Genomic DNA, 253909 nt, shown 5'->3' with positions numbered 1-253909 from the left:
TTTACAAAAAATAGGCAGCTGGCCATGGGCATTGGTTTGCCAATTTCCTGTTTTAACTCATGAAAAAAGACAGATTTTTCTCTCCATTAAAATAAACTCCTTTACCTCCAAAAATGATAACTACTGGTGGTAATTAAGTATAGAAAGTATTAATTTATAGTTTCTTCCCACAAAATGGATACTTGAAACTTATACCATGTCCTGGAATTTCTTTTTAGGTGAAGATTTACTGTTTTCCTCCAGCAGAGGTTTTAGAAATGAGGTAATGGTTGTTTCTAAGGAATTCTTGGCTTTCTAAGCCGCATCTGTATTCTCAGGCAAGGGGGAAAGGGCCTCACCCAAACTTCTGTCAGCGTTTGTTTCAGAGCAGAGTGCCCGTCAGCCCTACCTGTGTGTGACCTCAACTTCAGTACACGTTTGTGTCTCCAGAGGAGAGGACAAGTGGTACCATCCGGAGGGGAGGGTGTTATCTAGAACTCCTTCTTCCTGTAGAAGGTCGCTGTTTACAGTTCTCTGTAAGCAGGAATGGTGTGACTCCAGGGACATTATTCTGTGTGGAAGGAGCAGTATGTCCACAGGCTTATGCCACTTTTGTTAAAAGCCTTCAGATCCAAGAATCAGGCAGTGAGTTTTAATATAATAAAACTTACTGTGCAATAATAAATCGATCTCTTCATATGTTGAACTGCTGAGTGTTCCCTAGAATAACCTGGTCTGGAACAATGCTGTAACAGAAGGGAGAAAGGAAACTTGCTGAATGCATGCTCTGTGCCTAGTAAAGTATTTTATATCTTGTTTTGACCTCCCAAAACCGCAATTACTATCTTCATTTAATGAAGAACAGGCTTGGAGAGGAGGGGTTGCCCAGTCTCACATTATCTGGTAAGTGTTTGAGCTTTTAATCCTGAAGTGATTGAAAACAGTAATGGCATTCAACCATAATTTTTCCTTTCTTATTTGGGGACCAGGAGGGGGCTTCTTTTCCTTAACAGAGACAAAAACCACAATAGCGGGCATGCAAAAACTCCTCCTGGTGGTGCAAAATACAATGATAAAAGGATATCCCTGCTTTATTCTGATATCTTGGTATAACTTACATAAATTATCTTTTGGGGGTGAAAAAGTTGACTAATTCTGTATATTCTCAGGAGAAAGAAGCATCATCAGATGTCAGTTGGCCAAGAAATCCCTGGCCTGCTGAAGCAAGATTGCCTTGTGGCCTCTGATGCATTACGTTACTCAGTTCTTCCCCTCGTTTGCAAACAGATGGGTACAATACTTTTTTAAAGTATGACAAACCCTTGAATTTGGCCACCACCTGAAGGAAAGTGAGAGGGGCTGGTGTGTGGTTCGGTGGCAATATAGGACCAATGAGTGATGATGACATCCAGCCTGATGATGACAGGAGTCCATGACTGCCATGCATGGCTGGCTACTCTTGCCCCAGGAACATGGAAAGCACTAGTCACAAGTCTATGTGAGGTATTTATGAAGTTTAATTCCAACTCAATGGCCTCTCCATCTTAAATGGAGATATTTATATTGTCAGATAACATTGTTCCATTTCACTTTCATCCAGATCAAAATGACTGACAGCCTGAGGTAATTTCCAATTCATTGCAGCCCAGTGGGTCCCAGAATGATAGCCCTGACTCTTGTAAGTTCTGCATGAATGTCGTATGTTCTTTAACATGTCGTATGTTCTTTAGCACCAAGTAAGGAAGTGATATTAAGGTTTGTCACCTTGCAGGCTACTTACTCTTCAAAGAGGCATGGATGGTAAAGTTAGATTGATATCCACACTTCCTCAGCCCAATATTAGAATTATGTAGGCAATTACTCCTGATAGAGCAGTGGTATAAGTGTGATTCCCACTAGCATCATTATATACTGGTGTGCAATTTACTTTTTGCACTTACATTGTAGAGAACTTTCAGAATCACACATCATTCTCTGTAATCATTTTTGGCTTCATTGTATAATTTCTCCCATTAATGGACATTTGGGTTCTTCTCATGTTTTTCATTATTACAAACAGTATTGTAACGTATATTTTTGTACATATCTTTATATTTGATTTCTATAGGAGGAATTAATAGAAGTAAGTTTGCTCAAAGACTATGCCTTGAAAATGTAAAAGATAAAGCCAAATTTTCTAAGATTCATGTTAAGTTCCACTTCAAATTAACGTGAATGCTGGTTTCCCCACACCTTAGCTAATACCGTAGAGGGTGTCATCAATCCTGGTCTTTGCCAAGGTAATAGTGAGGAGAATGGTCAAATTATTTTAATTATCGAAGGGTTGATTATCATTTACTATCTTTACTGGTAATTTGTATTTTTTTTCTGTGAGTTACCTGATCATGTTCTTTATTCATTTTTCTAATTTAGGGTGTTGATCTTTTTATGTATTGATTCACCAGGACTTTCCATATATTGTGGATATTAATCTTGATGCAATTGTTTTTCTCAGTCTTTGGAGTTGGTATATATGGTAAGTATTTTTTTTCCTTTTTTCCTTTTTTTTTTCTTAACAATTCAGAAAAGTGTAAGGTGCAGTAGTGCTTAAGCATGGAATCTGTGGAGACCTTAATTATCATACTAAAGAGATCAGCATGGTATTCAGGTTTGGGGATATATATATATATATATATTTCATAAAAATTTGGGGAGGTATGATTAAATATAACAAATATAAAAATCATGAAAAATATGTATAATTATATGTGTATATAAAGGTTTCATGTAATTTTTATGATTAAAATGCAAATGGAAAATCTCATAAACCAAGGTATAGGCTAGTGGATTATTTGAAGGCGAACATGCTTGCAGCCATCACCCAGGCCAGGAGATAGAACCTTGCCAGCTGTCCAGAGCTGTTCAAGGCTTCCTCCCAATTACAACCTCCCTTACAACCTCCCTAAGTCTCTATCCCAACCCAGTATTCATCTTTAATAATTTTGTTCTGTTTCATTTTTCGTTTTATATGTCTTTTTTAGTTTATCTCAATCTATAAGTTCTTTCCCTCATCTCTCTTATTTTTTTCCTTGTGGAATATTTGTTGATGAAATTGGATCCCTTTTCCTGTTGTTTGGATTTTGCTGATTGTATCCACATAGTGTAGTTTAATGTGTTTTATTGACCTCTACTTCCTGAGAATTGGGCGTTAGATCTGAGGCTCCGTCAGATTCGGGTTGGTTTGTGTAGGCACCTGTTGCATCGGTGGTGGTGTGTTCTTTCATCAGGAAGCACATGGTGTCTCTCTTTTTGTGATGGTTTGTGATAGCAGCCTTGCTGTTCAGTTCTTAGATCCTGTGATTTATTGAGGTTGCATGTGGTGATATTTTAACTGTTATCATTTCTTCTTTGTTTATTAGCTAAAATATTTCTATAAAGAGAAACTTCACCTTACCTGTAATACCTTTTAGTACAGTTCATAGAGGAAAGGTAGGAGAATTTCTACATTTTATTTACCAATTTTCAAAATAGACTTGGTTCCAAAGCATTCTCCAAAGGTGGCTGATTAATTTTCTTTAAGTATCCTGAACTTGTGGAAATTAACATTCTTTTATCATCATCATTTTCCTTGATGAGAAGTAGGATTCTTGATGTGGAAAAGTAGAGCTATAGCTTTAAGACAGAAGATAGAAAACCCTTGTAGTTCTAAATTCGAATCAGAAGTATTGGTGTAAACTTACAGGGTACTTTATTTCTTCCTTTTTTATTGTGGTAAAATATACGTTAACATAAAATTTACCATTTCAACCATACTTAAGTGTACAGTTCAGTGCGTCTGCTTTTTGTAGTTGCGCTGCATCTGCTTTGTAAGGACATCATCATTATGTACTATAATCTCTCCCTTTTAACTCTTGCTTTAGTCTTAACTCTTCAAGTAAATACATGCTTAATGCTCACCACCAGTCCTTATGTCATCTATCCAGTCATTCTGCTTGTCTTGCTCATTTGTTAGTAGATTCTTCTGGAAGGGCTTGTGAGACTAGTATACCCTGAGTTTTCGTATGCTGATGACAGTTTATGTGCAGCCTTTTGTTTGAAAGTGTGTTTGGATAAAATGGTTGGGTCACATTTTTTTTTTTTTTTAGTATCTTAAGTATGTTCTTTTTGGCTTAAAACGTCACTGTCAATGTCTGATGATAACATGATTTTCCTTCCCTCATGAATGCCTTATTCTTTTTTGCCTGGAGCCCACGGGATTTTTTTCCCCCGATTTTTTGCCAGTGATGTTACTGCAGTATGTTTTGGTGTTGGTTGTTCTGGATCAGTATTCCCAAGTACCTGGTGTGTTCTTTCAATATGTAGCATCAAATCTTTTTTTATTCTCAATTTCAGGAAAATTAAAGTTTTAGTAATTGTTCTGTTCCCTTGTTTAGGCTTTCTTCTTTGGGCATTGCTATTATGTATGTTGTTTTGGGTCACTTTTGCTTGGCTTCTTTTCTTTATTATTGATCTTTAAATGTTTTACCCTTTTTATCTTCTCTTCCTCTTAAGACATCCTGTTTATTTACTATGAATGATCTTTCTGGTTTAGTCTTTTCTGAAATTAATTTTTTCCTGAGTTTTAATAACCAATTTCTGAATTTTTCTAATGTCTATTGATATCATTCATGTTTTGTGTCATTTTCCTGATGTATTTTAACTCATTTTGAGGTATTACATTTTCCATTGGTTCCCTAGGTATGTCTTTCTGGTGTGCTTTTGTTGTCTCTAGGGATATTTTCTCCTCATGCTCTTTTTTTCTTATGATAACTTTGTATGGGATTTGACCTAGATTGTCTTTTGTTGCCCATGTTTACATGAAATTACTTTTCCTGTTTTAGAAGGGAGATGCAGGTCAGGGTAGCTTTTCTAACTGTGTTTATTCTTTAGACCCCCTTCTTCTGTTTTTGAGTGTGAAGAAATATGGCAGCTTGCTTTCTGAGATCTGGTTCTGCCACTCTCAGCCACCTTTATCTGGACCTTCTTTTTTTTTTTATCTCTGTTGTTCTTATCTTGCTCAATTTCGATTCTGTTCCCAGTAGTTTCTCCTCAGTGTGGGGCATTGGCTGATCATTTCTGAAAGTGAGAAAACGATTCAGGTTTCAGGGGCCGTTATCCAGTCGGTCCTCTGAGCTTCCCTGTTGATTATGAGGCCGAGGGTGAGGGTGTCGGGGTGGGTGTGTGTCTTAGGGGTATCAGATGCCCTGTTGCTTCCCTCTACCCTCCTTGCACAGATTCCGATACCAAACTGGTCTTGTTGCTGTTAGTAGTTTACTCCTGCTCATTTGTACCTTCTGGGGTTTGTGAGGGTACTTTCACACCTAGTTTTGTTGTAGATGTTTACCATGGATTTTCGATACTAGTTGGTCTGGGTTGTATGTGTGTGGTGTTAGTGGTGGGGAAGGGGAAATGGGTGCTATATGAGGAAATTAAAAAACTATGTTGGGGAGTTCCCTGGTGGCCTCGTGGTTAGGATTCTGTGCTTTCACTGCTGTGATTCCGGGTTCAGTCCCTGGTCTGGGAACTGAGATTCCTGCAAGCTGTGCGGCGCGGCCAAAAAAACAAACAAACTGTGTCACTGTTGTGTTATCTTGCCTGAATCTGCTGGGAGAGCCCCCAGTGGTTTTTAGTTTGTATGTAGTCTCATTAAATTATGAGTCTTTTGCTTTATAGCTTCTGCATTTAGCCTCATATTCACTTTATGATTAAAACAGTATATTTAGCTCTTTTGATGGGTTTTTATTTTCCTTTCTTGCTTTTAAATTTATGTATGGTGACTCTGGAATTTTATTTTGTTGTGAAGGATTTTGTTGCAAGGAATCCAGCTTTTTTTTACCCCCCCTAAAATATTTAGCCAGTTTTTCCAAAATCAGCTATTGTATAATCTATGTTTTCTGTAACTGACTTAGAATGCCCCTTTGAATTTTCTTTGAATTCAGAATCTATCTGTCATCTTTATTCCAGTGGTTTGGCTGTCCATGGAAGAGGAGACACTTTTAATTATAGTAGTTTTTTTGATGATGTTGTAATAGGGCTAGTGCCCCACTTACTATGGTTTTTCAAAATCTGGTTATTTTTACGTGTTTATCCTACCAAATGGACTTTAGAATAATTTTTTTCAGGTTAAAAAATTATTTTGAGATCATTGTTGAAATTATATTACATTTATAAACTAGTTTGAGGAGAGTTGAGATTTTTAGTGTTGTCATCCTATCCCAGAATAAGCTAAACCTCCCCATTTGTTCGAGTTATTGGTTTTATGTCCCTTAATAGAATTTTGTAATTCATTTAGGTCTTTTTGAAAATAATTAATTAATTAATTAATTTTTTGGCTGTGTTGGGCTTTCTCTGGTTGCGGCGAGCGGGAGCTACTCTTCGTTTCGGTGCACGGGCTTCTCATTGCGGTGGCTTCTCGTTGCAGAGCATGGGCTCTAGGCACGCGGGCTTCAGTAGTTGTGGCTCGTGGGCTCTAGGCGTGCGGGCTCAGTAGTTGTGGCACACGGGCTTAGTTGCTCCGCGGCATGTGGGATCTTCCCGGACCAGGGCTCGAACCCATGTCCCCTGCATTGGCAGGCGGATTCTTAACCACTGTGCCACCAGGGAAGCCTTCTTTTAGGTCTTAACCGTCCTTGCCAAAGTTAAATGTATTTTTAGTTACTATTGTGAGTGTTTCCTCTTATAATATGTTCTAAGTGGTTATTATTTATAAATAAGAAAGCTCTTGTTTTGGTGGATGATTTCTGATAGCCAACTTTACTGAATTCTAATATTTTAAAAGTTTTTAAATTGATGTGTTTGTGCTTACAAGTACCCAAATATATCTGTGCACACTATGGTACATTTGTTTCTTCTATTTATAACTCTTTTAAAAATTTTTTGTCTAATTGTATTGGCTTGTACCTCTAGAATATTGTTATCCAACAATAACAGCAGTGAACATCCTTTTTGTGTGTATTCCTGAATCTAATGGGAATGATTCTGGAGTTTTTCCATTAAGAGTTTGAAGCAGGCTTTTAAAAAAGTATGTCTTTCACAGGATTTTTGTGTGTGTGTGTGTGTGTGTCCTACTGATACAATGAACTACATTCTACATTTACATTTATAGATTTCTTAATTCCAAATCATTCATGCATTCCTGGAGTTAACATCACTTAGACTTGGTATCTTCTTTATTGTACTACTGGATTCATTGGCTAACATTTAATTAGGATTTTATTTATAAATTTGTTTTGTCCATTTTCATTGTATTCTAAGCATTTTTCAAGTTCATCAAGTTTATCTTCAATGGCACTGACTTGTATTCTGCAATCTGATTTGACTTGATACTTATATGGCTTTGGTTTGGTAAGGTGGTCTCCTCAGTTTCTGTTTAGTTCTACCAGATCCACATTAATCTCATTTGATTTTCTTATCTCTTCTTTGATCTTGTGCTTCTTAGAAGCCACATTCTCTTTGAGTGCATTGAGAATATGAAGCAGTTTGTGTTTATAATTTTCTTTTGATTCCTAAGGTAGTCGTCCAAATTATTTTTTTTATCTGCCTTTTGCATACTATGTTTCAGCACCCTCCCCCCACCTTTCCCGGCTTGGTATCACGAGAAGGGCCCTTGCTGAGCCTGTGTAATGGGGGAGGTGGGGTTCTACTGAAGCCTGCCATTTGGTCAGTAATGGATACTTCAGAGCTCTGTGTTTAAGCATCATTCAGTTCCTCCCTCAGGATGAGAGAGGAAAGTTGGATACCAGATGATTTTAACCTTTATTCAGATCTACTCAGCTGCTTTGGGGGGATCGAGAAGAAGGCTGTGATCGGTGTTTGGTGTGGCTTTTACGGGGTTGGGTGAGCAGAGGCTGTGATCTCTGAATGGATCAGTTGAGCCCTTTCGTTGCAGGAACGTACGCGGTCGGGGCTCCCCTCAGATCAGACCATTCCTTCCCTGTTACTCCTCTGACCTGCTGAGGCTGACCAGGTGCCTGGGAAAATCAGAATGAGCCTCCCCTTTAACTTCACCTTCCCTACCATTCTGAGGAGTGGGAATGGCTCTAATTCTGGGGGCTTCCTGCTTTTTCTGGGGCTCACCTTCTATAATTCCCTTTCTTCAAGTTAAGGGTTTTGGTGACATTCTGATATTCTTCAGAACTCTCATTTCATACCATCTTTGCTTTCTCACATTCAGAGAGAATTGTATCCCATTTCATTGTTCTCCTTCAGTTTGGTTTCAGGTTTTATTTATTGTACATGGTATGTAGCCTTCAACATTCATAGAATGGGTTTGTGGCTATTTTTTTTTTTAAATTTTATTTATTTATTTAATTTATTTATTTTTGGCTGTGTTGGGTCTTCGTTGCTGCGCGCGGGCTTTCTCTAGTTGCGGCAAGCGGGGGCTACTCTTCGTTGTGGTGCGCGGGCTTCTCATTGCGGTGGCTTCTCTTGTTGCGGAGCACGGGCTCTAGGCGCGTGGGCTTCCATAGTTGCGGCACGTGGGCTCAGTAGTTGTGGCTCACGGGCTCTAGAGCGCAGGCTCAGTAGTTGTGGCGCACGGATTTAGTTGCTCCGCGGCATGTGAGATCTTCCCGGACCAGGGCTCGAACCCGTGTCCCCTGCATTGGCAGGCAGATTCTCAACCACTGCGCCACCAGGGAAGTCCCTGTGGCTATTTCTATAGTGTATTAAAACTCTCCCCCAGGAAAAAGTTCTACCCAAGTGTAGCAGTGGACTGAGCCAATCAGAATCTTAACTTTTGGAGGATATATGGAAAATCAGGCAGGCAGCAGCCTGTATGTCCAGAGAAATTCTGTGATATAGAGTGGGGCTAAAATTATAACAAAATAGCATTCATTGGTTTCTAAGTAAAGAAAAGGTGTGAGGAATTGGGGATAAGGCTGCCAGCTAGTGGAGGGAGGAGAAGCGGGTCTGCAGAAACAGACCCACAAACAGCAGTGGAGCCCTGCCAGTGGGGGGCACTGAGTGACAACCCATGAGCCCCCGAGTTCCTCCCGTCGAGGCCTGGTCATATGCTGAGTTCTGTTCTGGGATTTTTGTGAGATGCCGTCTTGCTTTCTTCCCTTGGGCTACTCTAGTTTGGTGTCTGCATCTGAAAACCAAAACAGCCTAAAATAAAGTAGATGCTTTTTTTTCACTCTGTGAAATAAGATCCCAGATCATCCAGGTATTTGGGGGGAGGGAGTGGTGAATGGGTAGGGATTTTAGGAAAAATGAAGAATGTATTCACTGTGAAGAATGAGAGAAAAAAACTGACAAGGAAACAATTGCCAAGTAGCATCCAGAGTCCAGTTGAGGTCGGAAGCTGTGAATTTATAGCAAATCACTATGTGTAGTTGTGAGATTTTTCTTTAGGAATAGGCATGTAGGCACCAAGAGCCTGGCTGGTTGGAAGGATCCTGGATTAGACGGGGCGAGGGAGCTGTGCGCCTATGGGCTGGAGGGCGATTGTTGTCCTCTACTGTGGGGTCTAATCTAAATAGACAGAGAAGGGAAGGAAACACGGGTGGGGATTCTGAAGCGGAGAAAATTGCCAGTTGCCTAGGGATTGGAGGGCCTGTTGAAATTGAAGAAGCAGAACCAGGAGGAAGGGGAGGAAGCTCTAGAAGGTCAGGAGGTTGTAAAGAAGGCATGAGATGTTTTATTTTAAGATCTCAGAGGTGGAATGGGTTTGGATTGTGTCAGATCCTGGGTGTGGCCATGGAAGAAGAGTGGTTGACTTGACTTCTTTTGCCTTTGTCCCTCTCACCCATTCAGGTAATCACCATTTCTTAGCTTGATGGTTTAAAAGGTTATTCTATAGATGCAGAACTAAGCAAACAAAAAACCAAGTAGTAAACAGTGTTTATTTTTTTAAAATTACTTAAAAAAGGTTGTTTATAGAGACGTGGATTTACATAACTTGGCGACAACATTTTAAGAATGTACAGGCTATTTCATATTATTGCACTTACTCTTTAATAATATATAAGGCATTTTATTTTACATAAATAAAGGATAATGTATAATATCATACAACAGGTGTGGTGCCAACTAAAAGTCAACCCTAAAATTAAATGAGCTGTGTATGGGACGATAGAAATGAAACCCAGCCTACTTCAACCTTCACGGTATATCCTTGCAACTACGATTTACATGTTATAACACAGTTACCATCATAGCTTATTGTGGATGACGGACCAGTTAAAAAACCAAAACAATGGAAGTTTTAGTAGGACAATACCATTAGTGTTCATGTCAGGAAGTTTGGGAATTTATTAGAGTAATTAGAAATACTAGTCATGCCTTGAACACTGACGACAAATAAATAGCTTTCTATCTTAGGGTCAAAGTTTAGCTTTTGCTTCCTCCCTTAAATTCCAATTGTCGAATTCCAAGGGAACCCTTCTGGCAGGGTCCACTGGAAATGGCTGATGACTTGAATATAGTTCAGTGACCAGAGGGCTACCCTTGCACTCTTCAGATAAGAGGATTAGGAACTCTTAGAAGGAGACCATTCCGCTGCTTCAGAAACTCCTGTCACACAGGACTGTGCATTTCTATGTAGGCACAGCTGGAAGAGTGGAGGCAAAAAATCGTTTTCAGTGTTGACTTCAAAGAGTCTCTCATCATTTAGGCAAGAAAGCAGAAGCCACAAAGCTGACCCCAGAGACTTAAAAACAATCTAGCATGCACCTTGCACTGACTTCCTATAGTATCCTACTTGGAACTGTAGTAGTGAAAAGTAGAAGCTAAATTAATCAGGTCTTTCTAGCTAACTCCTGAACTACATTCTCTTTTGTATAACCTGTTTAAAAATGAGAAATCTGGGCTCACACCAGCCAGATATTTCACTCCCATCTGAGAACCTCTCTGGGCCAACTCCACAGAGGTTTACTGGGATTAGTCACTCAGAAATAGGTTAATTAAAGAAATCGCCGACATAAAACCTTAGCGTCACCATGCACGCAGGCATGCAACCTCACCCGTATTCCCAGGACTCAGCTGGCCTGCACCACCGAGGATGTGGCTTGTAACTACGCAGTTCTGCTCGTTTACCTTGAAAGACTGACTCACCCTCGTTTTCCACCTTCTTATTATGTTTTGGTAAATGAAGCTGATGAGGATTTGAGTTTTAAGAAAAGAAGGTACAGTACGAGGGAGAAGAGCCAGCTTTGTGACGAGGAACAGCACACGGAATGGGAACAGTTACTGCGAAGAAGCTTGTGCTTCGGAAGGAGGGCAGCTGGGACGAGTGTCACAAGCAAGCGTGAGTCACAACAGTGTTCTGCTGGGAAACATTTTTGGCAAAAGGAAGAATTTGCAAAACAGGAAAACAAAAAGAGCAAAACTTCAGTCACTGCAGAGCTATGCCATTACACCCAGGTCAGGAAAATAGATCCAGTGCTTAGAAATGTTACATTTCTTAAGCTTGTTGAGAAGAGAAAGGGGGAAAAAAATCAGCCAAACAAAAGAAAGTCCCCTAAAAGGATTATTTTAAGTTCCTCTATTTGGATTATAAATCCAAGGACACTAAAAAGATAATTGATTTCTAAAACTTTAGTTTAAATTAGTGGTTGGATCTATAAAACATAGAAATGGAAACTCAGTGACAATGATATTTTTGCCTGCTCTTTTGTTGACCAGTCTTGAATTCAAATATTTATTCAAAACAAGTTCCAAACTAGATGCAAGGTGCTTTCAGAGCTGGAACTTTCTGCTCATTCTAAGCAGCAAAGTTCACAGCTATTTAGTACAGTTTATCAGAACTGCATTCCCGTAAAATTGCCTTATGACGTACACTTTTAGATCATGATCAACACTTCACGGTGATCAATAACCACCGAGTCAGTTAAACTATGCAGCCATACGTTGCACATTACACTCACTAAAAATACCACTTTCTGTATTTTGCTTTTTCATTTTTGGATAATTCCTGAGCTCAGCCTAACCATTAGGTCATAATTGATTTTCTTTTTTCAAGTCTCATTTTCTTTTCAGGATAACATACAGACCCTACAGCTCCTTCCACTGAATGTGCCTAAAAGCATTCTGTCATTTACTTAGTTACTTACAAAATTATATAAAACTATAGTCCTTTTTAGTTGTGACACTTGTGTTGCCCCTCAGACTTTGTTAGCTCCCCAGTTGCCAGGATTGAGTGTGTTGGGAGAGGTGGCTAGAAGGATGCGGAGGTGTCACTAAATGTTTCAAGTGAAGAAGGGCATGCCGCATCTTGTGTCCCCATCAGGAAACACAGAAGGTGTCGGGACAGGCACTGGAACAGAATGAACCCTCCTGGCCTGGGTGTTCCGGGCAGAAGGTTTCTGAGTTCAGCTCCATTGCTGCTGCTTCATGTGTAAGTAAAAAACTGGAGAGTTGTTTGTTTTATCGTCCTTGCCACACCAGTGCTTCTGCGTTGTTTCAGGAACCCATTGTTTAAAGAAGTCATTCTGATTTGCTAAAGAAAGAAGGGAACTGAGAAAAGGAGATTCTGATTAATAAAAAATGTAACAAGCGCAATTAGTGTCACTACCAGTGCTTGTTGCATGAAGAATTCCTGTGCTTTCTAATTACTAACTGCACAGGTCCCTCTGGGACAGACTTCATAATATTCCAGGCATCGAAGTGCATGAGCCCAACCAGGGATTTCCCATTAATGGCAAGAACTTCATCTCCAGCTTCTATTGTTCCAGCTTGCTCAGCTGCACCACCTGAGAGAATAAATACAGAATAATAGTTTGGTACTTTCATAATATCCAGAATAAATTCCAGGTAAATGAAAAACTTAAGTGAGAAATATCTCTAAACCATGTGCCTGTATTCTTCGGAGAGGGAAATTTTTCTTAAGACACACAAAGCAAATACCCATAAAAAGAAATCTGACTACATAAAAAATTCAAATCTGTAACCCCTCTTTCTCCAAAACATAAGCAACTGACTACGGGAAGATATTTCGATTGTATTATTTAGTCAACAAATAAAATGAAACATTAGGGTTAATATCTAGCCAAGCTAAAGAACTCCAAATCAATAAAGAACACACCAAAAAAATCCAAATGACCAATAAAACAAGTTCAACTTCTACTCGTTAACAAATATAGTCTGATATACCCACATGCTGAGAATGTGATTACCGGCTCAGCAATGACTGTGGAGATTACTTAAATTATTACTTACACAAAATGTAACAGATTTCTACACTACAGTTCTGGGTATGTTAGAGCAAGTTTATGAGCTTTTCTATTTACTTTCTTGCACATCTAAAACATGCACATCTAAAACAATCGTATTGAAGAAATGCACACTGGCTGTGCAGGTATCTTTTCATCTTACAGAAGAAAGGACATTAAAAGAGAAAAATTCCCAAGTTTGAAAGTAATTTCCTCAGAAATATTTAATTAGATCTCAGAACACTGAGCAGATAAATCTACTTCGTTCTAAATTCCTGAAAATCACTGTTAACTATTATTTGATATCAATACACATGTAATTATAGTTGATTATGAAGATTGACAAAAAAATATAGCTGGAAGAAAGTGAGTTCAAATGCAACCCACTCAAGGACAAAAACATTTTATGTTGTTAATGACAGAGGCAGATGCTGTCATCGGAAAAGAGGTGAGCCTTCACCGTTACCGGTCCTACAGTGGGAGCAGAGAGACTGATTTAGCCCCCGTCATTGCTTTCTCAAGATACACATTTTTGGAAGTACCAAAGCACTGTTGTCTGACATGCCCAATTATACTGCGTTAGCATATTTCCCGTTCTAGGAATATTACCTAAAGGCCTCAAGCAGGTTATGTGAAACGAAAGAATTTTCTGAGTGTTCATGTGGGTCTGAGGACGTGGGCTTCCAACCAACCCAAACAGGAGGCTCTGAGTGAGGGGAAAGCACGTTGAATACCTGCAGGCAGTCAGACTGGCTTGGGTTCAAGTCTGCGACTTCAAGCAAGTTACAGGTTTCCCGAAACCTCAGTTTTCTCATCTGCAAAATGGTGTTAGCCTGTCTCGTTCCCTCACTAGGTTATTACCGGGATCTAATGAGATGAAGCAGATGAAAGTCCTTGATGAACCACTCAGTACTGTTCAGACCAAAGGTAGTGCCAACTTTTGGACTTTTTATACACGAGAGAGAAATAAACTTTTCTTTAAACCATTGTTATTTTGGGTTTTCTATTACATGGGGCCAAAGAGAATCCTAACTAATTTGATCAGGCTATGTCTCTCTCCATTTATTGAGGTTTTAAGAAAAATTTAGAACACTTTTATCTTTTTTCCAAAAAGGTCTTGCATAGTTTTCCTGTGACACACTCTTAGGTTCCTTACGGTCGTTACTGTGAATTGGTACCATACAGTACTGAATCTGCGATTAGCCTTTTTTCCCCCGTTCAGCCCTGTTTTTGAGCTGGTCCCGGTTAATGGATATAGCTCTAACTTGCTTCTTGAATTGCTATATAGTTTTCCTTTCTATGGATGTAATATATTTTACTCATCATTTTGCTACAGATAGAAATTTAAACTGTTTTATAGTTTCCATTTTAGCAAGCACTGCCAAATTTTTCCCCCGAGAGAGGAACCATTGTTTATACTTCTGCCAGAAAGTATGAGTGTTCTCCTTTCCCTACATCTTGCCAACACATCATATTATGAGATTTCTTATTTATGGCCAACCTGATTTTAAAAAGATGATTCCTAATAGTTATAATTTTTACCCAATAACTAATATAAGTTTGAGTGACCTTTCCTATATTTCTTGACCATTTAGGTTTTAACTTTTTCTATTTTCTATTCATTTCCTTTACCCAGATTTTCTCTTTATTTAGTATTTTTCTTTTTTTCTCAGCCACGCTGTGTGGCTTGTGGGATCTTAGTTCACTGACCAGGGATCGAACCCGTGCCCCCTGCGGTGGAAGCGTGGAGTCCTAACCACTGGACCGCCAGGGAAGTCCCATGTATTTTTCTTATTGAATTATAGTTCTTTATATATTTTGGAATTAGCCTTTTGTTGATTAAATACATTGTAAATATCTTCTAGTCAGTCATTTAGATTTTGTTTATGATATAATTTTTTGCCATATAGAAGTTAAACATTTTACATATGTATTCTTTCACGATGTGTTTTTGTGAAATTTTTTGCCATATAGAAGTTAAACAGTTTACATATGTATTCTTTCACGATGTGTTTTTGTGAAATTTTTTGCCATATAGAAGTTAAACATTTTACATATATATATATATATATATATTCTTTCATGATGTGTATTGTGTTATAAAACCCTCCCTATAGGGTTTTAAAATAATGGTTATTGCTGATATATAGGAGATTCTATTGATTTTTTTTTTTTTTTTAATGTTGATTGTGAATTCAGCGATCTTGGTGAGCTATTTATATTGGCTTGACATTTGATTCTCTTAGATTTTTTCAGTCAGGAAGAACATACAATTTGCCAATAGTGACGAATTGTATTCCTATATTTCCAATCTTTATACCTCTTATCTTTTTCTTATCTTATTGTATTAACTGATATTCTTGGTAAAATGATAAATACAGAAACATCTTTAAAAGCAGCCCAAACATAGTAAAAACAAAAAAATTTTTAAAGTGTTAAAAATTTTTTTAAAAAGCAGCCCAGATATTAGTAGTGACAGTGTTCTACCTGGATCGCTGCCGCTTCACACAAGAGGTTACAAGTAACTGTTTACTCCATTTTTTTCATCAGTAAAATCCCTGACCTTCCAGAGAGCTTTAGGGAAATATGATATTTAACTCATTTATTACTCAAAGAATTTTTTTGTATTAGATTGATGCAAGAAATTGAAGATTGCTATATTGCTTTTGGTGTTTGAGCTAAAAGGCACAGGAAACCAAGATAAACAGAAAACCTGTACCTGTACTTAAATTTGTAAGTATGAAATAAAGGTAAGATGATGAAATCTTTGGGCAGAGCTCTAAGCCTCTACAAAGAAACTAGATTTACCAGTCTCCAAAAAGAGTGAAGGGGAGGGATCTGTATAATATTCAGAAATCCTTGAATGCCTTTTCCCAAGAGTAAATCTGCAGGCCTGCACACAGGGGCACTGGAAATGCTCGTCTGTGGAACAGGTGCTTCTTTGTATCAATTCTTCCTCTCTATCCATTTACATAGTTTCATGGATTTCTAGCCAGATGCTAGGGACAAAGGCCAGGAAGTCACCCAGGACATTGTCCTTGCTCTGCTGGAAGGAGATCTGGGGGGATGCTCATCTCCCCTGGGGCTGCTTCTCCACTTCAGTGCTGCAGATTCCATGGGATTCCTGGGCCTGGCCTCCCAGTCTCCACCTGGGCTGCTGCTTTAGCCACCTTCAGCTTCTGGTTGTTTGGCTCACAGGCCAGAAAATCCTTTCTAAGCTGTGAGCTTCTTGGCCTGCGGAGGCTGCGTGCCCTGTGGCTGATCACAGTCGCGGTGACTCTGGCACCCTTCACTGTGTGTCCTAAACACCTCCATCTTGCTGTTTTAGGCTCAGTCCTCTGAAGGTTAGTCTGTTTTCTGGCATTCATGCTGCCAGTCTGACTGTACTGCCTTTGTGAGCAAGCTGCAAATTTTCTGTGTGCTTTTTAATAAGTTCTTTATATTTTGAAACTTTATTGTGATACATCAAGGTTTGGGTTTCTATAAAATTCATCCTGTTTCGCCCTTGATGAGAATTTTCAGCCTGAATGCTCCTGTTGTTTTTCAATAGTCATGACTTCTCCAAATATTTCCTTTCTCACGTTTTTTTTTCTTCTTTCTTTCTTTTTCTGGCACTCCTCTGTATTTCCTCCTCATCGCTCATCACCCTTTTGTAATTTTTATCTCTTTTTTCCCTTGTGCTGCAGTTTTTATGGTTTCTTCTTTCTTGATTTTTATAAATTCTCTCTTTGTAAGGATTTAGTATACTTTTTAATTCTATTAATTAATTTAAAAATATATTTGACTGCCTTTTTGCTAATGGGCTTCCCTGTGTGTGTGTGTTTTAACATATCTATCTGCCTGTTTCTTTTGAATACCCTCTTGCCTTGTTTCATGGCTAATATTCCTGCCTTAATTTTTCAATGGACTTTCTTGTTTATTGTGTCTGTTGGCGATTTCCTCATGTACTTTGTACACTTTGTTTTAGAGCTCTTGCTTAAGAGGAGTGCTCTTATAGTCAAACAGTTTCACACTTGCCTTAACTTGGCTTTCTGTGTTCTACTGCTGTCCAGTTAACATGTATAGGATTTTCCCTTTACCCTGGTACCGTGAGTCTAGATGTCACACACAGCAGAGGCCTGGCTCCTGATTTATGCCTGTCCTCTGCTTGCCCCAGGGACCGTGAGCAAACAGCCTGTTTCTGGCTGCCACCCATTTACAGTTTGAGTGTGTGCTAGACTGGAAGAAAGTAGACGGGAGCCGTAGATATCACTGGACTAGTTGGCAGATACGAAATCTCTTTATACACTTGAATAATTCATTTTATGATATTGGACAGGTCCCAAAAATCTCTTCAGCTGAATTATATTAACAATATCAGTATATATGTATATGTTTTAATACTAACAATATCAGTATAAATACATATTGAATATATGAAACAGTATTATAGTATAATAAAATATTACATATAATAGGATATATAATCAGCATATATGTATATATATAAATATATCATTAGTATAATTATATTGTTAATATAATTCCTCAGCTCAGGGACCTGAAGAGATAATTTTGAGAACTGTCCAAGATCATAAAATACATTATTTAAGTTCATGAAGAGACCTCATATCTACCAATGATTTCAATGATATCTACTGCTCCCATATTACTTTCTTGGAATCCAGTATTTGCAATTTTAAGTGAATATGACCTTGACCAATGTTAAGTACCCCTGACTGGCAATTCTGATGGCATTACTTAGCTTGCTGTGTTCACATCCATAACAGCTAATCGTAAGTAAGAACACGAAGACAGGAGCATGGAGTTAGGGGATACAGTATTGAGGTTGGGGGCACAGACTCTGGAGCCTGGGTTCAAGCCTGATTCTGCCACTTAATCTCTGTGACCTTAGGTGCCTGCGTAACTCCCCTGTGGCTCAGTTTCTTCTTTTGTAAGACAGGGATGATAATAATAGTACCCATTCCTATAGAACTGTCATGTGGATGACATGAGTTAAAACGTGTAAAATGCTCACAACAGGGCAGACACACAGTAAACCCTGTATGTCACACAGCATTAAACACATTGCAGATTTTTTAAAACAAATTTGATTTCCAAATGGAAGGCACTGACATACACAGAAAACTGGTACTAGGCAGCAGACTGGGGTTTCTAGAACATTACCTTTGTACACTCTTTTAATGAACAGGGGCCCATCTCCAGACATAGATGATTTCCCTCCATCCAGGCTCAGTCCCAGCCCAGCCGAGGTCTTCAGCACTTCAACACACAGAGCCTCGTGTGCACCTGTGCTTCTCCCTGCAGCGACAGTGTTCGTAAAGATGATGATGACTGACAGGGAACCGCAGCCCCTCCTGCCCGGTGCCCCCAAGTGTGTTCCCCGGGCACCCTCGAGTCCCGTCTACCTTGAAGTGCTGATTGATAACGACATTTGAGACCAACTTTAGGGTTGCTCTCCCAAATCTAGAGCTGTGTTCCTGCTGTCCCTTGCCCCCCTAAGCACTTTCTGCAAGCACGGAGAAGGCATTTATGCCCAAGCAGAAATCCCCAGAAGCCAAACTGCTCTTGTCAACCCCAGATAGTCGGTGCACATCTCAGTGAAGACTGAAGTCACGCTTGGGGAATCAGATTTGATTTCCTGCCAACCTTGGCAGCCGACGGCAGCAGAGCATCACAGCCTGGTACTGACAACTTGCAACACCCAAATGCCAGGCCTCACATGAGACATGGAGCTTCCTTCCTTCCCCTTCTGTTCCTGTGAGGGGTACCCCTGCCTCTGGTTGTCTGTCTGCATCACACACTGGCTGCCTTCATTGCCATCTCCTGGCTCCACTGTGGGGAGAGCGTTTCCTTGGTGATGCCTGCTTCATAGCAACGAGCCTGTGCCTGCTTTGTGTGCTAGTGTGGAGAGGCTGGGCTGGGGTCTATCTTGGGGGTCTGAGTAGGGATTGTAAACTTGCCTTTTGTTTCCCTTACTTGCTCGCTGTATCAGTGAAGGATGTCTGAGTCGAGTGGAAAGGGCACTTAATTGCTTGGGAGGCAGGGGAAGGACCACAAACAGATTAAACTGTCCACTTGGGGTTGAGGCCAAGCCAGAATCACTGCCTTTGAATGTAACGGCCAGTCCATTCTTGTGGTTTAGAGAAGGCCACTCCACATGGTCTGAAAGAAACTTACTAGCAGTGGAAGCAGCACCGTTTTTCAGTAGGTCATCTTACTTGCAGTTAAACAGGAAAACGGGCCCATACTGGAATCACCTGGGGAACCTTACGAAGACATGGATGCTGGTCCCCCATCCCACCACCCACACCCCTCAGAGTCTGACTTAATTGAGCTGGGGGATTTCCTGGGGATCAGGATTTTTAAAAGCTTCCCAGGTGCCTCTAACATCAAGCCTACTGCATCAAGCCCCAAGTGGGCTGCTCAGTGCATGTTAAGGCATAATTGCATAGGATCTGGTAGAGCCCCGGGCAGGGGGATCTTAAGGAATAGGAATACGAAGAAATAAGTTTAAGCCCTGAATGTGCTTGCAATTTGATAACTTTGTAGAGGTTGGTTCAAGGCCAGATGCCCTGAAGGTGCCACAGGAACACTTAATGATTATAAATTTCGGGATAGTCTTCCATATCTGAGTTCCTGAGTGAGTCTTAAAAACTCTGAAAGCTGTTAGGACTAAGTGCCCAGTGGTTTCCTTTGACAGGTTATGTTTCCAGGATCCCATTGAAAATACACCAAACAGGGAATTCCCTGGCAGTCCTGTGGTTAAGACTCAGCGCTTTCACTGCCAGGGCCTGGGTTCAATCCCTGGTCGGGGAACTAAGATCCCACAAGCTGCGTGGCCAAAAAAAAAAAAAAAAGAAAAGAGAAGAAAAAAAAAAAACACCAAACAGTTGAGACAGTGCAAGGGCAAAGGTGAGCATGACAAGGTCTGATAAATAAGGTATTTCCCTGTACTGGGAAGGGCTTTAGCTTTCTAGAAGAATGAGAGCAAGACAACGGAGCAGAGGGAAGACTAAGAACAGCCCCAACACTGTGGAGGCATCTGGACAAGAAGAGTTTCTCATTTGTTCAGTGGAATCAGTGCCTTTCTCAGCAAAGTCATTACAGATAGCTCAGGCCCCTGCTGGTTGTTGAACTGGTACCTTACCTGTTCCAGGCTCCAGGGGGCTGGTCTTTCTGGACAGCAAGCCCTTCCCATTGGCCATGGGAGGCTCCTGCCTGAGGGAGGGCCTGGGCCGATCACTCCCTTTCTTGATGACCACGAGGACATCTTTGTGCAGCTGTGCCTGGTGCAGAACCTTCAGGACCTCCCCGTGGGCTAAGCCAGCCAATGAGGCGCCGTTGATGGACAGAAGAAAATCCCCTCGGCTCACGGTCCCTTCCTGAGAAGCTGCCCCCTGAGAAAACACCCTGTGGATCTGGGACAGGAGAGGACAAAAGCCAAGTTCATTTATGACCCAGTAAAAGCAAAAGGGCAAATTTGTAGTAAAGGAACTATCTAATGGCAAGTTTTCCAAATCATACAAACACTTGGTTTATCAAAAACATTCCGTGTGAGGAATGGGATTAAAAATGTCAGTACCAGCACCTCAACACATTTTTACCCTATTCTTGCTAGCATCTCAAATGTGTCTGGCACTCCACGGGGCCATAAGAGTAGAAACATGAACAGGACCTGGCTTCGTCCAAGGAAGGTGGCCTCCCTAGAGATTTCAAAGGCCTTTGAATGATATAAAATTTTAAGTTTTTGATCTTGAGAAAGAAGTGATTTATAAGCAAATGCAAGTTTTGGTCCGTTAGTTCTAATGTCCTTCCAATGCTTAAACCAATAAAATGTTTAGGTGAATATGAGGATATAGACAACTGTGTTTATATGTATCATCATCTTAAAGGTCACTTGCTATGTGTTAAAAGTGCGTCTCCCAATGCAAATCAAAACTACAATGAGGTATCACCTCACACCAGTCAGAATGGCCATCACCAAAAAACCTACAAACAATAAATGCTGGAGAGGGTGTGGAGAAAAGGGAACCCTCTTGCACTGTTGGTGGGAATGTAAATTGATACAGCCACTATGGAGAACAGTATGGAGGTTCCTTAAAAAACTAAAAATAGAATTACCACACGACTCAGCAATCCCACTACTGGGCATATACCCTGAGAAAACCATAATTCACAGAGAGTCATGTACCACAATGTTCACTGCAGCTCTGTTTACAATAGCCAGGACATGGAACCAACCTAAATGTCCATCAGCAGATGAATGGATAAAGAAGATGTGGCACATATATACAATGGAATATTACCCAGCCATAAAAAGAAACGAAATTGAGTTATTTGTAGTGAGGTGGATGGACCTAGAGTGTGTCATACAATGTGAATTAAGTCAGAAAGAGAAAAACAAATACCGTATGCTAACACATATATATATGGAATCTAAAAAAAAAAGGTTCTGAAGAACCTATGGGCAGGACAGGAATAAAGATGGAGACATAGAAAATGCGCTTGAGGACACAGGGAGGGGGAAGAGTAAGCTGGGACGAAGTGAGATAGTGACATGGACATATACACATACTACCAAATGTAAAATAGATAGCTAGGGGGAAGCAGCTGCATAGCACAGGGAGGTCAGCTCGGTGCTTTGTGACCACCTAAGAGGGGTGGGATAGGGAGGGTGGGAGGGAGATGCAAGAGGGAGGAGATATGGGAACATATGTATATGTATAACTGATTCACTTTGTTATAAAGCAGAAACTAACACCATTGTAAAGCAATTATACTCCAATAAAGATGTTAAAAAAAAAAACAACACTGTGTCTCTGTCAATGATAACGTTATGTACTACTTTCCCCACTTTTCTGTTTGTTTTGGTGGCAGGGAACAGACACCAGCATTCTTTGAACCCACTGACATGAATTCTGTCCTGATCAAATTCTGAGGCTGCTTCAGGAGTGACTCTTCCGACAGCATCTCGACATTGTCACTTACCACAATTGATTTTGGCTCCACATCTGTCCCTCCTGCCACACTGAATCCCAGACCTGAGCCTTCTTTTTTATTCAAGACTATGAAGTAAATATCTTCTTTATTCTAGTGAAAAGAAACAGAAACAAGTATATTCCTTGTGCCAGAGTAAGGAAGTTCTGATGTCAGTCCTCCCTCAGTATTGCAGAGCTTGTCACCACTAACCCCAGTGGTTCTTTAGGCACTTCCACACAATACTGGAAGCGGAGGGGCCATCTTGAATATCCTGCATTCCTCCTGGGTGGTGCTTATGTGGAGTTTTGAGGGTCCATCCTGTAGCTATAGAACCACCAAGAAGGTCATATGAACCAGGATAGTGGCAGGGACACGGGACACTTTAGAAGTCATTCTCGGCACCAGACTGTGTGTTCCCAAATCTGATCATAGCACATAATTCAATCATGAAGGGACTTCTTTACAATTTTCTAAGTCTGCAATTGAGCAAAGCCCATGTTGTCAGCAGGAGAGAGAAGTATAGGTGCCAAGAGACAGGACAAGAGCACATTGAGGCCGTTAAGTTTTACGTCCCACCTTCCACCATGTTCAGCTTATTGGATTTTCGGTGCAATTAATGAACTGGTAGTCATGAAACACAAAGTATGCTGAAAAACAGTACATTAAAACAACTTGTCAACTCATATTGAGACTAGAACATTCTTAGTAGGGTCCTAGGGTTAAGTAACAAAAGACTGTCCTGTGTTCCAAGCATCAATCAAAAGATTGATGCTTGGAATAAAAGCATTTAACTAAATGCTTAAAAAGATTTTAAAATTAAAAAAAATTAGCTGGGCTAATTATCCTGAATTTGGACTTCCTTCACACACACGCTAGATAAGATTCAGCATCATTTTAAAGACCTGCATTGCTAGGTTTCCCATGAAGTGATTTATAATCCATCAATTCAAGGTGTTCTCAAACATGGTGATTGATTGATAGAAAAAGAATCTAATAATAACCCTCCAGGATTGCTTTGACAGAGAGAGAAAGTGAAAATGTTGGAAGAGAAAACCACCTCTGTATTGTGCTGGGGAAATAAACCAATATTTAAAATAAACAGTGTTTAGTCCTATTAGTTAAGTCCTAAAGAGTAATCCCAAGCATTTTACACCTCTCTAAAGAAGTTCATTCAAACCAAAGCTCCATGTGCTAACACTAGAATATCGTGCAGAACTTTGGGGGGCTGGGATTTTGACTTCATGGGCAAGTCCAAGTACATATATGCTCAGACACTGTTCACTGGAGAGAAGAATGATGACTACGCTTTCTCACAAAAACAGGAACATGTGGTCTGGGAAATGGTCTGATATTTAAATGCCTTATTGGAGCAAAGACAGTATTTGAAAATGAGAATCTCCTGCATTCTAGGACATATCACCAAAATTCTAATTTATTCAAATTCTTTTTCCAGTTGTGTTTGAGGATACAAGTCGTCTAGAGGCTGATTGCCAGGCCAAGTGTTGCCTCTTTGAGAAACTTAATTAGCACAGCATCAGGGAAGCTAGAAGCACCTCAAGAGCTCTCCCAGGTTTGGGCGTGTTGAAGTCACAAGACCAGGGCTGTTTCCTGACTCTCTCTAATCTCTCACAGCACCTCCAGAGGTCACAGGAAGTCATTGTGTGCAGGGCCATTTTCAACACCTACAGACCATACTCTTTGGAAAAAAGCAAGGCAGGAAACTTCTGAAGATGGCAGAGAGAGGAGATCTCTACTCACAGCTCCTCTCTGAAATTAACTGAAGACAATAAGAAAAAGAGATAAAAGCAAGCTGCATTTTGATCAAAGGAGGAATAATCTTCAACACCTGCTGGTGGTCAATATGGAACCAGGCTGAGGGGGTGAGGGAGGCCCATAAGATGACCCCAGGGTGGCGCTCAGCGCCCTGTTCACACAAAAAGTCTCCGCTTTGTCTGTGGTCCCTGACAGTGTGCCTCTCACTTGTGAGGCTGATTGAGACTTTTTGGTTTTCACCTCATGTCTAACACTGTAAAATGTCTGGAGCAAAGAGCCTGGCAAAGTGTGAACCCACTGAGCCACCTTGACTCAAAATCCCAGAGTAAGGTTTTCATGCTTTGTAACAGAAGGAGGAAGGGAGAGGATGAAATAGTCCCTCGTCCTGAAAATAAAAAACGCAGTATGTCTCAAGGTGTTTCCTAACTTCACAGACCCAAACCAGGGGCCGAGAATCCAAAGGCAGTGGAAGCTGAAAAGAACTGGTCTCTATTCCATCCCATCTCCTCTCCATTCTGGCTCATTCCTTATTAGATGCCAATGTCACAGCCCTGCTGGGTAATATTAGAATTTCTGCAGCAGTGTTCTCGGGTGACATCCGTGACCCAGGTACATTACCACTCAAGAAAAACTGTTCATGTTTGCTTTTCTTCTCTGGACAGAAAATATTCATATATTAGGGTTCAAATCCCAGTGAACAGTTCTGAGAAATTAATGTGCTTCAGGGTTAGATATGGACCATTTCTTTTGTTATTGTTTATTGTCACATCCAATTTACTGAAAAACTTTACTTGTAATGACTAATCAGCTTCTTCGAAGCTCTTACACTTAGGGCTGGGGTAGGGCTACACAGCCGTTAAGTCTCATTTCCCCAGCAGGTGGCTCCCTTGACAGGTAGTTTATGTCCAGTTAGCTGGACAAAGGTACTTGTGCCCATTCCCCGACAGTTCCAGGATGCCTCGTCCTATTCGGAGGACTCACTGCAGACAAACGAGGTGCGGGGGGGTGGGTAGGGAAGATGGTAACTCGTCGCTGCTGGGGAATTAAAACACCAATCTGGCACCTAAAAATTCAAGACAAGCAAGCTACAAGCAAGTGAGACAGAAGTCAGGCTGAGCTGTAGGACTCGCTACACAGCCCTCGGAGAAGGGCCCTCCCAGGCCCTCTGAGCCCGTGGCACACGCCTCAGCACTGAGGTGGCAGCGGTCCCATCTTCCTGTGTTTTCCGTATTTCACTCACCTCTGATTGTGCTTTCGCTTCCTGAATGAGAGCTAGGACAGTAGATTTTGACTCCGCTGATGACAAAACAGACTGCAGTCTTTGCTGATCCCCCGCTGAGACCAGGAGTTGATGCAAACTAAATAATATAAATATATTTGAAGAACATTAAAGAAAAAAGCAATTTCTCCATTTTGCTAGGATGCATTTAGAATGATCTCCTTTCTACCATATTGCAGGTATTTTCTGATTTTCACGCTCTCTTTTGGTCATAACTCCCACTCCAAACTGCTTGAAGAATTCTGAATGTTGAACAGGAATTTCATTCACTGCTGATAGCAGTGGGAATTCCTATGGATTTTGGGATCCCTCCAAGATGTTAGGAGACCAATGCCAGAGTTTAACAGAAAATTTCAGACATATTAAATATTCTATAGGCTCCAGTGAAATATTTTAAAACATACTAGAAATTTCCCGTTTGACTCCAAGGCCCCGATTCTCCCCTGAGCGTCAGCTTTCCCTGTCCAACCATCTCTCTCTCTCTCTCTCTCTCTCTCTCTCTCTCTCTCTCTCTCCCTCCCTCCCTCCCTCCCTCTCCCTCCCTCCCTCCCTCCCTCCCTCCCCCTCCCTCCCTCCCTCCCTCCCTCCCTCCCTCCCTCCCTCCCTCCCTCCCCCTCCCTCCCTCCCTCCCTCCCTCCCTCCCTCCCTCCCTCCCTCCCTCCCTCCCTCCCTCTCTCTCTCTCTCTCTCTCTCTCTCTCTCTCTCTCTCCCTCTCTCTCGGCACTTTGGTATACGTGCCCTAGCCTATAGAAGCCTCTCTTTAGAGCAATATTTTGGCAAACACTTTTCCCTGCAGGCACTTTATTTTCCCAGTAATGATATTAAAACCAAAATTGGAGGCTGGAATAGAAAAAGGACGTTAGTGGAATTTATTCAGTGAAATCTGAATAAAGTCTGTTGTTTAGCTAATAGTGTTGTTCCAATGTTAACTTCTTACTTTTGACAAATGGACCGTGGTTACGTAAGATGTTAACATCAGAAGCAGCTGGGTAACGGGTACAGGGGAAGTCTGCACTATCTTTGCAACTTTTCTATAAATCTAAAACCAGTCCATCAAAAAAAAAGTTTAATTACATAAAAGGGCAGGGGTGGATACTTACTTAACTGACCAACTTTTTCCGGAAGGCAGATCCTGGGTGGTCTCACCCACATTGTGGGCTGAACTGGGTACCCCAGGCTCAGTGGCTTTAGGGCTGCTTCTCCCTGGACAGACCCTGTCCACCCCCTTCACGGGCCATGAAAGGGCAGTGGACCCGTTGAGGCCTCCAGCAGGGGAGCCAAGTGACCTCCGGGGGACGATTTCCAGCTCGGTTTTGAAGAGCACGGCAGTCGGCTCAGCCGAGAAGTCCTCGCTGCAGAGCTTGTCGAGGTCAGGCATGCTCAGGGCTCTCAGCTCCTGGAGCTTCGAGCGGGACAAAGGTGAAGCCTGGGTGTGACGCACCGAGGACTTGTTTCTCTTGGCGGGAGAGGCTGGGGTCACCGTGGGGGTAGGGATTCCCGAAGGACCAAGTGATCGCTTCGGGTCTGAGTCAGCGCCCTTGTTACCAGCCTCCACCGGGCTTTGCCGGGAGGCTGTCAGAGTCATGCTGGACGGGCACTTGGTCATCGGGGGAATGAGGGTGCTGGCTTCACCTTGGCTTTCACTGCAGGAACTCAGGCTGCGTCTCAGCGACCTCGCTGCTGGGTCACTGGAGTGGCCGAGGTTCCCGGACGCCACGCTGCCTGAAGACCGCCTTGCAATGGGAGGCTTGGAGCTTACCGACAGAAAGGGGGAGGCCCCGGACTTGGCCATGGGCCGGTCAGAATTGGCCAGGTTCTCAAAAGACTTGATCCTCTGCTTCACAGAGAAAAATGAGGTAGATTCATGGGGCCAGTTCTGCTCAGAGTAGTAGTATCTCCTGGTGACTTTGATTTTGTCTGTGAGTAGGCAGCTTGTTTCCTGCACTGATAGGACATCCCCTTCGTCTGTTGTTGGAAGGTTCCTCGAAGTCTCCAGCAGGGGCTTTACGCTATACACGCCCTGTCCATTAACCAGGCTGAGAACACTGCCCCTGGACGCCTTGGCCTCGAGGAGGCCCCCACTGGTGGCAGGGATCTGGCTGTCCCGAGGGGCGCGCCCTGGGCTGTGTAGGGCATGACCCTCCCGGCCGAAATGGCTGGAGAACTGGGCCGGCATGGAGTAGGTCCTGGTTGCTGGCCTTGGCGTGAAGTAGGGATGGTCACCCAGCGCCGGGCCCACTGTCGTGCCGTTCCTGGGCATCCCCAAGGAGTCTGCCCTCTGGTCTGACTTTCCCTGCCAGGGATCTGCCTTTTTAGCCAGCAGCTGCGGGGAGGAGGAGGAGGAGGAAGTCTGTTTCGCCCTGCTGACAGATCGCTGCGCTTCCTGCTCCACCTGGGAGGCCCGAGACGTGAGTGAGGATGGATGATTTGGGGATGATTCCACTGACTGGTGACAGAGCCTGAATTCACTCTTCTCCTGACAGTTGCTCTGGGCCAGGAACCCTCCCTGTCTGTCACTTTCAGCTGGCTTGTCACCATACGCATTCTTCGGCGTCCTTTCAGAAGAGATCTCAATGATTTTCAGCTGGTTGGTCCTTTCGAGGGGCTCACCAGCGATTATTTTGCTTCTTTTGTCGCCAGTCCCTCCGGCCTGGAAGGCTTCTGCTGCTGAGTCCATTTGGCTGGACGGGGGCTGCTCGCCCTGCCCGGTAGGGGGGACCTCCCACTTGCTGGCCGCTGTGGACACGCCGCTCCTTGGTGCCATGGGACTCACCAGCCCAGGGGACGCAGGGGGAGCCTTGCTCTCTGGACCACACTTTGGAGATCTGGGGGCAGCCGGGCAGCCTTGGTCCGGTTCTGAGTGCACAGCCGGGTGGGGCCTACTGCACGCACCTTGCTCAGGAAGGGTCTTGGGGGAGGTCAAGGGCGAAATGAACATCCTGATGCTGGTTTCGGATGCCGAGGGCTTCAGGGAGCCTGGGGTGCCCTGGGGCAGCTTGCCCTCCACACACTGGGGGGTCTGGGGGGAGGCTGCGGCACTTCTGTCCGGTTCCTCCTGGTCACCTGTGTGGAACCGGCGTGATGCCACCTTAGAAAGCATTTTGTGGGAGGCCTGGGGTGAAACAAGGGCTTTCCTGTGCTCTGTCCCCCCGGCCTTCCCCGGGTGAGCGGCTGGGGCCTCGGAGCTGACTTTGCTTTTGCTTTTGATGCTCAGTCTCTTCAGCTTAGGGCCGGCTTTGGGTTTCTGACACGTACTCAGAAGGGTTTCCATGGAGCTTTTTTTAGGCAGGTCTTTATTCTCAAGACTCAGCCGGGGAGGGGGGCCATCCGGTACAGCCACCCCCTTCTTGTGGCTGGTGCTCAGCGCCTGATCCTTGGGGTCGGGCCTTCTGGCCGGCATCGTGGGTTGTTCCGTTTCACTTTTGCTCTGCGGATGCGTCCCTTGGTTGCTTTTATTTATCTCTTTAAACCAGGCCATGATGGGCCGCCTGGAGATGGGCTTCGGCTTCAACAGCAAGTCGTCCGGGTCTTGAACTTCGGAGATGTGCAGGTTTGCCAGAGCCAGGTCTCTGTTCTCGGGGACGCACGCCCTGAAGGCGCCCCGGTTTCCAGTGGCGTGAACATTTGTTTCCTGTTCTTCAGGCGGGGTCTTGTCATCCAGCCAGTCATGCTCCAAACCATTCACCATGTTAGGAGAACTGAGGGTGCCCGGGGGGCCGGGGACAGGCCTGGGGACGGGCGGAGGCTGGGCGGCTTCCCCGGGGTCCTCGGCAGCCCGTGCATCCTCGGGCGTCTCCGGCTCCTGAGAGCTCGCGTCCGAGAGAAGAGGCAGCCGTGCACGGCCCGGGGCTGCTGGGCCCAAGGCTCCCGGCGCGGAGGAGGCGGCGTCCCCGGCGGCGTCTCCCCTCGCCCGGCTTAGGGCTCCGCGCTTCGGTGGCAGGGCTCTGGCGAAGGCAGGGCAGGCGGCGCCCTGGGCAGGAGCGAGAGCGGCGGCCGCGGGGGGATCGGGGGCGCCCTTCGCGGAACAGATTTCAACCTGCTCCTCCTCAGACTCCGTCGTGTCTCCCTTGTGAGAAGCCCCACGAGGACGAGGACAAAGACAAGGACGGGACCAGCTGTCCCTGGCGGGAGCTCGTGGGGCTTCAGTGAGCGACTCGGGGTCCGAAGATGAGTCCTCAGCATCTCCGTACATGGACGAGAGGGACGGCTCCGTGCTGTCGCCCAGGCCCGACAGCGATGTACTGTCTTCGTGTTGGCTGCTGAGGTTTCTAGAGTAGCTGCTCAGAAGGCTTTTGTTCACAGTAAAATGTCTGTCGGGGTTGATGGAATCCAAAACCGAAGGCTGGTGGGCCCACTGCGGGGAAGCGGCTGGACCGGCAGCCGCGGGCCTCCTCGGGCCGGGGGCCTGGCTCCCCGAGTCCGGCTCCGGCTCGGCCCGCTGTGGCCCCGGGGCAGCGCGCTCCCGGCTCAGCCCGCCCCCTTTCCCGGGAGGCGGAAGCCTTGCTCCGGAAGCATCCAGCTCCTCCAGGAGCCTGTCGATGTCAGTCACGGGGCTGCTCCCGCTCTCCCCGGGGCAGCCGGGCCCCGAGGCACCGCCACACCCCTCGGGGGCCTTGTCACTCGGTGACGGCAGGCAGGGGCTGGCCCGCGGCGCCCTTGCAGACCCAGAGTCTGTTCCTGGGGGCAGAGCCGACCCCCGGCAGTTTCCAGGGACGAGGGTTCCCGTGGTTTGCAGAGCCTCGCTGTGGTGACCCGGAACCCCCCGTCTCTTCTCCAGGGTCGTGAGGTCTCGTGACAGCATGGCAGTGGCCGGAGATGCCCCCTCGGCCGCGGGTCCTGCTCCGCTGTGGGCAGCGGCCTCCCTGGTGGCGCGGGGCGAGCTGGCTTCTGGGGCTGCTCCGGTCTCGCTGAGGTCAGGATAAGCTGTCGCCATCGTCCCCGGGGATGCACTGTCCTCAGACTCAGGCGCCCTGGGTGACTCTGTCTCTCCGGGGTCCTCGGGTCGCCTCACTGGCCCTGCGTGCGCTGAGGTCTCGCTGGGGTCAGGGTGCACCGCCCCCTTCTGCCCTGGGGAAGGGAGGGGGCCTGGGGAGCCGTGGGATCCTGTGTGGAGAATGTAAACAGAAGGTGGGTGGCGGGGGACATACGGGGCAGGGGAGGGGGAAGGTGAGAAAATAGAAAACCTCTCAATTAAAAAAGTGGAAAACTGTAAACAGCCTCAATTTTTTGGTCTTTTTTAGAAAGACATCCCACAGCCTAAATGTAGGCTTGTTTTTGTCTCTAAAATTACAGAGTGCTCACATCTAACAAATACCACCAAGCTTTAGAGGCTCTAAAATAACTCAGACTGGATGGCAGAAGGAACCTCTGCTTCTGCCCTTTTTGGTTGTTTATGAAGATGGGGGACACCAGAAATCCTTCCCTTGGGTTTCTGTGCACCATCTGCCCTCTGATGGCAAACCCCACAGGAGTCAGGCCGTTGTTCTATTTGATTCTGCAAACCTCTCAGTCCCTGGCTGATCACGTCGGAGTTTAGCCCCATGCCGTGGGTTGTGAGCCACAGAGTAAAGTAAAACAGTCCAAGCAGGGTACTTGAGGGCCTTACTGCTTCGTGCAGGAGAGGAGGCTAATTGGGGAAAACACATGGAATGCTCCAGACAGATGGAAGCCTGTCCTGAGCTCCAGTGTGTCCTGACCAGGTTCGGGTGTGTGGGTGACCTAGGAGGTAAGATTATCCCGGGAAGCTGTGACAGGAGGGTGCGGACCTGAATGGGGTTCTGGAGGCATAGTTTGATCAGAGACCGATGAGAAGGAAGGTGAGGAAGGAAAGGGAGTCAAAGCAGAGAAGCAAGAAAAAGCATGGAATCTCCAAGGCGCAGGGAAAGATGACACCTGCCTAGAGACAGTGGGAAGTAAAGTCATTCCGTGAGGTGGGTTCTGGACAGCCACTCTGTCCTGGAGGCTCCTCCTCAAAAGGCCTGCATTATGCGTGACCTAAGCTGTCCGCCTCTGGCACTTGGCGTCTTACAATAGATGGGGAAACTGGCATGATAAAGAACATTAGATTTGCATTTTCTTACGAACTCTGGGTCTGAGCTTGGAGTGAAAACCTCAGTCACAATGAAAGCCCTTGCTTGGAGAAGTGTTATCTCCCCCAAATGTTATATTCACTCCACATCTCCCATGCAAATCATCTGAACTGCATATGCCTACCCCCTCTGAAGGGGGCGGTCAATAATTAAGAACGAATTATTAGGACTTAGCGCTGTGCTAAGAGTTTTTCATGCACGTAATTTTCCTCCCAGCGCTGCGACCATCTGCACTGGAATGGTGGGGAACTGAGGCACAGAGTTGTTAAGCAATGTGTCTGGGGTCACAGAGTTCATGGCCAGGGGTCAGCCCAGGAGGCTGGCTCCGTAGCCCACACAGTTACCTAAACCCTGACCTCTGCGGAGAGCACCTGGCAGCAACAAGGCTGGCTCATCAGGACACCCACGGAGACCAGACACCACTTCCCCAGGTCCCCGAGGATGGCCGGGGGCACCACAAGATTCACATCCACGGCCTCCTGTCCTTCTCTGCTCAACCTTTTTGAACTCCCTTCAGCATGACTTTCCTGCTTCTGCTGGTGCCAACCTCGGGGAAAAGTAGCAATGAGACAAAAGGAGGGGATGTAAGGCTGTTTTTCAGGTGATTCACTCGCTGAACAAACCCTAAAATGTTGTTAGCAATTTGGCTTTTGTGCAAAGTGTGTAACCTAAGAGGGTTTTATTGAAGGAGATTAAATTACATGGTGGCAGTCCATGACATCACCTTTCAAAATACTCCTTCACTTGGAAACCACCCAGATACTCAATAATGGGAAGCACATTGGCTCAGTTATGGCACATCATGGGGTAGAAGGCCCAGCCACCTTTATAACTGATGTCGTCGGTGTAGAAGGACAGGGAGGGCTTTGGTGCAGCTTCCTAACTAGGGCAGGTTACAGGTGTGCTGATAACCTGAGTCACTGGTGCCGAGGACAGCCTGCCAGGGCCAGCGCCAGTCACGCGGGCCTGGGAGCATTTTGCTGACCTCGGAGGGCTCCTCAGCTATTATTTTCTGTGGCTACATGAGGTAAAAAAATATTAATTTTTTACTTGTCCTCTCTGGAGGTTTCTCCTGCCATTTTTCAGTACAATTGATTTCACGTAAGCAGAGTGTTGAGTTTCTGAAGGGCAGGATGTGCTTCTGTTTCATCTCGTGCCTCACTCACTAAGGTACATGTCAGAAAATGGGTAAAGGCTGCGGACTGGCTGAAGACAGACACACTCGACATGGAATTAAAACTATGAATTCAGGCACAATGATCTAGTAAAGTTGTTAAATGCAGGCAGCTTTGACTATCATTAACCTGCGTAAGATTTCTCTGCCCCTCAAAATTCTCCGCATATATCGATAACACTTTTATTAAGGTAACTTCTGCCCTCCCATCCTGAAGCTTAACAAGTGATAAAATAATCTTACCTGTCGCGGGTTCTTTCCCCTGCTCGGGTGCAGCTTCAGGCGGCTTCTCTGTGGGGTGGCCAGCATCTGGGTGGGGCAGGGTACCAGCTGGCCCCCAGTCGGTGGGGACTCGTCCATCCCCAATGGTCAGCTTGCCCAGAGAGTCCTGGCACAAGGACAACTACAAGTCACTGTCAGTGGCTTTCAGAGTTTCTGTGTCCTAAGACATCATACACAGAGAACTGGTTCGGGAAAATTCAAAGGGCCCTGGACTAGGGGCCACAAGATCCAGATTCTGGGTTTAAGGTCCAATAGAAATGTTATGGTCTTGTCGCTCTTCCTAAACCTCAGTGTTTTCAACTTTAAGATGTGGGTGATTAGGAAAATGCAAATCAAAACCACAATGAGATACTACCTCACACCCATTAGGATGGCTACAATCAAGAATACAGAAATAACAAGTGTTGGGTGAGAATGTGAAGAAATTAGAACCTCGTGCACTGTTGGTAGGAATGTAAAATGGTGTAGCCATTTCCATACTATGGAAAACAGTATGGAGATTCCTCAAAAAAATAAAAACAGAACTACCACATGATCCAGTAATCCCACTCCTGGGTGTATACCCAAAAGAATTGAAAGCAGGGTCTCAAAGAGATAGGTGTACACCCGTGTTCATAGCAGTGTTATTCACAATAGCTAAAGTGTGGAAGCAACCCAAGTGTCCGTCGATAGATGAATGGATATGCAAGATGTGTTATATACATACAATGGAATATTATTCAGCCTTATAAAGGAAGGAAATTCTGACACATACTATAACGTGGATAAGCTTTGAGGACATTATGCTAAGCGACATAAACCAGTCATTAAAAAAACACAAATGTATGATTTCACTTATATGAGGTACACAGGGTAGTCAAAATCATAGAGACAGAAAATAGAATGGTGATTTCCAGGGGCTGGTGGGGGGGGGAAACGGGGAGTTGTCGTTTAATGGGTACAGAGTCTCCATTTTGCAAGATAAAAAGAGTTCTGGAGATGGATGGTGGTGATGGTTACACAACCTTATAAATATACTAATATCACGGAACTGTACAGTTTAATGGTTAAGATGGTAAAATTTTATACTATGTGTATTTTACCACAATAAAAAAAATTAGAAAAAAGATGGGGATGATAAGACTTTCTTAAATAAAGGATAATAAGTTTTAAATAAAGAATAATTAAATGAGATAACAGCTACAACATGCAGCATACAAAAGGCTATACAGACCCACAGACATGGAAAACAAACTATGGTTACCAAAGGGGAAAGTGGGGAGGGGAGGGATAAATTAGGAGTTTGGGATTAACATATACACACTACTATATATAAAATAGATAACCAACAAGGACCTACTGTATAGCACAGGGAGCTATACTCAATATTTTGTAATAACCTATAAGGGAAAAGAATCTGAAAAAAAAAAAAAAGGTATATATGGATGTATAACTGAATCACTTTACTGTACACCTGAAACTAACACAACGTTGTAAATCAACTATACTTCAATAAAAATAAATTAATTTAAAAAATAAGAAAATGAAGAAAAAAACCCACAAAAGGCTATATGGAGGTAAGGCATTATTGTTATAATGTTGCATCAAGATATCCAAGACCAAGGACTTCCCTGGTGGTCCAGTGGTAAACAATCCACCTTCCAATGCAGGGGATGCGGGTTCAATCCCTAGTCGGGAAACTAAGATCCCACATGCCCTGGGGCAGCTAAGCCTGTGTGCCACTACTACTGAGCCCACGCGCGCCTCAACTAGAGAGCCTGCCTGCCGCAAACTATAGAGCCCACGTGCTCTGGAGCCCACGTGCCACAACTTGAGAGAAGCCCACATGCCACAACAAAAGATCCTGTGTGTCTCAACTAAGACCCGACACAGCCAAAAAAAAAAAAAAACCACACAGGATGCCCAGTTAAATTTGAATAATAATAATAAAAAAAAGATATCCAAGACCAAAATCAGCTCCTCATTTTGGGAGTTAGGGAGAGGACTAAGCTGAATAAATAAAATTAACATTTCAAAATTGCACTTTAGCCAAGTGTCAATTACTTCATCTTCCTTTCTTCTATCTAATACCTACTGTAAAAAAAAAAGTTTTTAAATAGACTTGCTAAAAAGTTAAATCAGATTTATTTGAAATTTACCCTCTGAGAGAAGGAGTCATAAAGTGGCCCAAAGGTGGCAGCAGAGGAAAGAGGTGAAACAGATGGAGTATCTTTTAGCTACTTTTGCAAAAAAAAAAAAAATCATTTAGTAAAATATCAATTATCTGCTGAGGGAAATCTACACAGTGTTTAACTCAGTGAATTTTCTGTTTACTAATAAGGCATAAATGTAATATAAAACCAGTAGAAGAGCCTGGAACTCGATAGAGGTAGTGACTGTACAGCACTGAATGCAGCAGGTGCCACTGAACTGGACATTTTATTTTTTTACTTTTTAATAAATTTATTTATTTATTTATTATTTTTGGCTGTGTTGGGTCTTCGTTGCTGCGCGCAGGCTTTCTCTAGTTGCGGCGAGCGGGGGCTACTCTTCGTTACGGTGCGCGGGCTTCTCCTGTTGCCAAGCACAGGCTCTAGAGCACACGGGCTTCAGTAGATGTGGCGCGTGGGCTCAGTAGTTGTGGCTCGTGGGCTCTAGAGCGCAGGCTCAGTAGTTGTGGTGCACGGGCTTAGTTGCTCCGCGGCATGTGGGATCTTCCCGAAGCAGGGATTGAACCCGTGTCCCCTGCATCGGCAGGCGGATTCTTAACCACTGCGCCACCAGGGAAGCCCTGAACTGGACACTTTACAATGTTAAATTTTATGTTATGTTGATTTCATCTCAATTTTAAAAAGTATTCAATAAAAACCGTGGAAGACAATCCATTTGCCAAAAGAGAAAGTTTTGTTTTTTTTAAGCTTCTAATATTTGAGGGTAAATACCTTATGGCAATGTAGTCTATTTTCTTTTGCGTATATAAATAAAATAAAATTTGGGAACTAAAAATGTTGTGAGAAAAATTGAACTTCTTTTGTACAAAAGTTTTAAATGCTGCTCAAAGTTCTTACTGGGGATACTAATTCACAAGTACAAGAGCTCTTATTTTAATAGAAATAAATTATTATGAATAAAACCCCTGATTTGGCTTCATACAGTTATTCAAACCTTGTGATACTTTTAAAAAGAAGGGGTTTATCCATTAGCTGAACATTACATTTTAAACACATGTGCTGGGACTTCCCTGGTGGCGCAGTGGTTAAGACTCCATGCTCCCAGTGCAGGGGGACCGGGTTCGATCCCTGGGGTCAGGGAGCTAGATCCCATAATGCATGCCACAACTAAGAGTTCAAAAGCCACAACTAAAGAGCCTGATTGCCACAACTAAGGAGCCTGCCTGCCGCAACTAAGACCCGGCACAACCAAATGAATGAATGAATAAATAAATAAATAAATAAATATTTTTAAAAATGACTGAACCTATGACCAAAAAGCTTTGTTAAAAAAATAATAATAATAATAAAAAAATAAAACGTGCTAGTTAGAGGTAATAGTTTTTTAGGAGGAGGAAAAGATGTGAGTTTCTACTTTTTCTACAAGGTAAAAAAAACCAACAAAAACCCTTCTGCCTAGACTAGCTTTTATGACTTTATATTTTCTGGCTCTCTTGTATGTTTATACAAACCACTTGAACACACATCTTTATAAATATAGGAATAAAAACTGCACTTCAGAGATACTGTGTTTCTTACAAATTAAAGTTTTGTGACAACCCTGCATCGAGCAAGTCTGTTGGTACCATTTTTCCAACAGCATTTGCTCATTTCTGTCATATCTGTCTCTGTCACATTTTGGTAATTCTTACAATATTTCAAATTTTTTCATTATTATTATATTTGTTATGGTGATCTGTGATCAGTGATCTTTGATGAAACTATTGCAAAAAGATTATGACTCACCGAAGGCTCAGATGGTTAGCATTTTTTAGCAATAAAGTATTTTAAAGTTATTACATGTACATTATTTTTAAAGACATAATGCTATTGCACAATTAACAGACTACAGTATACTGTAAACATAACTTTCATATGCACTGAGAAGCCAAAAAATTCATGTGACTTACTTTATTGCCATATTCACTTTATTGCAGTGGTCTGGAACTGAACCTGCATTATCTCCGAGGCATACCTGTATAGCCTTGTAAGTCATCTCAGATTCTTTGCTCAGAATGAAATTATTTATGTTGAGGAGACTGTAAACAATGTTTGTTTCTCTTACTCTCTCCTTGCTAAAGTGGAGGTATGTTAAAATTTTTTTAAAAAGGTACAATTTAATAATTCTGGGCCATTCTAACATACTGGTAACCAAGTAGAAACATAAATAATATTAACGTGCATTTAATGTGGTACATTATATGTTTCTAAGTGAACGCATGCCCCTTATTTCATGTGATACTCACAACAAGGGTATGAGTAGCTATAACTATACATCATCACTGTAGAAAGTCTGAAAAAATAGGGATCAATCAGAACATTGACAGCCAGACGTAATCACCATTAACCTATATTTGATGGTCACCCCGACTCTGTGAGATGATCAGGGCAGACAGCACCATCCCTATTTTACAGTCCAGACAACTGTGGTTCAGGAAGATTCAATAACTTGCCCAAGTGACCACCAATTAGTCAGTGGAGAAGCCGGTACCAGACCCAGGGGTTTCCTTCACTGGCCTAGCACTGCCCTTCCATCATCAGCCACAGGCCCTGTGTACAGGTAAGAGAGCGATGATGTCTTTTGGCCGAATGATCTCACGACTCAGTACCTAGGCACCTCCCCCCACCAACCTGGTGATGTAGTATTACCAGGCTCCCAAGCAGTTTGTGTATTGAAATGAATGGCTCTATTGAAAGATAATTCTCCAATCATTATCCTTTCTTTCAGACAGATTAACATATGCTTTACAGCATGCTCCATACTCATTCATATAATACTCACTAGATCCCAAGTAACTAAGAGAAATCAGTTACCTTCTCCACAGTTCCTCCTGGCTGATAACCAGTCACAGCCACTTTGACGGAAGTGGCCTGGACTTCCAAGTCCGGACCACATGGGTCACTGGCTCCATCGGTCAGGTTTGCTGTTTCTGAGCTCCTGGGCCTGGCCTCAGCCTCGGGCCTCTTGTGGTGTGGGGTGACCCTGGCCACTGGTTTGTGCCTGGACCCCAGGTTGTCATTCTTCTGCTGGAGGGAACTGGGGCTGTCCGTGTTCGCCAGACTCTGGGTGCCTGATCCGGCTTTGCACTCCAACTTGGGTGAACTCCTCGATCCTGACGGTTCCTTCCTCCCCAGGCAGCCAGGGCTACCCTCGGGGGCCTCTGAAGGGACCAGCAGGTTGGCTGCACGTAAAAGGGTGCCCCCCACGCCTCCTGGGACACTCTCCTGTAAGTCCAGCGAGCTGCCAAGGAGAGGCACCGAGGAGGCCTTGCTGACCAGGGTTTTCTGGGGATGTTCCTCTTGGTTGATACCCGTGACCTTGGAAGAGGCCGCTGAGACGCATGTAGAGTCGTCCTCTGTCAGAGGCCTGCTGGGACCTGAGAGGGTCCCTGGGAGGGAAATGCAGTCCCCTTCGCCATCAAACTCTTCCTCATCGCTGGCGTCGTCATCGTAGCAGCCCACCCTCCTCTGGCGGAGGAGAGGGTTTCGGAGGACCTGTGGGCTCCCGGGAAGACTGGCTTGCCTGGCAATTGTCACCTGCTTGTGGAAGAGCCCAGAGGCCCGCTGACTTCCTAGAGACACAAGGCTGTTGGCCCTGGCTTTTCCTGGTTCCTTGTGAGCTGGCGGGGTTGGGGAAAGAAAAGTTGAATGAAACATCTTCCCATCTGGCGTGGTCTTTTAATCTAACCCCCTCATTACACACATGAGCATTTCCATGTTCACAAATGCCAGATACACACCTTCTGGCTACTGGACACCAGGCTGAAATGATACGGTTTCTGGGGATCTGCACAGAGCAGAGAGCTGGCTTCCCTCTCTCCTTTTCCTACTGGTCTCCCTTTTTGTTTTTTTACTTTTTAAAAATATCTTAACCTCTGGATTGTTTAACTTAAACATGTGTGCTGCCTAGAGACAGAAATGTATTAACTTGTCAACATCCGTGATGTCTAACACATTACTGGGTTCGACCTAAAAGCTGCTGCCAAATATTCCTCTGTGGGAGGATGCCCGGGGACCAACAGGTCCTGCACACCTGGGCCTTCTTATCACCTGAGGTTCTTCCTTCATCTGCAAAAGTTGGGGGTGGGGCTTGATTAACGGGCACAGTGAAGCCTGAGATTACACATGATTTATAAACTCCAACCTGGGAAGGGAAGGAAAGCGTGGGCTGCTCTGCAAACTCTTCGCTTCTCGTTAAATGTAGTGAAAAATTACACGTGCTTCCGCCTTGAAACTTTCCTATCAGAGACCAGAGGAAGCACATCAACTGCTCCAAATGAGCTAGACGGGTTCTCATCTGCCTCGCCCGAGACCAGGGATTTTCTTATGCAAACATTAGAAATGAGCAAAAGGAAACCACACCAGCAGAAATGAGAAGTCAGTATGGTTCACATCAGATCATTATTTCCGATTATACTGAGAAAATAATCAATGAGGTTTTTTTCTAAAAATCCCTATTTGATAATGTCTAAGTTCTGAATCTTTCACTCACTGCCCTCTTCAAAAGAATTAAGGTAGGGCCTAGTGAGGGAAGGAGTTTGGCTAGGATTGCCCTAAAACATAAGGCCATCAGGTTGCCAGCCACGATTCGATGCCATAAATTCCAAGACTACACTGTGTAAATACCATCCAAAGGGGGGCGGTTCAGCATCCTTCAACACTCCGGGTACAGAACGTCAGCCCAGCCCATTTACCACAGAAGTGGGGGGCCAGTCACTGAGAGTGGGCTGCATTTTCCGAGAGCAAACTCTGAATTTAGCCAGGGTAGAAAGGTGGCTTCTACTCAACCAGAGGTGTGATTTCCAGTTCTCTTTTTGTATCCCAGCACCGTGACATATAAACCAACACATCGTGGAATCGGAAAAGTCATGGCTTACGGGAGGCGCCAGGCAGCTCCGCGGAGCTGCTGCAGCCACTTCCAGGGGGATCCTCATCCTCGGAGCCGGCCACCACGAAGTCAGACAGCGGGCCTGGGACATCATGAGCAAAGTACTGGGAGAGTTCAGATTCAGAGATCAGGGAGTCCTGTTGAAGAAGGCAGTGCGGGATGAGGAATTTGCACCAGAAGCAGATTATTTTAAACAGCAGTTGCATCCTATCTTCCCGAAAACACTTTGTTCTAATCCGCGGTCACTCAAAACAGCTCTGATGGTAAACACCTACTTCCATTTACTTTAGGACGGCTAAATTAAACAATGCATTAAAAGGCAATGGCTGCCAGACAATGTTTTTAAGAAATATTTTTTTGGCTGTGATCAGAAAAGCCACAGCAGCAAAACATCAACCATCCCAGGAAAAACACTGGAGGAAGAGGTAGGAAGTAGAATGGAATTCCAAGCCACTGGTTCAGCCTATTGATGAAACAACAAACTAGGAGAGTTTGACTCCTGTTCTCTGATCCACTGGGATTTGGGAACGGCCACCTGAGAAAGATTCCACACTCTCCTTAAAGTTGCAGGTACCCTCCCGCAAACTGACCAGGTCCCCCCTTTATTATGAAGCAGCTATTTTTCAAAATGTAGCTTAGTTCTTTTATTTTGTCGTTCTGTTCTTTTCCTGGATGAATATTTAATAAAAGAAACACACATTTGTATACTTGTTCTCAAATGAACATTGCTGCCATTTCCTGTGTAAAGTGGCCAAAATGTCTCATGGACAGAAATATGGGCTGGGGTCTGTAGTTTGACTTATGGGCTTCAGGAATTGGTTCGTGGGCCAGCTGAGCGAGGCAGCAGTGTGTCTTGACTCACCTTTTTTGCAAGAGAAGGACTCTTCAAGGGGGTACCTGTAGGGGGAGAAATTCACCATATTGTCACTGAAGCTCAAATCCTTACAAACAGGCTCACTTCCGTAACCGGAAAAGAAGGAGCCAAGCATATTAAACAAAACCTCCTTCGCTTGACTGGCACAGAGGGGCCATGTGCATGGGTATGGACGTGCATGCAGTCTACCTAGGTACCCGATCCCCATCCTGTCCCACCTCCCAAGATTCTGCTCATGCTTCAAGCCCTCAGCTGCTGCTAACTCCATGATGATCCCAGTTGGAAGAAACTTCTTCTGAATTTCAAAAATGTTTTATACTACCCATATGCCAATTTCCATATGCACAATACAAGCTAATTACAAGTGGATGCATCTCATCTCCTTCCTCGACTATTTACCTATCAGTGATCTGGCCCTGCAGGGCTTAGCACTAGGATCTAGGAAGTGTTCAGTGATATTTGATAAATGGATTGAAGGATGAATGAACAAAGGAACACCACCCAAAAAACTCATGGAAGAATGAGGGAGAGGGCTGAATATCTATTTTAGTTTTTAGTTGAAGGACAAAAAGACTCAGCATTGAGACTTTAAATTATATTCCATGAGCAAAAAGATCTTGGGTTTGAGGATCATGGCTTAATAAAATCTTTTATAACTGACTGACTGGATATGTTGGGATTATGAGAGGACAGCCTTCAGGAAGGTCAGGAGAATGAGTTAGCTGAATAAAGAGCCCATTATGGCTATGCCTACTTTCAATATATTAATTATGGATGTAAATAATTAGGGTATTTCATGGTTGCCAAAAAACTGTATGCCTTCCTTTTCCTCTGACAACCAGTAACTCATGCCTCAGTTTCCTCCTGACATCAATCTTAGTATCAGTAATATCTTGAGTTCAGACATGTCTGCAGAGCCCCTTTAGGTTTCCACTCTACAGGAAACATTACTTTTCAAACTTGATGCAAAGTTTCATATTTTAAATTCATATAAAATTCTTACTACCTCAATCCTTCTCTGGTTGAACTTTCCACCTAAGAAGGGGGAAATCATGATTTTTTGCAGCCTCTGTTACCCTTGAGTTGAAACTTTTAATTCATGTAAAGAAATCCCAGGTTTTTGGATGGATTGTACCCTGCGTCTACCAAAACAGCTGGTATTTTGGTAGCACTTCATTTCCACCTAGAACACTTCAAATGAATTGTACATAAACACCTGAAATGCTGCTAACTCATTTTTGCAAATTATCTTAAAGCAGTGTAAGAGGCACGCATCGGTGGGACTTTAATACAGCGTATTAAATAACTGCAGAAATCAGAAGCAGCAGCAGCAGCAAAGAGAAAGCATGGAATCTCTCTGACAGCTACTCCTGCCAAATGTGATAATTACCAAGACTCCAATAATACTGGGCAGGGGAGTGCCCCTGGGGGGAACTCAATGAGAAACTCTGCTGAATGTTGAATGAAGATGTGCAATTACAGTACCTAAGCCAGGAGAGGAATTGGCCTCTTTGCTCTCCTGATAAGTGCTGCGTGCTATCACTTCATCCATTTCCTGCTCGGAAACCTGATTGTCAGCAGAAAGCACAAATTAGACGATTTTATTTATTTATTTTTCCCCAATAAAAGTAGCTAGGACCAGAGTCAGAGGCCGAAGTGCAGATAAAGAGGAAAACTGCAGGGCCAAAGACTATGACCACCCCCTGAAGCAATAAATCAGGGCATGTAAGGTAGTATGGCTGGGTTAACGATTGCTCCAAACAATGTATTCAAAACAAGAACTTCAAAGGGTTCCCAAGTTCACGAAGCAAAGCATTCAGCTCTAGTTACCAACAACATGGCTGATATGTGCCTCTCTCTAGAACACTCACTTCTAATTCTTTTTTCCTAAACTTTATTTAAGCAATTTCAAACTTAGGTGAAACTTTCAAGAGTAGCACAAGAATAGTATACTCTTCACCTAGACTCGCTATTTTTTAACATTCTGCCACATTTATACTCATGCTGCATCGTTACACACACACACACACACACACACACACACACAGCTATAACTTTTTACTAAACCATTTGGGAGTTAGTTACGGACATCGTGACCCTTCACCTGTAAATAATTTAGCAAGTATCTCCTAAACACAAGGACCTTCTCTTAAATAACCCTGGTACTATTATCATGTTCAGGAAATTTAACGTTGATACAAACAACCGTCTAATATACCTTTCACATTCCTAATACTATCCTTCAGAAATGCTCAGAGACACTCAGAGTGTGTCCTTAGGCTGGAAATAATTCACCGAAAGTTTGACGCCAGGTTGGGACGAGATAAGGATTTTCCTCGAGAATGCAAATCCGCGCTCCGCTTCTTTGATCAATGTCTTGCGAGGGGAAAAATGTCAACTGAGTTAAACAGTGTGCACAGTGATGTGACCGATTTACATTCTGGTGCAAGCTCCTTATCTGTGGTGGACCTTTAGTGGCCTGTCACCCATCAACTTCCTTGCCTAGCAATGCTTTAGAGAAAAAAATGTTTTTGGTGGTGGTGGGAGGGTGCAGTGGGGCTAGGGCGGGGGTCAGGCAACCCAGGGTCCTGGTCTCACGTCTATTTAGCAACCTTTAACCCCAAACAGTTCTGAGCCTTTGTCTTTCCTGGTGTTGACAATGTGAAAGAAACCAGGCCAATCCAAACCCTCAGTTAGCAGTTGTCTGATAGTTTCTTCCTGCTTAGATTTACATTATGCATTTGGGGGCAGAAAAAGTACCAAACTACAAAAACTTTTCCCTTCTCGGTGCATCACAGAGGCACTCAGGGTCAGTGGGCTTCATGACTGGGGATAACTTTGACCCCTTGTTTAAGGTGAGTTCACCAGATCTCTCCACAGGATTTGTTGCTGTTGTCGTCGTCATTAATGAGTAATCTGGCAGGAGACAATTTGAAACTCTGTCTGTATCCTGCTTCCCAATATATTTCCACTCAATGCTTTTAGCATCATTGATTATTCTTGCTGAATCAATAATTGCGATGAAGTTTTCAAAACGGTGATTTGATAACTATCTTTTCCTTCTATATTTATTGGTATCATGGTAAACTCATGGATTTCCCCACCCCTCATCAGTTGTTATCCGTAACTGTAATGATCCGTAGGAAGATTTTTAAAAAGCCTGATATATGCTGAACTATGAGATATTTTAAAAGACAACTATGCAACTTGTACAGTTTCTTTTTTAAAGAATATTTTAAATGTAGAATGGCCATTTTGTGTACTAAAGTAACATCTAGCATAAATAATATTTGGATAAGCTTGCAATCTGCCTTAAGAAGTAAATAAATATTTCTGTACAGGATTCAGCATGACACTTTAACCTAACAGATAAATCATTATCACATCATAGCTTTTGTGTAACACTCTCCAGTAGTCGTCACAGGAAATAAAATATGTACACACACATGCACACAGGCACATCTCCCCACCGCCGACATACCTTCATAAAGCAAAGAGTAATTTTGTATAATTGAGCCATTAAACAGTGGTTGCAAATTTTTCTTGATATTAGACTTTCAATATTCGCAATTATTTTTCTGAGTGGGAAAAAAAAGGCTGGGGTTTGAAACAAGTGAAAGATTTCCTGGATAACTCTAATCATGCTGAAAGCCGCAAGACCAATTAATAATGAGCCTCTGTTACTTTCTTCTACTTCACGTAAGCTAGAAGCTGCCACCCGGGCAGGTCTAGATCTTAGCTTGTCTAGACCTGGAGGGTTTGAATATCCCAATCGGGCAGCCACTGCTCCAGTCATTATGAGAAACAGAAGAAAAGAAAATCCTTGTGGTATTTCTCTTGGAACAACATGAAAACTGAGGAAGCACATACATTTAGTATCAAAATGTACTACTGGCATAAAATGTTGGGATAAGTGGTACAAAAATACATTCAACGTAAAATGGAATCTTGACCAAAAGGAAAATATAGTATGATGTTACAACTAAGAACACCATGTTTACCTAGGAGGAAACATGAAATCCAGTCAAACAAATACTGAAATTTGGTTTCACTGGACACATCTCCAGCACCATCCTGACGACCATATTACTGCGGCTAGAAACATGAGTCAACCCACGTGTCCACGGGATCACAGACCACCAGTTCACCAGGATTGTTATGCTTTGCACTGGAATGCCATTTTGATGTTTGATTGTACTGGCGAATTACGCAGATGCTTTGGGCTGACATTAGGCAGACCTCCGAACAAATCATGACCTGTGTTAGGCTGGAATGGATTTTGAAGTCGGGCATGCCTGGACGCCAACGACTGCAGACCACGGAGAACTTAATTTTCTATGTCGCTGAGGGATGTGCTGGGTCAGCCACAGCTTGTTGGGCTGCTTCCTAAGGTGAGAGGAGTGGCCACGTGGGTAGTGGAATCCAAGGGGGGACCCCGGAGGGAGGAGCTGAGACTATGAGGCAAAGTGGTGTTAAAAGTGACCCAGAGAGCGCCATGGGGACAGCAGGGGGACAAAGTAGAACAGATTCTAAGGGAAAGTCAGGACTACAGAACAGAAAGGAGAAAAATGGGGAGTGCCAAGTAGAAAAAATGGAAAAAGGTGGAGGAAGCAGGACTTGATTTTCTATTAATGATATTTATTCAAGCAGTTTTTAATGTAAGACATTTTAAAGAATGCTCGTAGACGAGAGAAAACGATCTGGGGGAAAGAAAGTAGTGGGGTTGAGTTTGAATCAGTCTGACGGCAATCGTTTTTCAAGCACTGTGGTTGACATCACCTTCCCAAATCAAGGCCTGGAGTCATAGCTGGATAGCGCTTATTTGTACAGGGGAAACTGGACAACAAATGAACACCACTGAGACAGTGAAAATGACCCCATAAAGTTAATGCACTAAAGAAATCTCAGATGTGGCCCATGGGAGGACCTACCAGGTCTCCTGGCACAGAAGTCTTACTCTTAAAATGGCACAAGAGTCCATCCAGTACAGCAGCCTGGGACCATTTAGGATGTAATCAAATAATACTACAAATAATACAAAGGGGGTGGCCACATGACGGGCATGGGAAGAGCTAATGTTCTTAATAAGCATTTTGGGTTGTTGAAAGGTCAAATTTTGTAAAGTACAACCTGATTACCATGTTAGAGACAGGCTAATTTTAAAAGATTTTTACCTGGAGTGCTCAAAAACAACAAAAATTAGCGCTCGAAGTGGGTTGAGTTGAACTTGCTAAAGTGTCCTGTGGTTAGCTTAAAAAATTAAAAGCAATCGCATAAGTAGAAGAGATACAACCAAGTAAATAGCAGAGGCCAACAACACGGGGGCTATGATTATCTGCAAGTTAGTATGGGCCAACTATGTGATATTGATGCTGAAAGAAAATTAGTGGGCTCTAAAGCCTTAATTACACGAGTATTTTGCTCAGGTCAAGGATGCCCTGGACAGATCACCTAGTTTACTGCTCTCAGATTTTCTGGATGCAGAAACCCAAAGAGGTTAAGTATCTCACCAGAAATTGAACAATCAGCTGGGGGTTACTCAGAACCCAGCACTCCTACCTTCCACAAATTTTAAATTCACCAATCATATTGTCAACATTTTCTAATAAAATTTTCTGAGTGTGGAGACGAAGAAGTCCAGATCAATGATTCATTTCCCATGTGTATCACTTACCTTGGTCACTGTGTGGCCACAGGCTGATTCCCATCCCCAGTTGGGTGAACTGTCTCATCAAAGAGTAGGCATAGGAACATGTGTGTCATTGCTACTGGACAAATAGCTGTCTTCCCATACTCAGGAGAGTATGAAATACTTCACCTTTGGATTAGGGTGCCGGCCGATGACCAGGCGAACGGGTCCTGGCGGGCATTTGCTCAAGATGGCGTGGACTTTGCTCAAAGCAGCATGGCGGACGTTGACTGAGTTCACTTCCAGGATTTGATCTCCGCGGCTAGGGAGGCAACATGATCAACTCTCTGCCGTAACAGTTAGCTTTTTACAAGATTTCCTTCTGGGAGAGGTTTATAATATGAAATCTTTTCTGAATACTTTAACAAAGCAAATGACATCCTTTCATCTTTGCATATGTATAAAAAAGCAACACAGTCATAAACACGTTAGGTTTTAAACTGACAAAGACCATTACGCATATCTATCTGCATTTTCAGAAGTAGTAAAGTTAAATAAAATTGATAATATGGACAACAATGAAGGCTACCATTTCTTGAACACATAGTATATGCCAGGCACTATACAGAGAGATTTACATAACAATGCTTAGAATAGGTATTATTATTCCCATTATGTAGATAAAGCCACAGGCTCAGAGAGGTCACCCAGATGTCACACACTGCTGATCTCAGGTCTGTCTACCTTTTGATCATCAAGTGACAGTCCCTCGACCACCATCAGTTTCTTTTTCCCTACCATCTTGAAATGATTATTGTAATATAATTTAAGAAGGAAATATCTGAAGCTCAAAGGTTACCCAAGAATTTGTAAAAATGTTTCAAATTTGAACAAATGAGAAATTGGGGACAAGATGCCCATTTTGACTTGAAATTATAGGGAGAGAACTCAGTACGAGAGAACAAAGACTCTTTATGTGGGGTTTGAAGAATGTTCATTTGGCAGGCTTCAGACATATGGAACCATTCAAGAAAGAAACATCATCTTGGGATGTCATTAGAGGATTTTTTTTCCTTGGGTTCTAAAAGTATATTTTCTTTAATGTACTTTGGATGATTTGCTAAATTTTTTTTGGTATGGAAATTCACTCTGATGATTAACTAAAAACATAATATAATCTATTAACAGCGCCCCAAAATGGCAACCTCAAGGAATGTCATTTTGACAATTCCTCAACTGCTCAAGGACTTAGAAACTTCGAGGGGAGAAAGATGATACTGCCTGCACAGAGTGCTTCGTGCAATACGTGTACATTCTTGTGAAGTTTAGGTGGGCACAGACCCATTGCAATTACTATATAATAGAATACCTAAACCTCTCTTGTATAAACAGAATACCCAATCTACAACTCAACTAGCCGAACTGAGAAATCAGACATGTGGTGATTTCAGACAGTAAGCATCTAGACATCACCTCTTAAAATGGAACAAAACAACAGGAAAGGTTCAGGAGATTGTACTTAATAATAAAGGCCTCCTGTTCAAGGGCATGATTTCAGGACTCTCTTGTATCCAGTGATTCTGAACCGTTTTGAGAAGTTCCCAGTATCTCATATGAATTTTACATAAATGAATATAAAAGTGAAAGAAAATATTTGGATAATCATAGATATCTATATAGAGTTGTATTGTGTCAGATTTCTGAGACTGAACTTCTGAGTCCAAATAGAACAAAATTGGTAGGGAAAGCCAAGATCCGGAGTTCTTGAATTCAACCAAATTTCATTTATATTATCTTTTCATCTTTGGAGATGTTTTTGATTGTTATCCTGGCTATATGACTGAATATAATACAAACATTTGGAATCCCACAGGGGAATGTAATAGGGCAGGTATCTTACATATGTATGTATTCGCATATTCACAAACACACCAGAACTCTAAACTTTCAGGTTTACAACCAACCTCAGATTGCTCTCCATCTTGGCCACTGATCCTGGGGCAAGGCTGTGAATGTAGATGCCCGGAGGGCTGTTTTCTAGGGCCAGGCAGCAGGCACCAATGCCTAATCCAACTCTGGGCTCTGTGGGAGGCATCATTGAAAGAAAACAAAATTAAAAACAACAACAACAAAAACTGAAAAGCAGTATTAAGTGATTTGAAACGGCATTAATGTATATGTTGACCAATAACCATTTATTTTTGGACCAGACTCAGGATACAAATTTTGCTTTTCTTTGTCAATAGGGCCATATTCTGTTAATGAGTCCATGGCAGAACCAGGGGCTAACTACGGACTGTGAATTACTCAACGGTCCATCCTCTTCTTAGTCTAAAGAGCCTCCTCGAAGCTGTTTTTGGAAATAGGCAGAGTCCAAGTAATATTTTTTATTCTGGATACACAACTTTAGGTTTTCTTTCGCCTCTCTTTTTAGCAACTAATCTCTTGGTTATTTAATTGCTCACCATATTTCTATAGCTGGTGGGGAGGAAAAGGAGACAAAGATTAAAAGTGATAACATTTGGTGTCACCCAGGACTTTCAGTTACTGGTGTTAACTGTATTCTTGACTATATTCTTCATTCTTTAAAATGTTTTATTAGCCCTAGAATTAAGCTAGTCAGTGATGTTTTTCACATGAGTCTCTGACACACCATGATTCATCTGGAGAGAGCTTAAAAAATTGTGCTACTGGTAACTTCCCTTCACTTTAGTAAAATGACTAAAATCTCTACTTTTGATCCCATTGTCCATTTAGAGAATAACATATGTTGTTGGTAGCAGAGGGTTCCAAAGGAGCAATTCATAGAAAAAAATATAAAAAATTAACCTAAGAACAGATTACAAATTATTATTTGAGAGAATGTAACAAAAGTGAGGAAGAGCTGGTATCACCTTTGTTGAGGGTCACTTCCATGACAATTCTGTCCTTTGGCCCGGGGGCCTTTCGTCCCAGGGACGAAGAACTGCCTTCATCGGCGCCCACCGCTGAGGTTCCCCCACTGGCGTTGAAGTTTGGGGAGCTGGATCTGCTCATGTGCGTGGGTGTGGAGCAGGGTGTGAGGCTTGGGCTCAGTAACTTGGTGCGTACCGTTAAGACAAATAATCCACTCCGGATTTGCTGAAAAAACAAGAAGAAAGAAGGGCTAAAACATTCAGGCTGTCCTTTTATCAAAGGGTGAAAAAAAAAATCACCAAACCCAAACCAGAAGGAAATAAAGAAAAACAAAGAAGATAAAGGAGATCAATAAGAATGTCGTTACCTTAAAGGTATGAATGGCTTCTTGAAATGTCAAGCCCTTGATTGGTATTCCATTTACATCTAGGATTTCATCCCCTAGTGACCAAATTTGAGAATTACATTAACATCAAGTTTTTGTTTACTGGAATCTGCTTGGTCAGTACTAGAATAAGATACCATATGGTCCCTGATTTACAACTCTATAAGATGAATTTTATTGTTCCAATCTATTTTCATTAGCTTAGCTCCAAGGAATGTCACAAAATGGGACAATAAATGACAATGCATATTCTTTTGCAGTAATTCTATATTTCCATCTTTAACTAAAACAACTGTGGGAAGCATCAAGATCTTATTCTCTAGCCACTGCCAAGTCTGATAATAGATGTTCTACATTTAGAGATCAAACTACAAAAACTGAATTCCTAGTGTTTTCTTATAGTCTTTGTTTTACAACTTAAACCCACTGGCAGTGAAGCACAAACACACGTAACATGTGACAAGCCTTGCCTATATTTGCAGAAAGACATGGCGTGTGAAAAATGGTTTAAATGATAGAGACAAAAAAACTCGTGAGACATTATTTAGGAGTGGCAGCCCCACGTCTACATCCAGCCCCATAGTCTAGATGCCTGGTCTTACTGATGGTGTCCAAGGTTCTCAGTCATTAAGCTGGCTAGTTATTATACACTTCTATCTAAGAGATTACTGTAGACTAATATCAAATTGCTTTCTCTCTCTCTCGCTCGCTCTCTTTCTCTCTTCTCTCTCAAACTATCCTGGACTCATCTTCAACTCCAAGAAGGCATAGGTCATTTTTCAAGTTGTTGATAGTGTCTGCTGGGAACATAAAAGAACCTGGACATCCTGTTGACTTAACAGAGCTAGTTTCCGGTTTTGTACTCTTGTGACATGGTCTGTTTTGGGGAATAGCAGTTCATCAAAAACACTACAAAGATGTGCAAGAGAGAAGAATAGATGAACCTTGCACAGCAGTATGGTACAGAAGAGGAACTCCCTTTACTTACAACAAAGTACAAAGCAGCCTAAGAACACACATTTTCTCCTCTCATGCACAGCCAATCCCAGGAGCACGTGGGGTATTCCATTAAAGGAACCCTGTATGTGAGTTTAAAAAGGTAGCCGTACCCCACCCATCTGTTATGTGCCTTCTCTTTAATGCAATTACAGAAGTTGTAAAATAAGTGAAATAATCTGTTTAAAAATCACCTGGTATAACCAACTACTCAACTAGGCGAGGTTTTTGGTTTGTTTCCACCTGGGAAAAGGGTAGAAACATTAACATAATGGCTCATGCTCTTAAAAATCTTTGCAAGATTACTTAAAAGACAGATCATCCAACAGGTTGAAAATCCATTCTGATGACTTCTATTTATTGTAAGTGAATACATATGAAAATACAGTATTTAGGAGAAGCAAGTGCTGTTAACCTCTCCTATCGATTTTTTTTTCCCCTCCACTTTGTTCCATTCTACTGGCATTGCAGGATGAATTTCAATCAAGTGAACACATGGCACATCCATTATAAAAATGCTTGGCTAAAATTTTACATTGTTGTGAAACTAGACACAAACACCACCTGGGAGTTAACCCTTCCTCTGAGACAGAAATAAATATTCTGCCATCAAAATATTAAGCCTGGGCTTCCCTGGTGGTGCAGTGGTTAAGAATCCGCCTGCCAATGCAGGGGACACAGGTTCGATCCCTGGTCCGGGAAGATCCCGCATGCTGCGGAGCAGCTAAGCCTGTGCGCCACAACTACTGAGCCTGCGCTCTAGAGCCTCTGAGCCACAACTACTGAGCCCACATGCCACATCTACTGAAGCCACGTGCCTAGAGCCTGTGCTCCACAACAAGAGAAGCCATCACAATGAGAAGCCCACACAACCCAACAAAGAGTAGCCCCTGCTCGCCGCAACTAGAGAAAGCCCACGAGCAGCAACAAAGACCCAACGCAGCCAAAAATAAATAAATTAATTAAAAAAAAATTAAGCCTGGTCACGGATTATCGTTAGCACACAGCCTTCTGGGATTGCTCTACCTACAAAAAAGGAGGCTCCAATTCACTCTTAATCAGTTTTAAGAAAATAAGCTGGTTAAACACAACAGCACCTATCTTTGGACCAACTGAACTAAATAGTCACAGCATTTTTGAAGGTAACTAGAAATAGTGTGATTCAATCATTCCATGCAGGAAGTATGGAATAAGGAGGAGAAAAATCAGGATTCATGAACAAGTTCTGGGGATCTAAGGTACAGCATGGGGCCTATAGTTAACAAGTCTGTTATATACTTGAAAATTGCTAAGAGAGTAGATGTTAAATGTTCTCACCACACGAGCACACAAAAGGTCATTATGTGAGGTGACGGAGGTGCTCACTAACCTTGTCTGGCAATCATTTTGCAATATATGTGTGTCAAATCATGTTGTACACCTTCAATACAGGCAGTTATCAATTATATCTCAATAAAGCTGGGAGCAAAAAAGTGCTTGTCTAGTATGTTTACATGTGTGCAAAATGGTAGGTGCTATGGAGCATGTAAAAGATGTTTCTGTACTCCAGCCCCGAAGCAAGAATGCACTGCAAACTCTCAGGAATTTTCAAGGCGAGGAACACAATCAAAGACCCAGGGGACAAGACAGACATTTAAAGACCCAAATAAAAATATCAAGCCACTTCTCACATAATGTCTCATTTAATCCTCACAACAACTCCTCAAGGTAGGTATTAATATCCCAAGTTTACAACAGAGGAAAGTGAAGCTCAGGTTCTATCAATTGTCCAAGGTCATGATGTAGTAAGTGCTGGATTCAGCCCAGGTCTACCTGACTACCAAGCCCACAGACTTAGCTGCTGTGCCATTTGCTTCACATCTTGCACGGAGGCAGATTCTCCCGGGATCAAAGCTCACTGCACTGAGGACCACCAAGAGGCCTTCTCCTACCTTCTTTAAGCCTTCCGTCCTCTGCAGCTGATCCATTTGGGAAAATGGTCTTGACAAAAATCCCCATCTGTCCTCGAATGCAGTCTCGACCTCCAGCAATGCTAAAGCCAAGGCCCTACACGCAAAGGAGGTAGGGGTCCAGGTTGTCAGTGTGGTATTTAACTAAGGGCATCCTTTCCCACTGCAGTATTTCACTGAGGGCACCCTTCTCATTGTAGTATTTAACTGAGGTGTCCTTCCCAAACAGGCTCAGAGTTAAGCTAACTAGCTGTAAAGTCAAATTTGTGTTCCCTTCACCACTTCCCTCCTCAGATCCATTTGCATTGCGCTAGCTATGCATTACATTAAAGGGTGAAAGTTTTAAGTAAACATATGAAATTGCCTAGATTTGACAGTCTTTGATCTCCAAAGATGTCAATTTCACATGGATCAACTAATAGCTCATGAGAGTCATTTCACACTGTAGGTGCCATATTTGTTTTATTCTTTTGTTTTTGTATAATATCAAAATGGATATTTTGATATTTGTATAATATCAAATTATTTATACTATTCCTCTTATAATAATGGCAATGCCATGAAATTCATTCAAAAGGATAACTGGGATTATTCTCTGAAGCTGCAGGGTCTGACTTTCTTTCAATAGTGGTAAAAGTTGGGGCATTTACCCCATCCTTGATTGTGCCCTAGCTGCCAGGTGGTGACTCCTGAAATCATAAGGGCAAATATGGTATGATGTCACTTGGAGGCCCACAGGAAAGGATGCCAGGGAATCCAATCAAATCTACCCAAAGACCACTTAATCTATTCTTCTTTATACATTTTACTTTTTATTTCATGTAAAAACAACACTAAAAAGTAACCATTTAAAACATATATGCTAACATTTACCTGGAGAGCAAAACAATGTACAGAAAGGAGCTCACCTTGCCTTTTTCTTTGTACAGCCCAATGATAGAGATGACCGATGGCCGAATGAGTCTCCAAGGAGATTCCACCTGAGTAGCGCTTAGCGAGCGAGTGGACTTCTTCACAATGTGGTATTCCTAGAAGTCGGCACATGAGGTCAGAGGTAGTCTCACTCATCCTGCTGTGGTCTCTGGCATAAAAATATACTCAGATTTGGAAAACCTCAGTTGTCTTTTGTGTTAGACAGCCATTGCCCTCTGGTCCATATCTGGTCCAGTGGTTTAAATAAAGTTTATTATAAAGAACATTGAAGGAACAGCCCCAACTGTCACTGACTGTCATGCTTTCTTCCCCCCACATAAAGAATGGCTTGGCAACCACCTGGGGCTGCTCTTCCCTTGACCCTACTCCACAGACCCTACTTCTCGCTTTCTGGATTGGAGTTAGGAACCGGAAACCGAGAGGCCTCGGAGATACAGAATGACCATCCTCTGGTCGGGTTCTCCCTTGGAAGTCACCCTCGCCCCACCCCAAGTTCACAATCATGGTTAGAAAGTATCTCACCATTTTAAGCTTAATTCACTCACTCAAAACTCAGCAAGCCCTTGTTTCTTATAAAACCCAAACTGCAAACCCAGACAACTGTTATTTAGTATAAAAGATCCCGCTGAGAGACTGCAGCAGCTTTAGTTCTAATCCCTCACATTTGGAAAATAAAATACTTTCCCACAAGCCACACTTTCCCTTCCTGGCACACAGCAGCTCAAAATCTCGATCTCTTTTTCCTGTCCATCACCCACCATATCCATGTGTGTAAGCAGGGTGCACTATTTATAACAAGAGACTGAACGAATCTCTTGCTAAAGCATTGCGACAATCTAGCTCCTTGCTATTCTTCTTTTTTTTTTTTTAATTTATTTATTTTATTTATTTATTTTTGGCTGTGTTGGGTCTTCGTTGCTGCGTGCAGGCTATCTCTAGTTGTGGCGAGCAGGGGCTACTCTTCGTTGAGGTGCACAGGCTTCTCATTGCGGTGGCTTCTCTTGTTGAGGAGCATGGGTTCTAGGCACGCAGGCTTCAGTAGTTGTGGCATGTGGGTTCAGTAGTTGTGGCTCACGGGCTCTAGAGCGCAGGCTCAGTAGTTGTGGTGCATGGGCTTAGTTGCTCTGCGGCACGTGGGATCTTCCCGGACCAGGGCTCGAACCCATGTCCCCTGCATTGGCAGGCGGATTCTTAACCACTGCGCCACCAGGGAAGCCCCGCTATTCTTCTTAGAATAATAAATTGCTTAAATGACACAGATATTCTAGCATAAACAAAAAAATCATTTCATGTTTAATATGAGAAAATAGACACTAGAAAATAGTTTATCCTTAATTAGCATATTCTACATTCAAAGTTAGAAATGAGATATCTGCTAATGATATTTTCGTATTCTTGGCAACTTAGAACAATTGTATTTTGCTGTTTTACAAAATTATCTGTCAGCCATGTTGGCCTCCCAGACTCTGATTCATTAAAAAAATGACATTGGCTTGGCCAGGTTACCACCCTTTTACCGAAACCATCATGGAAATAGCCAGACATAGCTCTCAAATACAGAGGTTCATGTGCAGACTCATAAGGGAACTCTTTCTCTGATCACCAACCTCCAGCAGCACCTCATTCCATCTCCCCTTTGGGAACCAGAGGCCAGCATGCTTTACTGTTCTCTTGAAGAGTTTCAGGGGTCCCACTACATTTTTAGACCTCTGTTGTCCAATATGGCAGTCACTAGCCACCCGTGGCTATCTATATTTAAATTAAGATGAATTAAAATTAAAAATGCACTACTCAGTTTCACTAGCCACTTTTCATGTGCTTAAAAGACACATGTGGCTACCATATTGGGCAGTACAGACATAAAACATTTCCATCACTGCAGAAAGCTTTACTGGATAGCTCTATTCTAGACAATACTTTTTAGCGGAGGGAGAGAAGAAAGAGAGAAAGAAAGAGAAAGAAAGAAAGAAAGAAAGGAAGAAAGAAAGGAAGGAAGGAAGGAAGGAAGGAAGAAAGAGAAAGAAAGAAAAGAAAGGAGGGAGGGAGGAAAAAAGAAAGAAAGAAAAAAGAAAGAAAGAAAAGAAAAGAAAGGAGGGAGGGAGGGAGGAAGGAAGGAAGGTGAATCCTGGGAGAAAAAAAAAAGGCAGAAAATAAGAAGAGAAGACAAGGGAAAGAACAACTTGAAGAGGAAAAAAAAAAGTTTCTTCTTTAAAATCTTCACTAGCCTGTGCTTCCTGGTTCCTAGAAGCCTGGTTAGAAGCAATAGGTATTCCTGGGCTATAAATACGGTCAGGTTTCCTCAGCAGGCCAGTTAGGAAATCAGCACCTCAATGCTGGACATCCTTGGCCATGATGGCAGCAGATCCGCTCTCACCTTCCTCACTAACTAAAATCGTCTGATAACGCGGCTCTCCTACGACTTCTTGATCTCCCCCCTGCCTCTGTTGATCCAATTGGATCATTCTGCATAGGCCACAGACTTGTCTCCAGACACGGGTCTGGAAGAGTTCTAACCAGGCCCTATGCAAGTTTTTTGCTCTGCTTTTGCTCGGTGCCCCAATTCAAGTTGCCATTGGGGGGATTCAACACAAGACAGCCTAATCAGCAGCTGCCTCTGAAACACAGGCACTTTTTAACTTTATTGGTCAGGCAAAACTCCCTGCACAGGGATTCTGGTGCATCGCTTGGAGCCAAATACTCAACCTCTTTGGGATTCTGTTGTCCTATCTGTAAAAAGGTGAGACACAAAAAGCAAGGGCCCAACCCAGATGCCCTGAGCCAGGTGTTTTAGAACTCAACTATCTGAGTCTCCACGAACTTACAGGTGTCACTACTGCCACACCCTCCTCCTCCCTCTCCACTTCACTGCAGGCCTGGGGACAAGATGCCAGTGACTCCTCTTGAGCGCTCTGGCCGATGGTGCCAGGACTCAAAGACACTCCACAGGTTCCCCAGAGACTGAGCCTGCCTCCAACTGGGTTATGAGACGTCTACCCAGTTTCTACTGGGTTGAGGATGACGGAATTGAGGAGGAGCCCCTGCGCAGGCTTATGGAGCCCCAAGCTCTGGTGGGGACGGGCCCTGGAATATTAACATCCCCACCTTCCTCAGCCCTCTCGCAGCCTCTTCTGACCTTGGCTGTTTGAGTCATTGCTGTATAACAGGTAGGATCCCAGGCACAGCATAGGCACACCCCACCGCCTCCCTCCCTCACACGTCCCCACACCCACCCACCCACCAGGCTATGCTGACACATGACACACCCACTAAACAAGAGATGGTGGTTCTCACCACAGACCGTGAGGCGCCATTGTCTCCTGGCAGTTGAAAGCAGCTCTCGTTTCCAAAACACACAGTAGAAAGAGGATCAAGGTTTTTTTCCTTCTCTTCTATTTTCAAATATTAGGCTGACTACTTCCTTCTAGCCTCCCTGGACAGATCTCACTGACTATGCTATATCCCTAGTCCTGAATACCCCTGCCCTCACAGACGGACAGGCCTTCAGAACACGGAAGCTCCTGCTGGTCTCCGAGAGAATAAAAGAAAACCTGGAGACCCAGGGCTGGAAACATGCTCTTCCATCCCTAACCAAGTAGCTGTGACTGGATAAGAAAGCCAGGGGCTCCACGGTGCTGCACTACCTGTGCTGTGCCCGTCGAGTCCAGGAGCTGGGGGAGAGAGTGCTTCCGGCCATCTCGGGAGACCTCCAACATCCTGGCCCGGGGGTCCCCATTTCTCAGCATCAGCTCATTATATTCTTCAACTGACTCTAGACGGTGCACACCCCCTTGAAAAAACAGAGGGAAAACATGACTTGATATAGAATGAAGAGAATCCTAAGAGCATGCATAGGTATAAACTTGTTGATTTCCACCCACATTCATGGTTGCTCAGACGGCCTGGTGTCCAATACTTCAATACTTTCAAAGCACCCAGCTCCCTGCACTCTACCATCAAGCTCTGCGTAAGCTTGGTGCGTGCGGAGGCCATAATGTCAGACTCTGAAGAAAGTGCTAGCGTTTGAAGTGAACAGCTTCAAAAAGGGGCAATGTATATGTTTCATCCGAGTAAGATGTAGCTGTGGTTGATAAGGCAATAAACAATAGTGAGAATGCTATCAGTAGATGACTTCTTAGTGCTGGAGGAATATCACTTTGTGGCTGGTATAGTTCCATGATTGGGGGATGCCTTTTTCCATGTATAGCAATGACTATTGAAACAAACTTTTAGTTAAAGTATAACAACTTACAGAAATGGGCAGAAATCATTAAGTGTACATACAGTTCCATGAAATTTCACAAAATAAATATGCCAATAACCAACATCCAGACTAAGACACAGAATATTACCAGATCCCCAAATCCCCTTTTGGGCCACTAACCCCCTCACCCGAGGGTAACCATTATCCCAGCTTCGAACACCACAGATCACTTTTGCCTATTTTCAAACTTGATATAAATGAACACATACAATATGTTTGTTTTGGTATCTGGCTCCTCGTTCTTAGTATTTGTGAAATTCCATCATGTTGCTGCATTCCAGTGGTTTGTTCATCTCCTTTCTGCATACTATTTCATTGTATAAACACAGCACAATTTATTTATCCATTCTATTGCTGATGGACATTTGATTTGTTTCCAGTTTCAGATCTAGAATAAGGGTCAGCAAACTTTTTCTGTAAAGGCCAGATAGTAAATGTCTTAGGCTTTATGAGTCACAAATGGTCTCAGTCACACATTCTTTAAAATTTTTTTTACAATGCACTAAAAATGTAGAAAGCATTTCTATCTGTGGGCCATACAAATACAGCTGTGGGCAGAAGCTTGCTGACCCTGATCTAGAATATACTGTTACTGGACATTCTGTGATGTATCTGTTGGATGTACCTAGGAGAGGCGTGGCTGGGTTACAGGTATGTGTTCCCCTTCACCACGCAGGATCACCAGGCTGTGTGAGTGCTTGTTATTCCACTTCCTTGTCACACTTAGCAGTGTCAGTCTTTCTAATTTTAGCCACTCTGCTGGATATATAATGGTATTTCCCTGTGGTTCATAATTTACATTTCACTGAGGACTAGTGAGATTGAGCTTCTTTTCAAGTATTCATTGGCTGTTTTTCTTTTTTAAGGTTGTAAAGAGGCTGTTCAAGTCTTTTGCTCATTCCTTTTTTTTCTTTTTACTTTTTTAATTGGACTACTAGAAAATTTTATTATTTTTTTTCTTTGCTCATTCTTTTATTGGATTTTTCTCTGTTGATTTACAGGAGTTTTTTTTTTTTTATTGTTAATATATTTTGGATATGAGTCCTTTGTGGGATCTATGTATTGCAAATATCTTCTCCATGTCTGTGACTTGCCTTTTCACTCTCTCAATGGTATTTTTTGATGAACAGAAGTTCATAATTTTAATGTAGAACAACATATATTTTCCCTTTATGGTTAGTACTCGTGTCTTGTTTAAGAAATCATTATAGTAATGATTTTTAAAGACATCTTTATCATACTTAGTTTATATTATACACTATTTTAAAATAAGATAGTTTAAGGGACTTTAATCTTTTTAAAATTTTTAATTTATTTTTTATTGAAGTATAGTTGATGTATAATATAAATTACACATGTACAATATAGTGAATCACAGTTTTTAAAGGTTATATTCCATTCATAGTTATTATAAAATATTGGCTATATTCCCTGTGTTGTACAATATATCCTTGTAGCTTATTTTATACCTAATAGTTTGTACCTCTTAATCCCCTACCCCTATGGCCCCTCCCCCGCTTCCCTCTCCCCAATGGTAACCACTAGTTTGTTCTCTATATCTGTGAGTCTGCTTCTTTTTTTGTTATATGCACTAGTTGGTTGTATTTTTTAGCTTCTACATATAAGTGGTATCATACAGTATTTCTCTTTCTCTGTCTGACTTCTTTCACTTAGCATAATACCCTCCAAGTCCATCCATGTTGCTGCAAATGCCATTATTTAGTTCTTTTTTATGGCTGAGTAATATTCCATTGTATATATATATACACATCTTCCTTATCCATTTATCTGCTGATGAATATTCAGGTTGCTTCCATATCTTGCAATTGTAAATAATGCTGTTGTGAACACTGGGGTGCATGTATCTTTTTGGATTAGTGTATTAGTTTTTTTTAAATATATATACCGAGGAGTGGAATTGGTTGGTCATACGGTAGTTCTATTTTTAGTTTTTTGAGAAACCGCCATACTGTTTTCCATTGTGGCTACACCAGTTTACATTCCTACCAACAGTGTATGAGGGTTTAAGGGACTTTAATTTTAAATGATGGATCAATTACATTGAATGTAGCTATAATCATATTATGATGTTTATATTATATACTATATATATGTGGAGAGCCATGTATATATATGTGTTTGTGTATATAACTATATATACATATAGATTCTTTGAAATATCAAATTCTCCTAGACTATGTAATATTTCATTTGATGACTTAAAATTTCAATTTATCTAAAAATTTCTCAGGAAGTTTTTCATGGAATAAAACAAGATGATTCTGTACTCTTTTAAAAATATATAATATACTGATGAGTTTTTAATAGTGATGAAAAGTTAGAACAGGGCTGATACAGTTATATTATAATGGACATCATTAAAGGCCTGGTTTTTCAAAAGGTACATATTAACTTTGTGATACAAATTTCAGGTTTTCAAACACCTGAAATTCCTTTGCCATCAAAAGAAAAATTTTCATTTTCACAAACCTAAGGCATTAAAATGGATAAATCAAAAATACCAAAGTTAAAAGGGACCCTGCTGGCAAAAAAGGAGGTATGAAGTAAAGAAAACTCTGGTTAGAATATCAGGAAAAATGTTCCATGAAATCGCTTTAGTCATTTTGGAGCCAGACTGGCCAAAATCTTAGTGGAAATGGCTGGAAACTCTTTACAGAACCTCCTTAATAATTCATGACTTAATAATTCATGACCAGATTAATCTATCTTGGCATGCTTACTCATCTGAAAAAGATTTATTAGAAGAAAATTCCTTTTGAGCTGACAGGGAAGCACTTGCCATTGATAGAAGAGAAACCACATACGGTAGTGTCTGTAGATAATATACTGATATGTGAATACCAGAGTGACTCGCTTAAGAAAATATGAAATAAATATCCAGGTTTACAGGACACAGAAATTAGGAGGTGATCACATTAAAATCTCCTGCATTCAAATGTCTTTAGACTGAACATATTTCAAAGCACTGAATGGAGAACCAATTCCTTAAGCCTCTTTAACGTGCCTCCAAATTACTTTTCCAGTCTTAGCTCCCACTATCCTGCTACATGAATTCATTGCTCTAGCCTGCTGGTCCTCAAAGGAGAGGATTTGTCCTCTACCCACATCCTTTCCCAAACTGGGAAGCATATAACTATCACTTGAAGTTTTACTCAATTTTGCCCACACCATCACCTCCCATGCCAAGAATCTCCTTCCCTCTAATCTCTCTGCTGGACTGAATCGTTGTTACTGTTGGATTATTGGATCTTTCAGATAGCTGAGGCAGAAAAACAGTTGCCAAAAACTTCTCTAACCAATTCTTTTCCCCATCGTCCCTAAGTATTTCTCACGCATTTTGTCCCAAGTCTAGACCCCGGTTTTCCTCCTCCTATGTTCTACCAAGCCCCGCCAATGTACCGGCCATCCTTTATCTTGCATCCTCTGGATGCCTCCCCCAGTATCACAACTCAGAGAGATTTCAGTCTTCATACCTCTTGTTCGTGCCTTATCATGACCTGCAAGTTGTTGAGAATCTTCCTAACTGAACCCATTCAAGCATCTTCCCCTCTTGAGAGGGAGCGAGAACGATGATAATGATAATGAAAATGACAATGATGAACGTGATATTAACGATGACAGTCATAACAGTGGCAGCTACCATGTGGTGAGGGCCTACTGCTGCCACAGTTTGGAGTGGCGGTACCATATGCATTTGCTCAACTGGATCTCTCAACAAGGCCCAGCATTTAGAAGGCATTCACACAGATTTGCAATTATAACCCTCATCTTACAGGTGAAAAATTTGAGACCCAAAGAAGTTAAGTCACCTGTCCCAGGTCACACAGCCAGTAATGGCAGAGCTGGGAATTGCACACAGTTCTTCCTGACTTTGTGCATGTGCTTCTTCTACTATATTTCCTTGTTATGGCCTTGGATGTCTAGGAAAAACACAGGAAGAGAGGGTGGCATCCATTTGTGGCAAACAGTAGCCAGTTCTGGATTTACTACTCAGCCGAATGTCCTGCACATTCTAAATTAATAGTACGAACATGGAGAATCATAGACCTGGAAGGTGGTCAGCTAGGATCCCCTCCCCACATCTGTATCCGTAAAGCCCCAGACTGGGGAATGGGATTCTCTCCAAGTTCCTCAGGAAGCCAAGGGGTGGGTAGGAAGAACTCTGTCTGGAAGGCGGACTGAATGAGTGACCTTTGGGATCCCCTTAACTTCTCTGGTCACATCCATAAAATGAGGAATGTGACTGCACTGGTTTCAAAGGTCCCTGTGTTTCCCCAGAGCTCTACGACCCTCCCCTGGGAACTGTTTATAAGGTGCTGATCAGACAACTGACCTAAAGACCTCCTTCCCCACCACAAACACACATAGGATTTAGATGTATTTCTCTCAGTTGTTCCTCGGGGCTGAAGGGGAGCTGCTCGTTCTCTCCATGTGAGGACCATCAACATGACCTTTCCCTCTAGTCTTATCAGCCTCTGGTCATCACATTGCTTTTTGTCGCAAACCCATATCCTAACACTCAGTCAGATAGACACTACCTAATTATTCTGAGTTACAAATACAAAGCAATTCATTTTGTCACTGAGTTTGTTTTTTTTTTTAATGGATGTATTTTATGGTCCTAAACCTGCCACCTTACCTGAGAATAGTAGGGGGCAGGCCATGTGGGTTGGAGATGCTCTTGGTTGGCAGCCAGAGACTGGCAGGAAGATGAAACTGACATACTGGGGGATGGCGATACACCATGTTTTGTACTAGGTGCTTTTATGTGTGTTTTTTGTTTGTTTCAACCTTTCAAAGTCAGGATGATAATCTCCTTTTTTAGGCGAGGGAGTGGAGGTTCAGGGAAGTTAAATAACCAGCCCAAGGTCATAAGGTAACTCAAGAGCTGAGGGGTAAACTTGATTCCACCAAGCTTCCAAACTCTTGCTTTTCCTGCTAGACCAGATGTCTTTCACAGCTGGGTAGCCAGGGGTGATTTCTCCATGAGACCAGCAGACACATTGCTGAGGGCTCATGCCACTTCTAGGGGCCCGCAAAAATGTTTTGATTTCTTTTAAATTCAGGGGAAAAAAAATGAACATAATAGTAATTAATAGACGATAATGAATCCAGCTTGTATCTTTATACCAGTGCAGCCATGAAGTGTAATTTGCGGTTTTTTCCCCTCTTTTTCTATAGAAAGAGCCTGTCAAGGTTAAAGTGCCTCAGACCCACAAAAGTCCCCACACACAGCCTCTGACTTTCTCTCTCAGGGCCTAGGCCAGCTGCTATGATGTGCCCAGGAAATGTCAAATCTATTTGTTACAAAAACTACACCTCCATCCCATTTCCCCCCTCCCCTACCCTATTTAGTTGAGATGCAGATTTGTTACTAAATAAATAGCTCTTTGCCCCAGGTTCCCATGGACCAGGGGTTTGAGGAAGAGGTATGTTTGCTGGAAAGATAGGCCATCAGGAGTATTCCACAGCGAAAGGGTCACCTTAAGTCCTGTTGAAGTAAATGAACCAAACACTACAGGAAATTTATGTTTAAGCAGAGGCAAACAGAGATGTTGACATTCATTTCATTATGACTCAAATAAAAATACTGACATGGGCAGCCAGGCTGAAGGTGGTTGTTATGCCCGGGGCATGCACCATCAAAAGGAAAAAGAATTTGGAGGTTTTAAGGAAAAAAAGAGCTCATCCTGCAAATGACTTTATCTTCCCGAACTCCTGAGGCTGGAAGCTCCATTTCAGGCAGGCGTATCAGGCAAAGAGTTCACATACCTGAAAGACGACTCTTGAGCTTCATTTTACTGCTTCCTTGTTTCGGACTTTCCAAGGGCCCCTTGGATTCCTCGGGGCCGCATGCATCTTGGGGGTCCTCTGTCCCAGGCATCTGAAATGCAGAAAACCCAGAGCTGATGGGAGAGGCTAGCCTGCGGCCACTTCTGCCATCTCCTCTGAGACATTATCTCAGGCTCAAGCAGCAGCAATACAGGCGTCACATGAGAAAAAAGGTTCATGGGATCAAAGCACAGCCCTTCAGATAACCTGGAACCACACAGCCTCACACTGACAAGTTCCTCCTCGGCACGCATTTCACCGCACAGCATAGAATCAGGGAGGTTTCAAACTGGAAAGGGCCCAAGGGGCCATTTTGTTTCTTGAGAAAGTGTGTTGATCAAGGTCACCCAGGTGGTCACAAAGCCACAAGTAGACTGCAGGTCCCCTGACTGGTGGGCCAGTGCTTTTCCCTACAGTACAAACTGCAACAATTATTAAACCAGAAATTTTAAATTCAATTCTAAAATTCTTAAAATACAGTAAAGCCTTGATTTTGTGGCAGCCAAATAACTACACCCTGGGTCAACCAGATATTCCATGTGTTACACTCCCATTATAAAGAAACAACAACCCCAAAATGGAGTTGCTTGTGCTAAGCCCCACCAAGACTTCACACCTAAAGGAACTGCAGTTCCAGCCTCTCCCAGGAGTAGAATTTAAACCAGTCAGCCAGGAATCTCCTGGTCAGTGAGGCAATCTGCCTGAAACCCCATTTTTCTTTAAGGGACGGTAACCTTGCCTGAAAGAATCCAGTCTTGTAACTTCCGTCCCACCCTCTCTCCACCTATAAAACCTTCCATTTTGTACAACTCCTCAGAGTGCCTTTCTCCTTTCTAGATGGGATGCTGCCTGAGACATGAATTGCTGAATAAACCCAATTAGATCTTCAAATTTACTCGGTTGAATTTTGTTTTTTAACACTGCTGAGTACTGATTAAATACCTTCCAGAATCAAGCACCATCCAGGATACACAGAGGCATCTATGAAGTCGGCCCACACGTCTGTAAGTTGTATGTCTACATTATCAGACACCAAGAGGTTATGCAAAAAGGATGACCCCAAGGCCCCTTGGTCCTCCATCTGAGAAAAGCCCAACATGCTAAGAACAGCTATGCTTATTAGAGAGGAGAAGGAGACTTATGTGCTTGAGAGTGGTTATAAAAATATCTGGGGGGTAAATTTACGTGTACAAAACTTAGGAGATACATCAAACAAATGAGCCTTCTCATTTGAAATTTTATTTTCCTTTGAGGTTCTGGAGAAAAAAAGTCATATTAATTAAAATAGATAAGATTCACACTAAGGAACATAAATGTACTTTAAAAAGACAGAGATGATATCCTTTACCACTTAGCAGTCATTGGAAAGTCTTGTAATTATAATGTTAAAAAAAAAAAAACCCTGAATTTTAACAGATAATAAAAATTATACATTGTATATCAAATTCAGTTTATGAAAACGTATAAAGTAAGCAGTAAGAGTAATCTCCCAGGTAAGCCCCCTTTTTAAGAGGTAATTGTTTATAGCTAAATCTTATATGTAATATAAAAGATCTGGAAGCTTCCCCCATCCCCCTCAAGATCAAGTATCTTTTGGGATGAGAAAGAAGAAAAGAAAAATTCTGAGAAATGAGGAGACGTAGGCAAATTGAGGAAGAGGCATTGGGAAAACAAATTAATCTTGATATATAAAACAAAGATAAATTTGGTGAATTCCTATTACAATGTCCAGGATTGGCAGGTCTCCAGGTTTAAATTATGAAGTAAAGGCAAGAATGGAATCCTGAGGGTGATTTTAGAGATTCTCTAGAGGGACATCTTTCCCAACACCAAATTGGGGCATTAATTCATACACAGTACAAAAGAAGCCTCTTGGAGACACGCCAGGGATCGGGGGCACAGAAGGAGACATGCAAATAGGAATAATCCAAAGAGAAGCCTCAGGGCCTCTCCTTTGCTTGGCTTAAAAACTTTATGGAAAGACTCTGTCTCCAGACTGTAAACAGCAATTGCTGGAGATGGAGTAAAATTCCTGGTTCTTCCCGGTTACACCGACTGACCCAGGCTCCCAGAGAAAGGTATTCCTCAGTTTGCTAGTCATTACCTCCTCTGATGCCCATTACATGGGTGGCTTATTACACAGTGGTCAAGTCTCAGACCATCAGAAAGGCTGACTGAGAAGCTCATATGCCAAGGGACGAAAGCAACCCCAGCCCACCATTCCTGGACCTGTGAGGTTTCCTCCTTCCACTCTGCGCTCCAGTTTTCCAGCACAGCCCCAGGTTTGCACACAGTCAGAGACATTTTGGAGATGACAGAAGCACTCACAGAAGGAAAGTGGCCTGTCCGAGGCTTCCCAACTCCTACAGGCGAGGCTGTGACTTCACATTCAGTCTCCGGATTTCCAGCTTCGGGTATTACCAGGCTATTTCCCACCTCCAACCTGAGATGCTTTTCAATTAAGTTAACACTTTGGATGATCAATACTGTACTGTACAGTTCGTTCACCTCGATTTTTTTTCATTTAATTTGCACAGCAAATATGTCTCAAGGTAAATAATATTATCTCCATTTGACAGATGAGGAAATAAACTGAGACCCTAAAGTAACACCCTTTTGTTTACAACACACACCTGGGATCTAGGATAGATTATATGTGAAGAGCGTACAAAATGAGTGGTGTAGAGTTTTACAAGAGCTTTACATGCTCTATGTCAAATCTGAAATCTTTATGACGCAAAAATGAATGCTGTAAACTCTTTGATTTTTTGAATCTGGGGGAGGTGGTTTAGAAGAAAGAACCACAGCCTTAAGAAACAATATTTTCTTTTTTTAAATCCTGAAATGAACCAAAGAATGACATGATTTGGTTTCTATGACCTATAAAATACCAAAAGATTATACCAAAGAAATCTTACGCTCAAGATGGTGTATGTTACATAGCTACCGAAAGCCTGTAGCTAAAAGCTAAAATCAATCAGAATGGACCCAGAGATATCTCAAAGCGTGGCAAAGGGTACACTGATGAGCTTGAGGCAGAAGTGAAATCTTATTTCAGAACGTCCTGACCACATTAGCAAAAGGTTCTGAATTTAAATGGAACCATTTCCTCTTGTAACAAAAAACCAGTCTGTCATGGTTTTAGGTGGCTCATAACTCAATGAACAGGAAGTAGGTTGCTTAGATACATTAGTTCCAGATTATTTCAGGAAGTAGCAACATACAAAGTGCAGTTTGATTACAATGAACCTCTCTTCAGTTTTATGACTATTGTCTGAAAATGTCCACACTGTAAGAAAGACCCTTTGCTGTACTTTTTTTTTTTTTTTTCAGACATGCAGAACAAATCAAACTGTTCTGGAAATGATGTCATTTTAGTTGTTCTAAAATGAAATGTGCAGAAAGTTCTCCTGGAAGGCCTTTGGTTCAGAGAAACAGTTGATATAATCTATTATTCATCAGCAATTTCCAATTCATGTGTCATATAACAATGCCATTATATTAATGGAATCTAATATAATTTGCCAATTTCCAGGTTTAGAGCCTCTCTATTCGTACAGTTTCCCACACCTATAACCTATGAGATTCTCTCTCAGTGAAGAAGAATCTCTAGCTTCTGGTTTTATAGCAAGGTGGTAGGGGAGTGTGATTGAGAATCCTGGGCATAAATCCTGGTTGCACCATTTAGTAGCAATTTAGGCACATCTGTCAACCTCTTTGAGCTCTAATGTTGTCGTTTGGAAAATAGGGCTTAAATTAAGAATTAAATGATATAGTCTTCTGATTAAAGATGGCAGATTTCCCTCTTGAAACCACACTAAAATGATGGGGAAGAGATTTCTTTTTTAAACGAAAGACATAATCCCACAAAGAGACTAGAAGACAAGAGCAACAAAATTCTGGAAACCAGTAAGCAAATGTGAGGTCATAGATCTCACTTGGGAAAGCTGAATCCTAAACGGGAGTTGGAGAAAGCCCCAAAGCAACTCAATTTGCACACAGACCTCCCACAAAGGCCCAGGAGACAGAGGAGCTCTGGAAGTGGGAATGAAGGTAAGGCTGAAGCAGTGGTGTAAGAAATGGCCCAAAGAGTTGGAAGTGATGACACAGGTAAGAGTGGATCTGATTTTGAGTGAGATTCCCAGGAGTCAGGAATGACCTAGACAAACTTTAGAGAATTCATAAAAGCCCAGGCTATGCAAGTGGAATAGAGTATGGGCCTCTGTAATTCACCACTGCCCTGCTCCAAACAGAACCAGCCTCCAAAGGAGCCGCAGGACTGAGCTGGAATCTCCCCACTCCTCCCTGCTCTCCCAGCCTTACTCCAGAGATGGAGAATGGAGGTTCCCAGCTACACCAAAGTAGCCCATCAGCCAAAGAATACAGGAGAGTTGTTATCATCAGGCTGCTCTCTATTCAGAATAAAGGTATTTTAATTAGCAATTGTAGAAAGAAACCTCTGTCCCACTCTCTGTATGAACTACAAGCACAGGAAGTATATATAAAGTATAACGGCACAAAAACAGAAACATAGATCAATGGAACAGGACGGAAAGCCCAGAGATAAACCCATGCACGTATGGTCACCTTATCTTTGATAAAGGAGGCAAGAATGTACAATGGAGAAAAGACAGCCTCTTCAATAAGTGGTGCTGGGAAAACTGGACAGCTACATATAAAAGAATGAAATTAGAACACTCCCTAACACCATACACAAAAATAAACTCAAAATGGATTAAAGACCTAAGTGTAAGGCCAGACACTATAAAACTCTTAGAGGAGAACATAGGCAGAACACTCTATGATATAAATCACAGCAAGATCTTTTTTGACCCACCTCCTAGAGAAATGGAAATAAAAACAAAAATAAACAAATGGGACCTAATGAAACTTAAAAGCTTTTGCACAGCAAAGGAAACCATAAACAAGATGAAAAGACAACCCTCAGAATGGGAGAAAGTATTTGCAAATGAAGCAACTGACAAAGGATTAATCTCCAAAATTTACAAGCAGCTCATGCAGCTCAATATCAAAAAAACAAACAACCCAATCCAAAAATGGGCAGAAAACCTAAATAGACATTTCTCCAAAGAAGATATACAGATTGCCAACAAACACATGAAAGGATGCTCAACATCACTAATCCTTAGAGAAATACAAATCAAAAGTGCAATGAGGGATCACCTCACACCGGTCAGAATGGCCATCATCAAAAAATCTACAAACAATAAATGCTGGAGAGGGTGTGGAGAAAAGGGAACCCTCTTGCACTGTTGGTGGGAATGTAAATTGATACAGCCACTATGGAGAACAGTATGGAGGTTCCTTAAAAAACTAAAAATAGAACCATCATACAACCCAGCAATCCAACTACTGGGCATATACCCTGAGAAAACCATAATTCAAAAAGAATCATGTACCACAATGTTCATTGCAGCTCTGCTTACAATAGCCAGGACATGGAAGCAACCTAAGTGTCCATCGACAGATGAATGGATAAAGAAGATGTGGCACATATATACAATGGAATATTACTCAGCCATAAAAAGAAACGAAACTGAATTATTTGTAGTGAGGTGGATGGACCTGCAGTCTGTCATACAGAGTGAAGTAAGTCAGAAAGAGAAAAGCAAATACCATATGCCAACAGATATATATGGAATCTAAAAAAAAAAACAAAAAAACAATGGTTCTGAAGAGCCTAGGGGCAGGACAGGAATAAAGACGCAGACGTAGAGAATGGACTTGAGGACACAGGGAGTTGGAAGGGTAAGCTGGGACGAAGTGAGAGAGTGGCATGGACATATACACACTACCAAATGTAAAATAGATAGCTAGTGGGAAGCAGCCGCGTAGCACAGGGAGATCAGCTCAGTGCTCTGTGACCACCTAGAGGAGTGGGATAGGGAGGATGGGAGGGAGATGCAAGAGGGAGGAGATATGGGGACATATGTATATGTATAGCTGATTCACTTTGTTATACAGCAGAAACTAACACACCATTGTAAAGGAATTATACTCCAATAAAGATGTTAAAAAAAAAAAGTATAATGAAGTTTGCATGTACCATAGGTTGTGACATGTGTTGTACCCATAATATATTAACAGAGCATTGATGTCAGAGGCAGTTCTTTGATTTTGTAAAGTAGCAATGATACTAGTTATTTTTAAAGGGTTAAAATTCCCTTGTAATTATCTTATAGGGTTATTATGAGGATTAAATAAGAATGTGCTCGAGGGTACTAGTAGAGTACCTAATGTGTGTATCATAGGGGTATAGTGAAGGTTTAGTCGAAATAGAAAAAAAAACAACCCCCAAGATTTCTCCCCACTAGATCTCAGGATGCCTCTAGCTTTGATGATTACATTGACTATGATTATACCACTCGACTGCAGAGATATACATTTCAACTTCATACCTACAGAAAGGTAGCAGATTTAATTAATGATTAAAACAAAACAAATGGGCACCCAAAGAGAATATGCCACCTTCCTGGATTCAAGATGAGAAGAAAACTCCCTAAAATTACTGCAAACCTAACAGCTGAGAAGGCAATTTTAAAGGCATGTGCCTGGAGCACTTAGTTTTTAAAAATCAGGTTTGCACAGGACACTGAGGAGGATTTGAGAACACACTCTGGTCTTACCATCAGAATAGGAGCAATGGAAGAGAAAAAAATAAAGAGAACACGATGAACACGATGTTAGCTGCAGGAAGAGCGCTAACTCCTTAGAAGAAAAGATGAGATCTTAGATGACAGAACGGACAGACATAAGGGGAGAGGAGATTGTGAGGTCAAGGGCAGCACGGTGTATAAGGAAAAGAGATGTGCCAGCTCCTGACTACTACTCTGAAAATGGGCGTCACAAAAGTGGGAGACACTGGTTATTCCTAGTTTAGAGGGGGTGACTGGGACCTAAGGAAATCCAACTGAGGAAGGGAGGCAAAACCACAGAGAACACAATGCAATGACTCCCCCATGGGGATCCCAGGCCCAGAAAACAAAGAGAGATGTGATTTATAAACTGTAGATGAAGAGCTTGAGCAAGAGGACTTGGAACGGCTGTACCAAGAGGGGTCTGAACGTCTGGACAGATTCAAAGGTGAGCGGTGAGGAAGACCAGGAAGAGGAAAAAAATTTCTGGGTAAATTTTAAAGGGACGAAGATTTTTTTTTTTCCCCCCAACAACAGTGGGCTGGGAGATAAATGAAATTAGGACTATAAAGAAGCAAACAGGCATCCCAAAGGGGAGCCAGGCAGGATGGTAGTAAGCCAGAACTTGATGTTGGTCTGATGGGAGAATATTTCCTGGGTGGAATTAGCCAACTCAGAGGTGGTGGTGGTCAAGATGCACTAGAACAATAGATACTTTAGTAAACAGAAGTCTCACTGATTCTATCTCTTTCACAATGATGGGCCCCACGCAACAGAATCTATTTCTTTTCTTTTTGTTCTTTTTATTTTTTTACACAACAGAATCTAGAAGAGTATCTTAGAAAAAAAAATCTGAGTCAGAAAGCAAAGGAGAAGTAAAAATGGCACGCTGATTCAGCAAGCAGGGCCATGAAAGAAGAAAGGAGTCTTTCACAGAAAGAAGAAAGGTTCAGCAGAAACGTAAGTGAGTCTTTCCCAAAGGAGGCAGATGTGAAACACTAGAGGCAGATCCAATTACTAACCCCCCCCCCAAAACATAGCAGAAAGCAGTGCTACTCGACCCCTGGAATATTCAAAACCTGAGGAAAAACAAATCTCATGGAGCAGGTGGCAGAGGTATTAGCCTCCACCAGCTCATTAGGACAGAAGCTTCAGCATCCTCGACAGCAGGTTTGGTTCATGCATCTGCAGAGGGTGTTTTTCCAGATGAGTGAACTGGGGAGGAGAGATGCCGCTTCCTCCAGGCTAAGCACGTCTATGCCAAGAGGCAGTGGAGATGCAAAAGGAGGCCCAGGACTGAAAATGTCTGCTCTTGAGAACTGGAACCTCTGGCAGAGGTTCAGTCCACACCCATCGCAGTACATCAGGGAGGCCTATGCTTTCATCTCAAAGTGTAGATGCAAATCAAGAAGCTTTTGAATAGAAATGAAAAGCACCTTAAGTAGGACCAGGTTGATTTTCCTCCACCCAGACTGGGAGGTAGATTCTTGCCACTGGGTTTAAATTCATGGTCACAGACTCCAAACAACTGCTATAGGCTGACTGGCATCTTTTTAAGAAAAGCCAAGAATATTTTTTACCATCAACCCTCTTTTACTTGCTATTACTGAGTCTGTGCTATAGCCTTGGGAGACCATTCTCCATGGGTCTCTCCCATTTCTGTGTGGCTTGTGAACAGGGGCATAGGCTGTTTCTACTCTGGATTATCTATCTTTTCAAGGATGTTGGATGAACAGCCTGGAAGGTTAGAGACAGTGTCTCAGAAGGAAGGGCCTGGTTTGTTCACTGTCCAGTAAAATCATGTCTCTTTCTGGAGCAAAGGGCCATCAAGTTTGCTTCTAGCCCATCATAAAAGATTCAGGTTGCCTACGTTCAGGGTTCCCAGCTGTGAAGCAAATCCACTGTGTATGCATCTATCTGAGCCCCTCTGCTTCACTTCCATAGGCGGGGGAAGTGGGAATTATGCAAACAGGAAGCTCTAAACTGGGACTGAATCCTAAACTGGGATTAGAGGAAGCCAAAAGTTACTTGCTGTGCCACGAGTAATAAAGTCATTTGTCTCTGACCCAGGAATCTCATGTCTTCTACCAGCATCCATGAAACTGTAGTGTAAAAACCTCAGACTTTTTTCAGTTCTTGACGGAGTCTTTGGCAAAATTAAATAAGATCCTGGGAACAAAATTTTGCCTGGGACAACTGTCCAGGGGCTAGGAATTGGTTCCTTTTTTAACATGTCAAGGGTGTGGTGCCAACGACTTGAGACCATTATGGGTCCATTTATTCTTTGTTCATTTACATTTCACTAAAAAGTAAAGCACACAAGAGACATGCTGTTGAACAAATTCAACCTTCTTGGAGCTGAAACAGCCATATTTGTTACAGTAGAAAACAGTCCAGACTGCCGATGGTGAACAGAACCATCTCTCCCCAGCACCCAGCATCAAGTACCTCATTTTTCTAAGATGGAACAAAACAAGAAATCGGAATGATCAAAGGAGGCCATTAAGTACTTTGGTTTTTAACTCAAAAGGTCAAGGAAATTTAAGTTTGGATGTTAATTGTTCTAGATTTTCACATCTTTGGATTATGACTTGCAAAGGGATTTGAATTTGTTGGTATTTTAATTGTTTCAATATCATTATTATGTTGACATTTTATCTCATTGCAGAACCTCTGAAAAGCTGCACTGGACAATGTGGCTAGAAATAATTTTGGATGAGAAACGGCATAGGGATTGAGTTTTAGCTTCTGGCAAATTTTAGTCCTCTGGAGGCGGGGAGCAAACCATCATTCCCCATGAGACAGGCCCCCTGGGTCCAAACTAAAACTCTAGTACTTAGAAATGTCCTATAACTGCTGTCCAAAGCATTTATGAGATCTCCTTGAACACACTGTGACTAATATAATGCTTAACTCCTAAGCATCATCTGTCTTTCTCAGCTAACTCTTGAAGCCTTACAAACAAACCATGCGAAGCATGGCTTTTATCTCCAACTATTTCCATTGAGCAAGCACATCTGATCCCAAGGAAAACTGCAGGAGGACTGGTTGCACCCAGCTCATGCCATGCTTTTACGGTTCCCAACACTTAAAAAAAAAAAAATCTGCAGATGTGACAGAAGACATCCAAGCTCCAAATCCCTAGGAAGCCGTGTTGGCTCATTCCCCTGGTCAGTATCTACAGGACAGGGGAGGGTGGTGATTTCTCTATCATGCTTCAGTCACACTAAGCTTATTTTTAGGCTTCCAGAGGAAGCTCATTTTCCAAATCTCTGGGGCAGATGTTCGAGTGACCAAAGGAGAACCAGATGGTCATCAGAGGCCAGCGCTGGGAATGAATAACCATTCAGAAAAAGGGAATGGGAACAACAATAAATCAGCCTAAAGTAGCAAGAAGCCTGTGAGTTGACTGCAGAAATTAAAACACAAATCTCCTGCTACGCTAGACTCACTGCTTTCCAACAAAGAGACTAACTCAGGACTGAAGAAGAAAACAGTAAAACTGAAAAGTAAAACTGCCCCCCCTCCCCCCCGCAGCATGCTCTGGTCCACGCAGAGCGTCAGATGCAGCTGGGGGAGAAGCAGCAGCTGATGTCAACTGAGGTGCTCCGGCTGTGGCTTCGCAAATGAAATAATACTGTCCTTGTTCTATCTGAGCCCATCTCCCGTTTTCTCCCATTTATCATCCCCAAACAATGTGAACAGGCTTAACACACTTTGTTGGTGATTACTTGGATGATTTTTATGCATACAAATTAAGTAGATCCCTTGGTCCTTCAGAAAGGTGAGGCAAAGAAATCACCTTTAAGGGTACAGAAATGTAATCAGTCATTGGCCCACATCTGCCCCTCCTGTGGTGCGTTTGTATGTGTCACCCTCCCAAGGAGAGGACAGTATCCTCAAGGGACTCTCAGTTCATCAAAAATAACAGGAGACGCAGAGGCAAGAAGGAGAATCTGCATATGTCCCTCCTTGGTATCAATTTCAAATTGGGCAAGGCAAGTCCAGACATTCTCTACAAAGCAGGGAGCGCTCACTCTCACCATGTTCCCATGACCTAGTGAGAAGACTGGGGTTTGGAGTTCTTCTTTGGGTTTGTGGGCTGGCTAGTGAAGGCAGACCCTTGGGTCATTTCTCAGCAGGAGCTGGCTGTCTGCTCGCCTTGGACACATCTCTGGGAGCAGCAGGCCTGTGATATGCTTAGTCCTAAATTCTAGAATGATAAAATCGAAGTTGTGTGTACATATGTAGGAAAACCGCAAGACACACAAAATGTAGACGTGGGAGCGCTATCAAAAAAAAAAAAAAAAGAAAGGCATGCAAAAGACCTAAGAAGTAAACAGGAAGATTGGCAGGAAAGAAAATAGGAGATGAACTATCGGAGGTGCCCTAATACAGCCGCTGAGTCAAATCCAATTCAGCAATAATGGTAAACAGGTCAGATTTTTCCAGCACCTTTTTTCTATGCAAACATTTTAAGGAAGTTTTACATGATACTAAGGCTTATTGCGATAGAAAAAGACTGTTTTAACTGGACATGCCATTTAGGCAGATTTTAGATAAACAGTAACTGGTGGTTATGTTGAGGACATCGTGGTGAAGTTTTGGTCTGCTGCTAAGTTCCAGGCAGTACCCTAAGGCCATCTGCTGCCTTTTCCAGCTCAACACAAGCTGTACTCTGAGTTCTTTATTTTCCAAGAGTGGCGTTGAGTTCATGCTGATTTGCTGGTATATGTTTCTAAGGGCATGTACTTCTTGAAGAATTGCACTGGAAAGCTGAGATGTGTTCTGTGGAGCCCACAGGGGAAGTAGTAATAGGGGAGGTGGTCCCAGGCTCACACATGATCTCCCACAGCAGGGGTCAGAAAACTGCTGCCTGTGGGCCAGATCTGGCCCCATACCTGTCGCTGTAAAGTTTTACTGGAACAGTCATGCCTATCAGTTTGCTTATTGCCTATGACTGCTTTTGCACTGCAAAGGCAGAGGTGAATGGTTGCAACAGAGACTGTTTGGCCAGCAAAGCCTGAAATATTTATGATCTGGCTTTTACAACTGCCGACCTCTCATCTACAGGAATAACTCATACCCTAGCTCTATCCATCGCCCCACCTCCATCCCTAGCCAAAATCATTGGGAACAAGCTGAAGAATTTTAAGAAACATAACTTTATGAGTTGAAGGGAAAGTACTGACAAGTAGAGACATTTTAAGGAAGCTACTACCGGAGACAAGGCTTATTGTTCTACCACAGTATTTCCTCTAAAAACATCTGTGTCATCCAGGCTTTTGTGATTTCATCTTTAGGTTTCATTTAAAAATGATCCTGATAAGAAACTCATTTGAAGGCTTCCCTGGTGGCGCAGTGGTTAAGAATCCGCCTGCCAATGCAGGGGACATGGGTTCGATCCCTGGTCCAGGAAGATCCCACATGCCGCGGAGCAACTAAGCCCGTGCACCACAACTACTGAGCCTGCGCTCTAGAGCCCGCGAGCCACAACTACTGAGCCTGCGTGCTACAAGTACTGAAGCCTGTGCACCTAGAGCCCGTGCTCCGTAACAAGAGAAGCCACCGCAATGAGAAGCCTGCGCACCGCAACGAAGAGTAGCCCCCGCTCACCACAACTAGAGAAAGCCCGTGTGCAGCAGCGAAGACCCAGTGCAGCCAAAAATAAATAAATTAATGAAAAAAAATGCACATACTTTGCTAAGTGTCATAGGGTTATTGGCCACCATTTGACCTGGTTTAATCACATTGCTTTGTTAACAAACATACTGCTTAGAAGAGATGGAAAGGGTTTTGTGCGTTTTTTGGTCTTTGTTGTTGTTGTTGGTGGTGGTGGTGGTGGGAAAAGGGGAGAAAATGGCTTGGAGAAGAAGAAAGGAGAGGTTTCTGGGGAGGATGCAACCTCTTAGGGGAGAGGGGAGAGAATGGGTGCCTCAGTGGGGGGTTTAGAACAGTATGAGGATACTGGGCTCCAGGAAACCTGGGGAGAGAGGGTCCAACAAGTAAGGAGGAGCAGATGACAAGAGGATGGAGGGTTCAAAGGTAAACAAAATCCCACTCAAAATACTGCTTAGGATCAGTCCTGCCTTCAGGAAAAAAACGGGGGTTGGGGGAGCAGGAAACTTACTCCTTGCTTGTAGAACCCGGCTCTCCAGGCAGCCGGCTGGCCCTGCTCCCTTCCTCCATTGACATGTCAGACTGCTTCCTGCCTTTCCACCCTCTGGGCCCCTCTCCTTCAGTCCGGGCTCTGCTGACTTCTCCGTGGAGCTATAGCAAACACCTCCACCTCCATCTGCCTTTCTTCAGCCCAGCTCTTCCTCTACCTCACTGCTCGAGGAAGCTTAAACCAAAAACTCTGACCCTGTAACTCAACTTTAAAATCATCAATGAGTATATAGCTTGTAAAATAAGTCATAGTTTTTTAGTGTGGAACTAAAAGCATGGGCTGGACATTTGCACTTAATTGACTATTTGTTGATCCTTGAACAAGCCTTAAAATCTCCTATTTGTGGACCACTGTACGTGTTATTTTTCCACTCCAGGGTGTCACCCACTCCTGTGGGTGTTCCTGTGGAAATCCTATGGAATAGTCAAACATCACCCCATCTACTGAGCCCTCCCTGATCCCTGGATGGAATGAGACATCCCTCCTCTAGGTCAATATAGCATATGGCTCCTAAAGATTTATTATACGGAAGAGGTGAATATAAAAAGTATAGAAATAACTATCATTTATTATGGAATATAACAAATCCTGTAACAGAGGAAGACTGACTGCTACCTCTTCGAATCCCCCAAAGCACCGGGCATGGCGCTCAGCATGTAGATGGCTATGTCAAAGCTGGCTACAGTCCAGTGTTGGCTGGTACTACGACTTGGTTGTGGACACCTGCAAGGCCACATTATCAGCTTCTGAGATTGTGTCTGGTGTCAGTGGGATGACTGTTAGGAAGAATTAGAGATGTCCGCTTTGGGAGCTGAAGAGGGGGTGTGTGGTGCCATGCAGGCTGCCTATTTGCCACCACTAGCTTAAAAGATAATTCCACAAATATTTATTAAGTAAATATGTTTGTTTCTAGGGGAAATACATTTGAATATCAGCTTTACCAACAAATTTTTGAAAACATCTACTCCTTTATAAATCAGGAGGTGTCTTTCTGATTTTTAAGTTTTTTTTTTATACATCTTTACTGGAGTATAATTGCTTTACAATGTTGTGTTAGTTTCTGCTGTACAACAACGTGAATCAGCTATACGTATACGTGTATCCCCATATCCTCTCCCTCTTAGGCCTCCCTCCCACCATCCCTATGCCATCCCTCTAGGTTGTCACAAAGCACCGAGCTGATCTCCCTGTGCTTTGCAGCAGCTTCCCACTAGCTATTTTACATTTGGTAGTGTATATATGTCAGTGCTACTCTTTCACTACCTCCCAGCCTCCCGTGTCCTCAAGTCCCTTCTCTACGTCTGCTTCTTTATTCCTGCTCTGCCAGTAGGTCCATCAGTACCATTTTTCTAGATTCTATATATATGCGTTAGCATACGGTATTTGTTTTTCTCTTTCTGACTTACTTCACTCTGTATGACAGACTCTAGGTTCTAAAATGTGAGAAACAGACAAATGGAATTGGCAATGAGAGAAAGCAGAGATGACAGAAAGCTGGAGGGATTAGAAAAGTCTCTGAGGAATGAGGGGCTTCAGAATTTCGAGAGTCAGGAATAGAAGGAAGGATATCCCAAGTTAAGAAGTTAAGAAGTTAAGAAGAGGAAGAACCAGAAGGGAGAGGCATGGATTTCTTTTTTCTGCAAACATCATTCACTGAGCTAAATCAGTACTTATGTAAAAAGCCAGGCAAGCAAAAGCAAGCAAACAAAAAGCTAGGCAAGCAAACACAGTTACAATAGGGGGTGGGTGAGGAGAATTCTATTCATTTTAAATAGCTCTACTTCTTTGAGAAATTTCTGCCCTGGATTCCAGAGGGGAACTTCTGATCTCTCATATTTTGCTGTGTTTTTATTTCCAGGCTCTGTACTACCATGTTGCATACAATGTGGTGAAAAACAAAAAACAAAAAACAAAAAAACCCAAACCAAAACCCCTTCAAATCTTCCACTTCTCATGAAGTCTTCAAGTCAGGTGTGCTTTTTTCTAGCATACAATGCCTATTTGTCTAATTCACCTATGCACTGTCAAAGTGATTTTCCTAAAAAACAAAACAAAACCCCAGCACGATAACTGGAATTGAAACTAAGTGGAGATATCCTGTTTCTCTTAAGAGAGTGAGACTCGACTGTGTATCAGCACCATCTCCATGTAAAGTCTCCAAAGACACATACATCTCAAGGATTTCTGTTACCTTAAAGGCTTAGCAAAGCTCATAAATGAATAAGATATATTACCTAAGATACATGCTGCACAAATGAGTCCCAGAATCCTGTTTTTTTCCCCCGGGTAATTGCCATCATTTTGTCTATTTCAGTTCCATTTCTGCACTGCCACCTTCCTTCAATCTTAATATATTCTACTTTACATTTCGATGGGCAGACCACAGACTTCAACTCCCAGTGGACATATACAACTAAATTAATAAGGATGATATTTATAAGAGGAAAATTCATAACAAGGGGCAGGGCTAAAAGTCATCTTGTAATACTGTAATGGAATACCCAAAGACTGGAACCAACTTACCCTGAAGTGACAAAGTCACTTCATGACCACTATGGTGTCAGTTTCATCAAAGAAGTTAACGTGGAGGCAAAGAAACTTTATTACGTGCCCTCGTAGTCCATATTTTATTTCCACTGAAATGTGAAGGAATTTTTCAAATCCAAAAATGATAATAAAGTTGACTGCATACTAAGGGGATTTCTTTAAACTGTATTTCCTACGGCTCCACGCTGTGATGTCAACCTTTATAGATCGTGCAGCCATCAGGCACTCCCAACACAGATTCATGATGTATAACTCTATGCTACTGTACTAATGTACACATACACCATAAAACACAAAACAATCTAAAATGAGATGAAAATCTATACAAGTTCTAATACTTTCTGCCCACACTGCAAGGGACTATCTGACTCCGCCCCAACCCTGCCCTGGGGTGTGCTCACCCTACTTTGGAGACCACCGCAGCGCTGTGAGGCTGTAGATTACAATATTTGCTTTCCTATGCAAATCACTTGAGCTGTTTACTTCCTTGAGAACTGCAAACTGCTCGGATGAAAATGCAGCACAAAGCCAGGTAACGAGTTGGAACAGGCCCCAGAAAATGTGCCAGGGGAATAAGCCTAATTCAAACTTCAGCAGTTTTCTGGGCAATGCATCCAGGCCAAATAATTATTCTTACCTTATTTTCCCCCCACCTATTTAAATAATCACTTCATCTCCTTAAGTATGAAACCAAATCAAACAAAAAACCACCCCCGAATTTAAATTTTATTTTCTTAGACTAACGATCCTTGCAGACTTGTCTGTCTTATCTCGCTCTGGCAGTTCCACATACCGCCACGAGCTTCACGCAGCCTCTCTGACGTGGCCTGAGTTACCTAAAGAGTTGCTTAAGGAACATCTAAATGCACTGAGATCTACTTGAGGAAGTCTAAGATGCTGAGGGGAAGGAGAGGGTAGTTCACAGCTTGGGACAGTGGAGAGAAGAATATACAACCCAGGGGAATTACGGATCAGTACGAGTTCCTGCCTGCTTTGGGTTGGTGGTGGCAATAATACAGCTTCTGCAATAACCACACCAGTCTATATACCAGGAACTGATGTCTGCGGAGGCAACGACAGCCAAGGTGTGCAAGCAAGTCTGTGTTCACAAAGGATGCAGAACGGGCTCGGGGGTCTCTGCTTCCAAGTTTCCCACAAGCAGCACAACCACCATAGCTTCTCTCCCCGTGCCCCAGACTGCAGGAAGGAAGAAGGCAGTTGGGGGCCTAAAAGCTCCTCTTATCTCAAAGCCATGCACAGATTGGTCCCTGGGCTTCATCCAGCTCCCAGCCAGGAGACTCTTAGGAGCCCTGCCACTTTGGGTCACGTCTGGAAGTTGCCATATGGCTAACAAAGGTGTGTGGTCAAACTGGCTGCTTTCTACAGTGGCCACCATCTTTCAAAGGTTTGCTTTTTAAAATCTGGGTGAGCATCAGAATCACCTGGGAAGCTTCTGAAACTAGACCCCACTCAGACCTGCCAAATAGGCTTCCCAGCGTGGAACCTGGGGATCGGATGATCCGCCTAAACCGCACCCTCCCTGTGCGTTTTAACATACACGAGAGCATGGAGCTACCTGCGTACATTCACGTGTCTGCTACACACAGCTCTTCCCTTCACGTGTTTGAAATGCGTTCACCTTTTCCTTCCAGGCCCTTTTGCTTTTCCCTCGTTGCTGCCTTGGCTATAACATGACTTGTCCAGGGGAACAAGTTTGCTCTCAGCAGAGCTCAGCCATCTTCTCTCTCACCAAGGATTTCCAGCCTATAAAACAGCAAGTATGGAGCAGCCAACCCTCCAAGGTTCCTGGTGGCTCTGACACTGTATATGACTATGTACCAGAACCTGCATCTTGAGACTCGAGTTCCATGCTGTCCTCTCTGGGGCCTGCTTGGCTAGTCTTTTCACTGACATTCCTCCTACTACTTCACCAACTCCCTGGGGATAGTCAATCCTTTGTTGTGGTTGATTTGTTAAAAGTTCCCTTTTCTAAATTCCCTTTCTAGCTGCTAGCAGCTCTGGAAGCTTAACCAAACAGAAAATAAGAAATCTACTCATTTGTTAATGAGGTGGTTCCACTAATGTCCTATTTTAAGGAAAGGGACACTGTTCTCCCAGTGCTATACTTCGAATACTTGGAAAAATGATCTTATATACACTGATATTTGTATACCAGATGGAAACTCCCAAAAGGGAGAGGCAGATACAAACAATAAATGCCTACTATGTGCCATGCCCATTTAAAATTTGTGGTGTGCTGGGCAAGACGGGCAAGTCAATGGAAGGTAACTAAGCCTTATGATGAGGGGCACGCAGGAGCATTAAGGAATGAGAGAGGGAACATCAACCGTCCACCTTTCTGCCCACCTGTCCAACCATCCATCCATAATACATATTGAGAGCCGACTGTGAGCAGACCTGACAGGAGACCTGTCCCCATGGATCCTCTACTCATGGGGAGGATGACATTAAGCAAGCAGTCATATGTATAAATATGTCTTTACAGTCTGTGTTAAGGGTCATGAAGGAAAATACAGTATGTATTACAGGCATGAAGGATATGCGTGTCCAGGAAGACTTCCTGGAGGAGGTGAGTCCTAAAGTTAGATAAGTAGAAAGTGGAAGCCCAGGGAGAAGGAAAGACTGTTCCTGACCCAGGAGCAGATGGAGGACATCTCTAAGCAGTGGCTGCCCCCGCCCTGTGCTCAGAGGGACCCTGCGACGCAGCAGCAGAGCCACCTGTGCCCATATGCGCAGCCTGTCCTAACACCCTCCCCTCGAGGTTTTAGTAAAGAACATTTGCTCCCCTTACAAAAAGCCCAGGGAGTCCTGAGCCAGTGTCTCTCTGCATTAATAGTTTTACTCTGTGAAGACCTGATTTTTCAGTCAGACACTAGGACCTTCCTGTTTTAACACTAATCGCACGTTTACACTCTTGGTGTTCTCTGTTCCTTGCATTAGCCTCTAAGTTCTATTCACCAGAAAAATCTAGCTCAGGGCCCAAACAACAGACAATCCCACACTCTGACTTCACCAGCAATGGCACCCTCAGACACTTCACTGCAAGCCCTCAGTGCCCAGGCTCTTTTGGAAGCACTTAAGAGCCAACACTTTATCACGTATTCAATCCAAATAAAACACAAGAGAGGGGCTTCCCTGGTGGCGCAGTGGTTGAGAATCTGCCTGCTAATGCAGGGGACACGGGTTCGAGCCCTGGTTTGGGAAGATCCCACATGCCGCGGAGCAACTAGGCCCGTGAGCCACAACTACTGAGCCTGCGTGTCTGGAGCCTGTGCTCCGCAACAAGAGAGGCCACGATAGTGAGAGGCCCGCGCACCGCGATGAAGAGTGGCCCCCGCTTGCCACAACTAGAGAAAGCCCTTGCACAGAAACGAAGATCCAACACAGCCAAAAATAAATAAATAAATAAATAAATAGAATACCATGGCCAAAAATTAGAAAAAAAAAAAAAGAACAAAAAAATAAAATACAAGAGAGCCTCTCCTTTCTCTCCGCATATAGATGAACATCTACCCCCAGGATGGTGCCTTTTCCAAAAGACTGTGATTCAGGTTCTCAAACCTCAGGGTTAAGCCATCAACAAACGAAGAATCAAACACCAACATCAGACTTACAGAATCATAAGATCCAGTTTGGCTCTTCTTTTCTCCTTTTGAGAGGTGAAGTCCTTTATTCCTTCTTAAACCCTAATAACCCCAATGTTCTCCAAGATTTTCCAAACCGGTGATTCCAAAAATGTTAGAACTGATTCCCTTGATGCCAAAGGAAGCCGGATACAGGTCTGCTGATTGATGTGCTAAACAAAATCTTCCCAGCTGAGCTTTGACAATTGCAGATTTGGCAACAACAATCATTACTTCCATTTTTGTTTTGTTTTTGTTAAATATATAAAAAGGGAAAGACAGGTTCCTAATCACTTAAGAGGTATCACCCATTCCACATCCTGTTATATTAAAACTCTTCTTCCTCTCTTCATTTTAAAAAGAGCCACTCCCTCAGAAGGCCAGATATATTTTTTTTCCTTAAAAACCTCATTTAAAAAAAGATGAAAAAAAAAAAAAAAGATGAACTAGACGCAAACTATTATATATAGGATAGATAAACAACAAGGTCCTACTGTATAGCACAGGGAACTGTATTCAATATCCTGTGATAAACCATAATGGAAAAGAATATGAAAAAAAAATGCATAGCTGAGTCACTTTGCTGTACAGCAGAAATTAACACATTGTAAATCAACTATACTTCAACAGTTAATTTAAAAATAAAAAAAGATGAACTATAATTATTTACACTTGAGAAAGGATACTCACTTTTTTCAATAGCTAATAATAATGCATGTGCCACTCATTTTATTGGAGGGCTCTAAAGTTCTCAAATGTTAGCCTTAGTCCAAATCACCGGGAAGGCTTATTAAAAAAATTTTTTTAGATGCCACCTCGGAGTTTCTGATTTAGCAGGTCTGGAGTGGGACCTGAGGATTTTTATTTCTAACAAATTTCCAGGTGATTCTGATGTTGCTGGTCTGGGGAACTTTGAGAACCACTGTTCTACAGATACATTTATGATTGAGAAATATGTACTGAGTATGTATTGAATACAAGGTACTTCATTGGATACTGGGGGTCCAACGAGGTATACCTGACTTCAAAAGTTTATAAATGTAAGTATTTTCTTTCTTCTCCCAAAAAGATATGTAGCAACAAATAAATAGAAAACAGCAGATGCTAAATGCCAGGTGAGCAGTGATTAGCAGATTTGGGAGAGCGCCAGGGAGGGCTGTGTGTGCGCACATGCATGGTGTGTCTGTGTGTGTGTGTGTGTGTGTGTGTGTCTGTGTCTGTGTGTGTCTGTGTCTGTGTGTTTAGGGCTGCCAGGAGCATATACAAGAGGCAAGGCAGCATAGGCAGGCTGGAGCCAATGGCTCCACGTTAAGGAGCTGTGATTGTAACTTCAGCGTGATTGAGACCCACTGAAGGACTTAAAAACGAAGTGACATGGTCAGATTCTCACTTAAAAATTGTCACTGCAGAGCAGAAGACAAAGTGGAGAAGAAAGCCTTGAGAAAGAATGGCCAAGCGAGTGGATCGGGACCGCAGTCGGTATGGGGGAGGGGACTAGACTCAGCTATTTCGGAGACCAGGCTGGCAGTCTTTAAGATGGGGATGTCTGTGGGAGGTGGAGGGAGGGCCCTCCCTCTGAAGCCAGACCCCCCTGAGATGGATGACAATCACGCACATGCCTGTGGGATTTCCCTGTCCCATCCTTGCTCCCTTTTTCTTGCCTCTGCGCCTCACACTTGATGTTCACCACATGCTTCTATTCTAAGCACGGCCCGAGCTTTTCGAAAGGAAAACCTCATGGCTGTTTCCTGTAGCCATGAAAAGATAACGCACAAGGGTGCTCATGGCAGATCCTGAGCGTTTGTATTACTTTTGCTCCACCTAAGTGCTTGGAGCGTCCACGACTTACAGGTGCAAGAAGAGTCAAAGTCAGAGTGGAACTCGGCTGCAGGTTTAATCATTATCATCTGGGAAGTAAAAGGCTTTGTGACTTTGCTGATTAAAACAGTTCCAGGTTTCTTTCGTTTCAGTGGTTCGATAGTGTTTAAAAATTATAAAACAAAGAGTCTTGGATTGTAAACGTAGAACTGAAACATTTCTTTTCCTCAGTAGTTCAGCACCTCTGGAAGGCCCAGCAGGGCAGACCCTGGGCAGATTGTGAAGGCGGGAAAATGTCGTGTGCCCACTTCCTGGCCCTGCAGGGCTCTGGCTCACACCCGGGTCGTCTGGCTTGAAACCAGAGCTCAAGAGAATGGCTGACAGATGGTGGGCGTTCAGGCAAGGGTGACGAGCCAGGGAGGAAGCCCGGTGTCCCCTCCTCCGTGATGCTTTGTGAGGGGGTGCAGTGGAAGGTGAAGTGGGGCGAGGTGGTGTCCGGGGCACACAGAAGGCAGAACTAACTGTCAAAGCAGGATGAGTGCTGGTTTCTCCACCGATGACAGTGGGTTTGGGATTTGTGTACGAGAGCTGGGGGTGACGTGACAGAGAAACCCAGAAGTACGGCCCTGGAACATGTGTACTTGTGGGGGACGATTGCTCAGAGTCATTTGTTTCTCCTTAAAGGCAACCTAAAATTTCCCAAATAAAGTGTGTGATGACGGAATGCACTGAAATTCCTTTGGCAAAATTGCAATAATAAGCATACACAACAATATGTGATTAATTGTTAAACTTTTTAAAGATAATGTTATCGGTGATGATGGGACCCGGGCACTGCTGTAAGTGTAAATTAGTAAATAAGCACTTCTCCTGCTACAAGCTATCTAAGCAAATAAGAAAATGAAAAATGTGCACAGAGCTACATGGACAAACATGTTCGGTACAGAATTCTTTATAATTTTAAAAATTAAATATACGTGTGACTGATGTAAATGGAATTTCTGGTAGAAAATTAGTAAAATAAATTATGGCATATCCATGTTATAAAATATTAGCCATTACAAATCATGTTTCAGAAGACCCTTTAATGACATGGGGAAACGTTCAGGATCATATCATTAAGACCATAGCAAGTTTCACAAGTATGTTAATATAAGGTCAATTAAAAATATATATGTGCTTAAGAAAAAAAATCAAGTAGAAAGGCATAGCAAAATGTTAAAGACGGCTCTCTTTGAACAGTAGGATTGTGGGTGATTTGTATTGTCTTTTGCGGGTTTTTTGGGGTCAAAAAACCCATTTATGTAGTGGAAACATTACTTTTGGAACCCGAACAACTCATTTAACTTATAATTTAAATTATAATACATTTATAAAAAACATGATAAAATTATAAAACTATAGTAAGTTTAAATTATAATTTAAATAAAAACATGTAACATGTAACACATTTAATAAATGTAATGGCCCATTTATTAGAGCAGTATTTAGTGTAAGAAAATTCCTAGACAAATAATTCCTTGGATTTTTTTTTGCAAGAGATTATGAATTATGCGATTAAAAAATATATGCAGACTATAAGCTCTCTACAGACTACTGTGCCACATTACTGGCTCCGGGCTTTCTCAGAGGAGGTGCAGGTATGTTGCAGAGTTTTCCTCTCTTTAAATCCTGAGCTTACTTAGCTCTCCATTGAAAACTGGCTGAGCTGGGCAGGGCACAGTTGCCGAGCAGTGGAATCTGTTCAGCAGGGGCGAGCTCTCCAGACTGTGGGCGTGTGAGGGGAGAAGTTGTGGGCTGGAGCCGGGCTGGAGAGCCACGTCTGGTTAGAAAGGTGGGAATAGCGGAGTCAGGCTGGAGTTGGGAGGTCTGCTGGCTGGACTGCCACACGCTCCATTCCCCTTCTGTACAGAGGGTGACTGCTGTACCAACAGAGAACGGCGAGGGCAGGGGAGGTCACAGGGAGGAAGGGTGGGTAGACTCAGAAAGATCGTGGCCTTAAAGGATGGGTGGACAATAGCGGGAGAAGAGACACGTGATGCCCAGCCTGTTCCAGGCTTATCCATGGAGCGTCTCTGTAGGTCATTCCTATAGGGGCGGGAACATGGATATTGCCCCATCAGCCCTCTGAGGCTGCCACGATACAGTCAGCTACGAGCCAGGGGTATAACTGTAATGTTTACGCTGGATAAACCTAGTTAGATTTTGTTGTCATTTTTTCATTAGTTTTCAATGAATGCTTGTCCCGTTGTTTGTTTCTAAATTTATTTAGTTATTTATAACTCAGCACCAGATGTACTGGCTACATTCTAGGGATTCACTGGGAACTCAAGCCAGTCATCGCATTCCCACATCTCATGGAGTTCACAGTTGGACGAGAGAAACAGATTTTAATCAAATAATCACAAATCTAAATGTAACAAGCAGTTCAGGGGAAAGCCATATGGTCTTGGTATGAGAGCTAAGAGATTTAATATAGATTGGATATATTCTGGAAGTTTCTCTGAGGAAGTAACACTAAAGGATCCAAAAGATGAATTGGAGACACAGAGAGATCAAACGTATGGACACCAAGGGGGAAGGGTGGGGTGGGATGAATTGGGAGATTGGGATTGACATATATACACTATTGATACTATGTATAAAATAGATGATTAATGAGAACCTACTGTGTAGCACAGGGAACTCTACTCAACACTCTGTAGTGACTTAAATGGGAAGGAAATCCAAAAAAAGAGGGGTTATATGTATACGTATAGCTGATTCATTTTGCTGCACAGCAGAAACTAACACAACACTGTAAATCCACTATACTGCAATAAAAATTTTTAAAAAACCCCCAAAACAAAAATGAATTGGAGTCAGTCAGGCAAAGAGGATTCCAGAGAGACAGAACAGCATTTGCAAAGGTCCTATGGCAGAAAAATGTACGGTCATCATGAAGGACTGCAGGAAGGGCAGTGAGCTTGGCGTGAGGTGAGGCCCAAGAAGTGGGCAGAGGTCAGTCAGGGAGACAGTGGAGGTCATGACCATTAGTGTGGTCTCTATCCTTACTAAAAGTAAAATTAAGGGAAAAAGTAAGGAAAAAGTGGCTACTGAATGGTGTCATAATACAAAGAGGCGGGAATAATCACACAGTTGTCTTTAAACTGTTTACTTTAACCCCATCCATTCAGCTCTGATTGACCTGCTTTACAGGTTAGTCTTCTGAGAAAGCTTTCCTTTGAGGGAAAAGCTGTTGGAACAGTGTTTGAAATCAACAATGGGCCTGTACAGGACCTCTGGGAAAATTACAAAAAGTACCACTTCTTCAAGATGTTTTCCTTCTTTTACTGGAAAATTGTCTTAACATACTGATTTTCTTAGAGCAAAACTCTTTACTGCCATCTTCCAGAAAACTGTCCTCATAAACATAAAAGCCTATGATGTTTACGATGTAAATGGTGCCCCCTTAGATTTGGCACCTTTGTGCAGTCCACAACCTGCACCACCATACTCAGTGGCCCTGGAATTCCCGTGATCATAAAGAAAGGGGAAAAGTAACTTCTTCTTCCTTAAATTCAAGTAGCATATCATGTAAATGGGAAAAGAGATTTTTTTTTTTTTTGTCTTCTAAGGCAGAGGTCCCCAACCCTTTGGGCACCAGAGACCGGTTTCGTGGAAGACAATTTTTCCTCGGACGGGGTGGGGGTGGGTTGGTTCAGGCGGTAACGCGAGCAATGGGGAACGGCAGGTGAAGCTTCGCTCCCTTGTCCGCCACTCACCTCCTGCTGTGCGGCCCGGGTTCCTAACAGGTCGCGGACTAGTACCGGGGTTTGGGGAACCCTGTTCTAAGGCCTAATTATAAAAAGACTAATTTCCCAACGCTTACCCATGCTGACTAGGTTCAGTGCTGATGGGAAGGAGTAAGGGTTCCAAATGGCAGAAACAAAGCACCCTCCCCAGGGCTGGTTGGATGGGGAACAGTGGCTAACAAGGTTTTACACTAAAAATGACAAATCTACCAGATCTGGGATACAAAGAGGAGACCATAGAGCCGCAATGCAACCACAGTTAACCACAAGCCCTCCCGACTCTGTGCCAGACCACGCCGGGGAGCAGCCCACAAGGGCGTGAGGCGTCACAGGCTGGGTAAGGAAGCGCTACGAGCCGTGGGAAAGTCCTGATTTCATGAAAACTGGGAGACACATCCATACAACTTCACCTGAATGGGTTCTGTGTTATTTTAACATTCCACTTTCAACCAGACATCTCTCAGTCTAAGTGTAAATTCACAAACGATAGTTTTCAAACACTGTATCAAGAAGTAGCAATAAAATCCTTGTATATATTATTAGACTTCTTAGAAATTGATATACGCACTGAACTCAATACCCAATTGCTCTCGTATTTCCAGTGTCAATTCCAGTGTCAATTTTTTTTTTCCCTTAAATAAAAAGTATTACCCTCACAGATTTTTCTGGATGATTCTGACAAAAAAATAAAAAGATGCACTCTGGTCCTCTCCCATCCCGGTCTCGACCATACTATCTATCTCAAGCTTTTATCTCTGATCCTGGCACCCATGTCTTCGGGAAAACATCGTCCCAGCAGAGTAGCCCGGGAAAGCACAGGCACACTTACTGCTCCCTGGACGGAAGACGATCCGGTTCCTTTGTCCTCGTCCCCGTCTGGCTCCTGGTCTTCGTTGTCGGTCCAAGAGGACACGTCCTCTACCGAACTGGTCAGATCAGGCAAACTCTTAGATGTTAGCCTGAGGAGGTCCTCTGCAGAGCTTTCCTATGGGGACACAATGAAAGGCCCACGAGTTACCCCATGATGTCAAGGTCAAGGTCAAGGAAAACCTAGCTGAGTCAACCGTGGGTGGTCACGTGCTCCCAATCCAAAGACTATGTGGAGTGCAGGTTCCACATTTCCAGGGGTGCAAGGTTACCTCAAATGTCAGGAGTATGGACCCAATTCAAACCCAGACCATTTTTTTTTTTGATGAATCTGTGTTTCTTAGGTGAATGTTTCCATGGGCAATCTAAACTCCCTGAACTTAAGATCCTTTGATGCCCTCCCCTGTCTTACTTTCAGGATATAGTTTAAACTCCCTCATTGGCAGACTAACATCAGAGATTTGGCCTCTGCCCAGCTCTCCAAACTCACCCCCCTCCATTCTCCCCTCCCTTCCATTCAAGCTGTACTGACTTTCAATCACGCCGGGCTCCCCCCTGCCCTGTTGCCTTTTCCACCAGCAGCTCCCCTGCCTAGACCACCCTTCCTCTCATGACTAAGCCCTCTCTGGGCAAAGCTTGAGCATCATCTCCTGCAAGCCTTCCTGGATCACCTCTGGAGGCATTTGCCTCTCCTTTCCCCTCTAATGTCCTCTACAGTTTATCGCCTCGCTGTGTGTGTCTAACTTACTCATCTATCTCCCCTGCTTGTCTGAGAGTTCCCCAAACCATGTCTACTCAGTGCAGTGTCCCCAGGCCTAGCTCAGAGCTCAAACATCCACCATATCCTCCTCTCCCTCATTGCTCATCTCACAGGCCCATGGTCATTAGAAAGAGATTAGATTGTTTAGTGAATCACAATGTCAAAGTGGAGACTGATAATGTCTCTGCAACGAAAGCAGCCCTTGAACAACTTTTAAAGGTCAACAAAAACACATGGAATCAGACTCTATTAAGATTAGACTCCAAAGGGGGCTTCATCAACACAGCCCTTCCTCCCTACACACAAATAAGGTCAGAATGGGTTGAGGGATGCAGGCGAGATCAGTGAGACCACGTGACAATCCCAAGGACAAATGAGGCATACACAGGAGCCGAGAGCTCTCCTGGGAAATGACACAGCACTTGAGGCCAGGGACCGGGGCTGCAGGGCTGATCTGAGGCCAGAAAAAAGGAGCAATGTGTCCTCTCCTCTTTCCCCCATACCAGCAATTTCTACAAGGAAGGAAACACGTGGAGAGTTTTGATCATCATATTCCTTGGGGGTTGACAGAAAAGAGAATAACAAAAAATACCCATCTTATACAAGGGACGTTACAAACTACTACGGAGTTGGCACCTGGTGACAATGTCGCTTGTTACTAGTTTGATGCAGTTTCCACCTTCAAGGTACCTGAAGCTCATTCATTTTAGATCAGTAATTTGTGAACACCATACTTTTAGACCTTGCCTGAGGAAGGGAAAAAGAGTTACTAATGAGAAAGTGAGTTGAGTCCTCTTCTGTGATGTCAATTCTGCTCAGCTATTAATAGAAAGCTTAAAAAAAGTGAAAGTCCCTTGGGGGCTTCCCTGGTGGCGCAGTGGTTGAGAATCTGCCTGCCAATGCAGGGGACACGGGTTCGAGCCCTGGTCTGGGAGGATCCCACGTGCCGCGGAGCAACTAGGCCCGTGAGCCACAATTACTGAGCCTGCGCGTCTGGAGTCTGTGCTCCACAACAAGAGAGGCCGCGATAATGAGAGGCCCGCGCACCGCGATGCAGAGTGGCCCCCACTTGCCGCAAATAGAGAGAAAGCCCTCGCACAGAAACGAAGACCCAACACAGCCAAAAATAAATAAATAAATAAATAAATAAATATTTTAAAAAAAGTGAAAGTCCCAACTGCTGTGTAAATTTCACAATAGCCACAGGATGGAATACTCCGCCGCCATAAAAAATGCTGCTCTAGAAATTTATTTCCTGATGTGGAAAGAGTTCTTATAGTATGTTACTTACCGGAAAAGCAGGTTAAAAATAATATGTAAGAACCGTATTAATAACAGATGTAATAATAAACTGGATACAATACTGTGTGATAACCATAAAGGAGCACATTTCTCCAAGTGTTCACTGTGACCAACTACATTGTTCAGAACCCTTTATAGTTCATTAATCTTCCAAACATCCCGTGAAGCAGTTATTGATTCTCATTGTACAAGTCAGACTTCGAGAGATGTAGCAACTTGCTCAAGATACACAGCTTTCAAAGGGCTGTGCTGGCACCTGAATCCTGGTGGGACTGCCTCCAGGTGCACTGTCTCCTTGTGTTTGATTCCATTTAAAAGAAAACGTGCGTGTATTTGCACACACATATGCGTTCCTGTCTGGAAGGACACGCCAGTTAGCGGATAGTTACTGTTGGCGGTGTTACAAACATTTTATCTTCTTTTTCTTCTCTATATTTTTTCTGGGCTTTCTACATTAGATATAATGAATACATATTTCTTGTTAATAAAAACCAACAGTGAAACAAACAAGAGAGAGAGCACGAGAGAAAGCTGTATTGCTATGCATGTACTTCTAGGAATATCAGAATGAACTTGGATATTCTGAGTTTATTCATTCAACAAAAACTTTCTAAGCTCCTCTGTATACACAAATGACATATTTGTGTGGAAACATGAGACACCCTCTCCAGAATAAAATAACTGCTATATCTCCAAAACAATGCCTTAAAGTTTTGTGACAAGGTGACGATTATTTGCAATAATGAATTTAGATTTTTTATTACTCCTTATATTCAGTTAAGTCAAAAGTTCTTTTTCTTTTCTCCTTCTCTTCAAATATAAAGACAGAAACAAAGCCTGTGGATGACTTGGTCTTGTGGGATGAAGAAGAGGAACAGATGCCCAGAGGTGCCTAAAGATTGACTTCTTTTTTCTCCTCCATGGATGAGCACCTTGGATGGTGTAGATTAAGTTCGGGAACAAACAGCAGGCAGCTGCCGTAACAGCGTACTGCCTAGCTGTAAATGGAGCAAATGGGAAGGAGTGAAAGGAGTCGCAACTCTGAGGACTGGGTCAGCCTTAGGGCCACAGCTCAGGACAGCCGGCCAAGAGTCAACGGATTGAAAACCAGAATGGACACCTGTTCCTCAGCTCTGGATGCTGCTCAGCCCTACAAAGACCCCAGCAAGTGTCCCTAAATGTCCAAGCCTCTGGCAGGAACACATTACCTTTTTCTAATACCATTGGCTCTGGTGTCCTTTATATCTTATGCGACTAAGGGGCAGCATGAAACTCTGAAGTCCAATGAACCCAGGATGAAACTTGCTTCTGTCACCCACTGCTTGTGTGACCTCTGGGCAAATTAATTAACCTCTTACATTTTAGCTTCATCCTCTGAATAAAATGAACGAATGGCTCTCTCATGGGATTTAAGAATTAAATGAGATAGTAGGTACGAATTGCCTGGCACCCAGCGGAACCCAATACATGGGAGTGTCTTTCTTCCTTCAAGTCAGTGAAAATATTGGTCAGGCTTCAAAATCTGTTTTCAGAAATCTCATGTGTGCCCCTTAATTACCCATGAGTGGCCCCTTTTTGTTTTTATTTTATATTTTCTTTGTGTAGTATGTTTGTGGATAATGGCTGACACTGAAGAGACTTCTCTTCCTCATTTTCCAACTAGCAGGAGAAAGACGTTAGCACAGAAATAAAGGTTTGGGGGACATGGTATAACACCTGTGCAGAACCCCTGTGTTCTTAAGCTGCAGGCTGTGGGGAGGTGGGCCGTGCAAACATAGGACTGTGTGTGGTGCATGCGTGTGTGTGTGTGTGTGTAAGAACCAGTAATGCTTTCCAAACTCCCACCACATCTGGCCAAATGAGGAATTTGTTTCTCCTTCCCTCACAGCCTTCCCCTCCTTGTGGGATTCACCAGGCTGACCAGGAACATCCCTAGCTTTGCCCCTTCCCCACTCCTAGGGAGGGGATGCCCCACGGCACCTCTGGGAGGGGAGCAGGGGGCCTGTGAATGGAGAGTGTCTCAACTCCTGCCTCCAGGGCCTCCGTGTCAGCTCTTCCTGCCAAGTCTTTGCCAAGGCTCTATATTCTGGTTGGAAGCCTAAGGGTCTAGGTCAGGGACTTGGGGTAAACGGTATAAAGGGAGGAAAGCCGATTTTTCAGATGGCTCAAAATACTCTTCTCATCTATTTATTAAACACTCCCCCAATAGGCAGTAGACCATGCAATCTAAGAAAGAAAATATATAAAAACCTGTAGATGATGGGTTCAAAAATCGCATCAGGGATAACCGGGGGAAATCAGCCATCCTGTCAAGAGCATATTGCTGCAAAGGGTTAAGGACTGGGGGGCCTCACACCCGTTCTCCCCTCAGCTGGCTCTGGGATAAGCCCGTGGCTCCACTGCACAAGCCCCCGAGCCCTATGGGCTCCTCCCTAGTCTCATCAGCAGCACCGTCTCATCAGACAGTGGAGCAGATCCCAGACAGCCCAGTTCCTCGCCTCCTGCCACACAGCTGGGGCATCCGGCCGCCTCTACCCAGTTCTCTAAGGTTGGCGAGACCCCCGGGAGAAAGCAGATGGGGGCCCGGACCTCAGCACTATTTTTACACGCTCCGGGGTTGGGGGTGAAAGAAGCCCCAGCCTGAGGCTGGGTGACGAAGAAGTGGCAGCGAGACGGAGGGGACAGACAGACACCACTGGGCGTCAAGAACCAGGGTCCCGGCTGCACTGCCGGCGGCAGCATCAAGGCCTCCTCGAGACGGGAGCCCCCACGGAAGCTCTGCCTCGCTGGGTCATTTGTAGAACTGAGGAGGAAGAAGGCGGGGGTGTGGCGGGACAAGCGGGGTTCACAGGCTTCTTCCAGCAGCAACGCTCTGTGCTGCGGGGAGCCCCGGCAGCCCGTAGCCTGCCCACGGACGGCCCGAGCCCCCTTCCTGTGGGACCTGGAAGATGCGCATCTCCCACCCCCCTCCCGCCCCTGCTGTCCCACTGACTTCCGCATCTTCTCCTTGGTTTCCCCCTGGACCAGTTGCTACTCTGTCCACCCTGTCTTTCCTCCTACCCTCCCATTCTTCCCTTTTCCTTAGTCCTGTTATTGCTTTTCCATCTCCTAGATATACCCATAAAGACCCTTAAAGGAAGGCAAGATGATTAAATGCCCTTTAGCTCAGGGTCCCTTGTGGGCTCGTGCCACAGAATCATGGCTATTTGAATGGCCCAAGGTAAAGGCAAGTATGTGTGTATGTTGGGGGGGGGGGTGTCGTACATGGGGAGGGCTTGAAACCAAATCCACCGCCACCATCATTTAAAATATTTTACAAAACAAACAAAAACCACCTACCTTGCTGGCCACCACCAGCTGAACCACTCCGGTGGCTGAGCGAAGAATGGCTACAGCTTCCTCGTGGGAGAGCCCGACTAGTAAGTGACCATTGATTACCAGCAGCTCATCTCCTAAGGACAGTCTGCCATCCCTGAGGAAACGGAGATGGGAAAGAAAATCCCTCGTCAAGACGTTCTGGGCTGGAGAAAGGCCATCTTCCTGGAGCTGGGGAGGGCTGTGAGAGGGGACAGTTAAAAATGGGCTAAAGAGGAGAAGGGACAACTGGATACAGCTGGGATGGGGCTGCTTCATCCTTCCGTCTGCCCAGTTAGGGGAGTGAGGAGCTTCACGATTTCAGATGGTCGTTTAGTAACAAGCACCATCTCAAGTTACCACCATATCCCACATCAATGTCAACGAAACGTCTTCCATCCAAGTGGAGACGAGATAGAGGAACTGAGACCCCAAGGCTTTAGGATAGTTAGTCGTTCTTTTCTCAGTCCTACCTGCCACCCTGCCCTTGAGACTGAGTCATCAGCTGAGTCTGTGAGCTGAGCCCCAAAAGAGCGAAGGTATCCTAAGCTCACCAGGAATCTTTCTCTAACCCACGTCCCTCTCTCTTCCTAGGTGACACACCCTTGCCCAGATTTCCTCTGTGGCACCTGTGGCACTACACCATGTGTGTCTGTAACCCCGCCCCCAAGAGTTACAGGGCCTCGAGGGTAAAGTCTCACGATGCCTCCTTCTTCTTTGTGTCCCTACGGCCAAGCTTCATAAGCAGAAGGATGAACAGAAAAATGAACAAAGAAACTGCCTAAGTTACTGCTTGCTGTTGTAGGTATCAGACCTGGTGTACCACACAGGTGTACAAACATGTTCTATTTCTTTATTTCCTTTAAATTAAGTGAATGACCTGGAGTTTCCTTCCCACTGGGCTGGCAGGAGGCCCAGTCGTCACGGGGTCTGCCTGCCCTACAGTGGGTCAAGGGTGGCAGACTGTTACAGAGCACTGGGCAGGTCCCGTCAATCATGGCGGGTTAACAGTGTGTGGGTTCCAACTGAGCCTCCAATGGCCTGGTCTCCCATGATCCCAAAGCAGTCAGAGGCTTTTCATCTGCATCGCTAAATATGGGATGGGAAATCTGGTGAGGCTGAGAGACCCAAAGCCCAGGATTCCACCATCCCCTCTGAAGGCTTTACATCAGCATCCAGGATTGGGTGGGACCCATGCTTGTCTCCAACACTCCCAGATTCACCCCACTCTGTTTCTCTCTAATCTATGGACTCTCTCCTCCTTGCTTTGTTTCAATGAACTGACCAAGTTCTCTATCCTCCCCACCTCACCAGTCTCTCTCTGTGTCCTCTAGGGCATGCATCATAATCTTTTCTATGAATCTAGGCTTTAACAGAAGACAGGAGGCACCAGAGACTCTGACAGCCTCTGCTTTCTCTTCTTCAAAAATCCCTAAAGCAGAGAAATGCTAAGAACCCCAGGATGTTGTTCAGGATGGAAAGAGAAGGGGAGAGGAAAACCACAGAGAACAAGCAAACTGGAACGTCAAAGAGGTATGTGGGTGGGCACTCTGGAGGAGAGGGATTCAGGAATACAGGAGAACGTAGTGGTTTGGGCCAGTGTCCCTGGGCTTACTTATCCACACCACCATCAAGATCATCCCTGTCCCTGTTCCTTTTATTTCCCTCTTTAATCACACATTTCTCATCTCCAGTTATTAACTAGAATGCCCCACATATAAATTAAATACCCACCCACCCACACACACACACATCTAAGCTAAGGCTGTAAGAAAATGGTGAGACCCAGTAGAAATAGCTCACATGGAAAATAGAAAAGAACAGTTCTACATAAGCTCATCTCTGAGCACAGGAATTTCCTAATTGCCAACTTTCCAAAGACAGACTAGAACCTGAAACCTAGGACTAATGGGAAAATGTCTATCTCATGAGAGTTCCTTAAAGCATCCATCATTTGGGAAGTGTAATGATGCTCTTCTGCATACAAACTATCTAAGGTCTTAATCTTTCAATAATTACTGCCACCCAGATAACTGACACCTGCAGTTAATCTTATTTCTACTTGAGTTATCAGGATCGTACTCTCTACTTAGGGGAATGATGAGCATGAAACACCTTGATAGTTTGTGCCCTGGTCCTCTCTTTGGTATTCTATTCCTCAGACTAAATACCTTGAGCTCCGTCAACTGTGGCTCATGAGATACATTTCCGAGAGCTCCCTCGGTCTCGAGCAGGCCAATACTGCTCCGGTTTGGCATCGCCCCCTTAGCGTCAGGGTACCTGGACTGACCACTAATTCCAGACTAGATTCACCTCCCTCATCAGTGAAACTCTACCTTTATCCACCTACTGTATACGTATGGACATCCAACATATATACACATCCCACTGTGCTTTGCAAACAGTAGATGCCCTATGTATACAGAAGCAATTAGCTACATGGCAAGAGCATACCTTACATTTGGGGACGGCTACATCCCTCTAACTCAACATGGACTTCTTCTTTGACATGCTCTGCCTAAGCACTGTCCCTCTTCCTACTTCAGATGACCGTTCAGGTTAAAAAAGAAGCTTTAGAGTGTGAATTGTTTTCAGGTCACAAGGAGAAAATTCACATTTATTTTTCCCCCTCCACATCTGCACGGCAGAGACACACATATCTAAGTGTGTTTCCAATCTGGATAGACCCGACGGATCCAGAAACGGCACACGAACTGTGGTCACGTTTAAACCCCATCACTTTCCCAAGTCATCAGCCATAGTCTCATGGGAGTGACGATGTCAGGGATGTGGTGTTCCAACGCGTGGATAAGGAACCACGTGTCACAAACATCCCGAAAGTCAGGATAAGTAACATTCACTTGACACTCAAACTGGATTAGAAAGAAATCTAATCTTTCCTTCATGGTGTGGCAGAGCTTGCAGTAGCCCCAGCAATTAACCACTTCCTGTGCTCAGAGGGGTGTTTAATTAGAACCGCTCGGGCCCGACCTCCTCCTGTGCTCCAGCATCATCCTTGTAAACTGTAATCCCCAGTGCTCTGACCGAACAGAAGAGTCCCGGCACCCGGGGGAAGGGAAGGGGAGGACAAGGAGGCAGAGAAAGGGGAGAGTTATCTAGTCACCTGTGAGCGGCACCTCCTTCCTTCACTTGGGTGACAACGATAGCGTGAGGTGAGCGCTTTGATCCTCGGCCTCCACTAACCTGAATTCCCAGCCCATCCGATTCTTTAAGCAGCTCCATCTTCCATATCCGGCCAACTTCCTCCTTGGAAGAAAAAGTGAGCACAATGTGAAGTATCTGGACAGACATGCACCACTGTCAAAGGAGAGGGGAGCGGGGAGGTCCAGCCAAGTATTCGTCACTTGTCGACAGATAGCGCAGGGGACCACCGATGAGAAAATTCTGTGGGTTGGACCAAAGTCTCGAGCTGGCAGCGCTGCCCAAAGCAACCTTCTGTGATGATAGGAGTGTTCTCTGTCTGCACCATCCAATAGGAGCCACCAGCCACAGGTGGCTACCGAACACTTAAAGTATGGCTGGTGGCAACGGAGACACTGAATTTTTAATTTCATTTCATTTTAATTAAATTTAATTAGCCATCTGTGGCTAGTGGCAATGACGTTGGACAGCACAGCAAAAGTGATTTGTGAATTTCCTGACCAGGGTCCTGTTAAGTAAAGCTCTTCTGCCTGGAACCCAGATACCACTACGTGTGTAAATACTGGCTGCGCCTGGGTTCCTTTTATTTACAATGGCTACTAATTGATAAAGGAGGATGAAAGGAAGACAGAGCTAGGTCTTGGTGCCAGGAGACTTCAACTAGTTTGAACCAAGCGCTGCCACTTGGTACTTACGAAAGTCACGTAAGGCCTGAATACCTCAGTTTCCTTGCCTTTAAAGGGACTTCCCTGGTGATGCAGTGGATAGGACTCCGTGCTCCCAGTGCAGGGGGCCCAGGTTCGATCCCTGGTCAGGGAACTAGATCCCATATGCATGCCACAACTGGGAGTTTGGATGGCGCAGCTGGGGAGCTGACGAGCTGCAACTGAGGAGCCCCGGAGCCACAACTAAGGAGCCCCGGAGCCACAACTAAGGAGCCCAGCTGCTGCAGCTGAGACTTGGTGCGACCAAATAAATATTAGAAAAACCCGAAAACAAACAAAAAAAACATATAACTATTTAAAAAAAAAATAAAGTGGGGTTAATTATTAATACTTCCAGGTCTGGTGTTAGGATTAAAGGAGACATTTATGGAAACAGGCAGCAGTGCTCCTGACATCTAGTAGATACATAATAAATGTTGATAGGTAACCACATATGACTTACACATGCATATCATATATGTTAAAAACATCATATTGAATTGAATCTCAAACTTCCTTAAAATATATGAATGAGATCTTGGGTAGGAGAAACCAAAACAGGAAATTCACCGATGAATCTGTGATCAACTTCTGCACGCATTGGTCGGTACGCTCTTTAAATGCATTAAAGAATGCTTCAACAACTATAAAAATCTATCCCTTTTATTTTATTTATTTATTTATTTATTTATTTAGGCCACGCCACAGGGTTTATGGGATCTTAAGTTCCCCGACCAGGGATTGAACCTGCGCCCTCGGCAGGGAAAGCGAGGAGTCCTAACCACTGGACCTCCAGAGAACTGCCAAAGATCTATCCTCTTCAAAAACTAATAAAGGAGTCTAAGTCCTCTTGACTGCTAGTAGCTTTTCTGCTCTGGTTTATTCTCCATGTGACTCCGTATTTCACTCCAAGGACACAAACATACACTCACTGCAAAATGTTTGATAACTGGCTGCTCAGAGAAATGAAAGCAAAAGCTTCTAAAGTGATTTATTTGAGAGTCTGACTTTAGGCTCATCCCAAAGTCCTTGTTGGCTCCAGGTATATAGGTAGGGGTCACAATGCATTCCTCAATTTATAAAAGAAAAGCTATGTGTTTTCTCCATTCATCGTGAAGGTCCAACAGAACTGTGAAAGTCCAATACAGACAAAGCCAGCATCTCCCTAAAAATAGGCAACCTGCCCATTCAAGCTTCTTGCAAAAGAGGAAAAATGTGAAGCATTTAGAAAATCTGAACTGCATACTGTCAGCAACTAAAATGCAACGGTAAAAAAAGCAGATGTTGAACGGTCACTAATGTGCAGCAACAGGAACGTCTAGGGAAATTATTACCAGACAGAGACCTGTTGGGCTCTTTTCCTCGCCCAGCGCAGCTCACGGGGGCTCCATGACTCCAGCAACATGCCGCGGTGCCAGCTGTCTCCTCCATCCACTGACCACAGGCCCACGAAGCCTGTCTGGCCAAATGTAACCGCAGAAGTCACTGGCTTTTCCCACAGTAGTTCATGAACTTGTCAACGATCCCTACACCATCCCTTCGTCTCACTTTGGACTCCCTGGGTTTTGGTTGGTTGCCTCTGACCTCTGGAACACCTTTCTCTCTTTCCCATTTAGAAGGAGCCTTCCTGGCCTTCAGAGTCTCTCACAGCTCCACGACTTCCAAGGAGCCATCCTTGAGAATCAGTGCTACCACGAGATAGCAACCTTCAGTGCTTCCACTACACGAGACCCTATGCCTATCGGAGGACCCCGAAGAGAACAAAGGCAGGGGTGCTCCGGTTAGCTGTTATCCCGGCGTGCTGGGCATCCCACACTGGCACATGGGCCAGCCCTGTGGCTGCTTCCCTGGGCCTCATGGTGCAGGTAACAAACGAGAGCTGACGGTGGCTTGACTTTTTTCCTTGGAAGATATGCCATGGCTCCTGGGGTCTTGAAGACGTGGGACAGTGTTCCTCCCTCCCCCAGTACAGAAAAGCTGTAGAACTCTTTCCCAAGAACAACACGGACCATTATGAGAGCCCAGAAATAAGAAAACCCCTTTGGTTTTAGCCCAAATTAGTTAAAACCTATCCATCCCTATTACTAGTTACACCATCATCTTCTCCCATCCTACCCTCCTTTTGCTAAACAGAACATGTTAACTATGGCTCACAGAGGATGTGACAATAATTTTTAAATGCTTAGAAATAGTACTTGTGACAAGAAACATGCAAAACTACATTCATGGGGAAAGAAGAATGGCCTAAATGTTGACCCTGACAGAGGAGTTAAAGACAAGAGCACCCACACGCCCACTCCACACCCCTGCCCCTGCCCAAGATGCACACAACTAGTTAAAAGCAAAACAAAACCAAAACACATATCTAATAGAAACGGCTTCAGAGGGCAGAAATGACCAATCTGTAATACAGCCCCCAACTACACTAGTCCAGAAACAGATTTTCTTTTACCCGATAACATGATTTTTCCCTGACAACAGAGAGCAGAAACTAGAAGGGGAGAATTCAAAGAAAATGATGCAAATTTCCTCACCCTGGAATTTCTTGATCATCTAATGAAGGAGCTCTGAGGAACACAAAGAGAGGCAGAAACAGGAAGAGGCAGATGTTATCGGTCTCAATTGTTATCGGTACAATTGTCAGTAGTAAATCTAGCTGCCTACAGCTGAAAGCAGCGCTGTTAAAAATAAAATCAGTGTCTAAAGTGTATTAGCCTAACGCTGGCACTGGCCAAAAACCAACAGGCCAACTTAAAAACAATAATGTCAAGTATATTTCCAACTGCCTCCTTACAATTCCACTTAGGTATCCGCTACACACACCAGTAGGGTCAAAACAGGACTCTCCTTCTTTCCCATCTCGGTGGGAATAGCAACATCATCTACTCGAGCTTAAGAGGATATGCAAACCAAAAACCCATGAATTGTCTTTGATTTATCCTTCTATTTCCTACACCTAAACCATGAGTGAGACAGAAAAGCTCTATTTGCAAAACAGATACACATTCATCTACCTCTGCTCCTCTTCCCTGACACCACCCTCGTCAAAGCCACCAGCATCTTTAGCTTGGGTTATCATAGTGGCCTCCAATCTGGTCTCCCTTTTTATGCTTTACCCCTCACAAACCACTATTATCCACTACGCATCTAGGGTAAATGTTAAAAAATATATATATATCATGATGCACTCAGCTTAAACCTTTCGACAGCTCCCCACTAGACTTAGAATAAGGTCCACACGCTTTGCAATGGCGAACATGAACCTTTGTAATCTAGTCCCATCCACATCTTCCACGTCACCTCCTAGTCGTCTCCCCATCACTCACTGTGCTGCGGTCTCTCTGCTCCTGGAATATTCTATCATTCCTGTCTTACGGCAGCTGCATGTGCTAGTTCCTCGCCGGAAACATTCTGCCCCCAGATTGTGCAGGGCTGCCCTTTCCTGACACTCAGTCTTTAGCTGAAACATGGCCTCTTTAATGAGGTCTTTTGCCGACGACGCCCAATATCAATTTGCCCCCTGCCCATGTCACTGCAGGGCCATCTTTCACGTCACTGTTTTACTTTATTTATCGTACTTATGGTCAGCATCTAACATTCTGATTCATTTTCTTATGTATTGCTTGTGGCCCCTTATACGTGACAAATGCCGCAGGACAGGAACTTTATCTCTCATTTACAAATGGGTTCTCCAGCAGCTAGAACAGTGCCTAGCACATAACAATACTGCATAAATGTCACTGAATTAACAAATAGAGAATGTTTGTCCACTAATCCTAGGGTTCTTCAAAGTTATTGAGACTGACGTTAAGAAGTTTGCCCAGATGGGAGACCTGCCTGTTTGCCAATGATCAGCGTGTGAACACAGATCCAGTTGTAGAGATGATTGAGTTCTGAAACAGATCCTGTCTAGACAGAGGGCTTGGGCCTTTGCTTCCTTTTACATTGGCTTAAAGGGCAATGAGACTTTGTCAGCCTGTTGAGAAAAAGCCAAACCACGCAAAATTGGACGCTACGGACGTCTATATTAATGTTGTCAGAGTGCTACCCTTTCCTGCAAACCGCCAATTACTGTGTGAGCTCACACATGCATCTCTTCACGAAGGCACACACAGGGATTTATTTACCAAAACAGGGGTGGTACATTAAAGGGAGCGGCCTCGGCAGCATTTAAATGACCTCATCTGCTAGAACCCAAAATAAAATTTTACAACAGCATCTTTGCCCCAAATGTGAGAAGACACATCATCCAACTAGAATTTCACTGCAGTAAATGCTCTGGCTCCAGTTGCAGCCCTATTTTGAGACTGTTTGCTTATCCCTTCTTACTTAGAATGATCAGTAAGAAATGAAGAATCATGTCATCATAATGTCAGAGTTGAAATCCCTTAGTCATCAGACCAAAATGCTCATTTTGTAGGTAAGAAAACTGAAGCTCAGAGAAAGGACATGGCAGCCTGAAGGCCACAGAGCTGGGAATGGAAGAACCAGGGCTGGAACTTGGTGCCCCATCTCTCAGGCCTGGGGCTCCCCTGTGCCTTCATTAATAAATATCTACAGAGCACCTACAGGTGCAAGGCGCTGAGCTGGGACTGAGAGAGCAAAGGCTCAGAGGCAAGAGCGAGCATGGCCTTTTGAAAAAAACGAACTCAGCCAAAGTCAGGGAGGAAGAAAGCAGTGAGAAATGGGGGCAAAGAGTTAATCAGGAATCAGGTGATGAAAGGGCCTCACATGCTATGTCAAGCCAAGGTATTTGGGTATTACCCCAAGGGCAAAGTGGACCACCAGATGGTTTAAGCTTTAGCGCACACGCGTGTGTACATGTGCACGCACGCTTGCGCAGTAAGATTTGCTCTTTAGAAAAGTCCCTCTGGTTGCAGTGGGGACAGTGGATGATGGGATGAAAGCGGGAGCAGTGAGACAGGTGGGAGACTACTGTGGCCACACAGGTGAGAAATGAGAGCAGCCTGGCCCTGACCTAAAGCTGTCGGAGGGAGCACAGAGAAGTGGAGCAGACAGAGATCCTAAAGGGGGCAGGAGTTGACAGGATTGGTGACTGACGGGATGTGGTGTAAGGGAGAGGGCAGCGTTCCTGCTGACTCCACGATGCCAACTGTCCCAGTTTGCCTGGGTGAAGGCGTTTCCCAGGATATGGGGTTGTCAGTGCAAAACCAGGGAAAGTTCTGCACAAACCAGGGCTAGTGGTCACTAGTTGAATCTCAGGTTTCTGGCTTGGGCAGCTTTGTGGATGGTGAGACCTGGAATGTTGGAGCAGGCTTGGTGGTGCGGGAAAGCAATGCATCGAGTTTCAGGCATGATGTGAAATATCTAAGATTGGAGACATCCTGTACGTGGTTGGTAGAAAGCTCGAGGGCTCAGGAGAGAGGTGAAGGCAGACATGAATTGAGGAGACATTACCATGTAGAAGGATATAAGTTCACCCAGAGACCATGGGGACTTCCTAGAAGAGGACCATCCTGCTGCTGCCTCTGCTTGATACAAACATCAGGGACCACCCAGGAGAAGTCCTCAGTGAGATTCTCCTTCTGAGTTTCACATACTTTCCTGCAGATTCAGACCTGGGGAAGCCTTTCTGAGGTCTCTGCTGAACCACTTACAGGAAAGAGGTCTGGTACTGCACAAGGTGGATTTGGGGTACTAGGGTAAGACCACAAATGGACCCGTAGACACACACACCAGCTGTGAATAAACTCTCCTGACTGGCAAACGGTAGAATTCTTTTTTTTCATTGTTACATGCCTAAGTTTGGTTGTATTCATTTTCACCATGCAGCATTACAAAAATACACATTATGTATATGTCACCTTGGATGAGTAATGATCTTTACTAGACAGAGAATAAGGAATTTTGAACTCATTTCTAAAACTGCTTATCTATGTCCTAGGAGATTCTTGTGCTTTAGAAGATGGGCCCAACTTTTTAAAAAATTAATCTGTTTGCATGTGTATCACTATGTGTTAATATTTTACAGAAACAAGCCATTTTTTAAAAGGAGATATTTGTTAAAAGGAAATATGTTTCCTATAGGTCCATTAAGGCAGAACAGAATATAGAAAAAAAGTCTGAGGATTTACTTTCCTGTAAGAAATAACAGTCTATGAAAAAGAAGTACCTGACAAATAAAAATGGTCTGAATGATGATAAGCCTTGTCTGTAATTTATTAAGTCTTTGTAGATATGTTAAATCATTAAGAAAGCAGAAACGGAACAGTGCTGACATGTCTAATCTCCCATTATTCAAATGGAATGGAATTTTACCCCAAGGCTTAAGAGGTAAATAGCTAATTTTTGTTTTTCTGGAAATTCCATTTTAGCATGACCTTGGGCTCGTCCTGGAGTAAAAATATAAATCTATTCATCCCAAGAACCTAAGCAGACTTCTGTTAGGTCTATTGGTCCCAGTTTGGGTGACACCAGGGTGTGGAGGAAAGCTGTGAAGATCTATTTCTTGCCAACCCTGTCAATCCCAGGTAAATGCATCTAATGAGGCTATTTCTGGGGTTGAAGAGGGTACTGAAATATTCATGCCTGAGAAGGTGTGTGGCCCATTCTGACTTTCTAAGACCAAAAGTACAATCCAGGGTCAATAATCAGTCTATAGATTTAGAACAGTTATGAAGAATTCCAGATGGCAAGTCTCTCCTTGCTATAGGCATGGGGCTTCAAAAAAAAAAAAAAAAAAAATCCCCAAGGTAATAGATCATGGTTGGACATTTGACCTTGAGTACAAAAATCAGGCAAAGGAACTCTGGTATGTGCAGTCTTAAGATAGTCTAATCCAGAAATTCAAGTTTATGTTATTGCCTTCAATCAGGATGCGTAGAGGATGGTATTCTCTTAGAAGTTTGGTGTGGCGTTTTTTCTTTTAAAATCATTCCAAATAATTTCCACTGTGTCCTAGGCCAGATGAAAACCTATTCTTTGGACTGAACGTGTGAGATTCCACCCTAAACTTTGGTACCTTAAAACTTCAAAATGAACCAGTACTACCCACTTGTTTTTTTCACCTTAAGCTTTCTGCATATTCACAATCATCAGAAGAAAAAAATCATATCAAGATATAATATTCATTGATAATATTATACACATTATAATATTTTTATTGCCCTTAATCCTTTTTGGGGGGAGGGGCATAAAACAGGTAGAAAATCATTAATAGAAACATTAATTTTTTTCTTCTCATTTGTTTGTAAATTCCATCTACAAATATACCTTCTCTGTGTAAGGCTTTATGATGATCACCCAGCTCCTCAAATGAAGGAACATGGTCCCTTAAGAGAGGGGTTGGGCTTCCCTGGTGGCGCAGTGGTTGAGAATCTGCCTGCCAATGCAGGGGACACGGGTTCGAGCCCTGGTCTGGGAAGATCCCACATGCCGCGGAGCAACTGGGCCTGTGAGCCACAACTACTGAGCCTGCGCGTCTGGAGCCTGTGCTACACAGCAAGAGAGGCCGTGATAGTGAGAGGCCCGCGCACTGCGATGAAGAGTGGCCCCCCACTTGCCACAACTAGAGAAAGCCCTCGCACAGAAACGAAGACTCAATGCAGTCAAAAATTAAATAAATAAATAAAAAATAAAAAATAAAAAAAAAAAAAAAGAGAGGGGTTATTTTGATTCTTCTCAACCCATTATACAGATTGGCTACAGTTGCAGAAATATGCATGAAATAGCCTTACTAGAAATTACATTCACTCCTAGGGCACCATTTCCCAGGCTGCAAAGCTGAACTCGATACTTTCTCTGTGCCCATTTTCCATCTTTCCAACTTCCTCTTTCATCTTTAGAGGGCATCTCCTGAGTCAGAAAAGAAACCAGTCAGGAACCATCTAGCTAGTTACTGCTTTGTTAGGAACCCAGAGGAATACCTGGCCAAGAGGATTCTTGGAACAAGCACGCTGACCCTAAAGAAATGCAACTTAACAAGAGAGTGTTGGTTATAATGGGGGAGACGATATGAGGCTAGAAGTGTGTCTATCACCATTCAGAACTAGACCACATCTGCTTTGCCTTTAGGTGAGGGCAGCTCTGACCATCACAGCTGGATATCATAGTATCAGAGATTTCTGTGAAGTTTCCAAACGTCACTGGAATTCAGCAATATAATAATACTATCCTATGAAAATGTCATTGGTTTTGAAATGTTAAAAATAAAAGCAGATGCTTCCCTGCAGGTTGGACATCCTTCCTGTGTAATACCAAGGCTTGGATATTTATGCTATCAGTGGTCACCAGGAATTCTTGGCCTTGCAGTGGCAATTCCACTGATGACAGCAGTGATAAATAATGATGCAGTTCAAGTACTTTATCTGGGCCTCATATGACTCAAATTATACCACAGAAGGCTTGAATTTTCCACTTAGGATCACTCGACTAGCTCTTTATTTAAGTGTGATAAAATGACTTGGTTTTTTTGTTGTTATTGTCATGTCCAGTGATCACTTATCTTAATAAATCTTTCAGTGTCTAAATGCAAGGTCATCTTAGATGTATTTTCCAAACCTTAAATGCAACTGCAAACAATATTTCATTGAAAATTCAGGTTCTACCATCAAAGCAAACCTTACCCGTGCCAGGCAGTCGCTGGATTGGAAGTCTGTCTTCCCAGATTTTGAGAAGCGGCGTCTGTCATTGCTTGTGGGCAGAGAGGCGTCCGTCTTTGCAATCCTAGGCTCTGTCCCTTTGTCTAATTCCGACCTCTCTAGATGGGATCCAGCCACCTCCTTGAGCGAATCTGGGCCATTTTCTAGCTCAAAAACATGACCGTTTCCCAGTTCAGGGTCCAGGCCGTTGTCTAGTTCAGACACAGGGTCACTGCCCAACTCACAGCCAGTGCTGTTCTTGGATTCTTCAGTGGCTTTGTGGGTAGAAGGCCTGGCAATGACCCCAAACTTTCTTGCTCTTTTCCCCTTTTTCACAGTTCGGTCCCCCAGCTCCAAGGCAGGCGTCTCTCCTGGTTCGGAGCTGTTGCTACTGTTGCCGTTATAAGGAGAATGGACTTGGTGCTTGAAGCGGCGCAGCATGATCAGGTAGATGAAGCCGCCATTCCAGCACTGCTCAGCCAGGTAACTGCAACGGACAGAGGGGGGTCAGAGAGGGGCTGGTTAAAACCCTCCAAACATCCTCCAAGAACAATGCCGCGGGTTGACGCATCTGATGGCCCACACGGGACCCATGTGACTAAAATCCTGGCCAAGTGATTGAGGCACTAAGCTTCTTAAAGAGGCTCCGCACTTCATTCGCTCTTTTAATCTATTTAATTGTTGATGCTAAAAATAACCCCCAAACAAACCAAAAAACCACCATGAACTGGAAATGACTCATGAGAGTACACTACGAAGGTAGTCAGAGAAGGATTTTTCTATTAACAGAGCCAATCCTAACGTATCATTAAAAAAAAATTATTCTCCATTCACTCAACAACTTGTTGCATCAGAATGATGCCAGCTTCCCATTCATAACATTCTGATGGGATAGCACTGCGAGTCCCCAGGGGAAAATGGATAAAATAGATTGGGGGAAGTGTACAGTTCTGCTCGCAGGATCAAAAAATCAGCTGCATGATGCAAACTATTATATAGAGAATAGAGAAAAAACAGGGTCCTACTGTACAGCACAGGGAACTATATTCAATATCCTATGATAAACCATAATGGAAAAGAATATGAAAAAGAATGTATATATATGAATAACTGAATCACTTTGCTATACAGCAGAAATTTACAACAGAAATTAACACAACATTGTAGATCAACTACACTTCAAAAAAAAAAAAGCCACAGATTGGAAAGAGCCAAAGTGGAAAAAAAAATCGACTGCACAAGAGGAACCTTTGCCTCACAGCAGTTAAAGGGAAAAAAAGATCCTGAGCTGGCGGGGGCGGGGGGGGGGTAGTTGGCGGGGGGGGGTTGGTTAGAAGGGGTTGGCTGGTATTAAGATGCAGCCAGTAAAGAAGCGCAGCAAGTGTGTGCGGCATGAAATGAGGATCAGGTGCATTTCCTGGTAATGGTTCTAGTTTGGTGGTTCATAGCACACGTGAAGTGTCATTTCCAGTCTGGGCATCACATGAAGAGGAACACTGACAAAGTGGAAAACACAGACATGGGGCAACCAGGACGAAGACGGCTGCTGGAAACTGTGGCAACCAGGAATAGTGGGAGGAAGGAGGGATGTTTAGCCTGAGGAAGGCGAGGGCCAGGGTTTTCACATGTGTCTGAGGACTGCCAAACACTCAGAAGCAGGAAATCATATAAATGAGATAATGCATGTGAAGCCTGACATACAATGACTCCTCCAGGTCTTAAAGAAAAACAATAGAACCTCAAACGAGATGAGTAATTAGCGGCATCCAGGACCAGATCATTAAAGTTTCAGCAAAGAAAACACTTGCTCAAAGTCAGGAAGCCAGGCTGGGCTGGATCTCCCACCAGTGCCCCCCGAGATAAGGAAGCACAAAGCCCAGATGAAGCCAGGGGATGCCTTCACCACTGGGATCTTGCCACACACTACACGTCACTGGTTCCCAAGCAAAGAATGTCAACCACCAAATCCTTAACGAGTCAGACCTGCTTCCCAGCTTCACGCCCCACAAAGAGAAGGCCTGGAGCTATGTTGCCTACATCTTCAATGCAATGTGGAAAACAGAACTTTTCCCAGTATACCAAACCAGACTTGAGAGCTGGGGCAGTCAGTATGTGGGAAGGGGGCCAGGTCATAAGGAGAGATGACCAGTCGTGTTTGAAATGTACTAAGTTCTGAGCCAAGGGCGTATATTCCCCCTACCTAATGGTCAGGGCAATGCAATGACAGTGACTGTCTAACCGAAGAAGGGAACAATTCTGAATTTTTGCCTTGGAGTAAAGTGAGCAAGAGAGAAGAGTGCTCAAACATCAACCAAAGCTAGTAAAAACTTTCTTTGATCCTGGGCTATAAGCCATGGTAATGAACTTACACATAAAAACCAGGTAGATAAAAGATACTGTACAGACTTCAGGTTGTTCTGTGAACTACAGTGAGATGAAGAGGCATGAAGACCTTTCTAGACTGGAATCTAGAAATTGAAAATGAATCCTGGTTCCCCACACCATTTTTCTACAATGTTTAGATTTTACTTTTTGAATTGTGTATTTTTTTTCCATACTGGATAAAATCTTTTAAAGATATAAAATCATAAGAGTAATTAGCCAGGTTGTAAGGGTTTCCTCTGAACAACCACTACTATTAATCCAATACATATGCTCAGATGTTATGAAAAACAGGATGGGGTAGGAAAAACAGGACCAGGTTGAGAGTTAGACACCCAAGTTTTTGTTATAGCTTTGGCCCAACCATGTAAAACAATGGTAATTACACCAAATTTCCATTGACTGATGAATGGATAGACAAAATACAGTATATCCATATAAGGGAATACTATTCAGCAAAAAAAAGGACTGAAGTTCATGCTACAACATGGGTGAAGCTTGAAGCATTATGCTAACTGAAAGATGCTAGGCCACGAAAGGCCATGTATCATTCCATTATTGGACGTGTCCAGAACAGGCAGATTCATTGAGATAGAAAGTAGATTAGTGGTTGCCAGGAGCTGGGGGGATGGGAGAGAGAGGAGAATTGAGACTGACCGCTAATAGGTACAGGTTTTTTTGCGGGGGGTGATGGAAATGTTCTAGAATTAGATAGTGGTGATGGTTGCACAACATGGTGAATATACCCACTAAATTGTACACTTTAAAATGATGAATGTGATGTTATGTGAATTATTTCTCAATTAAAAAAAAATAACAGCAAATGTAATAATATTGGCCAAGTTTTGAATTTATTCTTTGAGTGGATGCTCCTTAAGAACTCTCTTGACAGAAGAAGCAATTGAGGCTCAGAAATATTAACTAAATTGCCCAAGTTCACATAACTGCCACTGGTAGACCCAGGTCTATCTGCTTCCCAACCATGCACGTCCTCTGTGCAGTTCTGCTTCTTAAATCATTACCATCCCTGTGCTTCAGTTTCCTCATCTGCACAGTGAAGGTGTTAAAATAGATCATCTCTAAGTTGCTTTCGACTTCCAGGGATAGGAGGAGCAAGCCATCCCAGTGACAAGGATAAAACAAAAACCTGGAAAAACAGAAGCAGTCCTTTCATGTTCAAGTCATCCTAGGCCTCCAGGACATTTACCATCAACCTGAAAAAGATTTCACCTGGAGAGGCAATTCCTCTAAGACTGCTTTGGGGACTCTACTTTTTGTACTAAAACTCTGGACAACTTGATTTGGATTGTCCACAGGGACCTTCTTTTCAGTACCAAAAAGGCTGGTCCATTGTTTCGGAGTACAAGATCTTGAATATCTTTCCCATCTCTACTCTCACGGGCATTCCAAGAACCTTGGAAGGTTCCATGACTGACAGTTTTTTATTCCTTCAGGATCCACACTCAGCAAAATTACAAAGCAAGAGGAGTTTATCTCTAATTTTGCACCGTCTCCCTGTCCTTCCCTGGCTTCCTAGCAGTAAATAAGATCCTGACACCTTTAGGGAACTGTATGACAGGTTACTGTATTCCTTCCTGGACACCGCATTTTCTAAGGTCATCCCGAAGGCAAAGTGTAATGAATGAATTACCGACACCTGTAGCAAGTTAGTGAAAAAGAGACTATTAGGCAGTGGGTAATTTTCTTACAATTCTTTGAATCACCTTAAATGTAAGGCTGCCACACCCCTCTCCATCTGTATTTAAATGACTTGCCTCACTTTTCCTGCACCTGCCTGGCTCATTCCTACTTCCAAATCCCCTTTTCTGTTCAGTAGGATTCTTACCCACCATTAGAATCTTTAAACTTCAAAGTCAACATCAGAGAAACCAGAAACAAAATACAATCACGTGACTCAGAAAAATAGAAGGTCTCCTCTTCATTAACAACAGGTAAAATTAGCTTTTCAGAAGCTTCTCTACCATACAATTATTTTTTGGTTTCTTCCAAAAATTTGAAACTGTCCTCTGGCATGTAAAATTATTCACTCAATTCAATTAAAATTTATTTGATTTTGACCATCCCAGGCTGGCCTTAAGATAAACAAGGAAAGGCCAGAAATGAGGGTCTGAGCTCTAGCCTAGAACGCTCGCTGTGGAATGTGTTGTGGTTCTTCATTTCCCTCGGCCTTCGCAAGCATCGTGTCTGACTAGATCCCTTCCTCCTCCTTTCCCTCAAAAAGTGCTTTATCCAAAGGAAAGTTTAAGTACCTTCTCCGTTTCTTGATGCTGTCATAATTCTGGAGTCTGGGTTCTGCAGGGGTGGGAGCCTGGTAAGGGGATGGCAGGTGAGATTGGATGTTTGGAGGACCTGAAGGGATAGAGCTGCCTGGAGTCTGAAGATCAAGATGGATATGGGGGAGGAGATAAGAGAGAGGCAAAGACAGGAGAGATGCTGGAAGGCCAAAGACACCCATTACTTACTCATAGTCTGATTCTATCAAAAGAGGGCTGGAGGGAGCTGTACAATTTTGATATTCGGGACTGTTTTGCCAAAGCCCTTGGAAGGGGCGATCTCCAGGTGCCTCTGGAAATCATCTTGGGGCTCCAGCCATCGATCACTGATGCCTGGCGCATGGTGTGAACCCACAGAGGGGTGCCACCAGACAGAACCGTGGGCGCACGTGTGCATGCAACTCAGAGGAACTGGATTGCCATTGCCGGACCCTGGCCTATACTACAGGGGCTTGTATAACTCAGAGAACACATAAAAGAATTCTGGAACTTTTCACCAAAGCAGCTATTCTTACTTCATCTGAGTAGGTCAGGTCCCCAGTACAGACAGCAGGAGACTAAACACTGACTGCAAGAAGATGTTTATAGACAAGTTATTATATCAGGGTCTGAGTTTTCTAGAGCGAGACTAGCTGCTAATAGCCACCCTGTCTAACACATAGGACAAACAGAGATCGATTGTTCTTGCCTATGATTTCCTCTCGCCTAAGAAGTAATGGGAGGCTGAAAAGCTGTTCGTGGTCCTTTGAAAACCTGCTAAGCCTAATTAATCCAGAGGGCTGTCTGAGGTTATAAATCTGTAGGTTCCCAGAGAACAATAGGCTGAGAGGAAGTGTTAAATATATAGATTAATTCCCCAGTGAAGTCTTGGCTGGGAAACAGAGGGAGGCAAGTTTGGACAGCTCTCCAGGAGGGGATGGGAAGATGATAAACATCATTTCCCTGACTCATTTAGGAACTAGGTTCCCCAAGGGCAGTCTCTCTCGGGTGTTGCCTACCAGCTACCTTGAATTTGGGGCACGCTTCTCCCAGATTCTACGACCCTCCCTAGAAAGAGCCGAACTTTCTTTGGGGGACCCCGAAGGCAGAATTCGGGTGCTGAATATCATGCTGGTAAGAGTGACTGATACCCTTGGTGCGCTCCTAAGGCCCCTTCTGGAGAGAACTCAGTCTCCTTCCTCGCTGGTTCACAGAGCGGAAAGTTAGCTCTGAGCAGGCAGAGGAAGGTGGGACTCAGGCACCAATGAGGATTTGAAAATAGATCAGCACCTAGGCCTAGTGTAGAAGTAACTAGAACGCCGTACTCCAACTGCTGGGTAGGGGAGGTAACTGAGGAAGCCAATTTTTACTAGTTCTCATCTCTATCCACCACAAATGCCTGGGTTCAGCGACTCTCCCCTCCTCTCTCTTATCTGGAGTCCAGAGAATATGAATAAATGAATATGTTTTCTTTAGTATAAAATGTGTATTTATTATTTTTTTATCATAAAATTTGGATTGAGATACACAGGTTGAGAGTGAAGAATCAGGGTGAATATTTGAAAAAAAATCTTTTTTCCGACCTATGATACAATGTTAGCCATTGGAACCCAAATCAAATGATCAGCTACCGAAACCTGCAACCTCCACAGGATGTAGCAGTGAAATTTAAATCATACCCATCTATACACCAGGACAGAGGCCCACATTGCCCTAGGGGACCTGGGATGTGGGGAAGAGGTGCAAATATGCTATCCTCTGGCTACTGCTATTTCTATGAATAATAAACTGTCTTTCATCCCTGATCCAGGAATCTTCTATCTTCTGCTGGCATCCGTGGAACTGTGGCAGGCTAACTCGTTAGCTTACTAGTTGGGTAAAATCATAGTTCTTGACATGTAGCAGAATAATACACTGCCTAACTCAGTTTATAATTGATCTTGTTCCCCAACATCAAACTAATCAAAGGAGCTCAGTGACATATTATCCTTCACACCAGTGACTAAAAAATAAAACTCAGTACATACCTCACATCAAAACAATACTGAAATTAAATCTTTCAGGCAGAATCAAACAGGTGGAGTTATACTAAGAGGAGTCATAAAGAGAGTGGGTGTTCTAGCCTCTGATCCCACAAATACTGATTAAATTCAGTGTGTCAGCCTCGAAGGCAGCAGCTACATTTGTGTCCATCAGCATTAAGTATACACGGTTCTGCCCTTACCCTGCTTAAATTTCGCCTCCCACAACCACTGGTTGCAATATCCATTCTGTGCTGAAGCAAGAGCTGGTTCTCTTTTTGTTTGCTATGAAGAGCTTCTGGATGTAAAGGGGTACAGGTAGGGGGGACACTGCAGAAAAATACTCGATAAAAAGCAGCTAAATCATTTGATCACTGAAAAAATTATTTTGATTTCCATGCAACAAGGTATCATTGATTTTCATATTTATCTTAAAAATTCACCTCTCAAACTAACAAGATTAATTTAAATTCACCACCCTCACAGCAAAGTATCTCTACACACCAGAACGCATTCCACATTTTCAACTCCAATAGAGCTTTAACAGGAAGGAACTAGAAGCGTGGCCCTTGCTATCGTGTTGCAATAAGTTTACATGAAGTTTCAGTTTTCCTCCAAGGTTTTCTTGTACCTCATGTCTTTATGAATCAATAAAAGCTTTTTAAAAAGCACCCATACACATTTGGGAAATAGGAATTCAGAAGCTGAATTAAGGAGAAAATGCCTGATCAACAATAAGAACTGACCTTCAAAACATACTGCAGAGATACTGCCCCACAAAAGACAACCTCTAGGCTTCTATTTGCAAACGATCGCATTTCTTTATTCAATTACTGTGAGTGAATCAGGGTTTCTTGTGACTACATGAGATCAACCTGCAGTCTATCCAGAATCCAATTAGAACTTCAGCCACACAGCTTTGCTAACTCACACTGATGATGTTGGTCACATTTTCCCTGGGGGCAGAGGGCATGCAGGTAAAGTCAGACTTTGCTGTACTTAAATGAATCAATTTCACCTCATGAGGGAACTGATAAGCTCCGACGCTGTACATAAGAACTCCTTTCACTTCCTCTTCACTCATGACATAATGCTATTTTTTTTTTTTTACAGAATTACTACTTGCTCATTACAAATTCACTCATTCATTCATTCACTCATTCGACAAATAGTTATTGAATATCTACTATACGCCAGGCACTGTTTTAGGCATTTGGGGGGTACAGCAGTGAACACACTGATGCCCGTCTTTGTGGAGCTCACAGTTTAGCAGGGGCAGACAGACAAACAATAGACCTATTAAAATAAGCATCCAAATAAATAGTATGTTAGAAGGTGAGATGTGCTATGGAAAATGGAAAATATTGAACATGATAAAGAGGATTGAGTATGCCAGGAGCTGGAAGAGTCAGATTGAAATTTTAAGTATGTTGAGCAAAGATTTGAAGCAGATGAAAGAGTTGGCCACGCAGCTGCCTGGGAGAAGACGTTCCAGGCAGAGGCAAGAGCCAGTGCAAAAGTGGTAAATTGGAAATGTGCCCGGTGTGTGTGAGGAGCAGCGGGGAGGAGAGGGTGAGGAGGAGAGTAATGGGGAGGGGGCGGTGAGGTAGGAGAGATACCAGGGGCCAGTTTATGCAAGACTGTTGTAAAGACTTGTGCAAAATGGGGAGCGGTAACTCCCCTGAGCAGAGGAGTCATGTGATATGTAGCCATGATGTGGAGTCATGTGATGTTCTAAAACGATCCCTTCATTTCTGTGTTGAGAATAGACTATTGGTAGAGCAAGGGTAGGAGGGAGACCAGATATTCGATCATCTTCAGAAATTCCAGTGACAGAGAAGCTGGCTCAGTGCAGAGTAGCAGTAGAGAGGGTTAGAAGTGGCCAAAATCGTGATCCGTTTTTGAAGGCAGAGTCAGCAGCCTTTGCTTTTGGATCTGATACAGGGTGTGAGAGGAAGGTGGTGTCTAGGTGTTTGGCCTGAGCAACCAGAAGGATGGAGTTGCCATCACCTGAGGCTGGTAGAGTAGCCTTCTGTGCGGTGGGGCTATCTGACCTATTCTGATGCACAGATCTATTCTGGAGTTACGTTCTGGACGAGCTGAGTTTGAGATGCTCGTGTGGTGGTTGTATGGGCAGCTAGATATCTGAATCTGGATGTTGGAGCAGAGGATTGGTTTGGAGATAAAAAATTGGGAGGTGTCAGAGTATCGATGATATTTAAAGCCTCCTGAAGATAAATTCCTTTAGGTGGACTTTCTGGGTCCAAAGTTCTTGCTGGGTCAAAAGCACAGTCAAATGTTTTGTATGTACTTCCAAGCTTTCCTCTAGCAAGGGGGATGACAATTTAGAATCCCACCAGAAGTGTCTTAGAGAACCACTTGTCACTCTTTTTAATCTCTGCCAGGCTGATAGTCAAGAGCTACCTCACGTCCTAATTTGCAAGTCAGTAATGATTAATGAGGTCAAAATTCTTAGTATTTCTCTGCCTTCTTTGAAAATTGCCTATTTATGCCTTTGTAAAGATCTTCATTTTTGTATCCTCACAGTCTAGCACAATCACTGGCACATATTAAGCACCACAAAAAAATGACTGGTCAATGAAAAGATCCCTTCTATTTAAAAAAAAAGACGCTTTTTTTGGTAAAATGACTGTATTGAGGCATATTTTACATCTCATATAATTCATCCATTCAAGTGTACAATTCAGTGATTTTTAGGAAATTTACCAAGCTGTGCAACCACCACCATAAATCAGTTTTAGAACATTTTCACCACCCCAGTAAGATCCCTCATGCCCTTTTACAGTTAATGCCATTCCCAGTCCAGCCACCACTTTCTGTTTCTATAGATCTGCCACTTCTGTACATTTCATATAAATGGAATCATACAATACATGGTCTCTTGTGTCTTGCTTCTTAAAAGCAACTCCTTTTTAGTAGATCCTTAGTCACCAGACTTCACCTCCTTCTGCATCCTCTCTGTCATTTATAGCGTACAAAATCTCGATTCATGCAAACATGCTGTTTTGATATCTTTCTCACTTTCCTTCAGATCATGCCCAATTATCCCGAGGAGATAGCTCTCATGGCTCTGCCAGCATCTCACCCATCTTTTCCCGTCACATTATTCCAGGAAATACCCACCATTCCTTCCAGGTTACGCTATAAAGCCCCTGGTAGCCTCTTCAAAGTTCCTCCCGTGACAGCACTGAAGTGAAGGAGGCATTCTTTCCCATTTGGCCTCCTAGATTTTCCTCACTGTTCCAATATCATCATAAACGAACTCTGCTTTAAAAGGAAATCCTTCCTCATTAATGCTAACCAGGCATGGATTCCAAACACCATTCAAATGTAATAGTATATAATGTATATCATATGCTAATATATTCATGTTACTCTGCATTTCATTTTTTCATTTTTATTTTACAACTGCATTGCCTTTTAAATTTTCTCCATGTTATTTTTTGTTCAGGACAGATTACCAGGGACTACAGGACCCAAAGTCTCTTATGTACTTCTTTTGCCTGGATTGGTGCTAAGGAAGCTTCCCTGTCTTTCCTATGCCCTGCTCACTGGCCAGCCAAAGATACTTATTTTTACATCACAGAGGTCTCTGCTATGACTTGCCCCAGAGAGCTGAAGACAGATCAGGTCTGAGAAAGAGAAAATCCAAAGCAGCCCACTCCCCATGCCTTGAGCCTTACCTGAGATCCACCATCCCCTCCCAGCCCTGCCAGGTGCATTTCCTATGGCAATTCCTGTGCTTCTCCACATATGGTGTTGCCCTTGGCCTTGCCTTGGAAGAGGTTACTATCAACGCTCAAGGGTAACTGAAGCCAAACTTTGCGTCCCAAAGGTTATGGTCAGTCATCTTCTAGACTCAGAATCACCAAGCCCTGAAAAATGCATTAAAGATGACCCAGGGACTGAGTTCCGTACTGTCCCTGCCACATCTTCCTTGTCCCTCCACGGTGAAAGCTGCTGGCAGCTATGAGAATTAGTAACACGCGTTCTCCCTTTCTGTCCCTCTTCCCACAAACCAACTGCATCTGAGTTCACAACCAGCCAGTAATCCTCAAGTCCTCACCGTGCACCATTCAAAAGGCACCACCCTCTTCCCTTCCCCAGAGGTGGCGCTAAAAGAAGGGAGACTCCTGGGGGGCCCGTGCATCTCTTTACGCACATGCCGCTAGTCAAACGCTAATTCAAACACTGATGAAATGACTGTGCCCTCCACTTCCCTCCCCTTTCAAGTGGATCCAGCTGCATCTTGAAACAATTTCCCCAGCTTGTCTCAATCCTTCCAGGGTCCGTTCCATTGGCTTGGCCAGAGCCTGCCCCTACCTCATGCCAAGCCTGGTTTCACTTATGTCAAAACAGCTTCCATCAAAATCTTGGGCTTCTTTTTCGAATTTCTTTCACTGTTTTTCAGCAGCGAAAAGATACTTAAATTGCAAAATGACTACCTCCATTAATGTGTTCTGGCTAATGCCAGGCACTGTTCTTCTCCTGAATCTCTTCTACACAGTGTACTGTGGATTCTTTAAAATCTGACTTTGTTTTTCTTTCTTCTCAAAGGCTCTCTGGCAGGCATGGTAGGGCTGAATAGGTCTCATGATTTACAAAGGTTCATGTAGACTGACTTTCTTAGTTTTGCAACCTTCTTCTCCAAGCTTCCTTAGAAGCTGGATTTGTTGGATATTTTCCCTATTTTTCATCCATCTGCATGATCCTCTAAGACTCTTCTTAGTTTGGAGGATTTCAGTTATAAGAAAGCCAAATCAATAGAACTCTGGCCTAGAAAAATAGACAAGCCAAGTCCTTATAGATGTGGACTCTGGCCTAGAAAAATAGATAAGCCAAGTCCTTATAGATGTGGACAGAACAATTTTAAAATCTGGGCTTCCAATCAGTATACTCTTCATGTGTCTGTTGACCAGTTGTAACTGTGACACTGTTGACATTTGTGGTCCCTGGTTCTTAATTATGTGCAGACAAGGAAAATGCACAGGCATTTTGTATTTATCTACTGGGATTTTTAAAATAACTGCAAGTGAAGCATTAAAGAAACCATAAATTATTGGGTGCACAAGCATAAACACTGGCGTGAAAACGCAAAGCTTGCTTTTAATGGTGTGTTTATGTTAGAAGCGCCAAAAACTAATACGAATTATAACAGACAAGGGGAACGGGTACCAATATTGATTAACTTTATACGCTGTGTATTAACTACACACAAACATCACCTGGATCCATCTTTGAGAGATGAGAAAACAGGCTCAGAGAGATTAACTTGCTGGTATAGGTGGAGCTGAGATTCAAATTTCCATCTGATTGCAAACAAACCCAGGCAATGACCTTGGGATTTAGTGTGTGCCCCATCCTAATGCTCATTATGACCAGGTTTAGATAAAGAAAAAGGGCAGCAACTTCTAACTGCCGAAGAAGCCTCTCGCCACATGAATATTGTAAGGGATTCCACTTCAGTGGTATGTTAACACCCAAAATATGTCCCACACCCATAAGAAAAGGGGCCTTAGGGAAAATAAGAGGTATTTTCAGGTGGGCCCAGAAGGCAGGTGAATATTTGGGAGGGGTGAGGTGGTCTCTCAGTGTGGGTAGAAGAGGCCAACTACCCCAGTCCTTCTCTCTGCCATGAGCTGGATGCAGACAATCCCCGAGAGTTCTGGAGAAGCAAAGGCGACACTTCCTCAGATTACCCAGAATCAGAGGACTACAAGCCAGCCTGGGCTCCCAGTGCAGCCAAGGTCCAATACAGCGGCTAACACGAGCTATGCCCTCCAAGGTAGGCCTCCCCCCTCGGGGGCGCCCTGAACCGTGGCCACCTTGCCTCCCTCCCTGCAGCCCCGTGGCGCCTCCACTCCAGACCGGGGCCTCTCAAGCAGACTGTGCGCCGGACACCTCCCTCTCTACAAGGAACCGCCCCTCCTGACGGCAGGCAGTCTGCGTCCACCTCTGGCTGTAAACAAGAGGTGTCTTAACACCGCGTCATTGTTCCTGTGGATCCTTGTGGAAGATAACGTGATGTCAGGTGATGACGGGCCAACGGAAATCAGAAGAAGGGAGGGGCAGGCAAATCCCCAGGCTGAAGTGCCACTCAGATGTCCCTTCAAGGAAGGACTTCGAGGAAGGTCCAGTGGGTGAGTGTGTCAGTTAGCTCACGACCTCCGGCTGCGAGCTTCATCAAGGTCCGGCTCAGCTTTCAGGTCAAGGTCACGCTCTTTTGGGGCAGTTCGTGGCCAATGGCAGTCAAGATGGGGAGGCTAGGCCTGACCGTTTCCACCCAGGGAGACTCCTCTAACGGGCAGGCTTGGCTCCAGGGTCCCTGTCAGGCTGACCCTGTCACAGCAGCATGGTCCGTACCAGCTCCCAGCCACACCTGCTCCCTCCCTGTTCCTTCCACGGATGTTTTCCCAGCAGACGTTCTGCACTCTTAGCTCTAACTCAGCCTCTGCTTCCTGGAGAACCCAATGTGAGGAAGGGCGATAGGATGAGAATAACAAAATATTTCCCCAAAAGGAGATGTTGGGAAATAAGAGTAGCCAAAAAAGTCCTGTCAGGAATGGGTAGAACTCAGCTAATCTGAGTATAGAAGCAGCCAGCAGAGCATTCTCGAGAAGTCAAGCTGGATGACTGGCGTTCACAAAGATTTCCTTTAAATCTGTTGGCTGGTAACAGGAAAAACCAACAGCAAAGAGCTTTTTTGGAGTGAGGCTCTGTTTACACTATCCCTAAACAGCTTCATCAGAATTCACCCCAATATCAACCATTTGAAGCAAGATCTCACTTGGTTCAGGTGTCAGCACTGCTGCTTGGGTCCTTGGGCAGGACACTGTACCTCAGAGATGAATCCCTCAGTCTCATCTACCTGTGGCGTTGTTGGGAAGATTAAATGGGATAATGGACTAAGCCGGCTTTCCCACCAGGCGCGAAGTACATGTCAATAAATGTCAGTTCCTTACGCTTTCAGAAATTTGCTAGGTGATCATAGGTCAACCAGTTAAACTTGTTGGCGGCTAATGTCCTGGACATGAATCCCCAGAAGGTGAATGCACAGAGGGGAGTGGTCAAAGCTGATTCTGTGCTTGGAATGGGGCAAAGAGAACCACAGTTAAGTCAGGGTGAAAAGGAGTCCCTGGGAAAATCAAGTTCACAGGGATAGGCAGAGAGTCAGAAATGGATTCCAAGACGAAAGATCTGGAAGAGTAGGGCAAACGTGCCTTAGATGCTGAGCCTTGCTGACCCAAGACAGAGAGGCATCTTGAGGGTCTCCTGGACCTAAGTCATCCGAGAGAGAAGGATGGGTATGTGTGTGTGTGGATGTGGGGAAACCAGGCTATGGGGACAATCAGCACAGAGTATGGCCGGTTGCAGGCCATATTCTCTGCCAGAGACAAGAGACAGATGTCTTTCAAAACACAGACCAGTGGTGGCCTCTTGTTTCGCTTCCATGTCCATCTGGCCAGTGTCAGGCTCCCAACTCCCAGAGCAATTGCAAGCTTTCTGGCCTGACCTGAACTCTGAGGATATTTCCAGAGGTCCTGGAATTGCCCCAAAACTCAGGGTGGAGTCTGGGAGGCTGCCCATCCCAACCAAGCTGTGAGATGGGCTGACCCCTGAATATTTTGTAAACTATGCCGGCTGCTCACGGTAATACAAACAACTGCCACAAATAAATCAGATGCATGTGTGTGTGAGGAGAGACCTCCTCTCCCAGCACCCACTCCCTCCTGACCTACCTTTCCTCCATCTGTCACAGGTATCTGGAGGATACATCTGTCACAGGTATCTCCCTTCTGGTTCAGATGCCTCCTTTAAAAGGGCCTCGTTCATTTTGCTGAGGCAAGAGTTTCAAAAGCCCAGTTGTTTTAATATTAAATATTTCAATATACGACAATGCCGTGAGACAGTCAACATTATGTCTTTTTAAATGTCGAGAGAGGGTCTCTCTGCAGACACACGATTTCAGCTCTAGGGGAAAACATTTCCAGCGTGAACAGCCAGCTCCGCTTTTGTATGAGGCGTAAGCAGGTGTGGGTATTTGAGTCACATGCATGTTTTTGAATATTAGGAACTCACTTCGTTACCAAGTGCCCTCAACAGGAAAGAGCTGGCAGATGGCACATCCTAGACTTGGAACCCTCCTACTTAGAGCAAACGGAAAACATCCAAAAACAAAATCAGAGCCATGGGCTGGCTTGGAAAAATAAACACCCCCCCCCCCAAAGTTATTTCTTGAATTGCACACCAGGAAGAGTGTGATCTGGAAGAATCTGGAAAGGGGGAGAAACAAAAGCATTGACCAGAGGACCTTCGCGAACCTCTGGGGGAAAAAAAAAACACATGAGAGTTTTCCACTGTGGCACTGCTCCCTTTAGACTCCCCAGTATTTCTCACAGATAAAGGGGCATCTTAAGTGTTCTAGCTTCCCATACTGAGGAGCAAACTGCACCCATTTTTCACACAGATGGGAGCTTTAGGAGGGGTCCCAGGTCAGGGGTCGAAGCACCCAATTTGCCAGATACTTAAAGGACTCAACGTGGGCTCTGGGAAAGGCCCAGGACACGGTGTTGTTGAGAAGAGAGCCACACTCCATAACTAGGGGACTTTTCTGCTCTGGTTAACACTTTTCATCATGAGTTCTCTTCAAAGATTTCCTCCTAAAAGACTGACTGCAGTCTTTTAAAATCAGCTGTTATGGACTGAGAGCATCAAGATGAGATTTGTTTGTTTTTAATTTTATTTATTTATACAGCAGGCTCTTATTAGTTATCTATTTTATACACATTAGTGTATACATGTCAATCCCAATCTCCCAAGATGAGATTTATTTAATTACTCTCCCTGTCCAACTTCCTCCAAGGGCTTACATATTGGCACCACCTGTCCTCAAAAGAGTGACCCCCCCCCCCAGCACTTTGAGCAAAAGGGGATGATTCCAGATAGGACTTAAAGAAAAGTTAACTTTGACCAAAGGAGATCTGGGGGAAATATCGATTTTGCTGTTTCTTAAAGAACTGAAAAGCAGGGTTCTCTAAAGGATCAGGCACAAAGTTTACAAGGTCCAGTTTCATTTGAAACATCTTCAAAAAATATAAAAAACTATGTGACTAAGTCCAAAGAGGCCTCTCATGGGCTCTTTCCAATGGCTAGAGTTCCAGATCGAAGAGTCTACAAAGAAGAAAATGTCTGTTTTTTAAAGTTTAGATGCCCCGATTCTCACTCTTCCTCTGGCAGAGGTGAGGGATAGAAGGAAAAAAACAAAAAGCAACTGAGAGGAAGAACACATACGAACAGTGAGTTTTCAGATTTCATTCTTTTCTTAAATTTCGGTAGGATGAATTAATGGAGCTGTATTTTAAATGCCCTGCCTCAGATTTCAAGGCAACACAGAGACTCCCTCAGAAAACCCCCAATCCAGATCCATGGACGAATGTGGAGGTTGAAGAGGGAAAACACAGAACTCCTCCCCCAGCCCCACCCCCAGTGGGGAGGCCCCAGTGAGGCACTCAACAGCAGACCCAGAAGAGAGTTGGTCTTGTGCCAAGGAACGGATTTTCTCTGAAAATTAAGGAAATGATAGGACAAGAATAAGTTTCAAAAACTGAGTGCAGGCATCGGGCTCAGTGCTAACAAAGCAGTGAATAAGGCAGTGGATCCCTGCCCTCAGAGCTTTCACAGTCTACCCGCAATTAATTTTTAAAATTAGGGGCTTCCCTGGTGGCGCAGTGGTTGAGAATCTGCCTGCCAATGCAGGGGACACAGGTTCGGGCCCTGGTCTGGGAAGATCCCACATGCCGCGGAGCAACTAGGCCCGTGAGCCACAACTACTGAGCCTGCGTGTCTGGAGCCTGTGCTCCGCAACAAGAGAGGCCGCGATAGTGAAAGGCCCGCGCACCGCGATGAAGAGCGGCCCCCGCTCGCCGCAACTAGAGAAAGCCCTCGCACAGAAACGAACACCCAACACAGCCATAAATAAATAAATAAATAAATAAATAAAATCAATGTGTCAGTTATACAATTAATCACATAGATTGTTGAAACAATTTTATATAACATGAAATAGTAATATATAAATAATACATACTAAATTTATTCACTGTGAAAGTAAATGTTTACCAAAATATTAATATATAAAATAGTAAAAAATATATAAATTTATATCCTATAAAGTTAAAAATAATATTAACTATATGAAGACTCTTCCAACAGAAGCACAGGTTACTCCAGAAGCTTCTAAAAGAGAGACTGGCCTGCTTTGGGGGTGGGTGTGGACAGGCAAGCTTCCTCAGGAGGTACCAGGGGTTTGAGGTCCAGCATGAGTTAGCTGGGCTGGGAGGAGGCCAAAGCATGGGGTCTGGATGGATGGTAGAGGCAAGAGGGTCCAGGCAGGGAGGTTAAGAACAGGTTTAGGGCCGTGGGCCCGGAATCTGACTGTGAACTCTAGTTCTGCCTCAGACTGGAGATGCAGTCACAGCAAGCCTCTGGGTTGAAGAGTGTCCCCGCCGAATTCACGATGTCCATCTAGAGCCTCAGAGTGTGACCTTATTTGGAAACAGGGTTTTGCAGATGAAATTAGTTAAGTTTCCAGAGAAGAACATACTGGTTTAGGATGAACCCTAAATCCAGTGAGAGTGTCCTTCTAAGAGTCAGAAAGGAACCTGGAGAGACCCAGAGAAGAAGGCAGTGTGAGGACGGAGGTAGAGATTGGAGTGATGCATCTACAAGCCGAGAGATGCTGGGGGTTACCTGCAACGACTGGCAGTTGAGAGAGCGGTGAGGGACACTCTCTCCCTCAGAGCCCCCAGAAGGGAACAACTGTGCTGACCACTTGATATCAAAATGCTAGGCTTCACAACAGTGAGAAAATAAGTTCCTGCTGATTTAAGCCTTGGAGTCTGTGGTGCTTTGTTACGGCAGTCCCAGGAACAAATGCAGCCTCTTCCCCTCCTTTTAGCTTTGCCAAGACGTTTTGATTCTTGGACTTCTTTCGTGATAAGATGCAATCTTGTAAAACCTCTAAGATCTGCTTAAAGTAATTTTTATCATGTTTTGCATGGTATGACAAAAGAAATGGTCACATGTTGAGGTATGGGGAAGTCATTCTGGCTCATACGTGAGTTGACCTGAATTTTATGGTCACAGCCTGCCTGTGGCTGTGGTCTATCAAACATACATTGTACATCTGCTTTAATTATTAAATGAAAGGGTGCATTGACCGGAAGTAAAGAACGTCCATGTAAAAATAAAGATTAAACGCCTCCCTTCCTGAGATGCCAATGCTGGTACCCCTTCAATGGTAAGACTCCCTTCCCAGGCGCCAAGGCCATACTGACTCGCTATGTATGTGCTGGTCTTTTTTTTTTTTTTTCTACTTTGAAAGAATGTATCCCTGACTTGTTTGATGTTCTTTGTTCTGACAAGATATAAAACTGTGCTGAAAACCGTGCTTCTCTGGAGTAGTTCCTCAGAGTGGTATGAGAGGCTGTCTTCCGGGCTATAGTCCTCAGTTTGGCTCAAATCAAACTCCTTCGTGTTCCTATTATAGATTGTTTACTGATTATTTGCGTCAACAGTTATATAACAACGTGATTTTAAATAAATATATTAGATATGCTAGCCAAGAACTTAAAAACAATCTTTAAAAATATCAAGACCAATTTCCCTATTTCACAAGGGATGTGCACTGTTTCATTTCCTTCAGATTAATCCATAAGACCAAAGATGATTTACTGACGCAAATTTAAATAATATACGTCATTTTTAAATATTTAAAAGATATATTTTAAAATACAGAGAAAAGCTACCTATATGATACCTATGGCATCAAGAATAGAAAAAAACCCCAGCCATTTAAATTCTTGGATGTTCAGAAGTTTTGCACTTGAATTGTATGAAATGTTCTGGTTTGTTTTTCAAATCATGATGTTTGGTATCTAGACAACAACATGAGAGATTTCCAGCTGCAACTGCAACCACTTCTCAAACAACACATCACAGGGGTGAATACTCTTTACTCCAATAAATAGCAGCTACATTGGATAGAACGAGAGACAGCTGTCATGGATGACTTTTTTTTTTTTTTTTTTTTTAAACATCTTTATTGAAGTATAATTGCTTTACAATGGTGTGCTAGCTTCTGCTTTACAACAAAGTGAATCAGTTACACATATACATATGTTGCCATATCTCTTCCCTCTTGCATCTCCCTCCCTCCCACCCTCCCTATCCCACCCCTCTAGGTGGTCACAAAGCACCGAGCTGATCTCCCTGTGCTATGCGGCTGCTTCCCACTAGTTATCTATTTTACATTTGGTAGTGTATATATGTCCATGACACTCTCTCACCCTGTCACATCTCACCCCTCCCCCTCCCCATATCCTCAAGTCCATTCTCTAGTAGGTCTGTGTCTTTATTCCCATCTTGCCACTAGGTTCTTCATGACCTCTTTTTTTTTTTTTTTCCCTTAGATTCCATATATATGTGTTAGCATACTGTATTTGTTTTTCTCTTTCTGACTTACTTCACTCTGTATGACAGACTCTAACTCCATCCACCTCATTACAAACACCTCCATTTCATTTCTTTTTATGGCTGAGTAATATTCCATTGTATATATGTGCCACATCTTCTTTATCCATTCATCCGATGATGGACACATGGATGACTTTTGATCAGATCAACGTAACCTAAAGGTCCAGTGGAGATCATCTTGAGGAGAATCATGACTGCTACATTGTTTGTTAATTTGAATCACCTATCCCCTATCCTTCTTGTCATTCATGACTCATTCAAAGCACAGCAAACAAAGACATTACCAAGCAGGGGAAATGATTTAGGACCACACAATGGGCAAAACCACTATGGTGGCTAGAGCTGGTCATCTGTGAGATGAATTGTGTACCTGAGTCATAAGAACACCGACTATTTTCCTGTTCAGCACCTGCTTTGAGATTCTCAAACCGTCTTAGAGGGAGGAATGTTTAAGCAATTATTTTATTTTCTGATTTTCAGCAATGCATTTGAAGCTGACTCCCTGACCACCTTTAACAGCATGAACTTCAGAAATGCCTCTGCCAGCTCCGGGTAACCTCTCAGTCACAGGTTTGTGAGGGTGGCATCTTGCCTGAGGGTGGGATCTTGCTTTCACAGTCAACCTGTGATCTTGCGGTACAGTGAGCTTCAGAGAGCTTGAACCACCGATTGGTGATTTGCCTCTGGGTCAGAGCCAATGGGCATTAACTGTGCTATCATTTCAGCCTCTCTCCTCACTAGACACAATTCAGAGGGTATTTAGAAAGCAAACAAACCCAATAAAGATGTCAATGTGTATTGTCCATGTTTCACTCAGGTTTCTAAAGGACCCTAAACATTGGAACGGACTCAGTTTCCTCTTTGTCCTTTCTCCTACAGCATCTGACAGGTTATCAGAGCACACGTTTTAACTTGCTAGCCCCGCCTCCGTTTTCCTAAAGCACAGAATGGGCCGCCATCTTGTCAGCCAAGCATGGACAGACATGTTACATAACAGAATTAAAGACTTCAGTCATTTGCACTGCTCAGACCTCACCCAAAAGCTCTTATGAAGGGAGGAGTCCCCATTCATACCTGCTTTAAGATGTGCCTACATTTCTAATGGGTGCCTTCATCTAACAAGGCTATTTTCCCTTCCATATACAAATAAGGTTTGGATTTGCTGCTCATAGCTTTATAAGTAAGGGAGAGTAGGGGAAAACATCAAGAGAAAAGTGTTAGGCAAAGTGTATCAGTGGAAGGATAAAAGACCCCTCCCAACCGCTGTGTTACACGTTAGACAGGAAAGCTGCTACTATTAATACCACCTTACTTTGGTATAAGTCTTTATATCTTAGGAAAGTCACTGTTAGTAGTAGTATCATCATCTCTATCTGACCATTCCAAACTTGTGAGGTGGGTAAGGAAGATGAGGTTGTCACCAGTCTATAAGTGACGAAGTGTAGGGATAGAGATGATGGAGCTTCATGGAGCCTATCTGGACTCCTGGTCCAGAGCTCCTTCCTCCCCGTGTGCAGAGGGACAAGACATGGTAATGCTGCTGTTTTAGGAACTAGCTGGACTCTGGCCAGATCTTCCAGAATTCTCCCGGAGCCACAGAAAGGGTGTGATAGTCACAGGGGCGTGGGCTGGGTTATGTCCGGCAGCGTATTGGACAGAATGGAGGTTTCAGAGCCTGGCAGACGTAGGTTCTGTCACTTACCAGTTGTGTGACCTTAGAGCAAATTATGGTTTTGTTTTTGTCTCAGCTTCCTCATCTGAAACGGGCTGCTATGAGAATTAAGTGATATTTAGATGCAAAGCATGAGGCCTACAATCCCAATACTTGAAAAATGTTCACGGTGACTACATCCAGCCTACTGGGCTACCTATGGAGAGAAGTCAACTAACAACACATAAAAATCCCCACCAGTGAAGGAAAGGCATGAAAACCCACATGGAGAAGATGAAAATGCTGGACAACTGGATGCCAGCCCCAAGGCCCTGGCCCACGTGCTCAGGGAAAGTACTGCAGCCCCAGGAGAGGCCATCTACCTCCCAAGCAAGCCAACTTTCTAACCTGGCACTCTAGAGCATCACATGTAAGTCACCCCAACCTCAGAGCCTGGGCCCAGCGAGAAAGAGGTCTGCTTCAAGGGAGCAGGAGGACAGGACAAGTTTCCGGAAACACCTGCCTACCAGTGCTGGGCTCCTTTCTCCACCTCTTCCCGACCCCTGGAGGGTCAGGTCTTCTCTGGAGGTTCCACAGGGCACAGATCTTGGCCATGCTCCAGTGTCCAGCCCTGGGCTGATTACGCTCAACTTGGCGCTTTTACAAATGCTCTAGTGGTTTGTACTTGTACGTCTTGTCAATTAGCAAGACTGTGTACACCTTAAAGTGGGTTCGTGGCCCCTTTGCAACCTCTTGCCCCTGCCTCCCCAACGTCCTCCCCCAGAGTGCAGCGTATCCCTAGGCACCCTGCAAGCTAGCACTCACAGTGCATTTAAGGGAATTGAATCCTTTATCCTCTGCATCAAGCAGTAACGAGGCATGGTAGAAAAATGCATCCAGAGTATCAACAACAACAACAAGGCAGTGATTTTCAAAACCTAAGAGAATTTTACAAAAATACATTTAGACATGGAGCTACGTTTTCTAAACGGGAATCCCTGTAAGTGAGGAAAGGGGTTTGAAAACAATAATAGCTGCTATAATTTATGTGCATGTTTGTCATGGTCCACACACTGTGGTAAGCACATTGAGAAAATTACACAACTCGTAAATACATTCTTGTTAAAAAAAAAAAACAAAAAACCTCACATGGTGAAGTATATTGAGTAAAACATGAAAATCACTCCTTCGTATCACGCCCAAAACCATTCCTGTAACTTTTAACTTTTATCTTACAGTGATTCTCATCCAAAAGTTTAGTATACCTTCTTCTCCTTTGTAACTTTCTGAGTTTAAAGTCTTACTTAGGAGGCTTCCACACCCTAGCTAATATTCTCCTATTTTCTTCTAATACTTTCACAGATTTCATTTATTATGTTTAGCTCTTTAGCTCATCTGGAATTTATTTATTTAAAGGCGGGACCTAACTTTATACTCTTCTCTAAAAAGTTTTAGCTAATTCTTTCAATAAAATTCACTAAATATTTATCCTGCAGTTTTGAAATGTCTCCTTTTCATGCACCACATTTCCTGACATAGATGGGCCTATTTGGGATTCCCTGATGGTCCGACATAGATGGGCCTATTTGGGATTCCCTGCTCTGCTTCACTGGTCCGTTTGTCAGTTCCTGTGCCATTCTGTTTGAATTACTATAGCTTCAAAATATAGTTTGCTGTCTGGTGAGAAAGAACACACACCTCCTTATTGGTCTCATTTTTCCAAAAATTTCTTAGCTATCCACTCACTTTTCCCCTTTTCAGATAAATTTTAGTTCATCTGTCTAGGTTCCAAAATAATCATTTTCAGATTTTGATGGAAATTGCATGCTTTTACAGATAGGAAAGGAAGAAGCAGCATCTAGTATCCTTAAAAGACTGTCTGCAGAGCCCATTTACTAGGTATAAGAACTGTGGTTGTAAATATGTAATCTGAACAACTGTTCTTTACTTGGGGATATGACAAGTTAAGGTCACCCCCATTAGAAAGCAAATGACTAATTCACCCAGCCAGCCCTAGCGGTCAGCTCTGAATTTTTAGAGTAAATCCCCATGTTATAATCAGCATCCCACAAGTTTTCAATTGAGGTTATGAAATCCAAGAAGGTTTTCTTTAAAAGTTATTTTTACCAAATCATAAATCAAAGGTACACAGAGGTTACAAATTCAGACATTCCCATCACATAATTACTTCATGTCACCCTCTCCCTTCTCCATTCTAACCTGAATTTCAGAGCACAGTGTTTATGATATAACTATATATCTCTTGGCATAGATATCTCAAAATTATTACCATAGACATTTAGTGGAACAAGTCCAATTTTAAACTGAAAGCAGTACTTTAAAAGATTTTAAAATTCTGGCATCCCTGTTTATGTAATAATTGCAATTCAATAAAAAAAGCTATAATATTAAAACAGTGACATATTTCCTTTAGAGATGCTTGACCAGATTTTTCCTTAAAAAGAAAAAAAAAAGAAAAAACAATAAACAGAAGGGTTTAAACTTGTTTCAAAGTGTAATAAGAGATAGAAACAAGATCTGTATTCAAAATAGACAAAAATCTAGTGCTGATGCTTGCAGGCAAAGAAAAAGAAAACATGCATACTCTGTCTAAATACTCTTCACATTTTTCTACACTTCAGGAAATACTATAAAGATAACAATCTAGCATAACTGAAGTGTAGAGATCACACATGACAGCAACAATTTCTCTGTCTGATAGACTGTGTTTGGCTGAGAAGAGAGAAGAAACACAAAACCTTTCTTTCATGAGATGTTGCACAGACCTCTGTCTGATGCAACAGCACATTCAAGGAATGAATGGGTAAACCAACCGTGGCACATCTATACAATGGAATACTACTCAGCAAGGAAAAGGAAGGGACTATTGATACATGTAAAAACATGGATGAATCTCAAATGTATTATGCCAAGTGAAAGAAGCAAGACTTAAATGGCTACATGCTTCATGATTCCATTTATATAAAATTCTGGAAAAGGCAGAACAGTAGAACATATCAGTGGTTGCCAGAGGCTGGGGGTAAGGAGAGGGTTTTACCACAAGGGGGTGTTTTTAGGGTGATGGAATGGTTCTCCATCTTGAGTATGGTGGTAATTCACATGACTTGTTTTTGTTAGAATTTATAGATTGGAACAACTAGAAAAGTCTTCCTTTAGTTTCTTTCTTGTTAGCATACTGTCTCAATTTTATACTTTAAGTGTAGTACATTTAATCCTTTCTTCTGGAATTGGGGAAATTTTATTATGCTAAAGAGTGTAAGCAAATTATACTTCAATAAACTTATCATCATCATCAGGAACACTTTTGTAAACCAAACCCCATCTTCCATACCATCTTCCATCCATCAACAGCATGTCAGCTATTTATTTGCTTATATAGGATGGATTTACTTAATGGAAGTAAAGTGTACAAAACTCAGCCTTCCTTGCTGGTTTGTGCTCTTCATTTTTTCAGGTCATCTAGAACTCACTTTCCTGTGGACATTCTCTATAGTGAATCAAGTTAACCATATTAAATGCTGGTTCTAGGCTTCTGGATCAGAATCTGATCCCATGGGATATTTGAAACAGGTCCCACATAGCTTCAGCCCAAACCTATGGGTTTTCAGAGACAGTCAACTAAATCCCATGACAGAACCAACTAAAGGCACTGCAATATCTGACTGCATTAAGAGAAGTATACTGCCCACATCAAAGGAAGTGATAATCCTGTTCTGGATAAGACTGCATGCAGAGAGACTGATTCAGTTCAGGCATCAAAATTTTTAAATGACAATTCCATCACATGATAAGCAGCTGAAGAAACTAAGGGTATTTACCCTGGAGAAGATAATGGGGGGAGGTGGTTAGGAGGTATATAATGGCTTTATACACAAATACCTAAATGGTCATATGAAGAAAGGGGCAGACCACTTCAGGATGACACAGGTTATAGCATCAGTACTAATGAGAAGATAAGGAGTGGAAGATATTTGGCTTTATAAGACAAAAACTTTTCAAACACCTAGTGCTAACCCTTGATGCAGTGGCTGCTTTCTGAGGGAGGAAGGCCACTAAGGATGTGGCAGGTGGGGTTTCAGATCTGGTGGGAGGCTGGGTGAAAGGGCTTACATGAACAGAAATGACCAAAAGTAAGCTCATCACACTGATCATGGTGGTCAACAAGCGATATCACACCCAAGAGAGGATGGGGCATCAGGGAAAGGTACTGAAAGAGAGGAAAAGCAGGAAAGGAGAAGATGTGGACACATGGAAAGATGGTGGAGAAAGAGGAGACCAATTGAAACTCATTGTGCCTGTGTGGTAGGGAAGATGAACGTTTGCATGGGTATCCAGCATCCAGTTGTCCTTTGGATTTGGGAGAAGCTCCCATTACACGGGAGGTGGTGGAGAAGGGAATTTATTCTCTGTCCCCACTCCCACACATTGGTCCATAGGCACATGACTTACATTTGGTCCACTGGAGACTCTTGCCTGACTCTGTATCATAAGGAAGTGATGCGAAGACACAGGGATAGATAAAGGCTAGTCACAGGAGTCTAGTAATGGTGGTGGTGGCAGTGGTGATACCCTAAGCAGACTGTTCCTGTGCCATGACCTTGGATGTGTTCTTGACCATTTGGTTCTTGCTCATTCTTTTGAGCCCAGACCTTAAGTAACACTTCCCTTGGTTCCTGTGCTACCCAATATTTTGTCGCTAAATTTCTGCTAAAGTGAGCCAGAATTGGTTTCTGTTGCTTGCAACTTCAAAACTCTAAGGATAGGATCACACGGATTGGGGAAGGGGAGTTAGTTCTAAGAGCTATTTTACATCGTCTTTACATCATACATGAGGATGAAATTCTTAAAAAATTACATGTTTCCTAATATTGGTTGCATTTGGAGAACTTCAATAAAAATAGGTTCCAATTGGAAGCAATTAGGGGTAGGGATAAAGATTCTGAAATACTAAATCAGGGCCAGGGGGGTAGGTGGTGGAGGATGAAGGGGTGGTAGAAGGTAGGAGCACATTTTTTTTTTTTCCTCATGGTTTCCCGGTAGTTCTAATGCAGACTCTTAGCAATCTGGCATTTGGGTTTGTAAGCAAATGAAAATGACTTGAACCATTTAACACAATTCGTCTGTATTGCTAAACTAAAGTCTTTTCAATCTCCTCTTTTTCAGACCAAATCCGAGCAGCCTGTAAGTATGTATGGGCGGAATCTTACCACTGGCTCTTACCCTCGTTAGCACACAGCTCCTCACACAAAACCTCCCTGCGACTCTACTCTGTACTTTCACCCTCTGGGAATGCATTTCCCATTCTCTCTGCCTAAATAGATCCTATTTATGCACCAAGGTCCTCTTCCATGAACTCTTTCCCATCCATTCCAACCTAGGACTTTTCATAGAATCTTACTATCTCAGAGCTGGAAAGGCCCCCTGGTAAGCACATGCCATCTATGTCATGGCATTACATCAATACTCCTTTCATCAGAAGTAATTTCTTACATTTTTATTTCAATGTTCATTGTGCTTATACCCTGCCCAAAGTCCATAAGTTTTCTTTAAGCAACTCTACAGAGACATATTTGGTGCTTAATATCATTTAGGTTGATTACCAAAGACTGATTCCCTCATTTTCAAGCAGTGCCATTTCTTAGGGAGAAAAATTAAGCTTTATCCATTTTAGGTTTATCTCTCTGTTGGAACAGTTGCAGAAACTTTTTACAGATATTAGAATCTGTCTGGTTCTTAATCTAGTCTGGAACACAAGGTTGAAAACTCTGCCATTCTCAAGATGAAAAATCTTGAAGCATTTTCACCACTCAGAGCAGCAGGAGAGGCGCGAAAGACAGTCCTGGCCTCTGAGCAGACGGGAAAACATCCTGTGACTTACATGTAGCAACTCGCTCACCCAAATGGGTCCTGGCTCTGGAGCACAGCTGGAAAGTGGCCATTAAAGGGCAAAGGGTGTGAAATGATTCATTAATGGGCCATTAGAGCTGCTTTAATCCGGAAATTCAGAAGTGATATATTTCTATGAGAATCTTGATTCTCCTCCCCTCCCCTCCCCTCCCCTCCAAGCAAGCCTTTCACTGGGTTATAATAGAATAAAGTATTTCTTCTATCTGTAGTGATTCTATTTGGAGCCACTCAGCAGACATGTAAAGTCTCTGCGGGTAATATAATAATATTGGTGGTGGACTTGCCTGGTGGTACAGCGGTTAAGAATCCGCCTGCCAATGCAGGGGACACGGGTTCGATCCCTGGTCCGGGAAGATCTCACATGCTGCAGAGCGACTAAGTCCGTGCGCCACAACTACAGAGCCTGTGCTCTAGAGCCCGTGAGCCACAACTACTGAGCCCGCGTGCCACAGCTACTGAAGCCCATGCGCCTAGAGCCTGTGCTCTGCAACAAGAGAAGCCACCACAATGAGAAGGTCACTCACCGCAACAAAGAGTAGCCCCCCCTCACCACAACTAGAGAAAGCCCGCATGCAGCAACAAAGACCCAATGCAGCCAAAAATAAATAAATTTTAAAAATAATAATAATATTGGTGGTGATGATGAGACACATTTTGATTACATAATGCTTTGTGCTCTTCTTCCCCAAAGCCCTTCACATACATCGTTTTGTATGATTTCACAACAACCTTGTAAGGGAGGTAGCACAGTTCGAATTATCCTCATTTGATAGATGGGAAGTTGAGACATCGAAGGACAAAGTGTTCTAAGGAAGAGGTGGGGTCCCTGTCATTCCAGGGGCCTCAATCTATCAGCTGTAGAAACATCAGGACAGCTGATAGCACTCACATTTTAGTGCTAGAACTGGGGGACAAGGTTTGGGTTAAATGTGGTGCTCACCCTGCATATATGGGCATTTGCTTATTGTTGCTCTACTGTGACACCCCAGAAACAAGACCCCTGCAGCTGAGAATAGTGGGTCTCATCAAGGAGCAGGGAGTCTGTGGTGGGCGTGGTTTTCAGAGCTTAACCCAGATGGCACCCCCTGATGCAGTCGGCCAGTTCATCCACGAAGCTTCAGTTTCCTCTCCATGAAATAAGGGCTCTGGGTCTGGGATAATGGGTCCACAGTGGTGGTTTCCAAACTTGGCTGACTATCAGAATAAGCCTTTCATTTGAACAAGGGAGGAAAAAAAAGAGACTGCTTTGTACGATGACACAGTTCATTACATAGATGATTTGAGCAAAAAAGAAAAGTGTAAGTAAGAAGTAAAAGAGCTCTCCAATCACCATGACCCATTGGTGGCAGGATGGCAGTGACACAAAAACATCCTGAAACAGATGGCCACCATCTGAGAGATTTCTCTGCCTCTATGGAATGTTCTACAAGTACGACTCTGGATGCTCACCCAGAACTGGGGGTTGGGACCTGGCAATCTGTATTTTATAAAAATGCCTCTTGGGTTTGGGAACCAGGGGCATCAATGACCAATGGGGAGTCTTCTTGCAGAGACTGATATAAGGCTGGGATCACCACTCTCGGAGCTACAGGGAATTGGCCCTGAGGGTACAAATAGTGAGAAAGAGTTAAAAGAAAATAAAAAGTAAGAAAGGGTAGCAATAGTAAGAGTCACCCTGTGATGGCTGTGCACCTGCGGAAGTCACACCTGTGCCATCCACACACGCACACCTCTCCTCACGGAGGATCCACAGATGGGTGGGTGGGCAGCTGAGGAGACCCAGGAAACATCTGGATCCAGTCCAGGGGAGCAGAGGTGGTCTCAGGCAGGCAGGGCCTGGAAACAGGGACGCTGAAGCAGAACACCTGCTGGGGCTCCACAGTGGGGGAGATAAAAGGGGGAAAAGAAATGGGCTGGGGGAGGGGGAGGTATGAAGGGAATCTAGTCAATGTGAGCCCAAAGGCTGAGGGAATCTGGGTATGATTATTTGGTCTTATACATGAGAGAGAACACTGAGTCTAGGTCCCTGGAACATTCCTTAAGACGTACTCCATATGAAGTCCTCATTTTCAACTACCTCTCTCCTGGGAAGATAGGGCTAAGATGGCAGAAACAAGCGAGCAAAGAAGGCGGTAACATGTTTGGTGACTGGAAGGACCCTTCCTTCACTAGGAATTCACAAACTGGGTTTTGGGGGCTTCCCTGTTGGAGCAGTGGTTGAGAATCTGCCTGCTAATGCAGGGGACACGGGTTCGAGCCCTGGTCTGGGAAGATCCCACATGCCGCGGAGCAACTGGGCCCATGAGCCACAACTACTGAGCCTGCGCGTCTGGAGCCTGTGCTCCGCAACAAGAGAGGACGCGATAGTGAGAGGCCCGCGCACCGCGATGAAGAGTGGCCCCCGCTTGCCACAACTAGAGAAACCCCTCGCACAGAAACGAAGACCCAACACAGCCAAAAATAAATAAATAAATAAATAAATAAAGATTACTACAAACTGGGTTTTGGATACCAGTCTCCTGGGAGTTTGATTAGCATGAGTCAGTCCCCAGGCAGCTGATAACCTCTGGTATATGAACAAAATTGGACTTCTGCACCTCTGAGGCCGCCCTGTGAAGCCGCCACCCAGCTGCAAAACAGAAGTGGTTTGACTGAGGCCAGCAGGACATCTTCAGGAGGCAGCAGGTCAGGACTGGGGGCTCTGGGGTTAGAGAATGCTGCTTGGGCCGTGGAGGCTCAGTGACATTTTTCCCCTCAGACTCCACCAAAGGACCTTTCTCCAGTTTGCAAATGTCTATGAAAATCTTACAGAGTTACACAACTTGCATCATCTAATTACACACTTAGTAAGTCACCCTTGGGGAGAGAAGAGAGCCAGACACAATCCTCCTTGGAGTAGAGCACAGGGCCACCACGCACGTACAGGGATCGGACGGTAATCCTGGCCTCTCCATGCCGAGCCGGGCTGAGGCCCCGGGCTGCAGGCAGGCAGCTGCAGCGCCCTCCCGGTTCACCTGGAGCACACGGGCCCGGGAGCCCAGCAAGCAAGCCGTCACAGGGAGGGGCACAGCTGCAGCAGCTTCCCGGCCTCCCGGTGACACACATCTGCTCCCACACCCTCTACCCCACCCTTTACCCCAGGCCTGAGCTGCCATCACCTTAACTGCCCAGCCTGGCAGCTACTCCAGGCTCCGAAAGACCCAACATATGACACTTGGAAGCAGGTGAAGTTTGTCCTTTGAGATTCTCCCCCTTTCCCGCTCTTGGGACATCTCTTCCCGCAACCGAGCGTTACAAGAGTTAAGTTATTACCTACAACTAAGATGGATTAAAATGATTAAAAGTGAGTTTGGGAAACGCAGGCCATTCTTTGGATTGCTGTGGGCTTCCTCCTAGCTACGCTGAATTTGTTAGAAGTGCAGAAATCTCAGGCCTCACCGCAGACCTACTGCATAAGAACCTGCATTTTCTCAAGATCCCCAGGTGATTCATAAGTTAGAACACACCCTTCTGTCCTGGATTAATATTTTTCTCTTGGTAAATGAAGATCTAAATAAATATCAAATGGTAACCTTTAAGACAGGTTTCTTTATTTTCCTTTTTCTTTTTAAAAAATTTTTGTACCATGGGCCTCTGTCTGGAAAAGTCTCAAAATAATATTTTTAAATGCATAAAATACCTAGGATTGCAAAGAAAACCAATTATGTTGAAATACAATAGGCTAAATATTTTTAAATGTAAACTATCATAACCCCTGTGCTTTTTTATTGACCCATTAGGGACCTCTAGCAACAAATTTATTAACTGACATATTTTCAAAGTAGTAATGAGTGTTGATGATATTGAAAGACACCCACCACAAACGATACGTATCACGTCTACTGGTGACAATGACACGGGGGCTGTGAATACGACTGTGCTTTGCTGTCCACATCCATTATTGAAGGAAACACTACATTTGAGCTACAGTTTAGTGACAGTAAACATTTAATGTTCTTCCCTTCAGGTTTACTGTACCCTGCTCCCCCCAAAATCTATTCCTAGAATCTAGGTTATGAGGAAGAGATGCTTAGGGACCTTACACAAAAGGAGTACAGAGAGATGTGCCCCGTATCTGTGTTTCTGTCTGTCTGGTCTTAGTTGGAGCACAAGCTGGTCAAATCACTGCCTTCTCTGATAGCTACTGCGTTTGCTTTTTGGCTTCTGCGAGCTGGCCTCCCCACAAGTTCCCACCACAGAGTTAAACACTTTGACGTGTAATAAGTACTTCTGATCAAATCCCTTAGGTTGGGGTCTAAATCCTTCTGAAAGGGACATGCCAGGCTACGTTGTGAATATCATTACACAGAGTAACTAAAATAATCCCATTTTATAGGAAGCTGCCTTTTCCATCTACATAGCTACTTCCATACAAATGTGGATTTAATATAAATTACAGACCCTGAGTTCTGAATCATTCCCCCGGCTCTGCCAGAGAGGCCGGGGCAGCTCCCTGTCTCTTGGATCATAAGCACCTTTTCAGGGTAGTTTTCTTGCCGAGAATAAGCAACACTTCCCACAGCCATGTCAACTGTGGTTCTCAAAATAAGATCCATTTTCAGAAAAAGCCAAAATCGATTTGTCTCTGAATTTCAAAATTGTACATCCAAGTCGTCTACACCGCTCCGCAGGCTATTTTCCCCTCATGCTAACCAAAGTGCCATGAAAACAAAATGGGACCTAACACAGCAGCCTGGGGAAGTTCATCTGACACTCGGTTTGAACTCTCACAGAAAAGCCTCTACTACACAGTGAGGCATTTCTCTAACAAAAACAGATTATGTGAGCATGTTTGAGCCACACGCTTACAGAAGAGAAAACAGACCTACGCATCTGAGACACATTCTTACATAAAGAGTTATGCTAAAAATCAACCATGTTCCCAGGTCCATATGATCACCATGAATTAACTATTAACTTCGGCTTGCAACCCTTTATACACACACACACACACACAAACACACACACGACCACAGTCACTCACACTTAGCCTTTCTTTAATAGGCTTGCTCACCTGATAAAGTTGACTAAACCTTGCATTTTGAATGTCCTACTATGAGTTAGTTGCATCATCCTTATTTAGTTTTGCACCCATCCTGATTCAGGAGCTTGTAATCTAAAATAAGTAATATAAGAAAGAAAATAGGCTGGAAGCAGAGGAAACCCCACAGATTAGAGAGTCAGTCTGCGGATAACAAGAGTCTATCATAGTAAATCACATCAGGGTAAAACTGATTTCAAAAATCAGCACTGCATTATTCACTGTCGCTGGGCTTAGAAAGGTTTGCTATCTCAGCTTTGAGACCGCTTGGGTTTGGGAGTAACCTGGAGGCAGCTTCTGGAGTAGAAGAAGAACTCACAGGTAAAAAAGACTAAAACTGATAGCAGACCCTCTCCCAATTCTGAAATCCCAACGGCAACAAATGCAATTAATTAAGCCCCCAGGATGCTATAGAAATGACTCATGTTTCTCCTAATGAGAGTTTGAAATAACTGACTCCACTCACTTTTAAGATGAGGTGTTAAACTTTTGTTGCCATAGAAACGCATTAAGAATGTCTAATTAGTTATAGACACAAGAATGTCTAACGCCTCATCATTTTGAGAACAGCAGGATTCCCACCGCACAAAGTTTGGTCGGGCCACTGGGACCCCAGTAAAATCCTCACGCACCGAGATGTCCCCAGGTCCATTTCTCAGTTTCAGCGTTCCATTCTCTTTTAACATTCTTTGACTCACTTGAGGGAAACTGAAGTCAAGCAAGTTCTAGCCTGTGAAATGGATTGTGTAAAAGACTTAGCTTTACAAACCCAAACTGCATCCTTCATTTCTGCCACCTTCTTCCCAGCAGTGCTGGGAGGTAATTTTCTGTTTCCCCTCCAGGTCTTTATTGCTCCCCTGCCAAAACTGTCTTGCGTCTGTTACAATAAAATACCTGTGATGTTTTTCAAAGCCAGCAGCTTCCTGCCAACAGTCAACCCTCTACCCCACAGGCAGCCATCTGGGAACTTCAGTCAAAGTGTTGCAAGCTGAAGGTGATGGTGGAATTTGGCAAGTCCAAGGCGGGATTCCTTGGAAGGCAGAACCTCCTTTTGCTGATGGAGCCAGCCAGCAAGAGAAAATAAGAATACTTTTGCCAAAGGGGCAGAAATAGGAGCACAAGGCAAGAGGAAAGGGTTGCTGTGCCATCAAGAGCACCATGACAAATCCTGAGATTCATGCCGTTTATAAGGTCAAGCATGGCGCCTGTGAATTCCCTCCCCCTTCCCCCTGACTTGGGCCATTCAACTCATGTTCTGTTTTGGGTAGGAATTCGAAAATGTTTGTTGTAAGACCACTTTTTTTTTTTTTTTGAAGGGGGAGGGAGGAGAGCTGGTAAGAATGCTTAAGTTTTTCTTAAAAGGGCAAGGTTTGGGGAAATATAATGTAGCAACAGGAGGCCATCTATCTACCCGTTCAGGGAGTAACCTGCACCTGCTGCTTTGCCCCCATAGTCTGAGAAGTCTCACTGAAATAGGGGCTTTTCACCAAACTGATTCCCAACAGCCACTCTCACCCTTCCTCCGACTTGCTCTATTCTACCAATTTCCAACTTGGTTTCCATCTTTTAATTTGGGAAGAAAAGTAGTGTGGAAATTAGAGAGGCAAAGAAGATGGTCCAAGAGTGTCTCGTTTTAAGCCTACCTGATAGCTCCCAAACCTTGAAATTCCGAAAATCCAAACCATGGGGGTGAGCTCTCTCTTTCACCAAAGGAGTCACTTTTGGTCTAACTCCTCAGTGCCGAGGTCTTCTGGTGCATGTAAAACATAGCTGTATTGCTTCTTCAGGAAGAGATCAAAAAAAAAAAAAAGGGAGGATCTAGAGTACAGGGTCACTGTCAGGGCCTGACTCACTGCACAGGGACCTCGTATCTGAGCCAAGACTGAGCTCAGGCCCTGCCCTACTTGAGGCCACCTGTGGAGCCGTGGTGTGGCTGCATGCCCATGCGCACCTGGATTGAACAAACCGAGGCACCCTGGGCCAGACGTGCCCGCGGGAAGAGGAAAGCTATTGGAGGATCTCCTAGTGCGGCACACTCAGCCCGCTCCTTTGCTAAACAGGGCAGGTGCCGTGTCAATGGAGAAGGAAAGCTGCCATCTTGTTCCCCGGCCATGGAGAAGAAGGCAGTTGCCATTGGGACCTCCAAGGTGAAAGGGATTTTGTGCTACACCCCCTGGACACCGCTGCAGAAAACGTATAGAAATCACGTTTGGAACTGAGAGGGTGCATTGCCTATAGAAGGTCTTAAGGAATTTTTAACTTGTACATGAACACAAAGCCACACAAAGCGATACCTGCCAGCCACTGAGATGTGAAATTATTGATTCCCTTCCATGGACATGATCACCCGTTTTCTCTCACTCAGAATCATAACTTCTATTTGCTCAGCCGTTCCTCTCCTTTAGGTTTACACACTTTTGCACACATATGCACACATCTAGCTCAGTCTTTTATTCCATTCACCATCAGGAAAAAGCTGATGAGCAGAGGTCAGACTCCAGCCCTGTCCAGAGAGCCAAAGGGAGGGGCAGATGTGCCAGGTTTGAGCCAAAACACTCCGTCCTCCCAACGTGCTATAAATGAGTGGGCTAATTAAGGGCTGCTCATGGCATGTGCTCCACTTCAGCTCATGATCAGACTTTGCCTGCCTCGTTAGGAGCCAGCTTGGTCGTACAGCTCAGAAGTGAAAAGGTCCCTCTTGCTGCCTTCAGACACCAGGTAGTTCTAGGTCTCTGAGATCCATACCGCCGACTCATGCAGAGGCCTTCCGGGAAACCAAAGCTGACCCTTCACCTCAAACCCTGCCCCACTGAGTCTGGCCACACAGACCACGCCGCCTGGGGCAAGTTTGATCAATTCCCTCATGTGCTGTGATTCCTGACTATCTGCCCCTCTCGTGGGGAGCCCAGGCCTCCGTTTGGTTGGCTTCCAGTTGAGTTTTAGCAGTTACGCAAATCAGATTTCTGACTATGTCTGAAATTCTGGTGCATACAGGAATAGCAGGTTGCTTAATCTCTAAGTTCATAGCCAACCCTCTTTCTAAATACAGACAAAGGTGAGGCCTTGCTCACATGGTAGATTAAAGGACCCACCCTCACCAGGTCTGACAACCTGACTTGTCAAGTGTATTGCCGCCATCTTGTTTTCCAGGCTCCGACTCCCATGGGGCACCATATGTACATATTTTCATCCTTCCTCACTTGTTTTCATCTGTCAGAATAGGCCCCACCCCCATTCTTCTCTACTGACAGCATCCAATTTCCAAATACAGGAGGATAGATGGCTGCAATGTCCTGGAGAAAAAAAAATTATACCAGCCATTTTATTTTTCTTCTTAAACTACAATCTTCTTGTGAAAACTTTCCTGTGTTTCTGCAATGCACAATAAGCTACTTACAAATGTCAGCTGCACATCCAGGCCTGCAGTTCTGACACAAGGTAAGCATGAGCAAGGTCACTAGATTTTCCTCTTATTAGAAATGACATTAACAATGAAATTCCGTTGCTGGGTCAAGAAGAATCGTACGTTCAGGGGTCAGGTTGGCCGGCCGACAGTAAGCTTTCTTACAGACCAATAAAGAAACACTTCTAAATATGAGAAAACATGATATTCACTTAACTATCTTGTTTTTTTTTTAATTACAGAAAGCATCTTTTTTTTTCAAAGTGACACCACCGAACAACTCTGATTGTACCTGTCTGTCCAGCATTCAGTCTGCAAAAGGGGAAAAAAAGGAAATGAAACATTTTTGAGTAAGAGAGATGAGTTTTGGTTCCCCCATCAGGTTCTTTCAGTGGCAGACACAGTCAACGCGTGGTGGGTCTCAAAGGTACCTACACCAGTGGCTTCACCAATTAGAGGAGAGGGTGAAAACCCAACTGACATTTCTTTCCTATTGTTTGTACCCTGCAGAAAATCTTCAGCTTCCTGGCTCCAGAATCTCCCCTTTTGGGGGTGGAAATGTCATCTAACACAGATTCAGAAACTAAAATCAGTTTGCAAAACGACAGCCCATTTGAACCGCCAAGGACTTAATGAGCTGATCAATCCGCTGGTCACACTGCTCCTGAATGATGTCAGTCAGGGGTCAGCAAATGTCTCCTCTAACAGGTCAGATAGTAGATATTTTAGGCTTTGAAGGCCACATCCATCTCGGTCCTATATTCTTTGTTTGTTTCTTCAACCCTTTAAAATGGAAAACACATTCTTAGCTCGGGAGCCATACAAAAACAGGCTAGGGCAGGCTGGATTTGGCCCACAAGCCACAGTGTACCGCTCTCTGACTGCTTCCAGAATGGACCCTAGAATGGAGGCTGCCCCCTGGCTTGCCTTAATTCCCTGCCAACAGCACCTGGGACAGACCAGTGTGAGGATGGGAGACTAAGGGGACTCACCCAGCAGGTAGATGGTAGCAAGAGTCGGGGTGGAGAGGTTTCCTAAAGACCTCAGGAGTGATGCTTCCCCACCCATGAACAGGTCTAGCTGTGGAAGGCTGAGAGGTCGGAGATAAGGTTCAGGCTTGCTTGACTAAGCACCATCTCCCAAACCTCCAGGCCTAAAATGCAAAGCCACAAGACTTGGCCACCGCAGCATGAGGACGACAGCCAGCCAGGGAGCAGTAACAGTGGCAGCTCCCATATCTGCCTTCCCAGACAGACAGTAGGGCACTCTCAGAAGCTCAGAGAGTGCCAGTGTTCAGGCTGGACTATTCGGCTGGAATGAAGTTCTCTGCCTAATTCTGACACTCCTGGCACGCTGACCACACACACCACTTCCGACCTACCCCACGTCAGCTCAATTTCATGACACTCCGACCACTTCATCGTGGCAGAAATCCAGGTCAAATTATCCAGGTGCCTGTCAGAAGCAAAGCCTGGAAATGGTTCAAAAAGCCAGGCTGGCAATGGTCTTTTTTCTGTTCTGCTTCTCTTATCACAAGCCCCGACGATGGAAGGGATGCTCTGAGACTCAGCTACAACCGCGGGAGCCACAAATCTGTCTTTACATTGTCCTCGAGTGTGGCTGCCACCCATGACCCTCCCTGTTTATCTTCTGCTCCTGAGTGCGAAGATGGCATGGTGACAATTTCCAATCCTCGCCCCCTCACACTATCCACACCACCCGTCCCCCGCCCCCAGACAAATATTCAGGATCCACACTTTGCTCTCACCATTCTTTCCAATTCCCTGATTGAGAAGCTGAGCAGAGGCAGCCTGCCTTAATGGAGAAAACATTAGTGCATTCAGGCTTCGCTCTGGACCCCAGTCAATTTCTAGATATTTCACAGCTGTTATACATCCACCTCCTTTCTTACAAAAGCCAGTAAAAATTAGCAAGCACCTTGTTAGCTTGGAAATAAGAAAATACAGCAACAGTCAAGTCTGAAAATCAGTTTCTCGTTGACTATCTTCAAAGTACTGATTCTAAAACAGTGTCTGCAGCTCATTGATTATCTGCCAATTTTTAAATCGATTTTTAACTTAAATGCTGTAAGATCTGGGGTGACTTTAAGGCAACCCCTAGAATATAGCTGTCATTTGGTCATCAAACTAGTAACTGAGAAAATCTCTGGCTTGGGCGGATATCAGCATAATTCAGGCTAAGTCTGTTTCTTATGTCAATATTATCTTCTCATTTCTCATACACTTATAAAACAAAACAAAACAAAAGAAACCTTTGGAAGACATGTAAGTTGTGTTCAGAGAGAAAATAAGATTCTCCTGGCTGCTCAGGTCTCCCCTCCTACCTGCTTCATGAGCTGATCGGGTGAACGTTCTCCACTGTGTTTCACAGCCGCTGGCACAGGACAAACTCCAAAGTGTGTTGTGCTTCATTTCCCTTCTCCATTCAGTTCTATAAAGTCCTGGGTTATGAACTATCAACGAAAATGTGAGCCACGCCAGTGCAAGCTCCGACATCCTGCCAAGTCCCCATATTCTACTGAGCCCAGGAGTACGAGCTCTATCATTCTGTCTCTCTCTCTTCCCTCCTCCTCTCAGCTTTACCTCCTGAGCTTGAGGTCCCCATGCACAGCACTCAGATCATCTTTCATTTATGAATGCATCCTGTTAAACTGTGTTTGTAGGAGGACAAGCCAACCCTTGCCCTGCCAGTGAAGTGGAACTATGCTGCTGAAACGGCTTTGATTTTCTGAGAGTACCGGGGAATCAGACCCTGGCAGAAGTCATGCGTGCCTTCCTCCTGCAGACATCTGTGAATCAGCTCTTCTACCAGCAAAGGAGACACACCTTGGTGATGGAGTCAAAACAGCCCCATTATACAGACACCACCACCGCCCACTGAGGTGGATTGACGATTTCCGGCATACGACAACCAGAAATACACTGAAATGTGTATCTCATGCGCCCCAAAATGTGAAGCTAGGATACTGGGTTGAGAAATTTTCCACACAGTCACCTAACGCTTAACAAACCAAGTATTTTACTTTGCATTTTATACCAAAGGGCCAGATTCTTATTGCATTCAAGTAGGAATAACAATTTTACTCCCATTTAAATAATTTTGCCATCATGACCCCAAAGCAACAATTTTCCTAACCCAACAGCACTCCCATCTTCTTCCCCAGACCACTACCAACAAAAACACCCAGCCCTTGAGAACATTTACTCCAGTTAGAATGTCAGCAGCTAGGAAGATGATTGGATTTTACTCCCTAGGATTTTATCAGAAAACAGAATTAAAAAACAAAAACAGGATTCCATACATGTATCGTCACTCCTACTATGTGTAAAATTCACCTTATTCTGCAGCTACAGCAAAAGGGGTCTTTCATGATCCACCAAACAGAGACAGAGGTCTCCAAAACCCTACAGCCTTCATGGTAGGTATGAAAATTCACAAACTGCTTAAATGGGAATAATGTTATTAAAATCCTGATTATCCTTTAGAAGTCACACTTGTCGGGAATAAAAGAACAAATGTTGTCTGCTCACTGGAGTCACTGTCAGGGCGTGTTTCTAGAAAACCCAGAAGGACTGCTGGGTTTTAGGATTGTTTGTTTTTAATCTCTTCATTTCTTTTAGAGTTTTATCCACTATGGATTCCCCTCCCCCTCCCAGGAACTCCAATTATTATGAGCTAGTCCCAAACACCATGGGAAATTCTTCATTCTTCACAATTGTTTTTAAATTTTTCATATATTAAAAAACTGATGACTGAGTGTCCCAGGAAGTCTGTTTTTTTGTTTTTTGGTTTGTTTTTGTTTTTTATAATTAGATGGTTAAAATGTCTCCTAAAAAAAAAATGGTATATATTTCTGTACATTCTCCAAATCAGGTTCTAGTCATCCTAACACCCTAATACCACATCCTTGGAAAAAAACAAGCCATCTGCCTTTTACAGTTGAGAAAAAGAAAAGAAAGATAAAAAATCACTGATGTACACACGATGTTTCACTGGTCGGGCAGAGAGAACTGACAGGAGGATTAGTGCCGAGTCTCCAAACCCAAGCAGGAAACCCCGGAGCAGTCTGAATTGTCACATGCAGTCGAGGGGCCTGAGAACTGGTCATGTAGGTGACCTCCTGGGACTTACCTTCCCAGTTCAAGGAGCGTGGACTTGCTCTGAGTTTAGCTAAGGAGAAGAAAACTTGTTCTTTAAAAACTTTTTTTTAAAGAAGTGAGGGAAAAAAGGAGGTTAAAATTTTCTTGGCCCGTGATCAAGCTACAGTCTTAACCAGAGGTAAAATTTGCCTATAGAGTATTCTCTCCAGTATTGGTTTGTGACATCTGCCAAAAATCTATGGTGAAAACAGTTATTCCACCTTTCTTTTGTCTATTCTCTCAACAAGTATGGATAATATATAGTTTTGCTTCAAGGGGAAATGCTGCTACATTTACTCATAAAATTAGCCGTGTAGCATGTACCAGAATGCAGCAAGTACACAAGCCATTAGAAGCATCCAAGAATTCAGGGCAGATGAGTTTTTGGTCAAATTGCCCACAGTAAGAGTCTGGAGATTGGGAATTCCCTGGCGGTCCAGTGGTTAGGACTCCGCGCTTTCACTGCCGAGGGCCAGGGTTCAATCCCCCGTTGGGGATCTAAGATCCCACAAGCCTCGTGGTGAGGCCAAATAAAATAAAATCATCAACTTGAGATGCCTGTTTAAAAAAAAAAAAAGCATCTTAAAAAAAAAAAAGAGTCTGGAGCTCTGCTTCCATCTCACCCACCACGGTTCCTGGGCTTAGGAAAACACTATGCCCTCCTCCTCTGTGACATGGGAGGGACCCCATCGATTACTTAGTTGTACCTTCTCATTGGTGGGGATGTGGAGACAGAGGCCCAGAGACACAGGAAACTTGCCAAGGTCAGGGCACATTAGTGGAAGTCCTGAGATTAGAATACAGATCTTCCAGATTCATACGCTAGGACAGAGCTAGCTGGACAAGATGTAGATCTTCATAGCCAAGAACTACAGGCAGGGGCTCAGTGATGGCTCTCCAGCTGGATACAAAGCCCAGCCTAAGGACACACCAGACTCTCCCATGAGCAGAAGTAGAAGAGGAACAAGAAAAGGAAGTTATCAGAAGCACAGGGAGCTAGGGATTGACCCCCCAACAGAGAAAGCGATTGACAATACATAAAAGCCATAGACACTTCTGGGTACATACCTAAAAGAATCGAAAGCAGGGCCACAAAGGGCTATTTGTACAACCACATTCATAGCAGCAATGCCCAAAAGGTGAAAGCAACCCAAGTGTTCATTGATGGAGGAGTAGAAAAACAAAATGTGTTATATATGTATATAGAGAATAGAATATTATTCAGCTTTAAAAAGGAAAAAAAAAAACCTCAGATATATGTTACAACAGAGATGAACCAGGAGGATATTATGCTAAGTGAAATAGTCACAAAAAAACATACTGTATGATTCTCCTTTTGTGAGGTACCGAGAGAAGTCAGATACACAGAGACAGAAAGCAGAATGGTGGTCTAGGCGTTGGGGAGAGGGGAGAATGGGCAGTTATTGTTTAATGCGTAGTTTCAGTTTTGCAAGATGAAAAATGTTCTGGACATGGCTGGGGTTGCACAACGATGTGAATATACCTAATGCCACAGAACTATACGCCGAAAAATGGCTAAAATGGTAAATTTTATATTATATTTACAGTTGTCCCTTGGTATCTGCAGGGGATTTGTTCTAGGACCCACCACATTTGCCAAAATCTACATATACTCAAGTCCCACAGTTGGCCCTCTGTATCCATGGATTTCGCATCCCCAGTTTCAACCAACCTCGGATCATAAACATAGTAGTATATGTATTGGAGAAAAAATCACGTATAAGTGGACCTGCGCAGTTCAAACCCACGTTGTTGAAGGGTCAACTGCATTTCGAAAAAGCCAGTGGAATCCAGATTTTCTTTACAATTTCCCATCGGCCAATCCTAAGGCTATCAGGCTTCATATTATTGAAGCCACAAAGTGAAAAGACTATCACTTGCCAAAATTCATAAGTGACTTGAACACACAGGAAGCACTCAAGTTTCCTTCTCTCCGTTCCCCATGCCCCATTCAAAAATAATTCACAGAGAATGAGGAAAGCCATCAGGTGCTCAGTTTGCTTCCATGTCCTGTGATGGGAGCTGACGGGAACACCCTGCAGCCGGGCAAGCAGGGACAACCGTGACCTGGAAACTTGAAGAAGCAGCTCCCTTCCAACTTCTGTCATCAGTGCAGAGGTTTCACAAACACCCTTGAGAAAGCCAGGCTCTAGGCAGCTGTGATCCATTCTTATCCTCCACAAAGCTCTCTTAGAGCTCACACACCCCTTTCACCTCCCTCCACTTTGGCAGCATATACTGATGCCATTATGCTTTTTTGGTCCTTAATTATATACGGAACTGACTTTTAGCTGTTGAGGCTGTCCAATTAGACCCTAAACTGCTGGTGGATAGAACTTTCCAGCTCTCTGACCATCTATTCTCAGCCTCCATCCTTGACTTCCCTCCTCCCTCCTGGCAGCCCAGGGTATCTGGAGGAGCACCAGCATTTCTCTCCCTTACCTCTTCCCTGGGTTCTCCCCTCTACATCCATAGCAATAACAACCAAGGAAGAGCCGCCAACTTCGCAATCTCCATCTCTCTTCAGAGTTTCAGACCCAGACCTCCCCCTGCCTCCTGCCCAGCTCCAGCTGGATGTCCCGCAGACATCTCAAACTCAGCATGGACTGAAATAAAACCAATTATGCTCTCCGTCACCTGGTCCCTCCTCGTATATTTCCTCTTTTCATTAATGTCAATCCCCAGTCACTCAAGCACAGATGAGTCATTCTGGACTCCTCTCTCCCCTCACATTTGGTGGTGAGATCCTGTCAACTCTACTTCTTAACTCTTTCACCTGTGCCCTCCCCTGTATTCTGTCACATTTTAGGGCCTTGACTCCAAACTACTCTCTCTTCCTCAGTTGCTGATCACTTCAATCTATCCTGCACACTGAGACATCCAATGGTAAAGACATAAGACCTGCTTGATAATTTCTCATTGTTCTAATAATTTCTCATGCCCAAAGAGGAAAGCCATTCTTGATCTCGTTCCAGTGCCTGCATTAGGAAACATGCGGCTGCTGCTCTTTTTTGTGTATCTATGCTTGCACATAAACCAGTGGTTCTCTCCTATGGGGAGGAGGAGGGGATGCTACTGGCATCTAGAGGGTAGAGGCCAGAGATATTGCCAAACATCCAACAATGCACAAGACAGCCCTCTGCAACAAAGAACAAACCATATGGGTTCTTAGAGCATTAGATTATACTGTTCATTGTTACCATGATGGCTTCCCACCCTAGGGGCTGCAAGCACAAAGGATGTCGGGGTGCAGGAAATTGAATGAGGAAAGCAGGTTAGGCAAAAGCAATAGCGGGTGTTTGGGACTGGAGTAGGCATGTCCTTCCAAAAGCATTCAGATTCAAAGCCAAAAATCCTGAGCTGACTCCCAAAGCAGGGGGTGGGTTCACAACTTCTTGGAGGCTCCTGAGCAGGGGTGGGGTTGTTCACCTCTCCGGCACTTGCTTCCTTGGAAATAGCGGATCAATATGTATTGAAAAGTTCCCTCTTATACATCCCTTCAAAGCCCAGCATGCTCCTAAGTTCTAGTAAATAAATGGAGAAATAGGACAAAACTCTCTTCATCTCAGATCCTTAATACAGTTTCACTATCCTTTTGAATTTTCCCCCCCAAGGGTGCTTTCTTTGTAATCTTGCTAATGACCTTACTCTAGTTTTTCTGAAAAACAAAACAAAACAAAAGCATTCTACAAAATACCAGTGTGAGGGAAGAAAGACTCCATGGTCAAATAAATTAGAGAAATTTACATACTAGCTCTCCCTTCAACTGGTATGTCCAAATCTTATTTTATCAAACAGTTCTCACCCCTGCCTTTTTACCATGTGGCTTAGTAGTCGGAAACAAGTGCTTTGAGTTTTTGAAACACTCTCAGATGCTCCTCCTTGGCCTCCCTTCGGTATAGGGCATTTTTTTTGGTTTAAACTTCCCTTTGTGCGCAGAAAGTGCCAACGTCCCCTAACTCAGTCCCCATCGCTGAGGCTGGGACCCTTCTCTCCTTCTCATAGCTTGTCTCCACATCTAAATGAACATGGGCACTCTGAAATTGCCCAGTGTTCATCAAGAAGGAGCCGTCCTGGGTAAAGGTAGAGGGATGCAAAGGGAGTTCACACGGCAATAAGAAAGTAAAATGGAACAGGAAGTGCACAGCTGAGGAACAGGACCTGGATCCTAGACAAGGACACCTGTTTCTTAGGGCTATTGGTCATCTCAGGCCAGCTTTTCAGGATCAAGGCCCATTAATGAGGATTAGGTCAGTCCATGAAAAAAGATAAGCATGTTTCTTCTGGACATAGATGGAGAAAAGGACCAATCACTTTGGGGCAAGGAAAACCTGACTTTAGAGGAGCAGAAAGCCTTTATGACTTACACATCTGACTGATTCCCCCATGGAAAGCTGGAGCAGCCCACACCCTAATGTCAAGGCATTTGTACCTGCCTGGCCCCTAGCCAAGGACAAACCACTGAAACACACCAGCCAGGGGTCTTGGTCACTAGATAAGTTCTCAGCCTCCGCTTTCTAGTCTGGCTTGTCTGTCCAATCAGTCTTTTGACTTGGGGGTAGCTTTGTCATAGAAATGGAGACATTTTTGGTTTCAGAAACTAAATCCAGCCCCATCATGACTTGAACTCACTCCCATGAATCCTGCCCCAACCTGAGGACTCCCTGGACCAGGCCATGAGAGTCTGTGGTTACTCACTCTCAGTGGGGCAGAGGGAACAAGGGACCTCCTTAGCCAATGTCAAGGCCACCTGCAGCTTGAGATCTCTCTCTAACACCTCTCCAGGCCCTGGGGTCTCTAAGAAATCAATTTCAGGAGCATCCCTGCAGACATTTCCCCAAAGCTTTGGTACATGGTCTTGTTGGTGTCCACGAGATTAGCTCTCAAGACCAGAATCAAAGAGTAATTAAGAAGGGTCTTCTCAACCCAAATGTGGAACATCTGGTGAATGGATAAATAAAATGTAATTCATTCATCAATTATTATTCAGCAATATAAATGAGTAAAATACTAATATATGCTACAACATAAATGAATAAGAAAGCATTATGTTAAGGAAAAGAAGCCAGACATAAGATCACATATTGAGTTATTCCACATATATGAAATGTTCTGAAAAGGAAGCTATAGAGATATAAAGTAGATCAGTGGTTGCCTGGGGCCAAGCATGGAAATAGAGAATAACTGCAATTGCGGATGAAGGATCTTCTTGTGGAGATAAAAATGTTTAAAACTGGATTATGGTAATGGTTTCATAACTCAGCTAATTTAGTAAAAATTATTGAACTGTAAATTCAAAAGTGGATGAATTGTATGGAATGGCACTTATATCTCAATAAAGTTGCTTAAAAGTAAAAAAAAAAAAAAAGTGCCTTCTCTAAGCATTTGTGCTGTGCAGACTTGCTGGGCAGATGAGACCCTGTCCAGAGGAGAAGATTCCCACCGGGGCGGGACAACGTGTGCTAAGTGGGAGGTGATGGATAAAGGAAGTGAGGGGGCAGGATTTCCACAGGGAGGTGTCACCATGGGCTGGGGTAAGCAGGAGCTACCTTCCGAACCAGGACGTGGGTCTTAAGTAAAGGCTGCTTCTCGGTTTTGACGTTTCCCACAATTTCAGACTCCTCCCTTCATAGGTGAAAGGAAAGTGGGCTACTCCTCAAGCTTGCTGCACCTGGAGACAATCGGGTTCCAGCCCGACCCACCTGGCACCATCATAGCAAGCAGAACGTGCCAAATGGCAGGCTTGTTAAAAGACCTGCTGGAAAGGACCGCTGCCAGCCAGGTTCGGGATCAGATTGCCGCCCACCCATACTGCTTGGAGCCCATGAACTGGACGAGCTTGAACTCCACAGTCATAATTCCATTAAGACTCCACACAAGGAAACAAAAATGGGGGGCAGGGCTTAGAATCTCCCACTCTCTATATTTTATTTTTACTACATTGCTATTGTCAAGTAGTCAAAACAGCCACTCATTTGGTTCTCAGAAACTGAAGGTGGTGTGGATGGTTAATTACTCCATAATGACTCCACTGAGTGAGGTACATCCTAAACGCACGTAGACTGTAGAAGTACACACCTTCTAGAAGGCTCAGAAGCAGGAGGCCAAGTTCTGGTGGTTCCCAACAGCAGGAGGATAAGCTTAAATTTCTACTCTTGCCAAGGTGCTAAGCAGTCAAGGGGAGCCGCTGAGCTATGCTGCTTTGGTCACCTGAACAGTGCGTACACCCAACGCACGGCCCACACCTGTGACCGGGCTGCGAGTGCATTTCAGATGGGCTGGTGAAACCTGTGTGAGCTAGAAATCTGTTTTTTCAAAGTGGTTTCTGTGAGAGCCAATTCCTTCCCTCCATGTCTCTGCCTGCTCTTCTGTAAGCTTACCAGTGGCAATGGAATTCCCCAAATTCCCTGTGGTGCTCAGAGTTTTACAGGTTTATTGCGCCCATTCTGTAATTTCCTGATCTCGAAATAATTCCTCTTCAAAAAAAATATAGTCCCCTAAGCTTACCAAGTCTACATTAGAACGAAAACTTATTAACCTTTCCTACTCAGGTGGGGAAGGGTGGAGTGAAGGCCTTGGAAGAAATCCATCAAAACCCACTAAATGCTCAATGACGCGTTTGGGCTCAGCAGTATTTTGAAAGTATTTCTCATCTTTACCAGGAAGAATCTTCTCTGTCAGAATCACGTCTGGGTCTGTGGTGGTAGGCACTTGACTTCCAAACCCTCGGCTTTCAGAAGCACTGGTGAGGAAGCTAGGTCACGTGTGGAAATTTCTTTCTATGAGCCTCCAAACAATCACTTGTTTGTTCCTCCCACCACCCTTTTTTTCCCACAAGAAGAATGTCTCTAAATAAGTGGAGATTTCCCATGGGAATTGGGCAATGATGACTTCCAGGTCTTAAACTCATCTAAAACACTTTGAAAACAAAAGAAACAAGAATGTGCCTGGCTGGCCTGTAACAATGCAAATTCTAGAAGAGCAGCCAATGCGTGAAACTTCTAGTACCTCAGTGGAGGGTGGGCACGGCAGGTAAAGCCTCTTTGGTTTGTATTTGCTCAACTAAGAATATGTGGTCCTCCTAGCACTGACCAATTGAAGTTTAATTTTAAGACCTATGAAAAAAGTTTGCACAGGGCCTTCATAATCTAAGTAGCAGTAATAATATCAGACTCCGTAAGACATGAACTGGGTTCAAGAGCTTCAAAATTACTTTAGCTACAACCGTTTGCGTACAGTTAACACAGATTTCAGCGTGTCAACAAGAGAGGGTTAAATGCTTCACGGGGCCGGGGTGGGGGGCATGGAGGGGTGCGGTGGGGAGGGCATTGAGAGCCCAGAGTACAGAATGGAATCTTCAAGAGTCTAAGCATCTTCCCTAAATCACAGAGAGGGGGACAGTGGGGATTCAGATTTCCACCCAAATCAGGTCTGCCTATTTACAAACCAAATGTTCTTTCCTCTCTGGTACCGGACTCTCAATGTGTCCCATTTGACACAGCAGATCTAAGTGAAATCTCGTAGCGGGGCAGCATATTTCACGAAAAGACAGTGAATTTTGGTTGGACGACCATTTAAACTCAGCATCCCCTGCTTACTAGCTATGTGAATAATAAGCAAACATCTCTAGTTCTCAGCTTGCTCATATGAAGAAGTACGATGCATTTAGAGAGTTTCTGCTAAAAGAGAGAGATGGTAATGTTTGAGATCATCTCAGCACCGGCCACACAGCGGGCATTCAATAAATCGTGGTCATAGCGACTTTTGTATAAAACCTTTCACTCCACTCCTGTTTTTTTATATTTACATTTCCTCTCCGCTGTTCTGGCTTATTTAGATCACTAACCAAATTATACCTGGCTTGTCCTGGTTCCACAAGTTCCTGGTTTAATTGAAAGTGACAAAGGGGACACGGGGAAGGAAAGCAGAGTGCTCAGGGAAGGGCGGTGTTCAAAGACCCAGAAGTCAGCGCTGTGGGGCTGCCAGCCCCAATCAGGCCACTGGTGACGTGACAAGAGGACGAAAGAAGGAACCACGTGTCGCCCAGGGTCTTCCCTGAAGAGCCACACAAAAACACCGACACGGAGTCCCGTTGAAAAACATCCTGGCCATTCTCCGGGTGACTGCTTGTGTCACCAACAAGATCAGGGCGCCCACTCGGAAGGGAACTGCGCTTTCCTTCTCAGGAGCACCAAGGCCTTCAACTATTTTATTTTCCAAGTTATCTCCTGTCAGGCTAAGGATGAGCCGGGTCTCAATCCTCTTTTTATTGATGAAGAAACAGAAGAAAAAAAAAGTGTAAAGACTAAGGCGACTCTAAAAATCAAAAGAGATGCCTGAAGCAGCATTGTTAGCTACGCTATTTAAAAGGAAAAGTTAGCTCTGAGCGACTCGGGAACTCCAGGGGAACCATGGGTATCTTTGTCCTTTCCAGGGCTTACGATAACATTCCTTGGGGAGACTTCTGAAATATCCAGAATGAAGCCCATAAATGATTTCCAGCTGGTTCTATGACTGAACTTCTCAATCCCAGAAACTCTGTGTACTCACCCCAGCAGGTTCCACGTAGATGAGTGACACTGGCAACTGAACGTGCCAGTACCCGTTTACCCAGCTCCATACCTCCCCCTTCCGCCTCATAGGCACCTTCACTCTGAGCTCTTGGAAAATCCTTTCAGAATTTCTCTTTTCTCTCAATACTTTCTCCAGTGCAAAGGGACCCTATTTTTTATTTCCTTCCTAGCTCTCCTTGGCCATTGGTTTACAATAGGCACTATCTGGCAGGTGTCAAATGCCATAAACGTTCCAATCCTGTGACCCCCAGAGTTTCTCTGGGTCCGATGCAAACTCCTGACTGTGGCCATCGAGCCCTTCGACTGGCTGACCCCATCTTCCTCGAGGCTCCCCGGTTGCCTTTATCCTTCCCGGCAGGCTGTTCTGTCCCCACCCTGGCCCAAGTGGTAGTGCCTGTCTTGGTCAACCTTTTCCTTCCATGACAGCCACACCCTTCCCATGTCTGCAAACAGTGCTACTGAGTTTACAAACAGTTCTGCACAAAGTGGACCTCCTATGGAGACGGTCAGCATAAGGACCCTCCATAAATACTGACTGATGTTGATAGGAGGCGCACACCTCTATCCTATTCACACTCAAGAAAACTGCCCCATTCCTCCAGGAGCTCCCCCACTTCCCCGGGCATCCCGACACTAGGTTTAATCTCCAAATGAAATGCTCTTGCCCAAGAATAGCTGGGTGGGTGGCTTCTGCGCTTGCAGCGCTCTGCAGATGACAAAGCCTCCAAAGAGCTGGAATCAATGAACACCGAGGGATCCTTGAAGAAAACAGCCGAGCACGTGCAGGTCACAGCCTTGCAAAAGTGACACTCAAATCAGGACAAGCTCAGTCTAAAAATAGATGCACCTGAATTAGGACATGAGGAGATGTCAGAAGGCACGGGAACACCACACCTAGATCACAGGGCTTGCTTGCTGGGCTGGGACACAGGGTGCCCCGGGTGTGAAGCAATGCAAAGACGGCACAGGTGTACTTGTTCACCTCTTGGTCAAAGGCAATCAGGAACCCAGTGGGAGCAGAAATAAAGCCTCCGTACCTGACTGAGGGCACACAAAGACACTCTCCCGTCCCCCACAACTGTAGCTGGGGTGGAGAAGCCAACCCCTGGATCCGGCGAACAGTCTCTGAATGACGCCAGGGAGATGTGCCTGCCCCAGGCAACACAAGGCCCTAGAATGGACCAATTAGGAAGGCTTTTTATTTTATAAACACACCCAGAAAATACATCTAGAAAATGTCCAGGAAAGAACATGGAAAAAAAAATTCCAACCTAAAAAACCCCAAACAGTTGTTTGCCTTCCAAGGACTAAGTCTTTAGAATTCACGAGCACTTCTGCAAACAACAGGAGCATATAGGGGCCCATACCCCCTCCCTAAGGGCCCCCCAAACCCGTGCATGTGGAGATGCCTACAGCCTCTGCCAGACCAACCTCCAATCAATTCTTCTTCAGAACAAGAGGCTCTGAATAAAGGATTTCTGAACAAAGCCCTGGTCTGAAGTTACCCTGTAAAAAGGAAAATTTCTCTGCTGACAGAGTGGAAAACAGGACTGTGTTCAGAGAAGGCCAAGCATTCATGAACCTGTCTGCATACTGCTGGTCCTTTCATCAGCTTTTCAAAAGCATCTCTAAGAATGATTATTTGTTTCCATGCAGGATGAGTGTTGAAACAAAGAAAAATTAAAAATCGACACACACACCCCAGCGCGTGTGCATGTGTGCGCGCACACACACACACACACACACACACACACAGCCCAGCACACATACAGACCAGGACTCCCTCTCTCTCACATCCTCAGCTGCCAGCCTTTAACACTTTGGCCTGTACTGGGATGAAATGATGTGCTCATAAGACTTCAGGGTGTTTTAGTCAAACCCAGAAACGCCCTTCTCTTGCGGAGAGAGTTGGGAAAGTCCGCCTGCCTCTAGGCTGACATGTCTGGATACAAGACTCAGACGAAGATGGTTCTCTTGGCTGAGTGCCCAAAGGACGAACAGCAAGGAATAGAAGAGACCCCCGGCCTCAGGGTTCCCTGCCTCGGCGGGGAGCACCAGCCAACACAGGTTTGTGGCTGGTGACCTGGTTAACTGGGGAGTACGAACAAAATCTAGGGAGACCACAAGGCTGAAGCTGGTCTAGAAAGGGCCAAGTATAGCAGGCTCAGGGTCACCCTTTTTCTTTGCATGGACTTGACAGCTGCAACCTAAGAAAGGGAAAGATTTTCCAACTAGAGTGTAGCCAACAGGAGGGTAGGTGCCATCTCTTCCCAGTATTCCTTTGCATCAACTGCACAGTTCTGGAAACATCCAACACACTTTTCAAGAAAGTAAAGATGTCCGGCGCGAAGGCCCCCTAGCGCTTTTAAAAGAGATAGGAATCCATATCCAAAACGGTGCCTCTCTCGCAACAACTAAGTACATTCTCTCCACTTCATGCTTTCCCTGTGCCCTACATTTTGCTGAACTCAACCTCTGTATCTGCTCATCCTGCCAGGCTCCCTGTAAATATTTCATGCTGCCCCCATCTCCCTTACAAGCACTTGTCGGAATGACTGAGGTTGCTAGACTGGATTCGGGTTTGCTTCACCAGCTTTCTGTGCCAAGAAGGGGCACTGTACACAGTGCAGCCTCGATGTCAACTGAGCTTCCAGCTGGAACAAAACCAACCTTTGTCCCTGAATTACTGCCACAGTTTCCTCCCCTTAGGAAATGGGGTTAGCTGTGGCACCATATTTCATCGGGTTACTCTCACGCTGACCTCTGTCCTCCAAAAATTTCAGAGTGGTCCCCTGAGACACGTGCCACCCACTCACAAAATTTTTCTTTTCAAAATGAGATCCTTGTGGTGATCATTTTGAAATGTATAGAAATATCAAATCACCACGTTGTGCACCGGGCACGAGCATAGTCTTGTAGGTCAATTATACGTCAAACAAACAAACAAACTCAGAGAGAAGAAGATCAGATTTGTGGTGACTAGAGGTGGGGGGTGAGCGGAGGGGGAAGTGGATTAAGGTGGTCGAAAGGCACAAACTTCTGGTTATAAGATACATAAGTACTAGGGATGTCATGTACAACATGATTAATATAATTAACACTGTTGTGTGTTATATATGAAAGCTGTCCGGTGAGTAAATCCTAAGAGTTCTCATCACAAGGAAAAAAAATCTTGATTATCAACAAAATTCAAAGAAAAACACACGCACACCTAAAATGAGATCCCCGTGTTAGGAACAGAATCTTGGGACTGACAATGCAGTGAACTTTTGTCATTAGTGATTTTAATTTATGAAACTCCAAGTTTGGGGAATTCCCTGGTGGTCCAGTGGTTAGCACTCTGTGCTCTCACTGCTGAGAGCCTGGGGTCAGTCCCTAGTTGGGGAACTAAGATCCTGCAAGCTATCCAAAAAAACCCAAAAAACCAAAAAACCAAAACCACTCCAAGTTTTTTTTTTTTTTTAATGCTTTGGGGCTGCATGGGCATGAGTCACTTGATCCAATAATTTTCCTAGCTTTTCAATTCTGGAATCATGTTGTGGGGGAGAGGCAATGGACCAATTAAAATGCAAATGATTCTTTTGCTTGTTGCTGCTCAGTGAACTCCGAAGGAAAATTAATACATATATTGCAAGCCCCTGGCCAAATCAAGACTTCAAGGTGACCAGAAAAATGCAAACTAAGATCCTTCATGATGACTTTCATATTCTGTGAGCTCTAAAACTTAGTCATAGTGAACAAGGGAGTTAAAGAATCAGCTTTGTTTTTTTCCCCCCAATCATCTCAAGTTACTTAAACTTTGATCTGCTTATTCACCTGATGATGTAGACTACCCCTGTAATTACCAAACTACGAAAAACAGAAACCCACGCTGGCAGCAAGAACTGTGGAGGGGGGGAGGTGGGAATAGTGATTTCTTAAATGGGCAAGAAGTTAAAATGTAAGAATCGCATGCCAGACACTGTGTCCAGAGTGTGAGAATTTAATTCTTACAATTACTCTTAGCATCTCAGCATTTGTATCTTTTCCAATTTTACAGAGTAGGTAACTAGTCAAATATATGAATGCCATTTGCCTGAAGTAGCCCAGCTGATAAGCAGACCATCGGTGAATTCTTGGGTTCGTGCTCCTTTCACTTCTATACTATTCCTCCAGTCAACACTTTTCCCTCAAGTATTATTTTCAGACCTTGGGCCTCCACATGATGTTTTTCTCAAAAGCAGTTGAACACCTGAAGCCTAAAAGAAGCACACAATATAGTTCTTATAAAGAAGAAAGATGCTGACCCCTTTCACTTGTTACTCCTGTCATCACAGTGCTCAGGATGTGGGACCCCGCAGATGAAAGCCCTGGTTGAAGAGAAGCCCTCTGGGAATGGAAGCACCCCTTCGCTGGACCACATTCCATGCCATCTCCAACTAGCACACCTGACACGCGAGGAAAGGCTTCTGCTATTAAAACGCAACTTGGGGAAATTCTGTTGTGCTGGATGGACACCCCTACAGAGCAGGTTTCACTTGTGGCGTTGAATAGCTTTCCACGAGGACCCTCCAGTTACCCCACTCACTGTTGGCTGTACCAACTACAGTCGGAGAAGCAGAGCAAGGTAAACGGGGCCCAGCACTCAGAGGAGCACGGAAGTGTCACTGTGTACCCACCAAGGCGCCAGGTAATGAGCACAAACGCTACCCATGTGGTCTTCGTGGGGTGCAGTCAAGGTTGGGACTTAGGAAAGGGATGAGTTACGTGTGGCGGGCACTGTAAACCGGGTCATCAACCCCCGCTGGGCAGAAAATTGGAAAAACCACATGTCTCAGAATTCCTTGCAGCCAGAGTGCAGGCACGGGAGCTCATTGTCACCAACCAGGACTGGAGACGGAAGCGGGCAGGGGTCACCCACCGGGACCCAGCCTCGTGGTGTGCGCTGGCGAAGATGCCATGTTCTGGCGGTCGTTCCCTGAAGCCCTGGGCCTGAGCGGGGAGCCGGGGCAGCGTGTTCTTCCTGCTAGAACAGTCCCACCGTGTGGTTTGGCTCTCTTCCCGGCTCCACAACATCCAAGCTTGACTCTTGGTCCCTCCCAGAAATTCTGTGAACCACCTAACTAACATCCTTCAATACATCCTTTTCTGCTTAAACTAGCTACAGGAATTTCTGTTGTGTGCAGCCAAAAGCTCTGCCGGGCTCAGCAAGGGAGAAAGCAGAGAACCAAGAGGAAGCTGGAAGGACAGCGGAAGCCAGCTGGCACAGGCCTGAGGTGCCCACATGCGCAATGTCGCGGGCTTCTAAGCCCAGTGCTTTGTGCCCAGCGACACCACGGGGGACCATCCACAGTGCACGGGCCGTACAGCTGGCTGGACATGGGTTGAAATCTCAAGCACACTGCCCCATCTCTGTATCGTGCTGGGCAACTTTCTCATACTCTCTGAGCCTGAGTTTACCCATCTATGAAATGGGAACAATGCTATTTGCCTTACAGGGTTGTAGAGAAAATAAAACTAGGTAATATATACGTAAACAGCCTAATACCATGCCTATGACCAACACTTGTTCCAGAAATTATAAGGCTATCTCTCCAGATCTTCAACTGATCTGGCTTACATGCTAATATAGAGAACATACCGCATCTGTCAAAATATATTTTTTCCCTAAAATGGTTCTCACAAAGGAGGACACCATCTTATATTTCAATCTATACAATTATATTATGAACCACTCTTTCACTTACTTTTCTTTTTAAAAAATTGTTATGGGTTTATGTTTTATCTTTTATGGGCTTTAAACATTTTTAATATAATTTTTAAAGATTATACTCCATTTACAGTTATTAAAAAATATTGGCTATATTCCCTGTGTTGTACAATACATCCTTATAGCCTATCCTACACCCAACAGTCTGTACTGCCTACACCCCACCCCTATTCCCCCCACTCCTGCACACACACACTCTGCTAACCACTAGTCTGTTCTCTGTATGTCTTTCACTTACTTTAATCTGGGTGACAATATACTGTTTGGAGAAGACACAATTATCTCAGACTTGATCAATGCCAATTTTAGATACTTACAGAGGTTGGAATTGGTTTAAAATAAAGGGGGAAAATAAGTTTAATGGTGAATTTAACGATTATTCCTGGGAGAAATGACCTCACAATTTAAGTGCTGGATTTCCTGGTAGCAGAGCAGCATGGTGGTTAAAAGCATGAACGCTGGCACTCTACAGCTGGGTCTGAATCTTGGCTCTGCCTTTCATGAGCTGTGACTTTGAGCCGGGCACTTGGCCTCTCTGGACCCCAGTTCCCTCAGTAAAATGAAATAATAGAGGCAGCCGTCTCACAAGGGTGCTCTGAGGAGTAAATGAGTCAATACGTGTAAAGCACCCATGACAGGGTTTGGCACACAGGAAATGCATCCATGAGTATAAGCTATTTTCAAATAAAAGACGAAGGGGCGGGAGACCTGTGCTAGGGTTCTTGTGGACAATGGACGCTTGTGGCCTGGGATCAAAGGTCCAGTGACAGTGCTACGTATAACATAAAATTGCTGCCTCTCAGATAATGAAGATGGAAATGAAGGTGATAAACCCTGAAAAACTGACTTAGATGACATAAAATGTGGCTCTTCTTTATAAACTATATGAGTGGGAGAAGGAATATTCAAAATTACAATATCATTTAAGTTTTAAATTGGATTTTAAATGTGTGAATTAATAAAGCAGATATTAGAGACAGACATGACTATTTCATGTATATTGCTATATTAGTACACTGAAGAGTATACTATTAGTGTACTAAATATATACTATTTCACCTATATTTACGATTATGTATATTTATGTTGGCCAAAACCTTTTTTTGCAGATCTGTGGAGATTATATTCTACTATATACGGTAAAAGAAAATGTGCTTATTCTCTTTCCAATCAGCATTGAAAATAAAAACTGATATTAAGAAATATCTTAAACCATATGTCCCTGTTCCCTTAAATCAGTGCCCTTATGATCCCATTCCTGCTTTTCGCTTAGTTTCAAACAGAAATAAGCAGTATCAAACCAACTTGAAAATTGGAGGAAGATGTAGAATATTTTTAGGTTTCTTAAATACATACAGTCTCCGAAATGGATAAGGATGTTACACAATTGTTTTCACCCAATACCTTCATTATGCCTCATTTTCTTGGGCGCGGGGTGGGTATAATAAAACCCAACAAAAACAAGATTTTCTACACTCATAAAGCATGGAACATGAAACACAGAAAATATATTTCACAGGGTCTTCTCTCATCTCTACTTCAGTGGAAATGGAGGATGAATTCAGCCTGATATTTCATACCATGTAGTTTCAGTGGTCTTCTTGAAGGAAATGCACACTAACCTTGGCAGGCGTATCAGCTGGAGGTCTATGACATATGACGGAGAACCCAAAGGTAAGGAGCAAGGCCACTCGAAACGCTGAGAAGTGACCATAACTAAACTGTCAACAAAGACTATCGTCCATTCCGACAAAATGAACACTTTATGTTGCTCTTTTTCTCACTTCTCTTTGTATCCGATTATAAACCTGTGCTAACCAAGCATTCTACCCAGAATTAGATCATTTGTACAGCTCTCAAAGTTCAGACATGATATTAAATACAATTCTTACTGGATATCAGACTATCCAAATAAGGAAAAGTAAGTCCAAACATTCTGTTTAAGATATTGGAAGCAGCTTCTTAATGAATAGATTTCTCAAGTCATTGATGAAATCAAACTAATTAGACACCAGTATCACATGGTATATTTTACTTGTGTGGAATTTAAGTTAAAAGTACCTCGATTTCAGTTTTAGCAACACACACACTTAAAATCCAAGAAGAGTCACTAAAGTTAGCCCAAGAATTGAGGGGGGGTAAAAGCTGATATAAAACAGCGCAGTGGTGTATAACTGCACTCTACCGAGGAAAGAGGATGACAGCAGACAACAATAGAAAAACCTCCCTCACACTTCCGAAATCTAACAAAGGCTACTTCTAGCAGATGGGCCACGTCCTCCAGACTCTGAATGGGTTGTTCCAAGCCTTTCAAGTCCTCTGAGATGTTATGAATCAGTGCTGCCCCAAATCAGCATCATTAGAAGGCACTCAATATTTGAATAAAGCTGCTCTTCCTCTGGGAAGCCCTCAGCAGGGAGGTATAACTCTGTCTTAAAAAGACACATTTCTGACCTAGAAGAATATGCAGAGAGCCAGCATGGGGTTATATTTAATGGTACTTAACAAGGGGTCTACTGGGTTGGAAAATGCAAACATCTTTCAGTGGTAGATTGAACGCAACTCCAAAGGAGGAAAATACAGGCCAAAAGCACAGAGGAAGATTCCATTACCTGGCTTAGTTAGAAAAGGAAGGAAAGCAACCCAGCATCTTCGGGATTTAGTTAGAGAAGGCAAGAGATTAACAAACCACTTAAACTTAAGCTAGAATACCTGCAAGGTAGGAGAAAATCTGTTTTGTATTCCCGCATCCATTAAGAACGAAAGAAAGGACACGGATGGGACTTTCTCAGGTAAAAGCAGACTCACCTGTATAATTTTGTAGGCCAATTTAAAAGACAAGCAGCAACATTTAGTATGTGCTGCTTCTTTTCTGATACTTATTCTAACCTCAGCTTTATCCAGGGTGATGCAGGGTAATTACACCCAGAATTCTTTATTTGTATCTTTCTAATAACATTCATCATCTACTACCTTGAGTTAAACCATTTAGGCTCAAGTTCCATGTCTCAGCTACCAGGTACTGATAACAGCAGTATTTATTGTTTTCTTCAAGCAACATATTGGCATGTTTACAAATACTGGTTCATTTAAAAGGCCCTACTACATTTCCTTGATGTCAACTATGACCAGCTTTGCCCATAGTAAGCACTCCATAAATGTCTGTTAACTAAATCAACTTTTCCTTGATTTTATTTTCTTGAATTTTATTTTATTTTTTTATACAGCAGATTCTTATTAGTTATCCATTTTATACACCTCAGTGTATACATGTCAATCCCAATCTCCCAATTCATCACACCACCACCCCCACCGCCCGCTGCTTCCTTGATTTTTAACATTAGTAGCTGATTTTATTGTTAACCCTCACCAATTTGTAATATGCTGAAAGTTAAGATGTAGTAAGTTCTTATTAATAATTAAGAAATGGGATAACTCAATGTTGAATAAATATCTCATATACAAAAATAAACTCAAAATGGATTAAAGACCTAAATGTAAGACTGAAAACCATAAAACTCCTGGAGGAAAACATAGGCGGAACACTCTTTGATATAAATCATAGCAATATTTTTTTGGATCTGTCTTCTAAAGCAAAGGAAATAAAAGCAAAAAACCAACAAACGGGACTTAATTAAACTTAAAAGCTTTTGAACAGCAAAGGAAACCATCGACAAAATGAAAAAACCTACAGAATGGGAGAAAATATTTGCAAATGATATGACTGATAAGGGGTTAATATCCAAAATATATAAACAGCTTTTACAATTCAACATCAAAAAGACAAACAACCTGATTTAAAAATGAGCAGAAGACCTGAACAGACATTTTTCTGAAGAGGAAATGCAGTGGCCAACAGGCACATGAAAAGATGCTCAACATCACTAATCATCCGGGAAATGCACATCAAAACCACAACGAGAGCACCTCACACCTATCAGAAAGGCTATCATTAAAAAGAACACAAATAGCAAATGTTGGCAAGGATGTGGAGAAAAGGGAACCCTTGTACATTGTTGGTGGGAATGTAAATTGGTGCAACCACTGTGGAAAACAGTATGGAGGTTTCTCAAAAAACTAAAAATAGAACTACCATAGGACTCACCAATTCCACTCCTGGGTATATACCCATAAGAAACAAAAACACTGATTCAAAAAGATACATGCAGCCCAATGTTCACAGTAGCATTATTTATAATTGCCAAGACATGGAAATAACCTAAGTGTCCATCAACGGATGGATAAATAAGATGTGGTATATATATATATACATATATATATATATATCTACACACACACACACACACAATGGTATACATACTACTCAGCCATAAAAAGAAGGAAATTTTGCCAAATGCAACAACATGAATGGACTTGGAGGGTATTACGCTAAGTGAAATAAGTTAGACAAAGATAAATACTATATGATATCACTTATATGTGAAATCTAAAATACAATAAACTAGTGACTATAACAAAAGAAACAAACTCACAGATATAGAGAACAAATTAGTAGTTACCAGCGGGGAGAGGGAAGTAGGGAGGGGCAATATAGGGGTAGAGATTAAGAGGTACAAACTATTATGTATAAAATAAGCTGCAAGGATATATTGTACAACACAGGGAATACAGCCAATATTTTATAGAAGCTATAAATGGAACATAACCTTTAAAATTGTGAATCACTGTATTGTACACTTGTTACATATATTGTACATCAACTATATTCAATTTTTAAAAATCTCATGATAAAGACTTATCAGTTATTATTTTGCTGCATTTTGCCAACTTGTTTTTTATTTGTGTTTTCACTCATTAAAACAGACACACTTGAAATAAATACATTGCTTTAAAATATTCAAAAACATATTTTTCACTAATTTGGAATGACTTTTCCTTTCCCGATTATTCTCTTTTCACCCCTAACTTACATAATAATACTTAATTTTTATTTTTGAATTATAAGGGTGTTTTTCTGAATACAAGTCCCCCTATCAGATATATGATTTGTAAATATTTCCTCCTATCCTTTTCAACAAACAGTGCTAGGATAACTGGAAATCCACACACAAGGGAATGAAGGTGGACCCCCTCCTTACACCATGCACAAAAATTAACATAAAATGGATCACAGACCTAAACATAAGAGCTAAAAATATATTTAAAAACCCCTAACAACTCAATAATAAACTGACAACCCAAATGAAAAATAAGCTAAGGATCTGAAGAGACAGTTCTTCACAGACGATATACAAATGGACAATAAACACATGAAAAGATGCTCATCGTCACTAGTCATCAGGGAAAAGCAAACCAAAACCATAATGAGATACTATTTCACACCCACTAGGATGGCTATAATAAAAAAGGCAGATAATGACAAATGTTGGTGAGGATGTGGAGAAATTGGAACCCTCATGCACTGCTGGTGGAAATGTAAAATAGTGCAGCCACGTTGGAAAAGTTTAGCAGTCATTCAAAATGTTAAACATGGAATTATATGACCCAGCAATTCTACTCCTAAGTATATACCTAAGAGAAATGAAAACATATGTTCACACAAAGACTTATGAATGTTCACAGCAGCATTATTCAAATAGCCCCAAAGTGGAAACAACCCAAATATCCATCAACAGATAAATAGATAAAAGGTGGTATATCCACAAGTTGAACTATTATTTAGTTGTAAAAAGAGATGTACTGATGAATGCAACAACATAGAAGAATCTTGAAAACATTATACTAAGAAGTCAGTCACAAAAGGCCACATACTGTATGATTCCACTTGTATGAAATAGCCAGAATAGAGAATTTATAGAGACAGAAAGTCAATTAGTGGTTGCCAGAGGCCAGGGAGATTGGGGGGATATGGGGAGTGACTGCTAATCGGTACAGGGTTTCTTTGGGGGACAATAAGAATGTTCTAAAATTAGATAGTGGTGATGCTAGCACCACTCTGAGGATACTAAAACCCATTTAATGGTAAACTTTAAATGGGTGAAATTGTATGTATACTTAAAAAACAAAAATAAAACCTCCTAGGAGGACGGATATGGGCATGTGGATTCCCTAACACCCTATCTATCCCTCACTAAGGCACTGAAGATTGATTGAGGAGAAATATTAACTTCTCAAATTTTAAGCAGGCAAAATTAAGATGACCTAAAACTAATCTAGGTAACAAAGTCACTTATTCTTTTTTTTTCACTTCATTTTTATAGGTGTTTTCAAACATTGAAATACAGTTAATTTACAATGTGGTGCTAGTTTCAAGTGTACAGCAAAGTGATTCAGTTATACATATATATATACATGTATATTCTTTTTCAGATTCTTTTCCATTATAGGTTATTATAAGATACTGAGGAGAGTTCCCTGTGCTATAGAGTAGGTCCTTATTGTTCACCTATTTTATATACAGTAGTATCTGTTAACCCCATACTCTTAACTTATATGTCTCCCCTCCCACAGCGTCCTCTCCCCCTGCTATCCCCTTTGGTAACCATAAGTTTGTTTACTCTGTAAGTCTATTGCTGTTTTGTAAATAAGTTCATTTGAACCATTTTTTTTAGATTCCACGTACAAGTGATACCATATGATATTTGTCTTTCTCTGTCTGAAAGTCACCTATTCTTATAGCAGTTAACCTAGAATGCACATTTTAAATGCTTGGCAACTAGAAAGTTCTTAGAAAGGTCAGCTCTTGCCTCAACTCCCCAACCCCTTTTCTAAACTGCCTTGTGCTTGGGCAAAAAAGAGAAAATTATCAAGCTATTTTAAAAATAAGAATGGTGAGCATTTGTCTACGAAGATTGATGAGGACACATTTTAGTAGAAAATTAATTAGGAATTTCTCTAAGCATTCTTACTGTTTTTTTCCTTCTCCTCAACCCCCCATTCCCACACAAACCTTGGGGCCCAGCAAAAACGAGAACGTTTCTTTATTCCAAGGAGTAGCGGGGTCCATATAAGTATGTCCATTATATAGATCAAGAAACAAAACTTCAGGGCCATAAAACTAGCTGTCCCTCAAGGTCATAATTAAGAGAGATGGCTTTAGTGCTCCTGGAGGCTCACATATTCTTCTACCTAAGAAATAACTGAACAGCATTTTACATGTGAAATCACCTAATTATGGTCTCCAGTCCCCTCGCTTCCTCTTGGCAGGGCCTCGCTTCCCCAGGCCAAGGCAGACACATGCCCAGCAACAGGAACAAAGTGGAGAGCGTTAAAGGCTGGCTGGACCTGCAGAAGCAGCCTGCGTCCATCCCCACTACCTCACCTCGCTTTCCTCGAGGACAAACCTAGCCTTGGCCAGCCTGGAGCTGACCCTCCTTCCAGGCCCCAAGCCCTTTGCCGGTCACCTTCAGGTAAGGGAGGCAGCTTGACTTCCATCACCAATAACCAGTGAGCTCTCTACAATTCTCTCTACCTGTAGATGGCTTTCTATATATGAAGGGTAAGAGTCAGCAAATCCATAAATCAGTCAACATCGCATGTGATCACGAGTATTTCCTGACTGCCCAATGTCATCCAGGAACTCGGAAGGCTGGTACACCAGTGCTGCCTAATCCCCCTCTACCCCCAGCATCTTAACTGAGAGGAGCCACCAGAGGGGGCAAATGGGAGGACACACAACCATGCCTCCCAGTCGCTTGCCCTCTGCCATTCTGGAACTACTGGCAACCATCGTTTATTACATCATTTACGGTGTGCTACATGCCAGCGTGTCAACGGCTTTACATGCATTCTTTCATCTAAGCCCAGTAACAAATCTGAGTGGGAGGTATAGTTATTATTCTCAGTTTATATGTAAACCCACTTGGCGAAGCTAAATAACTCACCCAAGGCTACCCAGCCAGTACATGGTAGAAGGTGATGAGATTCAGGACCCTGAAGCAAACGTTGTTAATCACAGAAGATGGGAGTTGCTGATTCTGACACTGGAAGGTCAGTAGGAGCCAATCTACCAGGATGATGCTAGAAGTCTGTAGAAAAGAGGCTCCACCCATCCCTAGGACTGACCCCTAAAGCCATCCCGCATGAGCTGGTTAGTGAGTTCCCTCACATTGAAGGAAACTTCAACACGGAGCTAGGAAGGGCTTGGCTGGGAGAGGGCTGGGAGAGAGCTGGCTCAGCAAGTCTCTGTGCACACAGTGTGGAAGGTGGGCGCTCAGCTTGTAGAGACCCAGGGTGGAGCAGCCCTTAGGAAGGCTTTCTGCATCAAAGCAGTGAAGCCCCTGTCTTCACTAAACAGCTTTGACAGGAGGGACCTGGCGGTGTCAGCGTTTTATTTACTCCATCAGTTGACCTTTGTCCTTGGCAACTGGCTGGAGGAGTCTCTTCTGCTCCTCTTTTCCTAGGGCTTCACTGCCAAGGACTCTCTGTCCCAAAGCCTCACTTTACACCTGTATGTCCACACTGTTATCGTCAATCATGTATTATGTGCAATTACCTGCTGAACTGACAGAAACGGATAAGTCTATAGAGGCAGCCAATGGAAAAACAACAGGATCTGAAGTTAGCCAATTTTGGGTCCTATCAGACTATGCTTTGGGGGGATGTGATTTATTTTAGTTCTTCACTAAATAAAATGTCTATAACATAGTCAACTTCAGGGAAGAAATAAATGACTAAGAGTCTCCACCCTCTAAGGGTAAAGACAAAAGATACATATATGAAACAATGGTCGTGCAAAATGAGAGATGATGTCATTTGAATGTTTTATACGCGTCTCTTTGTACTTAACTAGACTGACTTGTTGGTAGCTGGGGACATGATGCACATTACTTCCTCATCTGCCCTAACCCCAGAAAAAGAAACCATTTTCACACTGATAGTAGGCATTGATAATGCTGGGGGAAGATAAGGAGTCCTGAGGTTAGTGGTAATTGGGATCTCCTGTGCAACTTCAGCCAGTGTTTCTTCTGAACACACATAGCTCTTGCTGACATCTGAACGTGAGACACCATATAGGAGATAACAGAGGTGTGTACAGCACTTCAAGGGCTGAGAGGTAAAAGTGATCGCGCTGAGAGGCTGGGGAAACATCACGGAGCAGCCCAAGCTGCCCACAGATTCTCCAAAAGCAGGAACCTGGTTTTCAAGTTGTGATAAGGGACCCCGAGGCTCACTTTCCCAGAAGTATCTTCTGGGGCCCTAAATTCCAGGTGGGAGCTATTCCATTGGGTAAGGTGTTATTTCAGAAAGTATTTTAAAATGTAAATATGTTTCTGCAGGAGGGAAAATATTTAACCGTGCCTTGTTCACACATGAGTAATGTATAGGCCAGTTTTAAGAAAAAAAAAAAAAAATCTTACCAGACCCCACTGTATATCCATACAAAATTCTTTTGAGTATTACCGACTTAAGAAGATAAAATGTTAATTGCTAAATCCTTCAGTTATAAATATTGTTACAAAAGAGGAGTTTTCTTCTTAGTAACTGGCAAAATACTTTTTAAAAGATTATTGTAGCGAACAATTTAAAAAATTCTCATGCATCTCTAAAGATTCAAAAACCCTTGTTTGAAAATCATGGCTTTAATCTATTTAACAGTCTCTATCAAATTAATATCCAGCCCCTAGTAAAAGACTTGGCATGTAGTAGGTGTTCAATAAACTTTTTCTGAGTGGATGAATTTTATATGATTAGAGACAAGAGTTGAGCCAAGTCTACCGCCGGGGTGGGCAAGTCCAGGCAGGCACCAAGCTGTGACCGTGGGCAGCTGGGTTTAAGAAAGAACCACAGGAGAACATCAAATAGGTGATTCGATGAGTCACCCAGGATGGGCTAACTGCCCACGGTTACCACCAGGAAACTGGCTGATGAGGACAACAGACCTCTTCCTTGGCCCACGGGCGCCACTGTGTGCACACATACACTCAACGCCCAGCATAGTACTTTTTTTTTTACCTTCCATTCATAGCACCTGGGAAGTCTCAAAGAGAGGGCCAGAGGCAAGCCTGGTCCCATGGAAAAACGGCAGGATTTGAAGTCTGCCAGTTCTGGATCCTGGCATTTACTGGGTCTTGGGCACATTTCTTAAATTCCAACTTAGAGTCTCCTCATTAGTAAAACAGAGCAAATAGCTATGTCACAGTGTTGTTGGATGAATTACACAGGAGAATGTCTGTAAAAGGCCCTGGCACATGGTTGGTGGATAATGAAGCTAGTTGCCTGATAGGGGCAGGAGGACAGAGCCTGTTATCCATGGTAATGAAGGAAGGAAAAGCTCAGGATGGGAAAGAGGCCCAAGGCCAGTCCCTGCTGCTCAGGCAGGAACACAGGTCCTTTGGGTGGGACAGACGGAAGTGAGGCGAGGAAAAGGCAGAGCTGCCTTCTCAAGGGAGGTATGTTTGTTTTGTGGCTGACTGAAAAAAGAGGAAGGGGATTTACCACACGTTGATGTGAGTTTCCAGGCAGAATTTTAAGTCATTCCATTGGCTCAAGTTGAGAAGAACTTCTTTCCAACAAATCCCAACATCCCAGCAGAAGACATGTTGTTGAGCCAAAAGTGGCTTGGCAAAAGAAGAGAGGAGAACACCACGTACAAAGCACCTGTGCTACCAGTGAAGTGGACCAAGGACCGGGGGATGAGGTAATAAGCTCCTAACAGCCTCTCCAGCATTTGAGTTACCCTTTGGTTTGCCTTCTGGAACATTTTCCTCATCTGTCATCAAGGATCCATTGAACTGAGGATAGAGCCATGCTTAGGCCACTGTCTTTCAATCCTTCAGGTCACACCAGCTCACCCCAAACTTAATTTCACGCTATAGTAAAACCAGAATAAAATGAAATCAGGATACACTACAATTATAACTATGCTATTATAAGGATGCATGTAGACAGGGGTCTGGAAAAGCTTAGAAAAGCAAAATAGTCGATATGTATTGGGTGACAAAATTAAGGAGAACCTTCCCTTTTAAAAATTATTTTTTAAGTTATTATGGTCTTATTAATGCAATATGTAAAAGCTAGAAGGGAAAAACATTAAGTCAGGAACAACCCGACCTCATGAATGTCACTTGGCCTAAGGCAGGAGGTTTTGGACTGATCACCGTTGAGATCACGCATCCCATCACGCCTGGCTTCCCCACCCACTCGAGAGTAGGCCAGACGCAGATGCAGCCTGACCTCAAGGGACTGAAAGGCTCACGACTGAACTTCTTTTGGTCAAAACTTTCATGCAAATTTCACTCACATGCAGCACGCTAATAACGCTCCACGCTGATCTCAAACTAGACCTGAGAATTTTTTGGTCTATACAACTTCATGCTACCAAACACCTAAATGAGCGTTTTCTAACGAGTCTGAAAGTTTTAGTAGCTCTACTGCACACAGACATACCTGCATCCCTGCTGAGGAACTAAGCAGTCCCCAGTAGAGGGCGAACAGGACGAGAACATACACAGCCTGACTTATACCTTCCGACATAACTGATCACTCTACATTTACTCCACTGGAAAATCACCTACACCCATTAAAATTCATTACCCACATATTTCACTTGTTTAAGGTTTTTTTTAAACACAAAGCACAGTCAGTGTTGGACTAGACGGTAATTTGGGTATAGGATGATCTCCAGGATGACTCTTGGAATTTACTGTCTTCACCCATATGTGACTTAGCCAAAACCTACACAAATAACCCCAACAAGGGCAAATCACAAGGTCCCTCCTGCTCAGTGGATGCAGGTTCAATAGTCCCAAGGTTCACTTGCCTCTGCTTCCTTCTAGAAAATTCCTTCTAGAAAATTCCCTTACCCTCTCCATTGTCTCCTCCCATCCCCATACCTTGTTCACACCCATTTCAGTACTCATGCCATAGTATTACATTTGCTTATACACTTGTCTCCCTGCCAGACTGTGAGTTCCTTGTGAGGAGAAACGAGGTCTTCTTTACCTGTCTGCACACCAACTCAAGCCCCGTGCCTGGAACACACTGGTTTAAATGGTTTAAATAATCATGGTTTAAATGATCCCAGCATGATTATCAGTGCCCCATTTACTCACAAAAGTGCACTGGTGTGTATGATCTATGACCATCTTATCAATAAACAGTAGATGAATGTTAGCTGTTGGTTTTATGAAATTTGTTTGTGTGTTTGTTTTTAAAGTCATCTCCCCATTATCTGTTGCGGTTATTATAGGTAGATAGGCAGGTAGGTAGGTAGGTGGGTAGGAGATGAGTAGACAGACTGACTCTGAGAAGCAGGTAATCCAGAAATTCGTTTTGTTAAGGATGTGAAAGCATGATGGGTAGCTTTGATTTGTCACAGCAGATTTCCCTTCTAATTATCTAGATAATTCTTTGATAAGAGTAAAAGGATTTTGTTTCTCTGAGCACACTGGCATGGTGTGAGCTTGGATGAGGACGGTTACAGCTAGAATGTGCTGGTGGCGGTTGGGAAAGCCACCCTGGCATTAAATCCACACCACGATTACCGAGAATCAGTGGTGTTGGCAAGTGTTCACTGTCCCAACCCAGATGTCACTACTCTGTGGCCCAGCCTCCTGCCTGTGAAGCCGACCCCCCTCTACAGATGCCCCTTGGAGATGGGAGAATCCCAGAGCTTTTCTTACAGTCCTCAAGGATGAGGTGAAGTAGCAAGAACCAGAGAAGGCGAGCATGGGGCTGGAGCCAATTAACGGACTCCAAGTTTAGGGCTCTGGTTTACACAGCAGCAAGGGGCATGTTAGTTAATAGGGCTGCCAGAAGCACTGATAAAATTAGGATTACCCAAGTGTGGGCCATTTGTCCTGGGGCCTGGCCTTTTTACAGCACATTAAGGGTAGGAAACTAGAACCACAAGTCTCCATGGGTCCTTCCCCACTTGTAATCGCCACAGACAGGGCCACGCAAAGGAGGCCAGAAGGGAGGGGAACTACTCCACCTGTCTGGCCCATTTCCTCTGGTTCCAGAGAAACCCCTCCTTGGATTTAAGGGCCCAGAGGGATTTCCTAACTCTCCCTGCTCATTAAACCTGTTTGATTTTAAAGGAGAAGATTAAGTACACAGCCCACAGCCAAGACTCCAGATGTTAAGCAAGCCTTCCTTTTGTGGTTGGCGTCCCCTGCTAAGAAGTGCTTCTAATTAACATCTAACGCTGGGCTCCTAGGGGCTGTCAGAGGTGGGAGTCCAGGCAGAAGGGCCCTGGCCCTAGTCCCAGCTCTGCTGCTTTTATTAGTCCAAGATCTGAGCCCCTCATTTGGCTCCTCTGAGCCTCGATTTCTTCATGTTTTTCCTGTGGGAGTAGATTATCTACCAAAGGTCCACCCTGCACCAGCGGGCTGTGAAGGTCAAAGGTGATCAACTTAGAGTTCTTCAGAAAAGGCAGGAAAGCCCTTCAGAACTGCCCTGTTCAGTGCGATTCCCGTATTTAAACTTGAGCTAGTTAGTTAAAATTTAAAATTCAATCTGTGGGTCACACTAGCCGCATTCCGAGGGCTCAAGAGCCACACGTGCCTAGCGGCTGCCATGTTGGGCACCTCGGATGGAGAACACTGCCATCGCCGGGGAAGTTCTGGGGGACAGCACTGCTCTCAAGCCTCTTGGAATTCTCACCATAGAAACATTGAGAAGGTCACTCCAACCCTGTCGGACGCTCAGGAAGACAGTGGTCCACGTGTGTCTTAAGGCCTGCAAAGAGAGGAGCCCTTTACACCGACACAGTAGGGCCACAACCAGGCTCTTTTGCAAGTTCTTCAAAGAAAGCGGCAGAGTTTTTCTTCCCAACACATAAAACAGGCGCTGGCAAGGCAAGGGACTTTTCTCCCACCAGCCCCGCTGCCGGTTCTACTCAGATCACCCTTTCAGACCTCATCTATTATTTACACAGTCCCCCTTCTTCAGAAAACGCATTTTCAAACATTCTCTCGACAGAACTGTTAGGTTTGTGCAAATCCAGGGCCCACGAAGACCCAGCCACTTCGTTCCCACCTGCCTGACAGGCCCTTCCACATAGCACCAGAAAATGGCCAACTTGAACTGTTTAACGAAACAAAAGGACACAATCCTCCCTGGGGCCAAGTGTTAAAAGCATTCCAAAAGAAAATGGCCTGAAACAGAAGCTCCTCCCCTCCAATCTGTTCCTCAGCGGCCAAGGATTTATTGGCTCTTGCAGTAAATTAGCCAATTGCCAAGAGAAAGTAAAACCGTGGCTCCAATGTAAATACTTGTTGGTAACAATCCTTCAATGTGACACTTTGGATTTCAAGTGGCTGGGTGGCCTTCCAAACCCCTCATTAAATGGCAACTTTATAGCATTAAGGGGAAAAGGCTCTGGGGTTTTCCTTTCAAATATATAAATCAATCTTTTCAAAGACAAACAATAGAACAATTCACAAAATGTGTGTGATTGGGGGAAACAAGGAGGAGGGTCCAGAGAACTGAGGAAGGAGAAACTGAGAAGCAGAGAGAGGCTGGTCTAGAGTTTTTCCTGCCTCTGTGCATTAGGGTACCTTGACTCTGGACATTTCCACTCTGCCCAACATTTGTTTGGCCATCATCAAATGGGACCTCGCTCCCAAATGGTGAACCCCTAGGCCCTGTGTGCCTCTGTGTGTGTGTGTGTGTGTTCCCATACTGACGGTGTCTTTGTTCATCTTCCTATCCCTCACGGTATTTACCATAAAGATTTCCAAGCGGGACTTCCCTGGCGGTCCAGTGGTTAAGAGTCCGTGCTTCCACTGGGGCGTGGGTTCAATCCCTGGTCGGGGAACTAAGATCCCGCATGCCACGCGGCGTGGCCAAGAAAAAAAAAAAAAAAAAAAGATTTCCAAGCAGCAGGCAATCAAAATTATCAACAGTTGGTTATTGACTATCCTGTGTGTGAGCTACCATAGTGACCCTTGGAAAGACACTTACCCTTTACCCCCCAAAATAATTTAACATGTTTTATAGAGTGTAAGCCACCAAATTAACAGTTAAATCCACAAGGACACCACTACCTCAAAAACCTAAACTTATTGTTTAGAAAAGCTTCCATGGGCATTATCTGCTCCATCCAAATCCCACCGCTCAGATGGATTGCAACAGCTGCACTCCTGGAACCCGGGCTTGGAAAATAGGGTTGTTTCCTTGTGATGTGCCCCCAAACACCACTCCCTCTGCCCTTCAGCTAAGTAACCTCTCAAAGCTACATGTGGCCCCCAGGAGGCCAATCCATTTTATTTTTTCTTTAGAAAAAACTCTTTTAAAAAAAAAAAACCATATAAACCTGATGGCTGAAATCAAAGAGCAGAAAGTTCTGCTCGTGTACCTACAACCCTCTGCATGTGGCATGTGTGCCGGTGGCAATCTCGACTTTGTCCTCCTAATTGGCAGTTCTCTGTATAGCTATACTCAATTTCGTCAGATTCCTATGGAAAAATCAGTCCCATTGTTCCAAAAGAACAACGGGCAACTGATAATAAGCGCAGTGAGACAAGGGAAGCGGACTCTGCAGAGCTCAGGAATGGTACTTTTAGGCTGTTAAAATGGTTCCGATTGGAAAAGCTGCCATCTCAGTAGCCCTCCTCCATCCTCAAGTCTGCTTCTCCATCTCAAAAAGCAACACGAAACAAAATCGAGTGTGCAGATTAGTGAAAACTGTTCGCAGACTCCCAGTGTGGTCCTTCCACCAACACCCCAGGTCCCTCCCCCAGAGAGAATGTCTCCAGTTCCAAATTTGCCCCAAGCATTTCTCAGGTGAGAGTCATTTTCCTAATACAATTCCTATTCTGTCATTGCCTTGGTGCTCACCGCGTATATCACGTGTGTGTGTGTGTGTGTGTGTGTGTGTGAGACAGAAAGAGAGAGAGAGATCTGCTTCGGACTGTTTGGAGTCTAGCAAGTCCATATTTAAAACATCCACCCTTCAATGAACTTGCAGGATTTCCAGAAAGTATCACGGTGGTCTGTGTACAGAAATCCAAAGAAAGAATTAGGTCAGCCAGCGTCTAAACTTTAAGGACTAAACACAGGAGGAACATGCCCGTCAAAGCACTCACAAGACTACAGCCTGGCGTGAAGTCTCGCACCAGCAGGCATTCAAGAGACTTCGGCAGACTCTACTTGATGCATTAGTACTTCGGGGCTTGGTGTGTGGGAGTGACTCGGTCCTAAGGCAAGAATTGAATTCCACCCTAGGCTCGAGGGCCAGGGACGTGGCAAAGGTCCCGCGCTTCACAGCATCCTTCACAGAAGCAGTTTCCTGTAGGGACTGTGCTGGTCCCCTGCCAACCCACAGTTCTCAGAAGGGTGGAAGGGCAGAGGGAGGAATTTCTCCAGCTGGCAGATCCTCAAGGCGGGAGGAAAGAGGAAGGGAGTCGGGGCAAGGAGCTGGGCAGGCCGGGAGGAAGAAGGAGTGGCAGGGAAGGAAGAGGCCCTCCGGAGGCACATCCACAACTTGGCGATGGCAGATCAAACCAAGCCCAGCCTCTGAGCCCCTGCTACCCGTCCTAGAGTCCCTCGAGCACAGTGGCATGCTCTAAACAATCGTGTTGTGAGTTGCTTAAAATATGTATGCATTCCTTCTGTCTGTTACTCAAACTATGTAGATAAGCCTTAATCTCCTCCTTAATTCCACTCTTCTCCTGCAAAACAAACATTGTTTTCTGTTTTTCATCTAGATCTTCTGGATGCAGCATTCACATACTGCTATATTCATATGGGGGAAAAATATCACTTTACTTATTAAACAGCCACATAGTGTTCTTGCCCTCTATACTGTGCTTTTCTTTCCACTTAATTATACACCTTAGAGATCATTCTATCCTATGGAAGAGACCCACTTCATTCTTTGAAACCTTCCACACAGTGTTCTACAATGTGGACTCACCATATTTTATTTATTCAATCTTCTACTGATGTTTAATTTTCATTTTCCCCCTTTTCCCAACAGTTCTGGAGTGGAAATATGTTCAGATGCAAGTATTTCACTAGAATACAATTCTAGAAGTGAATCACTGGGTCAAAGGATATGTATGATTTTAATAGACACTGACAAGATCCCACAACAGGTTTCACGCCCACTCACAGCATGTGGATACTTCTTTCCCTAACTCCACCCACATTTGATTCTATCATAGTTTTAATTTTTGCCTAAGCCTAACCTTAACCCTGGCTTTGTCCGTACTGGATGATGGGCAGTATTAGGGGAAAAAAAAAAAAAACCCCACTGCTTTAATTTGCATTTTTCTGAGAGATCAAGCATTTTGTCTTACGTTTATCGGCCATTTGCATTTTCTCTTCAGTGAGTTACCATTTCACAGACTCTGTCCATTTTTCTTTTGGGTCTTTGTTTCTTTTTCCTCATGAGTTTATAGGTTTTTACATATTCGATTAATCCATTGTCTGTTCTATTTGTTTTGTACATTTCTCTCAAGTCTTAAAAACTTTGCTCATGGCATTTCTCCACAAACAAGGTGGTTTTCCATGAACAATACAGTGGCTTCCAAACTGTCCTTTTCTGCCATAGAATCCTTTCTCCAATCTAGGGGAACCCCGATAACAGACAGACAACAGCAGAACTGCTCTGGCTGCGGCCGAACCAGCCTCCTAAGGTCCCGCCAGCTCCCCCATCCTGATTCTGAGGGATGCTTCCAAGAGCAGAGTTTGAAACCACAGGTTCAGTCCAACCCCCTCATGGAACAGATGAAGAAATCCAGGAGAAGAGGCATTAGAAGGACAAGCTCAAGGCCTCCTAACAGAAATAAGACCAGAAGTGAGTTCTTCATTCTGTTTCTATGAACCCAGCTCAGTCTTTAAATTATAGAAGGTAAATTAATTCCAATTTGGTCTGACAACAAAACCCAGCTATTTGGCATCTGACTCATGTACTTTCCTCCCGTCCAAGAAAAAGAAAGTCACAATGCTAATAAAATAAACTGAAAGATAATTTCACCCAAAAACTCAATTAAAAACAAACATTTATCACTGCTTGCTAGCTATTTATTTCTGTGTTAACTTCCTGTCTCTCCCCACAAGAATAGAAGCTAAATGAAAACAGGGAATCCTTGTCTGTCTCTCATGTCTCAAAGATCCAAAACTGGGCCGGTCAAATTATAAGTCTCAATAAACATTTACCACCCAAACTGTTCTCTACAGCTAAAAACAAGCAGAAAATGATTCAATTTGCTTTAAAAAAATTTTCAACTGCATGTATCAAGGTAACCTCTACTAGAATAGCTAGTCATTATGTGGCCTACAACGTGCGATGCAGGAAGGAACATCAAGGTCTCCATAATCCAAATGGAATAATTGAGAGCAGTACCGTTGGAAACATATGATCACCCTCTTCCTCCTTCCCCTTAATTCTCTGGGCTTCTGATTGCTATGTTTGTGTTTTCTAGGGCGTCGGGCCCTTGAAGACCCCTTTGTAAAAACCTCCCCAGAAACGGAGGCATTTTGAATCAGCCGAGTTCCAGTCTGAGGTTTTTTTTCTCACCTGCTAAGTGCTAACTACCAACCGTGGGAACTCGAGGAGGCTGAGCAATTGTGGGACCCAAGTCAGGTCCCCACTCTGTAAAGTGGACACAACTACAGGCCCTGCACCTCATAGGTTTTCAGAGGCTTGGTGTCGATGCACGTCTGTTGCTTAGTGTGACACCACACACATGCAGTCCCTGGAGTTTATCAGTTAAGATGGTCTGCGGAGCTGTCAACTTTTAGGATGGGATTTTTATGCCCGGATGAGGGCACAGAGTCGCACTAAACACTGTCAAATACGAGGACATGACTCAAGACAGGCCAGTGTTATTAAAAATTCATTACAACACTCATTGTAATGAGTGAGGGAACAACACTCACTTTCAGAGCAAGTCAAATCCAATCATCATGGTGAATATTAGACGGAGGTCTTAGAACTAGACCAACCGCAGAGGGAAAGGTTGATTGGAGAGGCTTCAGTTAAATGCCAGCCTGCTGGTTAGAGATCCCAGTCCTAAACCACAGCCAGAAGGCCACTTTGTACCTCTGTGTCTGAGGTTATAGGAGCTCATGTTTACTTGGCTTGGCTGCAGGGACATTCACAGCTTCCATTTGCTCCCCGGGAATCACAAAGAATGTGTTCTGGCCCAGACCCCCCCCTCCAGGGAACAATAACCATTTCATACATTGGTATTTAGTTACAGGGTTATGAATGCCCTACAGCCAATCAAAATAGGGTCCTTACAGATCAGATTTTGATCTCTGCAAATGAGGATACTGGCTAAAGCCACTCTGGAAAAGCAAAAAGAGCAAATGTTCTGTTCATAGAATTTTGAAAATGCTTGCTTCCTATCCATTGATAGAGACAGTTCTTGAAGCAGTGGTGACGGGCCTCGTAGAGCAGAATGTTGAAACACAGGCAATTCACATGTCATAGAATTCTGATACATCTGAAAAGATGTAAATAATAACAGAAAAATCTGCATCTTCAGGACTTCTCTGGTGGTCCAGTGGTTGGGACTCTGCGTCCCAATGTGGGGGGCCTGGGTTCAATCCCTGGTCGGGGAACTAGATCCCGCATGCATGCAGCAACTAAAAGATCCCACATGCCACAACTAAAAGATTCCCGTGTGCCACAACTAAGGATCCTGCATGCCGCAACTGAAGATCCCACACATGGCAGTGAAGATCCGCAACTAAGACCCAGCACAGCCAAATAAATAAATAAATAATATTAAAAAAAGAAAAAAAAGAAGAAAAGAAAAATCTGCATCTTCAAATTGGCCAAAGCAGGACAAACCCTCATGGATTTTACTATAAAGCATAAACAAGATGCTCATTATAACGCTGGTCTTTTAAAATCAGGTATTGCTGGAGGAAGTGTGAGTAGTCTCAGAAGCCCATCTTTAGCAGAACTGAAATCAGATCTAGGGATTGAATCACACACAGAGCAGTTTGGTCACTGAAGGCACCTTTCTCTTCATCTCAGAAAAAAAAATTTTTTCCCTTTATTTAACAAAGATACTGAAGATAAAGAGAAATGTTAAGCAGAAAAGCATTTAAAAATCTGCTTTGAAAAGAAAAAAATCCCCAATTCTTACAGCTCCCTGAGTATTGCCTAGGCTAGAAGAAAAGGGGAAGAGATGACAATTGAAATGGGGCATGAAACACCCACAAGTCGACAAAACAAGCCTGCCTCTTGTTGAAATTGATTTGACTGTTCTTAAGAACACTGGAAGATCTTCCTCTCCTGCTAAGAAGAGACCCAGAAGAAAGCTTTCAGAATAACTAGAGTTGCTCTCAATCCCAGCCTTTGTTCTCTAGAAAAACAGAGTGTAAGACAACTTGCTGGGTCATACATGAGGTGAAATTTCAATTCTTAACACTGACCTGGGCACTTAGCGACAGGGCTTAGAGTACAATGCCACCCGCCCAGCGCATGACCACGTGGACCTCATGGTCTACTACCACCTGCCTTCCTCACTCCACAGTGCCCCGTCTATGCAGTCACAGGCGGCCAACAGCGGGGTGTACCACAGTAGATGTTTAAACACAGGATTAGCCATTTTCTACCAAATTCCAAAATAAGCCAAGGCCGCTTCACCACTAGAGGCCTAGAAACCTTACAGCAAGCTCTGCCATTCAAGGTCTCGAGATTGTCTGTGTTCTTCTGAGGGTCAGAAAAAGAACAGGGCTTTAAAGCAAAATTCTAGGAAGCCAGGATGGTTGAGAAGGGCCACTGAGAAGGGACGGAACTCTTTGTTCAGGACCAAGAACAAAGGCCACTGTGGGAGAGATGGGCCAGAGAGCACTTCCAGCGAATGGAGAAGGGGCCCAGAGATGCTCTCCCAGGCACCTGGACTCATTACCACCTAAGCAATCTGAACGAGTGAGGTTCTGGGGTGCTTGTTAAGCTTATGAACCAGTCATAGTATTTTCTCCCCTATCTCAAAAATTAAAGTGCAAACCACTTCAAATCTCTAGATTCTAGTTTATCCCTCTCTCAGGACACTAGGGCTAGAGCCCTAGATAACATTCTCATTAACAAAAATAGGCCCTTCCGCAAAGTTTTTAAAGCAAATTTCTGTGAAACAACTTGCCTTTTGATCTGCATTGTACTAGGCATGATCTTACCGGAAGTGATATAATTACAAAGAGCACAGCACTTCAAAACAAAGGATGAAAGAGAAAAGGTCTACTTTCTGATAAAGCACTAGTAAGTCTGAACTAATAACAATCTTATGCTACATAGCATAAAGATTCCAAAATACCTAAAGTTAGAAAATGCAGTAAGGATATCTCATAGTAACAGTTAACAGTTGTTGAAAGCTTAAACTGGGCCAGGGACATGCAATTACTCGTTGAAACCTCACAACCCCCATGATTAGATATTACTATTACCTCCATTTTATTTATTTGTTTGTTTGTTTATTTTTTTCTAATACCTCCATTTTAAAGCAATCTGAGGCACAGACAGCTTCCAAGGACACTCAGATGTGACAATATAGGAACCTGGGAAGTCTGGCATAAGAATTCAATAGTCTCAAAAGCTGCATATACTGTACATTGATATTTTATAAGAACTGAATTTGAGGCCATACCTGGTCACCACCCAGAACTGGTGCCCCACTGTCTGTTTTCATCTTTATGTCCCTTGGCACATACCCCAAATCCAGAGTCAAGGCTGTTTGACTACATTACGCTCAGGGAACTTTGTAACATTGTGGACGACAATATAATTATAAAGTATATAATTCAAAATGGTAGTGAGGACTTGCAGTCAGTTTTTTTAATAGTTAATTATCAAGACCAACCTTTGAACAATCAGAATCGATAGGAGGTTACTGCAAGATTGCTGGAAACAAAAATCCAAATTCAAAATCAATAGCATTCCTTTATACCAGCAGTGACCAAATGGAGACTATAAGAAGAAAAAAATGGCTTCCATAGTAAGCCAAACTATAAAGTAGATAGGCATAAATCTAAAAAGCAACTTTAGTAAGAAATTATAAAGCTTCATTGAAGCATAAAAAGGAAGATTTGGATTAATGGGGCAATAAACCTTGTTTACAGAGAGAGAAAGACAACATTTTAAAGATGTTAATATTGCCCAATCAATCAATAATTTCAGTGAAATTCCAAAATGATCTCAACAAGAATTTTTAGGAAACTTGAAAAATAGTTTAATATTTATATGGGAGAGCATAGGTCTGAGAATAAAAATTTTGAAAAAGAAATACAAAAAGGATGGACTACATTATCAGATATTAAAACGCATTAGAAAACTATAGTAATTAAGACAGTGTGATATTGATGCAGGAATAGACAAATTATCAGAATGGGATAAAGAGTCCTGAAACCAACGTATATATTTTTAAGGACTATACGATAGACGTGGTGCAAGGGCATGCTAATCACTGTGCTCCATTTGAACCTTATTTTTAATCCATCTTCAATTTGTTTTTCTGTGTAGAATGAGGTACAGATCAAATTATATATTTTCCACATGAAAGCCAAAAGAAAATAAACCTAGATATAAAAAATTACTGGAGGGGCTTCCCTGGTGGCGCAGTGGTTGAGAATCTGCCTGCCAATGCAGGGGACACGGGTTCAAGCCCTGGTCTGGGAGGATCCCACATGCCGCAGAGCGACTAGGCCCATGAGCCACAGCTACTGAGCCTGCGCGTCTGGAGCCTGTGCTCCGCAACAAGAGAGGCCGCGATAGTGAGAGGCCCGCGCACCGCGATGCAGAGTGGCGCCCGCCTGCCGCAACTAAAGAAAGCCCTCGCACAGAAACGAAGACCCAACACAGCCATAAATAAATAAATAAATAAATAAATAAATAAATAAATAAATAAATAAACCCAAAAAAGTTAAAAAAAAAAAATTACTAGAAAAAAAATATAGGAGAGGTAGAGAATCTTCTTAAAACAGAAAAGTCAGTTGAAAGGTATGATTCCATTAACATGGCCAGATCTCAAAAAAGAAAAAAAAGAGTATAAAAAGCAAGACGCAATATGATACCATTTATGTCAATTAAAACACACATAAAGATGCATGTGTTTATCTATAAATACAGTATTCAACCATCTAAAAGTTAGCCTGGAAGGAGATGCACTGTAACGAGATGGGGGAACTTAAGTTATGACTAATTTTTTGTTTAACAAAAAACCTTAAAAGCAAATATGGCAAAACACTAATGGCTATTAAATCTGAGTGGCAGGAATATGGATGCTTGCTAGATTATTTTTGCATTTTCTACATCTTTAAACTTTTTAAAGAAAAAATTGTCAAAACTCAAATGTTAAATCTAGAGGTTCTTCATTAACCTATCAACTCAGAGTATTTTCTTGATTTTTCTATATAATCTTATTCTTACTTCAAAATATAGAATATAAATAGGGCAGATAAATAAATGCAGTTATCAATCCTAACTGTGATGCTTAATTTTATGTGTCAACTTGGCTGGGCTATGGTGCCCAGATGTTTAGTCAAACACTAGTCTAGATGTTGCTGTGAGGGCATTTTTTTCGATGTGATTAATATTTAAATCAGTGGACTTTTTGCGAAGATTATGCTCCATAATGTGGTGGGCCTCATCCAATCAGTTGAAGGCAGTAAGAGAAAAGAGACTGAGGTTTCCCAAAGGAGAAGGAATTGTCCTCAAGACTGCAACACAGAAACTCTGCCTGAACTTCCAACCTGCTGGCTTGCCCCACAGAGTTCGGATTTGCCAACCCCTACAGCTGTATGAACCAATTTCTTAAAACAAATCCCTTTCCCCCCCTCTCTATACACATATATCTCCTCTCCATTCTTTTTCTCTGGAGAATCCTGACTAATACCAACATTGCAAGTTTTGGGGGCAGGCATGGTTTCTCAACAACTAAAATGGTCCACAATTTTTGTAACATTCAAAAGGGGAGAAAGCCATGCTCTGGGGAAGCGAGGGGACAATGACAGGCCAGTTCACGTTGACACGTTGGGATTAAACACATGTTGTGTTTATTTTCTAGGAAAATATATCTCACGAGAAAATAAAGTTCTTCGGTAAGGTGGCTTCTTGTTGGAGATGTGGTTTTTCCAGGTGGAAATGTCCCCATTGGGCTGTGATTACACTTGTTGGCCAGGTGCTCTTGGGGAGGACACATGTCCACACTCCTACGTGGAGGATGAAGAGGGGCCGGAGGAGTGAGGTCCGGCATTCCTGTGCCCGTGATATTTCTTGAGGAGAATTCTCCTTGTTTGTTTCACCAAAACCACAAGTTGACAGGCGGCCCAAGATTGACTGCTCTCTGTAGACTACTTCTCCATGAACAGGACTCTGCTCACACCATTATCAACCGTGTCAAGGGCTCTAGCTTCATACACAGCCCACGCTCCTCATAATCTGCTCAGTACGATTCCAGACACCACGTATGTGTGGATATAAGGCTATAAGGACCCCTAAATATAAGTTGGTACCCCTTTGCTCAGGTTAGATCGCTTACTGATTTTAGAGAAAATATATCTGAGCCATTTAATGTTCTGCGTTCCTGTGCATTTTATTTTATTTTGGTTTGGCACTTGCAAACCAAGAAAGTTCAAGTAAGAAACAAGAATGGAGTTACTGAAGCAACAATTCAAGGTGACAACAACATGTGTTATAAAAATACTTCTTGACATTAATTTGCATTTCCTATAGAGGTGAACAAAGGCCATCTCAGCGGGATCGTGAAGTGAGCCCAAATATAAGCAATCCCCCACTGTCCCAATCAGAACATAGCTGAAAACACCGGGCAGGGGGGTTAGATAAATATAAATGATGTAAGTGAAAGACTATATCATTAGATGTAAACATTCCATCTAAGATATTAAAAACGTAACATTTAAAATATTTACTATATGCTATTTAAGTGATTAATGTAGCAATACACATGTATGTGCAAGAATATCATATACACAAATACTATGTAAACAGCATAAGTTAATGCTAATTTAGAAATGTTTCTGGTTTCCTCCCACCCTTGACTCTCACACATTAGGAAAACATTTATTCAACGTCTTCAGTGGCCTTTTTACACCCTGCCTGTGATTATGGCTACATTTTGAGTTTTCCAAAACGTATCCCCTTTACTTCCATGTCAGTTATTTGCATAAGGTTCTTGACTTGTTCCATTTTTAAATGATCTTTAAAAGTCTTGTTTACAAAGAAATCCAACACTTGTTACTGTGAGGTCAGATGCCCAGGAATATTACTAGATTTTTTAAACCTTTTTTTAAAATATGATTTCCTCAGTTGACCTCTATTAAAGCATCCAAAACCAGCACTGACGAAGGTAATTTCAGGCTAATGTGTGTTCCCTAAATAACACTTTGATGTTCAAAATAATTGTGAGATCCTTCCACAGCATGAGAGAATTTGTAAAGACTTAAATATAAGGCAATTCCCTCATTTCTGATGATAATCTTTTTTTATTGGGGGAGCAGGACCGTGCCTTATATTTGATTTGGGCTTAACGAGGTAAATCCTGTAGCTTCACTTCCCACACTGCCCCCATCTGCCTTTCTTCCTCAGCAGGGCAGCCATGGAAACATGGCACAGAATCACACGTGGGCTTTCTCAGGGTAGAGTTGGGGGACTCCAGGGGAATCCAAAAGGTTGGGTCTAGAGGACCCAGAAACAGGTGCTTCTCCCACAGGACAGATGCCACACCAGCCAGGCTGGGAGGACACTGACTTTCTGTCTTATCTGTCTTTCTTCTTCTTTGAAAAATAATTGATGCAGCTGCAGTGTGGTGCCTTTAAGAGTGGCAGGAGAGTAGCTGCAATGGGGAGACTCCCGGGCAGCTGTGTGGTCATGGATCCTCCCAGATGCCACCATCACCTTCTGAAGGGGTGAGAGCCACCCTCTAAGCTCTAGCACTGCTAAAGGCATTCCCAACAGCAAAGGGAGCTAGAGAAGTCTGTATGTAGGAGAGGGAGAATTTTCCGGAACATTCCGAAGAAGGGCCTAAATACCCTGAGAGCGTAACTGAGCTCCCACCCATTACCTATTTCAGTGACTGAAGTGGAAAGGAACAATGGGCAATGCTCCAAGCCGTACAAGGTGCTTGTTGCGGCGACCATTAAGTTTTAGTTCAGAGGAGAAGGGTGCAGAAGGAGGAAAAAACGAGGATGATAATGATGATAACTATATATCAACACTGTGATATTGTGATTTACAGTAAGAAATAAATATTTGGTCTTTGCCCACTGTTCCTGGCATAGCACTCCTAAAACCCTTGGAATTCCCTACGTAAGAGTCATAGGGGCATCTTTCCTTACAATATTTCGTTCCTGAAATGGCTCCAGAGCAATAAAGGTGAAACAGGTATCTTTTTAACAAGTCCCTTTCAATCACATCTGAGTCGATGATAATGCGGTGACTTCTTGAAAGTCCTTAAGGATGGAGGCTGGTTGCAGGGGTGCGGGGGGTGGTGGGAGGGTGCTGCAGGTATGATTAAAAGGGTGGAACTTTCAATCCCACCCTCTTGACCTCTGGGGAAGGGAGAGGCGCTGGAGACTGAGTTCAATCGTCAATGGCCAATGATTTAATCAATTGTGCCTATGTAACGAGGCCTCCCTAAACACTCAAAAGGATGGGTGGGCAGAACTTCCGGCTTGGTGAACACCTGGAGATGCCACGCCCTTTCCCCAGACCTTGCCCTATGCATCTTCCACCTGGCTGTTCCGGAGTTGTATCCTTTTATAACAAACCAGTAATCTAGCAAGTAAACTGTTTCCTGAATCCCATGAGATGCTCTAGCAAATTAATCAAACTGATTAATTAATTAACCCCATTAATTAATAGGAGAGGCCGTGGGAACCTATTTACAGCCAGTCGGTCAGAAGCACAGGTGACAACTTGGACTTTTGATTGGCGTCTGAAGAGTGTACGGTAGGGAAGGGGGGCAGTCTTGGGGGACTGAGCCCTTAACCCATGGGATCTGACGCCACCTCCAGGGAGCTGGTGTGTGCCCTCGCCAACCCCACATACATATTTGGTGACCAGAAGTGTCAGCAGTGAAGGAGTATTCAGAGAGTATTGTGTATAATGTAATTGAAAACAATAAATAGAGTTTTTCTTTACAACGGGGACAGAGTCACGAAAGAGAGGAAACCCCAAGTGGTAGGAACTGAGAGAGTGTTACTGGAATTTGGCTGCTTCAGCAAAGCTACCTCCAGGGCAGCTGACCAAGTCTAGATTCTCTCCAGTAGACTTGGGTGGGTTTTGTCCTAAAGTAATACATAGACCCAGCACTTTCAGAAGTTTCATAATTACAATGAGAAAGATGGGGATGTGAATTAAAAATAAAAAATAATTATTAAAAAAAATTTTTTTTAAGTAATAAAAAAAAAGAAAGAAAGAAGAGAGCAACCAAACCAAAAAACAAATCCACCAATGGTAACAAGCGCTAAAAACTATACTAAAAAAAAAAAAAAAAAGATGGGGATTTGCCTCATTCTCCTTGGGCTTTTCTCCATTCAGAAAACTGACCTTTAACCCAAGCCTCGTTTTATGACTGAGGAAACGACTCAGGGAAGTTAAGAGATGATAGCTGACAAAGCACATCCAGAAAGGAGAAGCAGCAAACCCAGCTCTAGGGGCCCAGCAGCTAAATTTCATTAAGGGCTTACGTGCCTGGCACAGAGATGAACACTTTGTACGCAGTGCTTCGATCCTTACCACCAACCTATGAGGGAGCAACGCACATTATCCCCACTTTACAGCTGAGGAAACCAAGTCAGAGAAACTAACCTTCCCCAGAGTCATTTAGCAAGGATGTGGGCCAGCTGGGTTTGGAAAGTCACTACTTCACTGACAAGGTTTATTTGTACAGTCAGAACTGAGGAGATGATATATCACCTCACCCTACCTCTGTACTTCTCGGTATGTCACAGCCCTTGTGAACCTCAGTTTCCAAATCTACAAAATGGGCATAACACTTAGCTATCTGGGTGTGAGATCTTTTAGTTAAAGCTGCCAGGACAAAGCCTGACAAATAGCAGGCACTCAGTAAAGACACTATCCCTTGCTTCTCTTTCCCTAATCTTCCCGAACCTAAGTCTTACAGGTGAGGTGTAGCAATTTATCAGCCTCCAGCTGACTTGCATATGTGAAAAACTGTAACATATGGAGAAAGAAACACTAATTACCGACATTCGTATTATCACTCGCAGACCTAGGCCAGTCTGCTTTCTCTCTGTCCATTAAGGAAAGGCTTTTTCGTATCCATTTTAAACCAACTTTAAGCTGTGATTTAGCGGAGTCAGAGGTTTTTGATTTCATAGGGAACACCTTATACTCTGGTCCTTGTGCTAAATGGATGCAGGAAGGGCTGTCATGGCAGGAGCCGTGCCCATCGGCAAACGCCCCACAGGAAAGGCCCTGCAAGCAACTGGGCCTGACTTGGGGATCGCATCCCCACAGATGAGGCCTGAGACTCTGGCTGCAATAACCGCAGGACTGGCAACTCACTCACCCACCCCAGCCCCTCATACCCCCTCGTAAAATGCTGCTCCAAAGCTTAAAGTTGGTGTAGGGAGATGGCCAAGAGTGGCTGCGGGTTGGCCCAAGTATTCCCCCAGCTGTCTACACGTGGGGCTAAGTTTGGAGCCTGGGTTAGAATCCACCGTCTGCATCCTATTAGGCCCTTTTATGAGCTCAGAGCATGACGATCTGGTTTGCATTTGCAACACAGAGGGAAGCAATAAGGGGCAGCAGAGAGGCTTTCTAAGGGGTACCTTATGGAGGTTGGTTTCACCAGAGAGCACCTATGAGTGAGCAGGCTGACTGACTGGAGGAAGATGGGGAAAGAAGCCCTGGGCAGAGAGTCAGGGTACCAAGTTCTGGCATCATCCATACCATCTACTACCTGTGCCCCAGAAAAAAGCACTGAACCACTCAGCCCAAGCTTCGCCTGAAAATGATGAAACTAAATTACATACGTTCTGAGATTCCTTCTAGCTTGAAAATTCTGTTATTTCAGCTCTTTCTGAAACCCCCTTTATGAATCTTTAAGAACTCTGAAAAAAAATTAATGTAAATACCTAGCATAATAAGTTGCCTATAACTGATACCTGGTCATTGTTTACTTCATAAAAAAATGAACTGGGCTTCCCTGGTGGCGCAGTGGTTGAAAATCTGCCTGCCAATGCAGGGGACACGGGTTCGAGCCCTGGTCTGGGAAGATCCCACATGCCGCGGAGCAGCTGGGCCCGTGAGCCACAATTACTGAGCCTGCGCGTCTGGAGCCTGTGCTCCGCAACAAGAGAGGCCGCGATAGTGAGAGGCCCGCGCACCGCGATGAAGAGTGGCCCCCGCTTGCCGCAACTAGAGAAAGCCCTCGCACAGAAACGAAGACCCAACACAGCCATAAATAAATAAATAAACAAATACTTAAAAAAAAAAAATGAACTGATGCTGATAAAGATACAAATAAAGGGTATTTAAAAAAATCAACAATCACAGATATATTATACCCACATATATACATGCCCTCCTATGTGTATGTTATTATCTTACTTCAAGAGTTGCCAATTGTTGTGACCTCTGTATGTAGAACAGTGTATTCGACATTATAGGGAGAGGGCAGAATAATCCACACCCCTGTCCCTCACCATCTAATAGAAAAGACAGAAGAGACACAAGAAAAAGATGACAACTCACGGACAGGACAAGATACGATTCAAATTCAGATGTGCTATAGTAAATGCAACTGGCATTTTAGAGCCAGACATGACAATCAAGATGTTGTATGAGAAAGAGATGGACACACACTATATCAGCCAGGGTTCCCAGCAGGAAACAGAAGACACACTCAAAAGGGCTGAACTAGAGAGTTTTATACAGGGACTATTTACAGGGTGAAGCACCTAGAAACTAGCAACAGCTGGGAAACTATCACTACTACCTGCAGGTCTGAAGGGCAAGGGGAGAAACAGTGTGAGCTGGAGCCATGAAAGTGAGCTGTCCATAAGTGCTTAGAAGAAATCAGTCATTGTCAGGACCTCAGCAAGGTTGAGGGGACAGCAGTGAGGAGGATAAATACCCCGACACTCTCTCCTCCTGCCTTCTGATCCCCTGCCTGTGTCTCCCATTGCTGAACCCAACCAGAAGCAGGACAATGGAGTCCAGGTGTTGTAGTTCATAGATATAAGCCTCTTGGTACAGAGGAAGGCAGAGAATGAATGGAGGGGTTAGGGGAGGAAGGAGAACACACACACACACACGTATGCATACATGCATAGACACTGGAGATGTATTTGGGACAAGTATGTCTTTGACTTGTCCCAAACTGTAAAAAAAAGAAAAAAAAAGAAAAAATGTAAAGAAAAAAATCTAGAAAATGTAAAAAAAGAAAAAAAACTAGAAAAAATCTAGGAAAAAAGATTATTTATCTTACCAAAGGATCTCACCATAGGACTAATTTAAATTTAAACATCAAGGTCTTCTAACATATCTCAGGTATAATTTAATTTATACAAACAGAAACTTTTTAAACTGCAAGTAACATCTACAAGATGCTCATATTGATGCCCGGTGTGTTTGTTTACTTAGGGCCTAACAAGGGAAACTGTTAAGAAGACAACCCACCAGACAAAATTGTCTAAATTGTCCTTAATCCTCTTCCCTCACCCCACCCCCAATTTCCAAAGATAAAACAAACTCCAAAGTTTGCACGCGAACACATTTTTCCGTTTATATTTTCTATCAGTTGGCAATTAAAACAAGAATCCCAGAGGTCAGCCAAAAGTCTTAAAAAACAAATGAAAGAGTCAGATATATTATCTCTGGATTCAAAAGTGCAAAACGACCTGTTATGAGAAACCACCTGGAAAACGGCACTTGGCAGGCGGCGTTTCAGAGATCCACAGTTCAAACGGTAATTCCCTGCCAACTAACGCTTAACCTTTAACAGAGACCCTCGGAGAAAGTTCTAGCAGTATGGAACATTGAAGCCTTTGTAACGCCATCTGCTTTTACGCAGAGTACCAATGATGGTAACGGGAATCTGGAGCTGGGACGAGGATTAGGATTGCTCCTCGGGGCGGCAGAGGGTGGGGAGAGTAATGTGTGAGGGAGGGCGGAGGAAGAGGAGAGTTAAAAGATATCTCCTGGTCACCTCCCAATTAGGGACCACATGTCTGAGATTTCGCAGGATGGTCCCCGTCTCAGATACCCTAGGCCATACTACTTACATGTCCAATCCTGGGGAAATAGTTAAACAAATTATGGTCCTTTAACTTGATGGGGAAATATGTTGCCATTAAAATTAATGAGTCAGTAATGACTGAAAAATCCTTGAGTTTATTCACTCACAGTGACGTTTGAATCCCTACTGCACACTACAGATGGTGTAAGGGTGTTCAGGCTGTAATGATGAATTATATAGCATGAAACATACATGCTGTATAACACAGAATGACCTCCAGGACCAGACTGCCGACATCTGAATCTCTGCTCCACCACTGAAAAGCTGGACGACCTTGAGCAATTTCCCTAAATACCGTGTGCCTCAAGTGATCTCCATTGTAAGACAGGGATAATAGTGGTACCTTCTACATAGGATTGTTGTGAGGATAAGTTCATATGTGTAAAGCTTGTAACAGTGCAAGTAGTAGGTAATCAATAAATTTTAGCTATATTACAATATGAAGTGCCTGTCCTTACCGTCTTGGTTTAGTAAGAGATGCAGATACAAACAGGAAAATGATGGTATAATGCTAAGCGCAATCAAAGGCTTCCCCTCAGGCTAACATTATACTGGGAATGGAAGAGATCAGGAGGGCCTCCTGTTCATAAAAATAAAGACAGTGTGTCTTTGCCACTTGAGTCAGACAGGAGAAAACAGGAACGGTCAGTCTACTTTCTCCTGCATTCCACTGAGCACTTCCGGAGTTTATTTCATCGTCCAAGCTTCCCCAAGTCTGGGGTGCACGAAAGACAAAGGGTGGAAGACAGAGGAAATGATACCAGGTGTCCAGACAGACCTGCCAGCCTCCACCACCGAGGGAGTGAGTGGTACGCGCTTGGCTTTGTCACAGGCTGGAGTGCATGGGGTTTCTTCGTGGCCTCCTCATTTTAAGAACGGTGTTCATTTCTGGGACAGCCCCAAGACGTTCTCTCGCTGGGATCGGCTAGCAATCTCCAAAGCAAAGGAATCCTCTTTTCCCCTCAAAATGTCTCATTGGTTATTCCTTCCTTTGAAGTTGGAAGACAGAATTACTTTCATCTGCCTGGAAAATCAGCAGAGTAGAGAGGAATCCTGCTTGGAATCGGAATTAGGAATCGGGCAGCTCAGATCTTCCTTAAGGTGAGCCCATGGTCTGCCTTCACTCCTTTTGGAAAAGAGACGCTGTGTAAATCAACATCCACCTGTATCAGTTTGGCAGCAAATGATACCAAACCCCGATTCAAAATAGCTTGAAAAAGGAGGAAATTAATCACCTCACATGATGGGAAGTGCAGAGAAAGATGGTGCTTCTTGACGACTCTCTGGGATCTGCTCTCTCATGCATGTTGGTCTCATCCTAAGGCTGGTGGCAAGATGCCTACAGCCGTTCTAGACAGCAGTGTACCAAGGAAGCAAAGGGTTCATTTGTTTTTTTGTGTGTTTTTTTCTTAGTAATGAGCAAACCTTTCCCAGAAGCTCTATAAGAGACATTCCTTGACACTTCATTGCCCAGACTTGGATCACATACTCTTTCCTACACTTGTTTCTGGGGTGTGGAATGGAGGTACCACAATTGGAGTGAACTAATCGCCTCAGATAATAGATGCTGCTGGGTCCATGTGACCACTGAGCCTGCAATGGGCTTCTGGCGAGGACAGAAGAAGGAAACGAACATGAATATATTCAGAGGGGTCAGCGTGCTGTACGGTTATTCTCACAGATAGAATTCGGATAAGCCACAGCATCAAACACATTCAGAAGTGCCTCTGCCTGATACTCCACACCTACAAAGAAGCAGAATCACTGACCTGATAGAGAAGATGCTAACATACCTGGTATAAATGCCCAAGAACCACTCTATTCAGGGCCTGGACATTTATAATGATTATTGTTGAGTTGACAGTATATCGTGGCCTGTTAGCATTCTGTCCCAAGTGGGCACCTGCGGCAGAGGGGTATAAATACAGAAGGAAGAACTGAGAGGAGGAGGGAGAGTCACTCGCCAGTAAACGTGATGGACTGAAATGAGAGAAAAGGAATTTTTTAAAGTATGGGGGGACGGGTTCACTAAACTCTCAGAGACAAAGAGAACAGAAGAAACAATGACTGCAACAAAATTTTTGGAAGCTGGGAAGTGGTCTAACCCGTGGTAACTGACTTAACAGACAAAAGAAAGCTGAAACCTAGCACAGCAGGATGGGAAGCCTGGAAGCAGGCAGGGACTCATGTCCCAGAGTTCCAGGGTCTCTGGAATTGGGGGCACCAGGCACTGAGGGGGTCAGGGGCCAGAAAGCAGTAGGGCTGGCTGCGAGACTGTGCCTGAAGCTGTCAGACCCCAGGTCACCCCTCTCAGTCCTGGCTCCCAAGTGACTGCCTACATTCTGAGACCTGTTTGCTCTGTTGAATCAGAACAACTGTGGAATCCAAGACACTAAGTGTAGCTGAGGCAAGGGGTGTGCTTTAAAAACAGGGAAATCAGAGAAGGTCTCCATACCAAATGCTGGACTCCTGGTCTCGGTCCGAGTCTGGCTCACAGAACGTGGCAGTCACCAATTCCCCTCGGTATGGGGATTTCTCTTCCCCTGATCAGTTTCCTTTGAGAGGAAAGACCTTCCACCAACAGGTGGAAATCCTCCAATGAAACCATTCAACAGGACAATTCTACAGCAGAAGTGCTCAGGGCTGGCCACACATGTGACTCACCTGGGGAGCTCTTGATAATCACTGCTACCTGGGCCCTAGCAAGATCCTACATCATTCAGTTACTTGGCAAATCTAAATGGAAAGTTTACTGTGTGCCAGGAATTGTTCCAAATTCTGAAACACTGTTCTAGGTGTTCTTCTTGGTAAGGTGGAACTATTCCTGGGTATCAGCCCCATCCAGATATGCAGACCTTCGTTAACTTTTCAGTAGTCAGTTCCAGATTATCAGACATTTGAGGAAAGCCTTTAACATGTAAGAGACTTAAAAACAAAAACAAAACAAAACAAAAACTAAGAGGAAAATCAGAGGAAAAGAAACAGAACAGGGAGTAGAGGGAAGCTTCTAAGAAACTGCCACTGAGATCCTCAGAGAATTGAAAAGCTTTTCATCAGTGAAAATGAGAACAGGAGGTTATAAAAAGAAAAATTTGGAGATTTTTAAAGAGCTCTTGGAAATTAGAAATTTGATGGCAGACATGGACATTCAATATATGGGTTGGAAGAGAAAATGAGGAAATTTCCCAGGAAGTAGAATTTGTTTTTAAAGGAGATAGAAAATATAACAGAAAAAGTAAGAAAATTAGAGAGTCAATTTATGAGGGCCCCCTTTCAACTTAATATGTGTTCCAGAAGAGAAGGAGAGAAATCATTTTTTTTAATATTCCAGAAAATGGTTTAGAACTGAAGGACATGAGTTTCCAGATTAAGAAGGTCCAATGAAAGCCAATAAATGGATGAAAAAAAGACTCACAGCAAGGTATATTATAATGAGATATCATTACAGAGAGAAAGGACATTACAAAGACAAGACACTCTTTCAGAGAAGGGGAAATGATTATATTCAAAGCATCAGGAGTTAGAATGACAAGCATCTCAACGGCCAATACTGAACCTGGAAGAGCACCGCTTTTGAAATTCAGAAAAGGATTTCCAGTGTAGAGTTCATACCCCAGTAAACTATCAGTCAAACTTGGAAGATCTCAAAAAGTTTATCTCTCGTGTACTCTTTCTCAGGAACTTCTAGAAGATGTTTTACCAGCAAGATATCAGAAACAAAGAAAGAGGAAGATAAGGGTCTACAAAGCAGGTGATGCCGCATGAGAAAGAGCAAAATGAATCCCTGGTATGACGATGAAAGGGGATTCCAGGATAATGCTGTGCCTCTGGCCGCAAGAGCAGCAAATCCAGAGCGAAGGAGGCCAGAGGGCTCTGCGAGGGGAATGAACCAGGAGGAGCAGGGCGCACCTGCTATTTAGAAACGCGGACAGAGTTGAAGCAGTTGCCTCTGGGTACCGGAGTTGAGGTTGGTGAGAGGTGGGCCGAGGGACTGCTGTTTCTAGTTACAAGCCTTGTAGAACTATCTGGCTTTAAAATTATGTATATGTACAGCTTTGATAAGGAAGGAAGGGAAGCTCAGGCAATGAATCAGATTCCAGAATGAAAACCCAGGCAAAGATCAGGAGAACCTGCTTCTAGGAAGCAGCCAAGGTACTCGGTTTCTCTGGGAAACAGAGAAGAGTTGATGAAGGCAGCAAAGGCTGAACACCTGGCAGAGCAGGTGAGATGAGAACGCGATGGCCCGGGAAACAGGCAGGAATGGGGTCACTGTTTCCTTTCAAGGAAACAATTCTTAAGTGTGACCTGCCTGGAGTTACGGAGGTCAGTAGGGACAGAGGATTAAAGGGAGTTGTGCGTGCCAAGTGTGGTGTCAGGCAACTTACGGAAGAGAGAAGGCAAACAGAAAGGCAGTTTTGGAACACCTTACTGCTCTTTAGGCCGGCTGTTTTCCTTTCCCCCTAGATTAGGAAGAGATTGACTCTATCTCCTCAGACAATTACGCGCAGCCGCGCTGGCTCACAGAGATCAAGGCTGAACGCGCACGGGCAAGCCTGAAACCCTGAGTCCGCGTTGGTTTCCCCATCACTTTCCCTGGTACATCCTATTTCTGTTTCTTCTGTGTGTGACACACTCTGAGCACTCTTTTCTTTCCTTTAGAACCGGGCACTGGCCTGGTTTCCCAAAGCCCACCCTACTCACGGGTCCCCAGGGCAGCACCTGAGGGACAGTGGGTTTGGCTAGCAGTCCTGAAGGCAGCTAACTGTGGGTGGGTCCTGTTAACTCTGTTAACACCTCAGCAAGAGAAGAGGGCCACGGTCTTCTGCAGGTTAGTGAGGATATGACTGCCAGATGAACTTTTGGCGGTAGGGAGATCCCCTTGTACCTTACTTTTCAGTTCATTTGCAAAGTGAATTTAGAGTTGCAAAACAGTATAGGAGTGCGAAGTCTGAAAGTACTACATTTTATGTGTATTTAAAGATACTTCTACGTTAGAGTTTATGCCACCCCCCTTACCATATGAAACTCAGCCTAGATACTTCTACATTATTTAGAGTTTATGCCACTCCCCTTACCATATGAAACTCAGCCTGAGCTATTTTTATGAAAAGCATTTACTATTTACATTCACGGAATCTATTCCCCAGGAATTGGTTCCCAGGGTGACAGCTGTAGTTCCCTCCTCTTTACCCCCCCATCTCATGAGACAAAATTTGACTTAATTTCACTCCTAGTGTTTACAAACTGCTTACTAGAGAATTGTGGCATGACGGAAAATGTCATTCTTTCCGCAAACAGCCTTCATCTTTAAAATCTTTGATTTGTGGATACTACAACCAAAACATTTTGTGAATCAGGGGTGGGGGAGTTGTCCAAGCAGGCTGTTTAGTAGTTTAGGGCCAAGATCTGTCCCCAGAGGAGATTATGATCACGGAGGGATCATAAACAGTTCCTGCTGGTAGAAGCCGCAGCTTTTCTCTACCCCAGATTCATCCCCTGCTAGTCACAGAGAGAAGCGGGCGGGGGGATAAGGACAGAGTAACAGCTGCCTGGGGTGCTGGACACCGCCTCTCCCTTCTTGGGCTTCGGCACCTCTTCTGCGAGGTGACTGTAAGAAGCGTGGCTCTGGAGCCCCTCCGGACTTGTGCCTGGTTCCCCCAACCCCCCAGCGCTCCCCGCCCCGCCGCTCACACACACTCCGGGCGCCTCCTTCCGTCTAGTAATTGACAAACCAGTTCCATGTCGGTTACTCCTCCCAAGGAGCACAAACCATCTCTAAACACGCAAATCCCCCAAGCCAAAAACAAGACACCCAAGTGATCTGCGAGATGAATACCGCGGGCGTTAGTCGGCTGCCGCGTTTCTCGGAGGCTGTGGCTCAATTTCCACATCTGTGCATGCAGCCTCAATCCGCACCCCAACCCGGATCGGATGGGGACGCCTGAGCTTTTTGTTTGCTAAGCCGATTCCTACCTCCAGTAGTGAAGTCACCTTCCGGAGGGGCGGGGGGGGGTCTCCTCTCGACGCCTTCGGTGGAGGCTCGGTCAGGAGCAGCCGGCCCCGGGTAATCCTCCTGGGCTGGGCTCACACGCCCCGGGGCCGAGCCTGAGCCTAATCACCTGCTGGCCGCGGGCGGGGCTGCTCAGCGCGGGCGGGGCTGCTCAGCGCGGGCGCCCGGCCTGGGACGCGGCTCCCCGGGGCGCCCCCCGACGGTCCTTCTGGAGCATGGTTGCTGCAGGAGTCCCTACCGCTAGCCTGCAAGGGCTGCAGGTCTGTGGGAGGATCCCCGCCTCCCTCCTCCAGCCCCGGTTGGGAGGTTATGAAAAGACTGTAATGGAATCCCGGCTCGGCTCGTCACTTCCCTGCTCACTTGTCAAAACTCACGACATTCCAGAACCCCTTCCCCGGTCACTCCCCTCGCAGGGAAAAAGGAAACCGCCCCGGAGAGGTTTCAGGGAGTTTGGGGTTTCTGACGCAGACACCTCTGCTTGTATCAACTGCTGCGGCGCTTCCAGCGGTAACTGGGAGCAGGTTTGAGGAGAAGACGCCCTACCCAGCTACCCTCGCCCGGTCAAAAGTTCTCCCTCCAGCCGCCGCGAGAAGCTCCACCTTCCCGACATCAATTCATTTCATAACCACTCCGTTTCATAATCAGCAGCAGCACGGGTTCTTACTGGGGGTGGGGTGGGGTCAGGGGGAGCCCCGAACTAGAATCACAACCGTCACACGCCGGGCAGGGTATCAGACAACTTTCCAGAGGGCTGCAGTCAGATTCTTTCTGCTGGAGAAACCAAATTTACCACTGCTGAATTACAATCGCCGGTGACTGCACAACTGAAGCATTTCCTTTATACCTTCTCCCGCTCCCGCGCCCCTCCCGTCTTCTGCGTGGTTCAGTCAACAAGTCATCCCCCAGAGAGGCATGAATGGGCTTGGGCCGTGCAGCCATATCTCCAGCTGCAAACTGATGAGGAAGCCCGACCCACGAGGCCGAATTGTTTACATCACACCCTCTGAGGGCTTCCTGTCTTAAATTAATGGGAATACAAAGAAGACAGGAAAAGAGTGCTTGCTTTTCTTAGAGCAGGGATGGGGGCTGGCAGAGAGAGGGGGGGTGGTGGTGCCCCTCATCTCACTGCGAAGAGGTTGCTTTTCAAAACTTCAATTGTATTTCATTCCTTTTTCCCACTTTGAACACTTGTTGAAAAGGAAAAGCATCGCTGTGCCAAACCTCAAACCATTAAGGAACTTCTGCTCAAAACACATTTTCACCTAGCTTGGAAAGGGATCCAGGTTGGAGCTCGCAGGGGGAGCTAGAGGTATGGGGACCGCCCGTGGTTGAAGGGCACAGATCTCCCCACAGCCTGAAGCCCTGCACCACACAGGCACACACACTCACCCCATGCCTTGGGGTTCATGCCAGATTCTTGCCCCAGTCCCACTCTCCACCCCTATGTCTCTAAGCTATGGTTCTCTTCCTGGGCATCCTGCAGCTCTGCAATGGACAGATCTGGTAGAATTCAAAGCAATTAATTAAAAAGGAGGAGGCAAAAGAAGGCTTCCGTTCTCGGGACCATTATTGCCACTGGAAAGGGTAATTAGAGTCTGGGAGGGGCCAACCCACGTCCAGGCTGGCCTGGACATCTACCCACTCTCCGAGGCAGCCCGCGGAGCACATGGTAAATAATCATCATAATCGCCAGTCCTGAAATTACCCCCAGTTGCTTCATTCAGGTTGGCACAACAGCAAACCCAGACACGGGCAGGAATGCCAGGCGGTGGCGTTCCTCCTTTGGAAGTACTAGTAGGGAACAAAACCCCAGGATAAAGTATATCTCAAAGTGGTATGGCATTGCAACCAACAATGACAATGGAGTTTAGGAGAACAGTACACGTGCCCAGTGAGAACAAGCTCTGCAAGCCAGTCCTCAAAATACTGCAATTCCTGGGTCAAAGCAAGTTAGACTGATGATTTTAGAAAGAGCCAAGTGTATCAGAACTCTCTAACAGAAAGTGACTGCCTTACAAATATTATAAGGGTCCCAGTGAATGTTAGTTCTTCCCCACTTCCCCTTTTCCTCTCTTCTGCCAGGAGGTGGTAGTCCTGGTGGATTCATTAGCATACTTTTATGTGGCATCTCGGTATCTGATAAGTTTTACGGAAATTAGGTTCAAATTGAATAATCTTCGAATAATTTCAGAAGTGCTCCCTTTCTTGCTTCTGATTGCTTTCTCCGCTGACAGTTTTCTTCTAACTTTCTCTACTCCTTCCATCTGGTATGTAATTTATGATGTGCAAATCAATGCTGATTTTAAGCATAACGCAAATAAATATTCCCCTCTTCCTCCACCACTCTGTGCCTAAGCTCAGTTTAGGGTGTGTATGTGCTGAGAATTAAAATCTGACCACATCTGTATAATATCTTAATTTCAGGAAAGCTTTTGAATGCATATGACATTCTCATCAGCAGGCCAGAAAGATATGATCTGGTCTGTCTTTTCCCTCACTGGGTTTCACTGCAGACTGGAAAAGAGATCACTGGCTCAGTAAACATAAGGGTGCTTAAAATGTGGCCTCCAATTTTATCCTAGGTCTGGTTTAAATAATACTTAAAATTGCTATATGCACACCCAGAGCCTACAAGTAATATTAATTTGAATCGGAATTGCCGATATGCTAAGAGAATCCAAATTGGCTTCAACACATGAAGGAAATGTTTCATGAAAAACAGTTTCAAGTTCAGCATGACGGCTGATTACAGAAGTAGTATCCTGAGGGGTGATGATCAAAATGGCAGGCATAAACGGGGCTTAATATCTAGATTGGAGAATAAGTGACAAGGATGTGAGCATCACAGATGACTGTGCATTTAATAGGAATCTGTGTGTTGTACTGATAAGAAATAGGCAACACAGCAGTGGGGTGAATTCAGTTGGTGGGAGTCTGACACGAAAGGAAAAGTGTCTCTCCCCATTTCTCTCTCCCCCATAATAAAGAATTTGGCAGCGAATAGACTCTTAATAGGGTGGTAGGTCCAGTCTGAGGCCCCTTATTTTAAGGGCAACGTGGAGACACTGGAAAGGTTCCAGAGGAAAACCAAAATGATTAAAGAGACAGAAAATAGAACCTATGAGGGAAGGTTAAAGGATTTGGAGTTGTTTAGTCTAGAGTGAAAAACTGCCTAAAGGCAAACTTAACAGTCTTCTCCTCCCACTTGAAAGGTTATTATAAAGAGGACACAGACCAGCTGTTCTTCATCTCTACAGAAGACAGCAGAGGTAAGAGACTCAAAATGCAACACTAAAATTTGGGTCAGACACAAAGAAGACATGCTTGATGCTAATGGTCACTGACTTGACATTGACATCACTGCGCAATCTTCACCTCTCAGACTCCATCCCAGTGATAGTCTTGTGTGTTTAGGCAGAAGCCGGGCTGGAGAACTCCTTTCCTTCCCTTCTAGGGCTGCAGTAGTCCTCATTACTCCATTGAATGGGGGAGCAATGATCCTAAGCATACATGTTCCCTAATTCAGAAACACGGTGCCAAAAGAATATAATTCTCTCTTAAAACATATGCCCACATCTCATCGGACCTTTGTTTATTGGGTGGGTATCTCTAAAAATATGCCCAGCTTCAGACATTGACAAGCATATTTTATAGATTCACTCCTCTATATTGTTTCTATATACAGGCAGCATTACTTTTTTTTTTTTTTTTTTTTTGCAGTGCCACATGTGGGATCTTAGTTCCCCGACCAGGGATTGAACCCACGGCCCCTGCATTGGAAGCACAGAGTCTTAACCACTGGACTGCCAGGGAAGTCCCAGGACAGCATTACTTTTTGTTTAGTGAGCTCACAAATATTAGTTGATGATGATAATGGTAATAATAGCTACGAATTATTAAACTCTTCCTATAATTATGTTGGGCACTGTGCTAGCTGCTTTGTGTAGATTGTCTATCTCATTTATTTTTTGCAGTAGCCCTGTGAAGTGGATATAATTATTAGCCTTATTCTAATACAAGGAAACTGAGTCACAATGAGGTTAAGTAACACAGCTAGTAAATGTTGGAGTCCCAATTCAAACCCATTTAGTCTGAATCAAAAGGGTGTGCTTAACCGTTACACCACTGCCTCTCATTCATTATTTTTAGCTCTTGAGAGGGAGGAAACATTGCAAAAAGAAGGATTTATTCTTGTTGGCCCAAACTGATTAAAAACTAGGTCTTCTACAGGTTTACATTGCCTGGGAAGCACAGTTGTATTTTTCCCAGCATAGCAGAGGAAGGAAGGACTGACTTTGCCTTTTGATCAGAAGTATGCCTTGCTATCTCCCACAAAGCTAAAAATCGAATCAAAGTACATCTCTATTTTATTAATTAGAAACACTTAACTATTCATCTATACTCTAATTTTGCTTATAGTAAGTGTTCCATGACTGTTGAATGAATGAATACAAATGTAGTATGACTTTGATGCTTTAAGGCAAATTGAGCTGAATTGAGTTTTTCCAGCATGCTGGTGATCAAGGCTCTGGTGGGTCATTTCTATGGGCCTCTTATCAGATGTTCCTTAAGAGTCTTAAAATCCAACTGTTTCCTTTAATTCAGCATCCATGAGAAAGGCATATGTACGGGTCACATTTTCCCAGCGTCAACTACTTTTAGATCAAGAAAAGATTTTTAGTGGGGTTTATTGAGTGCTGTTGTATATCAACAATAGATGATTCATAAGTGAAACAGACATCAAAATGATTTTTAGAAAGGCAAACGAACCACACACAAACAAAAAATTAAAAGCCTTGATCCAAATTACGCCAAAGGACAGATATTTTCCCATTAGGACAATTTATCCTGAGTCTATAAACAGAGAGGGGCATAATTACCCAAGTGTTTGCTAACAGATCTAAACCTTATGTAGCTATAAAAAGCTGGAGAGAGGAAGAAAGAGGAAATTCCCAGAAGATCCCCCACCACATCCAGGGCCATCAGATCTCCATAAATACAAAGCCCAGCCGTGGTACCAAGTGGAGCATGAGAAGAAACCTCAGGATTTTAACACAAGCCACAGAAATAACTTTGAATTGTCTTAAAACTAAACAGTGACAATTCTATCCAATAAACTTTCAGCCGACACATGGGCAGAGGAGTGACTTACTGGCATTCCAGATGTAGTTAATAGAAACATGATGCCCAGAATAAAAAAGGTATTCAGTAAATGTTGATTGAATGGATGGATGAGTGAATGAATGTCTGAACAGATGTCCAAGCTGCCTCTTCCCCTCTTTGAATCTCTGTTGGAAAGATGTCTTCGATGCTTCAAACCCAAAGCGCCCACAGAGGTGTTGAACCATTTGAACTGGTACTCTAGGAAAAGGTCTAGAGCCAGAGACTGGTTTCCGACCCAAAGATACCAATTTATGATCTTGCCATGAACACAGGAAGGGGGACTGCAATACCTGTGGAGCATCTTTGCAGGCCTTGATTCAAAAGCTCCCATTATTTACAGTATTTGAAGTCCAACACTTGAAGTCCAACAGCATCAAGTACTAAGTTGCTAGCATCTATTGAGCACTTACTGGATGCTGGATCTTGTTCTAAGCCCTTTATGTATTAACTCATTAAATCCTTATTACAATCTTAAGACTATGTACTATTATTTACAACCCATCCTACAGGCAACAAAACTGGGCCAGAAGATTACCTAAATTAGCTCATGGTCACACAACTAGTAAGCAGAGGAACTGGAACTCAAAAAGATTGCATCTGGAACCAGCTCTTCCTCCTAACTGCTGTCCAATGCTACCCGTCCAAATCTTACCTCCTGTCACTGCTCAACACAAATTCACTATCCAAGTCAAAGTGTTTACCCACAGATATTCAAAGAGCATTCTAACCTCTGCAGGATGTGACCCATGACTCCCCTAGTGCACCTCTCTCCTGCGTGCTCTCATCACTTATTCTGCAATGAACACAACTGTAACTTATTTGATTCATATCACATCTCTCCAGCTAGGTGTTAGGTTCCTTGGAGTTAGGACAATGTGTTGCATGGCAGTCTGGGGATATAGTACAATAAGGAAGACCTAGATTTAAAGTCCAAATCCCGTAATTATTACCCATGGAACTCTGGGTAAGTCATTTAACACTTCCTATTCTCGTATTCAAACTATATTCCTTATGGGCTTGCTGAAAAGGGGAGATTAAATGAGAAAATGAAGCATACAGTATAGGATGATGCCTGATATTGTAAGCCAGTGATTTTCAACCAGCAACTATTTTGACCCCAAAGAAACATTTGGCAATGTCTGGAGATATTTTTGATAGTCACAGCTGTGGGGAAGGGTGCTACCGGCATCTAGTGGGTAGAGCTCAGCAATGCTGCTGAACATCCTACAAAGCACAGGGCAGGCTGCCGCAACAAAGGATTATCCATCCAAAATGTCAGTAGCAAGAGTACTGAGGTTGAGACACCCCACTGCGAGCTATTAAAAATTTATCAACAATAAAAGTTCCCATTCTCTCTCCTTTCCTTATTTTTCACGGTACTGTGCTTCTGGGAGGTGTTCTGTAAATCTTTGTTGGGTAGACCTTTGGACAAATGGGTAAGTGAATGTATGAGTTCTAAGATACTTTGCTAGTAAACACTTGAGAGTGTGGTCTAGTCATGGCAGGGGTTCAAGTGGGAGTTAATTAACCTAGAACCAGAACCTTCAAATATCCATGCACGATGAAAGGAATCTGAAAATCTGAAATAAACCCAATATAATACTGGGGGCCTAAGCCCAGTGAAAGTGATGTCAACGTTGGTCCTAGGAAAGCTGGAGAACTTAGACAAAGGCCAGCTCCTCCTCACTGGTGGCTTCCCAAGTGACTTGGCTATCAGCCTACAGATGCTCCCTCATCTGATTCTATTTTCTACCCCAAAGATACAGTAAAACAGCCAGAAGGCCATGGAAAAATTTATTCAACTCTCTACCCTAGGCCATCACCCACCCACCCCTGCAGCAACCACACACAACCTGGGGCCCAATCAGGTGAACTCTCATCTAGAACATGGATTAAAAAACACAGTGGAAGCAAAAAGGGCATGTAGTGATTACTTGAGGTCTTCAACAGGTTCAGTAAGATCGGTTGCAAGAACTGGAAACCCAAGAATAAAAGCCTACACTCCTGGATATAGCATAAATCACATTAACACAAACCAGAAAACCAAAAGATCCCTTCCATCTCCCATTCTCTAGACTTGGTGGCAACATCTGCTTCTTAAGTTCTTAAGAAGAATTTAAGAACTCCCAGTCTTTTACAGTCAGAATCCATGAATGATTCTAGTGTGGTTGGATATGAGAAAAATCTAAAACTTAATTTGAGTTTCCAGGCATCTTTAAGCATATCTGGGATATGAACTAAATACCTGAACTAAATTACCCGCCCAGAACTGTAAGACAGATCTTGCCTTGGGCGCCTAACACATCTAAGCTAGGATTGTCCTCCACACTCTAACCACCTTCCCGAATCACCTCTAATCAATTCCTATTCGCCTCTCTGGGCTCAGCTCAGACATCACCTCTGGGGATCCCACCCTGACCCTCCCCTGGAATATATTTGAGGCCCGCCTTGCAGCTTCAATAGCATCCCCACTGCCCATTCACTTGTCTGATTACCCTTACAGACTGTGGCCTTGTTTACTATTTTATTCCCAGGGCCTAGCACTGGGCCTGGAACATACAGGTGCCCAATAAATAGTTGTTGAATGAATGAGTATAAAACATTCATTCCTGGGACTTCCCGGGCAGTCCAGTGGTTAGAATTCCATGCTCCCACTGCAGGGGGCGTGGGTTCAATCTCTGGTCAGGGAACTAAGAACCCACATGCCGTGCGGGGTGGCCAAAAACAAAAACAAAAACAAAAAACATTCGTTCCTGAAACTACTTATTGAGTGCCTACTATGAATAAGGTATTGGTTTAGGCACTGGGAAAACAACTATTACTATCTTAGTATTAACAACAGCAACAGTAAAAACTATTGTAGCTAATGTTTATTGGGCATTTACTGTATACCAGGGATCATGCCAAGCTCTCCTCTGTATTGTCTTTTAAACCTCCCCCCCCATACCCATATGGCAGATACTATTATTATTCCCACTGTACAAATGAAAAAAGATGCCAAGCCACTCTTATGGACCTTAATGGGAAAGAATCTCTGACATTTAAGTTCCTTCAGGTCTATTTACATGGGCCTAACTCACATCAACTAAGAAAAGGTTACCTGTAATTCACTCATGAGCTTTGCTTATGTCTGTCCCTTGCCTGGAAAGTCCCTATCCATTCTTCATATTGTCTGAGATTTATTTTAAAATATTTTGATATAGGCTATCAAGTGATGACAACTGTAATCTACACCCCAGAGGCTGTGAGCTGGCATTTGAAGGACACTTATCAAAGTCCACCCAGCAGCAGACATCTGAAATGTCACTACCTAAATCTGCAGCACAAGGTTCTGCAGTTACTGAAGTGAAGGTTGGAAATGTTGTTTTTCCTCTGTGGAATGAGGAATTTTTCAGATAAGTTGGTTAGAACGGTTCGTACAGCCACCTCTGTCGCTGCCTGCTGAGCTGTACGAGTCCAGGGCGTGGTGCTTCGGCGGTGGGACTCCATATGTCTGGGGTCCTCCCAGTTAACGGAGGATTCTGTCACTGGGCCTGATGATAAAATCAGGTGATTCTGCCCACAGAGGACTGCTGCATGCCCTTCAGAGTGAACCTGCTGGGAAGGGGCCCAATGGAGCACCTACAAGAACAGCAGGGGAGATGCACCAAATTTATCCAGGCAGGTGGTAGGACTATTTCTGTGCCTGCTTGCTAATACCTGCTCTAAGTATGGCAGGAGTCAAGGACCTGCTTTCATGGTAACCTACCACCTGGCACTGAGGCTGTAGCGTTCTCAACCTTTCCTGATAACAGGAGGCTACTGATGTTTAACAAAAGAACCTGACAACTGTGAGCAGCCAATTGGCTCGGGCAACACCCTCTTCCCTACCCTGGTCTCTTGAGAACATCCGACACTAAGCTCAAAATCCCCCGCTGCTGCAAAGGCCGTCTTGATGACTCATCTCCACGCAGGAGCTCTGAGGAACCCTCTAGTTGCCTGCACACAGCGGAGATCCTTTTGATAGACTCCAATCACCTAAGATAACCTGGACGAGTCTCTTCCAACACCCTGAAAAAGTCTAATTTAGCAAATGAGTTTACTTTAGGGTATGAATTATCGAGCCAAGGGCCACACTAGGTGCTGAGAAAACACTGATGAGCGGCACTGACCGTGGCCCAGTGAGCTTGGAGATGGTGGCAGGACAAATATAGCAACAGGCGTTAGTTCCAATGCAGCGTGGGGTAACTGCTAAGTTCAGGGGCTATGAGAAGTCCATCAGGGACACCTAATTAGACCTGGAAGGTCAGGGAAGGCTTCCAGAAGACGTGACCAGAAGCTGAGCCATGGGGATGAGCAGGCATTAGCACGATGAAGAAAAGACTCCAGAAAGAGGAACTGCAAGTGCAAAGGTGCAGAGCGCAGACACGGGCACCATGCTCTGAGTTCACAAAGGTTCAGCCTGGCTGCAAGTGGGGTCGGCTGGAGGTGGAGTGAGGAGAGTGGAAAACTGGACATGGGCTGGAGAAGCAGGGCTTTGTGAGGAAGTGGTTTGGGCTTCATTCTTGAAGGGCTTTTGGCAGAGGAATGCATGAACAGATTTCCATGTCGAGTGATCATGCTGGCTCCGGGGAGGCCAGCTGGACGGAGACATGGACAGCGGTGAGGGAGCTGTTGTACGAATCCAGGCAAGACAAGATGGCGCCTGGCCTCGGGGAGTCTCTGTGGGCCCGTACTTTCCCCATATCTCTGATAAAACTCCAGCATGGCTCTGTCTACAGCTCTCTGCCTCTGCTAGACTGTCAGTCCTTTGAGTGCCGAAACCGGAATTTACTCATCTCTGGAGCCTTAGTGCTCCCAGGGGATGAAACTCTCAGTAAGGGGTTGGTGGTGCCTTTTGAAGGACAGAATTCCTTAATTACAAAAATGCTTTCCTTTTGCTGGGTTCCTCATCGCCAGACCCCCGCCGCCACCCCGCCTCGCTGCCTGTAAAAAATCTCCTCAGCAACTACTGTACCTCTTTTACATTTGGTCACTCCAAGGTGTAGGGTGACTCCCACTTCACTTCATTTTGATTTTTAGTCTTCACAGCCTCCTGAACATCTTACACTGTGCTTTTCTCTCACTACAGCCTAGCTCATGCCCCCATTCCATACAGTTAAGACTTCACACAGGTCGGCTTAAAGTGCCCCTCCCCACCGTCTTGAAACTTCCCCAGGGATGACCTCACTTATGTGAAGCAGCGACTCCCTCCCATCTGATTTCCTAAATCCATGTCATAATTTACGTATAAAAACAAAACAGTCCCATCATCTGCAAGAAGCATTCATGAACTCCGGCTAACCTGGCAGAGAATCCCACCCAGCCTTAATCCCATGAATATGTATTCCTGTCAACTGCCCATGATTCGATGTTTTCCCTTCAAGGACATAATACCACGTCCTTGTCTCTACCTCCCTTGCCTGTACCATGAAGCTCCTACTCCGTGCTCCCCTTGCCCTGTTCCCTGGACCAGCCAAAATTCCCTGGACTTGTTCCAGCCCACAGGGGTCTTCTACTTTGACCTACCCCTGAGAACTGGGGCTCAGCCAGGACAAACTCAGAAGCAGAAAACCCACTGTAGCCACTACCCACCTCCAGCCTTGGCCCAAACCTCAGCCTTGCCAGCTGGCTTCCAATAGTGAGCACTGAGTTACCCAGAAGGGCTTCTATAGACTCTGTAGTAGAGTTAAAAGGGGGCAGTATCCTAGAGATTATTCCTTTCCCCGGGGGCCTTCATCTCCTTGGGGCTGGTGCCCTTCCTTCCACAGGTTTGTACTAAAGTTGACAGATACAATATAGGAGACCCACTAACATTAAAATTTTAGGTGAAAAATGAATTTTTTTTAGTATTTAGTCCCAAATATTGTATGGAATTTTTTATTTGCTAAGTTTGACAACCTTAGTTTGTACTTGGTACTCAGTTTTTTTTAAAAATCCTATCTACACTTAATAGGCAAATAACTATGCAGAAAACAAAACACATATACACTGTTAAAACTTGGGACCCTTGAAAATATCCTTTGTGTTCTCTGTTTCTCACTCTGATGGACGTCTTCTTACAAGGATGGGTTTGCAATCATCTTTATAGCTCACTTGAAGTCCCTCGCCTCTGTCCAACCTTGCTCGCTTGGTTTATAATTCTCTTCCCATGATCACTCTTTGCATCATTAAGTTCAGCCACTTTGACCTTTCTTCCATTCCCAAGCAATTACCATTCAATCGAGGGCTTCACCTTGACTTGCTCTATCTTATGATGATATATCAAAACCTCTCCTCTTTACAAGTCAGTGAACTACATTAAGGAAACACTGAACGGTTAGTGTTGTCCCGTGCTCTCCAACTCTAGGAGGTCCTTCCAGAAAAGCAACTCCAGGACCCCAACCCTAGTTCTGATCTGGTCCACCACTGCTCTCTAGTAGCTGGAGAAGGTCCTAGTTGGGAAAAGCAAGGGACCAGATAAAGCCCTGAACAATTTTCTCGCAAATGAAAAAAACGGATTCCTCCCAGAGTCTCAGGGGACATCTTAATCATGTTGTTTACAAAAGCCATACTCTTTACAAATTGCGCCACAAAAAGGGCACATTTAACATTACGCCAGGAGTGGACAGTTTAACCCCTTTATAAATGTATGTCTGGGGGAAAGGACAGGAAGGGGAGCTATAACTCTGCAGTTACTTTCCAATTTTCACAGAGAGTAATTGGGATTGAGAGAGACTGTGGATAAAACTCAGAGAGGGAACCAGAGTTGCAGTCAGGATCTGATGAGATATGGATGCTCCCTGGGTGGGCTGGTTACGAAGGAAGGATACTAGTGAGATCAGGAAAGAGTCGTTAACGTAACAAGGGGGAAAAACACTTTGAATTACCAGGAGAACATCATTAAGGACAGCCATGGTGGTAGAGAGGTAGATAATGTCATTGCTATTTACAACTTCCATCATATTATTAGGATGATCATCACTTTCCTCTATCACTTCATCCCCACGAGAAAGGTAAGATAGATAATTATTACACCCTCTCCAAAGGAAAAGAATGCAATGAGAAGGATGTAGGAACTTCAAGGGACCCAGGTTTCCTGACTTCCAGTCCAGGTGCCTTCCTTGCCTAGCAGATAGTTGTTGCTCTATTGGGAACCAGCTGGACCCTGGCCAGGAAGTTGCTTTCAGACTCATCCCAGCACTTCTGGAAGGATGTGCTTGGGATTTCGGACTGGGCTGTGTCAGGGTGAGCAGCCCAGGAAGAAAAAGGGGCCTGGGTTTGGATCCTGTCTCTTCTTTGCCAGCCTGAATTCTCTCATCTGTATTTGGGGCTAATGACGGTTACGGCGAAGCGGTGTTGTGCGCTGTCACTGTGCTGACACGCGTGGAGTGCCGGCGCAGAGCTGCATGCATACACGTTATTATTAACAGTGACTCTAAGTGTAGGTTCAGGAAGCTAACCTGTGTTCACATCTATGCAAATCCTCACTAAGGGAGAGATGAAATTGATGAGAACTGGGTAGTTTCTCAGAGCTACCAAAAGGCTGCTTGACTTACATGTTTTCTGAAGTGACAAGAGAAAGTTACAAGCTAACAATGGCTGCCATCTGTTGACTGCTCACCGTGTCAGATACTGTGATAAGCCTTTACATGCATACCCTCATTTACTCTCCCATCACCTTAGGAGTCAGGAATTGTTCTTTACTCCAGTTTACAGTTAGGGAAACCTTGGTTTAGTGGGGTTAAGAAACTGCCCATCGTTACACATTTCATAAGTGATAGGATCCAGATTCATTAAGTTTATGCTCTTAAACAGACACATGTAGCCCAACCAAACAAACCATTCTTGTAGCGGGGTGTGTGTGTGTGTGTGCGCGTGCGTGTGTGCGTGCGCACGCACGCTCGTGCATTCGGAAGAAAATACATCAAATACTAACAGTGGTTACCTCTGGGTAGTGGGATTACAGGTGGTCACTTTTTGTCTTACTGAATTGAGTATGCACTGCTCTTATCATTTTAAATACTTTTCATTTTGATAACAAATACGAACTTTGTAAATCAAAACAAGTCTTCAAAAATATAATGAAAATGACTACACCTTGGACACATATTGGGGGAGGAAAGATATAAATAGTCATGGCATTTTCAAAGTCCAATGTAATAATTAAACTTTCAAGTTTTTCTTTCAGTCAAAGAAACCTTCAGAATAAAATGAGCTTCTTGAAAATAAAAATTATATTCCTCCCTGCCACCCAAAAGCTCAGGTTCCATTAGCCCTGGCTTTTAGGCAGAAGATCTCAGTTCTAAATCTTAAATCTGCTCACGATTTGATCATCAATGGTAATCCAAAGATTTTTCAATTATTCACTCTAGAACACCACCACCGAGTTCTTAAAATCTGTTTTGTTTTACTACATTTTCTCTCTGCATGACTATTTATAACTTCTGAGCAAACCCCTTTTCTTCTCCGGTCATTACTAAGGATAAAATGATGAAAGATCCCCAAAGCAAACATTCATCTTACTGTTTGCTCTGAACTCTGAAGTCTTCTTCCAGAGACCTGCGATGATAAATTAAGATTCTGTACACCCTGGAAACAGAGCTAGTCCACAAGAATGACCTCAGTGGGGGAGTAAAGGAATTGAAAGCAAATCGAAGGAACTCAAACATGATGACCTTTTCCTGTTTTTCTGCTGTTGGCAACAGTGCAGGAGGAGACATGAGAGAGGCTCCTGTCCTCCAAAGCTGGGGCCCAGTCCTGGTGAGAGCTCCTGGGGGGCAAGCAGTCCCCCAGGTCATGTGATCATGTGACCCAGAGGGAGTCATTTCACCTAGTGGGCTTATACCTTCTCATCTGCTAAATGAATATTTCATACCAGTGTAGCATCAGGAATGCTCAACAAAGACATAGTGAACCTAGATTTGGGGGGAGGAGTTCAGGCATGTGAATTCTGTTTGAAAATTCAATATGGATTCTTATACAATATTTATTGTTATTATTATATAGATTCTTATTTTGGGGAATTAACTAAAATACACCTTTCCTCTTCTTTCAAAAGTGAATTAACATATATTATTTTAATAATCCTGGATAGACTGGACACATTCTTCTAAATGGAATTCCTAGAGGTGATCATAAAAGCCTTTGCCTACACTTCCACTTTTGTCATTAGCGCACTATCGTGGTGGGAGAGAGAAAGGAGGATTTAGATTGAGTTGGGGAAATTTGCAAAAATCACTTTTGTTTGTTTTTGCAAAAACAATAAAATTACTACTTGTTTATAGAGAAAAGACTGCAACAAGCTTCCATAAACACCACCAGCATGCTATTTTTTGTAAGGATACATTTCAATGTATTCGAAAACATATAAGTCAGACTGGTAAATTGGGAACATCAATATAGAACACCTTTTCGCAAACATAGCAAATTAAAAAGCACTTAACATGTAATACTTCTATCTATTTTCAGGTGGACAATTATGGAAATTCCAAATCTGGATCTACCGGGGTTTAAGACTACGTTCTCAATCACTGATGCTTCTGCCCGAAATAATGGGACTGATTCAGGATACACAGAACCGAGACTTTGGTTTTAAGAAGGAATATTTATCTTATTCAACATTTATTGAGCTTTCATTATATATTAGGTGCTGAGCTAATCAGAGATGCCTACCCAACCCCAGACCATGAACCTCTGGTTTTTCCAGTGCTATTAATGAAATGTTAAATATCAGCTTTAAAAATCACTGAAGGAGAAGATGAGCTATCTGTAACTGTTCCTAGATGAACTTTACCACTTAGTCAGTAAGGCAAGATCCTTAGGCTAAAAGATAAACTTTTAAAAACATTAAATAGAGCAGCACAGAGAAGAAAGGTATAGAAGATACTTGAGGGATAAGAACTTGCAGTGGTCTCCTGCTGTAATAATTGCATCAGTGATGCCCACACATCAGTGATGCCCACACATCAGTGACCACCATTCTGCTGAATTGTGTATACTGGACAGACTCCAGCACAGAAACGATCTGAATTGTCTTGCTCTCAATCATAACACACAGAGTGTTCTTTCTTTGTTTCAAAAGCAACTGAGAGTTGAGTCCACCTGACTGGGTTATCAAAGTTATGAAATACCAGCAGATATTTCTGAAGAGCAAATATTCCTAGACAGTTCAGGGTTTTTTTCTTTTTGATCACGCCTTACTTAAGACAACTAATAACAGAAAAAAATAAACCTCATAAAGATATATTTCCCAGTCACTGAACTCTTATTTTTCTCCACAAGCTGAGGTCACCCATCAGTTTTCAGGCTTGAAATGTCAAAATGAAAAACTCACCAGGAATGAGCACTGCAAATCATTCTGGGGAGCAGGCACGCAGATGTCACCACCAAGCCGCAGCTTACAGCAGTTCTCTACCTTCTATTTCTGTGGCAGAGTCAAAAGAATTTTAAAGGGTGTCCATAAATTCAAGAAACTTTTTGTTCCTCATCTTTAAACTGATGTCTTGTTGTCAAGAAATCAGCCATGTTAAACTCCAGGAAACCCCTTTAAGCCGAAGCTTTGATTAAAGAGGAATATTAGTTAAAAATGGAGGGTCTAAGCATGTCCTAGCCCACATCTTTAGACTGTGGCAACCAGTGGCTAGCAACAGAGGAGGGGAACAGTTGCTCTAACTGGTCACGTTCTTCTCCAGACCTGGAGACCCTAGAAGAGGAGTCAACGGATAGAAGGAGCTCTTTTCAGGTGTTTCCTCTTCCTGGAAACAAAATCTGGCTTAGCTTCTGGTGCTTTTTGTTCCTGAAGTTATTTTGTATTAAATGGAATTCATCATCCAGGCAAATGTCCTATAAATGTCCAGCAGGGCATCCAATTCTGCATCAGATGCGGGAGAGGTGGACACTCCATAAACCTCTCCTCCCTGAGGCACCCCTCATCTCTAGGCAGGGCTGCAGCCAGCCAGCTAACCTGGCCTCCCCCTGCCCCAGGGTGCTCGACAAGTATCAGGCACACAGGCCCAGGGGAGGCCTCATGACATCACTGCCATGGCCACAGCGCCCACTAGGTGAGTCTGTGTGGGTTCTAGCCTCATGGCCCTTCTACCAGCTACCACATCAGCTCTTCCTGGCTGCCATCTATTTGGAGGTTTGGTAAGCTTCTCAGGTGATGTTGGTTAAGTAACAACAACATTCTAGGTCAATGCTGCCCTCAAGGTCCAAGTTGAGGTATTCACCAGATTGTCTCAGTGTACACCACACTGACACCCTTCAGGAGAAAAGAAAGAAAGCCCTGTCCCTACAGTCTTCACACGGGACTCTAGAGGGCCCAGGAAATTGGAATGCACCCACATTTCTCTGTCCACCTTTGTTTCTAGCGGCCACTTTCAAGTTATTGTCAACAAGTGTCTTAACCTTTGAATGAGTTTTGGGAGGAAGCCAAGTACAGTTGACCCTTGAACAACACAGGTTTGAACTGTGAGGGTCCACTTATACATGGATTTTTTTCAATAGTAAATACTCCAGTACTTCATGATCCCTGGTTGGCTGAATCCATGGGATGCAGAACTGTGGAGACAGAGGAACAGCACATACAGAGGGCACTATAAGTTATATTCGGATTTCCCACTGTACAGAGGGTTGGCATCCCTAAGCCCTGCGTAGTTTAAGTGTCAACTGTATTCACGGTAGTTTGTTTATCCATTCATCCATCAACAGACATTTGGGCTGTTTCCACCTTTTGGCTGTTATAAATAATGCTGCTACAAACACTGATGTGCAAATATCTAAGTCCTGCTTTCAATTCTTTTGGGTATATATCTAGAAATGGAATTGCCAGTTCATGTGGTAATTCTACATTTACGTTTTTTGAGGAACCATAATACTGCTTTGCAATTTTTATTTTACTCACCACTCACAGTAAAAAGTTGAAGAGAAGACACAAAACAGTATTTAAGTATGTATTGGTTTGGACTCTGGAAATTTTGGCCTCTGTTCTCTTTTTATTTTTAAAATTAATTAATTTATTTATTTATTTTTGGCTGCATTGGGTCTTCGTTGCTGCGCATGGGCTTTCTTTAGTTGTGGTGAGCGGGGGCTACTCTTCATTGCGGTGTGCGGGCTTCTCATTGCAGTGGCTTCTCTTGTTGCAGAGCTCGGGCTCTAGGTGCGTGGGCTTCAGTAGTTGTAGCACACAGGCTCAGTAGTTGTGGCTTGCGGGCTCTAGAGCGCAGGCTCAGTAGTTGTGGCTCAAGGGCTTAGTCGCTCCGTGGCATGTGGGATCTTCCCCAACCAGGGCTCGAACCCATGTTCCCTGCATTGGCAGGCAGATTCTTAACCACTGCGCCACCAGGGAAGCCTCCCTCTGTTCTCTTTTAAAGCACTCTTGTCTACTACTATGATGAAAAACATTGTATTTAATAATTTTTATTAGTTATTTCAAGTCCTTTATCTTTGTCCAAATTTTTCACTCAGTTTACAAGTTTTCCCATGCTTGGTTATTCTTTGTACCATTAAGCTCAACCACCTTGACCCTTTTCACTTCCCAAGCAATTACTCTTAAACATCAAATCATTGTGACTTACTGCATCTTCTTTCATCCTCCATCAGAATATCTCCTTTTCTACTAGCTAATGATCCATGATGAGGAAAAACACCTAAAGGGAGCTGGGTCCCCACGTGTCATAAATTGCTCCAAGGAGGGCCTTCATCCCCCTCACTCTCCACTGGGGGAGTTCCTCAACCGGAGCGACTTTGGAATGTAAACACTGAGTCTGAGAGGTGCCACAATGGCTCTGAATTAGCTGGAGAAGGCTTCATCAGGAAAAGCTAAAAAAAAAAAAAAAAAAAATCTGCATAGAAGGATAAATCTCCCAAAGGCCTCTGAGAAACTGCTCCTCTATCTGTACAAATCAGAAAGTTTGGACATTGTGCAAAAGTCCCATGAAAACCCATCTAACTTTATCCTGAAGTGATTCCAGCTTTCTACATTTATGTGGATGATCAAGTGTGTCCATAAGTCTTGGAAAACGGGATAGAGGAGAACTACAGCCAATACTCCAGGGCCTGGTTAGTGATGGGAGGATGGTTGTGATGGGAGAAGAATTTGGGGAGGCAGGAGGAGCTTGACAAAGATAAGTGGGTGTCCTACGTAGGCTAATTAATTTTAAAAAATTGAAAAATTGAAAAATTAAGTTTAACAAGTAAAATAAAGATGCCATTAGATTAAATGTGTTAAGGGAGTGGTTTGGCGGGAATGAACAATTAGAGTCAAACGAGTTGGAAAAAACCATTATGATGCCGGACAGGAAAGTTATCCTGTGGTGATTAATACCATTTTACTTTGGTTAAGGGGTGGGGATGGTGTTAATAACTGGCAAGGGGTATGAGGGAGGGCTCTGTGGTGCTAGTGAAGTTCTGTTGCTTGATTTGAGTGATGGCTAATATAAACATTCACCAGCTGAGGGCTTCCCTGGTGGCGCAGTGGTTGAGAATCCACCTGCCAATGCAGGGGACACGGGTTCGAGCCCTGGTCCGGGAAGATCCCACCTGCTGGGGAGCAACAAAGCCCGTGCGCCACAACTACTGAGCCTGCGCTCTAGAGCCTCTGAGCCACAACGACTGAGCCTGCGTGCCACAACTACTGAAGCCCGCGTGCCTAGAACCCATGCTCTGCAACGAGAGAAGCCCCTGCTCTCCATAACTAGAGAAAGCCCACACGCAGCAACGAAGACCCAACACAGCCGAAAATAAAAATTAAGAAATAAAATAAAAATTCACTACCTGAATACTTATGATTTGGGCCTTTTTCTTTATGTATATTATACTTAAAATTTTTTTGGAGGAAGCATTTCTGGAATGATAGAATAAGGACCTCCAGAAATCCATTTCTCCATAAAAACAACAACACTGAAAAAAAATTATCAAAAGCAACTTTTTCAGGACTCTGGAAATTAACTAAAGGTTTGAAGCAGTGTAAGAAACACTTATTCAAGAAAAATGGCTGAATCTCAGAAAGCACAGTGAGCTTTGTGGCATTTTACCTTACCCTATTACCATCTCTTTCTCCCCAGCCCCCAAAGCCTTCAAAACCAACTATGGCAGCTGTAGAAACAAGCAGTGTAGCAGCCGCTGGGTCAGAGCAAGTTTGGAGGTTTTCAAAAGCTCTATCCCCAGAGGACTGCCAGTATTAACCAGTCTGGCAGCTCTCTGAAAAGCTCCATTTTCAGGACTTCACGTTATTTGACTTGGTTCAGAGTTGACTCTGCAAGAACAGCCCTACCCCTAGGTCATCTGTTGAAAACAATCAGTGACAGTTGTTTAACATCTGTAGCTTCCTGAGAAAATATTTGCAAATCATATATTTGATGATAAGAGACCTGTATCTAGAACATATAAAAAACTCTTACAACTTAACAACAACAAACAGAAGCAACAGATCCAATTTAAAAATGAGCTAAGGACTTAAGTACATGTTTTCCCAAAGATATACAAATGTCCAAAAGCCCATGAAAAGGTGCTCAACATCATTAGTTACCAGGGAATGCAAATCAAAACCACAATGAAATACCACTTCACACCCACTAGAATGGCTGTAATAATAAAGACAGATAATAGCAAGTATTGACGAGAATGCGGAGAAATTACAACCCTCATGCGCTGCTGGTGAGAAAGTGAAATTGTGCAGCCCTTTTGAAACGCAGCATGGCAGTTCTTCAAAAAGTTACACATAGAGTTCCCGTGTGACCATCAGTTCCATTCCTAGGCATACACCCAAGAGTACTGAAAACATATGTCCACATAAAAACTCGTACACCAGTGTTTGCAGTAGCATTATTTATAATAGTCAAAAGTGGAAATGACCCAAATGTCCATCAATTGATGGTTAAACAAAGGTAGTGTATCCATACTATGAAATACTATTCGGCAATATAAAGGACTGAAGCTCTGAAAAATGCTACAACACAGATGAACATTGAAAGCATCAAGCTAAGTGAGAGAAGCCAGGCACAAAAGACCACATACCAAAATATCTGGAATAGGGAAATCTACCGAGACAGAAAGTAGATTAGAGGTCACCAGAGGCTAGGAGAAGGAAGAAATGGGGAATGACTGGTAATGGGTATGGGGCTTCTTTTTGGAAGGATAAAAATGTCTTAAAAGTAGATATTGGTGATATTCAACTCTTTGAATATATAAACCCACTCAATTATACACTATAAAAGGGTAAATTTTGTATGTGAATTGTACCTTAATAAAGCTGCTGTAAAGCAACAAAGTTTACTTTAATAATTCCTTAATATCATTATTAATCATATTATCCCTACCCTAGGGGTAAAGCAGTTTTCTGAGTCATGGATGCAAACCCCCCCATAAAATCAGGGATGTTGTATGTCTTACACACCAATATTTCCCCAATACATACAACCAGGGCTAAAACATAGTAGGTGGTCAATAGATATCCTTATATGAATAAAACAGTAGAGAGATTAAGAAACTGTTTAGAACCAGATATCCTGATTTCTGATTCTTCCTTCCATAGTGGAGAGGTGGGTAGACGGTGATACCATGAATAAGGAATTTGAGGTGACCTGGCCAGGATGCCAGGTACACTCCTTATTGGGAAATGGATATGCTGTTTATTTAAGATGGAGGTGCTCTCCTTTGGGATAGACATGCTATTTGGCGGATGGTTGGTAATGGGCAGAGCATCCCAGCCAAAAAACCCTCAGGTCTTGGAGGCAGGTAAACCTGGGCTCATTTCCAGGCTCTGTTCCTTAGCAGGTATGTTTGCCTAATCTTTCTCAGCCTAAATTTCCTCATCTATAAATGCAGATAATAATACATTGTTGGGTTGTTGTCAGAATTAAGTAAGAAGAGTATGTGTAATGCATTTAATAAATATTTTCATTGACATTATTAACATCTAATGACCAAACGGGTTTTCAAATACCTAATTAAAAAATGGAGATGGGCCAGTAGTTGTTTTCAGACCACTCAGAAGGCCCTGAAGAGGTTTGGACCTCACTCTACCCTCCCAACATGGTAGCATTGAGCAAAGTAGAGAAAAACAATGACTCCTTCCCCTCCCACAGCTCACACTCCCCAGCAGCCATCAGCCTGGCTTGAAACCAACACAGTTATCGGGGGTGGGGGGAGGTAGTAAAAAGTAGGAAATAGGAAATATCTCACCCTTAGGAGAGAAGAGGGACATAGGCAATTTATGTCACACATGTCAACCAATTACTCCCCCCCCCATTTTATAATGGTGTCATATTTAGTTGTTTTTCTTATTAAAAAGGAATACATGCCCATAAAAATGCAAATTATATCCAGGTATATCCTCTACATAAAGTAGAGGAGGGCCAGTTGAACCTGAACTGGTTCCTATCAGAAGCTGTAACCTCATTAAAAGAAAAAAAAAAAAAAGTTTTCATTTTGCTTGACACAGGTTAATAACACACCTGTAGAAACAAGTTACAATGCTAGAGAGTATTCTGTAATTGTTGGGAAGAATTGGGATTGTTTAAGATTTAAGTTAGTAAAGCAACCAGCACAGTGGCTAGCACATGGTAGGTCCTCAGAAAATGGTCACTATTATTCCCAACACCCTTCTCCCAAACACTCTGTGTGTGTAGTATGCACTACTATGAAATAAACAATTGAATAGTGCCCTCCAGAGGCCACTGGGATTCAACTGTGCTGACAGCTGAAAGTCTGGAAAGACCAAAGAGAAACTCAGCTTTATGAGGACAATGAAATCTAGTGGAAACGAGTCCAGTTAGGCGCCGTGGGAGCTGGTGCTGGGAACTGCGAGTCGCCAAGCCCCTGGAAGCTCCTGTCTCAGCCCTCCCTCTCTGGGGACATTGGAAGCTCCTGTCTCAGCCCTCCCCTCTCTGGGGACACTCTCAGCTCCGCCCATTTCTGCATGTCCACTCTGTGCTGCTCTAAAGGGACCGACTTCCTCTTGACGTCTGCCCTTCTGGGACTTCAGGCATGTGGCTCTGGCTCTCCCCGGACATGATTCTGGACCTGACTCCATTTGACCTTTCAGCTCATCTCAAATAGCTAAGCAGATTGGTCTCTCACTGGCTTGACTCCAAATTCCCAGGAGACAAAACTGCCCGCCTAGAGACTGCATTTAGTTTATCCATCCCTGGTGGGTGGCCAGTTGCTGCTGGAGGTAGGGGTGTGGTGTGTGTCTGGTGTGTGTGGTGTGTGTGTGTGATGTGTGTGTGTCTGGTGGTGTGTGTGTGTGTGTCTGGTGTGGTGTGTGTGTGTGCTGTGTGTGTGTGCTGTGTGTGTGTGGTGTGTGGTGTGTGTGGTGTGTGGTGTGTGTGTGTGGTGTGTGTGTGGTGTGTGTGTGCTGTGTGTGTGGTGTGTGTGTTGTGGTGTACGTGTGGTGTGTGTGTGTGTGTAGGGGAGGGAGAGAGGGCCAGGGTCACGTCGTACAAAACAGATTTAGCACATACAGAATATACAGACCTGTGGGAGGCATGTCAAAAGAGTCTGCCTTTCTCATAACAATGAGCTAATATTTATCGAGTTTATCATGCACCATGCACCCTACTAGGAGCTTTATAGGCATCACCTCATTTAATCTCACAACCTTCTTGTGAAACTTGATCCTGTTATCATCTCCCACCTTTAGAAGTAACTGCTGGTAACAATGGTTGTGTATCTTTCAGTAATTTAACTGATGCATTTTATTCCCACTTTAAAGATGAGGGAACTGAGGCTTAGAGAGGTAGAGTTTATTATCTGACTGGGGGAGACAAGATTTACACATGTTAAATGATTAGTAAATGACATGGGAGTGATTAAGTACTAAATTGTGTGTTGCCACAGTATTAGTTTTCATTGCTGGGTAACAAATTCCCACAAATGTAGAGGCTTTGGAGCAACCCTCATTGATTAGCTTGCAGTCCTATAGGTTAGAGGTACAGCACTGCACAATGGCACTCTCTGCTCCGTGTTTCATGAGACTGACATCAAGGTTTTGTCTGGGGCTGCCAACAATCTCATCTGGGGCCCAGAGACCTCTTCTAAGCTCATTGGTTGTTGGCAGAGTTTAGTTCTTTGCAGCTTTAGGACAGAGGTCCCCATTTTCCTGCTAGTTGTCAATCGCCAACTGCTCTCAGGTACTAGAGGTTGTACTTTTCCATGGCCAGTTCACACTGTGGATATTTGCTTTCCTGCAGGTCAGCTGAAGCATGTCTCCCTGGCTGCCCCTTCTGCTACCAGCCAGGGAATACTCTCTGCTTTTCAAGTGCTGGTATGATTAGGTCAGTCCCACCCAGATAATCCCCCCTTCCTAAAATTAACTGTGTCATGACACACCTTATCATGGGAGTAAAATCCATCCAATTCACAGTCCTGGGAGATATGAGGGTGTGTACAAGGTGGGAGTGTGTGGAATTCTCGGTGCCATCTTAGAATCCTGCCTATTATACCCATGAAAATAGATTTTGTATGTGCAGGTCAGAGCTGTTCCCAGGATGGGGAGAAGGAAAGGTTTCAGGGTTGGGGGGTGAGGATTGGACTAGGCCTTGAAGGATGGACCATGCTGGAAAAGACAGCATTTCCCTGAGATGGCCTTAGATACTCAACACCACGACTCAAGATAATTTGGGAAAATTAATAGGTAAGAATTTCAAACAATATTTAGAAAAAATTTCAGCACTGAGATGGAGGAAGAAGCTAGTACTACTAGATGTTACAACATGATCAAAATACTATGTGATGAGCATAAAAATAGACATATAGTTGAGAAGAACAAAAATAGAACACCCAGAAATAGAAATGTATGTATATGTGTATGTGTGTGTATCACAATAAATCAAGCCTTACAAATTAAGTGAAGAAAATTAATTATTAATAAATGATGTTTGGATAATTACATAGCAATTTAGGAAAAAAGAGACATAAAATTTCTACTACACATCAAAATAAATGCCAGCTAAATTAAATTTTAAATTATAAAGATAAATTTAAAATGCAATCATGAAAATTGGTAGAAGAGAGTTTCAGGTCTTCAGGAAGATAGCAACATCCTAAGATTAAAGCAGTGAAAAGACAATTACAAAAGAAAAAAACTCAAACTCATCCATAGAAACAGTTATAATTTCTACACAGTAATAACAACAATTTATTAAAAGATTAAGGGGAATTTTAACTGCAAAGGGATTAAAAAGATTAAGGTCTATTATATCTAAATGCATATTCCAATGCTGAAGACTAGGACTCGAATAGATAGTAGACAAAAGACATGAATAGATGATTTAGAAAACAGGGAAAATAAAATAGAGAAAAAAAAAAATTGGGGAAAATGGCCAAATTCTCTCATCAAATAAATGCAAATTAAAACCATAAAAGTGATCCGTATTTTAATTAACTTCTACTAAACATAATTTTAAATCATAATACCAAATCCTGAAATGATCCTGGTACACTGCACTCATACATTTTTGGTGAGAGTATAATTAGGTAAAGCCATTTGTGAAAAGCAATTTGGCAAAATGTCCTTTGACATAGTACCTTCATTCCAGGAAATCTGTCCCAAGAGCAGGATTCAAAAGGAAAGTCCTGGTCAAAAGCATTTCCAATGCAGTGTTACACACAGTATTGAAAAACTGGGAATGACAAAGAACATGCTTACCTAAATGATCATTAATGATTATACTCATCAAGACTATTAAGGTGGAACGTGTCTGAATATGTTATATGAAAAACAATAATACAGAATTCTGTATGTAAGATAATTTAATATTTTAAAAATATTCCTATGATACTGGTGAAAGAGAAAAACAACTTTTACATACTGTCAGTGGGGATACAAATTAGTGTAACCTCTTGGGCAAAACAATTTGCAATGAGCAAAAAACTTTTAATGGGATTTGTTTGAAGATTCCACTTCTAGGAATTTATCCTTCACATAAATGTACTTGTACAGTACACAGAGACGTGAACATACGATTTATTGCAGAATTGTTGACACAGCAAAGACTGCACAATGAAAATGCCCATTAATTGGTGATCAATTAAATAAATCACATTAGAACCCTTTGGTGGAATATTATATAGCTGTTGAAAAGAATGAGAGAGAAAATGATACGTTCTTCTGATTGAAACAATCTCTAAGATAGGTTTTTTTAAAAATTTTTTATTTATTTATTTATTTATGGCTGTGTTGGGTCTTCATTGCTGCGCACGGGCTTTCTCTAGTTGCGGCGAGTAGGGGTTACTCTGCCTTGCGGTGCGCAGGCTTCTCACTGCAGTGGCTTCTCTTGTTGCGGAGCACGGGCTCTAGGTGCATGGCCTTCAGTAGTTGTGACTTGCGGGCTCTAGAGTGCAAGCTCAGTAGTTATGGCGCATAGGCTTAGTTGCTCCATGGCATGTGGGAATCTTCCTGGACCAGGGCTCGAACCTGTGTCCCCTGCATTGGCAGGCGGATTCTTAACCACTGTGGCACCAGGGAAGTCCTTACGATAGGTTTTTATTTTATTTATTAATTTTTTAAATGAATTTATTTATTTTATTTATTTATTTTTGGCTGTGTTGGGTCTTCGTTTCTGCACAGGTCTTTCTCTAGTTGCTGTGAGCGGGGGCTACTCTTCATTGCGGTGCACAGGCTTCTCATTGCGGTGGCTTCTCTTGTGGCTCACGGGCTCTAGAGTGCAGGCTCAGTAGTTGTGGCACACAGGCTTAGTTGCAGCATGTGGGATCTTCCCGGACCAGGGCTCAAACCCGTGTCCCCTGCATTGGCAGGCAGATGCTTAACGACTGCACTACCAGTGAAGTCCTAAGATAGGTTTTTAAATTTAAAAAAAATTAAGATGCAGTATAGTGTGGATAGTGTGCCCCTGTTTGTGTAAAAGAGAAGTAACACAGAGAATTTGGATATGCTTAGAGAATTCTTGGAAAGATACCCCCAAACTGGTAATGGACGGGACCCTGGGGTGCAGCTAGAGACTAGAGAGTGGGGTCTGAATCAAGGAGAATTCTCACTCACTGTCTACTGTGAACATTCTGTTCTACTTGAATGTTTTGCCATGTACAAGCATTACTTTCCAATGGTAAAATAATAGTTAAGAAAGGTAGCCTGAAAATTATATATTGCAGATGAACATAGATGAGATGGAAATAGACGAATCTATTGAGTTAGCGTGGTGGGGCTATATTTGCATGGTCACAGATTAGATACTAACATAGAAAAATTAAATTAATTGAGAATTAGGGTAGTAGAATTGTAAGTCATTGTTTCCTTTAAAATGCCACTTCAACATTGTTTTAATGTTGCCACTGAAATAAAGATTAGTGTGGGGCGAGGGACTGGGTGCCTGAGGAATTAACTAATAGCTCTATAAATATGCTGCTCTGGAATGAATAAAGGGAAGAATAATCAGACAAAGAGAGCTCGCAAAATGGTCCAGGGAGCAAGCAGTTAGCAAGAGGAGTACAGCCAGGGTGTCTATGCTTGGTGGGAGGGCTGACCAGGACACCCCATGGTGGGAACTCAGGGGCCACCTGGAAAGCAAGCGCGAGGGAACTGGGAGGGTTTAGGAAGAGGGTGCATGCCTGCAGAGCCTGAAGAAACCAGCCCTCTGGAGAGCCAGTCAAGGAGGAGTGGTGGGCGTGGGGCTGATGAGAAACATCTAGATCCCACAAATCTCAAATGAGACATTTCCTTAGGGGGTAGGGCTAACCTTTGTACCTGTGAGATGACTACTCTGGAAATGCTGATTTCTCATGCCTCTCAGAAAAAAAAATGTGAGCATGCACCCCATATATATATGTTTATTTATTTAATGTGTACATGTACTATTAGTACTATTGTACTAATACATTAGATACATTATAAAACATATATGAAAAAGCTACATTTTTAAAATATACACTTAATATGAAGTGCTTAATATTTTAAAATCTTTTTTCACCTTTACTAAAATAAATCACATAAAGTGAATATTATTTTTAGTAAAAGCTATATAGTTAAATATACTCCAAGGTCTTCAAAAACTTGGCTTAACATTTTGGAATGTGATAATTCACAAGTACGGTCTGAAGTTCAGAATAAATGGATGCTGGTTTTAAAGGCTGCCACAGCTGAAGCTATCTCACAAGGATAGGGAGCTCCAAATGGAAAAAATACATTAGTGGCAGCACTTAATAAAAAGTAATATTCATTTTGCAGCCCTATCTACCACTTGTGCAAAGGTTTTGGTTAAAACTTTGTGTTAATTTTCAATTTGGTTGAGTTTTTCTTGCCAAGTTATTGAGAGGTACTGTCTTTTAAAATAGTTTTTAACATATAAGTTTTGTAAAATTCTTTGGAAGATTTAAAAAATAGAAAATTTTGTTCTCAAGATTTCATATATGTGCATATGAAACATTTGTTGGCAAACATAGCATTTTGGGGGAAAAAAGTAATAAGCATGGAAACATTTCCAAAAATCCATTTTGAAAATGCTCTTTCCATAGCATGAATTTCTTTCAAATAGTAGTTACTACTTTCTTATCGTTGTTGCAGTATCGTCTTTACCTTGAAAGACAGGTTATGTCTGTTTGTGTTTGCAAAAATTGCCTCCAGGCTGTGGGCCCCAGGACCTGCCCATGCTGTCCCAGGAGGGTGTGGCCAGCTTCCGTGACTGGAAAATCCATCAGTGCATGTCAGAACCCACCTTGCTGCCCCGGGAGGGCATGGACAGCTCTCACTACTGGGAAATCCACCAGTGGGTGCCGGGACATGCCCCACTGTCCCGGGAAGATGTGGATAACTCCCCCCGCTAGGAAATCCATCAGCGAGTGCCAGGAGCTGCCCGCCATCCCAGAAGCATGCAGAAACCTCTCACTACTAGGAAATCTGCCAGTGGGTGCCGGGACCTATCCCGCTGTCCCAGGACGGCACAGATAGCTCCCCCACTAAGAAATTTGCCCAAAGGAGGGACTGAAACCACAGCTGAGCCCCAGGGGCTATGTGACTAATGAAGAAGAGCTGAAATCTCTCCTCGAGGCTGTGTGAACTGTGGAGTTACACCTCCACTGAGGGCTTCCTAAATTCAGCGCCTGTGAAACATCTGAAAGGACAACAAGTACTCTTGCAACTGGAACAGGTCTGGCTTTAGCAGCTGTAAGCTCTGTGGGCATGTACACGTGGACGTAGGGACAGACCAAAGTTCAAGGTGCCTCCATAGCTCCCACAGTGGGTCCAGGTGCATGACTACCACAGTACTGGGACCTAACCTCAGTGGACCTGCACCGGTGGCTGGGTGAAAACAACATCTGAGAGTCACCAGGGCCAATTGCTGGCATACCCACAGTTAAGGCAGGACTGAGAGCAGTGCCAACAACAGTCCACTTTGTGAGCTCGTGCAGCATGTGAAGAGAACAGAGCACATTCACAGGTGAACAGCTCCAAAGGAGGAAAACTCAGTGGCTTCCCTCCCAGTGGGAGTGCTCCAATCCCACCTACGTTGCACCGCAGATCAGAATCACAGCTAAGAAACAGATCTGGGGGCCTCTACTCCAACAACTAGGGAGCAGACCCCACCCCTGACAGGGCAGTGACAACCACAGAGCAAAGGGGAGGCCCCGCTCAATATCTAGTGCAGGATCTGATCACCACAACACCAACCAAACCCCATATCAATGGGATAATGTCACAAGCCTCTGGACCAACCTCACCCACCAGGGAGCAGATTCCAGAAGCAAGAGGAACTGCAATCCTGCAGCTTGCAGAAAGGAGACCACAAACACAGTAAGTGTGACAAAATGAGATGGCAGAGAAATATGCTGCAGATGAAGGAGTCAGATAAAAACCTAAAAGAACAACTAAATGAAGAGGAGTTAAGCAATCTATCTGAAAAAGAATTCAGAGTAATGACAGTAAAGATGATCTAAGATCTTGGAAACAGAATGGAGGCACGGATAGAGAAGATACAAGAAAAGTTTAACAAAGACCTAGAAGAACTAAAGAACAAACAAACAGAGATAAATAATGAAATGAAAAATACACTAGAAGGAATCAATAGCAGAATAACTGAGGCATAAGAACGGGTAAGTGACCTTCTCTGCTGCAGAACAGAATAAAGAAAAAAGAATGAAAAGAAATGAGGACAGTCTCAGAGACCTCTGGGACAACATTAAATGCACCAACATTCAAATTATAGGGGTCCAAGAAAAAGAAGAAAAAGAGAAAGGGCCTGATTTGAAAAAAATATTTGAAGAGCTCATAGTCGAAAACTTCCCTAATATGCGAAAGGAAATAGTCACCTATGTCCAAGAAGCACAGAGAGTCCCATATAGGATAAACCCAAGGAGGAACACACTGAGACACATATTAATCAAACGAACAGAAATTAAATACACAGAAAAAATATTAAAAGCAACAAGGGAAAAGCAACAAATAACACACAAGGGAATCCCCATAAGGTTATCAGCTGATTTTTCAGCAGAAACTCTGCAGGCCTGAAGGGAGTTGCAAGATATATTTAAAGTGATGAAAGGGAAAAACCTATAGCCAAGAATACTCTACCCAGCAAGGCTCTCATTCAGATTCGACAGAGAAATCAAAAGCTTTACAGACAAGCAAAAGCTAAGAGAATTCACCACCACCAAACCAGCTTTACAATAATTGCTAAAGGAACTTCACTAGGCAAGAAGCACAAGAGAAATAAAAGAGGAAGGGAAGAAAAAAGACCTATAAAAACAAACCCCCCAAAATTAAGAAAATGGCAATAGGAACATACATATTGATAATTACCTTAAATGTAAATGGATTAAATGCTCCAACCAAAAGACATAGACTGGTTGAATGGATACAAAAACAAGACCCATATATATGCTATCTACAAGATACCCATTTCAGTCCTAGGGACACATACAGACTGAAAGTGAGGGGATGGAAAAAGGTATTCCATGCAAATGGAAATCAAAAGAAAGCTGGAGTACCAATACTCATATCAGACAAAATGGACTTTAAAATAAAGACTGTTAGGCTTCCCTGGTGGCGCAGTGGTTAAGAATCTGCCTGCTACTGCAGGGGACACGGGTTCGAGCCCTAGTCTGGGAAGATCCCACATGCCGTGGAGCAGCTGGGCCCGTGAGCCATAGCTACTGAGCCTGCGCGTCTGGAACCTGTGCTCCGCAACAAGAGAGGCCGCGATGGTGAGAGGCCCGTGCACCGCGATGAAGAGTGGCCCCTGCTTGCCGCAACTGGAGAAAGCCCTCACACAGAAACGAAGACCCAACACAGCCAAAAAAAAAAAAAAAAAAAAAAATTAATTAATTAATTAATTAATTAAAAAAAAAAATAAAGACTGTTATGAGAGACAAGGAAGGAAACTACACAGTGATCAAGGGATCAATCCAAGAAGAAGACATAACAATTGTAAATGTTTAGGCACCCAACAGAGGAGCATCTCAATACATAAGGCAAATGCTAACATCCATAAAAGGGGAAATAGACAGTAACACAATAATAGTGGGGGACTTTAACACTCTACTTACACCAACGGACAGATCATCCAGACAGAAAATTAATAAGGAAACACAAGCCTTAAATGACACATTAGACCAGATAGAATTAATTGATATTTATAAGACATTCTATCCAAAAGCAGCAGAATATACTTTCTTCTCAAGTCCACATGGAACATTCTCCAGGATAGACCACAGCTTGGGTCACAAATCAAGCCTTGGTAAATTTAAGAAAACTGAAATTGTATCAAGCATCTTTTCCGACCACAGTGCTATGAGATTAGAAATCAATTACAGGGACTTCCCTGGTGGTGCAGTGGTTAAGAATCCACCTGCTAATGCAGGGGACATGGGTTCGAGCCCTGGTCCAGGAAGATCCCACATACCGTGGAGCAACTAAGCCTGTGTGCCACAACTACTGAGTCTGCACTCTAGACCCCGCAAGCCATAACTACTGAGCCCACGTGCCACAACTACTGAAGCCCACGCGCCTAGAGCCCATGCTCTGCAACAAGAAAAGCCAGTGCAATGAGAAGGCTATGCACCACGACGAAGAGCAGCCCCCGCTCGCTGCAACTAGAGAAATCCCACGCGCAACGACAAAGACCCAACACAGCCAAAAAAAATTTTTTTAATTAATTAATTAATTCAAAAAATAAAGAAATCAATTACAGGAAAAAACTGTGAAAATTACAAACAATGGAGGCTAAACAATATGCTACAAAATAACCAATGGATCACTGAAGAAATCAAAGAGGAAATCAAAAAACACCAAGAAACAAATGACAATGAAAACACAATGACTCAAAACCTATGGGATGCAGCAAAAACAGTTCTAATATGCAAGTTTATAGCAGTACAATCTCACCTCAAGAAACAAGAAAAATCTCAAACAAATAACCTAACCTTACACCTAAAGCAACTAAAGAAAGAAGAACAAACAAAACCCAAAGCTAGTAGAATGAAAGAAATCATAAAGATCAGAGGAGAAATAAATGAAATAGAAATGAAGAAAACAATAGCAAAGATCAATGAAACTAAAAGCTGGTTTTTTGAGAAGATAAACAAAATCGATAAACCTTTAGCTAGCCTCATCAAGAATAAAAGGGAGAGGACTCAAATCAATAAAATTAGAAATGAAAAAGGAGAAGTTACAATGGACACCGCAGAAATACAAAGCATCATAAGAGAATACTACAAACAACTATATGCCAATAAAATGGACAACCTGGAAGAAATGGACAAATTCTTAGAAAGGTATAAGCTTCCAAGACTGAACCAGGAAGAAACAGAAAATATGAACAGAACAATCACACGTAATGAAATTGAAACTGTAATTAAAAATCTTCCAACAAACAGAAGTCCAGGACCATATGGCTTCACAGGCAAATTCTGTCAAACATTTAGAGAAGAGCTAACACCTATTCTTCTCAACCCCTTCCAAAAAAATCACAGAAGAAGGAACACTCCCAAGCTCATTCTATGAGGCCACCATCACCCTGATACCAAAACCAGACAAAGATGTCACAAGAAACAAAACTACAAGCCAATATCACTGATGAGCATAGACACAAAAATCCTCAACAAAATACTCGCAAACAGACTCCAACAACACATTAAAAGGATCATATGCCATGATCAAGTGGGATTTATCCCAGTGATGCAAGGATTCTTTAATACAAGCAAATCAATGTGATACACCATATTAACAAATTGAAGAATAAAAGCCATACGACCATCTCAATAGATGCAGAAAAAGCTTTTGACAAATTCAACACCCATTTATGATAAAAACTCTCCAGAAAGTGGCCATAGAGGGAACCTACTTCAACATAATAAAGGCCATATATGACAAACTCACAGCAAACATCTTCTCCATGGTGAAAAACTGAAAGCATTTCCTCTAAGATCAGGAAAAAGACAAGGATGTCCACTCTCACCACTATTATTCTACATAGTTTTGGAAGTCCTAGCCACTGCAATCAGGGAAGAAAAAGAAATGAAAGGAATACAAATCGGAAAAGAAGAAGTAAAACTGTCACTGTTTGCAGATGACAGGATACTATACATAGAAAATCCGAACGATGTTACCAGAAAACTACTAGAGCTAATCAATGAATTTGGTAAAGTTGCAGGATACAAAATTAATACACAGAAATCTCTTGCATTCCTATACACTAACAAGGAAAGATTAAAAAGAGAAATTAAGGAAACAATCCCATTTACCATTGCAACAAAAAGAATAAAATACCTAGGAATAAACCTACCTAAGGAGGCGAAAGACCTGTACTCAGAAAACTATAAGATACTGATGAAAGAAATCAAAGACGACACAAACAGATGGAGAGATATACCATGTACTTGGATCGGAAGAATCAATATTGTGAAAATGACTATACTACCCAAAGCAATCTACAGATTCAATGCAATCCCTATCAAACTACCAATGGCATTTTTCACAGAATTAGAACAAAAAATTTTACAATTTGTATGGAAATACAAAAGATCCCGAATAGCCAAAGCAGTCTTGAGAAAGAAAAATGGAGCTGGAGGAATCAGGCTCCCTGACTTCAGACTATACTACAAAGCTACGTTAATCAAGACAGTATGGTACTGGCACAAAAACAGAAATATAGATCAATGGAACAGGATAGAAAGCCCAGAGATAAACCCACGCACCTATGGTCAGCTAATCTATGACAAAGGAGACAAGAATATACAATGGAGAAAAGACAGTCTCTTCGATAAGCGGTGCTGGGAAAACTGGACAGCTACATGTAAAAGAATGAAATTAGAATACTCTCTAACACCATACACAAAAATAAACTCAAAATGGATCAAAGACCTAAATGTAAGGTCGGACAGTATAAAACTCTTAGAGGAAAGCATAGGCAGAACACTCTTTGACATAAATTGCAGAAAGATCTTTTTTGATCCACCTCTTAGATTAATGAAAATTAAAACAAAAATAAACAAATGAGATCTAATGAAACTTAAAAGCTTTTGCACAGCAAAGGAAACCATAAACAAAATGAAAAGACAACCCTCAGAATGGGGGAAAATATTTGCAAACAAAGCAACTGACAAGGAATTAATTGCTAAAATATACAACCAGCTCATGCAGTTCACAGTTCAATGTCAAAAAAACAAATAACCCAGTCAAAAAATGGGAGGAAGATGTAAATAGACATTTCTCCAAAAAGACATACAGATGGCCAAGAGGCACATGAGGCACTAATAATTAGTGCTCAACATCACTAATTATTAGAGAAATGCAAATCACAACTACAATGAGGTATCACCTCACACCAGTCAGAATGGCCACCATCAAAAAAAATCTACAAACAGTAAATGTGGAGAAAAGGGAACCCTCCTACACTGTTGGAGGGAATGAAAATTGATACAGCCACTATGGAGAACAGTAGGAATTTCCTCAAAAAAACTAAAAATAGAACTACCATATGACCCAGCATTCCAACTCCTGGGCATAAACTCAGAGAAAACCATAAGTCAAAAAGATACATGCACCCCAATGTTCATTGCAGCACTATTTACAATAGCCAGGACATGGAAACAACCTAAATGTCCATCAACAGAGGAATGCATAAAGAAGATGTGGTACATATAAATGATAGAATATTACTCAGCCATAAAAAGGAAGGAAATAGGGCCATTTGATATGGATGATGTGGATAGACCTACAGACTGTCATACAGAGTGAAGTAAGTCAGAAGGAGAACAACAAATATCGTATAATATCGCTTATATGTGGAATCTAGAAAAATGGTACAAATGAACTTACTTGCAAAGCAGAAATAGAGACACAGATGTATAGAACAAACTCATGGATACCAAGGAGGGGAAGCAGGGGGTGGGATGAATTGGGAGATTAGGACTGATATATATACACTACTATGTATAAAATAGATAACGAATGAGAACCTACTGTATAGCACAGGGAACTTTACTCAATGCTCTGTGGTGACCTACATGGGAAGGAAATCTAAAAAAGAGGGGATATATGTATACGTATAATTGATTCATGTTGCTGTACAGCAGAAACTAACACAACATTGTAAAGCAACTATACTCCAATAAAAATTTTTTAAAAAATAGCCTCCAGGAAGCAGGCCATTGAGAACCACTTGTTCATAGATAAAGTGGGTAAATTTGAAACAACTGTCTTTTTTGTAGAAGGAAAAAAATACACAGCCATCTTTAAGTTGGATTACTCTAAATGCATTGCCTCAAGATATACATCAGACCTCTACAGAGTAAAACATTTCCATGGTCATTCCCCATCTTATTACAGAGAAGAGTAAAAATTCTACTAATTTTAAAAGTCTTATTTTTACAAAATTAACCATACTGATGACATTCTTTAGCATTTTGGGCACTTCTGTCTTTAGCTTCTTGGCTGTATCAACTTTCCTAGGACCAATGCAGTGAATCAGTTTCATGTTCTGACCTATTTTTATAACCTTACCCTGAATTTAAAATTCTAATCAAAGCAGCTGTTACCTTATATAATTTCCCCAGAAAGCATTATTTTAACTAACGAAGTCACTGCCTTTTAAAAATATATCCTTTCTGGTACCTCTTCTCTTTAGTGACTCATGCATAAGTAGGTGTCCTATTGCACTAGTGAAGCAGAACCAAGCAAATACCCTTATTTGGAACATGTGAGAAACAGCCGTACTTTTCTCAAACCATACAGCAAACTGCCACATGACATACTGTTTCTTTAAAACTTCAGCAATGTTTCTGTGTACCTTTTAGTAGAATTTGCTGAAAAAATCAGGCATTTTATTTTGTAGCTATATTGTCTTCTATGTATTATTTTAGCTATTTTTACCACATCAGTGAGAATGAGGGTTTTCCTAATGGCATGTGACATTTTGCCTTAAGCCATTAAGTAAAAAGAAATTCCAAATAGGCTGGTAAAATATTCAGTTTACTAAAATTCTGGACTAGATTTAGTATTGAATAATTTTAAATATTGCTAAAACATTTAACACTATTTGTATTCATGTGGTGGATATTTAGATTTTAAATATCTTGTTAATTATCATGACTTCCTACCATCATTAGGGATTAACTCAAGGTACAATCTGCTTATGGTGAGGTTTTTCTTTAATAATAGAGACTGGAAATTTGCATTTCACATAGTCTCTTGATAGCTTTGAATTTTCATTTTTCGTCTGACTTCTTGTCACTCTGAATAGACTGTCATCAGTTTACCTTATAATGTGGTTGAGCACATACCAGTGGTAAAAAAAGGGTCAACCCAGCCATTTTCTTATGGTTTGCTTACACCTGCATTAATTATTTTTAATCCTTTTTTTTTCCCTCAAGAATTTTAGTTTATCTATTCATTTGGTAAAGTTAATTTAAATCCTACAAAAATACGTACTTTAATTCATAAGCCTACTTCACTGAGTGAGCCTACATAAACTATATTTCCTTGAAATGAGTCAAAAGTGAATTAATCGGTGAGAGGACCTTTGTGGATCACCTCTTCTTCCCTCAGGACATGTCACATACCACACAGGACATGGGATCCTCTGACATACAGATTGAATAAGGATGCCAGTGTCAATCCATATCTAAAATATTAGCCAAGCTCAATTTCTTATTTTTTTAAGATAAAAATATAACTTGAGATGTTAATAATTTTTTCCCTCACCCCATGGATCTTCTTCTCATCCCACTTGGACGACGAACTTTCTCAAGCAAGAACCATTTCTGGTGACTGCCATTTAAGTCATCTCTGCCTATTCTGCTGGGTCAGACAGGAATCTCACGGGAATGGACATCTGGACTAAATAAAACCCTTGAGTCAGGGAAAACCCTCAAGACTTGCCATGCAATTTGACAGAGACCTGTATTTAATGGAGCTTGAATTTTTAAGAAGCACACCTACTTCCTCTTCCCCTGATAACAGTTCAGACCTCCTTCAGGGACATTTGTGAAAATATATCTGTGATCCCAAACGTCAAAAGTTTCTTAATAAATCCTAGCTCCATTTAAATGGTCTAACCTTCAAGTCCAGCTTAAGGGCAGAACAAATATGCACTTCAGCCTTGGAAATAGCTCAGTCCTCCCCCTTTCCCTCCCCCACCTCCCCAATGGCTAAATTTAAGCCCAAGAGACATTGTAAATGATAGAATCATCCTTTCTCTGGTGACGAAAGAACTCTGAATGAGATAACTTTGGGATGAATCAGCCATTAGACCATCGCTGATGTCCCTGTATCCAGGTTTCTGTGGCTCAGGGGTACAAAGGACCCGGATACTCAACCTGGGGTTGCTCTGTCCATTTCAACATTGGAAAGCCTAGGCATCCAAAATGCCACTAGAAGCCACTTCTCCACGACCATTTATTTAAAATAATATAACTTAAACTCATACCCTCAAAATCTTTGGAGGAAGATCATATATCAAAAAAGAAGCCCATGAAGAAATCTATGTAACTGTTGAAAACCCATGTTTTATTATAAATTGCACAGAAGATACACACACACACACACACACACATACACACACACACACACGGGTCCTGAAAATATCAGATTTTATTCCCATCCAGGAGAAGGCAGCAACCCATAGTCCAACACCAAAAGACAGGAGTTCAAGTCTCCGAACCTCTGTGCTTGGCAAACAGGTTAATTGGGAACAGCGAAGCCAGGCCACATGGTTACCTGCCTCCACTCCAGAAGACTAGAGAGGAACAAGGATCAAAACAGGTGCTGAAGTTTGGACAATGACCTTTTGGAAAAGAAAAACTCTTGAGGGCATCTGGTGCTCAAAATGAGAGAATAAAAATGCTTATCACTTATTTAATACCTGGACATAAAAATGAAGTAGAAGTCAAAATTCTTGAATATGGCCCAGGAGTGCCCAGAGAGAGAAGGCTATGAAGTCAGGCTGGTAGGACTATAATCACACTGAGATGATCTAATCCTTTTTTCCTCTTTATGGTTTACAGTTACAACAATTCTCAAAAATAATGCTAAAAGTTTCAAAGCGAGTGTCTCAAGTGGGAGATTTGGGTTTTCCATCTCCCATGGCTGAAGTCAGTCCCCCAGCAGTGGCTCTCATGGGGGGTACCAGAAGAAGCAGGTCACTGGGATGAAATGAAAGAGCATCTCTGGATGGAGCTCTGCAACCTCACCCACTTTTAAATCATGAAAAGTGGCTCCTTTAATGTAATCTTTTCCCTCACAAGAACAAACGGACCTTGAAAAGCTGCTCTGTAAGTGGCCCTGGAGTTGCCTGCAGGCTGTAATTGAGGGCTCGCCAAAGATGCTAGGTTTCTAAAGAAATCCACCCCATTGGCTGGCAGAGTGTTTGACATTGCCCTGCTACTCACCCTTCCCTGAGGCTTTCTGATTCCAGGAGGCTTAAGCTGGGCTGGGGAAGGACAACTTCCCCTGACCATCTGTCGCCAAGAGCTAAGCACGAGTGGGCTTATCAGATCAGCTACTTACCTACTTGTAGGGGACCGGGGCTGTGAGTGTTAGGAGGGGATGCCATGGGGGGAACAGGGATGGGGCACCTCCTGGGGGCAGCACGAGGACACCAGGTACCAAAGAGGAGAGGGATGATGCCTGAGTCCCCTTCTGATGAGGGATGGCTCAGATGTTCCCATTCTAGAGAGAGCTCTGAAGGCTGAAAACACCATCCTAACGGCACAGTTGAGAAACCCACACAGCCGAATGAATAATAAGCTTGACTAAAATGCCCAGCACCATGCTCGACTTCAACCACAAGAGGGCAGGCGATGGCAGAAGATGGTCTACAGCCTTGCCCAGAAAGTGCTTGGAAGACCTGAGGGAAAGTTCAGTCCAAGGGTCATCAATTACACATTTATGAAGCTGCTATAAGTTAAACTCTTGTTGAGAAGGAAGGTTCTAGATGTAACCAACATCCATTTAGAGAATGGATGTAGAAATATGTAGAAAAACTTGATTTTCTATTTGTTTCTTACCGTCAACAGTAAAGTGCAAAAAATGTTTTTCTAATTTCATTGGTTACTGTTTGTAGTGTTGAAGAAAAAGTTCTAGAATTTGAGCCAGAGGCCCTGAATTCTGGTCCTTGCTCTTCTCTTAAGAAGATTCTTGACCCCAGGAAACCACCTCCTGGAGCCTCAGTTTCCTCCTTGGTACAATGATAAAATAGGACTTGGATGAACTCTGGGCTACCTTCCAGAAAACAAGACATAAAATGCAGTAGCATGTGGGGAAAGCAGGCTGAGAAGAACGAAGTGGGCACGAATGTAAGGTCCTGTAATGCTCCATTGACGCCGCATCCTTGGGGAATGGGCTGTTCCACGTGACGACTTTTCCAGATAATTGAATTTTAAATGCTGAAATTTGTTTTCCTTTTAACCTTCTGTAATGGAATCTTTCTGAAGTGTATTACACGCCTCTCTGGCTTCTTAAATGGAAAACTGAATATAATTTAACCTTTCCTGAATGTTCTAGGTCATCATGATGACTACCTCTTACTATATATACAGTCCTGAATAGAGCACTGGTGCCTTTGGGCACAGTATTCAGGTAAGCAGGACCCTCGTGCGTAATGTCCCCAGAGACTATATTATAAAGCTATAATTGGCAATTCTTCCTTCCTGCAATCTCCTACATCACTACCTGCAGTCATTTCTCCAAGTAACACCTTCTAGCAGCCTCCTGATACCCTGTTTAAAATCTGCTATAACCTAGAGAGAACTCAGGGTTGCCATGGGTAACCGGTGTCTGAGCTTGTAACAACTCTAAATTTAATTTTACACACAGTTAGTACTGTGCTGAAGGTTACCTCTGGCCAGGGCTGATATTCAGCTAGTTCGCCCAGTAGTAACGCCCCTGTACCAGCTGGCCAATCGCCCTGAGCTCCCCAGGTCCTCCTGCCAGCCCAGCACCTTGGCCCCTCTCCTGGGACCACATATATATCTCACACCCCAGTAACTCAAAGGTGCAGTCTGGCTCTGGGGGGGGGGGGCGCCAGGATGCACTAGCATCCTTTCCTACAGGCTGGTACCCACGCCATACAGGTCGCTCAGTATTTGAATATCACCCCGGTTTCCGGGCTGAAGATTATCCCCTTTCCTGCTGAGCAAACTGCCAGAGTTTTAGCCTCTTCTCTGCCCCTCAAACTCAAAGGCTTTTTCTCGGTTCATGCTGTGCCCTGGGGTCAGGTCGCCTGAAGCCAGCTAGGAAGGGTGTTAAAAGCTACCTTTGATTGAACATCTACCATGTGCCAGAGGCCCCTGTTCGTTGCTCTGTGCCCTGCTCATACGTATTAATGGACAAAAAAGTCCACTTGAGGTTCACATCCTGGAAAATACATTTTAAGTGGAACATGGGCCCTTTTACTTTTCAGAAAAGGCTACTTGTTTTTGTTTTGGTGTGTGGGTTGTGTTTTAATTAATTCCACATTTTGTTACCAATTTGGAACAATCTGTCCGCAGGGAACAGATCTGGTTTACTTATAGAAAGCTGGCGGAGGGAGGGAGGGAGGGAATGGGGTTACAAAGTATTCCTTGTAGGAAATAATCTAAAAAACCTTCCCAGTTCTCCCTTCTCCAAAAAGACATATACAGAACATTCCAGAAAATCTCATCTTCCCCAGAGTAGGTATGATAGAGTCGCAGACAAAAACTTTCCTCCATGTGTTACCAGCTACGCCTGACAGATGGGGCATGTGACATCGAACGTTACTGGTATCCCTCCCCGTCTCAGAAAGTTTTCTAGAAGTTCACTCTGCAATGATGCTGCTACCACTCAAAAGAATGAGGGGTTCCCAGTGCTACTTGGGGATGCTGGAAGCAAACTGCCGACCTTGTGATTGTCAGTCAGGGAAAAAGCAGAAAGGGATCTGCAATTTTGGGACAGTCACAGGTTAAGCTTTGGAATCGGTTCTGGGGTGCAGAAGGGTGTCAAACCCATGGCTGTGAATTCTCTACTCTTCCCCCAGGGATGAACTTTCCAAATTGACCCTAAACGAATTTTTAAAATAAGCCAACCATGACCTCATCTTCTACATTTGGCACCTGCTTCTCCCATGCTTAGCACACATGCGATCTTCAGAGTGTTCTCTTCCGAAAACATCCACAGTGCTCTAAAGTTTCCAGAGTGACCTCGTCAGGGAGGAAATTGCCTGAATAACTGACTAGCCATAGGTGACAGGGTCAGAATATCATGTACATTAGTTTGCTAGAGCTGTCAAAATAAAGTACCACAAACCAAGTGGCCTAAGCAAAAGAAATGTGTCGTACAGTTCTGGATGCTAAAAGTCCAAGATCAAGGTGTTGGCAGAGCTATGCTCCCTCTGAGTACTGGAGAAATATCTGTTCCAGGTCCCTCTCTTAGCTTCTCATAATTCCTTGGCTTGCGGCAGCATGATGCCAGCCTTCACATGGCATTCTCCCTGTGTGCATGTCTATCCCCAGATCTGCCCTTTTTATAAGGACACTAGTCCTATTAGATTGGGGCCCACCTTACTCCCATACGACCTCATCTTAACTAATTACATCCACAGTGACCCTATTTCCAAATAAGGCCACATTCTGAGGTTCTTGGGGGTTAGGACTTCAACGTGTGAATTTGGGGGGTGGGACACACGATTCACCCCATAACATCATCTAAGGGAGTTTTGAATTCTAAATCAAACTCAAGAGAAGGAACAGAATGGATTGCCCAAAAGAGTGCCCCCTATTATAATTCCAAGTGATATTGTGGATGACTTATTGTGTTGGTGGGGGGGTAGGGAAGTTAGTGTATTGACACCTGAAATCTGTTGCTTACAAGTAAAGGTGACAAGGACCAAAGTATAACTCTGGTGCAGATTTGAGGTAGTACAGCACAGAAGTTAGGAACACAGAATGTGGTGGCAGCTAGACCCAAGTTCACATCTGGTTCTCGCTTTCTTAGGTGACCTTGGACAAGTTACATGGCCTCTCTGTGGTCAAGGTTCTCATCTAAAGCTGTCCTTTATAAAGTTGTGGTATGTATTAAATCACAGTGGGTGGCAGAGTGTCCCTATGGTAGCAACTGCTCAATAAACAGCATTTCTTATAATTATGCCAGAGAACTAAGGAGTGAATCTTGAAAAATCAACCTTGTCTCTTTCTCTCCTGTCTTGTGAACTTGCTGGTTGTTATGGGTATTGGGAAGTCAGGACTCCAGGAGCCCTTGCCTCATTACTTGATTCACTTTCATACTGTCTTGAAGACGAAGCAGAGGGTCTTGGCCTTCTCCTTCTCCTACCCCTACATCTGAGGGGTTCTGGGTAGACCTTCCCTTACCTGGCCCTTCATCATCCAGCACACACACAATAGCCCCATCAGAGAAGGGAAGTTCAGAGCCATGACTATTCCCTAGTAAAAAAGTTATGTTTGGAGGATTTACTTCCTTAGCCATGGAAAATTCCTAGAAGCCCAGTACATTAACTGTTTCCTTAGTTTCTGTATTCTTGATGCTCTGGCATTTGGGGCCTTGATCCTGGAGAGACTGCCTCCCCCGTCCCCTCCCCCCAACCACCCTGGGGCCAGCTAATTCCTAGATATAGCAAACAATTCCCCTGGGAATGTGCCTTTGCTATACTAACCAACCAGCCCAGAGCCCACACCCCAGCTGTCTTCTTTATCAAACTCTCACACATCAAGCCCATACTCCCCTGTCTAAATCACCTGGGGTCAGGTACTGGACAACTAGAGACCACCCCTATAGCTCAGAGCCTGCCAAAATTACTCAAACTATCCTATCCTAGGATTACTCAGTGTACCTACCATGCCTTGCCCAATCCATCCCTTGAAACCCCCAATAAAGGCTTTGGGCCATGCTTTCCCCTCTCTCCGCTCTGCCTCCTGACCAACGCTGGTGCTTCCCCCTGTGGCCCTGCACAGTGTGCTGTGCCTCCTGTTTCTAGGGATCTGTGAGCATAAACTTCTTCCTTCATGACAGTCATTTCCCTGTCTGCAGGTCTTACCATACTTGATTCAAACAAATCCCAGGCACATTTTAGAACACCCACAGGCCTGTTCCTTGACCTTTTTCCTATTTCCGTTCCCCAAGCTCCTCATCTTCAGCTATTTTAGCCCAGATGCCAACTGGCCACACCTGCCTGAATGTTTCTTCCTGACCACACTAGGCGGAGTGGTGCACTGGATCGGATATCCAGCTGGGAGTCAGCAGAGGGAGAATGAGAGTCAGCTCTGCCAGTTATCACTGGCCGGGCATCACGGGAACACCATTTCACCTCTGTGGGCTTCTGGAACCAAAACACCAGCTCAGGTGGCCCAAGTGAAACGTTTCATAGATCTCTCCTAATATGTTAGCAAAGGTGGCTAACTTCCTTCCCACCCCCACTCCACTATCCTGACACACTTACCCAGGGTCTCAAAGCTAGTTTCCAGAAGACCTGTGGAGAGAACCCAGAATCCCAGGCTCAGTCCTACTGCTTCTTCCATCACATCATACTTGCTCCTTCCTCAGAGCTTCCATGAAAGAGTCTAGTGCTGTGTTCTATCTTCTCATGACCCTGGGCCCATCACCTTTCTATTCTTCTGTATCTTCTTTCTTTGCAAAATGGGCATCATCCTATCACTTGCTCCAACGAGTAAATTAAAATCACCAAGGAATCCTCCCCTGTAGCTGTAAAACCATCTTATTCCAGGGCCAGATATACTTTCAAAGCCTGGGACAGAAAACTTTGCCTCTTAAAGACTCCATAGCCAAAAGCGGTACAAGAGAAGAGCTTCCTAAACAGATAAAGAACATTTCCCAAGTATGGGAAGACTTTCTCCAACGTCCTAAAGACTCCACCAATCTCTTGGATAAGAAAATCCCAGTCTTCCAAAACACTCTCCATGCACAATAGTCATCCTGATGCTTTTATTGAGCACTATTATTGTACTAGACATAGTACTAAGCCCTACATGTGCATTATTTCATCATTTAGTCATTGGTATCAATAGATATTTGTTCTTATTTCACAGATGGTAAATCAGACTCTGAGAGGGATGATTTTCCCAAGGTCGACCAGCTGGTAAGTGGGGAAACCTGGGGAGGCAGCCCCGGTTGTCTGGCTTCAGAGCTGCAGCTCCTGACCATAGGACTCTCCTGCTGGATGTGCCCTCCATGCTCCTCCTTCTACCTCTCCATCCAAACCCACTCCCTTCAAATCAGGCAGATGCAAATGATGAGGACATTCAAGAATAGCTTTGAAAGGGTTGCCTCATAGTGATCCCCACTTCTAACCCTAAGGAACCCACCACCAGGGACTAGAGTCACCTTATCAAGTCCTTGTAGCATCTTGAGTGCTATGGTGGTCAGCACTGCTTCTTTGCTAAGAGCAATCTCTAATCCCAAATAAAAACATTTATATGCAACATCACTCCTGAAAATGATCAGTGTCTCCCAGTAACTGCCAGTTAGGCACTCAGCCATTAGCCAAGAGCATCCCATCAGTCCAAGAGGCAACCCAAAGGAAATACTGGTGAAAGTGTCTACAGAGTAAGTACTCACATCAACCAGCCAGCCCTGTGCTATGTCCTTTCCATGAACTGGCTCATTTAAACTCAGACCATGTTGCATGTGCCTAATGACTTCTTGTTTGACCCCCCCCACCCCATATCCACTCTCCACCTTTTTCTACCCTGCCTTTTGTCCCAGGAGGCTCACACATATGAACAACATCAGTGGGATCCCTTGCCCCTGGCTGATTCCCATTGATGGGAAGCTCTGGTAGGAGACGGAAAGGAAGGAAAAGATTGGAGTCAAGGTATTTTTGCACTGTTTTTCTCTCTTCAAGGTCTTCTCGGGTTAGATGTATCCCCCATCAAAAGGTCACCATGATTTCCAAGGTGCCCTTCTCTCTATGATTCTCTCCTTCTGGGATATAGGAGACCTCCTCACAGGAGCCCCTGAAGGCTTGACAAAACTTACACATCTCAGAATATCTTCAAACTTCTCTTTTCCTGTCTCTTTCATATATACCCATCTTTAAAACCCTGCTGTGCAGTAATGGATTAACTTGGCAGGTTTGGAGTATTCAATACCTGTGCATTCCAAAGAAAGGAATGTCCCTTGACCAGCTCCTGGGAGGTAACGTCTAAGCTCTTGAAATATCCTGCCTGATAAGAGTGTCTTTGTATACCTGGGGCCTTGGGCCACACCAGATAGTTTATGCTAATAATGTGATCTATGATGGCGGCTTTGGGCCATGTGTTACTAGTTTGGCCTCTGGAAGGACTGGATACTTCGTAACTAAGGTCAGCTACACAGGCATGGAGTGCTTGTGTGACCGACCCCCAATAAAAACCCTGGACACCAAGGCTTGGGCAAACTCCCCTGGTTAACAATACACTGTTAAGTGTCGTCACACATCATTGCTGAGAGAATTGAGTGTTTCTGTACAGCTCTGCTAGGAGAGGACAACTGGAAACTTGTTCCTGGTCTCTCCTGGACTCTACTCTATGCACCCTTTACCTTTGCTGATTTTAATCTGATTCCTTTCATTGTGATAAACTGTAACCGTGAGTAAAATAGCTTTTCTGAGCTCTGTGAGTTCCCCAAGTAAATCACTGAAGCTGAGAGTGGTCTTAGAGACCCTAACTCACCCAGAAAACAACAAAACAGTCCAATCATAACTTACTGCCATGGTAGGTTGTCACATGGGTAGAAAACAGAAATATGTTCATTCCGATAAGATCCAAATGGATCTTCCAGGATGGGGAAACTGGTGGGGTGGGGGATGGTCTAAAGACATTCTAAGCATCTCAAGGGTCTTCTGGACTGTGAGTCTGTGACAAAGGTGATATGGGACAGGCAGACGGAAACATAACCAGGACCTAAGCTTTGTTGCTCCGATCAGAGGTGAGATGCTAGGTTGAATGGAAAAGAGGGTCTAACTCAATGTGACATTTCTCCTACTCTTATCATGTACTGTTTCTCTTCTTTCTAACCCAAGTTTCAAGGAAAAAGGAGAAACTTTGAGCCTGAGTCTTCTAAGAGATAAGGAAGCAAAAAAAGAAACATATAAATACCAAAAAACTTCAACTTAGAGTGTGTATTTTCCCTCTGTATGATAAATGCCACTGGCTAATCACCACAGTAGGACTCACAACCCTCAGCAGCAGCCGATCCCAGCACCAGGCATAAGCGAACCACAAGGGTTCTGCATCCTGCCCCTACGCCAGCTGGCACTCCCCACTCACCTGGCCCCAGTGACATCAACTCCGACCATCAGCTGCCCATTCAGGGAGAGGATCTCATCCCGCAGTCGGACTTTCCCACTCTTCCCCGCCGGGCTGTTCTTCCTCAGCTCTGTCACCCAGATGCAGCCCACATCCAGCACGGGGCCCTGGTGGGTTTTCCTCTTCTTGCCCCCTCTGCGCTTTTCTCCATAGTCCCCGAAAACAGGGATGTTCCCAAAACTGAGGCCCACAGTCTCTGCGTCCCCCAGCTCCTTGGCGAGATACACAGTACAGATCTCCATCCCCGGGGGGCTGTGGTCAGGTGTGACCGCACTCTCATCCACAGCAAAGTTCAGCTGGATGTACTCCTGCAGCTTCCGGATGGCCGCCTGGCAGAGGCGCTGCTCCGGCCCGGCCCCGCCCTCCCGCAGGCTGTTCTGCAGCCACTGGTAGAGGAGGGGCAGGTGCAGTCCAGCATTGTCCTGGGTGATGGGCATGGTGCTCACTCCCAGACGCCAACGTCATGAGAGGACCTGCTCTTGGGGGCTGGGCCCTGCGGGGCCCCACGTCCCACGGGAACGCGGGCTGTCCTCAGCTTTGCCTGTGTTCATGTTCAGGCTGGCAGACGAGCCTAAGGAACACCTACTCCAGTTCTGGCTGTTTGCTTTGGCAAGAGGAGGATGGGACACAATTAGAACAACAGTGGAACAATCGCTGGGCCCAGAGTGTCAATGAGGGAAGGAAGGAAGTGTCTGAGCGGTCCGCGCTTGGTGCATTTCACAGCGGGGCCCGTGCAAAGGACCTGGAAATGAGGTGTTCCACCAGCAGCGACAGGGTTACCTCCCCTGGACTCGTTCACACCTGGACGAGGAAAAACAAAAAATTCCGGTCACAACAGTGAGCCTTCTGACACAGCATGCATGGCAGGAGAGTATTACTGAAGGACTGCGTTTGCTTTTGGAGTCAGGAACCGAATGCCCCTCCCCGTTCCACAGCTTTGTTCCCTCCACCCTGTGCGCGCGCACACACACACACACACACACACACTCATATACAGATGCACACACACAATTATAAACAGATGCACATATAGACACACAGATACAAAGATACACACAAAGATACACCTGTACACACAGATGCACAGATACACACACACACACACACCCCCTTCCCTCAGACAAGAAACCTCCGGAATGCTGACCTTCCCCAGGAAGTTTCCCTGATCAGCAGGGAAATGAGACGGCTTTTGCCAGGACAACCCCCATCAAACTCACATCCACCCAGGAGGCTCTGTGTGACAAGACTCCCTGGAAGATTGTAGAGGGGTTCTGGACATGTTTAAGAACTCACATTCCTGGGAAGTTCAAGTCTATGTCCATTTGCCTTGATCAGCCCAAGTGTATGCACAGGAGGTCTCTCCATTCCAGAACTCTGCTCTAACAGTGCTACCAAGAGGAGAAGGGCCGGTCAACACTGCAGAGAGATGCAGGCTCTCCGCTAGACCACCGCCGGTCCTAAGTTTAGCCGAGGGTCCTGGCTTTATCATGTAGACTCAGAGGGTATCATGTCCCTTTACAGCTTATACCTTCAGTCGCCTCGCTTCTTTTTCTTTGGTAAACTGCTGAAACCAGCCTACACTTAGGCCAACCCCAAAGCCATCTCCGGCAGAGAGATGTTTCTCCAGGCTTCTGGGGGAGCAGCCCTGGCTGCTCCTTGGCTTGCCCTGGACACACTGCTCACACAGCCATGCACCCCCAGGCTGCACACGTCTGCGGCAGCTGCAGCTCCCCAGCGGGGGCGGCAATGATCCCCTCCCACTGAACATGCACAGCGCCCGGCACACAATCCATCCCCCCTTGGCGATAGGCTAATTGAATTCCATGGCCAATTCTCCTTCTCCACCAAAGAGATTTTCACCTCCATCCTCTGTAAACACAGAAAAATGACTCCTTTCAGTCTCTTCTCAGAACTTCACTTTCACCCAGAGAAAGTCCATATACACTGTGCCATCAAAGATGGAAAACATTCTCGAGCCTTCTCAGGAAGTGATCTAACAAGGAATAAAAATAAATGGGAGAGGTGTCCGAAGCCACATCAATAATAAATACTAATACTCAGTAACCGTAAAGAAGTTTCCAATAGAGTAAGTTGTGAGTTTCCAAAGAACTTGAGCGCCAGCTATTAGTTGGTTCCAAATAAACCAAAAGCTTAGCAAATTCATCTACATAATCATGTGCCTATTAAAAAGAAAGGCAAGATCAAAGAAAAGATAATCCACACATGGACAAAAATTGAATGTCTCCTTTGGCCAAAATACGTAACACCTTTCACTGAAAAGTAACTCCACACAGATGTGTTAAAATCTTATGAATAAATCAGAACGTTTTCCATCAGGCCTAACAACTCTTACTGAGTCTCTGTTTCCTCATCTGTAAAATGAGAACGTTAAGCTAAATGATCTCTTAGTTCTCTCATACTCCACAGAGAGGTTCTCAAATATAGTGGCAATGTCTGGTTCATCAATACATTCCCTACCTCAGCACAGTGTCTGTCACCTTGTAGACTCAATAATTTAAAACAATTTTTTTTTTTGGCTGCGCTTTGCAGCATGCGGGATCTTAGTTCCCAGACCAGGGATAGAACCCATGCCCCCTGCAGTGGAAGCGCAGAGTCTTAACCACTGGACTGCCAGGGAAGTCCCTAAAACAATTTTTTAAAGATGGTTTAAAATTAAAATTTTGATGGTGATTCAAGGTGTTAGTCACGGTTCAGGTGATTCCATACGTATGAAAACAGAGTAAACATCTTGGGTAAGATGTTCATTAAATAAGTCTGATTGAAGAGAACCAAACTTAAGAGTAGTAGAGAATATTTTCCCCGATGTCAACTTGTATTTAAGCAACATGTATTATTGAACATCTATTAAGAACCAGACCTTGAACTTGGCACTGAAAATATACTATCAAAAAGGCAAATTCCTTGTCTTGAAGGCATTCATAGTTTAGTGGGAGATGCATAAATAAACGGAAATTAGTGGGTAACAAGTCTATGACCACCCTCTTTTTTTTTTTTTTTTTAATTATTTATTTACTTATTTTATTTTTGGCTGTGTTGGGTCTTCGTTTCTGTGCGAGGGCTTTCTCTAGTTGCGGCAAGTGGGGGCCACTCTTCATCGCGGTGCGCGGGCCTCTCACTATCGCGGCCTCTCTTGCGGAGAACAGGCTCCAGACGCGCAGGCTCAGTAATTGTGGCTCACGGGCCTAGTTGCTCCGCAGCATGTGGGATCTTCCCGGACCAGGGCTCGAACCCGTGTCCCCTGCATTGGCAGGCAGATTCTCAACCACTGCACCACCAGGGAAGCCCCTATGACCCCCCTCTTAACAGAATTAATGAAGGCACATTCTTGGCAGCCACGTTCACATAATATAAGTCCCCAGCCCCTGTTGATGGGTCCCAGGCTGGGCATCTCATGCAATTTGGAACAGAGTTCTTCTCTGAGAATGGCGAGACCTTGAGAGAAGGGATCTAGTCTCCAGGGTGTGGCAGGAACTATAACTTTTGAAATAGCACCTCTGGATGGCAATACTCTACCTGCTCTGTGAACTGAGAAGCAAAGAAAGTCATCCTGCCAAGAAATAAAAGAAAGATGATTGGTAGAAGGCAGAGGGGCAAGACTGGGGAGAGAGAATGCTCTAGCTTCCCCACAGCATCCGGGGTTTCACCCATCCTAGATGGGGCTGTACTGCCCTCCCTCCCACCTCGATCTGAAAGACCCTATCAATTCTTATAATACATTACATTTGAAAATTTTAAGTACTTAAATTTAAAAAAAAGAAAAAGAGAAAAGGTAAAGCAAAACAAAACTAAAAACAACAACAACAAAAAAACCCTTTAAACTTTACCTTGAGTTGTTTTCTGCTCTGTGCAGCTCAAAAGTTTTTAATGAATACATTGGAGGTGAGCAAAGCCGATTGGCTCAGACTGGATCATTTGTCTATCAGTAGTCTAATTGGTTATCGCCAAGGGGCAGGGTCATGAGGTATCAATATGGCTGCTGGGAGCCCACCCTCTGGCCCTGAATGTGGTGAGGGCAGAGAAGGAGTTTTCAGAAAAGGAAAAATTATTTCAAGTGTACAGACACTCTCAAAGAGATTTAGTCTTATTAAGGTGTTCATGGGCTACATAACCTGTCAATTCCATACCTATAATTAGGAATTTTCCAGTAATCTTTCCAGCCCCCTATTTGATCAACTCCTTTTCTGTGATTTGCTATAAATAAAGGAAGTAGAAGCATTCCCATACACTGCAACATTTTGAGATGACTCAAGGCATATGCAAAGACACACAATCTTACAATACTACTGTGAAAAGTGTGGTTCTTCCACAATATCCCATGAAACGTTCCAATACCAAATATTCCAGTGAACAGAATGTTGAACCAGAGAAGACACAGAAGTCTGCAAATGGTTACAAATAACAACATCCCTCCATGGCTGATGTGTGTAAAGGTCTAAAAATTTCTCATCCTGAAGATCAATCTATTTCAACAGGGAGTAGAATTTGTGTACATGGCGGTCTGCTGCAATGGTACAGTTCACTTTTGTCTACCATACATAATTCTCCAATTAGCTTCCTATCTCAAGCAAACAACCATGATAATTTAAATTAATTTTGAGTAGCTTGAAGCTGACAGCCTTAACATTAAAAATAAATGCTTCTGTCCCCGAGGTAATTTACTAATGTGGTGTTAGAATCGACCAAAGTTCTTGGATCCCCTTTTAGGTACGCCATGTTTTCTCAGCAGGGTGACACTACCCACAAAACTTAGATATTATAATGGTTAATGCCCCACCTCCCCTGCAAAGCTCAATCCCACCTGACAAACACTTATTCCTTAGTATTTAATTTCTTGTGTTAGAATTTAAATTAAATTAAAATTTTCTCTGGGGTAAGAGGAGGGGGACAATAATGGAAAAAAAAAAAAAAAAAAAAAGGAGAGAAACAGTGAACTAAGTGAAACCAATCATCTGCCCAAAGTCACAGACTCAGAGTCACCTGAAATCCAAGGCTAAATCCTGAACCCGGCAGGAGGTGTGAAAAGGTCTTCTGGCTTATCCAGATCTTGTCTCAAAATCAGGTTACACTGGACTGTCTTATTGTACTAACTCCCGCTTCCAACTATCCTGGATTCTAAATGTTCTCCTGTTCAAACCTCTGCTAAGTTCAAATTCCTCAACCTCCATCTAATCTTCCTTCCTCCTGGATAGGACTCCTCTCTTGACTTTTAGAAAACGCTCACATTTTAAAAGGAAACCAATGTTGATTAAATATTTACTACTGATTTATTCCACAGATGTTCACTGAGTGCCCATCACGGGCTGGGCCCTGAATAAAATGGACAACGTTCCTACAGAGCCTCACGAAGCCTGTGATCTGATGAGGGTGCATTAGTAAACATAAAATATGGTAACATCAGATGGTGATTAGCACTGTGAAGAGAATTAGGGTAGCATCAGAGGACAAAGAGGGATGGGCGTAGGAGGGGATTAGGAGAGGCCCCTCTGGGAAGAGACCTGAATAAAGTGAGAGACGGAGGTGAGAGAATATCTTTGGGAAGGCTGTTCTCAGCCAAGGGGACAGCAAGTGCAAAGACCCTGAGGTCAGAGCCTGCTCAGCTGCCTGCAGAGGTTAAGAGAGGACAAGGAGAGCGTGGCTACAAGGAGGGAGTGAGGGGAAACCTCCCCCTGTGCTGGCTGCTTCCTCACTGCCTCATTCATTCTCCCTCTGATCCCCATAACCACCTTATAAAACAAGAGCATCTGCCCCCATTTTACCAACACTGGCTAATGGCTAATGGTTTCTGAGTATAACCACATGTCAGACACTGTTCTAAATGAGCACTTTCCATCGATTCCCTTATTTAATTGTCACAACAATACTGCAGGGAGATATACTGTTAGTATGTACTTTTTAAAGGCTCAGAAAAAATAACAGAAACAGAGAGGCTAAATAATTGGCCTGAGATCTCACAGTAAGTAACAGAGCCAGGACTAGAGCCCAGACCCACGGGACGGGACCTTGCTCCTCTCTACATCAGCATGCTGCCTGCCTGCTCCTGACAACCTTGCCTTTCTGCACTTGCACCCGACTGCCCAGGACGGGCACCCTGCCTGGTGATCTCTGCTCCACCACCGATGGACCTCCTATGATAAATAAGCAGGTAGCTTGAGTCAGAAGCTTGTGACTGTCTATCTGATAGCCATTCCCTCTTTCTTCCTTTATTTTCTTGGACGTGGTGATGTATTCATCTAAAACCCAGCCTCTCTTGGGGGAGGTATGGATAGCTCTACAACAGAGTTCTGGCCAATGAGATGAAAGTGGATATTCTGGGTGGGGTTCAAGCCAGCATTCCTTAAGAGCAGACATGGAAGAAAAAATAACCCCCCTTGTCGTTTAATGACCGTTATTTGGATTTTTCAAAATCCAACCGATTAGCTGAATTAAACTCCAAACAAATGCACAATGTGGTACCTAGAAGTGGGGAAACTAAAAGTAACAGAACCTGGGACTTCCTTAGCAGTCCAGTGGTTAAGACTCTGAACTTCCACTGCAGGCGGAGCAGGTTCGATCCCTGGTCAGGGAACTAAGGTCCCGCATGCTGCACGGCGCGGCCAAAAAATAAATAAGCAAATAAAATAAAAGTAACAGAACCTAAAATGTGGAACTAGATGAGCAAGGGGGGGAGAGAGGGAGATGCCAAGGACTTAGATACTGTAGGCTGGAAAGGTGACGCTCACCGTACTGTGAAATATTTGGTTCACCTGGCAGCTGCTGTGCAGTGCAAAGTCACAGACGTGTTGACTGAGACTGTGGTGTTAGAGAAGTTGGTAGGAAAAATTTAGAATATTGGTGGTGCTTTATCACTCCCAGCAAAGTCCTGCGCTCCTCAGCTGGCAAGTGAGATGGGAAGAAATACCACTCTACTAAGGAAGGCACGCTTGACATTCAGCCTGCAATCTGTCTCCTGAGAGGCCTGCATTCGGACCCTGGCAGGGCTGAGACAGGGCTTGATTAGAAGGGGGCGAGTGGTGCCCTATCAGACAGAGGTTGTAAGCCTGCTGCCAAAGATGTGATCACGCACAGGAGGCCATTGTTGCAGCAATGGCCAGCAGCATACGTTAAGTAGCATACATTAAGTTAAAATGTAGGGACATGGGCAGAACTCATGAACTAGAAAGGAAAGGAAACAAGTCATCAGGAATTGACCAGAAGCCTACTAAGTTTGTGAGGGAACTCTATTGCCTAAAGACCCCACCCTGAGTTGCAGCAATTCACATCAATGAGTAGTAGGCTTGGTGATGTGTACAGCCCCAGAGAAGGCGTCCTCCCCGTGCCCACCACAGAAGTGGTCATGGGGAACGATGACCGAGGAATAGCCCCCAGAGAGAGGCAAGGGCCATGGAGGGCAAGGAACAGGAGTTCTTGCCACAAGAATGAGGGGTTGGACTCTTGCTCTTCCAGGAGAATTTGGTCATTGCTAAGGACAGTGACTGCTTTGTTTTCCATCCCTCCTTTTATAAAGGAAAGTTTTTATTGTAGCTATTGTACACCTTTTCCAGTACTGCAGGTTAGATGTGTCAGGGCTCAGTTGCAAGGAGTTATATCCAGAACTGATGGAGAGGACCACACATCACCCAGAGATCCAGGGCTCCAATCTTGATATGCTAACTATATGAGGCTTGAGAGCCTTCTCTCTTGAAAATAGAGAGTCTATCCCACATACGGAAAGAAGGGTATGTCTGAGGAACCACAGGAGGGAACTGTGGCTAGTTGACTACACGATATTCTTTCTCTTCTATTCTTCCCTAACAGAAATCCATCTGTGTTTGAAGAACAAGTACCCAGCCAAAACACTATGTTTGTTAGTGTTCCTTCAGAGAGGGGTAGCCATAACATATAGTCTTGGCCCATGAAGTTGTTGCGTGGGTCTATCAGAGAGGTTTGTTTTTTATGAGAGTTCTTTTTCTTCCTTTTTCATGCTTAAAATGCACATGTGATGGCTGGAGCTCTAGTAGCCATCTTGTGACCAACCATAAGACAGTGACCTGACTTCCTTGAGCCACTGTGCCAACCCTAGGTGTTCTACCTCCAGACTTATTACATGAGAGGAAATCAGGCCCCTACCTTCAGTCCTGTTAATTAGTCATTCTGTTACAGGTGAACAAAATCCCTAATGAAGGCATTGCTTTAACTCACTCTTAACCCTCAAATTCAAGGTCCAGAATATAATCCTCAGTGTTTTAACATCAGCCCTTCTATTTTGTCAATTAGCAGCTATCACTGAGTTCCTACCTTGATATGGGGGCACCACCACTACCACCGAAAACAACAATAACAAACAGGGCATGTTTCTATCCCTTAAAGAGCAAAAGCCCGCATGAATCCGTCCACCACCTGCAGTCCCAGGTGTTAACAGACAAACCTACAACTGATTGAGAAACATGATAAATCAAATGATTGTGACTCCTTTAGGTCGGCTTATGTTTTGGAAGAGCAAGATACTGGCTAATGTTTAACTGTCTACATGACTAGCTCTAGACTAGCGGAATGGCTGTGTATGAGACAGAAGAAGAATTTGATCGGCCTTTGTTTCATGCAGCAAGGATCAGCTGTGCCAGGCATGGTGCTAGGCCAGGGAAGAAATGATGACCAGCCCTGTGGAGGCTGTAGTCTGCTGGGGAGAGAGATCACTGAACGCAGTGTGCGAAGGGCCATGAAGCGGCACATTTGCGGGCACGTAATGGATTCTGGAATGTGAGGCTTTCCAAGGTCTGTGCTGGGGTTTTAGGGGATGGGAGAGCTGTTCTCATAGAATTAAAGAAGGTGAGGACCTAGAGGGGCTCTCCGGGATTACTATGTCCAGCCTTCAATTAGACAAATGAGAGAAATGCACATCAAGACAGGACCCAGATCCTTTAGTTTCTGGGTCTGATGACCCTTGAAGAGTAGGAAAAAAGAAAACAAAGATGAATGAAATGAAAAAGAATGACCTGGCAGCTAGTTTGAGAATCTAGTGCTTGAAGATATTCTGTGTCCTAATACATGGACTATTTGTTCAAATATTTTAAAAATGGGAATGAGTAGAAATTGTAGAAATTCATGAAACATCATGAATCTCTTCTCTCAAGATGAGTGCAAGAAAACAGTTGGGGACCAGAAAACCAAAATGAATATTATAAATTATTTCCGCTTCCTATGTACTTCTAAAATATATCTGTTGTGGCTTCAAATACTGAAACAAGTTTGTACGTTTGCAGTTTAAGATTGTTTACTCAGAATGTCAGGCATTGGGCAGTTCTGGATTAATTATATATCTGGAATTTAGGCACCTAGATTCTGAAAGAGCACAATGATTGGGGAAAGAGGGCATTTATGAGGCAATGTACATATTTGTGAAATGGCAATTCAACACTTTGAAACAGTTGCTGTCTACCAAATGGGTAACTGACTGAGACTTCTATGTGGGCAGCAAGACTTTCCTGAGGTCACTGTGGTTGCTCATTTTAATGTGACCATCCGGTCCACTTTGTATGAATTGGGCAGCCATGATGCCACCACCTGTCATCTGCAGACCTGTAGATCATGCCATCAACATACAGCATGCATATAAGTTCTTCAACTGCACTGGAGTTATTCTTTTTTAATGGGTAGTTATTTTACAATTGTTTCTTTCAGAACAATTGCACTGTTTAGATGTTTCTGGTGTTTAGACTTTTGGGTAAATAATCTTCTCACTATATTTAAATTCTTAGCATCCAACTGCATAGGATCTGACCTCATCGTTAATTAACAATGACTCAAGTATTTCTAACAGCCAATGATACACTCTGCCATTAGCTAGCTGTAGGTCCCCAGGCAGGTCATTTAGCATCTTTGAGGCTCAGTTTCCTTATCTGCCAAATGAGGCGGTTCTACTAAGTTTCCTTTCAGTTTGAGCAGTTTGCTGGATGTTGGAGCTGCGTTAGCAAGTCAGGGATGGAGTCACTAGCCTCATTAAGAAGCATGTACACCACACATGGAAGTTTTAAACTGCAGAAAAGATGGGCCAAATTGCTTTGTCAGATTTTGAGTATTTGCCAAGACAAAGGGGCGGGGGGGCCCTGGGTAG

At 43.4% G+C, this 253909-nt stretch overlaps 1 protein-coding gene across 4 annotated transcripts; it reads right to left on the bottom strand.

Annotated features, from left to right (window-relative positions):
- Nucleotides 1-11734: 11734 nt before the first annotated feature.
- On the bottom strand, nt 11735-244235 carry PDZD2 (PDZ domain containing 2). Of its 4 annotated transcripts, none has more exons than XM_061189153.1 (24): nt 243760-244235; nt 106942-107443; nt 97615-97757; nt 94476-94608; nt 89037-89192; nt 63520-63631; nt 57107-57252; nt 53441-53560; nt 52515-52629; nt 49570-49643; nt 49202-49427; nt 48272-48389; nt 46497-46629; nt 42164-42245; nt 40667-40701; nt 39794-39941; nt 37731-38536; nt 32689-32833; nt 26283-30285; nt 25144-25261; nt 22140-22241; nt 20299-20569; nt 18315-18449; nt 11735-12689 (listed from the first exon to the last, which is right to left on the bottom strand). In XM_061189153.1, exons 1-24 carry the CDS (start codon nt 244233-244235, stop codon nt 12508-12510), a joined length of 8481 nt encoding a protein of 2826 aa, XP_061045136.1. In that variant the 3' UTR covers nt 11735-12507. The 4 variants fall into 4 exon arrangements, with proteins under 4 accessions (XP_061045136.1, XP_061045137.1, XP_061045138.1 ...); XM_061189154.1 differs by lacking the exon at nt 243760-244235 and adding an exon at nt 197874-198175; XM_061189155.1 differs by lacking the exon at nt 243760-244235 and having other exon boundaries at nt 97695-97757; nt 106942-107091.
- Between the last annotated feature and the right edge of the window lie 9674 nt (nt 244236-253909).

The sequence above is a fragment of the Eubalaena glacialis genome, chromosome 4, assembly GCF_028564815.1.
Source record: "Eubalaena glacialis isolate mEubGla1 chromosome 4, mEubGla1.1.hap2.+ XY, whole genome shotgun sequence".
Classification (NCBI taxonomy): Eukaryota; Metazoa; Chordata; class Mammalia; order Artiodactyla; family Balaenidae; genus Eubalaena; species Eubalaena glacialis.
Note: the sequence above shows the minus strand (reverse complement) of the source record. Positions and strands in the feature narration are given on the sequence as shown.

Bases quoted from the DNA above. Each gene is read 5' to 3' on its own strand.
- PDZD2 (XM_061189153.1), bottom strand. From the start codon at position 244,235: ATGCCCATCACCCAGGACAATGCTGGACTGCACCTGCCCCTCCTCTAC. The intron at 40,702-42,163 runs GTACTGTAATTG...CTCCCCCTACAG, and splicing joins CAATTCCTCTCCTGGCTTAG to GTACCCCCTTGAAGAGTCCT. The intron at 18,450-20,298 runs GTAAGGTACCAG...CTGTCGCTGCAG, and splicing joins CCCCCTGGAGCCTGGAACAG to GGAGAAGCACAGGTGCACAC.